The 243,793-nt window shown below is 40.3% G+C and overlaps 4 protein-coding genes and 1 long non-coding RNA gene across 16 annotated transcripts in view; 3 read left to right on the top strand and 2 right to left on the bottom strand.

Annotated features, from left to right (window-relative positions):
- KLHL23 (kelch like family member 23) overlaps nt 1–2,825 on the top strand; it is a 12,256-nt gene extending 9,431 nt beyond the window's left edge. The window contains exon 4 of the mRNA XM_007056590.3: nt 1–2,825. This exon is cut by the window's left edge and continues 806 nt beyond it. The gene's annotated coding sequence lies outside the window, so the exon portion shown is untranslated.
- A 5,248-nt stretch (nt 2,826–8,073) lies between these two features.
- Nucleotides 8,074–21,049, top strand: SSB (small RNA binding exonuclease protection factor La). 4 transcript variants are annotated; one of them, XM_037912168.2, is made up of 13 exons: nt 8,102–8,230; nt 12,418–12,491; nt 13,990–14,064; nt 15,895–15,998; nt 16,171–16,345; nt 16,585–16,692; nt 16,801–16,901; nt 17,118–17,189; nt 17,277–17,319; nt 18,134–18,274; nt 19,057–19,243; nt 19,417–19,551; nt 20,588–21,049. In XM_037912168.2, the coding sequence occupies exons 3-13, from the start codon at nt 13,999–14,001 to the stop codon at nt 20,683–20,685; spliced, it is 1,230 nt and encodes a 409-aa protein (XP_037768096.1). In that variant the 5' UTR covers nt 8,102–8,230; nt 12,418–12,491; nt 13,990–13,998; the 3' UTR covers nt 20,686–21,049. The 4 variants fall into 4 exon arrangements, with proteins under 4 accessions (XP_037768095.1, XP_037768096.1, XP_043381595.1 ...); XM_043525660.1 differs by lacking the exon at nt 12,418–12,491 and adding an exon at nt 9,708–9,848 and having other exon boundaries at nt 8,109–8,230; XM_037912167.2 differs by lacking the exon at nt 12,418–12,491 and having other exon boundaries at nt 8,074–8,230.
- METTL5 (methyltransferase 5, N6-adenosine) lies at nt 20,686–30,732 on the bottom strand. 6 transcript variants are annotated; one of them, XM_043525662.1, is made up of 8 exons: nt 30,614–30,730; nt 26,465–26,584; nt 25,613–25,727; nt 24,915–25,096; nt 24,267–24,349; nt 23,677–23,728; nt 22,737–22,786; nt 20,686–20,800 (listed from the first exon to the last, which is right to left on the bottom strand). In XM_043525662.1, the coding sequence occupies exons 2-8, from the start codon at nt 26,568–26,570 to the stop codon at nt 20,747–20,749; spliced, it is 642 nt and encodes a 213-aa protein (XP_043381597.1). In that variant the 5' UTR covers nt 26,571–26,584; nt 30,614–30,730; the 3' UTR covers nt 20,686–20,746. The 6 variants fall into 6 exon arrangements, with proteins under 6 accessions (XP_043381597.1, XP_027674863.2, XP_027674865.2 ...); XM_027819062.3 differs by having other exon boundaries at nt 30,501–30,715; XM_027819064.3 differs by lacking the exon at nt 30,614–30,730 and adding an exon at nt 27,565–27,609.
- Nucleotides 30,733–30,933: 201 nt separating this feature from the next.
- UBR3 (ubiquitin protein ligase E3 component n-recognin 3) lies at nt 30,934–243,497 on the top strand. Of its 4 annotated transcripts, none has more exons than XM_037912164.2 (40): nt 30,934–31,373; nt 59,067–59,206; nt 65,005–65,163; nt 67,134–67,277; nt 67,924–67,973; nt 73,119–73,185; nt 76,823–76,953; nt 81,783–82,011; nt 92,266–92,445; nt 93,759–93,892; nt 96,909–96,995; nt 97,624–97,689; nt 97,805–97,894; nt 99,012–99,140; nt 99,233–99,285; nt 100,225–100,358; nt 102,183–102,268; nt 103,999–104,140; nt 116,893–116,989; nt 124,634–124,775; nt 131,341–131,445; nt 135,190–135,363; nt 135,636–135,668; nt 136,908–137,368; nt 142,505–142,593; nt 164,238–164,387; nt 164,929–165,062; nt 169,477–169,587; nt 171,053–171,265; nt 172,175–172,311; nt 180,687–180,772; nt 193,102–193,207; nt 204,526–204,626; nt 222,484–222,608; nt 226,401–226,508; nt 227,588–227,713; nt 232,603–232,782; nt 234,049–234,258; nt 237,476–237,615; nt 241,061–243,497. In XM_037912164.2, the coding sequence occupies exons 1-40, from the start codon at nt 30,934–30,936 to the stop codon at nt 241,176–241,178; spliced, it is 5,607 nt and encodes a 1,868-aa protein (XP_037768092.1). In that variant the 3' UTR covers nt 241,179–243,497. The 4 variants fall into 4 exon arrangements, with proteins under 4 accessions (XP_037768092.1, XP_037768093.1, XP_037768094.1 ...); XM_037912165.2 differs by having other exon boundaries at nt 171,053–171,253; XM_037912166.2 differs by lacking the exon at nt 135,636–135,668.
- LOC122462465 lies at nt 196,970–200,871 on the bottom strand. Its single transcript, XR_006285008.1, has 3 exons — nt 200,822–200,871; nt 198,825–198,991; nt 196,970–197,390 (listed from the first exon to the last, which is right to left on the bottom strand). It is a non-coding gene; the product is annotated as an uncharacterized LOC122462465 (long non-coding RNA).
- Nucleotides 243,498–243,793: the final 296 nt, after the last annotated feature.

The raw sequence follows: 243,793 nt of genomic DNA on the forward strand, positions 1-243,793 counted from the left end.
AGTCCGCTTTCAAATCCCCATACAAAACATAGATAGAAGGCCTTTGCCCTAGTGCTCTAGAGGTAAAATAATGCTCTATGATACTAAAGATTCAAGTTTAAGACATGTGGTCATTCCTTTATTCCTGTACTGAAAAGGAATTTAGGGAGCAATGGGAGAGCGCCTCACATTGCTCCACGATGGCGTCCTCTCAAGCTGATTCAGGAATATTGTTGATTGATTCCAGATAATGCTATATTCTTGATTGCAGAATTGGTTAAGATACATGTCTTTTAGAATGGAAAAGACTGGCAGGGAATCTAATGGACTCTTTGAGGTACAAACACCTCTGGTACAGACTAGAAAAACAGAATTATATTTTATATAATTGTTTTCACACCAGGATCTCCAAAAGCACTAAACCATGATTTAGATACTGGTAGTGCAGTGAGTGAGGCTCAGCAGCCACAGGAACTCAGCAAAAAGTTTAGAGATAGAATACTGACCAGGATACTGGATTTATCCTTTACTCCTTTTAGAAGTGTGATCTGGGATCTTTAACTTCTGTCTGGAGAGCTGTCTGAGATGAGCAGAAAAAAAGATCAGTTTAGATATCTGATATTGCATTGTGATCCCTACAATGCAGCAGGGTAGTTTCAACACAGCATAAGGTACTGGTACAGTCCACCTGAAAGATTTGAATCCATGACCTTCTGACTCAGACATCATCAGTCGTCTTACAAATGTTTTGATGTATAAAATGGGCCCTGTCACATCTCAGGGAGTATATACAAGATGTAACTTTTGTTAAATTGCATTTGATTGACTGTTGATCATTTCTTCAGAGGTTTTTATGGTGTGTTGTTTTTATGGTGTGCTGTTACTTTTACCATGGGGAGTTTAATTTTGCTTCTTTTCCATGTCATGCACCCCAATGTCATGATAATAATGTATACAATAATTTAAATAATATATACAATAATTTAAATAAATACACACCTACCTTACAGGGTAATTATTATCCCCTTTTTTGTTTTCTTTTTAAGTATCACCACTGTAGTATCTGGACATTTTACAAAAAAGATAATATATCCTTTAGAAAAAATAAATCTTCTGCCCATTCCTTCAAAGCCACTGTCTTATAGTGAGAACTGTCAGGGATCTACCAGGGGTTGTTGGAGGAAACACCTGCCTAAACAGGCATTGATGATATGAGGTAGATGGAGGGTAAAAGGAAGAAAAAATGTTCTCCTTATTTACAAAGAATTGTAAGTATATCCTAGGAGATTGCAGAGCATGTATGCCCCAAATTTGTAATTATTTCCCCTCTAATCTGTAAAAATTTTGAATTATTATTTTTTTGCTACCCTTTTTGTATCATCCTACTCTGTTTATTGCATTAAGCACTAGTAAGCATGTTGCACTAAACTCTGAGTTTCAATTTAAAACAGTGTATTTATTTACTTTCGTCTTGGTGTTTGCAAACTTCACATTCTGAGGCTCATGTGCATGTAGGGAATTGTGAGCTGTGCTTATTTAAAGCCCAGTGGAAAGCTATTGAATGATCTTAATATAGTTTGCTTAAAGAACATAAAATATAAAGAGGCCTTGACAACTGAACTGCATACTGCTTTTGAATAGGCCAGACAGGTTAGTACAAAGTGGAGTGAAAGGCAAAGACACTAGAAAAAGGAGATGAGGAGAGATAAATCTGCTGTGAGTTTGTTTCTGCCCCCTATTTTCTTCTCTCCTTCTATTTGGAATTATTCTCTAAGGTAGAGTATTTTTTAAAAAGTTAAATGAAAGATTAAAGAGCAATATTACTACAGTAGAAAGCAGTATCACAGGATGGCTGGTTGCAGTAAATGAAGCAGGACAGCCCCCTGTGCCAGATCAAGTGCTCCCAATTTGGACCATTAAGAGGGTGGCCTGGCATAGCACCTGAAGGTTATAAAAGATCAGGGTGGCTCAGCAGCAGAATGAGACCCAAGGAGGGACATAGAGCTCAGGAAGTTAGAAAGGAGTGGGTCACTTAAGGGCAGGTGAGAGCAGGGGAACTGTAAGTCATCAGTGTCTTTGCAGAAGGTGGTAAAATGTGCTTCTTGGAGGAAGGCAGGAGGCCAGTAAGAGGGTTTTGCTGGCTGGTATCCCCGAGTCAGAGGACTAGATGAAGGTTGAATGCCAGAAAGCAGCAGGGGGAGTTGCCTGCTGGCTCTATGCTGGAGACTGAAGGCAGTGAAGGAGTTCATCAGCTGACCTCTCCGGAGCTGGACCCAGAGGAACTGTGAGAAGGCCAGGGGGAGTGAGGGATGTTCCTTTGGCAAAGATGCTCCCAGCAGAGAGGATGTGGGGGTTTCTGCTTGGATAAGTTGGGTGGTACTTCAGTTGGAAGGGCTGGGATAACTGTCCTTGTACAAGGATAGGAGAGGATTGTGCTGGGGTGTGGTGTGAGAGGCCAAGGCTGTATGTTTCATGTGCTGTTTAGACTATGGTGGGGGAGTTCTGGAGTATCAAAAGGCTGATTACAGCAGTTTTTTCAGTCATCCAATGCAACAGACTTAATATTAATAGATTAATGTGATGATTAAGTTATGAAGCAATTCTACTGTATTCATACCAAGGTAGGGGTTGACTATATAACTTCCTGGTTTTAATATCCATAAAATGGAAAGAAAGGGAATTGGAATGAAATACCTAAGTTGAATCACTTTTCAAGTTAGTACTCGTATGTATAATATATTTTAATTATAGGCAAAATCACTTTGATAAATGTGATACCCATGGATTTGGCAATATGGATATGTCAAACTGATTTTTTTCTACTAAATGTAAAACTTAGTGCAATGTTTTGTTTTCATGTTTAAATTTATTAACTAGTTAAACAAATTTAAAAATGAAAACTGTTAGTATGGAGAATGTGTTTTAATTTGTCAACAATGTTTGAATTTTTGTTAAACAAAAAATGGTACAAACAAACGTCTAAACTAATCTTGTAAATAATAGGTATATTTTACCACAGAAATTTCTTTTGATTGAACAGACATATCAGAAGAATAGTCTGAAGTCTTTCTGTTTTAGTGGTTTATTGGCTCTCGGATTCCCAGACACACAGAATCATAGTTTTAGTTATTATATGATGATGCATTTCCGACTCCTTTTATAGTAGGATATTTTTAAAACTTCTTAGGGCTTACAATAGGCTTCTAGCACTGACTGTAGAGACTCTGTTTCCAAGAGCAGGGTAAGCTGCAGAAGTCTAAGGATGAGAGGTTTCTTTTCTCTCCCTCTCTGACCTAAGGAAAAAGCTTTTTAGGCAAAATGTGGAGTTACAATAAAATATTTCCATTGACTATCATTCTGGAGATGGAAAAATGCCCTGATTCTGCAAAGAGGTATGTACTTAATTTTACATACGTTAGTGATCCCATTAAAGTCAACGGGACTATTCATGTACTAAAGTTAAGTAGTGTGTGAAGATGTTAGCAGGTTGGAGCCTAAATGATTGAGCTGATTATCAGCCTAAAGGAATTTTGGAATTTTTTTCAATACCAGTGTGTTAAGTATTATGATCAAAGGCTTTCAGATGGCTTTGGACATACACCATTAATGAAGAAGGTAGGTGGTAAAACTCTTAACAGATCCTGCTAATGTTACTGGTAAACACCCTGTTACAGAGCTTGGAGAATAGGCAGATAAGTGTCTCGAAGAGAAGAGCTGTGCATGATCATGATATAAAGGGCCATCAACAATACAGTGAAGTTAATTTTACACAAAGGGTGGGATCCACAAAGGGACTGACAGTCATGGCACTAAAATGTTGCACTGCCTAGAAAATCACAGGAACACTACTGCATGCCACAAACCTTGAGTTAAGTGCTTAAACCCCTACAATAAATGGGGAGAGAGAGGTGCCTTTTAGATTGTAAAGTGTGCAGCGTAGACATAGCCAGAGTGTGAGGCAATAGTGCATAAAATCAGGTAGGCGACAGGTGCCTAAAGTGAGGATGTAGTGTGCATGCCCTGAAGAAAAACTTACCTACTGAATGGGTTTAGATAGTAGCCGAGCGGTACCTAAAAGCAGAACTTGTGTACCTAGGCACTCTTGTAGATGGTACCCAAAGTGCCTAAAGTAACAATTTATATATTGATTTCCTTAACCTTTCAATTATAGGTAGCCCCTAAAATAGCTAACACTAGCAAGTACACGGTCAGCTAAAGAGATGTGACTTTTTTTTTAACTTGAGAGTATCTATTAAAACTCATTAAATCATGTCTGTGTAAGCAGTGGGACCAGAGATCAACCATCTGTCTTTATTCTACTAGAATAGAGTCAACTGTGATTTGCTATAGAAGCCTAGAAATGTAAGGCTGGAAGGGACATTGAGAAGACCTCCAGTCCATTCCCCTATGCTGCAACAGGACCAAATGAAACTAGACCATCCCTGACAGGCATTTGTTTAACCTGTTCTTAAAAACCTTGAATGATGGGGATTCCTTTGGAAGCCTATTCCAGAGAGAAAGTTTTTCCTAAATCTAATCTAAATTTCCCTGGCTGCAGATTAAGTCTATTACTACTTATCATACATTCAGCTGAGGTGCAGAACTGATTGCTGCCCTCTATAACAGCCCCTAACCTATTTGAAGACTAGTCTTGAGACAAGATTGAAGTAGGACCTGATAAACATGCCATGTGTAGTTTTTTGTTTGTTTTAACACCCCCCCCCGACCCCCTTCCCCCCCGGGGCAGGTTTTCTTAAACCTTTTATCATGTTTGTTGCTCTCATCAGGAAAGATGAGGACAAATGGAAGACTCCAAATGCGTGGCCCCCAGAACTGGTCACAGTACTCCACCCAAGGCCTCACCGCAACAAAGAATGGGCCAATTATCTCCCATGTTTTACATACTGGGCTTTTAACTGTGACCTCCGTGAGACCAGGACCTCATTAAGTGGCAGGATATGGCTGGGAGAGCTGTCAAACACCTTTTGTCATACCCAGTTCAGTTTGCTACTACACTGCAATAAAAGACCCAGGCTTGCTCTATGCTAGCTACTTACATCAGTATATCTATGTTGCTCAGGGGTGTGGAAAATCCACACCTGAGTAAGTTATACTGACCTAACCCCCAGTGTAGACCATGCTATGTTGATGGGAGAGCTTCTGCTGCTAACATAGGTACTCCACTTCCCAGAGAGGTGGTAGCTATGTCAGTAGGGAAAAGCTTTCCTGTTAGTGTAGGTGGTGTCTTCAGTAAGTACTACAGCTCTGCCACTGCACTGCTGTGAGAGCTGTCAGCCCAGAGGCTGGTCTACTGTCTCAGGCTCCCAGAACTTGGGCTGTAGAGGTATAAAGTTACAATGTAGATGTTCAAGCTTAGCTCTGAGAGTGCGTGATGGAGGAGCGTTTTGGAGCCTGGGATCCAGCTTGAGCCCAAATGTACACAAGTGGGGGTCTGCCAAAACAAATGAGAGCAGGGCTGCTGTTAGGCTCACTGAACCCCAGAGCAGAATGCTGAAGCCTGAGCCCTGCTATGTGGTTCTGAAACCTGAGCAACTTAGCTTCATGGGGCCCCAGGCAATTGCCCTGCATGCTAATCAAATGCTGGCCCTGGCTTTTAATCTACTGGATATGCATAAAAACAGTTGTGGCCTGGATGGTATGTGCCTTTTTTTTTATAGCATGTTGGAGGTGGCTGAGAGAGGCAGAGAACCCCTGGTCTACACCACAATTTTTAGACCCCCAAGCCCCAGGAGCCTGAGTCAGCTTACCTGGCCTCTGAGACCTGGTGCTATATGGTGGTGTGTGGTTTTTTTTGTTTTTTAAATTGGACTAGATCTAACCCTACCCTAGAGTCCAGCTACCCAATTTTGTTCCCACTGAAGTCTTAGTACCTGGGAACTTCCATGGACTACAGGTTTAGCTAACAGAATGTTTTAAACTCCTTTGCCTTTTCTGCACTAGAGCTCCCATCAATTTTTAAAAAAAAGTGCTATCCACTGTGTCAAGGAAATGACCTTCAAACTAATTTATCTGAACTGTTTTACAATTCGCTTGGCTAATGCAGTTTAATTGCAAATATAGACCAAACTTAACTTTTTGCTCAGAGAACAAAAGTGACTATTAAAACAAACAAACAAAGGACATGTTTGAATCCACTGAAATATTAATACCACTTTTGAACACATTTTTTTACAAAAATTAACAATGTAATAGATCTAAACTCTCAGTTATTGTTAATACATGAATTTCAAAAATTGAGATCTAAGAAACAACTCACATTAATTAATTTAATTAATTATATATATGAATAAGGAAATAAGACTAATGGTCAGGAACTATACAAGACCTGAAGTAATTTATTTAACGCGCACGCACACACACACACAGGTGTCTCTTCCTTTTCCTCCTCTCCCCCACCCCCCCAATGTGTTTAAAGCAGCCCTGCTGGGCTTCTTTTTTAAACTCTTTATTTAGGAAATTTTAACAAGTTTACTTAGTTGGCAAGGATTAGTATCAGAAACAAAATGATCATTACAACAGCTTGCTTTTGTTTACTTTATTCCTGTGTAATGTCTCTAATCAGATCTTTTTAACAGGCTGGTACCATATTACAGAGTGATCCACATTATGGATGTTATGTGACATTTTTAGTGACTGAGTGAAATTGGAACATACACATTTAACAGAGCAGGAATGTATATCAAATGTTTTTTAAATACTTGGACAGGTACCTTTTTTTGGTAGGTGAATGTACTTGAGTATTGAATAAAAGAAACCACATATCTAACGTTCTCTTTTGCTGGGTAGATAATTGGTGTTAATTTTTCCATAACCACAAACAAAAGCAAGTCTGTTTTAATAAGTATTTTCTTAACTTTTTGCTGTTAATTGAAGTATAAGATTTTTAGACTATTAATTTAAAAAAAAACCCAACCCATTATTAGGATGCTGCTTAGAGCTAGCAATCTTGTGTTTAAAGGTCTTGGCTCTTTTCCCAGCAAAAGAGTGTAGTAAGATTTTACTAACTGCAAAAATTTAAATGCAGTTGACTAAAGCTATATACATCTAAGGATTCTAGGAAAACTGAAAGAAAACTTCTGAATGTAAGAGAGTGGTTGTGTTGTTCTTATTGAACTATAGAGTCTCATTATACCTGGCACTGTTTATTGTAAAAATAAATTCAAAGTGTGAGACAGGAGCAGTAGAGGCTGGCCACTTGCAGCTTTTTATGTTGCTCACATGAATCAGCAATATGGCAGAAATTCCCCACTTTGTGGCACTTACAAATGAGGCATGAGCCTGACTGCAGGAAAATACTGAAAATAGAATATTGCAGGCAACTCCTGAATTAAGTCTAAATGAAACATCAGCTAGACTGGGGTAGGGACCTGGAGAGCAAAGAGCCCACGAACAAAAAAATTGGTTCTGAGAATGGCATAAGGGGTTACTAAGTGGCTGGCGATTTGTATCCTACCCGTACTTGGGGGTTTCTCAAACCAAACCCTTGTCCCCCAAACACCTCTCTCAGGCCTTGCGGTCACGGAGGGATCGGGGTTGGATGCCTCAGGTGCATCATCCTCACACAACGTATTTTGGCCTTGGCCAGAGCAGGGAAGTTCTGCAGAGATTCCCCACGATTGCTAACAGCGAGTCAGCTCAACCCTCGTGTAAAGGGGCCGCTGGCGTTTTCACAGCGAGCGGGCCAACTCGCCCCGGCCAGGGTAGCCCGAGCGGGCCCGTTGTTGGCACTAGCTCGGGGCACGTCCACCCCAAGGAACCCGGCCCTGCCAGGCACGGTGAGGCTGAGGCAGGGTTCGCGCCCCGCCCTGAGGCTGGGTCAGGCAGGGCTGGGCAGCCTGTGCTGAGGGAGGGCGCCCCCCCGGGACCGTGCGGAGTGGACGGCGGGGCTGATCCCGGCATCAGCTTCCCTCGCGGGGGCGCAGCGGGCTCGGAGCCCGGGCGATGAAAGGCCGCCCCAGGCGCCTGGAACCAGCCTCGCCGACTCCACAGCCGCAGAGCGGAACCCGGCTCGCAGGCGGCCCGCTGCGAAGCACCGCCCCCTTCCCGCCCCGCGCCCCCGGAGCCCCACGTGAGGCGGGGCGGAGCCTGGGAGCCGCACGCTCGCGGGGGATGCTGGGGTTGCCCGGACTGGCGTCGAGCGCTCCGCGCAGCTTTTAAAGGCGGAGGGCGGGGCCGGCGGAACCAGAGGTCCGGGCGCGTGCGGTGCTACCCTAGCTAGGGTCCACGGCAGGTTTGTGGCTGAGTCGCGCGACGGGAGCCTGGAGCTGCCGCCCCCGGTGCTATGCGTAGCCTAGAGTCTCCCCCGGCCCGGGCCGCTACCAGCCCCACGTGCGGAGACCCCGGGGTCGGGGGCTGGGGTCGGTCCTCCGCCGGTGGCGGCTGCGTGCGGTCTGGCGGGTCCCCGCGACTCTGAGCTTTCGGTCTCTGCCTCATGCGGCTTCCTGCGCCGGCGTCTGCCCCGGGCCAGTGCCAGGGCCGCCTCGCGGGGCCTGGGCCGCTGTTCGTACAGCGCTGCCGCGTTTTCCAATAGGTGCGGCGGGCCTGGGCTGCGCTAGAGACGTAACCGTGTCTGAACCGGCGTGCGGCCAAACGGCACTACCGGGGCCGATAGTCCCGGCTGTGCAAACAACGAGCGGGAGCGTCGCTTCAGCTCCGCGCAGCGCCGGACTGGTGCGCGGTTAACGACGGCGCGCCCCCAGGGGAAGCGCTGGGGCCGTCTCGGCGCTACTGGGCTCCGGGGAGAAGCATCTTCGAGAACCGTGTGTTCGCCTAGCCCCTGGGGCTGTGGTGGGGAAGCCGTGGGGGAGCCCTGCCTGGCGTTAGTAGACTGGTCACTTGCCCCTCGAGAGAGCTTTAACTGTGTTGTTTAACGTTGGTCAGGATGGGTTTAGGTCTAAACCACATGGTGGCTGACACCCCAAGGGCTGCTGCTAACTTCTGCACTTGTGTTCCTGCCATATTACCTCTAGTGGAGCTGTACTGATCATAGCAGGGGTAGGAAGCTTCAAGTTCACGTGCTTTAACATGATTGCCCTTGTAGTGTAGATAAACTAAACTAAGCACTAAGGTTAATATGCTTGTATCAGTGCTTATAATGCAAACAGGGTCACAGATGTTGCCCACTTTGACTCTTCATTTATTTCCCTGATTTTAGTATTTCATATGGCACCCTGGCTGTTATGTTTCTGTGATTAATAATGCTACTGGATCTCAATCTCATGTCCTGTATGCTCTGGGAGTAAATGTATTAGCCTGAGCCATTTTGGAAAGCTATTAATGCTAACACTCTAACAAGGGTGTATGCTGACTCAGTTTTACAGAGTAAAATTAGGCCTCTGTCTAACCACTGGCTGGTTAGTAATAGTGTTTCAATATGGTCGGGCTAGTCTACTCTTGGGAGGCAAACTGTTAGTTGAATCCCTTTTATGCCAACAGCTTCATTAGTAGTGTGGATGGGACCCAAGTGCATTGGCTGTAACCAGTCGCATTCGCTATAGTATACAATATAGCCTGAGACGTGAGCCTGCTAGGCAGGGATGAGTGGACAACAAAGAATCTCTAACGTCTTGGATAATAAAAACGATCTGAATGCATCCGATGAAGTGAGCTGTAGCTCACGAAAGCTTCTGCTCAGATAAATTTGTTAGTCTCTAAGGTGCCACAAGTACTCCTTTTCTTTTCTTTTTTTTTTTTTTTTGCAAATACAGACTAACATGGCTGCTACTCTGAAACCTGTCATCTTGGATAATGTAAATCTGTGTTTGTCTAAACCAGAAAGCTTTACAACTTGAACTATATCAGTATACCTTAAAGCAGCAGCCCCTGGGCCCCTTTTAGCGTGGACACAGGTATTCTGGTATAAAAGTGAATATACTGGTTTGGGAACTGAAATAAACTGTATGGTACAAGGCACTCTTATCCTGGTAAAATGTAAATGTAGACCAGCCTTTACTAACTCCAATCACCTACCATATATCTTTATGCTGTAATGGTTGACCATAGGATTTTCTCCTCTGATCTGCCCGAACCATTTATTGACATGACAAGATTGTGTTTGCTATCAGAATTGTTTTAGTATAAAACCATTGGCAGCTTGCCCAGATAAAAGGCCCCATCCTGGTTTCTAATCAGAATCTGTCCAAAAGTGCACATCAAGTCTGCATATTAAATTCTGTATGAGGCCTTAATGTGAACTTGTTGCTCATGCACCATTGTCAAGTGTAAACTGAAAAAGTAGTCAAGGAACATCAACTAATTTTTGATAGTGGTAAAAGCACCTATCTTAACACAACAAGGTTGTCTACAGACTCAAGATTTTAAAAGTGCAGTTGAATGAAAGAATATGGAGTAGACTAAATGGAAGGATTAATAAAGACTTGTTAACTTAAGTCAGCATAGCTACATTGGTCATGGTATAGTTATGCTGACCTAACCCTCAGTGTAGACACTGCCATATTGATGGAAGAATGCTTCAGTCGATGTATCAACCATCGTTCAGGGAGGTGATGTTTCTACAGGGATGGAAAAAATCCCTTCCTTTGGTGTAGATGCATCTGTGCTGAAGGTATATGCTGGCATAACTATGCCTGTTTAGTTTCCAGAGATCCCTAATGGAATTGCAAATTTTGAGATCAGCATGTTTTAACTAACATAGTGGAGTATTATGTTAGTTACTCCTGTGAAAGGAGTAGCATGCAGCCAGTGCATTCTGTGGCCAGGGAAATCGTAGCCAAGGAGCTAGAGATAGCGGAGGAAGAGAACTGGGCTGTGGTACACAGAGGAATTTGTTTTTTTTAAAAACCACAGAAATTAAATAACTCTCTTAAGGAGTAAGATTGCCCAGTGCTACCTCAGCCACTCTTCACATTCTGAAAAGGCATAACTTAACTCTTTCTTCTTCTTGTGCTATCTCCACAATGTAACCTTAACTCTGTCCTCTTTGCATGTTGTCTTAATACACCAATAACACACCCATTAGTATGCTACCTTTACAGATTCTCAGAGACTTTAAGGCCAGAAAGGACCATCATGATCATCTAGGCTTACCTCATGTGCGTTGCAGGCCACAGAACATCACCCACCCATTCCTATAGAAAGGCCATAACTTCTGAGTTACTGAAGTCCTTAAATCTTGGTTACAGAGAAACCATCATTTACTTTAGTTCAAATCAGCAAGTGACCTGTTCCCAAATTGCAGAAGAAGGCACTTCTCCCCACCCCCAGGCCTCTGGCAGACTGACCTGTGGAAAAATTCCTTCTGGATGCCAAATATAGTGACTAGTTAGACCTTAAGCATGTGGCTGAGGCCAACCAGTCAGACACCTGGGAAAGAATTCTTTGTAGTAACTTGTAACCCGCCCTATCTAGTATCCCATCTCCAGCTGGTGGAGATATTTGCTAATAACCGTTAGAGAGCTCATACGCTATTGTAGGTAATCTCATCATATCCCCTCCAATAAAGCTCAGTCTTAAAATGAGTTAGGTTTTTTGCCCCGCTACTCCCCTTGGAATTTCACTCTTCTGATGGTTAGAAACCTTCATCTAATTTCAAGCCTAAACTTGTCGATGGCCAGTTTCTATCCATTTGTTCTTGTGCCAACATTGGCCCTTAACTTAAATAACTCCTCTCCCTCCCTGGTATTTATCTCTCTGATTTATTTATAGAGAGCAATCAGATCTTCCCTCCTCCTTTGTTTTGTTAAGCTAAACAAGCTGAGCTCCTTAAGTCTCCTCTCATAAGGTAGGTTCTCCATTCATCTGATCAGCCTAGTAGTCCTCTTCAACTGTTCCAGTTTGAATTCACATTTCTTAAACATGGGAGAATAGAATTGCACACACAGTGCCTTGTATAACGGTAATAACACTTCTATCTCTATTGGCTATATCTTGCCTGGGGCATCCTAGGATTGCATTAGCCTTTCTCACAGCATATTTGGTGGCTCATAGTACTGTAATGACCAATATACCAAGGTTTTCTTCTCTTCTGTTGCTTTCAACCATTACATTCCTAGCTTACAGCAAAAATGTTTTTTTTAGTCACAAAGTGCATGACTTTGCACGATTAAATTTCATCCCATTTCTATAAGTCCAGTTTCAAGGTCATCCAAAACTAGGCTATTCTGGTTCTCTGTATTGGCAGCAAATCTCAACTTTCTATCATCGGTAAATTTTATTAGCACACTCCCACTTTTTGTGCCAAGGTTATTAATGAAAATGTTCAATAAGATTGGTCCCAAGACTGATCCTTAAGGAACTCCACTAGTAATCTCCCTCCAGCCTGACAGTTCACCTATCAGCATGACCCATTGTAGTCTCCCCTTTAATCAGTTCTTTATCCACCTTTCAATTCTCATATTAATCCCCGTCTTCTCCAATTTAACTAATTTTCCATGTGGAACTGTATCAAATGCTTTACAGATGTCCAGGAAGACTGGCTCTACTGCATTTTCTTTGTATAGAAAATCTGTTATCCTCTCAAGAAAAGAGATCAGGTTGGTCTGGCATATCTACCTTTTGTAAAACTGTACTATATTTTATCCCAATTACTGTTTACTTCAGTCCTTAATTACTCTCTTTTAAAAATTGTTCTAAGACCTCGCTTACAATTGAGGTCAAACTAAAGGGCTTGTAGTTTCCCAGATCACTTGCCCCCTTCTCCCCTTCTTAAATATAGGTACTGTATTTTGCAAGTCTCCAGTCATAAGGTTTGATTTCCAAGTTTATGGATTCATTAAAAGTTCTTGCTATGGGCTTGCAGTTTCATGTGCCAGTTCATTTGGATGGAGATTATCTGGGCCCCCTGATTTGGTCCAATTAAAACTGAGTTTGGCTTCCACCTTGGATGTGGTAATTTTTACTTCTGTATCCTTGTTCCCGTTCAGCATCCTGCCACTGCCCCAGATCTCATTACCCTTATTGAAAATGGACGGAAAGTATTTGTTTAGGTGTAGTGTTTAGTTGCATTCTCACTGCATTATAGCTTCAGTGCCAGCAGCACTTGAGCTTTCAACCCATAACCCTGACAAGAAGCTAGCCCAGCTGGAGCTTAAAGCACCACTTAACTTGAGCTAGAAGTTTGTATGGATGCAATTTGGGTTATACAGGCAACACCTGGGTTATACCTTGAGCAAACAGTGCAATAAAGACAAGCCCTCATAGGGGACAACAAACCCCTTTCTATAGGGAGCACCAGAAGAGGCTGGGTTTCTACTGTACGGTGCTCTGATGCTTCTGCTTCCCTCTTCAGAGTAGTCAATGACCAGCTTCTTTCAAACTGGAAGATGAGGCAGGGTTAGGAATTGTAAATAACTTCATCGTACTCCTTAAAAGGTAGTCTAACCCAGGGTTTCTCAAATGCAGTCACGTGACCACCAAGGGTTTTTCTTGAGGCCACAACCTCCTGGGTGAGACTGGATTTTATTAAAATTCGTGTCAACATGATGGCATCAGACTTCCCCTGTGATGAAGTTTTCTAAGCACTAGATGGCTAAATGCCTAAATCACTGTTGTATGCAGTATAGTTGTAGCTGTATCTGTCCCAGGATATTAAGAGAGACAAGGTGGGTGTGAGGTATTATATTTTATTGGACTAACTTCTTTGAGTGAGAGACACAAGCTTTTGAGCCCCACACAGCTATTCTTCAAACCTGAAGGTATTACCTTATCCACCTTGTTTCTCTAAATCACTGTTGGAAAGAAGTGAAATTGCTTTGTTTTTTTACAGTGGATAATGCTGCATGTTGATTTGATACTTTAAGTCTCATACACATTTTATTTATTTTGCATTCTGACTAACTCCTAACTAAGGTTCTGAGTTCATGTTCTAAGTTGATTAGATGTCTTAAATGTATAAAGAATGTCAATTTTATTTTATATGATCTGGCTGTTGCCCAAAATTAGGGATTTCATTTGATGAGTTTCTAGTTTCTTGCAAAGTTTATGGTGAAGCAACAATACTAAGTAATATCAAACTCCGGTTTGTGAATACAGGTGGCCAAAATGGCTGAAAATGGAGAGGGTGAAAATATGTCTAACCTGGAAAACAAAATCTGTCAGCAAATTGAGGTATGTTTATTTTAACACTGGATGCTAAATCAGTTTCTCTCATTAGCTAAACTGTTAATCTTCTTAGGTATTCTAAACAAAAATGCTAAACCTAGTATTTAAACTTCAGTCTTCAAAACTGGTTCTAGAAATGCTTGTCCGTGGTTCCATGACAGTGTTCATTCTGTGAATTTACTAACAACTTAAATACTAGTCACCTTACAAACTGGCAAGTTTATGGACCGTTCAACCAAAATATTAACTTCTCTTATTGCAACTTCGGGAGTCATTCCCTATGCATGCAAATAGAGAAAGGTATGTAATATGTTACAATCTGAGCAAGGTTGTAAAGATGTCAGCTTTCTACTTGTTACATTTAAGTTCTTCAGTGTCTTGATTTTTATCTGCTGTGATGATATCATATATCAGTGGCTCTCAACCTTTCCAGACTACTGAACTCCTTTCAGGAGTCTGATTTGTCTTGCGTATCCCCACTTCACCTCACTTGAAAACTACTTGCTTACAAAACCAGACACAAAAATACAAAAGTGTCACAGCAAACTACTCCTGAAAAATTGCTTACTTATTTTTACTATATAATTATAAAATAAATTAGTTGGAATATAAATATTGTACTTACATTTCAGTGTATAGTAGATAGAGCAGTATAAACAAGTCATTGTATGAAATTTTAGTTTGTACTGACTACTTTAGTGCTTTTTCTGTAGCCTGATGTAAAACTAGGCAAATATCTAGATGAATTAATGTACCTCTTGGAAGACCTCTGTGTGCCCCCAGGGTACATGTACTCTTGGTTGAGAACTACTATCCTATACTACCCTGTAATTCTGTTTTTTTTAATTAGTAATTCAAATGTATTTTTTCCGACTAAAAACTAAGTTTGAAAGTAGTAGACATAATAGATTAGTAGAAGTGTCCTTGTAGCGCTTTCTTAATCCACTCATGTATTAGTAATGCTGGAAGTGTTGTGAAATTCAGAGTAAATGCTGGGGTGGGGGGAGAACTGCCATAACTAAAATGAGAAATCAACAGTGGTAATGTAACAATAAAGGTTAAATTCACATAGAAGTATAACTCGATTGATTAATATATGCACAATATAACTGATGCTGGTATAGAATGATCAATGAAATATTTCCATGTAGACTCTTGCAGCATAAAATGTTTGACATTTTGGATTATCACTTGTAGCAAGAGACTGCCCTTACAAACAACTCTGCTGGCTAATTCAGAGTAGGCCATGCAAATCCTTGAAGGAGCAGAACATTCTGTGGATTGTTGAACTGGGTCCAATTGAAATGAGAATGGTAGTAAAACTGGCAAAATAAAACCTCCAAAATAAAACCTAATTAGAAGCTTCCTGAAGGGAATATGAGTGGCCCATATAGATGGTATCCTACTAGGACAAATGCTACCTTTCATATATATTTTTTTTTTAAACTAAAATGTAAAGCCATCAGGATACCAACTTTGACTAGTAATCAGACTAATTTGATCAGGTTGATGTCTAAATGCTATCAGAACAAAAGTCTCCATGTATTTGCTCAGCCAAGGCCATAGACTTTGTGTCTGAAACTACTGTCCCACTAGACAAGATCACTCTTTAGATGGTCAGCTACCTGCACTTAGATTTGGAGGAATTCCAGTTAAATGGAGAATTTAGAAATTCTGAAGTTAGATATCTGCATAATTGAGTTAAAGATAACTCCTATGATACTGGTGTAAAGGGGGATGCCAAACTTCCATTGGCTAGTTCATTACTGCATCAAGTCTCCATCAAATTATCTTATGCTTCAACAGTCTAGGACAAATCTGTCTTTATTTTCGCAGTACTATTTTGGTGATCACAATCTACCAAGAGACAAGTTCCTAAAGGAGCAGGTCAAACTGGATGATGGCTGGGTGCCTTTAGAAATAATGATCAAATTCAACAGGTAAAATGAAGTGCACGTAACCTTTGGTGGCTGGGTGCCTTCCAAATAACCATACTGTCTGAATTAGGGGCCATATGTCCTCAGTCTGTATGTACAGCTCAAATCCTGATTGAGTAATGCTGGGGTTGGAGTATGTGGACATGTTTTGATATACTGTGTTCTTTCTCCATAGGTTAAGCAGTCTCTCAAAAGACTTCAATGTTATAGTAGAAGCACTGAGAAAATCTAAAGCTGGACTTATGGAAATAAGTGAAGACAAAACTAAAATCAGAAGATCTCCAAGCAAACCCCTCCCTGAAGTGAATGACCAGTATAAAAATGCAATTAAAAACAGATCTGTATATATTGTAAGCTTTCATACTCTACTGCATTACTTTCAGTTTATTACTTAAAAGACTTTAACCCAAATGAAATTCTGATTCTATTGCTTAGGTTTATTTTAATATAAAATGAGGTGTAGCATAAGTTTTAAGCAACTGATTTGTATTTTTCAGTCACCATACTGGTTTGTAATGATACTTTCTTTAATTGGAATGTCATAGCTTCTGTTTCATGTAATTATTGGAAGTTCAATTTTACTTTGCAGAAAGGCTTTCCAACAGATGCAACACTTGATGATATCAAAGAATGGCTAGAAGGTAAAGGCTCAGTAGAAAACATTCAAATGAGGAGAACATTGAGTAAAACATTCAAGGTAATTGTGTATCACAATAACTGATGCTTTGCTAGCTATGAAAAACAGGCTACTAGAGAACATTCCATTAATCTATTTAATTCTTAATATTCCCCAATTATTCAATAGGGATCAATTTTTGCAGTATTTGATAGTGTTGAATCTGCTAAGAAGTTCACAGAAATACCAAACCAAAAGTACAAAGACACAGAGCTGATTGTGCTTTTCAAGTAAGTCAACTTCATTTATGTTTGAACAGATACCTGCATTGCCATATAGGTCCAATACTACTTGATTTGTGCAGGCTTTGCTGTTCCTCTGGAACAGTCTCAAATTATAAAGATGTTCTAGAGCGAGAAGTTTATTTGGCTACTACCATCTTCTCTCAGTAAAATAAAGGCTTTTTTTTATAGGCTGCATTAACTTAATTTATATCTTTATTGAAGGGAGGAGTACTTTGCAAAGAAGAATGAAGAGAGGAAACAAAACAAAATAGAGGCTAAAGCAAAGGCAAAACAGTAAGCTAGGCTCTTGTTTAATAAATGAAGCACCTTACCTTATTTAGTTAATTATATTCTAACCAACTCTGATCTGAACTCTTACAGGGAGAAAGAAGAAAAACAGAAGCAAGCAGAAGATGCTGAAATGGTATGTACCTCTTGAATGGTCTGGAAGGGTAGAATAAACAAGGTTACAATGAATCTACTTTGGTAATTGTCAAGTCTGTTTTGATACTGTATGCTTTCATATATCTGATAAGTAGTAAACCTACTTCTACCCTGTGTGTTTAGAGTAACCCTGTGATCTAACATATAGGTATAGGAGGGTGCAAAACATTACCCAAAATGTAAACACTCAGCTTGGAGTACCACTTTGCCTCCATAATCAAATCTGACCTTCCACTCAGAAGTACATTGTATTTTTTTCTCAAGGCCTAATTTTGTCAATTAAAAGATGTAATTTGCTTTTTACTGTATATAACAAATGTCACTGCACATGATTCCACAACTAGCACTGAATGGCTGGGAAATATGCCCAGGTAATATACCATATATGAAGAAACAAGGTGGGAGGGAAGAATGGCACGGATGAGCACTTCTAGTGGTACTGACAATATTTGTGCATAGGTTCACAAACTGGGGTTTCAGCCCCCAGGGCTAGTGGCACATGGGTATCAAGGGTTGTAAATATCCTGTGGAGAGTCTGGAAAAGGCTGAAAAAAGCAATGCTATGCAAGACTTCTAGAAACTTTTTTGTGCTTGGAGGTGCTTTGGTGTAAAAGTACGAGATATTTGGCCTGCTGGCAATACAGCTGGATCTGTATCACTTGATCTCTTCTCTGATCTCTTGCGGCAATCTTTTGAATACTGTCTCCTTAATACAGCGCCCTGAAACTCTGCACTTCAGTGCAAATCTCAAATTCTAGCTGCCTTATTTTTTAACAAAGTTCTCTTGTATTTAGAAATCACTGGATGAAAAGACAGGATGCTTGCTGAAATTCTCTGGCGACCTAGAAGATCAGACTTGCAGAGAAGATCTCCATGCAGTTTTCTCTGACCATGGAGAAATTAAATGGATAGACTTTGTCAGAGGGGCAAAGGAGGTCAGGAGGCTCTCAGATGAGATGTTACTTTTGTCTATGTGAAATTTGTCTGGTATCTGAATGCTGCTTAAGTGCCTGATGGTTAACTTAGCAATGGTATACTGCACCTTCCATTGGGGACTTGCAGAATGCAGAATTAGTTTATTTCTTCAGCTTTCTAGAGTAACTACTAATAGAAAGTGGTCTGAATAAAAGGTAAAAGCATTAATGTGACTCTCCTCCTGCAGAGTTATGCTTAGTCTATGGCTAAAGTAAGGACATGCTAACCTAGAGCCACAGAGGAGTGCACACTGATATGGGAGTTTGCATAAAACAAAGGCTAGACTAAAGATCTCAATTAAACAAACCAGTTATTAAATGCAATGTCACTGATTGCTGGGAGAGTAGAGAGAGATTATGCAGAGCAAACCTTGGCCTTTTTCTTATTCAACCATCTACGTGCTTAGCTAAGAATATCACTGTCCATACGAAGTGCACGTGCAGTTACCTAAGGGTTTTTAAAATCTGGGGGCTGGTATTTTTAGGCTCAAATGTTAAATTGACATGAATTGTAGGTCAGTTAATACTCATGAGTCTGAAAATGATGAAGCACTAAACCTGTTAATATGTAGGTTATCTTCAAAACCATATGGGCTAGAAATTTATTCTAAATGAGTTTGCAAACTGCAGCATCTGAGTCTGGCAGGAGACCTGGGGCTACCTGACGCTCCAGCTACAGTCCTGTTAATGCTTTTGCACTGGCAAGAGTCCATAATGCAAAGGGTGCTTGTTTCTGTGTTTAGGGGATTATCCTATTTAAGGATAATGCAAAAGAAGCACTGGATAAAGCCAAAGAAGCAAATAATGGGAACTTACAGTTGCGCAACAAAGATGTCATATGGGAGGTGCTGGAAGGAGATGCAGAGAAAGAAGCACTGAAAAAAATCATGGAGGGTCAGCAAGAATCATTAAACAAATGGAAAGCAAAAGGTGACTTTTTCCCTGACTGATTTGAATACCACTTGGATAACTTTCATGGAAGTTCTATTATATTAACGTGAACTTGTCAGATGGCGCATGCACAGAGTTGTATGATTTTAGATTAGTAAATGACTAATGCATGGTTCTTAAAAGGTCCTGAACTATCTTGTACAACTTGACAGGTCGTAAATTTAAAGGTAAAGGAAGAGGTGGCAAAGTACCCCAGGGCTCACAGAACAAAGGGAAAGTACAGTTCCAGGGCAAGAAAACAAAATTTGAGAGTGAGGATGAAGAAGGTGAAGAGAACACTAAAACAGGTAAGCTGTTTTGTGCATGAGAGGGAGTAGTTCACATGCTGCTGGGAAGCAACCCTTTGCAATGTCTGTGTGTATAGAGAGAAGACTGAACAAATAGTAGTTTCTTGTATTTTCTAGAAACTGCTCAAGAAATTTGAGATTTGCAAAATATGGTTTATCATATACTATTAAAGTTTTTGTTCCCTCCCAGCGCAGTTTTCCTGATCATTCAAATTTAGTCATGTTCACAGGGACACCTAACTGGTGCCTCTGTGGAGGTCTGTCAAATGAAGGACTGAATTGGTACAGAAACGGACATATTCCTCTGCAGCGTTGAACATTTACAGGGCAATTCAAAGCAGCTTTCAATGAAGAGATACTGTCCTTAGTCCTCCATTTGCTTAGCTCTACACAGCTGTTATAGTAAATTAATCATTCATATTTTTCCAAGTAAATGAATACCCTTACCTCAGTATGGTAGAAGAAACCTTTGTCTGTTAGCCATAGCCTAGAGCAGTGGTTCTTAACTCTTCCATATTGTGGGCTGTCTTCCCTTCCTGTTGAGATTTGGTGCCTGACTCCAAAAGGAAAAATACGGTATCTTCCATCGTTGTTTGAAGTGTTGTGGTAGCTGTGCTGGTCCCAGGATACTAGAGAGATGAGGTGGATGAGGTAATATCTTTTATTGGACCAACTTCTGTTAATCCAATAAAAGATATTACCTCACCTACCTTGTCTTTCTAAATGACCAGTAAGTACTGTTGTTGTTTTTCAGACTGGAAAAGTTCTGGGTGCTCCTGTTTAGTTAGTTCCCCCTGCTATGTGGTCCAAAGCCACTGGAAACAAGTCATGAATGGGTGATGCATCATTGTTACATAGTAGCTGTGGATCACCTGGAATTGTTCCACAGGCAATATGTGAAGTACTAATTTCAAGGCAACCTGTTCATATGTAGCAGCCTGAAAGATTGAATGTCTTGAGCTGGATAGGAACAGTCTTGAAAGTAATATCAAACTTCACTAGTCCCATAAGTGTCTGTCTATATTAACTCTTACAGGGCCAGCAAGTCCCAAGAAAAGACCACTAGAAGAGACTGAAAAAGAAGAACCTGCATCAAAACAGCTGAAAACAGAAAATGGAGCTGGAGATCAGTAATACAGTTTTAAAAAGCACTGAGTTTTTATTAATCCATTTTAAATAGGTTTTAAGACAGTCCTCAGTTTGGAAGTTTTTCAAAGGAAAACCTTATTAAATCCACTTCAATATCCACCTGTAATGAGAGGAAAGCTTTTTTTATTTTGTGAATTTTTTTTCCCACAGATGCATGCTTACTTTAACATGCCAACTTGGGTATTTTTTTATATTTATAGTTTTGCTTATACTGTCTGATCCTCTCAGTATTTCTCGCATTTGAGTCAAATGTATAAAGGGAGGGTCTATCCCTGAATCTGACTGTAATTTTGAAGTTGTATGAAAAACACCAATAAAATTCCATATTTAAAAATCATGGACCATTGAATGCTAGCTTCAGACTTATTAATGTTAGTGGACAGAACTCTTGTCAAAGCACAGATATGTGCACACTACTTCGTCTGTAGATAGTCAAACTATTTCCTGATTAGCATAAGGATCGCTTCAGTGGGATAAAACTCTTTTAGTCCCTCACTGTGGGGAAGATATCTAGCCAAATGCAACTCCAAGTGGTACATACACAATCAAAACTTCCACTGATACTACAATTTTTGGTCTCTGACTCTGCCTTCATGTTACATCTAGTCTCATCCAAGCCTTGCATCTTATTTCCAGGTTACTGCTGAACTATACCGTCTTTCTGATCAGACTCTTATCCAGGTCCTCCACTCTGTGTGACTTCTGTGACCTTCCCTTTAACCTTCTTGGCATCCACCTTGTTCCCCTTGGATCCATTCTAAATGCAGCCTGTTCTAACCAGGTGATCATCTCCTCTCCTTCCAAAAAAACAACTAACCCAAAACATATACTGCTTCCACTTTGTGAACTACAAAGTTTTGGTCCTTATTTATAACTCATATCTTACATCACTTACTGCTGCTTCTGTTTCCTACTCTGCCATCCCTTAACTGCCTGTTCCCACCAGCTCTTGATTGCTTTTGTCCACGCAGCCCTTATGCACGGTACACCCTCACACTCGTCCAAAGCCATGACCCTTCCTTTAACAGTAAAATCCTGGCCCCTTCTGAAGTCAAATGGAATTCTGCTATTGCATTCAATGGGGGCAGGATTTCACCCCAGTCAATTGTAGGTGGGAGCAAGTAGAGTTTAGAGCGGGGTGGGGAAACTTTTTGGCCAGAGGGCCACATCGGGGTTGCGCAACTGTATGGAGGGCCAGGTATGGAAGGCTGTGCCTCCCCAAACAGCCTGGCTCCTGCCCCTGCTCAGAATCCCTGACCCATCCAACCCCCCCCAACTTGACCCCTGACAGCCATGACCCCATCCACACCCTCGCCCCTAACGGCCCACCCCCATCCAACTCCCCCTGCTCCCTGACTGCCCCTCGGGACCCCCTGCCTCTTATCCAATGCCCCCGCCCCCTTACCATGCTGGAGCCAGCTGTGCTGCCCGACATGAGCAGTGGGCCAGAGCGCTGCGGGCTAGCCTCCCTGGCCGGGAGCTCAGGGACTGGGTAGAATGGTCCTGCGGGCCGTAGTTTGCCCACCTCTAGTTTAGACAGTAAACTTATTTGATACATGGAAACATGTAGCCTCTTGCACCCACTTGCTAAGTCTTAATTAGATTAATTCAGGGCCTTAGTATGGTAAACCATAGGCAAGATCTGAGCCTAAATGCTATGTAATACACACACAATCCTTCAATAGAATTCTTTATGCTAGAGGTACTAACTACAGTGGTCTCCACCCATCTAGAAGAGGGTTAGAGACAACTTAACTTTTCTGGAATGTTTCTACTCCACCAACTTCAATTATACCCTAACTTGCTCTGTAACAAAGCACATGACATCAATCCTGAAACCAAATGAATTTGGTAACAATACTAAACTGAGTCACAAGTGCAGCTCTAACCCCTTTGTAGAGCGTCCAGCACACGATTAGGCACTACTCCAATGCAAGTTAAACTAAATTCAGACTTCAGTCTTAAACTAATAGCCAATTACCTCTAAATTTCAGATACAATTTCATAATTTAATATGGGATTAGGAAAATACTTACAGAAGACTTCTTATGAAACTTGTATGATGCTGGTAAATCATATCTAAGTTCTGTGAAGAGCATAGAGAACACCTGTCATACTAAAATCACTTAGTTGCTCAGTGGTGTTCGACAAACTGTACTGTACTACCTTGACCACTTTTTTTGTTGCCAGCAACTTGACTAAAACTATTTGGCTTTTCATTTATTCAGTCTCCGTCTCCCTGTTCTTGAGCTCTGGCCTGATTAGTGAATGCACATTAATACCAGAACAGGCATTTTCATATTAGCAAGTTTGTTTCTAGAAGGAAATTGCTACTAGATAACCATCACAAAACAAGTATGACAGTGAAGGAACTCTGCATTCTACTGTTGTATAAATATTGCATTATGTCTTTTTTCCCCCCTACATTCTTCACTCCTATGCCATTAAAGTAGGTCACAAGTCTTGAAACATCCACCAAAATTTGGAGATCAGAAAAATTGACAGCTCAAATTGAGGACTAAGGGAATGCAGGAGCAGTGAAAGGTAAAACTTGTTGACAATGCTTTGAGGTGGGGTCTGCTGCCTTCTCTGATGACAGAACTGCTCCTATTTCAGTACTAAATCTTGTCCAGTTAAGACCAAATTGGTGCAATTTTTGAGAAGTTTTTCCTGACTATATCCAGAATATTTGCTTTACTTTCTGATCAACCAGGACATCTTTCATCATTAGAGGTGTTTGTCCTGGGGGCAGAAGAATCTACAAAACTTCCTATTTCATTAGTTTAGACCTCTTTATCACTTGCTCCTTGTAGTTTGTTTTACCCCCCACTCCCCAATCTACCAGTTTTTCATCCCAATAGATCATATTTTTAAACGAGCTCCTCATGTGCTACATCTGAATAGTAGCTGGTCCTGGAGGCTATTACCAACTAACAGAGCATTTTATAAAAATATGTATGTACAAGATGATCTTACCTGCTATAACTTCCATCTTCACTTTCCATTCATCTGCTTTCTTTTGGATATGCTGAACATAAGAAAATAGTCCACGAACTTAGTTCCAATTAGTTTATGGCATTTTGAGGAAACCCCATTAAAATAGTAACTACTATTTAAAGAAAAGGAGTACTTGTGGCACCTTAGAGACTAACCAATTTATTTGAGCATGAGCTTTCGTGAGCTACAGCTCACTTCATCGGATTTTAATAGTAACTAAGATGTTTTATATTTTAAGTGTACTTGAGTTTTGAGTTGAAGTATTAATCTGTCTGACATCTACATTCTCCTGCTTCAAGGCGAGTATTCTGCCTTAAGTCATTCTCACACCAAGTAATTACTAAGGCTCCAAAGACAGAACTCCAACCAGAGGGTCCTTTTTTTTTAAGATGTATGTATACCCACTCAAATATTAAGCACTATAAATTAAGTATCTTAGTTTTCAAACACCCAAGGCACAGGCATTCATCTTGGCTACTGAATCCATATTTGATTTTACAGAAACAGTGGAAGATTAGAGTGCCACTTACAGCTGCTTAGTGCTTAATTGGCTGAAGTCAAGGACTTACTTTTCGTGTTGAAGTTTTGTGTAGGGAATATACAGCTGTTTGTGCCATTTGCAAAGCTACCTTCAGAAAAGTCATATCCATTCCTGTAAAAAGAGGATCCAAGCTGCAGTTAAAGCCTTATTTGTCTGCATTTATTTAAAGTCTTAAATTCTTTAATTTCATGCTTAGGTGTCCTTACTTTTCTATAAAGGGAAAAGACAGCATAATTTTAAACCTAATAATTGCAGTTATGCTTGCTAGCCTGTACATTTTGAAAAGCAGCGTTGAGTAAATAAAGGCACAGAAGAGAAGGTGTGTATTTCCATATTTTTCCTAATTGTGGTGTCTAGCATAGGTGTAGATAAGTTTAATTGTATATAGCAATATACAAAAGAACTACTAGTTCAACTAGTTATTAAAGGCCAATTATCAAAACTTTAACACCATTTCCTGAAATGATTCAACTTAACCAAGGACTTTACATATGGCTCACATGTGGATGTGGCTACGTCACAAAATGGGCAAAGGAGTAACTGTCTCTAAGATCCCATATAGAATAGCAAAGGTTTTGCCACTTTTAAAATTTGTTAGCAGATGAAGATTTCCTTTATAATATTTCATTCTTAAAAGTAAGTAGGAGTATTATAATTGCTTTTTAGAATCACCAACCTTTATTATGCTTAGTACCAAAAGGAGGATTCATGATTACTGTATCAAAAGTTTTTGACGTTCTGGCAGCCAAAGAACATACATCGCACTGAATCATGTCAATATTTGTGAGCTCAAACTCTTCTGCATTTCTACTAAATATTTCCAGGGCATCTGCATCTACGTCAAACCCCACACACAACCTGGAAAATGAAAAACAATCAACAAACTGCAGTATTTTTACTTTAAAAAGATGTGGTACATTTTCTTTTCAGAAGGCTCATTTCTAAACACAGTCATATTTGTTCCCACTCAAGTTCTGAGAGATGTGCCTAAAGCAGAACATTCTGTTATCTTCCTCATGAGTTAGAACAGTGATATATTTTAGAAGTAAATTACTAAAAGGAATGTAAGTAGTGAAGCTTTTTACTTATCCTGTTCAAAAAGTTATGAATAATAGTTTGGAGAAAAATATTTTCTAAATTATGAAGATGTTTCTAATAAATAATTCTCTATTTTAAATATAGAGGAATTGCCCCTCTTACTTGTCATTATTTGCATGCACATACAGTGGCTAGATCTACTAAAATGTGTGGTCATGCACCCATTTTTAGTTACCTAAATTAAGTACAGTTTAGCACTGGTCACATTCTTAATCTTATCTCATTTAATTCTATACTGGGAAAGAAACTAAGAGAACTTGGGTGTTAAACACCTACCCTGCTCCTAACATTACACTCCCGATGCTGAGTACACCACAACCACATCCTAGATCTGCAACCACCTTGTTTTCAATATCATCAAAAGTGTTGTGAATTGTATAAAGCATACATGCTGAAAAATAAGAGATTATAGGATAAGAACAAATAGGCAGTTGACAAGTCAATGTATTATTTTCTTTTGTCTTTCAGAAAGCTTTGAAGCAGATTCAAAATTAAGCAAGGACACATAGGCTACGGTAGATTATACAGGAACCAAGCTATACACAAATCTAGTGATCCCAGTAAAATACACATCCTTGTTTACGTATGGAAACAAAAAATGAAGAGTAAGAAAGAATCTAGATCATTGGTCTTACATGTTGGTCTCATATATACAGCAGTGTATTCTTTGTAATTATGGAAGGTGCACAAGGAAATTTTGTTTGTGATGGTCCTATAGTGGAAATGGTATTTTATAATTACTCAGATTGAAAGATCGATATTAAAACTAAGAGCCGTGTTTCTGTGTTCTTAATACCTGACGCAAACTAACAGTTCTTATCCATACAAATCAGAAAGTTTTCTGCAACCCACATCCTTAACTTTAAAATCCATTTATTAGATTTAATTGTTTGAGATATTAGAGACATTTACTGAAACAAATGCATTAGTGTTTCTCTTTAAGCTATCTCTGGCAATAATGCAAAAGCCTCTAATGAATTTATTACTCTCTCAGGACACACAAAATAAACATCTAGAAACAAAAAAAATTTAGATTTTTAAAAATTTTTTTTTTTACAGTTTAAGTATTGATACAGTTTTGGCAACAGAAAACTGAGAATCTACAACAATTTTATGTTTAATCTCTACCTGCAATGTGTGGTCTTGTTGGATACTGTTCAAGAAGTAATTTTGGATTTTCAAAATCATCAACTTGCTGAAGACGGCTTTCTAGTTCCTTAAGTTTTAACTTCATGTTTGTTTATTCAACTAAAAAAAAAATTAGTTTATAACCAGGCATAGTTTGCACTATTAAAATTGTTCTTATACATAAAATACAAAAACTTTTAAAAACTAATTAAAAATAAACATACATTAGAAAAAAAAACACATCCTGTTTCTCAGACTTACTTTTTTATGTATATAGCATACAAGCGTGACTTAAGAGATCATATAGTTGGCAAAAACCAAAACCAGCCCCCCTACAGTCCTGTTTGGCTAATGAGCACACTCCAATATTAACTTCAATGGCAGCTGCAGATGTTCAGTGCCTTGATGCATAGGCCCCATAGCTAATGCGATGTCTGCAAATCTAGCTGGAAAAAGTCATGTAAATATGATGTATCTGCAAGTTGACTCCTTTTTCCATCACTTAGCAATTTATCCCAGAACAAAAATTGAGTGCTGTGAACATTAATTAGTTAATGCTAGTAGGGGATTTGGATTAAATAAAGTTATATATAAATATTAACTGTAATAACATTGAGGTTAATTAAAAAAAAATTGTTCTGAAGCAGGTTTTCTGCATCCTCACCTGTCTGAAGAGCCAGAAAAATGAATCCTCTCCCTGTGGGGCTCTAGTGGCTCAACTACTCTCTAGGGCTACCAAAACTGAACTCTCTCCACAGACACCCCCCTGCCCATCAGCAGCGCTCCCTACCCACTGAAGTGGATTACCATCGCCTACCCACTTGGGTCACTGCCACAACCCCATCACCACGCACAAACGAAGGCCCCTCGCCTTCCCGTAGCGAGGGGAGCCTCACAGCGGGACAAAGTGCTGCTGTGAGCTGTGCGGCTGATTTCCTCCGCCGCAAAGCATGCAAGGCAGGGCGCTCCTGTCCTGGGGCTGCCTCCTGCGTCTTTGCACGGCACCCAGCGCAATGCCCATTCCCGGCCGCTCCCCGCCGGAGCCCAGGCTCGGAGACCGCCAAGCAACTGCTGCAGACCCCACCACCCCAAGCACCTACTTGCGCGCACCTCCTCTTCGCTCTACACAGTGCAGCAGTTTAACCCGTCCCCCACACATGCACATAAGAAACTGAGACCAGCGCTGTCAGTTCCACTCAGGTACTAGCAGCGTTGTACCCTGCCCAGAGCACCTTTCCTTTCCTGCTTTCTTGTGTGCATTGGTGGGGGTGTCCTCTTTGTGTCCCAGGCTATTAGAGAGACAATCTGGGTGAGGTAATATCTTTTATTGGACCAACGTCTGTTGGCCCCCGAGGCAAACTTTAAAGCCCTTGAATGGTTCCTTGAAATATGTGTTAAGTCAGGGGTTCTCAAACTGGGGGTCAAGACCCCCTGAGAGGGTTGCAAGGTTATTACATGGGGGGGTCAAGCTGTTAGCCTGCACCCCAAACCCTGCTTTGTCGCCAACATTTATAATAGTGTTAAATATATAAAAAAATGTTTTTAATTTATAAGGCGGGGGGGGGGGCGCACTCAGTGGCTTGCTATCTGAAAGGGGTCACCAGTACAAAAGTTTGAGAACCACTCTGTTAAGTACTTACTCGAACCCAGTAGTTCTCAAACTTTTCTATTGGAGACCCCCTGCACACAGCAAGCCTGAGTGCAACCCCCCCTTATAAATTAAAAACACACTTTTTATATTTAAGACTAAATAAATGCTGGAGGCAAAGTTGGGTTTGGGTTGGAGGCTGACAGCTCACAACCCCCACATAATAACCTCCTGACATCTGAGGGATCAACCGCCAGTCTGAGAACCCCTGTGCTAACCACTCTGTTCTGCCTGTATTTAGCTGACACTCTGAGTACATTTCCCAGACCTGAAGAGGAGCTCTGTGTGAGCACCATAGCTTGTCTCTCTCACCAACACAAGTTGGCCCAATAAAAGATATTTCCTCACCCACCTTATCTTCCCTGCTTTGCTCCTTCTAGACACAGCAGAAAGAAATGGAAGAGATCACCCTGTGAGCCTTTTAGCTGGCAGATGGAGAGGAACACTCTCCTCCTTTGCTGGTTTGTTTTCTCTCAGCTGAATTGAAATTGGGCTTTGTGAAGGATACATGATAACCACTCTTTGAGGATACACATAGGAAAAGGCAGCAAATGCACCTGTAACTGAGTACATATTCTTGCAAATGCACATTTGTGGGAGTTAAATACATCAAGATACTACTTTTTTCATTATTTTTCCAGCAAAGTGCAAATGTTAAATGTTTTGCAAAACACTTGCCAGGTACAGCTTTCTCTTTGCCCAACAGTTTACTGACCAATAAATGTCTGCAACATAATTCTAGTTCCAGTATTTCAAAGCAGTGACTCAAGAGCTATGAGGTAGATTTGAATTCCTCCCAGGTCACCATTTCCCTAGCAACCATCTCTTTATTCCATATCATAGCCGTTGCTTAGCACCAGATTTTAGTGACCAAAACACTGGCAGCTCCTTTGTCTATTAGAAAGACTGTCATCTTTTAATAGATTGGATTTAAATGTTTTTACACTCATTTGCAGTTCCTTCCTAGAATTCTGTGGAAAAAATATCATGCTGATTGCACATTATTCTTTGGGTTTTATGTTCCTAATGTACCAAAATACAAGATGCATTAGTTTACTTTACTGATGGAGTATGCCAGCAGGAGAGTTAGAGAAACAAGTAATATCTTTTAGTATCTTTTTCAGCTCTGTGACATTCTCAGTTCCTTGCCCAGACCTGAAGAAGAACCCTGTGTAGCTTGAAAGCTTGTCTCTTTCACTGACAGAAGTTGGTCCAATAAAAGATATTACCTCACCCACCTCTCTAATATCCTGGGACCAACGCAGCTACAACACTCCAAGCAGAGAAGCGGACAGCCCTAGAAATAATGTTGCAAAACCAGCAGAGGGAGTATCCACCTTGTTAGGTTTTGTTTATTTGTTTTGTTTATTTGGCAGGCCAAATAAAATGTAGGACTATTTTCGTTAAGGCAACATTTTTTTTTAAAAAACTTGTCGTCACTCAATAGTAAATTTAATTATAGAGCGAATATTGCTTCAAAAGTATTGCAGCCAACAGCTGTAAATTTAAAAATATTATAATCCTGAGGACTTTCCCCCTTAATCTGTAAAAATGTAGAGTCTTGTTCCTGCAGTTTACAGTGCAGAGCTCCGCACAGATACAGCAGTAGTCTGCTCTGTATTGTAAATTGAAGGATTGGCACCTATGGCTGCTCAAATTTGATTTGTGGTTTCATTTACTTAATAGTAAGAGTGTTTCTTCATTATTTATTTATTTTATTTTTAAGAGCCTAAAAATGCTAGCAATTTCACAAAACAAGTAGAGGCCTAAATCCAGCCTTTATCATTTTAATGGGATTACTCATGTGAGTAAACACATGCACAAGTGTTTGCAGGTTTGTGGCTTTACTGTTCACTTTTTATTCTCGGTTAACATTTCATTCAATGTGGACAATGAAAATAGGCTAGCCAGTTTCACTTTGGCTTCTAGTCATTTTTGTCTTTCAGCTTCGAAGGCAGGGCCCAGTTCCTGCAAGTTTATATACAGATTCATCTCTAGGGATGAACTTGCATATTAAGGGCCCCATTCAGCAATCACAACAGTGCAATGTTTAAATCCAAACAAAATGGCTTTTACTTGAAAATTAAAAATAATTAAAACATTTCTATTAGTATAGGTTTGTATAATCTTTCTAGAACTATTGTTTTTCTCCATAAATACCATGGCAGAATGCAAATGATACAACTATCCCAAGCGACCAGTATATATTTAAGTTTGGATGGGCTAGGATCACATAGAGGAGGTAATATTATCATCATTTTGGTCAAAACTTGTATCCATTATTTTTTCTTAAACAAACGATTACAGTGAAACCTGCACAAGGCACCTCCCTAAGCAATCTTCTGTCTTAAGCGCCTATCTCACAATATCACTGAAACCAGGGTTCACCTTATTTTGCGCTGAGAGTCTCAGATGAGAGACGCTGTAAATACCAGGCCAAACATGAGGATGGGGCTAAAGGACACGACAATGTCCCTCTTTAAGAGTTCCTGGGAAGTTTCCTCCGAGGGTGGCATCTGCCTAGGACGTGCTCATCAGCGCAGGGGCTGTGTGAGAGGCAGCAGGGTGCCTGAGAAAGGCGGGCGGCGGCGGCCCAAGACAGGGCCCGGGAGGAAGCGGAGGGGAAGGAGGGACAATGTCAGGAGGAGGCAGACGCAGGGCGGGGGGAACGGGCGTCTTGCGGCGGGCACGGTGCCGGCTCCCAGGCTATCGCGAGAGAGGCGCCGCTAGGAGGGGAGAGAGGGCGGGGGTCGGAAGCCCCAGAGCCGGGAGCCCGGCGCAGCCGTAGCGGCTTCGGCGTCCCGGGTTCCCAGTCCTCATCATGGCGGGGGCCGGTGCGAGCGGCCGGGAGAAGCGGGCCACGGCGGCGCGGCTGAAGGCGGCCCTGAGCGACGGCGGGGAGAGCGGGGCGGCGGCGGAGCTGCAGGCGTTGCTGGAGCGGGCGCTGGCCCCGGCCCCGGGCGGCGGGGAGGCGGCGGCCGAGGCGCTGGAGTGGTGCCGCTGCCTGCTGTCGGGCGGGGAGCCCTGGGAGGGCTTCGTGCAGGCGGTGCGGGCCTACGACCCGGCCACGCTCTGCGGCCTGGTCTGGACGGCCAACTTCGTGGCCTATCGCTGCCGGACGTGCGGCATCTCGCCCTGCATGAGCCTGTGCGCCGAGTGCTTCCACCAGGGCGAGCACGCCGGGCACGACTACAACATGTTCCGGAGCCAGGCAGGGGGCGCCTGCGACTGCGGCGACGGCAACGTCATGCGGGAGGCCGGGTGAGCCCCGGGGGGCGACCTGGCTGGGAGGGGAGTGGGCCGGGGGCGACGGGGCCTGTGGCTGGAGGCTGAGGGCTGGCACCTGCAGTTGCTGCCCTAGTGGGTGGGCCTAGGACTGCAGGTGCGTCGTTAGCCGGCTCCCAAGGGAAGAGGTGGCACAGCGGGTGGGAGTCGCTTTTTTGGGGGGAGGGTCAGGCGGGTGCAGTGATGTGCTGCTAGTATTTAAACGGAGGGCTCAGGCAGAAGTGTCGTCCGTTAGCTTGTGATGGGCTCCGTGACCAAGGTGCCTGTGCCGCAAAGGGGAGGCCAGAGAACTGTGGGAATGTATTCATCTGTTTCCCCCTTTAAACCAAAATCCTTTCTCACGCCCCGGGAGGTAGGGAGTGTGTGGAAAGTAACCACGAAAATGGCTTTGTGGGTTCCACACTGACTGTGTATCTATGAATCCGTGTCAAATGTACTCTGTGCACAAGTAAAAAGGTGCATTTTTTAACAACATTGTCAGCCCTGCAAAATTGATCAGAGAGTCAAGCGGGGTTGTTTTCTTCTCATGCCCCGTGCCATCATCAGCAATATGGGTTTTGCAGGCTAAATTCTTCCTCCAGTGGCAACGAGTGCACAATTATACAGGGACAGTTGTACAAACCCATTGCTTTCTGGTCTTGCTCAGGTGTAACTGTTACTGTACATGGAAGTTAGTAATGAGTCTGATAATGCACAAAAAGAAAGAAAATTCAGCTCCATGTTAGCTGTGTTCATTGAACAGAACCAAACAAGACAAAAAATGTCAAAATATTTTGTCAGTATGTATGATGAAATACACAGAGATCAGCTAAGAGTGCCATTTTGACATACTTTATTCTGAGATTATTTTACCCTTCAATTTGAATGCTGTTCATAACTTTTAAATCCTGGAGTCACTACCCTTATGTGAGTGGTGCGTGATTCACGGAACCCGGCTCGGCTCCAAGAAAAGTGAGTAGACTGTCAAGGATCCTTTTTACTTTAACTAATGTGATTCAAGTTATAGTGTTGACCAGGCCTGGGTATACAATCAGGGGCGGCTCTACCAATTTTGCGGCCCGAAGCAGTCGCCGCCTAATTGCCGCTGCCGCCATAGCTTGGATAGCTGGTGCCTGTATACAATTATAAAAAGGGGAACGAGGTATGCCTTGTCAGAAAAGAAAGCAATCAGCCAAGTAGTAGTCAGACAATGGCTAATTTATAGGTATGTCTTGATTATTGAGGAGATGAAAAAGATGGTAGTGGGGAAAGCATAATTAGAGGAAAAAAGTAAACAGCAATAACACTGCTTTTGGTTACTTAAATACAGAATGTGGACTGGCTGACTTCCAAAAGAATACCAATTGTTTAACCACCTTACTCAGAGTAAATACTAGGTAGATAGTATTCAACAATGTTATCAAAACAGTCATCCAGTCCCTTTCTATACAATTTTCAGACATGGCATCTGACAATAACTTATAGGAATGCAAGGAATGTTGTAGCCACTTTCGAATGAACTCTCACCGAAAAATGATAGAAGACAAAAACACCATATCACCCTAGGATGAACACGTTGCACAAAGGACTCTGCAGTCACTCCTGTCTGACCTCACAGTCCTCGTCCTCACATGAAACCTGCACAACGCCTTTAAAAGGAAAGCCTGGGAACTCTGTTAGACGCCAAAAATCATGGACTTAGTAAAGACAATGGATTTATGGTTCATTACAACAGTCTGTAGCCCTCTAACCTTCCTTTTTCCTGTGACTGTAGAGGTGTTACAACTGCCCACTTCACCTTGAATGGTCTCTTGCAACATTATGTTAACTCCTTACTTGTTCTACCTTGAGTTTTAGCTGTGACACTCTGAGTACCTTTCCCAGACCTGAAGAAAAGCTCTGAATAAGCCCAAAAACATGTCTCTTTCATCAACAGAAGTTGATCCAATAAAAGATATTACCTCACCCACATTGTCTCAGGAATGTAAGGAAACGTTAAAAGTTTCCCTTTCTCTGTTTTACGTCTTTATTCCTTTTTATTTAAATAAATTCATCAAAATCTGTGGTGGGCAGCATGCGGGCAGCATGTGGCCCATCGGGGTAATCCACTGGTGGGCCGTGAGACAGTTTGTTTACACTGACCGTGTGCAGGCACGGCCTCTTGCAGCTCCCAGTGGCCGCGGTTCGGCGCTTCCGGGCAATGGGAGCTGCAGGAAGCGGTGCAGGCTGCAGGGATGTGCTAGCTGCCACTTCCCGCACCTCCCATTGGCTAGGAACGGCGAACTGCAGCCACTGGGAGCTGCGAGGGGCCATGCCTGCGGACGGTCAATGTCAGCAAAATGTCTCGTGGTCTGCAATCAGATTATCCTGATGGGCTGCAGGTTGCCCACCACTGATCTAACTAATTTTGTTCCTCTATTTCCTTTCTTTCTGCATTCCAGTTTAGGGTTTTTTCTTATCCTGCCGTTTTTGATTTTTTGTTTTTGTTTTTAAGTTGTTTCCTGACTCATTATTTTCCTATAATGATCTCCATTCACCTGCTCTATAACCTACAACTTTACTCAATAGTCTCTGCCTCTCTTATCATTTCTCTTTTGCTGCTCTTCTAGCCTGTCTCTTTCATCCCTCATTTTTTCCTTCTCCTGTTTTCTGTGAGCCCCTCCTGCTCTTCAGTTCCCATCAATCAGATGGGATGTCTCTCTTGCCTTGCCGTGATCTTAATTGAAGTATTAAAACCATGAGGTCAGTGGTCCAGCTGTTTTCTTGAGGCAGTCAGCTATCTCTGCTGTTGGTGTCTCCAGTCTTCCTCTTCTGAGGCACTAAGGTGAGAGCACAAGTAACAGCTCCCCTTGGTAATGGGAGGCCAGAGAAAGAGAAGACTTGAATGGCATACCAATCAACAGTCCGTTTGTGACAGACACAGGGCAGGATTTTAGTGGGACATGGCCAAATTGAAAAACACATTTTCAGAATAGTTCTAAAGCAGTTTTTGGGTCAGTAACTTCTCCTAAATTTCAGTTTTTATAATCAGTTTCCTATTTTAAAACTAATTCTCACCTGTGGGGAAATTGGTTTTATAAAGAAGAAAGAAGATTGTTGTTAAATCCACAAAGTAACCACATTAAAAATATATATAACATTTCTCACCTAATTTTTCAGTTATAGCAATCTAAGGTGTTATCTATAATATTAGTTGATAGAAATAATAAAATGTAGACAAATGGGAAGGGGAAAGATGGATTGAGCTGTCATTGGTGGGATAGGAGTAGGAACGATTGAAATTGTTGTGTGGGGCAGATCCCATTCTATGGGTATGGTCATTCCAGATAAAGCAATACAGTAGAACCTCAAAGTTACGAACACCAGAGTTATGAACCGACCAGTCAACCACACACCTCATTTGGAACTGGAAGTACACAATCAGACAACAGCAGAGATACATTCACACAAAAGCAAATGCAGTACAGAACTGTGTTAAATGTAAACTACTAAAAAAAAAAGGATTTTTTTCTTCTCCATAATAAAGTTTCAAAGCTATATTAAGTCAATATTCAGTTGTAAACTTTTGAAAGAACAACCATAACATTTTGTTCAGAGTTACAAACAACCTGCATTCCTGAGGTGTTTGTAATTCTGAGGTTCTACTGTCTTTGTTTTGATTTTTCTTGAAAAGTACAAGAACAATACTGTGAAAGTGAGCTACAAAGTGCATTTTGGTACTTAGAGGTAGCCTGGTCTAAATATAAAATTTTATAAAATTATAAATATAAAATTTTCTCAGCTTAAGTAAAGATAGGATGATAAGCTAGTGCAATTTACTGTACAGGGAAAAGCTAAACCAAAGTAAAACAGGTTTAAACTACTGTCAGAGTATCCACATACTAAGTTCCACTGGTTGAGCTGAATTGGTTTAACGTAGCACTTTTAGTAAAACTGGTACAATTTTGTGTGTATATTAGGTCATTGATACATAAGAAGTGCTGAGGTGTGCAAAGCTAAGATAGGAGCTTTCAACACTTGGATTCATGCAATAGAAGTTGGGTTTCTAGCTTGACGTAAGGTCACTGCAGCCTAGGCTTCTATTAATAGCTGAGAGATTCAAATGTGGAACCTGCTTACAAACTTTGTTTGCCATCTGCTTTGTTCAGATAAAATTTTGTAGTTACTATCCATGAAAGACACAAGTATTGGTATTATGTTCCTCAGTTTTTGTGATTTGATCACCCGTGTTCCGAACTTTTACTCAAGACATATTGACTTAGAAGAATGCTTTCTAATGCAGTCTTAGCTAGGTACATGATGATTTATTTATTGTAGTATAAATCTGTTTAGTTCACCATGTAGTGCACTGTCTCTTTAAGAGGGTTAATGAAAACCCAAAGATAATAGGCTGTGGTGTGGGAAGGGTGTATATAAATGCTTCAGTAAGGCTTGTATTTAAGATTGTAGTCTATTTCTTGCAGCTACAACAATATACAATTTTATAATAGATGTCTGTAAACAAGGAAGCTTGCATCTAGCATATGATGGGGGGGCTAATTTAGCTACAACTAATCAGGAAAGAGATCTTGGAGTCATCGTGGATAGTTCTCTGAAGTCGTCCACACAGTGTGCAGCGGCAGTCAAAAAAGCAAACGGGATGTTAGGAATCATTAAAAAAGGGAAGGAGAATAAGACGGAGGCTATCTTATTGCCCTTATATAAATCCATGGTATGCCCACATCTTGAATACTGCGTACAGATGTGGTCTCCTCATTTAAAAAAAGATATACTGGCATCAGAAAAGGGCAACTAAAATGATTAGGGGTTTGGAATGGGTCCCATATGAGGAGAGATTAAAAAGACTAGGACTTTTCAGCTTGGAAAAGAGGAAACTAAGGGGGGATATGATAGAGGTTTATAAAATCAGGAGTGGTGTGGAGAAAGTGAATAAGGAAAAGTTATTTACTTGTTCCCATAATATAAGAACTAGGGGCCACCAAATGAAATTAATGGGCAGCAGGTTTAAAACAAATAAAAGGAAGTTCTTCACACAGCGCTCAGTCAACCTGTGGAACTCCTTGCCTGATGAGGTTGTGAAGGCTAGGACTATAACAGGGTTTAAAAGAGAACTGGATACATTCATGGAGGTTAAGTCCATTAATGGCCATTAGCCAGGATGGGTAAAGAATGGTGTCCCTAGCCTGTGTTTTTCAGAGGGTGGAGATGGATGGCAGGAGAGAGATCACTTGATCATTCCCTGTTAGAGTCACTCCCTCTGGGGCACCTGACATTGGCCACTGCTGGCAGACAGGATACTGGGCTGGATGGACCTTTGGTCTGACCCAGTATGGCCATTCTTATGTTCTAGCACAGGGGTCGGCAGCCTATGGTACGCGTGCCAAAGACAGCACGAGAGCCAATTTTTAATGTCTGCTTAATGTCTGCTGTCAGTGGGCCGGCAGCCGGGACCCTGGCTGGCAGGAGCCGGCAGACAGAACCCCAGACCGGCAGCGGGCTGAGCCGCTCAGCCCACTGCTGGTCTGGGGTCCCGGCTGCTGGCCCCACTCAGCCCTCTTCCGTCTGGGGTTCTGGCTGTTGGCCCCTTGCCAGCTGGGATCCCGGCCGGAGGCCCGGCTCAGCCCGCTGCCGGCCTAGGTGAACGGAACCCCAGGCCGGCAGCGGGCTGAGCGGGCCAGCGGTGTAAAATCAGCATTTTAATTTAATTTTTAAATGAAGCTTCTTAAACATTTTGAAAACCTTGTTTACATACAACAATAGTTTAGTTATATAATATATATACTTAGAGAGAGAGAGAGATCTTCTAAAAAAGTTAAAATGTATTATTGGCTCGTGAAACCTTAAAGTGAATAAATGAAGACTCGGCACGCCACTTCTAAAAGGTTGCCGACCCCTGTTCTAGCATGACATTTAGGTGCTGGTGTGTGAGTCAAGTAGCTTACTGAGTTTTGAGATGTTACAGAAAATGTTAGGTTAAAATTTATAAATTGCTGTACAAATCTTCCATATCCATGCCATTTTCAGCATTTCTGATCTCCTTTATTACATAATGTTGTCATAGCCACTGCATTTGTAGTTCTGATAATACATCTTGGACTTTAGAAATGATCTATACCAGGATTTGAAAATTTACTTGGACACCTATTTGTGAGAGGATTAACCCTGCTATCTAGAGCAAGATTTCCCAAACTTTTAAGAGCCAGCGTTTTCAGACTAAAATGTTTTATGACCCTCTCTCCTAAGATGTCTAACCATGAGCAAGTGAAATTTCATAATGTATCAGAAATAACTAATGAAGTTTTGAAAAGAAAACTTTAATTATAAAAGATTTACAAGAGTTTAAATACACTCCCAACTAAGTGTTATGGATGAGCCTGTCTTGTTGATGAAAACTGTCCCATCCAAAGTTGAAGTGGCTGGAGTGGGGGAGACTTAGGTCCCTTTCAGTTGACAGGTGACTGGAGGGACTTTGTTTTTATTACTACCACTCAAGAGAATGCTGACTGTTAGATACAAGGATGGAAAATGGAATGAGAGCTTTCAAGGTTTTTGTTACTAAAACTGAGTCCCTCTTCTTCACAGAGCATCACTAAGAACTTACAAGATGTGAGCTATAGAAAGTCAGTTGTGTTTGTTTGCTTGTTTTGTTTTGCAGTTTCCCAGTCAGTTTTGCCAAGTAAACAGCCTCTGACTTACGTGAAGGAAAGCAGTCTCTTTCTGCTTCTCTGGGTCATCGGAAAAATAGTTCTTCAAATGCTGACCTATGAGTTCCTGATAGCTCTTATCTAGGTCTTTTTAAGGCTTGGTCTACGCTGCAGAGTTTGGTCGACGTAAGCTGCCTTACATCGACCTAACTCTGTAAGTGTCTACACTAATATGTAGCTCCCACTGATGTAACTTGTCCACTACCCCGACTTAATAATTCCACCTCCATGAGTGGCGTAGTGCTTGGTAGATGTAGTTAGGTCGATGCAGTGTCAAGGTAGACACTGCCTTACTTACATTGACTGTTGCTGCCTTTCAGTTTGAAGATATTCTACATTTTCCCATTACTTTTGAGAAGAAGAACTTCTAAGTTTTTTTGATGACTGTTTCTATTCTGACATGTATGGATAGAAAACTCACATTGTGCTCCTGAAGAGAAGAATTCAACTCATTTTGATCCCAAAGATGAGCAAGGTGAATTATTGAGCGTGTAAGTGAGATCATTCAGGAAAACTTGCTTTTCTGCCCTTAATTCTAAGAATAGCTAGCACTTTACCTTATGAAAGTCACCTCACTTAGGCATGAAAGAGGAGTTGCTGGTGAATAACACACAAAGAAAATTTTGCTATCTGCATTCTGGTCACTTTTCTCATTTGGTTATCTGACAAGAAAATATATCTGAGACCACCACCTAAGAATGTGGGTGTTTTCTCAAGTTAATTGAAATATTATTGCTGCTGTGATTGTCTACAGGCAATTTTCATATTTTGCTTATGTTTTTTTTGGACTTGTGCCAGGATTTCTCACTTCTGTTATCTTGTTTCACTGTGTTTGACCTGTACTTGGTCAGACATTTCATTTTGCTCTTGTTTAATTATAGGCAGGGGCTGGTAGCATTAAATATTATTGACGTTGCCTGACACTTTCCATGATAAGACCCTGTTTTCAGTTCCTTATAACATTGGCAAATTTTAACTGTTAAGGCTGAAATTTTCTATCCTCGATTTCTGTCTCAGGCTGAATATTTTTTGGAAAATTTCAGCCAAAGTGTTTGAACTGTTTCTGAGATTGAAGCTAAGGAAAACAAAGTTGTTCATGGAATCGTAGAGGATTAGGGTTGGAAGAGACCTCAGAAGGTCATCTAGTTCAACCTGCTGCTCAAAGCAGGAACAACCCCAACTAAATCATCCCAGCCATGGCTTTGTGAAGCCGGGCCTTAAAAAACTCTAAGGATGGTGATTCCACCACCTCCCTAGGTAACTGGCCAATGGGAGCTGTGGGGGTGGCATTTGCAGGTGCGGGCAGCGCACGGAGGCATGCTGTCTCCCTTCCCCCAGGGGCACATACAGATGTGCCAGCAGCTGGCTGCTTCTGGGAGCGGTGTGGGGCCACGGCAGGCAGGCAAGCAGCCTGCCTGAGCCCTGCTGCGCTGCCAGCCAGGAGCCACCTGTGGTAAATGCCTCCTGGCCAGAGCCTACACCTTACAACCCTTCCTGCACCCCTGGCCCAGGTCAGAATCCCCTCCTGCACCCAAACTCCGTCCAAGACCCGTCACCCCCTCCTGCACTTCAACCTCCTGCCCCAGGTCAGAATCCCCTCCTGCACCAAACTCCCTCCCAGAGCTTGCACCCCCTCACCCTCTCCTGCACTCCAACACTCTGCCCCAGCCTGGAGCCCCCTCCTGCACCCAAACTCCCTCACAGAAAGAAACTAATATAACAGCTGTTCTAAGATAAGAAGTAGGCTATTTTGAATTAACTTAACTATATTCTACATGTTTTAAGATTGAAATGTAACCACAGAACAGTTTTATGTTAATAGGCAAGATTAGTATAGCATTAATAGCCACATAAGAATGGCCATACTGGGTCAGACCAAAGGTCCATCCAGCCCAGTATCCTGTCTATTGACAGTGACCAATGCCAGGTGCCCCAGAGGGAGTGAACCTAACAGGTAATGATCAAGTGATCTCTCTCGTGCCATCCATCTTCACCGTCTGACAAACAGAGGCTAGTTTTTCCTGATGTCCAAGTTAACCCCCCCTTGCTGCAATTTCAGCCCATTTCTTCTTGTTCTATCCTCAGAGGTTGAGAACTTTTTTTCCCCTTCCTCCTTGTAATAAACCTTTTATGTACTTGAAACTGTTATCAAGTCCCCCTTCAGTCTTCTCCAGACTAAACAAACCCAGTTTTTTCAATCTTCTCTCATAGGTCATGTTTTCTAGACCTTTAATCATTTTTGTTGTTCTTCAGTGGACTTTCTCCAATTTGTCCACATCTTTCCTGAAATATGGTGCCCAGAATTGGACACTGTACTCCAGTTGAGGCCTAATCAGCGTGGAGTAGAGTGGAAGAACTACTCCTTGTCTTGCTTACTACGCTTCTGCTACTACATCCCAAAATGATGATTGCCTTTTTTTTTTTTTTTTTTTTTGCAACAGTGTTACACTGTTGACTCATATTTAGCTTGTGATACACTATCCCTTTCTGCAGTACTCCTTCCGAGGCAATCGTTTCCCATTTTATATGTGTTCAACTGATTATTCCTTCTTAAGTGGAATACTTGTATTTATCTTTATTGAATTTCATCCTGTTTACTTCAGACCATTTCTCCAGTTTGTCCAGATCATTTTGAATTTTAATACTATTCTCCAAAGCACGTGCAACTCCTCCCAGCTTGGTGTAGTCTGCAAACTTATAAGTGTACTTTCTATGACATTATCTAAATCATTGATAAAGATATTGAACAGAGCGGACCCAGAACTGATTCCTGTGGGACCCCACTAGTATGTGCTTCCAGTTTGATTGTGAACCACGGATAACTACTCTCTGAAACCTGTCTCTGAGAATGGTTTTCCAACCAATTATGCACCCACCTTATAGTAGCTCCATCTGAGTTGTATTTCCCCAGTTTGTTTATGAGAAGGTCATGCTAGATAGTATCTAAAGCCTTACTGAAGTCAAGATAATACCATATCTACTGCTTCCCCCCACCCCCCATCCACAAGGCTTGTTATCCTGTCAAAGAAAGCTATTAGGTTGCTTTGACATGATTTGTTTTTGACAAATCCATGCTGACTGTTACTTATCAGCTTATTATCTTTTAGGTATTTGAAAATTGATTGCTTAATTATTTAGTCCATTATCTTTCCAGGTATTGAAGTTAAGCTCACTGGTTTATAATTTTATAGGTTGTCCTCATTCCCCTTATTATAGATTGGCACTATGTTTGCCCTTTTCCAAGCGTCTGGAATCTTTCTCATCTTCCATGACTTTTTGAATAATCGCGAATGGCTCAGATATCTCCTCAGTCAGCTCCTTGAGTATTTTAGGATGTATTTCATCAGGCCTTGGTGACTTGAAGACATCTAACTTGTCTAAGGCTATGTCTACACTAGAGCCCTTACAGTGCATTAACTGTGCTGCTGCAGCTGCACCGTTTTGAGGCCTCCCATGTAGCTGCTCTATGCTGATGGGAGAGAGCTCTCCCGTCAGCATAATTAAACCAGTCCCAACGAGTGTTGAATTCTCTTCAGGGGCACAGTATGAGTTTTCTATCCATGCATGACAGGGTAGAAACAGCCATTTAAAAAAAAAACAACCTTGAATTTAGTCTTCTCAAAAGTAATGGGGAAAATTTAGAATAGCTTCAAATTGTTTCTAACTTTGGGGCAAATGAAGAACATAAAAATGGCCACACTGGGTCAGACCAGTGGGCCATCTAGCCCAGTATGTTGCCTTCCGATGCTGGCCAATGCCAGATGCTTCAGAGGGATTGAACAGAAAAGGCCAATTATCAAGTGATCGATCCCTTGTCATCCACTCCCAGCTTGTGCAGTTAGATGCTTAGGACATCCAGAGCATGGGGTTGCATCCCTGATCGTCTTGGCTAATAATCACTGATGGACCTTGTGGCACTAGGACCCCATATTCTTCATAGAGATATTATGATATGATTATGGCATAACTATGATGTATTTTATATAAGAACGGGCATGTGACATATCATTGGAAAGGTTAAAATTTACTGAATATGATTATCCTATTTGTATGCATGTATCATTTTTGTATCTGAAGTTAGGAATATTGTCTATGCATCAATTACAAATGTGTTTTACACCTGAGGAACGCCCACTAGACAGAATGCAATCAGTCTAGATGGCTGTTTGGGAGGGGTCATTAGGTCTTTGAAGATGCTAATCTCCCACCAGGTAGCCTTCCTGGGAAGCCTTCCTGGGGATGTTGCAAACAGCCTCTGAGCGCAGGTCTTCACTAGCAATGTGGCTCGTGTAGGTGTGGCATAGTGCTGGGAGAGAGCTCTCTCGGCGCTCTAAAAAACCCACCTCCACGAGGGGAATAGCTACACTGGCACTTTACAGGGCTGAAACTTGCAGCGCTCGGGAGGGGGTGTGTGTGTTTTTTCACTCCTCTGAGTGAGAAAGTTTTAGCACTGTAAAGTGCCAGTATAGACAAGCCCTGAGATATGGCTGCAGGGATATGTGACCAAGTCACCTGGTACTGGTACTGGTCTCTATGATAATACTAGTGTTTTTCCAGTGACTGGGGGTGGGAATCAAACTGGGAGACAAAGGATTCCCACCATATGAAAAAACGAAGGCAGGAGAGTGACATCATTGTGATTCGTTCTTCACTGACTCTCCGCCCAACAAGGAAGACTGCTGGAAACACCTGAAAAACAAAAGGACTGAACTAGGGGGAAGGACTGAATCCGGGCTAGAGGGTTGTCTAGCCTGTGAATGGAATATCTGGAGTTTTAAGTTGCAAGCAAGTGCAGTTTGCCTTCAAGACTCTCCGCAAACTGCCTAGAACAACATTTAGGGTGAGAATTTGCTGCTCATATCCAATTTTGTTTTTATTTTATTTGATAGGTAATCTGCTTTGGTCTGTTTGCTATCCCTTATACTCACTTAGATTTTATCTTTTGTAGTTAATACATTTTTATTTTTTTTTTGTCTAAAGCCAGTGTGTGTAGAAATCATAATGTGGGGCAAAAAGCTGTGTATATCCCTCTCCACATTGAGGGAGAGGGCAAATTTCATGAGCTTACACTGTACAGTTCTCTGAGCAGTGCAAGACGGTACAATTTTGGGTTTACCCTCTAGAGCAGGGGCGGGCAAACTTTTTGGCCTAAGGGCCACATTGGGTTTCCAAAATTGTATGAAAGGCCGGTTAGGGGAGGCTGTGTCTCCCCAAACAGCCAGGCGTGGGCCGGACCCCGCCTCATATCTGACCTCCCCACTTCTCACCCCCTGATGGCTCCCCTGGGACTCTTGCCCCATCCAGCCCCCGCTGTTCCCTGTCCTCTGAGGGCCCTCGCGGGACTCCTGCCCCATCCACCACTCCCTGTCCCCGACTGCTCCCTGCTGCCCTATCCAACCCCTCCTCTCATTCCTGACTGTCCCCCCTCCCCCGGGACCCCTGCCCTATCCAGTCCCCGCCCTCTGACCGCCCCGACCCCTATTCACACCCCTGACCACTGCCCCCGAACTCTCCTGCCCTCTATTCAACCCCCCCACCCCCTTACCGCACTGCCTGGAGCACCAGTGGCTGGCGGCACTACAGCCGCGTTGCCCAGAGCACCAGGTCAGGCCGCAGCTCTGCAACTGTGCTGCCTGGCCGCCTAGAGCATTGCGCTGGCGGCACGGTGCGCTGCAGGGGAGAGGGGGACAGCAGGGGAGGAGCTGGGAGCTCAGGGGCCGGGTAGGAGCGTCCCGTGGGCTGGATGTGGCCCGCGGACCGTAGTTTGCCCACCTCTGCTCTACAGGGGAGTGTGCACTTGAGTACTGGGCAATTCCCATGCAGAGCTGGTTTCAGTGTCTGTGTTTCTGCCGCTGGGTGCGTCCCTACCTGTGTGCTGGTGAAAGCGTGAGACTGGGAGCATGTCTGCTGCTTGTGTCAGCATTACAGGGTGAAAGAGAGCCCAGGCTGGTGAGTCAGGCAGGTTCAGTGGTACCCTAGTTCCAAGTGGCAGCCTGAAGGGGAGGAACCCATCACAGACCAATCCTCCATTAACTTATCTAATTTAAATTTAAATTTAACTTATCTAATTTAAATTTTTTGAACCCAGCTATACTTTTGGCCTTCAAAACATCCCCTGGCAATGAGTTCCACAGGTTGATTGTGCGTTATGTGAAGTAGTACTCCCTTTCGTTTTAAACCTGCTTCTTATTAAGTTCATTGGGTGACTCCTGGTTCTTGTGTTATGCAAAGGAGTAAATAACAAATCCTTATTCACTTTCTCCACACCATTCATGATTGTGTAGACCTCTATCATGTCCCATCTTTATAGTCTTTTCCAAGCTGAACAATCTCAGTTTTTTAAATCATTCCTCATCATTTTTGTTGCCCTTCTCTGTACCTTTTCCAAATTTAATAATTTTTTAAATGGGGTGACCAGAACTGGATGCAGTATTCAAGGTGTGGGTGTACCATGGAGTGTTATATGGTCATTATGATATTTACTGTCTTATTATCTATCCGTTTCCTAATGGTTCCTACATGGTTAGCTTTTTTGACTGCTGCTGCACATTGAGTACATGTTTTCAGAGAACTATCCATGAGATAATGCTATATAATACTTAGTCCTGCCAGGAGTGCTGGGGACTGGATGATGTGACTTCCTGTGGTCCCTTCCAGTCCTATGATTCTATGAGACTGCCAATATCTTTTTCTTAAGTGTAACAGATAATTTAGACCCCATCATTTTGTGTATATATACTTGGGATTGTGTTTTCCCGTGTGCATTACTTTGCATTTGTCAACACTGAATTTCATCTGCCATTTTGGTTTCCAGTTGATCTCACAAAACTGAGCCCTTTTAACTCTTTGCAATCTGCTGTGGACTTAACTATCTTGAGTAATTTTATATCATCGACAAACTTTTCCACCTGACTTTTTGCCCCCTTTTCCAGACCATTTATGAATATTTTGAGCAGCGTTTGTCCCAGTACAGCTCTCTGGGGGACACCACTATTCACCTCTCTCCATTGTGAAAACTGTCCATTTATTCTTACTGTTTGTTTCCTGTCTTTTAATGTGTTACTGATCCATGAGGTGACCTTCCCTCTTATCCCATGACTGCTTACTTTGCTTAAGAGCCTTTGGTGAGGGACCTTGTCAAAGGCATTCTGAAAGTCCAAGTACACTATATCCATTGGCTCACCTTTGTCCACATGCTTGTTGACACACTAAAAGAATTCTAATAGATCAGTGAGGCATGACTTCTCTTTACAAAAGTTGTGTTGACTCTCCCCCAACAAATCGTGTTCATCTTTATGTCTGATAATTCTATTCTTTACTATAGTTTCAATCAATTTGAATTTAGGCTTACCTGCCCATAATTGCCAAGATCGCTTCTGGAGCCTTTTAAAAAAATTGGCGTTATAGCTATCCTCCCGTCATCTGGTACAGAGGCTGATTTATGTGATAGGTTACCTACCACAGTTAGTAGTTCTGCAATTTCATATTTAAGTTCCTTCAGAACTTTTGACTGACAGCTGAGTGTTGCTCTGCTTGATCTCACTCACTCTGGCCCCAGCCTGTCTTGTTGTTGTTGTCCAACAGACAGAAAACCTGACATGTTTATTTGCCCAGTTAGCTCTTTTATTTGTCCCAGGCTTTTGGGCAGTAGGATTTTCCAAATCTGAACCAATGTCATATATAAATGCAAAAATTTGAGAATTCACTGGATGTCCTTTAATGAATTGTCATTACTTTAACATCTCATAAAATACTTGTCTGAGAATTGTTAGCATTTTTTAGCAAGTATTTTGCTATGTATGAAACAATGGAAACTAGGGCCAGTGTTCTTATCTGTCATTGCCTTGGCAATATCTAAGCAGATTGCATTACACCACTCCCATTGAAAATGAAAATCTTGATCCTCTTGAAATATAAGAATTCTCTTACTGTGATTCCTGATATAGCTTTATCAAAGAACAAGCCTTCTTCAATAGAACCATCATAAACATGCTTCACAAATTATAGAAGCTGTGCTGGACGACATATCAAGCTGAATTGCTAAATGTTCACTTTTCCTGCATTTTGAAAGTAGCTGCTCTGACTTCCTCAGTCATGTCACTGATACGTTGCAAAACGATGTTATTTGTCAGAATCACTGTTTTCAACTTGGTAGTTGATTTAGGCTTTGTATTCCTTGAAACTGTAATGAATTGGGAAGGACAAGATTTTCTGTAGAGGTGTGCACTTTTCATGATTGTGCAATTTGCAGAAATACCGTCTACCTTATAACATCTTTGAAGGCCGTTTATCTGTATGTTGTCAGTTTGAATAATCCAAATCATGTTGATTTCATTTTTTTTTAAGGTTTTGAGTCCCTCCCCTCTGCAATTTTGTTTCCCCTGGGGAAATGACAGTTGTAAACAGTGACCAAACAGCTTTCTTCAAGCAAAGTATTATTGATTAGAACAAACGCATTTTAGAGAAAATGTATCTTAAAAACCATAAAATATGCTACATGCAAGTCTCTCTTACAAAGTGCTTAACCATCTTTCATGTGGGGATCCTAGTAGGATTAGCTCTAGATCAGAGGTGGGCAAACTACGGCCCGCGGGACTGTCTTGCCCGGCCCCTGAACTCCTGGCCCAGGAGGCTAGCCCCCGGCCCTTCCACACTGTCCCCCCTCTCCTGCAGCCATGCCGCAGCACGGGCAGCACTCTGGGTGGCGGGGCTGCCTGCTCACGCAGGGCAGTGCGGCATTGTGTCTGGCTCCAGCCAGGCAGCGCGGTGGCCAGACATGCTGCTCTGAGCGGCATGGTAAGGGGGCCGGGGGGTTGGATAAGGGGCAGGGGGTCCCAGGGGGCAGTCAGGGGACAGGGGGCGGTTGGATGGGGAGGAGGTTTGGGGGGGTTCAGTCAGGGGAGGGGAGCGGGTGCGGGGGTTAGATAGGGGATGGGGTCCCGAGAGGGGGTGGTGCGGGGACAAGGACCGGGGCGGGGGTTGGATGGGTCGAGGGTTCTGAGGGGGGCAGTCGGGGTGGGAAGTGGTAGGGGGCGGGGGCCAGGCTGTTTGGGGAGGCACAGCCTTCCCTACCTGGCCCTCCATATAGTTTTGCACCTCAGTGTGGCCCTCAGGCCAAAAAGTTTGCCCACCCCTGCTCTAGATTCTTACTCAGAGCTTCTGTGTCCACTTGTCACCCTATCAGAGCTCACTGACACGCTCTGGATGGTCCTTAGTGACTCTCCCCCTCCCTCCCATATTTTGTAGAGATCAAGAGACTTTTAAATTCTTTATAGCCCTCTAGCTTCTCACTCTGCCAAAACAACTGTGTCACTTCAGCCTCGGGCCTGGAAGGATGCCACTGTCTTTAAAATGTGTGCTTGGGTGTTCTAATCTGGAAAACCATTGTGTTGCCTTCCTGTAAAGATCCCATTGAATTTGTGCATTATAGGTGTATAATAAACATTGTTACCCCCAATATTTAATAACTTCCTGTTGGAATTAATAATATTTGAAATTATTGATATAGGAAACCACCAAACACAAGTTTAATAATAAATTCCTTTATTAAATCCAAGGACCAAATGGTGTTTATACAATTGCTCTAAACATGTCTAGCATCCTAAAAATAAGCACTCACTACATCCGATACAGTAACAAAACATTTATTAGTATTTGATCAAGATACAAGCCAAACCCAGGGTACTTAGACCTATATTGATCAGCTCCAACGTGGTCAGGAAGGTAATAGCAATGAACCCTTTAAGAGTTTACTTTTTATACCCTTTAACGAACAAATGATAACATTGCCAATTACTTGAGCTAAAAACCAGCTTGAGACAGTATGCTCTTATTTCCAGTTTTAATCCAGATAAGATTTACAACCTCCTCTTTTCCCAGTCTTTCCTCTCCTACTTCTTGCTGACCAACAGTGTTTTCCATTGCACCTGGGTTCAAATAGGCTTTAATGCTAGTGTGTAGGTTAAGAAAGGTCTTGTTGACTCATTTTAAGACGGATTCTCTTAGTAGTGACTGCAGATGGTTTTAAATAAAACAATCAGTCAGAGGCCTTTAAACTTCCCCTTATCTCATTAGTTATTCTTTGAACCAGACATCCTCCTTACTTCATTTCTTCTGGCCTAATAACTCATTATTTTCAAGGCCTTTCCTTTCAACACCTATATACAGTAAAAGCTTTTTTATGTGGCATGTTGGGGGAATGGGGGGCTGGAGGGGGGATCCGGTAAGTGACAAATTCCGGTTAACTAAGAGGGAAGGGAGTTCGGATGCAAGAGGAGGTGCAGGGCTGGGGATTGGGGCACGGGAGGGGGTGTGGGATCTGGGAGGGAGTTTGGGTGTGGGAGGGGGCTTGGGGCAGGGGTTGGGGAGGTGTGGCAGGCAGCTCTGTGTGGTGTTCCCGTCCTGCCCCGAGCCCTGGCTCCACAGCTCCTGCAGGTGGAGGCAGCCGCATCTTCGAATAGGAGCAGCAGGGACAAGTTGCCGCTTGTGGGGAGCTGCCCAAGGTGAGCGCTGCCTGGATCCGGCACCCTGCACCCCCTCCTGTGCCACAACCCCGCACTCCCTCCAGAGCCCGCACCCCCTCCCACACTCTGAACCCCTTGTGGCCGTTCCTCCACCTAGGAGCAGCAGGGACATGTCACCGCTTCTGGGGAGCCACGCAAAGCCAGATAAGGAGCCTGCTGGCCCCGTTCCAACCAGACTATAAACCGGAGTTTCTATGAAGATTAGAAATGCCGGTTTATAGAGCTTTCTGGTTGGTACAAGGATGGATAATACAGCTTTTACTGTATTTCCTTAATCAAACTTAAAATAACTCATATTCTTTAATTTCATATTTGTCTTACACTTCCCCTTGTTGAACAGGTCACATACAGCGTTCATAACATTATTACATACCAGCTCCACATTTATCAGAGTACTTAATACATGTATTTAATGAAGCTGATACTATTTTTATATAAAGAAAATCCAGGCATACACACACCAATACAGGTATTCTACTGTTTTAGTTGGAGAGTCTGTAGCAGGGTGCTGCACGTGCTCTCATCATGTACTAGCCTAGGTTGAAATGCTAGCTGGGATTTTCAGGTTCCAAAAATGTGGTGGCCTTAAAGTGTCACAGAGCTATGGGGCTTACATGGTATGTTAATTTTTTATCACTTCTTGAATTATTTTTTATAGGGTCGTGAGCCAAAGTTCAGGAAATCTTGAAAAAGAGGCTGATACAAAAGGGGGGGGGGCCTGGTGACAAGACTAACACTATACCTCCAGTCCTAATTTTAGAAGAGGGAAGGCCACCAGGATGATCTTCCTCACACCTGCTTATATTAGCTTCTTGTTAGTAGGCATCGATTTTGAAATTCCCTTACTGCTTGTAAAGGAGGAGATGCTTTATGTCTCTCTTCCATAAGCCTCCTCCTGAGCATTGCTCTTCCAGTCTTTACTTCATGGTCACGGTTCTTTTATAATTCTAATACCTGTACTTTTGCTCCATAGCTTTCTCAATTAGTAGCAGAGTGAAAGGGATTCTGGTCAGTTTTGTGGTTTCCTGGAGAGTCCTGAATAGCAGAAAGGAAACTTATCAGATATGTCAGTTTCATCCCCCTGCTTTTTGAGAAAACTATGAACAACAGCACAGGTACAGGAGTAGGCATTCTCCAGACTCGGAAGTCAACATTGCGTTGGTTCACTCTTGGAAGGTTATCTTTGCATCTGAGGACTAGAAACTTAACTATTTTAAAAATGACAGCTTAAATTCTGCAGAAATTGATGGCTTACTGTACTCTCTTCTCTAGCGTGGACTTGCTGCTTGCCACCAGTGATTGGGCAAAGGGACTTATTCAAGCCTATACAAAGCACAGTTAGTATAGCATCCTAATTTACCAATATAACATCTTCCACTTCTGATGTAAAAAGATGTATCTAGTGCTGAAGAATTAAGAGTAGTTGTCATAAAGTTAAACAGTGAACTGTAAAACATGCAAAGACATTTTGAATAGCTATACAGAGAATGCTTTAGACTAAAGAAAATGGGGGGAAATGCAGTTTACAAGAACTCTCAGGAAGTATTGCGGCAGTTAAGAAATGCAGAAAATGTATGAATTTATTACCTATGTAGGGAAGATGTGCATGAAAAAACCAAATTATGCTGTGTAAAAGCTTTTTGAAATTAAGTGCTTAAGAGAATTTCATAGTTGGCACAACATACAAACTGCTTTTTTAAGCTAGTGCTTAGTTCTTATTTGCAACTTGTCAAATTATTCAATACAAAAAGTACTTTGATTAGTTTCCAGTATAGCATCTTGTTAACAGTGCAATAAACAGAATGGAATATAAATGGAAGTTTATAAGGCTTATTTTTGCATTAAAAGGCAGTCCATTTAAAACATCACGCTATTTTACTTTATTATATGCAACACCTAACGTTACTAAAACTAAGATAAAATAAATGTTTACTCTGTTTTTCTGTTTCATTTACTCTGTGCTCGTGGCTAGTGCAAATTCAGTTTGAGTAGTTTGTTTCCCCCACTTGTTTGTGTGGGTCTTTTATGCAGAACATATAAATAATCCTTATTTATTTAATTTCTGGTAGTGCTCAAAAGCTGTAATCAGGAACAGGGCCCATTGTGCTAGGTGTTGTACAACACACTGGAAAACATGGTGCTGTTCCTAGCATGTTTATAATCTAATTTGAAACAAGTATGTGTGACAAACACTAGGAGGGGAGGGGAAGATGAAGGTAAAATAATAACTAGATTACTTAACTGCATGATTGTATGTCTGGCTTTGTGGAATGAAGTTGAAACTGCAGACAGTGCAGGCTCTGGTGTGAGGAGGGCTGCAGTGATAAGAATGTCCAGGACTTGTGAAGGTGTGCCCTGGCTGTGGCTGCAGCTGCTGCTGTGTGTACTGGGGAGTTTAAAGACTTGTCCCTAGCAGACTAATAGACAGGTTGGCTTACAAGGCTTCATGATGGACCTGTGCTCCCATGGTCCACCTGTGGTGGGGAGAGACTGGACAGGCCCTGCACTTGCCCTAGCTCCCTACTCTATATACTTTTGCTGCTCTGGCACTTAGGGAAACTGGAGTCTTTGAAGCTCCTCCACCAACTGTCCAGAAGAGATTGCAGAGGAAATTGCCTGATTGCGGTGGGGGTGGAGAGGGGATTTGTTGGGACTTTAATATGATTTGTAAAACTACCAGAACTGTGGAGACTTGGGCAGGTGTCCTGCCTGAAATGGCTTTTGACACTTATTTTGAAATTGACAAGGAAAACTCAAAGACAAAAAAGGCAGGGTAATATGAAAGGTTGTGAAATCAAATGATCAAGTCAAAAAATCCTAAAGTTAAGGTTTCTGATGAAATGTTAACATGATCATGTTGATGATACATAGTATCTCTTGTTCCTATTTTATTTTTTAAAGGTGAACTTTCATATACCATTTGCTATTGCATACCATAAACTGTATTAGGTGTGCAACATGGCAGAGGGAATTGCAGGGAAAAATCTCGATATATTGTGATTATAAATCTGAGAAAACATTGTAACTGAGGTTGCCTGGCATTTCCATGGTAAACCTCTGTTTTCGTTAATTGTAACTTTCTCAAAAATTCTTTTAGCAGAAGCTTTACATGCTTGGTCTTAGCTCAAGGATGTTTCCAGAAAAGGTATTTGAAGGCGTAGTGCAAAGATGAACCTCAACAAGTTACTGGTGAAGGGAATAGGGACAGGGAAGGACAACAGTGTTTCCCTTTGTCTTTGGATTTGTAACTCAAAAAACCAAACCAAACCCCCTACCGTCAATTAAATGTCTCCAATTAAATGGGATTTCCACAGCTCTGACTAATGAAATGGCTCTTCCTAACATACTCACATTCTCAAATATGATTATCAGAGAATTTATAGAAGTAAAATATTCACAAAGGAAAAATCATGCAGCATAAGAAATATAAAAGGTAATATATTTTCCTATCTAAAAAGACGTTATTTGTAGTACTAGAGTGTTTTGTAATAATAGAAACTAGACCTGGAAATGACCTATTAGTTAGCTAGTCTCTCAATTTTCCAGTACAGAATTTTACTTTTCAGTGTGTTTTCTGTTGCCTCACTATGGCGGAAGATGCCTAAAAATAAAGGTAAAATATATATTTGTATATATTGTCTACCTTAGAGGCTACTTCTTCTCTAATGCCTTATTACAGCACTTGAGACGACTAGCTGCAGTATTCTTGTCAGGTCCAAACACTGGAACTCTTGGACTAGTGGCAGGTCCAGGATGTGGAATATGCTCCCTTTCCTAGTGTATCGGAATACAGTTTTTATTGTCTTCAGGGTGTTTTGAAATGTTTGACTATTTAGTCAGGCATTTGCTTAACTGATGCTCCAGCCACAGGGCTCTTACAGTAATATTGGAGAATGATTATGGAATAGCCTAGTCTTCTGTTTTCCCAGTGAATCTAGTGTGCATGTAACCCATTGGTGAGTTTCAGAGTAGCAGCCGTGTTAGTCTGTATTCGCAAAAAGAAAAGGAGTACTTGTGGCACCTTAGAGACTAACCAATTTGTTTGAGCATAAGCTTTCATGAGCTACAGCTCACTTCATCGGATGCATTCAGTGGAAAAAACTGAATACATCCAATGAAGTGAGCTGTAGTTCACGAAAGCTTATGCTCAAATAAATTGGTTAGTCTCTAAGGTGCCACAAGTACTCCTTTTCCATTGGTGAGTATTATAGGTCCACCTCTGTGTTAATTAAAAGAAGGTATGAATAGTTGCAGAGCCCTGGCTCTAGCCGTAGAAGCTCGTGCTTTTAGTCTTTAGGTTTCTGGTTCAGTTTACATGGTGTCTGCCAAGGCGCACATTTAAAAAAAAAAAAAAAAGTGATCCCATGACAGGTCAGGAGATCTGTGAATAGTGAATAGGATCAGTATTTCAGGATTTGAAATACCAGATCATGGTAGAACAAGCTTTCTGGAACATGGGTAAGAGAAATGTCTTGCAGTCAGCACTATAAACCCAAAGCCTTCTTTAACTTGTTTTATTTTGAAACCAAGCTCATGTGTTTAATTTGCTTTCTATATTATCTTGGATTAGATCCAGTCTTGGTCCTGATTTTTAAAGATAACAATGGACTGGACTAGATGCAGGCGTGAAAGTAAGTCTAGGGACTTACCGGTACAGGGCTGGGCTTGGGCCGGCTTTGGCCTCCGGAAGGGGAGGGGCCTTGGGCAGAAGGGGCAGGGCTGGGGGAGGTTAGAGCCAGCCCTGGCCCACCCTGTACCGGCAAGTGCCTCCTTCCCTCTCCCCAGGGTAACAGCGGCAGCCGGGGGCTCTGGCAGCGGTTTAAAGGGCCCTGGGTGGTAGCGGTGGCCAGAGCCCTGGGCCCTTTAAATCATCCCCGGAGCCCCACCACCGCTTCCCCAGGGCTCCGTCAGCAGGGCTCTGGGGATGTGGCTCCTGCTGCCACTACCGCCCCGGGCCCTTTAAATTGTCCCCAGAGCTTGCCGGAGCCCTGGGGAAGCGGCGGCAGGGCTCTGGGGACGATTTAAAGGGCCCAGGGCTCGGCCGCTGCTACCGCCCCAGGCCCTTTAAATCGCCGCCCCAGTCCCGCTGCTGCTACCCCATGGCTCCGGCAGCGGGGCTCTGGCAGCAGTTTAAAGGGCCGGGGGCTCCAGCCGCTGCTGGGAGCCACAGGCCCTTTAAATTGCACCTGGGGAAGCTGATCCGCTCCAGTACGGCGGACTGGCTCTTGCCGGTATGCCGTACCGGGGCGTACCAGCTTACTTTCACCTCTGACTAGATGTAACTAAGGACCACTCCTCTCTGGAGCAAGGACCTATTGTGATCTTCACTGTCTGATGTTTTCCTGCTGTTATTTAAGACGTTAATCTTAAATTATAAAGCAGAGTATCAAACACCTGGACTGGGGGCCGGGTCCATCCTGCATTTTATGTTTATGTGCCTATCTGGCATATTCAGACTGCAGAATCTAAGCTTTCTTTTGATAAAAGGGCAAGTTTGTGGTCCTCAGGAGTGCAAAGATAACCTTGAAAACATGAACTGAGTGTAAACTGGTGTGGTGTGGTCTTTGGGCTTGTCTACACTTAAAATGCTGCAGTGGTGCAGTTGCCCTGATGCAGCTCCACCACCATAACGCTTCAGCGAAGACCCTGGGTTCTCAAACTGGGGGTCGTGATCCATCAGGGGATCATTGAGGTTATCATGTGGGCGTTGCGAGCTGTCAGCCTCTACCTCAAACCTCACTTCACCTCTAACATTTATAATAGTGTTAAATATAAAAGTGTGTTTTTTTAATTTATAAGATGGTCACACTCAGAGGCTTGCTGGGTGCAAGGGGTCACCAATACAAAATTTTGAGAACCGCTGGTGAAGACGCTACCTATGCTGACAGGAGAGCTTCTCTCCTTGGTATAGGTAATGGACCTTCCTGAGAGGCGGTAGCTATGTCCCTCCTGTTGACATAGTGCTGTCTGTACTGGGAGTTAGATCAATATAACTGCGTTGTTCAGGGTTGTGGCTTGCTCCTGTAGACCAAGTCTCACTGACAGCTTGAAACAATGGCTCTGAGAAGTGTGATCTCCCCTGCCCCCATTATTCTCTTTGGAGTGGTAACTCTAAAGACTAATGTTTACACTCTAAATGTCAGCATTAGCTGTTTAATTGCTCATCACTTCAGCAGATGGGATGAAGGAAGGGGTAGGAGTAAAACTCAGGAGGTGGAAATTGAGAAGGGAAGGAAATGTGTGTGTGGGGGGGAGGATAGATACAAAGAGAGAAGTGGGAGAGGTTTCAGAATGGTAGCTGTGTTAGTCTGTATCAGCAAAAAAAACTGAGGAGTACTTTGTGGCAACTTAGAGACTAACAAATTTATTTGGGCATAAGCTTTCGTGGGCTAAAATCATCAGATGCATGGAGTGGAAAATACAGTAGGAAGATAGATTTTTTTTATATATATATATACACACACACACACACACACAGAGAACATGAAAAAATGGGTGTTGCCATACCAGCTGTAATGAGACCAATCAATTAAGGTGGGCTATTATTAGCAGGAGGAAAAAAAACCCTTTTGTTGTGATAATTAGGATGACCCATTTCAAACAGTTGACAGGAAGGTGTGAGTGGGAGAGAAAGTGAAGAAAGGAAGAGAGACAAAAGGCAGCATATTTTCCATTAATGCTGAGTGTGACAATAACATAGTTTAGTTACTACTTAATGGCTGTATTTTACTCCTGATCATTGTTCAAAGCTCTTATTGACACTGTGGACTGAGGAGTCCATGAACCACAGATATGGAATAAGAAAAGGAGTACTTGTGGCACCTTAGAGACTAACCAGTTTATTTGAGCATGAGCTTTCGTGAGCTACAGCTCACTTCATCGGATGCATAGCATATCGTGGAAACTGCAGAAGACATTATATACACACAGAGACCATGAAACAAAACTTCCTCCCACCTCACTCCCCCGCTGGCAACAGCTTATCTAAAGTGATCCTCAAGTAGAGCCATTTCCAGCACAAATCCAGGTTTTCTCACCCTTCTCCCCCCCCCCCCACCCCCCCACATACACATACAAACTCACTCTCCTGCTGGCAACAGCCCATTCCCCTTTGAAACCCCTCTTTATAATGCGCATGATAATCAAGGTGGGTCACCTCCAGCACTAATCCAGGTTTTCTCACCCCCCCCACACCCCCCCCCCCCCCTTTTTTTTTTTTTTCCAAAAACCACACACACAAACTCATTCTCCTGCTGGCAACAGCTCAATTTACAATGTGCACAGCAATAATCCAAGTTTAACCAGAACGTCTTGGGGGGGGTTTTGCAGGAAAAAAACAAGGGGAGACAGGCTACCTTGCATAATGACTTAGCCACTCCCAGTCTCATATGGAATGTGTATCTTTCTACAGAATGATTTTGGCACACATGCTGAAAGGCTTGGGGCCTGGTTATCTGGAAAGTAATCCATGTCTGGATCTCCCTCAGTTTAAGAAGAAGGGGAGACTGCTGAGATTATTATTATTATTATTATTATTATTATTTTTTTAATGTAGGGTCCTTCACTGTGGATGGAATTTGCTTTCCTTCTTGATCTTGCAGAGCCTATATTAAAAAAAACAACACCCCCCTTTTCAGATCTGCTATAAATCACATTATTTTGGGGGTGTTTAGGGAGGAGACATGCCTCATATCCTTTAGCTCCAGGTAGATGAGATGTGGGGTAAATTCAATAGGCCTGATTCTTGAGTGGATCTCCCCTTTGGAAAGGCTTCCTAGAAGCAGAGCTATTTCTGGAGAAGGGAAAGAGATGGCAGCATCATAGGGTGGGTTGGAGTTTTTGCTCTACATGCACATTTGCAGGCTTTTAGTTACAAGGATCTTCAGAACACCAGCATGAGATGCTTACCTACAAAAATACATTTGAGGAACATAAAAATGTACAGCTGACTGATTAAAGTGATAAGGATATAAAATATACATTATTCTAAAATAATCACCTTATAATTGCCGGTGTGCCTTTAAATCTTATAAATTTTTTGATTGGCCTTGGAAAAGCCTCATAAAAAGGCTGTAGCTGGGAGAAAAGAGAAACTGTATATCTTAGTGTTCTAAATAAGGTACTGATCCTCCAACCAAAAGGTTACTCGGAGTTCATTTTCTGCCAGTGTGGACCTCCATCTGTAGGCAGCAATACACATGAGTACAGAGTGCATCTGTTCCTAAATTCCTTTTCATTGGCTTTCTGTTTAACTAGACCACAGACACTTCACCTGGTTTGTCTTCCTCCTCTGAGGGCACTTTTGTTCCCAGGGATGAAAAAGCAATAGTTGTAGCTCTCTAAATCAACAGACTATAATTACACTTAAGCAATGCATTATTTGTTCAATGAAAGAGAAAATAAATGAGTAATAGAAAAAGAGAGAACATTTACTCTTGTGAAGGTGCAGCTATTGAAAGCTGGGTTGCTGTGAGCTGGGAAATATTTGTATACTGTCTGAATGCACAGTTGATCCTTGGACTGGACAGCCTCTCTATTTGTGGCCTAAAAGTCTGATACCCGCTTCCTTAGACCTGATTTTTCTTTTTCTAAGTCCCTTCCTGTATTACTGTGTTTCACTATAAGACCTGAATTGGTTCTTTTGAGCCTCTCCTTGAAGAATCTTCTATAGAAAACATAGAGTTTCTTCCTAAAGTGGTGGTATAGCCAATTTCTCAATGAGGGTGTGATTATAGAAAATAACTTGCATATTCAGGCACAGCCATTTGTCAGTGATACATCAATAGATGATGATGATAAACATGAGTAGCTGTTTATTGCTAAGTGACACTGTCAAATCAAATTTACTGTTTCTAAACCATGTATTTTTAGACTCCTCCTCCCATGGTTTTGGCCTTTTTTTTTTTTTTTTTTTCTGGTTTGGGTAAATATCCCAGATGTGTGATTCGAAGACCCTTGGTAACACTAACCTGGCAGAGTGCAAGTGGGCCTGATTCAGTGCCCATTGAGATCAGTGGGAGTTTTTCCATTGACTTCAGTGGACTTTGGATTACACCTGTTGCCTAAGGAATCCTGCAGGCTTGCGGTTCTGTCATCTGCAGGGCTTCCCAACAAGGACAAGAGGAGTGGCTTTTATTAAGCAATATGCATAGTTAAGTTGATGCAGGATCAGCCTATTATTCTTTTGTAGATATCTCTGAATTGCTACACAGTCAAAGATAGGGCCTGATGTGAATCCTTACACTCAAACAAGTTGTTCTGCTGATGTCAGCAAGCCTGCTTCTGTGATTAAAGGTCTGAAGGATTAGTCCTTCTCTTTGGCTGTGTAGAGATTCAGGTATTTCACAGAAGGATTTAAGTGGAGATGTGTAGTTAGATTTCCCCCAGTTAAATTAAATATTGGTAGGAGGTGGGGGACAGACATACTTTAGGATTATTTCCCCCCCCCCCCCCCCAATTAAGCCTGAAAATTCGTGAACTAAAATAACATCAAGACTCAGGGTGTGATCCTGTGCTTTGCCTCTCAGACAGTGAGAGGCCAGGTGGAAAGGTGGGATATGAAGGCTTGAGGCCACCTTTGTGTCCCCTTAATTATGGGGTGCTCTGGGACTCCTGGTGCAACTTAGACAGCCCTGGCTGCCTGTCTAAGTTATGTCAGCCCCATAAGCCTCATGGCTGTCTTCTGTAGTTCCTGTGCCAGGGGAATCCTCCCATGGCTGGACCCAGTGTTTGTGGGGTTCCTGTACATTGGTCCTGTGCATGTTGTAGTGGAGTGACAATCTCCCCCTCCTATTTTACACACACTGAACAAAACATACAAACTTGTAATATCCAGATTTAGCAAAGAGAATAAAATATCGAATTGTTCTCCGTTGAAAAGACTCTGAAAGTTGGTAGGTCCCATGTCTGATTTTAAGATTTTTCTTAACTGTCTGTGATCATAAGTGTGTTTCCCTTTCAAAACAAATGTTTTAATGCTTTCAAAGAGGTGTTTGTGTCAGCTCAGTGCTTACCAATATCCATACAGCAAACCAGTACAGATTAACTGGAGGAAAACATTTCAACTTCTATTTTGGATGGCGGGCATAAACACATTTTAATTATGAGAAATACCATGACAGTGTTCTCTCCCCAGTTCTTTGGAAGATGCTTATAATGTGGAAAATCACCCTATGTTCTGATTAACTTCTGAAAGAATATCTCAACTTTATTTTATGATTTACTGGGGATATGGCAGGGAGGATGTGAACACAATTATATCTTCATCGTAACTAACTTTTGTACAGAATACCTATTCCGTGGTACCCTCTTTTTATGCACGTAAGTGTGCAGATCAGTAAGGGGAATTGAAAATAGTGGTGGCTCAGGGTTTGGTTTTTTTGTTTGTTTTGTTTTTCAGATACGTGTTCTGAACTGTATTGGTACTTGGCTAACTTATTTTTTTTTCCCTGTTTGTCTTATAGGTTTTGTCAGCGCCACCGGATGAAATCAAGTTCAAATGTTCCCTGTGTCCCAAAAGACTTGTTGATGATGTCAGAACTAGTTCTTCCACAATTCATCTTTAGTCTTATTCAGTACTTAAGAGAAGGATATAATGAACCTGGTATGTTTGAATTTGCATGTGGATAGCATGGTTTATGTCGCTGTCTCTTGATTATGATTCTTTGTGAAGATGCTAACTTTAGTCTGTGCTTCTTATACCAATAAAATAAAAGGAGTACTTGTGGCACCTTAGAGAATAACCAATTTATTTGAGCATAAGCTTTCGTGAGCTACAGCTCACTTCATCGGTTGCATCCGATGAAGTGAGCTGTAGCTCACGAAAGCTTATGCTCAAATAAATTGGTTATTCTCTAAGGTGCCACAAATACTCCTTTTCTTTTTGCGAATACAGACTAACACGGCTGTTACTCTGAAACCAATAAAATAAAAACCAGCAGGATCTTATTAAAGGGGAAAAGGCAAAATACCACATTTATTGTGAATACAGAAAGAATCATAGTAAGCAGTTAGTTATAGCCAAAACATTCAATCTCATATTTATTCACACATTCATTCATACGCACACAGGTTCTGCAAGGTTGTTATCATAGTTACCAGCCTTAGAGTTGCTCATGCCAAGCCACGGGCCAAGTGGCCTGGGCATGAGGAGGGAGCAGGGCCTTGTCAGATGCTCATCTGACGCTCCTGGAAGTTGGTTTGCAGAATCAGACCCCAAACTTCTCGCTTTCTAGAGTCCATTTTTTTAGGAATTTCTTCCTATGCCAGTCTATGGGAATTGCTTCATCATGCTGTTGCTGAATCAATCAGCAGATGGCACATTGCTGACGGCTCCATGCTGCCAGATGTTATCTTGTTCTTTGGTTCTCCCATTCTTGAGGCTGTTGGGTAGATTCCAGTCTGCCCTCCGGGGGTCCTCTGGTTATTTCCACTTGACACCTTCTTCAGCCGATGGACACTGGATTCTTAGGCTGGCACCTCCCTGATCATTCAGTTATTATCCACACCAAGCATCCATCCACATACATCCTCTCTCTCTGTTTTAATCACAATTGTTAACAAAGCGAGATGAATACAACAAAAGGGCGGGGAGTCTCTGGGTGCTGTTTCTGTTGTTACAGAGTATTGCTTTGAGTCTCTCTCTGTGTGAGTAGTTGTTGTTACAAAGAATTGCTTTGAGAACAGACTCTGTCTTAGAATGTACTAACACAATTAACAGCTTGCAGGTTTCACACATAGAGGGAGAGAAACAGTACTAAAAACCAAGAGACCTCTTAATTAGTAATACCCTGGAATTTAAACTATGAAAAATCACACTCATTTGTGATTTTAACAGAGAACTTCTTTAATATGATCCAACATGCTGAACCTAGTGAATCCTTTCCTAACCACATGTTGAAAGGATCAGAGCTCTGGTGTGTGTGTGTGTGTGCGCGCGCGCGCAATGAGCCAGTACTTGGTGAGCTCAGTTTAATTTTAGTCACTGCCAAAAAACTTCAGTAATGTGGAGTTAAGTTTGCCTTGCACTGGTTTGTGCCCTTCCTGTAAACAGAGGGTATTGTGTATTTCAGAGCACTTTGACAATTGAAAGCAGCTCACTTTTGGGTAGGCTGTATCTCCTTAATCTTTTGACAGAATTGTGCTAAACTTGCACTATAAAGTCTATGCTGATCCTTGTTGTGGCATATCAGATTTCATAACAGGCTCCCTGTGTTCATGGTGAGAGAGATATGGCAATTTCCTGCAATATCCTTGAAGAATCTTATTGAATTAAGTTTGTGTGTTTGGAGTCCATTGTATTAAATGCAGAGTTTATGTATTATTGTGGGAAGAATTGTATGTAACCTCTTTTTGGGGCCGGGGGGGGGGGAGGGGGAGGGGAAGAGGGAGGAGATGGGCTGTATGAGCCTGGGGAAGTGTTCTGAGCTTCAGAGGACTGTAATTGAACATTATAATTGAATGGGCCAGATAAGAATGGACTTTTGGGACAGTGTCGTGCAGTTTTCTTTGTAATCTCTAGGGGAAAGTGAATGCAAATATCCCACTCTGTGCAAAAATCAAACCTTTTGAAGCTACACCCCAAAGAGAGGGCCACTGTCTGCTGATTACTGTTGGGGTTTCACCAAGACCTCTTTACTTAGTTCCCCAAGAATTCAGCTCGACTCCGAACTCGTCACTCATTTCTTTATTGGCATACAATCAAACTACACTTGAGTTGATCAGTTTCAAGCATAGGGGTGGGTACAGGGCATACCACATATACACAGTTGTACAGCAGACCTCTTCCTTTATATACATTTACACATTGCACTGCATTTACGATACATTGCAATACATATTTTGGGATTGGCTTGGTTACTTTGTAGGAACTAATCCCTGTGCAGCATCCTCTGTCCATGAACCATCCATGTATTACTTACTCTTTACCTCATCTTTATGTTCCTGACTTCTCTGACCCAGGAAACCATTTACAATGGACATCTCCCTTGTCTTAGCTAGTACAGACATTCTGATTCCAACCTGCTGATCCATTTACCTCCCTAATTTTCTCTCTCAAGACATGAGACCTCACTCATGTCCAATTACTCATGTCAAGCCAGGCCTACAATTACCTGTTCCTGGAATCTGAAATCAAAGGCCCAAGCTGTATAAAGGAAAGACTGAACTATTTTTGGTGTTTCTTGTTCTGAGTTAAGGCTGTTATGAACTTGTAACCACAGAAAAACCCTTTTTTAGGGTTTGAAGGACTAACTCCTACCAAAGATCTTGTTAAAATGTAGTGGGAGGGGGTAATCTCTGGTAAACTTACTGGCATGCAGGTTATTTTATTATTTTTTAAAAAAAATTCTGTAATGCTTTCATTTTAAATTGGCTTGCTTATAAAGATCTATGTGTTTTTTGAGTGCTTGCAATTAGTTATTCATAGTCTTTGGAGAGAAAGCAAAGTACAGATGCTGGCCTGTTTAAGCAATCTGGCTTGCTGAGGATATCACAGTTTAGGCAGGGAAGTGTGCAGCCTGGAAAACTCCCAGTCAGGAGAGAGAGAGAGAAAGATGCAGGTCACTTCCCACAAGAGGTGATTCCTGATTAGCTAGGAACCTAAAGTGGGTGCCCTTGGACTCTGGAGGGGGAATACAGGTGCAGTTGCCCTGAACTATGACATGTGGATTTTAAAGCATTTTGAAAAATGCTCTCTTTAACAGAAAGCTCTGTTCAGTCTTAACCATTCTCCATAACACTAATTTTTTTAAAAGTGTAATTAAGGTCTCTTGTAATGCTTACGCACAAGGGGGCAAAATTAAGGTTTCACAAACAATCGTAATATTCTTTTAACATAGCTTTTTGTATGTAGTTTCTTATTTTTTTTTTTTAAAAAAAAAGCAAATTGAAAAACAGAAATTTCATCTTGTGGAGAGATATTGACATACACATGATTCATGCGGTTATAGTTCAGTCAAACATGATTTTCTATTGTATAGAGATCTTATTTCTTTGAAAGTAATATACGTACAGACCCGTTTACGCGCGGATGTCGGGAGTCAAGCTGTCACGACCGCTTGTTAACGGACCGTGGGTTAAAAGGGCCATGCTGAAAAAAGTGTCTATGATTCACTTAGGAAAAAACGCCGTTATTTTCTGCTCTTTCTGGCTTGCATTTTTTTTTCTTTCTTATGAAGTCTGCAGATGAATGATTTAGATATTTTCCGCATTTTGCTCCTCCATAAATCTTACAACAGTTTCTACAGCACTAAGGGCTTCTGTGGGCGAAATTTTGACCTTTTCAATAACATCCTCGCCATCACTTTCGTGGCCTGACGTAGCCTCGCAGCCCGTTAATATTTCTTCCTCGGACAGAAATTCTGAAGTCGGGCGCTCTTCACTCGGTATTGATTTCCGGCGGCGTGTCCAAACTAAAATCTTTTTTCATTTGAAAGAGAAGTTTACCTTTATCCTCTTTTGTCTGCGTGCATGTTTGTAGGACGTCTTCTTCCGAAAATCCTTCAAAGTCTGGCTCTGAATCAGTGCCACTGTTGGAGTTTTCCGAGTCGGAGCCGTCTTTGACAGAAAAGGCATCACCGAGCACCTCTATCCAGCAGTTTTCAATGGACTTTTGTTTTACTCTGTCCCAAGCTTTTTTAACTAAATAAATAAATTCCTTCATGTTTAACTGTTTCAGGAATTTGGAAATGCCTGAAGACGTGCACGACACGATCACCTAAATCAGCTCCCGTCGATAATTGTTTTTAAAATTCTGAATAATGCCCTGGTCTAAAGGTTGAATTTTTGATGTTGTGTTGAATGGTAGGTATGTCACTCGAATTTTTCCATCGCTCAGTACCAGTGATCCAGCTGGAGGATGGGCTGGACAATTGTCAAGTAGCAAAAGTGCTTTGGCTTCGAGTTTCTTTGACTGCAGATGCTTACGAACAGCTGGAACAAAGCTGTTATGGAACCAATCGTCGAAAATGTGTCTAGTCATCCAAGCATTTTTGCTGTTAGGCTATATTACTGGCAGTTTGGCTCTATTGAGGTGGTTAAAGCAGCGAGGGTTATGAAAACGGCCAACGAGAACAGGGGCAAGCTTATGGCTGCCCGTCTTAATTACTACAAAAAAGAAGAGTCACACGATCTTTTATCTTGTTAAATCCAGCTGTTTTCTGTGTCTTGTAATTAAAGGCTAACATCTTATCAGGTAGCAGTTTTGCAAATAAAGCTGTTTCATCACAATTATAAAGTTGTTCTTCGTGGTGGTCTTTATTTTGTAAAATAGATTTTAACTCGGCGGGAAGCGCGTTTGCAGCTGATTCATCAGCTGATCGGCTTTCTCCAGAAATCGATACCTGTGCTATGCCGTGACGCTTTTTAAAATGACTTATAAACCCCTTGCTGACTTGGAATGATTCATCCCCCGTTAAGTTTCCAAATTTTGTCGCTTGGGCTTGAAGAATTGCCCGCTTAGCGGCATTACTTTCAGCCTTTCCTGAGCAAACTCCGTGCGCATGACTTTGTCTACTGTGGGTTTTGCTGAATAGCGCACACGTTTTTGCTTAAGCTCCGCAGCAGAATCGATATTTTGTACAACGCCATTCAGTTTAGATTCGTTTTTTAGTCATCCTCGGAGAGTAGATTCGGCAATCCCAATATCTTTTGAAACTTTGGCCTGGGTTTTTCCGCTATTTACTCGATCTGTTGCAGCTAGCTTTTCTTCTACAGTGTAGGAACACTGACGCTTGCCCTCTTCCATTATATTAGGTCTACAGTTAAAATTTTCTAATGTAGTATATATATTACTATATAACTACTATATATTATATATCTCTCTCTAGCGTGACAATGACTAAGCGTGCGTGATACATCTTTACCAGTATCGGTAAAGACGTACAACACGTTTCTGCTCTGCACTTCCTGTCGATTTCTATGTCAGTGAGTTGGTGAGCAAATCTGTAGCACTACATAGCAAGTTCCTGTACCGCATGTTAACAAGTCTCGCATGTTAAATAGGTAGCACTGGGAGGCATGGCGCTACCGCTCGTTAAGTGGATTCGCGCGTAAACAAGTCTGTACTGTACTGACAGCACTGGCTATGGCCATTCATTTTGCTCTATAAGCTCACTATGTATTTGTATTATTGCCTTTGCATCATATTACTAACTTGTAGAGTCCCTGTTGTTTCAGTCGTGGATCTCTCTTGATAATAAATCCAATTATCTCATGTTGTATGTTTGTCAAGTGGGGATAATTCTTAAGTGAGACCAGACTGTCTATAAACACATTTTACTGGTGACCTAACTAGTGTTTTAATCTACTGAAATGTTCAGTACAATGCTTTATTGAAACAATAAAAATAAAATGAAACAATTGTCTTTCTCTTCCTTAAACTTCTTTTTATTGGGTTTCCAGCTCTTGATCTGCCATCAGAAAAAGACCTTCACAGAATCCTTCAGATGTTGGAGCCTCATGTTTCCTTTCTAGAAGACTTGACCAAAATGGGAGGAGCAATGCGATCAGTCCTTACCCAGGTTTTGACAAACCAACAGTTCTACAAAGATCTGAGCTCTGGTGAGTTCATGCATATTCCTGTTAATGAATGTTGAAATTATTAGGAATTTAAATTGAAGCCATTTTTGTTCATTATCAGGCCAGTGTACTGTATTCTTTTGTTCTGATGTCACCAAAAAGATCAGAAAAATAATTATAAGCATAATTATAAACTGTCATCTGAGTTGATTGCTATTTTTAGGGCTTGAGAAGCCGATGGGAATTTTGCTGATGTAAGAACTGTGGAGTAGGGTCTTTTGTGGCACAAATATTTTTATAAGGACATATCATTTCAATAAAGATTTTTATAATTGGTCTAAGATCAAGAACAGAGCTGACTTAACTAACATTTAATTACCATAAAAACATATGATCATAAATGCCTCATATTTTATTTTAGGACCTGCTCTCATAAGGAATACCTGTTGCTGCCTGAGACTGTGGGGTATTCTGTTCACACTAAAAATAGCCTGATACATAAGCCACCTATTTTCTTTCTCTGATGCTCCCCCTCCCACTCAGCCCAAAATGTTACACAGTTACTGGTTAGGGAGACCTGATGCAAATGAACTCCCTGCTTTCTGTGGCTTGCTGCTTTCATTTTTGAGTCTCTCTAACCTACAATCTGTATGACTACAAAACAGATAGGAGTTACTCTGGCTTTAAGTTAGTTAATTATCTTGAGCAGCTGTGGGTTAAAGGAGGGCAAAACTCTTAGACAGCAGTCTTCTGTCTGAAAGAGAAATACTTAGGAATACTGCTGAAAAGTACTTTGCCCTCTCCTCTCTCCCAAATTGACTTTTTCATGCTTTAAGGGAAAAGTCTTTTGGGAGCCAAGCACGATCTCTTTTGAATGAAAGAAGTTTAATAATTTTTACTTTGCAGGGGAAAAGCTCACCCTGCATCACAGAGTAGCAGACTTCCTATGCATTTTGTGTTTAGGTGAAAGAGCCTGTTTTTTGGTTTTTTTTCGGGGGGACAACGGGGGGAGGATTGTGTGGAATAAGGCAATATGCCTGCAGGAATAGGGAACCTACCTCTATGAGTGGAGACCTAGCCTCCATGGAGGTAGAACACAGCACAGCCTGAGGCGTTTTTGTGGCCCACTAGTAGGTGGGCAGCTAAAAAGGATGTTGTCATCTCTGTGGCATTTGCCTTTCCATTGTTTAATAGCTTGCTTAAAAACCTGAAAACAAAATTATTTCCCCATACGTTTTTTTCGCTAGAGAAATATTGATTTTTTTTCCTAGCCATTTGTTTTTGAAGATTTTAATCCAGTGTGTGCAATTTATTTACTTCTTTGTGAACCAGCAACTTGGATGTGGGTGGACGTGTCTATAGCTCTGGGAATAATCTTGGTTAACTGCTGCTACAGTGGTCTCAACTCAACTTTTTTTTTTATTTTGAGATCCAAAAATAAAGTGGCTATGTTTTTTCCTGTTTGATGCTCTAAGAACATTCTCTGCCAAAATGTAGACAATTTAAAATGAGTTTTATATATTAGGCCTAATTCACTTCAATATCCTTTTATTTCCACCAACTTGGAGTTTGTCTCTTTTTTTTTTTTTTTTTTTTCTCCATTTGTATTGCAAAACAAGCTTTTCTGTTGAGCTGAAGATGGCTGAATTATTATAGTAGGTAGCAATCTTGCTTCAACAGAAATGATTGGTGCCTTGATTAGAAGAAAAATGTTTCTTGATTTGGAAAAAGTAAAGAATCAGAAAAGTCTTTTATATTTTAAATTTAAATTCATCTGCTGGCAAACTGACTTTTGTGTGTGTTTAGGGTCAAGTTGTAGACTTGCATCTCTAATTCTTGTTCAAGTTTCTTTTTTTTTTTTTTTAAATATTGTGGATCACTTTTAAAATTTTTTAGTCTTGTAAAATAAATGCTTTTGGAACGAATCTCATTAAGTGAGGCCTTTTGTGTTAATACATGAACTGAATACTTGTTTGTCTTTGCTTTAATGTTGTTTTAAATATATATTCAAGGTGTTGGAGAAAATGCATGTGCAAAGAAAAGTCATGAAAAGTACCTCATAGCTTTGAAAGGCTCTGGACTGGCATTTCCTGAGGATAAACTTGCATGTGGTATGCAGGAACAAGCATCTGGGACTAGCACTTTAGCAATTCAAGGTTTGTGTAGAAAAACATCTTGGCAAAAAAATCTTGCTTTTAAAAAAAAACCTTCTCTTTCTTGTGTCCTAAACAGTATTTGAAGTGCTTCATGGAATTAAACTATTCGTAGGGATCACTTCACATACTGCCAAAATGCACCAAAAAAACTAAACATAGTACTTCAGGGATAGGATGTGAATAATAATCCTTATCCAATCAGAGAATTAGTGGAATTCGAGTAGGCAAGATGTAATTACTTATATTGGAATTTAGGGACTGTAACTGGGTTAAGTCCTTATTATTGCAATAGTGCCCTGGATTTTTGATGGCCAGAACTGATCAGGACTTCAGTTTGTCCCTTCTGAAAGAATGTTTTTCCACCAACATAGTGCACTGAAGCACTATGTTGGGATATACTTCTGAATCACAAGCATCACTTCTTCAAGTACCCTGAATATCCCTTGGAGATCTCCCCTCCGAGTACTGCCAAGCCCAGTACTGCTTATCTCGTGAGAGCTAACGAGATCAGTATGAGGCAGTGTGGCTACAGCTAAGATTATGTTTTGTGTTTCTTTATGGATCATTAAATCTTATAAAACGTGTCTCTTGTCAGTACAAGAATTGTGAAGGAAATCTTTATTTTATTTTATTTTTATTTCAAAAGGTTTAGCAGGTGCTACAGCAACATCAGGACAAGGAGAGTCTTCAGATGAGGTGAGTTTTTTTTTTTTTTTAAAGAAATTAAATAGAACTGTAACAATATATAAACAGAGAGAATACCTTAGTCCAAATCCTGCAAATCTTTACTACTTGGTGTATGTCTGTCTAGTTCAGTGGAGAGAACAACTGTTAGTAGGGATCTACAGGACCAGATCCTTATGCCCTTGCTCCACTAAATAACTTTAAAAAAAAATAAAAATTTCCATTGTTGCTAATACTGCTTCATCTGAACTGGTATAAGCAACACAGATATGTCACAGTTCAAGGTAACTGCCACCCGTATTCTCCCCTCGTGGTCCAACAAGGGAACCCACTCTAGGCTCCTAGGTCTTCAGCCGTAATGGTTAGTGACTAAGGCTATGTTTTAGTCACAGGTATTTTTAGTAAAAGTCATGGACGGGTCACGGGCAGTAAACAAAAATTCACAGCTCGTGACCTGTCCATGACTTTTACTATATACCCAGACTAAAACTTGGGGTTGGGGAGGGCAGCCCAGGTGCTTGCAGGGTGGTGGGCAGCAGAGCATGGCCAGGGACCCCTGCTGGTGTTGGGGGGGGGGGTGTTGGTGGGGCTGCCAGGCTCCCTACCTGGCTCCATGTCTCCCCCCCAGCAGCAGCAGAGTTTTGGTGTGGGCGGGGCAAGGGGTTAGGAGGAGGAACGGGACGGGGTGAGGTGGGCTCTGGGCGGTGCTTACCTGGGGGACTCCCCGGAAGTGGTGACATCCCCCTCACTCAGCTGCTAGGCGGAGGCGTGGTCAGGCCGCTCTGCAGCGTGTGCACACTGCCTCCATCTTCAGGCACTGCCCCTGCCTCTCCCGTTGGCCGCGGTTTCCAGTCAATGGGAGCTGTGAAGCCAGCGCTCTGGGTGGAGGCGGTGTACAGAACTGCCTGGCCACGCCTCCGCCTAGCAGCTGAGCGAGGGGGAGGATGTTGCCACTTCCAGGTAAGCGCCGCCCAGAGCCTGCCTCATCCCGTCCCGTCCCGTGCCCCTGCTCCTTCCCATACCTAAGCTCTGTTGCTGCTGGAGGGGAGCGTGGTGGCCCGAGACTGCCCCAGCAGCGGCCGGTGTGACTGGCGCAGGGGCTTCCTGAGCCAGGCGCACCGGTTGCTGCAGAAGTCACGGAGGTCACAGAAAGTCTTGGAATCCATGACCTCCAAGACAAACTCGCAGCCTTATTAGTGACCCATGTCTCTCTCCCTCCTGACTTGGCTTTTTCTAGGCTGTGCACTTCCCTGCCTACACTGTGATGTCCCCAGCAAGCCAGCCTGCCTAAACAGGCCAGCATCTGCACTTTACTTTCTCTCTAATGGCTATGAATAGTGTAATTGCCCACAGTTACAAGTTACCATACAGCTCTTCATAAGGAAGCAAATTTATTTTTAAAGTGAAAGCATTACAGAAAAAACATTAAAAAGAGTAAAAGAACCTACATGTGTGCTGAAAAACTTAACCAGCAGTCACCTGACTTCATTCTTGGGCTCTGGTAGCTTCAAGTCCATAACTGGGTTTCCCCCCAGGGTTATAAGTTCATATCTTTTTCGTATTCAGAACCAGAACCACCATGACCAGTTCAGTTTTTCCTTTATAGAGCTTGGGCTTTGATCTTGGCCACAGGTAGTAGGCGATCAGCAGACAATGGCTTGTTCAGAGCATAGTTTCAAAAGGTTTGATTTTTGCATAATTGGAGGTGAGGTATTTATATTTACCTTCCCCTAGATATTCACCAGGAAGTTCACTTAACACTTTTTGTTCCAAAAGTCCATTGTTGTTTGGCACTTGGTTCGGTGTAGTCCTTTGAACGCTAAGGTCTGTCATTTGTTACATTTCCCTCTCCTCTCCTCGCCTCCCCCCACCCCACCAGGAAGTTACATACAAATCTAGCCCACAGTAATACATAAACCATTAATTTAATACCATGGGCCCCAAAGATACTTACACTTAATTCAAATAGCTCACCCAAGGGTATGGCAGGAAATTGCTGTATCTAGCACAGGTGGCTCTCTCTTTCCAGCAGTCATTTTCAGCATCATGTCAATTAGACTTGTTCTAAGCAGGTTTAATACAGATGATGCTAAAAGGGGTGTGAGCAGTGTTAGGCACTAGATATCCCAGTGATGCTAACACTGTTGCAGCTGAGCTGGTGATAGCAACAGTGGGAATATTTTCTTACGTAAATTCCCTGGTGTAGACCTGGCCTTATTTACTAATCATGTTTGGTAGGGGAGAAGGAGAAAAACCTATGTGTAGGTTAGCTGGAATCGGCGAAGAGAATTGTTGGGGACTAGTTACGTCACTGTAGAGTTGCTTTATTAATGTATTCTTAACTTGCTTGAAATATTGTTTTTATGGACCTAATTTTTTTTTTTTTTTTACAAAACTTTTAACAGTCTTCCAGATGATAGCTTAGTCCCAGCTGACAGGAACAGACAGCAGTCATTAGTGTATCCTAAAATCTATTTGAACAGGTGTAGCAGTGAAAAATCTATTGTTTGTTTATACCTACAATAAGTTACATCAGATGCTTGACTCTGTTGTCACCAGCTCCCTGCATGTTATGCTCTCAGCAGTGCTATTTATAAGTTGACATTTATCAAAGTACTGCTTGCTATTCTTTAACGATATCTTTACACGAACACAACCCCACAATATGAAATAACAACTAGAAATACTACTGATGAGACATTAAATGAAACAAAAGAAAGTTCATCTTAATATTCTGAATTTGATTCAGAATGATGCTCACTCCTTGTTTGTGATTGCTCTATTGTGAGCTGCTATTGTGATGCTATTATGGTAGTTTGGGGAGGGATCAGATATGGCATTCCTTTTGGAAAGGATGGTGGGGTATGAATGGGGACTAGGGAGGTATATTGGTACTATGGAAAGGGAAAAGGATTTATTTCTCTGGGTGAAGTATAACAGTTTAAAAGGAAGGTTGGGGAATAGAATGGAAGGCCCAAGGGAAAGGAGTTGCTTGGGTTAGTGGGGAAAGAATAGCAGGAATTGAAATATGCCTGTCAGTTAGCGTTTTACACCTTGTGGACACTTAATTCATTCTTTCTTTCCAGTCTCGAGTATAAAGCTGCAAATTGCCATATGTTAGATCAAACTAGCAACTATGTTAAGAATGCAGTTGTTTTTATTATTTATTATTATTAAAACTGAGAAATTTGATCCTATCTGGGATCTGAGTCAACTTCTCAGTTACCCTATTGAAATGTTTCAGAGTAGCAGCCATGTTAGTCTGTATTCGCAAAAAGAAAAGGAGTACTTGTGGCACCTTAGAGACTAACACATTTATTTGAGCATAAGCTTTCGTGAGCTACAGCTCACTTCATTGGATGGGCTTATGCTCAAATAAATTTGTTAGTCTCTAAGGTGCCACAAGTACTCCTTTTCTTTTTTCCTATTGAAATGTAATCTCAAAGAGCATGAGTGAGCACTTTCACACTTGATCTCAACCAGGACTTTTATTTAGAGATATCTATAGCAAGAAGGATTAACAATAAACAAACACAACCAATTTTAATTTATGAGTACATTTTTTTTCTTAATTTGTCTGACATATTTTCAGACAAATCGGAGATTACAAGTAAATATGATGTGGGGTGAGGGTAAAAATAACTTCCAGATTCCCTCAGTTTTTTTAGCAACTCAAAAAGAGACTGAAGGGCCTTTTATAAATGTGGGACCTGAAATACACATTTATAAATATAAATCCAGTTAATTTACTCTAAGATACTTCAATAAACAAGCTTTTAACCTTGTTCAGTTTCTCCAGTGCAAATTACTGCAAGGGAAATATTACTTACTGTTCAGTAACTCTCTGCATCAAGAACACTAAAGCAAAACTTAAATTTTGCCTTAAAGCAAAATTGAAAATAAGTTTGTTAGAAAAGATCGTGCTTTCTCCTCATGTAAGACTTTTTTTTCCCTGAATAAGTAGTAGTGGTGAATTATTCTGTCCTTTAGAATTCTAAGTGTATTTTAGTTCGTGGGAGAGTAATTGGAGAGAGATGGCATTCAGCAAGGTACTTTCCCTTTTGTATTTAAGATGAATCTAGAAAGATTAGTGTTCAGGATGCATTGCTGTTAAACTTCAACTCTTTCCATTAAGATTTAATCCCTCCCCTACTTAGACATGGGAGACCAAATAATCAGCACACATTTCAGTTGAAGAAAATATTCTTCAAGAAAATGATACTTTATTCCCCAAATTTGATCATAGCTTTCATTCTCTTAAATGGATGAAATCACACATTTCAGAAACTCTAATGAAGACAAATATATTTAACTTGCTTCGCTAATATTATAGTGGGCGTAGTGTCATCTGCTTGTTAGAACAGTAGACTTGGAGGCCAGGATCCAGCATCCTAACCCCAACTCATATATCTGTCTGCATGTCACTTTCTCTTTTTATGCCCCATCTTTCCCATTTAAGTGGTGGTGATCATATTTTTAATCTAAATTGGTTTCTGTAAAGCTGGCTTGCTTGTTTATAAAGTGTTCTGTGCACTTCAGATGACAAGTGCTTTTTATATATCTGAAATATTACTTTATTTGCTAGGGCTCTTCTAATTGTAACTGGCTGCCAACAAATTAAATTATTTCAATGTGGGATAGAAACATTTAAATTGATTAGAAAATGTCTACTCAATTATTTGTGTTGCCATCTCAGATTCATAGTCGTTATTTGGCTGGAAAAGCCAGAAGAGGCCATGCGTGCAAAAAACAACAAACCCCAAACAAAAAAACTACCTATAAAGGGATAAAAATTAAACTTCATAGTTACATGTACCGTATCTAGATGTTTTACCTATGTAAACATTTTTGAGCAATTAGTTTCAGAAAGAAAGTAAAGTAGCCAGCAAAATGAATCAAATAAGTTAAAATGTCTGATCTTGCACATAATAATGTTGTCCTTGGGGAAACCATTTTTTAAAATATATTTTTCTAATGCATTTTATTGTGTCTGTGGTTCCCTTAGCAGATAAAACATTGTCCTATTAGCAAGTATGCACAGGGTCTCCTGTTGTTTTTTAGCTGTGTGTTAAATCCAGAAGTGAGTTACAGAGTATTTACTCTCTGTAGTAAACTCTGTACAGCTATTGATTTTTGTAATCTCTTCCCCTACTCCAGGAGGACCAGGATGGAAGCCAAGGTGTGGGCAAGCGCAAGAGGGTGAAACTAAGCAGCAGTACCAAAGGTAATTATGAAGTAATGATCTCCATTTATTATGCTTTCTTTGTGTCTTATCTTATTGTATCTAAAAACACTCAGTCTGTTTTTTAGCACTGGGAAACTGCATGTGACGCAGGCATTTAACTTGTCAGTGAGTATTTTTAATCTGCAGCTCTCATCTCATGAGGAAGCTAGTACTATCATTCAGTATTTGGTGTCAGCTGATCATTCATCGCCTTTGTTTTGCAAGGGAACTTCTAAAAACACATTGTGTTGTCAGTATTTAGGTGGAAGGTTTTTCAAATGCTAATAAATTAAAAAGCCTAGTGGAAGGCTTAATTTGTTCCTGACAATGTCTGTCTTTATTTTGGTGTGCAATATAATTGTAATTTGGGCCAGACAAGAACACTTTCCCTCTGATCCTTTTTGGTCTTAAAGTAAACCGATCCTGTAATGACACTTTAATATGAAAAGAAGTGTCATTAGAAATAGATATTCAAATGGAGACTCCTTTGAAACTACTCACATTTATAACTTGCCTTTAAATCACTCCTCTCTGTGGGCCACATCCTGCCATCTTTAGTTCAATTTAAGCAAAATTCCCACTGAGGTCAATGAGAGTTTTATCTGAAGAATGACTGACAAAGTACATGAGGATTTAGCCCTTTGGGGATTGGAGGTGGGAGAATATCCATGTTTTAAGATTTTTGTTGATAGCTTTATTGTTCTGAAAAGGTGCTAATGGCAATTGTTAATGCCTTCCATACTGATATTTTCAAGAGACAAATGCCTCCCTTTCTTTAAAATTACATTATACCATTACTTGTGGGTGTGATAAGACAGGAAGATAGCACTGGGTAGCCACAAGGCATGAGAAGGGAATGTCTGCAGGGAAAACAGTAATGAAGGCATGAACAAAGCTTTGGAAAGACTTGGAAGTGAGGATGTGGCATTTGAATTTGAAATGTACCTAGAGTCATAGGCCTGGAAGGGACTTCAAGAGGTCATCTAGTCCAGTCCCCTGCACTCATGGCAGGACTCAGTATTATCTAGACCGTCCCTGAAAGGTGTTTGTCTAACCTGCTCTTAAAAATCTCCAAATGATGGAGATTCCACAACCTCCCTAGGAAATTTATTCCAGTGCTTAACCACTCTGACAGTTAGAAAGCTTTTCCTAATGTCCAGCCTAAACCTCCCTTGCTGCAATTTAAGCCCATTACTTCTTGTCCTATCCTCAGTGGTTAAGAAGAACAATTTTCTCCCTCTTCCTTGTAACAATCTTTCATGCACTTGAAAATAGTTATCATGTCCCTTCTGTCTTCTCTTTTCCAGACTAAACAAATCCAATTTTTTCAATCTTCCTTCATAGGTCACATTTTCTAGACCTTTAATCATTTTAGTTGCTCTTCTCTGGATTTAATCATTTTAGTTGCTCTTCTCTGGATTTTCCCCCTTTTGTCCACATCTTTCCTGAAATGTGGTGCCCAGAACTGGACACAATACTCCATTTGAGGCCTAATCAGCCCAGAGTAGAGCGGAAGCATTACTTCTCGTAATCATTGTGTCTGTTCTGCAGATGGATGATTTCAATCTGCATGGCCGTCAAGCCGACATCTTTAATCAGTAGTAAATTCATACGCACTTCTTTTTAAAAGGGAGGAAGATTAGACCCTAAATTATTGTGGCATGCTTGCTGTAGTAAGCGACTGGTGATTTTTGATGGAATATTCAGGATTAAGAGAGGTAAAAATGAATTCTCTGATATCACGCTTCCAGAACATAGATAGATTTTCTTCTTTGTTTGGATTGGAAAAAGAGACTCCTCATGAAAATGCCTCTCAAGTTTAAATTGTTCATATTTCTTGTGATATTTTAACAATTTCTGAAAATTCCAACATAGAGGACAGAGTCCACCACTGGCATGTGACTATGGAACGTTGGCTATGCAGGTGGTAAGCTCACCTGGAGTGGGCAAAGTGGCACAAAATGCTAGCAATTCCCCCTTCACTGTTGGACCCAAAGCCATCCAATACACTCCACAAAATGATTGGGTCTGGCCTGGAGGGGTGGGGAACAGTGCCAGGCCAGGAGATGCACTGATTCAGCATTTCTTGCACTGCCTGCCCTGATCTGGTGGAGCCTTTATGAAATCCTGGTTGGAATTTATCTCTGCCTTCTCTGGGGGAGAGGTGGCATTACTGCTGCTTGCCCCCCTCTGGGGAAAGATTCCCTTTCCCCTAGCCCGGTTGACTCCAATAGGTACAGGAGGGTCATATTTGCATAAATCTCTCCATACTATAGGAGTGGACATGTTATGTTATCTGTGAATAGTAAGTATTAGAGCTTTGAAGGACAGTGGAGGTACTGTGTGATTTAGTAGACTCATAATGAGTCTGGGAGTTGAGATAAACTGGGTTTTGATCCCTGTTCTACTACTAACTTGGTTTATAATTTTTGGCAAAGCTGCTTTATTTATCAGTTTTTTCATTGTATAGATTTGGGATAATACTTGCCTACTTCACAAGATTGTTTTGAGAATTTATTATTTGTATGTAAATTGATTGGAAGAGGCAAAATGTTATGTAAGTGTTAAATTTTATTTAAAGGTTTTAAAAGTTTTCAAAAAGATCATATATGTTTTTAGGAATTAAACCTAATTTATGTCACAGTTTTAACATTCAATTAGTGTGGGTCAGATTCTGCCACACTTGCTCCTGTTGAATAGCACTGTACTCCATCAGTAATTCTGCTGAAATCAATGACGAAATCTTCAATTTGTATAAATTGTTGTAGCTCAATTGAAGTCAGTGGAACTATGACAATTTCCGTCAGCTGAAGGTCTGACCCAGTGTGTCTATTTGCAGAGTAACCCCAGTGTAAGGGTGATAGATTGGGTTCTGTATAAGGGCTTGATTCTGCAGCTGATCTATACTGAGGACTTCCACTGATGACTGCAGGAATGAAACCATTACAAGCATATACTCGATACAGTATTGGTGATAGCTAACTTTTTTCCTCAAGTGTTAGAAAACCCTTTAATCAACATTAGCAGGATAGTAGCATTAAGATGTTCCTGATTCTTAGATATTTGCATCTAGTACAGGGGTGGCCAACCTGAGCCTGAGAAGGAGCCAGAATTTACCAATGTACATTGCCAAAGAGCCACAGTAATACGTCAGCGGCCCCCCATCAGTTCCCCCTCCCCGCTCCCAGTGCCTCCCAGCCGCCAGCAGCCCCGCTGATCAGTGCCTCCCCATCTCTCCCCATACCCCCCCCGATCAGCTGTTTCGTGGCATGCAGGAGGTTTGGGAGGATGAGGGGGGAGAGGAGGAGGAGCTAGGGCCAGGGCAGGCTCAGGGGAGGGGGTGGGAAGGGGTGGAACGGGGGCAGGGCCTGTGGCAGAGCCAGGGGTTGAGCAGTGAGCACCCGCTGGCACATTGGAAAGTTGGTGCCTGTAGCTCCAGCCCCGGAGTGGGTGCCTATACAAGGAGCCGCATGTTAACTTCTGAAGAGCCGCATGTGGCTCCCGAGCCACTGGTTGGCCACCCCTGATCTAGGAAGTTAAATAGAATATTAATACACTAAGGTTGGGATGTCCTTTGTGATACGTAAAGTCATTCTGAAGTCTTTTACTCCCCTCTGTTCTCCTACTGTTTATGCAGATCAGTCCATCATGGATGTTTTAAAGCATAAATGTTTTCTAGAAGAATTATTATTTTGGACAATAAAATATGAATTTCCACAAAAGATGGTAACTTTCTTACTCAACATGCTACCAGATCAAGATTATAAGGTATTTACATGCCCTCCTTCCCCCCAAAACAATTTCCTTTACTCACTCACTTTCAGCTTGTATTGCATCTTGCATGAGTACATATATGGTTGATATAAATAATTAATATAACAAACCCTGTGTTCTTTTATTATTTGAGGGTTTGTTGGTATGCCCAGAGCCACACAATACATGGAAGGAGATGTGGACAAAACAGGTTGGCTGAATAATTCTGTTCTGAAAATTCCTTCAGGAGCCAGAGTATTGTTTGTTTTGTTGTTTTGGCTATTTCCATTTTAGCTCATAAGCTTTGTTAGACTTTATAAGATCTAGCTCTCTGAAGGGCAGATACATACAAGCCTTCACAGTTTTAGTTTCCAGACTTGGAGCAAGTGCAATATCAACAAGCTGTTTCTCTACACCCATTCTTTCCCCCTCCCCACCCCCCTCAAGTTTCCTTAGACATCAGACATTTAGGATGCGGAAGAGACATCTTCTCCTGAGATATTTTGTTACTGTTAATATACTCTTTAGAACTAGTTAGTTAAAGATCCAGTGCATGTAATTCTTGTGGCAGGAGGATGTGTTAATACAATATTTTTTCTATGATAAAAATTGGCTTGACTGCTTTATGTAGTTTTTAATTGGGTTTCCTCAATCCCCTGGTGCTAATTTAAAATCTCTTGGAAAGTGTCAGGCTTAACTATAGACATTTTTACCTATGCCACCTATAATAAACTGAGGAATAAATAATAACTCATATCTCATCTGGTTATAAGAAATGACTTGGTTCACATCTTTATTGTGAAAGAATATCTGCTGTTGTTGAGACCTGCTAATTTTAATGTGTGTTAACTGATGGCTTTTGGAAGCAGAACATTATGCCTTATTACCTCTACAGCTCCCGAAGTGTGTCAGGTAGGACTGGTCAAATTACTTTTTAATCGAACTTATTTTTGGCAGAAAATTGGGTTTTTGACTTAATTATATTTTTGCAGAAAATGTCTATTTTCCTCAAATTTTAGTAAATCAGAAAACCAAGTTTGTTCAGATTTTGTTTTTTGGACAAAAATAGGAAATCATCTGCAGGGAGGAAACCACCATTTTACAACCAGTTCTAGTGCTTTGCAAAACAAGTAACATACAGACCGTGTCCCAGGGAGCTTAGGAGTCCTACTAGATATGATGTAACAAGAGACACAAGTGAAGGGAAAGGAATGGTGAAGATTGCAGAGTTATTCTGTGAAGTTGTATACTACATATTAGTTCGGTTCAGTCATTGAATTGTACCAGTTTTTCCTTTTTTAAAATGTTGAATGAATGTAGAAAGAGACAGTCCTGCCAAAAGACCTTACAAGCTGTTGGAGAAAGGAAGGTTTACCTACCTTTTACAGATGGGGAACTGAGGCACAGAGAGAAGTGTCTGATACAACTGGTAATTGAAACCAGATCTCCTGCATCTAGTCTCATATGTTAACCACAAGATCATTGATTAGTTCAGTTTCTTATTGCTGTACAGTACCACAAGAAATAAAGTTCTTAAATGGAAATAAGCTATGTAGATAGTTCAAGGGTAACCCTCCCTGTGTAAATCCAGCCTAAGTTTGGATAGGAATATCAGAAGTCAGTTATTTGGCTTTCAGCAGAAGAATCAGTTTGATTTAATTGGGGATTGGTCCTGCTTTGAGCAGGAGGTTGGACTAGATGACCTCCTGAGATCCCTTTCAACCCTGATATTCTACGATACCTATGCTTGCTCTCTTCTGACTTAATTTTATATGGTTCTCTACTGATGCTCTTTGGCCCACTGAATGCTGTAGGGGTAGATTTTACGCAGTGTTGTTGTAGCTGCGTCAGTCCCAGGATAGTAGAGAGAGAAGGTGAGTGAGATAATGTCTTTTATTGGACCAAATTCTGTTGTCTCTGAAAATTATTACCTCCCCCACCTTGTCTCTCTAAAAAGGCCAAATCCTCTTTTTTCATTCCTGCAGAAATATAGTGTCATCCACTGTAACTTATGGTCTGGATTGAATGGTATCTGAAGGCTATCCTCCAGCCAAGAATAATCAATGCACAGTATACTCCAGACATATCCGCTACTCTGGGCTTACTTTATTCAGGGGAGAGGGGGCCTGTTTATGGTCCCTTTATGCTTCACAGTATTGTGGAGAATCAGTTCCAATAAAAGTAGCAAACTGCAGTGTTCTTAATAAAAATGGGCCATGTATTTCAGAGTGTGGACAGACATGGGTAAAGTGAAGTAGTGATTTTGTATTCTCAGACCATGGAAGCCACAATTGGCTTAAAGGTAGCCTTAAAATGCCTACTTTATGTTCCAGAAAGATTTAACACTTTCAGAGGACAGGTTATAGGCTAGACGTGGGATTTTAGTTAGTGAGCTGAAAATGTTCTTTAATCACCAAGACAGCTTGCATTATCTCATCTCTTCAGACTAAACAAGTCCATGTGGTGGAAGTTTAGAACAGCAGTGGCACTTAGGTTTGAAATTTGAAATCAATAAAAAATTGGCTAAAAGACAAAAGTACAAATAAAAGGTCAGTTTATAACATGATGAAACGTTAAGAGTGGGGTGCCCCAAGGATCCATACTACGACTGATATAGTTTCAATATACTAATTACTGATCTGGAAAAAAACAGTTTAACAATGATGTGGGAAACTTTTGTAGATGACAGAATTATTTAGGAGAATCAAACCTAGAACATAAGACCATACTGGGTCAGACCAAAGGTCCATCTAGCCCAATATCCTGTCTTCTGACAGTGGCTAAAGCCAGGTGCTTCAAAGGGAATGAACAGAACAGGTAATCAAGTGATCCATCCCCTGTCACCCATTCTCAGCTTCTGGCAAACAGAGGCTAAGGACACCATGCCTGTCCATCTTGGATAGTCATTGATGGATCTATCCTCCATGAATTTATCTAGTTCTTTTTTGAACCCTGTTATAGTCTTGGACTTCACAACATCCTCTGGCACTAGGGAAGGCACTAAAGGAATCCAGAGAGACCTAGCAAAGATAAATATATGGGAAGCCATGATGACTGATGAAATTCAATGTTGGCAAATAATATGAACTGCTCATATACACTGCAGCTCCGTCTTAAGTGAAACCATCTATGAGAAAGACCTGGATGACATTGCAGACAACTCAATGAGAACAGTTGCTGTATGACAGCAGCAGTAAAAAAATCAAGCATGATGTTAGAATGTAAAAATAATAGTACTGAATAATGGTCTTGAAATTTTAATATTGCCATTACTTAAATCAGTGGCACACTTTCAACTTGAATCATAGAATAGAATCATAGAATATCAGGGTTGGAAGGGACCTCAGGAGGTCATCTAGTCCAACCCCCTGCTCAAAGCAGGACCAGTCCCCAACTAAATCATCCCAGCCAGGGCTTTGTCAAGCCTGACCTTAAAAATATCTAAAGAAGGAGATTCCACCACCTCCCTAGGTAACGCATTCCAGTGTTTCACAACCCTCCTAGTGAAAAAGTTTTTCCTAATATCCAACCTAAACTTCCCCCACTGCAACTTGAGACCATTACTCCTTGTTCTGTCATCAGCTACCACTGAGAACAGTCTAGATCCATCCTCCTTGGAACTCCCTTTCAGGTAGTTGAAAGCAGCTATCAAATCCCCCCTCATTCTTCTCTTCTGCAGACTAAACAATCCCAGTTCCCTCAGCCTCTCCTCATAAGTCATGTGTTCCAGTCCCCTAATCATTTTTGTTGCCCTCCACTGGACGTTTTCCAATTTTTCCACATCCTTCTTGTAGTGTGGGGCCCAAAACTGGACACAGTACTCCAGGGGAGGCCTCACGAATATCAAATAGAGGGGAACGATCATATCCCTCGATCTGCTGTCAATGCCCCTAGGTATACATCCCAAAATGCCATTGGCCTTCTTGGCAACAAGGGCACACTGTTGACTCATATCCAGCTTCTCGTCCACTGTAACCCTTAGGTCCTTTTCTGCAGAACTGCTGCCGAGCCATTCAGTCCCTAGTCTGTAGCGATGCATGGGATTCTTCCGGTCCTAAGTGCAGGACTCTGCACTTGTCCTTGTTGAACCTCATCAGATTTCTTTTGGCCCAATCCTCTAATTTGTCTAGGTGAATACTTTGTTCATTTCGGTCATCCTATCTGGAAAAGGTTCTAGAAGAAAAATTTGGGATCTAGAGACAGGGAAAGAAAATTAAAGTCACAGAAAGACTTCCTGATGAGGAAATATTGAAAACATTAGTCCTATTTTTTTTAGTTTAGAGAGATTACCAATAGAAGACATTACAGAAATATATAAAACAATGAATGGTAGAGAAGTTCAGTTGGAAGTTCCTGTTTATCCTTTTCATAATACAAGAACAAGGGGATATCTAATGAAAAAGATGGCAAATTTAAAACTGGTAGGAATGAGTTTTTATACAGTGTTTAATTGGCTTGTGGAACTCATTGTCAGAAGATATTGATAGCAAGATTTTAGTAGGATTAGATTAGTTCCTTCTGTAACTGAACAGTTATGCTACAATTAGGGGTTCAGTCATAAGAACCAAGATATTAAAAAAGGATGAGTCATTTACATGTGTAATGAGAACACATGCAATTATATAAGATGAAGGTTGGGAAGACCAGGATATTCCATTGTGAGATTTCTTGCACCTTCTTCTGAACCAGGATATTGGATAAGATGGACCACAGATTTTTGACCTGTTGTGATAAATCTGATGTTTCTCTGCAATACTGATTGTATGTTTGCGAATACATTTTTTTAAATAAGAGGAAATATAACTATTGTAATATAAAAATTCTTTTTATTTTTAAATTTGCAGATTGCCTTTACTAAAACTTTTGTTCAGCATTATGCTTTTATTATGAAAACACTGAAGAAAAGCCATGAATCAGACACTATGTCTAATAGAATTGTGCATATCAGCGTTCAATTATTCAGCAATGAAGAGCTAGCACGTCAAGTGACAGAAGAATGTCAACTGTTGGATATTATGGTCACTGTCCTATTATATATGATGGAAAGTTGTCTTATTAAAAGTGAGCTGCAAGGTAAGTTGAATTCTTGTTTTCATTAATATCAAACAAGAAGCTTGTACTGAATGTTTCATCTTCTGTTTTTGAGTTAGCCACTAACTTTTCAGAACTGGACAGGTTGTAGCCACACACACTGGGAGCTAGAGACCATAAAACTTTTTGGGAAATGTAAGAATAGTTTTATTCAGTATGTCACTGGCATTTTACGCTGTTTTTTTTAACTACAGTGTAGGATGACATAAAACAGCAGAATGTTTCACCTCAGAGGTAGCCACATTTCAGTGTCAGGTAAAGTGATTCCATTTATACAGTTCTTAAAGTGCTGTGCTTTGCATTGAAGGGCACTATATATAAGTTGAGATTTTATTTATTAAACATAATATTTTTCAAAGTCTTTCATGACATCAGTTGTCTTCTAAATGGTTCTAATTTTCCTTCCCTGAGAGGAGTGCCTTTTGCGATGCATGATATTATTAATTAAGAATATGATTGATCTTCTCACAAACACTACTGTTTAGACACTTTGCATTCTGATACAGTGGAGACCTGAATGTAATATACTGCACAGAGGGTAAACCCATTAGTGAAGACCCAGAGCCTACTTTTTCCTTGCCCAAAATAAATCACTTTAAAAGTTTTGAATAATAATGTTATCCTCTGAATTGCTCATATATGCTGATGTCTTTTAGTCTTACCATTGCCAATTCAAATGTCAAGTGACTTTGCTAGACCAGAGATGCACTAGCAGAACTTCACACTGCATTATTAAAAACTAGGTATTGTTTAAATATCTCTAGGACTCTGGCTTCTTGGTTATCAGTATAGACTAATCATATGTAAGCATGTTGGGACGTGAAACTGCAGAACTAGAATTAATTTGCAAACTGGGCACCATCAAATTAGGTCTGAATAAAGACTGGGAGTGGTTGGGTCATTAAAAACCTAATTTCCCCCATACTAATTTCCCCCTACTAATACTCACACCTTCTTGTCAACAGTTTGAAATGGGCCACTCTCATTATCACTACAAAAGTGATTTTTCCTCCCTTGGTAGCCTACTGTTAATTGAATTGTCTTGTTAGACTGACCTCCCACTTGGTAAGGCAACTCCTATCTTTTCATGTGCTGTGAACCTGCTACTGTATTTTCCACTCCATGCATCTGATGAAGTGGGTTCTAGCCCACGAAAGCTTATGCCCTAATAAATTTGTTAGCCTCTAAGGTGGCACAAGGACTCCTCATTGTTTGTGCTGTGCCAGAAATTGAAGCCTAGTGGCAGGCGAGGCTATGGTAGCTTTAATCCACCTTTTGTGCCTTCCTGCTTCTGGGTTGCTCTGAGAGAGCCTGTCTGAGCCCTAAGAGCCTTTTGTGAGTTATGGCACGTTCCTGGCTTCCCCTATGGGCTTCAGAGCTGTCTGGAATCTCCACTGTGCTGCATGATGTACCCAACCCCGGTATACAGCCTATCCCAAAGCTTGCAAGCAGTCCACGTTCTGTAGTTCCTATACAAGGGGACTCCTCCTTCATCTGCACCGAGGACTTTTAGTGCTCCTTTATGCAGCTCCACCCCTTTTACCAGATGTAATGGGAGCTTGAGCAGGCGGTAAGGATCTCACCTGATGTTTGGTGTCTGCTGTGGCAAGCAGCTGCATGTTCTTAGGGAATCACCTGCTAGAATCCTCACAAAGCTATTTTCCCTGCTTTTAGAGAGGTGCCATTTTTGCACCGAATTCGTATTGTTGGGTGGGGTAGAGATAATGTTAATTGGAACATAAATCTCCTCCTGTGTAGACTGACAGTGATCTACACTCCTACTTGGAAGACAATCTTAATTATCAGAGGTGTTAGTCAGTATCCACAAAAACTACATGGAGTCCGGTGGCACCTTAAAGACTAACAACAGATTTATTTAGGCATAAGTTTTCATGGGTAAAAAACCCCACTTCTTCAGATGCATCTTTTTTAAACCCATGAAAGTTTATGCCTAAATAAATCTATTAATCTTGATTATGTTTGTTAGACTTGCACTAAGAAGACTTACTTAAAAAAAGTGTTTTTAACAGTAGTTATGATGAAGTAATCTGGTGGTTGCCTGAACTGCTTTAATATTTTTTTTTAAAAGACTTGGGGAACAAACAGCTAACACACAAGGAGAGCTTAGGGCACTCAAGAATCAGTGTTTCAATAGGGGGAAGAAGGAAAACAGCAAATTTGCACGTTCATTTGAATGTATTGTAAAGCTTATTAAGAATCTTTTTTGGACATGTATCACAAAGATTCATTGTTTGCCTTTTTAATAATTCAAGGAAACTCTTAGCAGTGACAGCTGTTTTAATTACTATATGTTTTATATTTTGACATGAAGTGGTTTGCATCCCCCATTTTGTATCTGCGCATACTGCATATGAAAGCAGACATAGGAAGGCAGATTTTGATATCAGTAATACACAGTTGTACATATCATTGCTCACTGTTGTGGCTGTGGCCATGATTTGATATTTAGACCATTCATGATTACTGAGATACTAGAGACGGTGAAGACCAGTAAATTAAAATTGGATTCATTATTGGTAGAGATTGTTAGCTCCTTCCTTAGGACAGGGCAGACTGACAGTGTCAAGTAAGGAAACTTACTATGACCAGCACTCAAAATGATCTATTTCTGGCCAATATTTCATTTTTGGTTCTGGAATTTAAAACTATTGTGAAGGCTGTGGCAAGGCAACTTTATATGAGAGAGGTGCCTTGGTCTCCTTGAGGTTTGTGAGTCTGGGTACAGACATGGTTGGAGCACGGAAATGGTTTTGATAGATCTTCTCCTTGGTAGGGTGGAGATTGTGTCCCTTCTGATCTGTTTTTGAATCTATCAGCTGCTACCAGTTCCATTAATCATGAAGTGTGGTTGACTTGCCTGCAGCCCTCAACATAGGAAGTCTTTTGGTGGCTTTGCTCATACTGCTGAAAGATTCCAGAGTAATTCTGGACAGTTACTCGTCTCTCTCAATGGCTGTCTCGTGGAGTTCTGCAGGCTTCCATCTTGTTCTTCCCTTGGGTCAGTGGCCCTATAAGTCCATTAATGGCTATTAGCCAGGATGGGTAAGGAATGGTGTCCCTAGCCTCTGTTTGTCAGAGGGTGGAGAGGGATGGCGGCAGAGAGATCACTTGATCATTACCTGTTAGGTTCACTCTCTCTGGGGCACCTGGCATTGGCCACTGTTGGTAGACATGATACTGGGCTTGATGGACCTGTGGTCTGACCCAGTATGGCCATTCTTATGTTCTTATTTGCATAGACGCGTGTGTTACAGTGTGTTTAGTATATTGACGAAACACAGCTCTTCCTCTAAATCATAAAACTAGTTAACACGGTCAAATGCCTTATCCATCTGAATGAGATTCAGGCATGGATGAACTGGCAAAAAGGCTTATGCTGGTATCCTGGAAAGGAGGAATGAGAAGATGTAGCAAGAAATCTGCTAAGGTATATTTAGGCTTTGTTTACACTGGAACTTTTGTCAGCAAAACTTTTGTTGGTCAGGGGTGTGAAAAAGGCCATCCCTGACCGACATAAGTTTCACCGACAAAAGCTCTGGTGTGGACAGTGCGTCTCCCGCCGACATAGCTACCGCTGCTCGTTGGGAATGGTTTAATTATGCCTCCCACCGGCAAAGAGCGGCTACACAGAAGATGTTATAGTGATGCAGCTGCAGCCGTACAACTGTGCCGCTGTAAGGTCCATAATGTAGACATAGCCTTAGTCTGCATTACTGACAGATACCTTTTGTCCTTTGGCCATCTGGTGGCTATTCAGGTTAACTAATGAGAAAGTTCACTAATGAGATTCATAGAGACCATTTGAACATGGCCAACAAGTGCTTCTTACCAAACTGGGAACAATTTCTGTAAGGGGAAAAAGAAAAATAATAAAGAAATATAATGGTCTTGCATCTATTAATGCAATCTTAAGGTTGCACAATTAAACCCAAGAATTGAAAAATGCATATATTTGAGAAATAGTCTTTAATTATGAGATAACTTACTATCCCACTGCAATGACCCGAAATTTGCAAATGTTAAAATAATCCTAGCTTAACGCACCCAGACATGCGCACACATACATAAACAAAAAGAAAACGTGAAAACAAACAAAACAAAAATACAAACAAAAAACTTGGCACAAACAGCAGCACTGGTAAGCTACTGGGATATAGGTCATTTCTGTTCTTATAGGTCCTTTCTCTACCAGAGCTTTCATCCCATTGAGCCAATAAAAGAGTAGCTTTTTATACCCTAACGAAAGTTTTCCATGATGGCTCACTTGTAAAAGGCCTTCTCTTCCTTGACTGAGTTTACCCAACTACCCCTGCTCAGAACCAGTGAAGAAGAAAAGCAGCTGAAGAAATGCTGATGCAAATTAGAGCAGCTGCTAGGTTGAGGTAATTTATTCTGGGGCAGAAGATTAGGGAACTAAACCTGTAGTTGGTTCTTAGCTTCTTTAGTCTTGCTTTGGCTGCCCTGGGTTACTGTGTGGGGAAGAGAAATAATTCTTTGCTAGGCATTTCCCTAGGTTCAGGCAGAGCCAGTTGAGTTTATATCCTGCTCTTTCTTGTGCGGTCACAAGCCTGTCAGGGATGTAGGCAGTGGAGTAGCCAGAATTACTCTTTCCCTCCCCTGTAAAGCATCAAGTAGACAGTGGGAAGGCTGCTGATCTGAGTGCTCCCTGCTCTATGCTGCTTCTGGTACTGCAGAGGAGAGGGACAGGAGGCAGTTAAGGAAGTGGTGTCCCCTACTAGCTCCCTGTAGCAAAAGGGCTGATTCACATACTACCATTTAAAATTGCCAGGCATGGCTCAAGGAACAGTTTCAATTTATAATGCAATACAAATTTTCCTAACAAAGTTGCTCTTGAGGGCTACAGATTGGACACCCTTATCAAATATAACACTTTGATTTAAAGAGGACATGCTTTTCAAGCTAGGAAGAACTGCTGTTGAAATAGTTGGGCAAGATTATACATAGCTTTTTCTTTATTTTCCCAGCTTTTTTTTTTTTTTTTTAAATGTAGTGGGTACTGTTATGAAAGACACACTGGAAAACATTGGTGGTTCTTTGAGTGTGTGTCAGCATGGATCCCATTCTAAGCGTGCATGTGCCTCATACACGTGAGCCTGGAATCTTTGAATAACTGTGTCCCTTGGGCTGCTCATGCACCCTGTGAGTCCTCATGACTGCCCCAACCCAAAGGGTGTACGGGGCAGAGTGGCTGCAGCTGTCCCTCGGTTCCCTCTTATTGCCTGTGGAGTGAGACAGAACAAGGTGTCTGTTCGCTATCCCTTAGTGCAATATTCTTCTCTTTTGGTTAATTAGCTAGGCATAATTCTCAACAAACTCCCCCTTTTTAATTTTATTTTTTCCCTTGCCAAAAAAACCCCGATTTTTAAAAGATCTGTTTTTTAAAATGGAAACTTAAAATTTCTGCTTGGTGTTTTAGGCAGCTATCTTTGCCTACAATAGCAGATTCAAAGCCCTCAGGCTTTAAACAGTGCCAGTCCCATGACAGACTCATTCTGCTTACAGACTGTCATAGCAGCTGGCATTTTTTGTTTTGGTGAGATCCGTGTACCAGACTACTATCCTTTGTGCTGTTTTCTACCGTCACAAGAAAATCCAGAGATGCTCTGCTGAAGTTGAATCTTCTTGGACAATCAATGAAAGGGACCTCAGACCCTGAAGAACAGGCCTTGATCTCTAAGATGGGACTGGTCAAGTCCAAGTCCCAGTTAGCCAGTGCCCTTGTTAGCACGCAACACTTAATGCTGGTACTGGCAAAAAAATCCATGGCACTGTCTGTCAGGGATCTGAGACCATCTGACCACATTGGTTCCAGCTACTACTTCAGCACCAAAGACGGCTACTGCCTCCTTACCAAAGCAAGGGAGATATGAAAACTCCTTCTTCCTACGAGGAGATGCTTAAACCCTTACTCTCCTCCGAGGAACTGAGCACGTGGTCTGCTCTTGTGACTGGAGCAAGTGATGCTGGTTCAACTTCCAGCTGTACACTGAAGATATATAAGGCATCCTCAGTGCCTACATCTGACCATGCTGGCAACCACAAACTGCTGCCCCCAGTATCAGCACTGACAGTAACAATTGACACATTTATGGTACTGTCCAATCTACTGTTAGAGGAGGTAGCTATATTTCTGGCACCAATGGCACTGCACTCAGCATCGACATGAGTCTCTGACCTCATGGTACTGAGGTCACCTCAAAAATCAGACTTATCTTTGGAGGCAGTCTACTCCTCTTCATCTCCGGGACACACCTCTCCACCTTACAGCAGAGAATCTTCTCACCATTCACACAGATCAGGAGAAAGTCTTTCTCTGCAAATCAGGGGCACTCCAGATCTCTGACTTATCCATCTCAGGAATGACAGTGGACTGACCAAAACCAGCCTTATCCTGTTCTGCCTTGGCCCTGTTGAGCATAGTGGGGGTTTCCGTCTAGAGCATCTTGGAACCTAACTCCCTCCTATCACTCAAGAAGATGCAGAAGGTCATGCTCCAATTCCGCAGCAATTGTCAGAAACCCATCTGAAGACAGGGAAGAACAAGTACAGCTGACAGAGGAGGAACTGGCATGTCTTGAGCTTCGTGAACGTCTTTCATAGTCCCTGATGAGGCATTTTCCTTGGCTCCCATACCTGCTTTGGAGCCTTTCAGAAGATGCTCTCTTGTTTAGCTGAGACCTTTGAAATAGAAACCTCAATAATTGAAGAAAAAGCTTACAAGCTGTTTGACATATTGCATTCCTCCTCTTTTGCCAGACTAGCATTGCCAATTAATGAGGGCATCTTAGAACCAGCTAAAATTCTAAGGCAGATGCCAGCCACATTGCTGCTAAAAGAATGGAAAGGAAGACCAGTCCCCCAAAAGAGGTTTGAGCAATTTTATACCTATCCAACATTGGGTTAATTAGTAGTCTCTGCCCTGCATGAGATAACCAAACTGTCCAAGAACATTCCTAAGGACAAGGGCCCAAATAAATTGCCTCTCTTTAGAAGGAAGGCTTATTTGTCAGCATCACTCCAGCTACAAGTAGCTAACTGTCAAGCTTTGTTTGTGAAACTGTCTGCCCTAGGTCAGAGTTATCTCCCTTTCTGGCCAAACTTCTTCAGTACTCTAAGTCAGAGTTCAAGCCATTGTTGCTGAAGGACAACCAATGGCAAAGGCCTCTTTTACAGACAGCCATGGATGCGTTGGACGTGGTGGCTAAATCCCTGGCTGTTGTGGTAGCTGTGTGCAGAGCCTCATGGTTACAGGCTTCTTCCATCCCTAGGGAGGTGGAGAATACAATTGAGGACTTGCCCATTGAGTGTTCAGACTTACTCACCATATGTACCAATGATGCACTATGCACCCAAAAAAGATACTAGATACGTGGCTCCCTAAGCATTTACACCTCTGCCCCATTCACAGGCCCTTTAAATATCAAGGGCAAGGGAGGCTAGACAGAAAACACCCAGCTACTTGCAATAGTCCTCTGAGTAACCATCCAGGAAGAAGAAGAGGTACTCTTGTATGAGACTGTTATCTTCCTTAGTCACTAACCTGACTACACTTGCTTCCAGACAGCAGGAGATTTGAGAGCCACATTCAGATCGGGGAAGGGCTATGCCCAGACCTCCTTCTTGAGATGCTGGTTGGCTCTCTTCTATGGGGCTTGGACTGGAATAACAGACATGTGTGCTGGAAGTTCTCTCATGGTTATTCCATCCAATTCCAGTCCATGGCCCTCTACCCATTCCCCTTCACTATCTGTCTTCAGAGAGCCTTCTTATAATCAACTAAAAGAAGTGGCTATCCTGCTTTGCCTAGGAGCCACATCAGAGTTACCCCTAAAGTTCAGGGAAAGAGGCCCCTGTTCCTGATATTTTGTTATTCCGAAGGAAAAAAGGGTTTGACTCTTCATCCTATTCTAGACCTGAGAAGACTGAACACATTTACACACAGTCTTAAATTCAGCCTACATCATCCCTTCTTTTCAGTCACAAGACTGGTTTGTGGTTCTTGATCTCTGTCACCCAGGGACTTCTTGATGCCAACTGGCAGTGGGCACAGCGATCCCTTGGGTCTGGTCCCTACATGATAATTTGTTAAAGGGGGTCATGTCAGGTCTCTACCGAAAGTTTGTGTCACACTGATTATCATAATCCTTATGAAATGTATGTACAGATTATCTGTAAGGTTCTCTCTCACTCCATCCATCCTTCCTGAAAATTATGGTCTTAAAGTCTGTGAGTTGGGACTGGTCACCAAAAGGTGATAAAAAGCATCTCCCACCTGAAAGAAACTTGATGTGGCTATATGTAAACTGAATATTGTATACTTCACAATGAATGGCTATTTACAGACTGAGCAAAATACTAATCAACAGATTGCAAAGTCTTCAGGGGAGATTCACTACAGAAAAGACAAGCAGCAGAAGGTACCCTGTTTCCAAGTGAAGATAACAGATTGTTGGCGTTATGTCTGGGGCTACAGAGGTACACGCTGGTATATTTCACCTAAGGGTAAGCTATCAGCTGGCTTGTTTTATAAAGAGAGGCTCAGAGCTGGTCTGGCTGTTTAATGCTGGAGGAGAGACTGGGGGTGAGCTAAGGATAGGTGGTGACAAGGTGCCGCACAACCCTGGCCGTAACCCCGAGAAGCATCACAACCGCCAAGATGTGTACTTCCATATTGTGATCCATTTGGCCTATAGGAAGAACCTGCAATTCCTAGTAGGGCCCGATCACTATCAATACAAAGTGCTACAATTCGTTCTCTCCACCGTACCAATAGTCTTCACTAAATACCTAGTTGTGATGGCAGCGCATCTAAGGAGACACGGCATTCACATTGAGCCATATCTAGAGAGTTGCTAATCAAAGGCATGTCTCATACACTTCTTCTTCCAAACATCAAAGCTCCATTTCCCTAGAGTGAAACTGCCTCCTCTCCATGCTTTAGAAACTGGAGCTGATTGGAACTTTTTTGACTCAATGACATTTCAGGGAAATATGCAGTTTTGTTTAAACCTATTGCTTTTGACAACATTTTCATTGGGGAGGAAGTGTGTGTGTGTGGGGGGAATGGGGAGAGTGTCTTTCTCTCTCACTTGCCTAGTGGCTATGGTACTTGCCCTGGATGTGGGGTTCAAGGTGGGATTCAGAGTGATCAGGGTTGGAAAAAGTCTCCTCTGAATCAGGGATATCTGGAACTTGTACCTGGATCTCTCATGTCTGAGGCAGTATGTACGCTTTCTCTTTTTCTCTGGTTTCGGTCTGAAAAAGGACATTTTATAACAACTTTGTTTTCATGAAAATGTTCCACTGCAGAATGAAAACAAACTTTGAAAGTTGCTGTAAAATGGGCTTGTCCTCCAATCAGGTCTGTTAGAAACATCCCTATGTCTAAAGAGAAAAGGAGTACTAGTGGCACCTTAGAGACTAATAAATTGGTTAGTCTCTAAGGTGCCACTAGTACTGCTTTTCTTTTTGCGAATACAGACTAACACGGCTGCTACTCTGATCCCTATGTCTGAAATCTGCAAGGCAGCTACTTAGAGTAATGCCTGACTTTTGTTAAACACTATGCTCTGGTCCTGGCCATGAGTCAGATGCCAGTTTTGGTAGGGCAGTATTACAATCATTAGTTAGTTAGTGAACGTTGGGACTCCTCAGTCACACTGTCCAGATGGGACACTGCTCATTAGTCACCCTCAGTGAGAGCCATATGGACACATACTTGAAGAATGAACAGTTACTTACCTTCTAGTAACTTTGGTTCTTTGAGGAGCTGGGGGGTGTGTGTGTGTGTGTGTGTGTCACAAGCTGCCCTCCATCTCTGCTTTTTTGGAGTCCTCTTTACCTGAGATTTTAAATTAGCAAGGTAACTGAGCAATAGTGCCTTTTATGCTCTAGAAAGGCAGGGCACAAGGACATGTGCAGTGCAGGCATGGCCCAACAACCACTACTATTCAGATTCCAATCTCGTGCAAGTGGGGGGCATGTATACCTAGAATGGGATCCACACAGATGACAAGATCTTGAAGAACAATCGTTGCTATAAGGTAAGTAAGTAATCGGCTCTTTACAGCCGTGTGCTGTGCATGCTATAAATGTTTTTAAACCCTGATTTTTTTAATTGTTCACTATGGTAGTTACTATATTTTTTCTTTAAAAAACATCATGATGGGATTTTTTAAATCACTTTTTTCCTAGATGAAGAAAACAGTTTACATGTCGTAGTGAACTGCGGGGAAGCACTATTAAAGAATAATACTTACTGGCCACTTGTTAGTGATTTTATTAATATCCTTTCACACCAAAGTGTGGCTAAGAAATTCCTGGAGGATCATAGTCTGTTAGTAACTTGGATGAATTTTGTATCATTCTTTCAAGGTAGGTGGCTTTTAGCTTTCTTATTTAGTGATTAGAAATACCTTTTTTGGAATCTGCCTAATTTAAAATCTTTTCTCTCCTGTACTTAGGCAAGAATTTTTAAAGGTGGCACAATGTTTACAATAACATATACCTTACACACCCTTATGTAAAAATATTTAATCCATTAGTGTGTTCAGTTTTAATCTGATGCAAATTTCTGGAAGTGGATAGTTTATTGTAAATTACTCAAGCCAAAAGAATTCTGTTTCTGAAATGCCAGCTAATGAGAAGCAAAGGCTGAACATGTAAAGGCATTAAGCACTTCTGATGTGCAATTGTGACAACTGACATCTTGACCTGCACCAGGCATTGAACCAGGGACGTCCGAGATCTAAAAGCATTAGTTTCTGTAGTTTGAACTAAAGAGGACAGGGTCTCAAAATGAGAGCTGTAATAGATTTGCATCCACTGTGGATTGGGGCACACCAGGGAATGCGTAATACATGTTGACTGGTGGGTTACATACTACTTCTAGTCATGGAAACTGTGTTTGAGACACACCATGATTTGAATTCTGGACAAGCTCCAACTTGTATCATGGCAGCTGAGGATCTCCAGAGCTTAAAGCATGAATCTCTCTATGCTTGAGTTAAAATGTTGGGTTTTGGAGATAAAGCTCTAACAGACCCATGTAGCCCATGTTGATCAGGCACAGAGGGGGTGAGTAAAATGCATTGGGTTACACACTGCCAAAGTTCTCATGAAATTGTTGTATTAACAGTGTAAGTTATGACTTTGATAGAAATATGTTTCAATGTCAAAGTTCTAAATTCAATACTAGGGAAAATGAACTTGACGTATTTAGGTATTATTTGTATAAACGTGGAAATGTAAGATTTTTTTATTGATTTGTTTTTCTCTGAATGTTTGCATAGTGGAAAACATGCTTCCTCTATGGAGAGATCCAAGATTTTGTAGTCAGTTTTAAAAATTCTCATTGATTTGATTTGGAGTTGAGACTAAAAGGGGCCTAATTCAGATCACGTGCCTCTTCAGCATGGGTGCTTGAGTTGCTAGCCTAATATGGCCAGACTTTCTCTACTCAACTGATCTCTTTCTAGTCAACTTTCAAGGTCTCTGTTCAGTTCAAATCCTTAGTCTTGTGGATGCTTAGGTAAAATTGATCACACCCTCTGAATCTTTTTGCAAGGATGTCATCTCCCTGTATAGGTATGCATATATGTAAGTGTGTGTATAATTAAAAAAAATACTAAGATCCACTTAATGGTAGAGAAAGATATTGTTGTATAACACTGCTTACGTCTTTTAAGGTATGAATTTAAATAAGCGAGAATTAAATGAGCATGTGGAGTTTGAATCACAGACCTACTATGCTGCATTTGCTGCTGAACTGGAAGCCTGTGCCCAACCAATGTGGGGACTGCTATCACATTGTAAAGTTAGGGTAAGGCAAACATTTTTTTCATTTTTGTTTCGTCTTTTAAAAAACAACAACTCCTTTTAACTTCCTTTTTGTAGTCTCAGCAAATTTTACAAATAGTTGGATTTTAGGGTCATGTATCAGTTCTCCATCAAGTGTTACTTTCTGGATGGTGTATGAAATTGAAGTTGATTAAAAATACATCCGGCAGTATTTTGTAGTCAAGCTTTATTTGAACAGAACTCACAAATCCTTTAAAAGATGTTTATATTCAAGTTCTCTGCATAAGATTTGGCCAGTCATTTGACTGGAGAAAAGAGTGATGACTTCAAATGTTCACTTGGAAGATCTTTGAAACAAACGAGATACGCGTTTTTGAATAAAAGCATTCTTGGCTGAAGGGTTGTCTTTCTCCAGATTGCTCAGCCAAAGATTTCTTCATGCACTAAATCATGACTTTCATCAATACCTGCAGGCTAAAATGTTCCCACGGGTTTGTCTTGATGATTCAGGACAAGCTTTTCCAGAATCTTCATTGTGTGAAGCCTCTGAGTGTGGTGAGATTTATTTTTCTATTTAGGTGAATTAAGGCTTTTCATTTGTATGTCAAATAAGGGGGCTTAAAAAAAGCAAACTAGTCCCCTTTGTTGGCTTATCAAGACATTAGATTAGGGCAGTAATGGCTGGAGCTCTGTAATATGTGCACCAACTGCTGCTTTCTTCTAGTAGGCGATACAACTACCAGCAAGTAGGCCACATGAGACTTGGCACTAACATCTGTCCTTGTGGTGTTGGTGTCCATGTTACATGTAGGGTTGTACCCAAGCCTGGAGAACTGTCTTTGCCAGCCAACTGAATGATACTGTAAATAGCTTCTGACTTGCATTGTGCAATGTATAGGAGTTTGAGAGAGTAATCTCTTTAAACTGAGGAAATGTATATGAGAGTATCAACCTCCCAGTTTGATTTTAGTGCCTTCACAGGAGCTTTGGTAAGGATGATGATATTGGAGACTTGTTTTTATGGAAGAGGAGAAAAGCCACTGTTCGTTTCTCTGAAAGAAGCATTATTTTAGTGAAAACAAAGATAGAATGGGCAAGCAACAGACGTCTCAGGCTGTACCTATTAGAGCTGAGGATATAACTCTGTAACAGCAATCTCGTAAATCCTTTGAAGTGCCTATTTAAATATGATTGATGTTACTTAGTTATAGTCTCCAGAACTGGGACTAGAGGTCTTGGGTGTACACTGACTGTAATAGGAATGAGGTTAAAATGTAATGGGATATAGGTTGATACTTGTGTCCGAACAACTCTGGTGATTATACTGTAATGTTGGGAAAGGAGAAAATTAAGTCTGCTGTGATGTGATTATAATATTGGTTGGTGGTTGTTTGTGCCTGCAAATAGTCATTTTGGGATAGTAATAAAACTACATATTTGTGCATAATTATCAAATCAAAGATCTGGATTATTAATTATGTGAGATTAAATCTCTTGCATAATGATGATTTTTCTCACAATTACACCACACAATTGTTAATTTGTGTGTCAAACAATGATAGACTAGCAGAAAATGGAATTCTTCTATTGAGAAGAATACTTGAAACATGAAAACTTTTACATTTCTACCTCATCATCATTTATTATGAATAATAAATATCAATCTTCTAATTTTAACTACTTTCCAAAATAAATAGGAGAAGTTATGTTGGTGTTCATAGGACAGTGAAGTCTGGATTGAAATGTGCATTGAAAAGACTTCTTTGTGTAAACTAAATATTCCGAAAGTTTAAATTAGCAATTGCAAAGGCATTTTCATATTGTAAATCATATTAAGATATTTTTATTAAATCTCACTTCTGAAGCTAAATTGCCCTTAGAATACTGTACTACGATTTACTAGTTTTTGAAGTGCCAACTAGTTGTCTCCCCCCCCACCCACATGCTTTTGGCCCCACTGCTTGAGGTTTATAGCCTATCTTGCCTTAACTTTGAGAGATGCAATTTAAATTAAATTGCATTTCAATGTGAGAATAAATATATATATATATATATATATATATATATATATATATATATATATATATATATATATAAATAAATAAAAAAATAAAGTTTATGGTTAACCTGAAACAAAATTACTCCTATACGTTCATTATAATTACACTCACATTTGTTAATCTAGTGGTGAGCACTGAATTTTACTGCACTGAGTTTGCTAAACTCTAAAGACATTGCAGTAGAAGTGTTTGAATAGGATATTGGATGCTTAGTAATTCCTTTTAGGATCTGTGCATGAAAGGTCCCTTTGTATGCACAGGTTCCTGTTTCTGTGCTAAAACAAATAGATTAAATTAAACAACATTAAGCCACCAAGACCAAATAGTGTTGTTTGTAAGAATTTCAAAGGAACTCAATCAAGTGGCTGAACAAACATTTAAATCCACTATTATTATATCCAAGGATTGGAGGGTAGCAAATGTTTACTAGTCTCTTAAAATATGGTGTTGGGGATGGTCCTAGGAATTATAGACCCGGAAAACTTAATTCAGAACCAAGTAAATTGGTTGAAACAATAAAATGAAAGGGTTTTTTTTTGTTTTTGTTTTTTAAATAAAACTTGGTTGAATGTGATAGAGGGCGACACCTGCATCGCAGCTCAGAACAGGTCTGGATAACACAATAACAAAAACATTCTAGGCTCTGGTATGCTGGCACTCCTGCCATTGATGAATTTGGGAAAAACCTCAGTGTAGAGAAGGACAGTGTCAACCACCAGTAAATCGTTAAACCATGTTAATTTTCAGTGGTGGAAAAGAAAACTTTTTTTAAATAAAAAGAGAAACAATATGCAAATTCCGTATTTGTGCCCTGTTTTAAAACTGAACAGAAAAGAACTGAAAAAATCCTTAAACCGTCATACTAGTTAACAAACTATTTTCCCCATTGTATTAATGAAACTGTTAACGCAAAACTGTTTTTGAATAGTGTGGTACAATGTACGATGATGCAATGTCAAATAATTTTTCTTATTGCAGGAGACACAAGAGTACACACGAAATGTTGTTAGGTACTGCCTTGAAGCACTTCAGGACTGGTTTGATGCAATCAACTTTGTAGATGAGGTTTGCATCCTTCATATGATTAAACAAAGTGTTGTCGGAAATGTCTTGTTAAACTTAAAAATATTAACTTTTAAAGTATTTTTTATTATTTAAAGGAGAAAGAAAATTATCCTTTTAAATACCGTAACAGATGGATTACCATGTTAAAAACAATGCTACTCTTGTTAAAACCTTTGTAATTCATGGGTATGATGTGATACATCTGTGAATTAAGAACACTGGAGTCCCAAATTTAATTAATGTGAACTTGTATTCAGACTGAGGTTCTACCAATTGATGCCATAGGAGCACTCCAAGGCAGTAGAGTGGAGAGCTTTAGCAATGATAAAGACTCTCTGCACTCCATTTCGTATGAAATATTAGGGTGTGGGCAGCTCTGGTGTATTGGGAGACATTTCTCTGATTCCAGGTGGGGTGAGACTAATATCCTAGCAGCTAGGCAGGAGAGATCAACCTGAACCCTTTGGGAAAAGGGAGATGAAGCATTGGCAGGGGGAGAGATGCGGTAACGTTAGCAATATCTAGCGGAAAGAGCCATCAGCAGTAGATGTGCCAGGTGAAATGATAGTCTGTATGATTCTTATACTTTTTGTATTTGATGGTAAAATGCATTGTATTTTCATTGCAGCCAGCACCTAACCAGGTTACTTTTCATTTGCCACTACATCGTTACTATGCTATGTTTTTGAGTAAGGTAAGCATGGATTTGTTACCATATTCTATAAGAAAATAAGGTGGTGTCGGTTTATAGTATGAAAAAATCATTTCCTTATATTCTCAGTAAAATTTATACTCCATTTTGTATGTAGGCTGTCAAATGCCAAGAGCTAGATCTGGATTCTATTTTACCAGATCAGGAGATGTTGATGAAACTAATGATTCACCCACTTCAGATTCAGGTATGGTGCCAGGCTGCTTCTTTGGTTTGAATGTACAGAATACGAAAGAGGACGGCTATCTCTTTTCCCCTCTTCCAGTCCAAATAGTTTAAGTATATTAAAAAATGTCTAAACAGCCGTGGAAAAACACATTAATTGTGGAATACAAAAATTAACATAGGTGACAACTCCTTGCAGTATATGAAATGTTTATCACTTGTAAGCACAGTTTTACAGTGATTTGTCAGAATAAACTTAGAAAAGTATTCTTAGAATCAGATAACTACTTTTTCAAATACTGTTAACATATAATGACCCTAGGTGTTTATATTGCTGAGAACTATGCTTAATGTTTAGGATCACATTTTCAAAAAGCTGTTGCTAAATTTGAGTACATATTTGTGCTTGGAACAATTTGTGCATTCAATTAATATTAATATGTACAAATTGAGGATGCAGAATATGCTGGAGTGAATGCAGAGGCTGGGTTGTGAAGACCCTTTATTCCTTGATGGGCAGGATTCTTGCCTGTGGCTTTACACTTAACATTCTGTTTATATGCAAGTTAGGAGATGAAGAGAAATAGTTGTAATAATTGATAATCTGTTATAAGAAACACACTTCATTTTTCGGGTGCTTTTTCAGGATAAAGAATCACAAATCATGGATCTTTTCACATGCCTACCCTCCATTTCCTGAAATGCCCTTCCTTTTAGAGTGGACCATATTATACATATTACAGATCTGTGGTGGAATATAAATACCTTACTTTGAATTTGGGCAGGACACCTGGTTAACAAACTTGCAAAAAATAGCACAATATCTTTTTAGTGATCAAAGCCTTCGTTTTAAGTCTCATTCACTACTGTAATTTAATATCATGCCTCATGCATGGATTCAGTACTGTCTCAGCAAGAAGAGAACCACATACATACTGGTACCAATTGAATTTTTTGCAGCATCTAGGGGTATTTTCTGGGGTGTCTCTCATCCAACTTTTGAGATGGTCCAGCTCTGCTGATTTTGAGATCTGAGAGGATCGCAGCTGATGGTGTGACTACAGATAACTGAATAGCTGATTTTCCTTGAACGTTTGCAAAATATTTATTTCAGCTAATTCTTTTTCTTCAAAAAATAGGCAAGCCTTTCTGAAATCCATAGTAACATGTGGGTAAGAAATGGTCTACAAATTAAAGGACAAGCAATGACTTATGTGCAGTCTCATTTTTGTAACTCCATGATTGATCCTGACATTTACCTGTTACAGGTAAGGTATAGTTTCTGTGAACCCAAGTACTGTGTTTATAAGAACGCTAATGATTGATGAGTAAAGTGAATGTACTATGTTTGTTTTTACAGGTCTGTGCTTCTAGACTTGACCCAGATTATTTTATTTCATCAGTTTTTGAAAGGTAAGGTCAAAGCATAAGGATAGAATGAATACCACTATATAGCATTCTGCCACTTACTGACTATTTAAAATATACCATGGGGAAAAGGTGTATGACCTGCTGAATCCCTCTTGCACCACAGCACTGATGGGTTCCACTGTGGCAGTTTCATTCATCCTCCCTTTCACTCAGGGCTGGTTTTGGATTTATACGCCAGTGTGTGCAATATTTTTATGAAACTCCAGAGTTGAATCTCCTGAGCTTTACAATTTTAGAAGTGTTGCACACTCTGGAGTGTAAGTATTTGGAACTCCCACACTGAAGGGGAGAATGAATAGCAGTGAGGATCACAAGAAGTCTGCTTGCATCTCCGTCTACACCTAAAACTTAGATCAACTTAGCTTTGTCGCTCAGGGCTGTGAAAGACGTCACACCCTGTGCAAAGTAGTTAGGTCAGCCTAACCCCTCTGTAGACGCAGCTAGGTTGATGGAAGAATTATTTCTTCAACCTGGCTACCGTCTCTCAGAGAGGTGGATTTCCTATGTTGACGGAAAAACTCTGTTCGCTGACATAGGCAGTGTCTATGCTACAGGATCACAGCTGCAGCACGGTAACTGTGCTGCTGTAGCATAGACATGGCTGAAGAAAAGCAGGATATAAATGTGAATACCAACTAACCTACTTCCAAGTATTCAATCGATATAAATGTCATGTATTTGAATATGAAGTATGAATAGGATCAGAATGGTACAATGAAGATAAGGATACACCTTGTGAAAATAAAAAGCCTTTCACTTCAAGGTTTGCTTCTAATTAGATTATGTACATCTTATTTTATACTCCTTTTGGGCCTGGGCCTGAATGGTGCTTCAGTTGGAATCCCAGGTACTTCGCACCTCTCAGCATCAGGCTCTTAATACGGAAGAATGAGGTCGCTAACTTTGCTCTGTGTCCTGTAGATTCAAGGTGGTAGATCTGTTAACAATGGCATCGCAGCATCAGAACACAGTTCTTGATTCAGAACATGAGAGATCTATGTTGGAAGGAGCCTTAACATTTCTCGTCATTCTGTTAAGTCTTCGCTTACATTTAGGTAAGAATCACAACTGTCTAGCCACAAATATTACTGTAACATGGAATTTTATGTGTATTTGGCTTTTGGCATTTAATAGCTATCCTGTAGCAGAATAAGTAAAATTATTAAATAAAATCGAATGATCATTCTTTATATTTATAATTTGGTTTCAGTTTCATCGGTTGCTTCATTTTAACCATCCTAAAAACTAGAAACAGCCAAAATACAGGGTTAGGGTGTCCATTCCTGTCCTTGAGAGAAATAAATGGCTGAATTTTTTTATACATATGATCACGAGATGTATATTGAAGCTTAAATGTCAATACTAGTGTTTGAATCAGCAAATCCTAAAGCTCCTACTTGTAATAATCTCTTATGATTGAGCTTCTTATTCCCCTGTTGAAACTTTGACTTTCCTTATTAACTGAAATTTTATTGTATTATATTATTTTTATATACATGACTTGGTTTCTGCTGTTTGTATCAAGTAAACTGAATAGGACATTATCAAGTCAGTTGAATTAAAGGAGAGACTCATTTCCCACTTGGGCACCTCAAAAATTATGTGCGAAGAAGCAAATGTGCAATATTTTCAGCTTTGTTGAATATTCCTTTTCTGTTAATTTGTAATAGAAATGATGTAGAAAGTATCTTTGCCAGTAACCTGGGGCAAAATCCTGGTCTTGTACCAAACCTTCTCCCCTGGCCACGCAAAACTTGGCAGCTGGTAAAACTTTAGCGTTACTGTTGCCACAGTGGCTGCTGCTCTTCTTGCTTTGGATCCACTAGCATTACCCCATTCCATAAATCACTTCTGCAGCTTTGCGCAAATTACCCTTTCAGAGCACTTGCTGTGGCATTCAGTCTCTCTGCATGCGCTTCCTACATCTTGGCCCAAACTAAGCCGTGCAACTACCGCAGTTATCCTGTCTGTTGGGCCTTACATACCTGCAGAGTGAGGGAGGGGATTTACCCCCGATAAAGTCCTGTAGATATAGCTTAGTGTTATGACACTGATCTTTATTCAGAATTATACTGAACTGAGAGCTAGCTGAACTGAGCTTTGTAATCACCCTTTTCAGCATTTCTAATGTTACTGATGTAGAAACCTGTGCTAGTTGGTACAATAAGTGTGAAGTATGCTAATTTGATAGTGCTTCAGTGGCATACATTCCAAACATTCAGCTAGGGACACAGGATCTGTGAAACCTTTCCTGTGATTTTGTGTTGGTATATTCTCCTCTCCCCCCAAAATACACAGTATTTAACACAGAATAAAATTATTTTGATATTGCCATAGAAAAATGAATTAAACTCCAGTACTGCAAATACTTATGCATATGATTATTACTCACGTGCATGAAGTTAAGAGTGTGCATAAATGTTTGCAGTATTGGGCCTAAGTGATTACTTAAAATCTTGGCTAAAACTTGCATTCTGTTGTGTTTTATTAAGCTTCATTTAGTACCGTGCTTTACAATACAGTCTTCAGAAAACATGTTTTAGTGTTGTCTCCTGTGCAATAGTCTGTTTTCAGAATGTATTGAGAAATATCAGTGAGCTGTTACTTTACACAACTTCCAAATACTTAGAGCACTCTTATAAGAAAATAGGAATAGTTTAGTAAATTCTTGTGGACATCTTTGGGAATCGACCAGAAATCTTTGAATTGTAATTGTAGCAATGTAACTGTGTTAACTTGGATATCAAACTGTTGAGTCTCACATTTGTAATTGGTGTTTAACTTACTGAGATTTGACTGCATGTGTGTGCCTGTGTATCCCCTTTTTCTTTACCCATACAACTTGTACGGGGTATTTAATTTTACTTTTATTGTCCTAGGAATGACAGATGACGAGATCCTCAGAGCAGAGATGGTAGCCCAGCTCTGTATGAACGACAGGACTCATAGCTCGCTACTGGATCTCATATCCTTGGAATCTGTTAACTTATTTATTTTGATTTCTGTGTGTAAATAGTACTATAAAAGAAATTTGTGTTTTGCAGAATTTTAAAGCTTGTGCATGATGCCATCAATATTGCTCGCTCATAACAACCTCAAGCTTTAGGAGTTGTGGGCAGATGTTATTGGATTATGATGCTGTTGATCACAATGAAATTTTCTTCAGTACTTTAGTCTTCCTTAATTGTTCGTATGAAAATGATACATGTGAGGATTTGCAGTATGTTTTAGCTGTCTTCTAGTGTACTAGGTGCTTTGCAGCCAAGTAAAATAGACATGATCTTTTCCTTAAAGAACTTGCAGTCCAATTGTAAACATAGTGCAGTAAGTGACAGCAATAATTTAAAGGCAGAAATGGTGAAAAGTAGCTTGAGGTTTACAATAATAAGGTAATAATATGAGTGCTTAGGAATGATATGTGCACATCATGCTAGTTTCACAATCTATTTTTTCCATTTTATTTTGTTTTTTCTTTCCCTAGTGTGTTTCTACCTATATCTTCCCATCCATCCCCCACTGCTGTACACACAATATTACTTCTAATATTTTTAGTTAAATCCACTCGTTTTCCCCCTTCCTAAATTTTCCTTCTACCATCAAACACTCCACCTCTCATCTTTCCCTGCACATAAATCATATATCCTCCTTTTCAGCAACTTTTATGTCACCCTTTCATGCTGAGGAGGATTTCTATTAATACTTAAAACCAGACTAATTAATGAATACACTTGTGTCTGTATTTGCGGTTCACCAACTTTTCTTTGAGAGAGAGAGAGTCAATGCCAAGTTTCTCTTACCCACCCCCTTTTTCCTCCATTTCTGCAAGAGCCTCTTGGTTTGTGGGTCAGCCTGGCTGCCTATTTACTCAACGCTAGTGGCTTACTTAAATTTTTATAAATCCTATTGCTTGCCAAAAGTTAAAATAGCTAAAGCAGGGCTGACCTTCTGATTTTGGGGACTGCCAGAACGGGAGATCAAGAAATGAGTTGTTCCCCTGCAGGTTACCAGTTCCATAAAATCAGATCTGGTCAACCCAGTTTACAGAGCTTTCAGGGTCTGTGGGTCCCAGTCATCTGCTTACTTTGTTTGTGCTTAACTCTAACTCAAAATAATATATGTTACTAATAGTACTAAGGATAAAGTGATCATTATTTATCACATAGATACAAGCATGCACTTTTTTTAATAACAAAAAGTGTGCATGTGAGTGCGTATGTATGTGTAATCGCCAATCAGTGAGCTTGCTTGACATTTTCACTTTCAAGACTTACTTTCTGAGGATGAGAGTGTTTCTATACAGAAAGATTGCTAATTGAGAGAAGAGATTTTTGGAAAGTTTAAACAATCCTCCCCAGCACACCTTATTGGTAGCTGCACAAGTTTAACAGCAAGTTCAAGAACATGTGCATTTAGTATATAATCCCTGAATAAGACCATAGCAGCTTGAGCAATAATGCAAGTAGTGTACAGAATTAAAATTTATACCCCAAAAGTGCTGATATGGTACAATACAAATTTGATTACACTGGAACTGCTGTAGTACACAGACCTCTTGTGGTGAAATTAAAACATTGCAAAAGTTTAGCATCTTAAATGAAGCTCTTAAAATATAAGACAAAAGAAAATAGTAATGTGCTATGTTTCTGCTGTTAAATAGTCCTTGATAACAATTGTTTTTCTTAACATAAATATCACATTCCAGAAAACCCCAATCCCAAAAGTGGCATTGTTCCAGGAAGTTTAAGCTTTGAATCAATGTTGTCAGCAGTTGCTGATTTTAAAGCTCCCGTTTTTGAACCTGGAGGTTCTATGCAACAAGGAATGTATACACCCAAAGGTATAATAATTCACATTTTTTTTATAAGCAAGTTACATAGATGGAAGATGCTTTTCATGGTAAAAATAAATTATTTATCCCTTCTGTTTGTTTTGACTTTTTAATCATTTTCTTGCATAGTAAGTACTGATGGACATAGAATGAGTTTGGATCTAAAATGAGTTTTTACCTGTTGTCCAAACATAAACCCCAATGAGGCAAGCATTAGCCATGTGTAAGGCTATGATTTTGTCACGGGTATTTTTATCAAAAGTCACGGACAGGATGTGGGCAATAAACAATAAAGCATGGATTGATTGAGGAGACTGAGCCCCGCTGGCCTGGGTGAAGCTGGAACCTGAGCCCCACCGGCCAGGGCTGAATTATTGAAATTTTCAAGAAGTCACAAGGGGCTCGTAAAATCACAGAATCAGTTACCTCAGTGACAGATTCGTGGTCTTAGTCTTGTGTCATCACAAGCCAATGCTAAAATCAAAAACAGAAGAATCTTGCTAAATTGAAATTAGTGATTAGCATACTTCGAGTCAGACACCAAAAAATGTTGGTGTCTCCTCAGAGAAGATTTAATAGCCACATACCCTAGGTAGATTTTGTTACTTTGACAAATTATTATATGGTATATTGGCTGCAGTACTGTAAAGTATATTATAAGATCATTTATTTTGACAACTGTAATGTACATGATATATTATCCTTCCATATTTGTTTATTGGAATTTCCAAATTTTCATGTAAACAATCTGCAGTGACTGCGGTAGTGACTAGGATAACGTACAGAGGTTCTACTGTAATGCTAACTGAAAATGACTAACAGATGCAAGTGAGATCTGCAACTCTGGACTCGGACTTAGGAGACTTGGGTTCTATTCCCAGTTCTGCCACAGGCCTGCTGGGTGACCTTGGGGAAATCTTCCAATTTCTATGCCTGAGTTTCCCTATCTGTAAAATGGAGACATGACAGACACCTCCTTTGTAAAGTGCTTTGAGGGCTACTGATAAACGAGCTATGTAAGAGCACTCTCTTCATTTGAAAATTAAGTAGAACAGCAAATGAAGACTTCAGAGAAGCAAACTGAGTTCTCACCTGTTCGTTGTGGTCTGTACTGATGCACTGATAGCACTGTTCTCAGTGATGTATTCATATTTAAAGCTAGAATAAAAGCTACAGTATTTTTCTGCGTTCATAAATAACTGAACTTGTGTCCAAAAACACAAATATATTTTTGAAGACAGGACTTATTAATGATCAAGGGAATTTGGAACAAGTAGAAGTTTATTCTGCACATCTAAATAGGCAAAGCACTGGATTTTGAACACTAATTTTAGGAATTTTCAAAATATATTTTTTTTTAAAAAAACAAATGAATGTAGTTTTGTTTGTAACTCAGCTTAATTTTATTGCCAGATTGTCTAAGAATTTCTCTTCCTTGGAAATGGTGTGCCTTAGTTCTGTCCACCTTTCCTGATTTGCTTTGTTCGAGAACACACATTGAAGATTCCTTATATAGCCTGTTCTGCACACTGTAACCTACCTGCCCTCTGACACAGTGGTCTGGTCTGAGAATACCAGACTGAGAAGGGGGACATTTCTCAGGGTGTTAGTGCAGCCTGCGTGCGATTTGAAATCTCTGCAAAAAGAAAAAGAGTACTTGTCGCACCTTAGAGACTAACATATTTATTTGAGCATAAGCTTTTGTGAGCTACAGCTCACTTCATCGGAATCTAATGAAGTGAGCTGTAGCTCACAAAAGCTTATGCTCAAATAAATGTGTTAGTCTCTAAGGTGCCACAAGTACTCCTTTTCTTTGTGTGGATACAGACTATCACAGCTGCTGCTCTGAAACTTGAAATCTCTAGACTCCATTTGGGAAGAGAGTTTATTTTAAAACAAAACATGTGTATAGAAACTTATGTAAAGTTGATGTTCAAAATACTGTGCTTTCTACTCTGATTCCATGGCAAAATGAGTTTTTGTTTTCAATTATCTTTCTTCCTGCCTGCTAGCATGTAAATGACTAGTCTGTAAAATAAGCTCAGGCATATCCACAGCCATTGAAAATCTGAAATCTCTTTAATATGACTTAAATACCTAAAGCATCTATTTTTCATCTACCAAATGTTGAATAGGAAATCTGTAACTTTTCGTAGGAAAACACTGGAGAATTAATACCTGGAGGTATCCTTTTAAAAAATATTTTTCATAATAACGGAGACTTTTCTGGGTCAGCCTCTTTGTTCTGGTCTTCTGAGAGTTTAGGCTTATTGGAATCTGTGGGTTAATTATGGTGACTTTCTACATTGTGCCATCACAAAACAGGTCCTATTAGGAACATAAACTGATGCCCCCAGATCCCTCCAGAGAGGGCACCAGTGGAAGAGGAAGAAACACTACCTTCCCACAAATCCTCCTCATCTCTAGATGAGGCTATCATGCCTCCCCCACCATCTTACCCCAGTGACTTCAAGGCCTTTCAAGAACTCCTAGAAAAGGTGGCAGACAACTTAAAAGTCCCATTAGATGAGATTCAGGAATCCCAACATTTCATGTTGGATATCCTTCCTTCATCTCCTCAGGGCAAGTTTGCCTTGCCCATCAGTGAAGCTTTTCTTACTGCAACACGCAGTGTGGCCAACTCCAACCACTGTCCCACCAACATGTAAACAAGCCAACAAAAAGTAGTACATCCCTCCCAGAGACTTAGGGTACCTCCTCTCTGATTCCCAACTCGCAGGTGGTGCCAGTGAACAGAATTGGCAACATTGGTTCTGTTCAACACCCTCTGGTATGGACCTAAAACAATTGGACTTTTTGGGCTGTACAACCTACTTCTAGGCCGCCTTACAGCATAGAATAGCCAGTTATCAAGCCCTGATGTCAAAGTATGACTTCACAGTCTATTCAAAATTTTCTTCTCTATTGAACACCTTTCTCAGGAGCAGAGACAACAATTTCAGGCCCTCATGATAGAGGATCAGACAGTTTCCAAGGCATCTCTCTGGGCCTCACTCAATACCATCGACACAGCTGTGTGTTCCATGGCTACGGCAGTAATCATGCTCTGAGCTTCCTGGCTGCAGTCCTTTGGCCTCCCACACGAGGTACAAAATATGGTTGAAGACCTTCCTTTTGAAGGCGCAAAGTTGTTTAGTGATGCCTTCGAGAGGTCTCTGCATTCTCTCAAAGACCATCAGGTGATGCTACAAGCTCAAGGCATCTATACACCTGCAAAAAAAAAAAAAAAAAAAAATGGAAAAAAAAAATACATCAGGTTGCAGACAGCTCAACAATCTCTCCCAGTCAACTGTTAACCCATGAAACTGGCTGAAGCTCCCCACATAGAAGACCAGATTCCCTAAGAAAGGGCCTTCTTCTTTAGCGACCATTCAACCAGGGACATCTTCAAAACATCCATTTGACCCATTGGTTGAGGGTCACAAACTAACTCCCACTCTAGATCCTGCATTGCACCTATTCCCCTTCCACTCTTATGGAGAGCATCTCTTTCATTTCTTACCTTATTGGGAGCTCATCACATTAGACAGCTGGATTCTGGAGGAGATTTCTACAAGCTATTCCGTCCATCCTTTTGTTGTAAGTCTGTCTTTGGGAACCCCTCTCAAAAAGACCTTTTAAAGCAGGAGATACGATCCTGCCAAGGTCTGGGGGCAATCAAACTTGTCCCACCAGACTTTCTCAGGAAGGGTTCTGTTCTTGGTACTTCCTCGTCTTAAAGAAAAATGGGGGGTGGAGACCAATGCTCGATGTCAGGACTTTAAACGCCTTCATCTGCTCCCAGCGATTCAAAATGGTGATCCTAGCAACAATAATTCCCTCACTAGATCTGGGAGATTCATTCATTTCCCTCGACCTTAAGGATGCTTATTTTCATGTTGCTATTCTTACTGTGTAGAAATTATTTCTATGTTTTATGGTAGACAGAGATCACTCCCAGTATTGTGTCCTACCCTTGGTCTCTCCACTGCCCCAAGGATCTTTATCAAAGTTCTGTCAGCCACAGCAGCTTATCTTTACTAGATGGGCATATCATCTTTCCTTACCTGGATGATTGGCTCCTGAAGGGCTGCTCACTTCTCAAAGTACAGCCAGCAACCAGCAAGGCCCTGTCTCTGTTTCATTCTCTACATTTCTACTTCAGAATGGAGAAGTCTACCCTAATACCCACACAACATATAGATTTAATTGGGGCCACTCTGGACTCCTCTTCCACCAGAGTGTACTTACCCAGGGACCGATTCACCACAATGTCCAACCTTGTTTCAGCAATCCAACAGAGTCCACAAATCACTGCAAGGGCTTGCCTGCAACTTCTGGGCCACATGACAGCCGTATATTCGTGACTCCCTTAGCACTTTCGGAGTCTTCAAGCATGATTGAGAACTGTGTACACCCCCAACAGACAGTCTCTACAAGCTGCTGTCTGTACCTCGGAAGGTCCTTGATTGTCTGAACTGGTGGAAGGACCCACAAAAGATGTGCATCGGAGTTCCGTGTGTACAGCCTCCTCTCATGAGGATTATCACCACAGATGCTTCCCTCATAGGTTGGGGTGTCCACTTCCAAAGCTTCACAGCTCAGGGCAAATGGACCCCTTAGGAGGTGATCCTCCATATCAACATATTAGAGCTCAGATTTAATGTCCGTTAAATTTGCCAACAGTTTGTACAACACATCAGGGTTCACCCAGTCAGGATAATGCTGGACAACAGAGCAGTGATGTATTACATCAGTCAGAAAGGAGCAGCAAGATCCTGGTCCTTGTGCACTGAATCCATAAAACTGTGGAACTGGTGCATATCACACCACATATAGATCTCAGCGGTTATCTACTAGGAACTACAGAACACAGTGGTGGATTCCCTCAGCAGACATTTTAGCATCAACCATGAGTGGGATCTGAACAATGAGGTGTTCCAAGAGATCTCTTAGCTGGAGCTATCCACAGGTAGATCTCTCTTTGCTACTTCACCCCATGCAAAGTGCAGATGATCCTGCACAAGGGGAGGGCACAGCTACAACTTAAAGAGAGATGACTTGGTTGTTACGTGGCCTTGAGTTCTGATGTACACTTATCCACCAATACCTCTACTTCTCAAGTTCCTAAATAAATTGAGACGAGAAATTAATGGCCATCCTCCTAGCACCATGATAGTTGAGACAGGTGTGATTCCTAGAGCTGACCCGCATGTCCATTCAGCCTCCTCGCCACCTTCCTCTGAGCCTGACTCACCCAGGGTTTGGTCACCCCACCCCAGTCACCTCAAGGCCTGGCTTCTTTGTGGCTCTCTGGTATAGAACAAGTCTGCTCTCCAGATATTCAAAGGGTGCTACTTTAATAGCAGAAAGTTCACAACAAGGGAAACTTACCTGCAGAAGTAGAAACACTTCCAGCTTGGTACAACCATGAAGCTTTACGTCCTGTCAGATTCTCTTTGGCTCACATCCTTGCTTACCTGCTGAATTTAAAGACCACATGCTTATCACTGAACTCCGTCAAAGTTCATCTCACTGCCATCACAGCTTTTCACCCTCCTATAGAAGGATTCTTAGTCTTTGCTCATCCCACCACTACAAGATTTATTAAAGGCCTTATTCAATCTCTTTCCTCCTATCCAAGGAACCAACTCCACCATGGGACCTCACCTTAGTTGGTGTCTCTGCATCCACACCTTTGCTTCCTTCTTAAAGTTTCTTCTGAATTCCAGGTTAAGAGATTCATCTCCTGGTATTTTACACCAAGCCTCACTCTTCAAGAGAAGAAGTGAGCCTCCATACACTGAACATTAAAAGAGCTCTTGCCTTTTACCTCGACAGGACTATGCTCTTCTGGGCTTCCCCTGGACTCTTGACCTTCATCTCAGACATCTGCAGGGTGGCCACCTGGTCTTCACCATGTGCATTTTAGTGGCATTATGCTCTTGTGGCTGTTTCCAGGGCTGATATGGTTTTTGGTGACATTGTCCGTACTAAATCCACTTCTTTGGCACCCTCCTCCATGATGAAGGGAGTCTCCTGACTTGTAGCACCCATGGGACGCTTCTCAGAGGAGGAGGAGAGGTTATTTATCTTGTACAGTAAGTTGAGTTTTTTTAGATGTGTGTTCCTCTGGGTGCTCTGCGGCCTGCCCCCCTTCCTCTCTGCCTGGGAGTCTCTCTCTTGGGACTCTTGTGGTTGAGAAAAAACTGGAGTGGTGGTTGATCCTCTCTGTATATCCTCATTTGGGGATGAGTTTGTCTAGGGCACAGATGCAGATCTGTGGACACTGTTGACAAAAATATCCAATCAAGGGCAAGTGTATCCTGACTTGGAGTGCCCATAGGTTCACACATCTCAAAGAACTCAAGTTACTGTGCAAAGTAAGTAACCTCTCCTTTCCTGTTCTGAGGAGCTTGCAGACTAAATTGGACTTGATGCAGCAGAAGTTGATGATCTCAAAGGAGAAGAGGAATGCTAACCTTTTCCAGAAATAAGGTGAAAGCTGTAAATGTTTGTTATAAAAGTAAGTCCAATTTCAAAATGATTGATCACAAACATATGAAAAGAAACTGAATTGCTGGCTAGATTGAATTAAGAACTATACGCACAATTTATAAATTTAAAATCACAGTACTTTGTAACTAAGGGCTTGTCTACACGAGGTGTTTAACCAGAGCTTTTGGCAGTATGCAAGTCACAGTAATTGCATGCACATGGGATGGTGTGTCTTATGTCAAAGTGCATTGTTGTGTACACACGTCAACAGTTTGCTGTGAATGGAGGATGTAACATTCCCAGAGGATATCCCATGTTACTTCGCTTTGCTGCTCAACAGTGTGAAATTCTGGGATTTTTCTCACTGTGCATTGTGGGATGCATAGCAGAAGTCAGGCTAATTCAAATTGTTAAAAGAAAAAAATTCGGTGATTCATCTGTCTCCCCCCGTACTTCCTTTAAGGGTGGGCTAGCACCATTTTTGAATTGCTGTCGGCCAGCATGGATCCAACAATGCTCCGCGCTGCTATGCTGGCAAACTTGAATATGTAGAGGCTGCTTGTGATGTATTTCGGTATTCAAAGCAGCATGAATTCGGCGTGGAACTTTGCCTGCTGCGTCATCACACAGGTGATATGGTGACAGCAGCTCCTCCAGTAGCAGGACAGTTGGAGGGGCTTCAGTGGTGGTGGAACCAGAACACGGATGAAGAAGACGATGACAAAAGGCAACTGATGATAGAGGACTGGTTCCTTGAGCAGCTTCATGGCATGCAGCGCCATTTCTGGGCTTTGAAAACTAGCACGGATTGGTAGGGAAGGATTGTTCTGCAGACCTGAGATGACCAGCAGCAGTGAGAGAATTTCAAGATGGGGAACGCAACCTTTCTGGATATGTGTACTGAGCTAACTCCAGAACTATAGCGGCAGCCTAGCAATGTGCTGTGCCCATATCCATGTGCAAGTGGAAGACAATTGCCATCTGTAAGGTGACCACCACTGAATGCTTCCAGTCTGTAGCAAACCAATTTGGCAAGGAGAGATCAACCACTGTCATGCCGGTGTGTGATGCCATGGAAAAAATACTGTTGCAATGGTTATTGATGGCTTTGCACACATGGAATTCCCAAGCTGATTGGGACAGTTGATGGGAGCCCCATGCTTATTATTTGTCTGCTCCCTCCCAACCAGGACTCAGAATTCATAAACAGAAAGGGGTATTTCTCCATTGTGCTCCAAGGGCTTGTCACCACCATAGCAAACTTATGGACAGAAATGCTGGGTGGTCTGGAAGGGTCCATAAAGCTAGGATCTTTTGGAACTCAGCTCTGTTTACTTCAATGGACTTGTCGGTGGGCATGCTATGGACATTAATGGGGTGGACATTGCTCCGGTTATCTTGAGAGACCCAACTTATTCTCTGCTTCCCTGGTCAATGAAGCCATTCACAGGCTAATTGGATAGAAGGAAGGAACTGTTTAACTGCTGCCTCAGTAGTTGCAGAATGGAATTGGAGTGTGCATTTGGCTGTTTGTAGGGGGGAAGGCACTGTGTGTTTGTGGAACAGGCTGGAAGCAGCAGGAAAAAAGTCCCAAAGATTATAGCAGTGTGTTGTATTTTGCACAATATTTGTGAGAGTAAAGGAGAGAGCCTTAGCGATGGGTGGGAAGCTAAGGAGCCTTAGCGATGGGTGGGAAGCTAAGGAGCCTTAGCGATGGGTGGGAAGCTAAGGTACAGAGACTTCCTCAGTAGTTGAGCCGCCAGCAAGGTGCCTAATACAAAATGTAAAGAGCTGGGGCAATATCATCAGGAATGTGTACTGTGCTTAATTTGAGTCTTCCGGCCTGAAATTGTGCCGCTGTGCGTCCAGCTGTTAACCAGTGGAGGGGGTAAGGGCTGGAAGTTTTTTGTGCAGCTTAGTGGGGTTTTTTTTTATGGGCAGTGGAAGCGCAATGCTGTGGCAGTCTGTCTTGTACCTTGTGTCTTTGCCTCCATGTGTTTGTAAAGCCTTACGAATTAGTACAAAGTTAATTATTTTCTGTGAAAAATGAACTGTCGACAATGACATTTTAAAGGTTTTAATGGTTAAACAATCTGTTAGGAACAAACAGAAATGAACCTTCAACTGAAATGAAAATGAAATGACTTTTTTTGATTATGAAACACTGTATTAAACACAAAAGGTCGTTTCATTAAAAGAGCAATGAAACAAAGCAGAGAAGTGCAGGCGTCAGGAGTCAGCTCGACGCTCAAGAAGCTTAGAATCACAGGCAAGTGTACGTCTTGGTGCTGCCTCTTCTAGTTTGTTGCACCTCTTGTGTTGAGCGCTGAAGCTCAAAATTACTGGAGGCCACAGAGGGCTCAAAGGAGCTGGGGTCCCAGGTGCCACTGTTCTCAGTGCCCCGAGCTGGGGTCTGCGAGGGGAATGGCTTCTGGCAGCAGTGCTGCAGGTGGACAGTGGGGAGGAGGAGCTGTTGTTCCCAGAGGCCTGTGTTGTAGGGCCGTGGTTCTCAGCCAGGTGTCTGTGGCTGCCTGGGGGGCCCATGAGCAGGTTTCAGGAAATCCACCAAGCATGGCCAGCATTAGACTCTCTAGGACCCAGGGCAGAAAGCCAAATGCCCACCACTCTGGTCTGTAGCCTGGGGCCCCAAACCCCACCACCCGGGGCTAAAGCCAAAGTCTGAGCAACTTAGCTTCGCGATGCCTTGCGTGGCATGAGGCCCTAATGAGGCCCTTGCTACCCCCTTATGCTGGCCTGGCTTTTATATGCAGAAAACCAGTTATGACACAGCTGGGCCATGGAGTTTTTATAGCAGACTGCGGGGGGCCTTCAGAAAGAAAAAGCTTGAGAACCCCTGTTGTAGGGTCTGTATAACACGGCTGGGTGTTGGTTTGGAGTACTGCATTGCCTGCTGCTTTAGTAGTAACATGAATTGCAACAGGGCATCTTAGCTTTGAATTGCCTCCAGGTGTTGCCTCTGCCTCTCACTGTCTTTTTTCCATACTGTCTTTGGCCACGACATTGCTTTCCCTGGCAACTGCCATGCAGTCCTTTGCCACTGCAACAATCTCCCTGGAAATCATCTTGTTGGATTCTCTTCCCATCATCAGACACAGCTCTCTGCCTCCAGCTCTCTGGATTTCTCCTGGTGTGGTGTGGTGATGTGTGGGTGGGATTTTTTTGGTGGAGGGTGGGGGGCATGGATTCTGAAATGATGTCCATGAACATTTCATCACAAGTTTTCCATTTTCTCTCGCTCAGGTTTGCCAGCCCTCCGCCATTGATACAATCCCTGTCCTTAATGGTCTGGCCAGTGCAGGGTGCCATAGCTGTGCAGGTATTTGTTCCTAACAAGTGGTTATGGTTCATGTTCTAGGGAGAATGTGATAGCAATTTTTTCACACGTATTTCTGGTTTTACCATCTCTGAGATTCTTTCCAGGCGGGAGGGAATCTTGGAGACAGTAAGTGATGCGTGCGTTGGGATTTTTGTCTGTGCAGTATATACTGTTTGGCTTTGCAGTTGTGCCTTGGAGGCTGAGGGAGAGTGTGTGTGTGTGTGTGTGTTCGGGAATATATTCTGGATATGGAGATGCTGTTGGGAATTATGATCCTGATCTGCCTTTGCAGTATTGCTGTGTCTTGGAGGTGCTTACATGGTATAGGACGAGTTAACAGGGGGAACCTCTATAGTAATCCCCTCTACATCCCCGTTAGTCTGTCCTGACTTTGGATGACATTTCACTGAGATGGGTGACTAGGAGGCAGAGAATGGCCTTACTGAAAAAGGCAAAGGGCAGACCAGCAAGATACACTGTGAAGTTATTCACCAAGATGATTCTCCCCCAGAAGTGCTGTAGGTGAGGAGGGGAGTTGCGAACTACCTTGGGGAGAGGGCCATGCAGCTATTCTTTATAATTGCTGAACAACTATCTCTGAGCCTTAGATTTTGCTTTATCTCCCCTGCAGACATGTTGAAAGTGCTGTGAAAAATAGCTAGCTTTCTGCACTGATTATGTGAAGATTCACTATTATCACTGAGAATGGTGTTACAGGACATTTGTACGTCAGCAGGGGGTTGTACCTTTTGTGGCCGTATGGGCATGCAGTATCGATGTCTATCTTGTGTAAAGTCAGAACACTAACCAAACTTCTTTTCCTGTAATCGCTGTCTCAATAAACTTTCGCATTTCACACAAAATAATGTTTTCCTTATTTGAATCTACTGCAGGAGGGAGGGTGGATAGAGATTGTGGCTTCGCCATGCTGCCAGCTGCCGTTTTGTGGTGGCAAACTGGATTTGGGGTGTGTGGAGTGGGTGTTCTCCAGGCAGGACAGCTGAGGGAAGGGGAAAAGAAAATAGATACATGGATGCATCCCTTCCATAGTGTGGGCCTGAAAACGGTCAGTAGTTGGGGCTTTAGTATGAGAAGGAGGCGAGTTGCCCAGCCAGAGTAGCTACTCTCTTGGAAAGGTATGTGGGGCAACAAACAGACAGCATGGGCTGAGGGAGGGAGGTGGAGATCTTGGACTCAGAAAGGCTTCTAGCTCACATCTGCCTACACTGTCTGTGACCATGGGGCACCAGAACACAGGCTATCAAGGCTGTATAATAACAACAATAATAATAATGAATTAAAACTTTAATACTAAATTATCTAAAAAATTATTAATAGACTTACACTCCGATAGGATCAGCCTCGTCAGTCCTGGTCTGCACTGCTGCCTGGGAATCGAAGTTGGTTGCTGCATGTCAGGAATCTGGCTCTCCTATCTTCTGTATCAGGATCCTGAGTCTTTAACAGATCCTGGCTTTCTGGGGGTGATCTCTTCATGGGTCTCCTCATGTTCATCATCCAATGAATTTTGCTGGTCTTTCTGGTCATCCTTGAGGGAGTGGAGGGGTGAGTGGGCAGCGGGCTCCACAAGTTTCTGGATTGTATAGTTATGTAAAATTCTATCCAGTATCTCAAGAAGTTGACAGGTTACATGTCCCTGGCCAGATTTTTTTCCTGTCATCCCTTGTTTTAATGTAGGTCCTCGTGAGCTGCTTGTTCTTTATCTAGTACTGTTTGGCATTTGGTCTTGGTTCCTCACAGACATCTGTCTAGCAGTGTCTGCAAAAATAGGTCTTTATTCCGGTGGCTGTCACAAGAACTTCCTGCCCCAGCGCTTCTCCCCAGATGGTGAAAAGATCCAGGGTTTTGGTGCAGCTTCAAGCAGCTGCTTGAGGCATGCTGTGGATCTTCTGGAGTATTATCGTAGCTATGGTGAGAAAATGGAATCCATGAGCAAAGGGACAAATTCTGGCTGTGTGCCAGTTGATAAATGGGGGGACATCTGGTTAACTTGACCCCAGAGTAGGGGAGGACACACAGGTAAACAGGTCAGTAACATTAACCTGCAAAGCAGTGTGGGGTAGCTGTTGGAAGAGTGCCAAAGTAGTTTGCAACAGCATTGCATGCACATGAACAATGGACTGTACTAACTTGATTTCCAGCAAAGTTAGTTCACTTTGAAAGAGGACTCCAGAGTTTGCCATAAATACAGAGTCAGTGTACTACAATAAATTGTGTTGTGCATACACAAGTATTTTAAAACTGGATTATTTTGACTTAATCCAGTTTAACACCCCTCCATTTGCCCCTCTCCCTGGTGTAGACAACCCCTAAATGTCATCCAACCATTAACTACCTCATGTTCATTATCTCTTATTTCCATGACTGGCTACATTTACCAAATTCGGTCTTTTCCTAAAAGAGTTCAAAATAAAGCAAAATATCATGAATATGAAAAAGTGGGGATGTGAACTGCAACTAAGGAAACACTGCTGTTATTCAGGGCTTTGAAATAATTTTTGAATGATGCTTTATAAATCCAGTTTTTCTTTTATAGTCAGTTGTCATTTTAGAGGCATCATACAAGTTTTTTTGTATAATGTAAGGTATTATACAAAAATAAATGAAATTCTACAAGGTATTGAAGTCAAGCTGCTTAGTAAAAGCTATCTATTGCCTGAAAAGTTCTTACTTTTTAATTTTTATTGTGTAACTGAGAGAAAATATCTTTAATTGTGAAGATATGCACTGATATATGAAAAAGTAAGAAACTAAGCTACATTGTCTGCTGCTGAAGACAATTTAGAAAATTAAAAATTACATAAAATACATGTGCCTCCTGTAATCTAATTAACAAAATAATCTAGAATAATTTATAGTGTTTAGAAGTTAATGTTAATTTATGCTTGCTTTTTTTTTTAAACAGCTGATATCTGGGATAAAGAATTTGACCCAGTCATGGTAATTCTTCGTACAGTTTACCGTAGAGATGTGCAATCTGCAATGGACAGATATACAGCATTGTAAGTTGATCATACTCAGTAGTATAAGAACAGAATACTGCATATCATACAGGGTCTTTATTTTATGGGTATTCTTTGGCATGCTATGTCATTATGTCGTTAAAAGGACATTATCAATATTTTTAGGCCCCAAATTTGACTTTCAACAAATAATTATACATTGAGAGACAGTGTCTGGATTCTTATGATTTTAATCTACCATCCTCCCTCAAATCAACTTAACCCCAGGTTCCACACCTGATCGCAGTTTGGGGGGCAAAACCTCCTCTGGTTCCCACAAACTATACTCATGAAGAAGACTAAAGTATTCCAAACTGACCACAGTCAGTGGTTGCAACTAGTGGACAGCCAGATGTTTATGTGTTTATGTTGTTATGTGTTTATGTCGTGTAATTAGGAAACCAGTATGATTCAGAGACTCTTAACAGACTGATATGTACTGAACTTCAAAGACAGGGCGATAGTGTCAGGGTAAATGGTAGGCACAGTCTGTAAAATACCTTATTTAAACGAACCCTGGCCATACCTGGCAGAGCATTAAAGGAGCTTATGCTGAACACATCTGGTGTGTATAAGCAAGGTCTGTAGCCAGTCCATATCTGGTACAGAGGAACATGACAAATGGGATGGTTTGGTGTGCAAGGGAAGCACAAAGCAAATTAAAAGGAACCAACAAGATTATATACCTTTTTGATCTTTTCTTACATGTTGTCTTTATCACTGTTTGTTTCTTTTCTGCTTAGATACATGAGATCTTCAGGGTAAAGACTGCATCTTCATATCTGTCTGTACAGTGCTTAGCACAAAAGGGTGCTTATCCTAACTGGGATCGATGGGCCCAATCACAATAAAAATACTAATAATGATAAATGGACATAACACAGGGGATTGCAAGGTGTAATCCATTGTTAATGAAGTATTTCGAGGCTTTTGGGTAGAAGATCTTACATCAATGCAAATAACTTTTAGGAATGAGAGGAAGCAGAACATAGAACTCAGCTACAATGTAATGCTGAGTAAGGGGTAATAGTAATCAAGAGACTGAAGCATCAGAACCCTGAGAGTGTGTGTGTGTGTGTTGCCTTATTCATAGTTCTGATACACAGCCCTCTGGCTACATCATAGATGTGAAAATGTGACCTTTCTTTTTGTTAACTGGTGGTGGGAATGTGTCAGACTTTTGGAACAAACTGCAGAAGACTTTTTGAGACCAATAGATTAAAAGTCCTGGCATTCATTTTGGATTTGCTCTATGCATGCATCTTTGCACCACTAGACATACATATACCTGTGTATGCACTGGATGTAGGTGAAAGAGCATCTGATGAATCCCCTGTCCTGTCCCAACTTCTGACAGAGGTTTAGGGACACTCAGAGCATAGGGTTGCATCCCTGACCATTTTGGCTAATTAACCATTAGTGAATCTATCCTCTGTGAATTTATCTAATTCTTTTTTGAACCCAGTTATACTTTTGGCCTTTACAACATCCCCTGGTAACATGTGCCACAGATTGCCTGTGTGTTGTGTAAAGAAATACTTCCTTTTGTTTGTTTTAAATCTGCTGCCTATTAATATCATTAGTGACCCCTGGTTCTTGTGTTATGGGAAGGAGTAAATAACACTTCTTTATTGACTTTCTCCACGCCATTCATGATTTTATTCACTTCTGTCAGATCCCTCCTTAGTTATCCATTTTCCAAGATGAACAGTGCCAGTCTTTTTAATATCTCCTCTTATGAAAGCTGTTCCAGATCCGTAATCATTTTTGTTGCCCTTCTCTGTACTTTTTATAATTCTTATATATTTTTTTTAAGATGTGGTGTCCAGAACTGCAAGCAGAATTCAAGGTGTTGGTGTACCATGGATTTATATAGTGGCATTGTGATATTTTCTGTCTTATTATTGATCCCTTTCCTAATGGTTCCTAACATTGTTGGCTTTTTTGACTGCTGCTGCACATTGAGTGGATGTTTTCAGAGAACTGTCCACAATGATTCAAAGATCTTCCTTGAGTGGTAACAACTAATTTAGATGCCATCATTTTGTATGTATAGCTGGGATTATATTTTCCAATGTGCATTTCTTCGCATTTATCAACATTGAATTTCATCTGCCATTTTGTTCCCCAATTACGCCGTTTAGTGAGATCCCAGTCTTAGACCATGTCTATACTTACCAGGGATTGACGCTGCTGTGATCGATGCAGTGGGGGTCAATTTAGTGGGTCTAGTGAAGATAAGTCACTAAATTGACTGCAGAGTGCTCTCTGGTCGACTCTGGTAGTCCACTGGAACGAGAGGAGCAAGGTAAGACACAGTGGTAAGTCGACCTAAGCTACGTTGACTCCAGCTATGTTATTCACGTAGCTGGAGGAGCATAACTTAGGTCAACTTACCTCAGTAGTGTAGACAAGGCCTCTGTTCAGTCCAAAGCAGATTGCAATCTTGAGTGATTTTGTATCATCTTCATACTTTGCCACCTGACTGTTTTATCCCTTTTCCCTGGTCATTTATGAATATATTGAACAGCACGAGCCCCAGTGCATATCCCTGTGGGATACCACTCTGTATCTCTCTCCATTCTGAAAACTGTCCATTTATTCCTACCCTTTGTTTCCTATCTTTTAACCAGTTACTGATCCATGAAAAGACTTTCCCTCTTAGCACATGACTACTTATTTTGCTTAGGAGCCTTTGGTGTGGGACCTTGTTTTCTGAAAGTCCAAGTACACTATATTGACTAGATCACCTTTGTCCACATGCTTGTTGACACTCAGAGAATTCTAATAGATTGGTGAGGCATGATTTCCATTTAAAAAAGTTGTGTTGATTCTTCCCCAACATATTGTGTTCATCTATGTGTCTGATAATTCTGTTCTTTACTGTAGTTTCAACTAGTTTTTCTGGTACTTAAATTAAGCTTACGGGCTTGTAATTGCCAGGATTGCCTCCAGAACATTTTTAAAAAATTGGCATTACATTAGCTATCCTTCAGTCATTTGGTACAGAGGCTCATTTAAGCAATAGGTTACATACCACAGTTAGTAGTTCTGCAATTTCATATTTGAAGTTCTTCAGAACTCCTGAGTGAATACCCTCTGGTCCTGGTCACTTATTACTGTAAAATTTATCAGTTTGTTCCAAAACCACCTCTATCGACACCTCAGTCTGGGACAGTTCCTCAGATATGTCACGTAAACAGAATGGCTTAGATGTGGGAATCTTCCTCACATATTCTGCAGTAAAGACCTATACAGAGAATTAATTTAGCTTCTCCACTATGGCTTTGTCTTCCTTGAGCACTCCTTTGGCACCTCGATTGTCCAGTGGCCCCACTGATTGTTTGGCAGGCTTTCCACTTCTGAATTACTTAAAAAATTTTCCTGTTAGTTTTTGTGTCTTTTGCTAATTGTTCTTCACATTCTTTTTTGGCCTGCCTAATTATACTTTTACACTTGGCTTGCTGGGGATTATGCTCCTTTCTGTCTTCCTCAGTTGGATTTGACTTCCAGTTTTTAAAGGGTCACTTTTTGTCTCTGCCTTTTTTACTCTGTTGTTTTTTGGTCCTCTTACTGTTTTTTTTTTTTTAAATTTGGGGTATACATTTAGTTATGGTGTGTTTAAAAAGTTTCCATGCAGCTTGCAAGCATTTCACTCTTGTGACTTTAATTTTCATTTAACTAGTTTCCTACTTTTTGTGTAGTTCCCCTTTCTGAAGTTAACTACTGTGGTGGGTATATTTAGTATTTCTCCCCCTACAAGAATATAAAATTTAATTACATTATGGTCACTATTACCAAGCAGTTCAGCTATATTCACCTTTTGGGTGAGATCCTTTGCGCCACTTAGGACTAAATCAAGCATTCCCTCTCCCCTTGTGGGTTCCAGTACTAGATGCTCCAAGAAGCAGTCATTAATGTCTCAGAATTTTATCTCTTCATCCCATTCTAAGGTGACATGTTTCCAGTCAATATGGGGATAGTTGTAATCGCCCATTATTATTGGGTTTTCTGTTTTTTGTGGTCTCTGTGATCTCCCTGAGCATTTCAAAATCACCATCACCATCCTGGTCAGGTGGTCAGTAGTATATTCCTGCTGCTATACTCTTATTATTCAACCATGGAATTTCTATCCATAGAGATTTTATGGTACAGTTTGATTTATTTAAGATTTTTACTATATTTACTTTCTTTCACATATAGTGTATACTTTGAATCCTGGTATGATCATGTCCCATTCATTATCTTCATTCCACAGAGTTTCTGTGATACCTATTATATCAATACCAACCACTCAAGTTCAGCCATTTTAGGCTTGTTCATCACTATAGACTTACGACTGCATAACTACATCGCTCAGGAGTGTAGAAAATCCACACTCCTCAACAACGTAGGTATACCGACTGAACTCCTGGTGTAGACAGCACTCTGCCGATAGGAGGGTTTCTCCCATCAACATAGCTACTGCCTCTTGAGAAGGGATGGGAAGAGATCTCCCGTTGGCATAGGTAGTGTCTTAACTAAGTGCTACAGCTCCATCGGTACAGCTTCACTTCTGCAGCGCTGTATGTGTAGACAGGCCTTTAGTATTTAGACTTCTAGCATTTGTATACAAGCACTTGATTAAATTTGCCAATATTTAGTTGTCTGTCTTCATGAGATGTAATTGAATGGGACTCTTTGTCATTTGACTGTTTCTCTTGATTCCTACCTGTATGTATCAACTTCTACCCTCTCCTCTTTATTAGGATTTAGCGTAACCCCTTTAATAAGTCCTTCCGTAAAAGATGTCTCTGTCTGAACTATGTGTTGCTCCACACCTGTTGTCTTTCCTCCAGCCCTTAATTTAAAAACTCCTCTATGACCTTTTTAATTATATATGCCAGCAATCTTGTTCTGTTTTGGTGTAGGTGGAGCCCATCTTTTAACACTTTTTAAAAAAAAAATGTAATTTCATGTATTAAATGTTGGCTGGGTAACTTTTGCATTCAACACATAATTTTAGAATTGCTCCATTTGAAAAGAAAAAATGCAGGTCACTTTCATATACCAAGAAACTACTATGCAAATGAGTTTTGATGGAGGTGAGTTTCAGAAAGATAGAATATGAGCCTTCTTTACTTTAACTGGTTTAATTCAGCATCTGGGCTTGCCCATTCCTTCCAGCCTATCCCAGGCCAGGTGCGAGAAATCTACTTGTTCATTTGCTCATTTTGTTCCATTCTCCCTACTTTTGCTCTCTACATTACTGTTTTAATTCACCCATCCTTTTCCTCTTCCTCAACTCTTGCTAACACCACTTTCTTCCTCTTTTATTAGACTCTCTACTCCAACCAAGTTCTGTTCACATGCAGGGCAAGGGGACTGCAGGGACCTATTTGTGGCTTCTGAATTCACAGCCATCCAGCTGCACACACATTAGAACTAGTATGCCAGTTGAGAATTGGGCTGAGCTCTGCCTGCCCCTCCCTTCCCTGTAACACCCACTTCCTTAGTGGACTTTGTGTCTGTACTGTTCCTCTTGTGAAATCCGACAGGATTCTGTTCTAGGCTCCCTGTTTTTTTCAGTCTTCCTTTTCTCCCTGTCCTCTTCACCTTTTAACCATTTGTATGTCTACACTTGGAGTTGGCAGCGTGATTCCCAGCTCAAGGAAACATATTCACGCCAGCTCTTATTGACCTAGCATGCTAAAAATAGAGTATACCTGTAGCAGCTGGAGCCACAGGATGGCTAGCCACTCCGAGTACTTGCCCTTAGTTACTACTCTTGCACTGATATTCAACTGTATGTCCTTTACCCTGAACTGTGCTCCACCACTACTTCTGTGTTTGCAGGCATGCCTGTCACCACCTACACAAGACTACCAGTATGTGGCTATGCCTCAAATTCTCTCAGCAGAAATTTTCATCCATGCCCTTGAAAACTGCAAGGCTTTTCTATGAGGCTTTCCCAGATTTCAGATGTCCAGATGCAGGCACATACAGAATGTTGCTACTGGCTTTTTCATTCAGTCACATGACCCCATCAGCTAATTACATTCTACAATGACAGAGACACACAATAACAAGGGAGAGAAATTATAGGGTATAAGCCAGGGGTGGGCAAACTTTTTAGCCCAAGGGCCACATCGGGGTTGCCAAACTGTGTGGAGGGCCGGGTAGGGAAGGCTGTGCCTCCCCGAACAGTCTGGCCCCCACCCCCCTATCTGCCCCCTCCCACTTCCCGCCCCCCTGACTGCCCACCTCAGAAACCCCGACCCATCCAAACCCCCCGCGCTCCTTGTCCCCTGACCGCCCCCTCCCGGGACCCCCCGCCACAACCTCCCCCCAGGACCTCACTCCGTATCCAACTCCCCCCGTCCCCTGACTGCCCCGACCCTTATCCACAGCCCTGTCCCTGACAGGCTCCCTGGGACTTCCACGCTTATCCAATCCCCGCTGCTCCCTGCCCCCTTACCATGCCACTCAGAGTGGCAGGAGCTGCGGGGGAGGAGGGACAGCAGGGGAGGGGCCAGGGGATATCTTCCCCAGCCAGGAGCTCAAGAGCTGGGCAGGACAGTCCTGCGCCAGATATGGCCCGTGGGCCATAGTTTGCCCACCTCTGGTTTAAGCAAAGGAGAAAACATATGGTTTCAGGAGAGATTTGGGAAAAAATGTAAAGATACAGGGAGGATGTTCCATACCTCAATGAATAATTTAATTTTATAAGGTGTTAAATATACCATGTGTATTAAAAATACTATACAAAATAGTTTAACATTTCCCTTTTTCTAGTTTTTTTAAACACAAAAACATTGTCCTGTTGTATCATCTTGTCTATAGATAAGTATATGTTTGACTCAAGCAACAAGTCTCATAATTTTCTGAGGAATAAGTGGCTGAGAGGAACTGGGCCATACGTTAGCATATTCTGAAAAATTGATGCTCAAACAGTATATACAAATATAATTTGTGCAGTATTGAAATATTGTGTATCTTGGTTTCATGATAATATTGGTTTTTATCAGGTACTAAGGGAAGAGACGAAGGCCAAAATGTGCAAATATAGATACCTAAAGTCAAATCTAATTTTTCAGAAGTGCTGAGCGCACACAGCTCCCCTTGAAGATAATTCGTATTGAAATAATGGGTATTACAGATGCTCAGTATCTCTAAATAAAGTAGTCTAACTTTCGGAAGTCAAAGGCAGGTGCCTTACTTTTGACACACAAGTTAGAAAACTTTGGTCCATGCTAATATATATTATAACTATAGCCACATGGAAAAACAGATTTTGCTGAGGTGAAGACATTTCTGCAAATTGTTGTTCTTTTACGATCTTTGGAAGACTGAAACAAGCATTCTTGAAGCCATTGCAACTGATTTGTACAGGTCCATTCTCATAATGATTCAAGAGGGGATTTACACCGGCACTGACTCGCAGTAATAGTAATGAGTGACCTTTGTCAATCCATTGCTCAAAGAGGAGATATGTTTGAAAAATGTTGTGTAACATAAATAATACTGCTTTGAAACTGTCAGTACCCTAAGACATAAGTAACCTGTATATTTTGATTCCCTATTGTCTATAATAGAGCTATTGTTTTCGTTCTGATTAGTGAAGCATTTAATTTTAGTCTCTCTTTTTTTTTTTTTTTTAAACAGTTTAAAGCAGAGTGGAAAATTCCCCGGAAACCCCTGGCCTCCCTACAAGAAACGAACGCCACTGCATCCAAGCTATAAAGGTCTCGTGAAGCTTTTGCACTGTAAAACCTTGCACATTGTACTGTTCACACTTCTTTATAAGGTACAGTTGTAGTTCTGCATAATGAGAAAAAACTAGTTTTATTTTCTTATCTTAAAATAAGAGTGCTTAAAATTAAGTAGATTTCTTACACTTGATTTACAGTGTTCAGGTTCATATGTGTGTAAATATTGATACTTTTGTACTTTAGAGAAAAAAATCATTTGTTTTTGATTAATGAAGGATTGTTTATGAATTAAACTAAGGTTGAGTTGTAACATCAGAATACAGCATTTTCTACTTTTAAAAATTTTCGGTTTCTGCTTTCTGGTTTTTTTTTTTTAGTAGCTTCTGTTTTTAAATGAAGTGGAATATAAATGCATGAATTCAAAGATGTAAATTTTTAAAATTTTTTCAATAATTTATTTTATGACCATGCTCATGTTCTATGATTTTTCTGTGTTTGTCACTGTCTGTTATATATTATGTATGTTTCTTAACAGTCAGGTGTCCTAATAGCACCACCTGTTGTTAAGGTTGCCTGACACATTAGTGTCCCATTAGTGTTTTCATTTGCTTATGGCTTTGCCTAACTTTTACCATTTAGGCTGAAATTTTACATGTCGTGTGTGTCTCAGGCTGAATTTATTTGGAAAATTTTCAGCTAAAACAGTTAAGACATTTCTAAGAATGAGGCTAGGGAAAAATACATTGGCATGCCCATGATTTTAAAAAATAAATAAATCTGTTCTAACACCCCCCATACTTTTGAGCAGGAACTTGAAATTTAACAAGGAGGTGCCCTGTGTGTCAGGGATGTGCCTTTTGCCATCCCCATGAAAGTACGTCCACATTTGGCCAAGTTATAAGCCTTTGAAAAATCACAGTTCACATCTGCTCAGTAGATACTTGGTAAATATTGGCAGCGAAAGTCTCTAAAGATTTAATTCACACTTGAGCGTGATCCCTAGGGATGAGCAGGACTTGCCCTGCAATTGCAGTTGCAGGTCCAGGCACTGGAATGGAGAGCTTATATCTCCTGTATTCTCATTGCCTTTCCTTGCTGATATCCAGGCAGGGTGGAAGAGGAAGCTGCCTTATAGAAATGGAGAAGGGACAAGAATAGACCACGGTGGTGGCGAGTAGTTTGGGATATAGAGCCTGTCGGGGTGGAAACTGGGACAGGAAATTGGTAGGAGCAGGAAAGGAAAACCGGGACTGCAAGCTGGGATGGGGGGGACTAGAATGACTAGTCAAAGCGACTGGGAGCTGGAGGAGGGAATGAGGGGCAGTGAGGGGGCAGGAGAGACGAAGATTGGATCAGGAGCCAGAGGAGGCTAGGAGTGGAAAAAAGTGGGGTGGAGGTTAGGTTGGGGAGCCAGAACTGAGGGAAAGCCAGGGAGCAGGGGGAGAACTGTGTAAAGAAACTGGGACAAGGAGCCAAGGAGTGCATGAGTGGGGAAGATGGAGGTTGGATGAGGAGTCTCGGGAGGGAGACTGGGACTAATAGCCAGTGCAGATGTGTGGAGGGGAAGTAGTGAAGAGACAGATCAGATGAGGACCTGGGCAGAAGTCTAAAGATTGGGGACAAGGGGGAAAGTGGGAATGGCTGGGCAGGGAAAATGGGACTGAGGGAGGAACTGAAGCAGGATGATTGGGATGGGGAGAGAAGCGGGGCAGACTTGAATTGGCTGGGCCAGGAGCCTGGCACTGGGATAATAAGCTTGAAAAGTGAAGACTGGGACTGGGTAGGCAAGAAGAATAGGACTGAGACAAAGATCAAGAGTTGGAGAAGACGGGTGGACAGGGACAGCTTGAAGGAGGGGATGAGACAGAAGGGTCAAGTTTGGGGAGGATGGGTAGAAGACTACACTCCTTTTAAGATCCTGTAATGGAACCCAAAATTCTTGAATCTTGGACTCTTCTCCTGCCAGCAGATATCTATGAAACCTATAGTCAAGTGTGTGTCTCCTCCTCCTCTGGTGCTGGTCTAAATGGAGGATGACAACTTACTGTTGCTATCAGTTACTCCATTAGTTCAAGTAACAGAGGTCTGTGCAATGGATCTTAAAGTTCCAGCCCTGCTAATGAACCATCTTTTGTTTATGGCCTGATGCTTCAGATTGGAAACTTTTGGACAACACAAGTATCCACACCTGTTTTTCCTTTATGATCTTTTAAAATAATGTTAAGGCTAGTTTCATAGTCCTCTATTTCAGTAGATTTGAACACTTTGAATGCTTGTGCTGTTCAGAGGCTCTGCACTGTCTTTAAGGAACGCGTCACCCCAAACTTCTTTGCTCTCATCTCTTGGGGTATGTGGGTTCCCTGTCTTGTCTCACTGGGAAGCTCTCAAGAATCTAAAAGGAAATACTCAGTGTACTTTCCTAATCAGAATATACAAATTTGCTTCTGCTAGGAATATAGGAACTAAGCTGTGATTATTTCTAAGGATTGACTTAAGGGGTCTCTACATGAGTTTTTCTGTACATTTGTGAGTTCTTTTGATTTAAGACAGCATTTGTCATTTGACCATTTTTGAGATCACAAAAAATCAAGTATACACATGACTGTTTTGGGAAATATTGCATAATTTGCCTTTTGTTTCTGAGTGACATAGTAGCTCATGATTTTGTTTGTCTTCATGCTAATGCTATCTTGAATGCAGTTCTCTCAAGAACCATTCACAGTGAGGTTAAGCTAAGTTTGCTGAATAAATTTAAAACTGTGCAAACATCATTTAGCTAGCTAGACCAGACTAGGTGCAAAACGGTGTTTGTCATAAAAACTTTTAAAATGGCATTCTGGCAGAGCTCAGGGATATAAATGTTTATAAAATAAGCTGGCCCATTCACAACTAAACTGTATTTAAAACTTGTTTTAAACTTTATTGCAACAAAATCAGTTTGAGCTCAGTATAGACAGGCTTCTAGTTTACTTTCTCCTCCACTTTTTCTCATAAATTGAGCATTCTCACAACTGTTCTTCCCTTTGAATGAAAACAATCGCCAGAGGGGAGGTCTTTCTGGATTTCCTCTTCCGAACTCCATTGGCTGTGACTCTAATAATTCTCCCTCTTCAGGAGAAATGGTGGGGTTTTTTAAGAACTCTTTTTTTTCCCTGAATTGATAAGGGTGAAAGCTTAAGGGTGAAAGCTCTTTAATGTATGTATTTATTTTGAGAAGCTTTGTTTGGCTGCTTTTTTATGTATCTTTCTGAAGTCTCTTGAATATGCTCCTCATCAGAGAAGAGTGAAGTGGGCTGGTGCTCTCCTTGGCCTTCTGGAAATTGCATTAGTCTCTATGCTCTTAGAAAGAGTGTCAGCTGGATTTAGTAATCCTGCTTATTTTCTTAGGGTCATAAATAGCTGCTCGAAAACTGATCACAGTGAGCAAGAAGGATATAAATTGGAGCTCTCATTTACAGTCCTGGTAGAAAAAGAGAATATTCCTGATGGTCTGGACTCCTCTGATAAGGTTATGAAACATGGACAAGGATCATAGCAGCAGAGTGTGATGACTAATGTTTACCTGCGAAGAGGATGAGAAGCTGTTTGCTGGAAGCTAAAAGTAATGCTTGAGCAGACTTACCATTTTTCCAGGCTTACCTGACATTTTGATTTAAAATGTAGGACAATTTTATTTGGTCATAATCCTAGTGTACACATAATGTTTGCCTGGAAAGAAAGGGTGAGGAATAGGGAACTATGTTTGTCTTTTCCATTTAAACAATATATTCACCTGAACATAATTAAGAAAGAGGTCATCACCTTTTGCTGAACAACTGTACATAAAGTGCATTTGCTGAAGTTCTTCATATTTCTCTGATAACTACGCCAGTTGGTGCATTCCAGAGACAGACTTGCTCTTCAGTAGTCTCATTCTCTCACCACTCTTCACCACCAACTCAATTTGAATGCTTGTGTACTTTAGCAGAGGTTTTTAAGTAAGAGATCAAAATCAACACACATGTGGGAGCTGATCTGGAAAACAAGTCTGTGTTTCAAAAAATGAGCTCAGGTTGGTCTTGATACTTATCTAGCTTCTTACAATGGTGTCCATCACTGAAACATCTGAGTACCTCTCTGAGATAACCAAGATCATAATAGGCTAGTGGCCTAATTTTCCTCCATACTTCACCCAAGGCAGTTGGGCTCTTTTTGTTTGTTTGTTTGCATTTATTTATTTTTTCCCCTCATTCTATTTCCTGCCTCATCTCCCCCCTTTTTTTCTTTGCTGTGTTTAGCTGGAACTGTGGGAAAGTGAAGTCAAAGAAATGAGATTTTCACTTCAATTTGAAGACAGTGAAATTTGTGGTCATTCATATCTCCTTAGGTAATGAGTTCTGAGGAATTGGTCCTGTTGCCAAGAAAGCCCTGCCTTCGGCTCTCGTGAGCTTCATCTTTGAGTTTGACATCTTTGTTGTTCCTGGTTAATATAACTGTCAAGGGAGGCCTCTTCAAAGAGGGAAGCACTTTCTGAGGTATCTTGTGCTAATTCCAGGGGGGGGCCTCGAAAGATAACCCAGAGATCTTGCCCTTCAGCCCAGTTTCTGTGAGGAGCCAGTATAATGAGTGAAGTACCAGATAATGTTTTTGGTGGAGGAAGCTTTATTTTAATATTGGACTGCTTATGCCTAGGCAGAGTGAATTTTAATAGTCTCAGCCTGGAGCTCACAAAGCTTTGGATCACTTTGTCTGACAATGTGGCTCAGTCTTCTGGCTAGTGGAAGATGGAAGAAAAGTAATTTTTGATGCTGTTACTCTGTGTGTTCAGCTACAATGGGAAATCCAGACGGACCCTTCTGCTGCAGACTGCTTGTAGGAGGTAGTGATGTGTAGGCAAAGGAGCCAGTCTATTGTCTGACCAATTGTGTCTTGTGTGGAAATAACTTGTACAAGACCCATGGTTTACAGTGGGTAGGAGATTTTGCGCAATAGTATCAAAGTGTTATCTGTACGGATGTTGAAGCATTCAAGAAAAATGAGGTACAATAGCAGACTCCTTGTCGTGTCATTTCAGCATTTCCAGCAGTGCTTCTGAGAAGCCTTTTCTGTCTGTAGTTGAGTAGAGTTTCTAGGATTGTCTGTTGATTTGAAGATGAGGTGGATAGTCTTGTTTTTCTAGCGGAGCCTTTTCTGCACATGAGGACTGGCTGGGAGTAGAATCTCTGCTCTGCCCTCATTTTATGCATTCGAAGGGTATGGTGAATGAGTAATAGGGAGGACAACATGAGCCAGTATTGGGCTTGTAATGTCATGCTAACCATGTCTTAAAAAGAAACCTAGATGGGGTTCTCATCCTCTAAGGTTCTGGTAGATCAAGGGTCAACAAGCCAATAGTCAAACTCTCAGCACTGTGAGTGCATGATCTCAATTAACAACTACATGAGTTGTTCTCGTCTCATTGCTATAAGCTGAGCATGCTTGAGTGACAAAGGCATCTGGTGGGTTGTTTGTTTTGTTTTGTTTTTTGTATAACCTTACATTTCTCATGTTTTGCTTTTTCTTATTAGCACTCGGAGTTTGGATGGGTGCATGGTAGTAGGCAGAAAATGCATTTTAATGGGAGCAGAATAACTGCCTGTCTGCAGTACTTTATTGGTACTAAGCTGTGGGAAAGGCTTCTGCTGGCAGAGTTCTGTCTCTGAGTACTGAACAGTAGGGTAGGAGCCACATGCTGTGCCTTTCTGAGTTTGTTTTCATGTTCACTCTTCTTTTTCTCTTCGCCCTCTTTTCTGTGTAAACTTGAAGAGTTTTAATCTTCATAGGCTTCTGCTGGAAGGAGTTTCTGGGCTGTAGGTGGGGAAAAAGAAAAACAGTCATTCTCTATTTACATTTGAATGTCCTTCCAGCAGACTCCTTCAGGGAAGTTAGGAGGACTTGAGATACCTACTTGGAGACCCCAAATCTTTTGTTTTTGTAGCCTCTCAGGTGCCAGGCAAACTGGGAGATGGATACTGGGTTGGAGTCTAGAAACCATGTAGAGTTTTCTCTTGAGGAAAAGAATGGCGTTTAAGTTGTTCGGGTGCTTCACAGTAAACATCCCAGTAAGATGAACAGGGCAGTTGACCCGTGTGAGGACTATTGTTTCAGACTGTCATTCCTTGTAGATGAAGTAGGATAGAACTAAATCAGTTCACATTGGCAGTCTTCCTTCATGATTCTAAGAGCAAGAAACTTGTATTTAAAATCAGAGCTTAAATTCTGAATGAAAGAATTGGGCAACAGAAGTGTTGATGTAGCATACTGTCTCTGTCCATCTGCTCTTTTTTCTACATTTCCACTCAGGATTCCTCTCTTAATAGGTATGGCTCCTGAGAGTATGCAAAGAAAAAGGTTTGGTATTTTCAAGCAAGTGTCTCAAATCCATCTACCTTCTCTGAAGGAGCTTACTTGGAAGGGCATTCAGTTGTAAGTGGAAAAGCCTCATGTTCTGGGGCAGCAAATCTAATGTGAACACCTTATCTTCCCCCATCAAAAGAAAATCTTGGTTATCTTCTTTATCTTTCAGTTTAGGTTACAGACCTCTTCCATCAGTTTCTTTGGCAGCTGTCTTTGCACTTTTCTTATGAGGGTCTCAAAATGCCGTCATCTGAGTTACAAATGTAAATGTGTTTTTTTTTCTAGATATTGATGGATCATCAAAATTTGTCAGAACATGTCCTTTGCATGGTTTTGTATTTGATTGAATTGGGACTCGAAGATTCACCAGAGCAGGAGTCCGATGAAGAGGTAAGTGTTAAATGTCATTAGTTTTTTCCTTTTTAATAAGGAAAGTATTATTTGTATATGATCTTTAAACAATAACATTAAGAAGCTATAGGCATGATTTAAAATCAAATTTAATAACGAGAATTTCAAAATTTGATTAGGGATACAAGATTGTCATTTTATCATATAACCAGGGATCAGTTTGAGGCTAATTAATATTTCTGTCTCAGGTTACAGCAAGGCAGGCAGTTAAGTGGCTTTATTATTTGTTGATGTGACTATGATTGAACATTGCCAAATTGCTGAAATTAGCTGGTGTTGGAATTTGTTCTCTCTTGCTTCCTCCTATTTTAAACAGGTCTTCATGAAACAATATCATTTTAGTAGTCTAACCTAAAGACTTGGCACCTAATCATGCAGTCCCTACTTGTATGCAATTTCAATGGGATTTACATGTGTAAGCTAGGTTTACAAGATGGGGCTCTTGGCCCAATGTTTTTTGGATTTCAGGACTCTTCCTTAAGATTTGGGATATTTGCTGGGAAAATTTTCCTGAGAAAATAAATAATAGCCAGTTAATAGTTACTTCAGGAGTGTTTTGCTTAACTTTTGTTTTAAATTAATGTGTGTGTTTTTGAATATCATAAAGTAGCATACAGTTGTGAAAATTAAATTAAAATCTTGTAGTACATATGCTGGAATGGTCAGTGTAATGCTAATGGACTTATATTTAGTAAATTATTGCTTGAAGATGGTTATTGAAAACGACCTGACTATAAAGCTCACTTAAAGAATAGCTTTCAAGTATCTCTTAACCAATATATCAAGTTGAGAACAGGCAAGCATATTGATCTTCTCACTTTCAGTATTCTTCTACATTACAAAATTTTTTAAAAAGTATAAAAAAATGCAAAAATTATCAAATGAATTCACAACAACAGGTCTGCAAAGGTTTGTCACAACCACAAGGTCAAACTCTTATTAAGGTTTGGCTTTTTAATGATGAATAGAGGTTTTTAAAGCCTATCTGTATGCACCAAAAAAAACCTTAAACGATGAGATGTTCAGAGAATTCTTGGCAATCAATAATATTCTGCTAGCTAAAAACAAACAAAAATTCTTGCATGTTCTATGAAGCTAGAGTAGGTCTGTCTAATTGGATAATATTAATCTTCACACCAACGCATAGTCACCAACTGAAGGCTACACAAATGAAACATGTTGTAAAGATACCCTTTTTTTTAGTAGCTTTAAAATTGAGTATCCCACGTCTGGGAGGATTCTTTACGGGGAGGATATCGTAACGGTAGGCTGAGAGCTATTCGGGGCCACTGTTCACCAAGACCCCAATCTTGTTGTTCCACATGGTCAGGTCTCTGTACCTGCACAGAATCCATTGACTTCAGTGAGACTCCATGTGGTTGGAACAAATAACATGCAGGATCAGGGGCCAAAGTAAAATCTCCATTTTCCACGGACTTTTGAAAAAGTTAGAATCAAATTATTCCCTTTACAAATGTTTCTATAACTCCCAATGGCTGGAAGTTGAAGCTTGACAAGTTCAGACTGGAAGTGAAGTGCTTTTTTTTAGCATTAAGGGTCATTTATCGTTGATACTACTTGCCACGGGATATGGTGGATTCTCCATCACCTGAAATCTTTAAATCAAGATTGGTTGTCTGTCTTAAAGACAGCCTGTAGTTCAACCACAAGTTATTGGGCTTGATGCAGCAGTTTCCTAGGTGTCATTCTATGGCTTATTTTGTGCAGGTAGTCAGACTAGATAACCACAATGATCTCTCTGCCTTTAAAATCTCTGAATATCTGAGAGCAGAATTTGGCCCCAGATATTACATAAATCTTAAGTGTTTTTATTAATGAATTTAACAAAAACATTTTATTCCCAGAACCATACTGTTCCATTATTTAATGTAATGTGCAAACAAGGAAATAAATGAACTGTAGCTGTATTTTGGATAGCTTAATAAGAAACATCATATGAAAAAAGGAGAAAGCACTTAGGACAGAAACTGTACTCTTAAAAACTATTTTTAAAATGGAGATAAAGTGGTGGTGGATGAGAGGAAGTTACCATTCCTCAAATTTATTTGACAGCATTACAGTTCCAGAACAACAGTTATCTTAAACCATCTCACAGTTTTTGTAAAGTTGAACAACCCGTTTAATACAATATTGAAAACAGCATCCAGTTTAGTGTGTTTAAGTGAGAAATTTTCATAGAGGAATCCTAGTAGCCATTGGAGAAATCATTGTCCCTTACCCAGGTAACTATCAGCACTGAAAATACTGCGGTCATTAAACATTAGTACTGTAGATGACAATATCCATAATACCAGTGAAAGAGACAATATTTGATAAAAATATATAATGGCAGCATAACGAAACACTATTTGACCTATGCAGGGGTTCTCAAACTTCATTGCACCGTGACTCCCTTCGGAAAATAAAATTACTACATGATCCCAGAAGGGGATATCAAAGCCTGAGCCCCCGTGTGGGGGCCAAAGCTGAAGCCCAAGGACTTCAGCTCCAGTCAGGGGGCCTGTAACCTGAGTCCTGATGCCCAGGGCTGAAGCCCTCAGGCTTTGGTCCCGGACCCCAGAAAGTCTAAGACAGCCCTGGCAACCCCATTAAAATGGAGTCAAGACCCACTTTGGGGTCCCGACCCACAGTTTGAGAACCGCTGACCTAGAATATTAATTTTTTTTGTCAAAATGAAAAGCATTAGAAGGCAGTGATATACCATTATTTTGAAGAAAGCTATTGAATTTCACATTACCTTTTCCAACCAGTGTAAGAACCTAGATAGATAGGTCTTGAATGTCTGTGGTTCTGTGCAGGTCAGCTAGTCCGTGCCCCCTAACTAGTGCAGGATTTTTCCTTAAAATATATATATTTTTTTCGTTGCTTTATCCAGTTCTGTTTTATATGACTCAGGCAACTGGACTTCTGCTATTCTCCTTAGAAGATTAGTTTACCCTATGCTAGAGCTCACAGTTAGAAATTTTATCCCATTACTCTCAGTTCATACCACTTTGTACTACCCTGAAGAATTCCTTTCCTCCTCATGCGTGCTCTCTTCATATACTTATAGATGCTTATATTTGAACAAAATATAATTTTTCTACATTTTTTTGAGGTTTTCAGTCCAGCAGTCTGTCACTAGCATTTTTGAAGATTTGTATCATTTTACCCAGGTACATACCTTGGTGGGATCTGGGTTACTACAGAAAATTCTTTCCTGGGTATCTGGCTGGTGAATCTTGCCCATATGCTCAGGGTTTAGCTGATCGCCATATTTGGGGTCGGGAAGGAATTTTCCTCCAGGGCAGATTGGAAGAGGCCCTGGAGGTTTTTCGCCTTCCTCTGTAGCATGGGGCATGGGTCACTTTCTGGAGGATTCTCTGCTCCTTGAAGTCTTTAAACCACGATTTGAGGACTTCAATAGCTCAGACATAGGTGAGAGGTTTTTTGCAGGAGTGGGTGGGTGAGATTATCTGGCTTGCATTGTGCAGGAGGTCGGACTAGATGATCATAATGGTCCCTTCTGACCTTAGTATCTGTGAATCTATACTCCAGTGTACGGTTCCCTTTTACTACAGAGATAATAATCAGCTTTGGTACAGTTCTAAAAGCAACATTATTTATCATAGTCTATAAAAGAAATATCTATCTAGCTAACATATATATAAAATATACACAAAGTTTTTTCCATTGATTTGTTTTTCATGGTTATTACTCTAGGATTCTGTTGGTGAACATGAACGTTGCCATGACAGTTGGTTTCCAGGTAGTAACTTGGTGTCTAACATGCGTCACTTTATTAACTATGTTCGAGTGAGAGTACCAGAGACTGCTCCAGAAGTGAAGAGAGAACCACCTGCAAGTACCAGCTCTGATGGCTTAGCTTCTTCCCAGGTAAGTGTAAAGAAATCCTAAGTTTTTTGTCTTCTGCAATAAGAGTGCCAGAAAGATGTAACTAATGTATTGATTTTTTTGAACACCAGTTAACTTACCTTAATACTGATTAGTTTTATAAGTTTTTCAGGAGTATTTTTCCTCACCAATACCACTACATTATTTCTGTGGCAGGATTATTCCTGAAGTGTGGAAGTTATTTCAAAACATGCCTTTTTCCAAATGACCATTTTTAATTCCACCCTCTTCTCCCTCCCTGCCCAACCTACCAGAGTCCAAGGCGGTCTAAGAGCCTTCAAAGAGAGGTAGATTTGTGTGCAGTTTGTATTCTAATGCCCTTAACTGGCAACATGGCTTTAACTACGCTAACCATAACTTCTAGTGCAATCCATTCATTTCTGAGACTTTTTTTATTTTGCAAGTACCTATGCATTTTGTCAGCCCCTCATTCTTAAATAATAGACTGATAGATTTGAATGACTTAGAATTTGACATAATTTGTTTTTTAAAATAATTTCCATCTATTAAAGGTATTAAATGTTTTTTTTTCCTGGCCTACTACTGGAGCAAATATGGGCTCACTATGTATGTGCCTTTTGTTGTTTGTTTTGTTTTTGCCACTGCAGATGGCAAACTAATGTTACTAACATATTATATAATATTATGTTGTCTAGTGTCTCATATCTGAATAATCTTAACCTATTAATATTATGTAGAAAGTGTGTTTGAAATGATTAATGGCAAATTGGTTTGTTTTTGTGGAAGCAAAATTAATTTTTATAAACTGGAATCATATGATTTATAACCGGTAGATAATCCAGTCTCTATTGTCATTGTTGTTTTTATGTAAGAACACCAGATTTAAAGAGAGCTACAGCAGTGACGATTAGTTTATATAGCAGGTATTTTTGTGTGTTAGCACAACATTTTTTCCCAATAAAAACTGGCCATCATTTAAAAGAAACAAAAGAAAAAACGGGAGTGCCTGAAGTCAGACTCCCCACTCCAAATTTAGTCACCTAAATAATTGGAAGCTGTTGAGTGCTCACCTTTTCTGGAAAATGAGGACTACGTTTTAAAAAAAATAGGATCCATAAGTTAAGCTCCTAATGCCATATTTAGGCACTTAAAAAGTAACTTGATTCTTTGTAGTTTTGATCACTCAACAGCTTACACTGAGATCAGTATCTTAATGTTAAATACGAAATTGATTATTTGCTGTTCAACTAAAAACATAAATATTAATATGGATACTTTAAATTTTCATACATGGCTTTTTATATTTATGAGTATAACCAATATGTATAAAAGCATGTTGGACATGCAGGATATTTTGAATATAGAAATATTTTTAAATTGTGGCAAAATAACTAATAATTGCTTGGGAAGAGGAAATTAAAGGCATAGGAATGGCTTCATTGTTTTTTCATTAGCTAGCTGTTGGAAGCTGAAAAGATGTTGCCTATAGTTTTGCAAAATGATTATTGTTGATTCTTGTACTCCCTTTTATTAATCCACTACAAATAGCTCTTTCTTTTTTTAAGAACTCAGGGACAGCTCAAGTGTTCAGCTTGGTTGCAGAACGTAGAAAGAAATTTCAGGAAATTATCAATCGCAATAGTAGTGAAGCAAGTCAGGTAGTTCGTCCCAAGACATCAATGAAATGGTCAGCACCTGGTGCAACACCACAGCTAACGACAGCCATTCTGGAAATCAAAGAAAGCATATTGTCCCTGCTTATCAAACTTCATCACAAACTCTCAGGAAAACAAAACTCTTACTATCCTCCATGGTTTGATGATATGGAGGTTTTAATCCAACCAGAAATTCCTAAATATTCTCATGGTGATGGGATGACAGCAGTAGAAAGAATTTTATTGAAAGCTGCAGTACAAAGCAGATTGAATAAACGTATCATTGAAGAGATATGCAGAAAAGTGACTCCTCCTGTACCACCAAAAAAGATTAGTCCTGCAGAGAAGAAAACTTTGGACAAAGAGGAAAGGTAATGTATTAAAAATAATATGGGGCACAATGGAGCGGGTGGTGGTATGTACCCCTGTCTGTCTGATAAATTGATCTATTTGTTTGGCAGTAATCTCTAAACCAACAAATAATTTACCAAAAAATTTAAAATCTTAAATTATAACTCTAGTCTTCAACAGCCAGTCCTGCAAGCTGCCTGATTTAAATGTCTGTTGAGTGTCATCAGCACCTTGCAGGATAGGGCCTTTACATAAAGAAATTCTTGGGGAAAGTTTCCTGCTGTGTGTATAACTAATGATAGTTAGCATATGTTTTTGTAATGCTTGTCTTCCCTTTCCTTAATCCTTCCCATTGTTCCTGGTCATCTTGTGTCATGTTATATGTGAGGTCTTTTGATTGGCGATCATGACTTCTTTGTTTGCATCAGTGGTTCTCAATCATTTTTGGTCCATGATCAAAAATGTAGATTCTAGACATTCAGGGCTACAAAATAAAGAACTTTAAAGCAGACACCTTTTAATGTCTAGAACAGTTGTTACTATCTGAGGACTTTCTCTCCTTTCCTAGGCTTTGAGTGAGCTATACTTTTGGGAGGATGGAAGGGGTGATAAAGTCTACATTAGCAAAGACAAGAAAGAAACCGTTTCCAAGGAAGATAATTTTTTTTTAAATAAGGCAGTTTGAAGCTGACCATTGGCTTGCAAGGTTGAAATAAGATCAGGGGAGATGAATTAGTGGGCACGTAATGACATTGTATGTCTGTGGTAAAGTGCACAATCACATGTATATTGTCTCTGTGTATACCTATGTATATATTGTAGCAGGAGAGACGTGACTTCTATATAAAGGTTGTCTGATGCTTTTTTCCTACTTTTTTTGGTTTTTTGGGGAACACTAATGTCCCATTGTTTTCGGTATGATTTTGAAAGTTGGCAGGAGGATAGTCCTGGGGTCAGGGAAGTGCCTACTGATGATCCCATCAAAATCTGTTCAAATTTGGCAGAGAGAAGCTTTCAAAAATCGCTGTATGCAGTTTGTGTTATGCCCAGACAAGCATGCTAGTGGCTTGCTACTAAAATTGCTCAACGTTCAGTGCTTTCCAGCATGTCACTCGTTTTGCCACACAGAATTGAGCTTCTGGATGGGGCACCATCACACATAGCATGTTTTTCCTTCTCTCTCTCTCTCTTTTTTTGCATGTTCTATCCAAGTACTTAAAAAAAAAAAAAAGTTATGTTAAAAGAATATTAAGTGGCAAAAAAAACTATGTGATCATGTAATTGAAGAGTATGTTAGTACATATGCAGACAGGGCAGAATTAAGGTTGTATGAGGAACTTTTAATGATCTACTATGCAACCTTAATAACATTAAGTAAATAGGGGATATTTTTGTGTGTGGTTGTATACACACCTAGACACAGAATGTCACATCTGAATTTATTTTTGGTTTATTTTATTTGAAGAAAAATGCATTTCCAGTAACTTTCATACAGTTACATTTCTAGTAACTTTTGGAGAAACAGAGAGACTTCAGTGAAAGATTGGATCACCTAGCAGGTCAGTTTGCCCTTTGTTACTCAAGGAACGCTTTTCTTTTTCGAAAAGATGAGCTTTCTTCTGAGCTGTTCCATCTTCAAGTGGTTTACTTGGCAAGATAATATTGATATGAACATAGCTGCAAGAAATCCAGGAGTAGAAAGATTTCAGTCTTTTATAAAAGCTATAGGTTCCCAAGAACATAAAGTGTGTGTGTGTGTGTGTGTATGTATAGTGTACTTGTAATTTCAGTTTGTTTTAAAATGGTTTGGGAAAGTTTAAAAAAAATCAACAACAAAATTTATTCTGTTCTAGTTGGCTAGAAATACAGTATAGACCTTAAGAACTGTAGGATTCTAAGATGTTCAGCTTTTAGGCACTTCAAGAAAAGCTATACTGGCTGGAGTGGCAAAGAAGAAAGTTGGTCTTTTCAGAAAAGACCAGTGCGACCTTGAGCAATTAAGGGTAAATGACCTGCTGTATGATCAATACTCTCACTGAAGTCTCTATGGCTACTTAAAATTACTGAAGGCTTTAGACTCATGCAAAACCCTAATAGTAGAAGTGTATTTTTCTTTAAATAAAATAAACCCAAAATAAATTCATATGTTTTTATGAACCATATTATCTAAAAACCTTGACTAAATATAAAACCAAAACTCAATATAAACTAAACGCTACAAAATAAAAATTAAAACTTTTTTCAATCATTTTTTCAATCAATCAAATCTGAACTAAAGAAACTTTAGAAGGTGAAACTTGCTTTTTTTTAAATGTGCTGATTGTCTCTTTAAAAACACAGTGCTAAACTTTGAAATACTTATGCCTCAGTTGTGCAACTGAGGGTTCTTCAGTTTAAACAGAGGGGAAGAGAGAATAAGTGAAACAGAACTGTATTTTTTATGTAATAAAGGGTAATTCCATGCATTTTCTCTGTAAAGGATGTGACATTTGAGCAGACATGTTCTGAATACTTTTATGTTGAATAAAGCTCAAAGGATCACTTGATGATGATAAATGATAATTTCCAGTTATTTGTCATCCAAGTGACTATTTTTCTACCTCCTTGAATCAGCGATGTCGTTTGCAAAGACTTGAAACAAATATTCTAACAGGCAGTACCTTGTGACCGTTTAGAATTCAAATGGATCTAATCTGATGACTATGTGAGCAGCATGAATCTAAGCTTCAATTTACATTTGTATTTCAAGTCTAGTTTTGTAATAACGAAGATTGAGCAGGCAGTGTTTGAGCACTCAGTGATGACCCATTTCTAGTTACCTCAACCTACAAAGACAAACTTGGCCTCTCCCACATGATCGATTGTCACCATAGAAACCAAGACAGAGCTAGAGGAGAGACTGAGCTGCTTACAATATTTTTCAGCCTCAGTATCTTAGGCCCTTGGGCTATCATGGAAAATTACTGAGCTGTACTGAATCTGTCAGAGTTTGTTTATCTCTCCTTATTAAGGTTCTCTATTTACAGTCAGACTCTTTTAGTAAAAACGAAGCATAGGTTGAGGAAAAAATTCCGGGGAAAAATTACTACAATAATTCTAATAGGAGGTTGTCTCACATTACGGATGCATCCTCTAAAATAATCAATCTTAAAATTGTTGTAAGAAAAAAAAAATTTAAAAAGTGGTGACTTCAATGTGACAAATAAATATGTGCTCATGTGGGGATACTTGAATTCTAAAAATGCCTAAGAAAATTGACTAAGTTAAATAACACTTGCTCAAGAAAAACAGTTTCTAATTACTCTTGCCCTTTTTTAAAACTATATTTTACTTAATCAGTGTAAATAATTTCATTACCAGGGTCCTATTGAGTCACTGTACAATTTACTGTGATTTAATTTTAAGGGTGACTTTTTGTTTCCTTTAAAACATAAAATTTTATCTTTCCATATAATGCGTGTGTGTGTGTGTCATTTTTCTCAGTAAATGGGAAGGGGAGGAGAGGGATGGGACAGCCTACAGAGAGCCTAGTGACTGACTCCTCCAAATTCTCAAACAATTAATAGGTACCATTATACTTATTGTGATATTTTAAAATGTATCTTAAAATAAATAAAATAAATTAGTGAGTTTTCTTTGTTAATAGGAACATAAACTGTGTAAAGTGCATTTCCAAAACATTTCCAAAGCAAACTTAATTTTAAAAAATAAACTGGAGTGACAAAACAGTGAATATCACAGCGCTAGAAGCTCATTTCAGGGATATTTATTTATTGGCTCTTTATTGCTCTAATTGAATTTGTTTGTGTTTTTGGGTGGGAAGCATGTGATGAGGAGAAACCAGACCTGTGAAAGATAATGAGCAGGCAGCACTGGAATTTAAAGGCCACTTTTTTCCCACCAGTGTAAGCAACTGCTGATGAGGTTTTTCAAAACCTTAGCAAGGATTAAAATCATTGATATCATCTTTGGTTGAAAAAAGTAATTCAGTCTTGATTCTAGCGTTGTCCTGAGGCTCTTTATGAGCAGAGTTTGGATATTTTCCCAGGCTGTTTTATGCTAAATAACGTATGCTAATTTTGTGGTGATGATCTAGTCACATGAAACATATGAACACATGAAACATATTTCTTTCATTTAATTTGAACTTGGAACCAGTTAGTAGGCAGCAACTTAAGAAGAGCATTGATGATCTTGTGGTTAAAGCAGCTGAATAATACCCAGGACAATTTGGTTTTATCTCTGGCTCTTCTATGGACTTCCTTTGTGATCCTGGGCAAGACACTGAAACCAAAATTCCCTAGGTGACCACTAATTGTGTGGTACTCCTTTTTTGGGGGTCCAATTTGAGACACCATGAGCATGATTTTCAGAAGAGCTGAGTGCTCACAACTGCAAATGAAGTTAGTTGGAGTTGTGGATGTTCAGCATCTTTGGAAAAATCAGTCTCTAGGTTGCTTGAGCAGGATTAATTTTAGTGTTTCTTAACTTTTGAATGCTTGATGTTGCAACCTTAGCATCCTTATACATTTTGTACATATTTTTAAATGGATAGCTAAAACAAGAATTTGGTGTTTGTGCCCTTCTCCTACTCCAGGTCCTTTATCCTCTTTTATCCCGATCACAGGCAATGGCATACAAATCAGGCAGTTTTGTTGCTGTTTTTTGGCCTGGACTAGTAAATTTTAATCACTATTTGCAAGGGTAGCAGAAAAGTATGGACACTGGAAGTTATTGTGGGGATGTGTATACTGATGCTGCCATTTTTCTCCGGCTTGCTTCCATTTTGTGTGAGTTGCTCTTCCCTAATGCGGTACAAAAATAACATTCAGGAGTAATGTCCTTATTTCTTGTACACTGGTAAGTCCTGATTAGATCATCATCCTTTGGTTTTGTTGTCTGGCTTTCATCCCTTCCCGTGTAACCAACAAAAACTAGTCATCATTTATCATCAAGGACCACTTCTAGGGTATTAGATTCCTCATTTGTCTGTCTAACAAATGAATGCAAAGAGGGGACTGTGGTAAATCTTGTATCTCAGATGCAATTGTGTGGAGTGCTAACTGCTATGCTATAAACCCAAGAAAATACATTTTTAACTCTTCTCTCACTGTTACGCTAGTTTCTTCAGTAAATTTCTAATATCTTTCATGTAGACGACAAAAGGCCAGAGAGAGGCAACAAAAGTTGCTAGCTGAATTTGCTTCGAGACAGAAAAGCTTCATGGAAACTGCCATGGATGTTGGTAAGTTGTATTACTTATTTTATTGTATGTAGTTAAGTTATTTTTAAAAAGTCCCTTGTAGCAATTTCTGTGCATTTGATGCTCCCACAGATGTTTACAAATGCAGTTTCTATTAAAAAAAAAGAAAATGCTGCTGCTGCTTAATAAGGCGCCCTTTACAAATAGGCTACATTTCCTGGACTTCAAATAATTCTTCATACTATGCACTTACATTGTGTAGCTACTTATATCCTAGGACCTCCAAAGGACTTCACAAACACTGAACATCCCAAATTCTTGTGAGAGAGACACACTCAGTACTTTTCACAGATAAACTGAGGCAAAGTAATGGTAAGTGGCTTGACCCAGGAATGGAATCTGACTCCCAATTCTGCTCTCTTACCACCTGACCGTGCTGTCTACCAAACAAAGCATGGCAATCATGAAAATGTTCAGGAGCTGGTTTGTAGAACTGAGCCCAAGCCATCCATAAAGGGCTAATAGTATTTACACAGGGTGGATAAAAGTTGATGGATTTTTTTTTAAAATTTAAATTTAATACATTTTTCTTTTTTAAAATAAACCTGTTTAAAATTGAAATTATGACAGCCTCTGTTAGGACTACATTTACTGTAAACTATTAAAGTCATTTAAATAAAAAAAGCTGCAAACATGAGCCCTCTCACATGTTAATAGTTAAAGGATGCTGCTTTTTTAATTAGATGGAGAATCAAAAGGAAAACATCTTAACATTTGAGGTCAGTGTGCAAGCTTGATAAATCTATCACGATGTCATGCACTGCATTACTATATATATTATTTTCAGACCATGGAGCGAATACTGGTATTTACTTTTTTCCAAATGTAAGTACTTTTAGTTTCTGTTGTGCAGAAAAGCTTTTTCATTAATTACTTTTGTTTTCAGTTTAGCTAGCAGATACAGAGAATATTTTCTTCATTTGGACTAGTTCACTCAAAGTTAAGATGACATTTTGGGGAGTTAAAAAAGCAGGAAAGCTTGTTTTTCCTTTTCAAATGTATAAATAAAAATGAAGTGGGAGGGGATGAGCTCTGCTAATTTTAAAAATTTGAAGGCTGTGGGGCCAGATTTTAAAAAATATTTAGGCACCTAAAGTTTCAGAGAGGTGCCTAATGGGATTTTCAAAAGTGTCTGAGTATGTTAGGTGCCTAACTCCTATTGATTTTAATGGGAGTTAGCCACCTAACCTGTTAAAGTTTGAAAATCCCACTAAGCAGTTATTTTGCATCTTTAAGCATCTAAATACCTTTAAAAAAATCTGGCTTATGATAACTGGAAACCATGTCAATTGACTAACTGAAGTTAATACTTCCTTTGTTTTAATAAATCAGTTTAAGTGCAAAAAATATTTTTGATGTTTTTTCTTAGGTATCAAGCACATTTAAGGTAGTATTATTTAACTAATGAAAACAATTTGAAAACAACTGCTGTTGTAAATTTTTAATTGATTTCCAATTTCTATCCAAATACAGCTTGACAAAAAACCCTATCATCTAGTTAATAAGAAATAGGCCAGTCACCATTTTTTAACATAATATAAAAATTTAAGACTCTGAATAAATGTATATTAAGTTATGTAATTGCTTAAATAAATTAGTATAGATATAGTATATCCTCCAGGCTATCAAAAAGTAGGTCAAATTTAGTGTAAAGGCTATCTATCTTTGATTGCAAATTCACATGTTTTAATGGTTATACCAATTGATGAAAACTAACGTTTATTAAGGAAAATAACTAAAAAGCACAAATGAAAACCAAGATAAAACCAGTGATTTAAACTAAGGTTCCCTGCTCGCTGATTTAAGTCATGATTAAAATGAGTGATTTAAATAATTGTAATTTAAATCAATCCACCCTATTTAAGCAGAACTTTTATCTTATACAGTGATGGTCATACACACTATAACCCAAACAGTTTTTAGAATTAAATATTGTGGTTACAAGATTTAAAAAAATAGTAGAGGGGTATAGGATGTAATAGAGGAAATAGTTTTGTATTATATTTGAAGGTGCTTTAGATGTTTTATTAATTGAGTAGAGATACAGGAAGGCTGTTCCAGATGGCAAGGGTCACCAAAAAGAGTCTTTTACCGACTAGGCTGAGATTCTGTGAAGGGACAGCGCACTTGGTGGAAGTAGGGCAAAACAAAACCTGTATAATGTGCTGAAATATGTTTATGGATTACTTTAAAAACAAGATTAACTTTGGCAATTGGAAATGAAAGGTTAATGGAATTCTTTGAAGATATAATAAAGGAGATGTTTCATTTCTTTGTACGTGTGAGTATGCATTCTACCTATGATAGATTCTGGAATTGTAGAATCATAGAAGATTAGGGTTGGAAGAGACCTCAGGAGACAATTAGGGTTGGAAGAGACCTCAGGAGATCCAACTCCCTGCTCAAAGCAGGACCAACCCCAACTAAATCATCCCAGCCAGGGCTTTGTCAAGCCGGGCCTTCAAAACCTCTAAGAATGGAGGTTCCACTACCTCCGTAGGTAAACCATTCCAGTGCTTCACCGCTCTCCTGCTGAAATAGTTTTTCCTAATATCCAACCGAGACCTCCCACACTGCAACTTGAGACCATTGCTTCTTGTTCTGTCATCTGCCCCTACAGAGAACAGCCCAGCTCTATCCTCTTTGGAACCCCCCCTTCAGGTAGTTGAAGGCTGCCCCTCGTTCTTCTCTTCTGCAGACTAAATAATCCCAGTTCCCTCAGCCTCTCCTCGTAAGTTATGTGCCCCAGCCCCCTAATCATTTTCGTTGCCCTCTGCTGGAATCTCCAGTTAGTCCACATCCTTTCTGTAGTGGGAAGCCCCAAAACTGGATGCGGTACTCCAGACATGGCCTCACAAGTGCCGAGTAGAGGGGAATAATCACTTTCCTCAGTCTGCTGGCAGTGCTCCTACTTATGCAGCCCAAAATGCCATTAGCCTTCTTGGCAACAAGGGCACCCTGCTGACTCATATCTAGCTTCTCATCCATTGTAATGCCCAGGTCCTTTTCTGCAGAACTGTTGCTTAGCAAGTCAGTCCCCAGCCTCTAGCAGTGCATGGGATTCTTCCTTCCTAAGTGCAGGACTCTGCACTTGTCCTTGTTGAACCTCATCAGATTTCTTTTGGCCCAATGCTCCAATTTGTCTACGTCACCCTGGACCCTATCCCTACCCTCCAGCGTATCTGTCTCCCCCCAGTTTAGTGCAATTCGCGAACTTGTTGAGAGTGCAATCCATCCCATCATACAGATCATTAATGTAGATGTTGAACAAAACCAGCCCCAGGACCAACCCGCTTGATACTGGCTGCCAACTAGATATCGAGCCGTTGATCGCTACCTGTTGAGCCCCACGATCTATCCAGCTTTCTATCCACCTTATAGTCCATTCATCCAACCCATATTCTTTTAACTTGCTGGCAAGAATACTGTGGGAGACCATATCAAAAGCTTTGCTAAAGTCAAGGTATATCATGTCCACTGCTTTCCCCAAACCCACAGAGCCAGGTATCTCATCATAGAAGGCAATCAGGTTGGTCAGGCATGACTTGCCCTTGGTGAATCCATGTTGACTGTTCTGAATCATCTTCCTCTCCTCTAAGTGCTTCAAAATGGATTCCTTGAGAACCTGCTCTATGATTTTTCCAGGGACTGAGGTGAGGCTGTAGTTCCCTGGATTCTCCTTCTTCCCTTTTTAAAAGATGGGCGCTATGTTTGCCTTTTTCCAATCATCCGAGACCTCCCTCGATCACCAGGAGTTTTCAAAGATAATGGCCAATGGCTCTGCAATCACATCAGCTAACTTCCTCAGCACCTTCGGATGCATTAGATCCAGACCCATGAATTGTGCCTGTCCAGCTTTTCTAAGTAGTCCTAAACCTGTTCTTTCCTCACTGAGGGCTGCTCACCTCCTCCCCATACTGTGCTCCCAGTGCAGCAGTGTGGGAGCTGACCTTGTCTGTGAAGACCGAGGCAAAAAAAGCCTTTAGTACTTCAGCTTTTTCCATATCATCTGTCACTAGGTTGCCTCCCTATTCAATACAGGTCCCACATTTTCCCTGATATTCTTCTTGTGGCTAACATAGCTGTAGAAACCCTTCTTGTTACCCTTCACATCCCTTGCTAGCTGCAACTCCAATTGTGCTTTGGCCTTCCTGATTACACCCCTGCATGGAAAGCTGAGACTTGTTGAAGCTATGTACAAGGGAGTTCCAATAGTCAAGCTGGAGGCAGTATCAAATATGGCTCAAGAAACTGACATGGATGAGGACTTCGGCAGAAGTGGTTCTTTACCTGTGAAAGCTTATGCCCAAATAAATCTGTTAGTCTTTAAGGTGCTACCGGACAACAAATTCATATGCTGTCATAAGTTCAGGTGTCATCTAGCCCACAGGAAGTACCTGAGGTTCATATTAGGGGCCAAATGAAATAACAGGGTTCTACCTTTTGCACTCTCCATGGCATTGAGAGTTTTCGCCAAGTGCCTGTCACAGGGAAAAGCACATGATGCTGATGGCACAGGGAATAGCAACCAGGGAATCTGTGTCTACCTGTATCTAGATGTGTGCCTGATCAGAGGCGGGTCTCACAAAGAGACTGAAACAGCCCGGATCATGTTTTCTCCCTACTTCGGTCTCCTGGTGAACTAAGGGTATGGCTTCACTACCCGCCGGATCGGTGGGCAACGATAAATCCAGCGGGGATCGATTTATCACGTCTAGTCTAGACACGATAAATTGACCCCTGAGTGCTCCCCTGTCGACTCCTGTACCAGTGCCGCGAGAGGCACAGGCTGAGTCAACGGGGGAATGGCAGCAGTCGACTCACAGCAGTGAAGACACCACGGTAAGTCGATCTAAGTACATCAACTTCAGCTACGTTACATTCACGTAGCTGAAGTTGCATAACTTAGATCGATTTCTCCCCCTTCCCTCCCACCCCCAGTGTAGACCAGGGCTATGAGATGTTGTCTCTTGTACCATCACAGACAACAGAGTTCATAGGAGCTCAACTTGACTCCAGTTTGGTAAATATTTTCATGACAGAGGACAGGTTCCGGTTGCCTCAATCAGTAGAGAATGGCCAGTGCATAAGACCGGTGATGACTGTGCTTGTGTGTCTGGGGCTCCTTGGCCATATGAGTGCGTGCATATATGTGACATCACTTGCCTGACTTTGCTTCCAGCCTCTGTAATATTGGTTGAGCACAGTCTACTCCCCATCCAGGTATCATATGACCAAATAGTTACAGAATCCAGGAATGGTGGCTAGACCCACTGTACATGAGAGAGGATGTGTGTTAGTAAGAATGCAGCTTTTACCAAGATTATGTAGGTGAATCTAACTCTTTGGAAAAATTCCATAGAATTTTTAACATCTATACAGACAAACCTAGGTCGTTGTGCTTAGGTCTATGCATAAAAGGTTTCTGGGCATGCAAATTAGAACAGTTCAGTAACTTTTTAAAATAAATATGTATTTGCTTCCTACTTTAATTAGTGAATAATTTTAAGTACCCTTCTTAGCATGAAAATGTGTTTTTGTTACTAATGATGTTAGTATGCCACAGTAGTACATAGCATCAATTTAATGGACTCCACTTTAAAATGATTGTTACGAGTGCAGAAATTTCTTGGTGACATCTTAATACAGTTCCAACCTCCAAGCATTTTGTTAATAGATAAAAACAGAAACATTATGCAGCTTACTTTTTTTTCTGTGCAGCTTCCAGGCTACTCTGCCATTTCCCCAAGTCTGTTTATTTACTGAGAATATGGTATATGTAATTTGCAGTTTTGTCCAACATAAAATAGCTTTTATATTCTGGTTTAAATTAAAATATGCACACAGAAGAAATTTGCATTCCATCATCTTGTAATAATTGAATATTGAAATGGAATATTCCTAGTTAAAGTAGAGCATGTTGAACAAACTGAACACATTTCTTTAACCTTCTTTAGTTAACAGCAAATCACTGTAAACTTTGCAGGAACAGCTATTAGAAATATTTAACAAAAAAGATACAATATTTAAGTACTAGTCAGGCATCTGTCTAAAGTGGGCTGCAAGACTAAATTCTGCATGTGTTTACTCAACAGGGTATGTCTATACAGCAAAAGCTGTGCATAGGCTATCCTACCTGATCTCGCTTGAATCCAGCTACTGTGGCTAACAGTAGCAGTAAAGACAGCATGGTACAGGCTTCAGAGTGGGTTAGTGAGCAGAGGACGTACCCAGGGTTTGTGCTAGGTTTCTACTATCCGTGCTGAAATCTGCTGTGCTGTGCTGTGCTGTATTCCTTGCTGTTGTTACGTTCACTAGCTGAATTCAGTTGGCTAGTCTGTGCGTGGCTTTTGCTGTGTAGACATACGCACAGAAGCAATGCTATTAAATAGCAACACTCTGTAGTGTATTGCTATTATAGAATGTGTTGTTCTATTTGGAAAACAATATGTTAATACTAAAACCAAACCTAATCAAAATACTTTATGTTCTCAAATATCTGTACTGTGGTGTTGCTTATCAGCAGTATCACAGTTGGATTATTTGGCAACCAGTCTGTTTTAAATTTTATGAATATGTTTTTGTAGTGTTAGTCATGGTCAGAGTCTATTACAGGGAGCTAAGACCTCCCCAGCTATCACTGATTTCCTTGGTGTGGTTTAGGAAGTAGTTAACATTTAAGCTTCAGTTTCCTCACCTGTAAAATGAGGACGCTTATTCCACTGGGGAGATGTGAGAATTAATTAATTTGATTTTGTGTACGGTTATTTGAAAATGGAAATTGCTACATTCAGTATGTGTTGTATTGTTTGTATTACAGTATGATCATTCTCTTTTAGAGTAAATGTGGGTTGACAGAGAATAGGGAATGGTATCTCTTTAAACACAAATCTTTTACAGTTTCCAGAGTGCTTGAAAGCTTGTCCCTTTCATCAAGAGAAGTTCGTCCAATAAAAGATTAAAAACCTCACCTGTCTTGTCTATCTAATATCCTGGGAACAACATGGCTACAACTACACTGCACACTGAAACACAGACACAATCTGATCCTCAGAGGGCTTCCTGTGTTAATACAAATGGCATGACTTTCCATGCTTGTGTTTCAATATTAAATGTGCTCATTTTACAATTCAAATGAATCTTTTAACTGCAACCTTGCAAGCTCAGTTTTGATTGAGAGAGCTCAGAGCTCTTTCTTGTATGTAATCACCAGTAACAGAAGTTCTGCGTATTATTTAGGCCTTCAGTTGCGTTTATATTCCTCATTGTCTTCTAATTATACTCCCATTGATACCTATGCAACAGTATCCCCATTTGGGTTGCCTAGATGTAATTGAATGAAACTTAGTAAACATTTGTATTCATGCACAAGAAAGAATAGAGTCCAGCTTACTCTGTTTTAACAATAGTATGGATTCTGCAGGATTTACAGCAATATATATAATATATATGTCACTAAAGTAAGCAGATACAATTCTGAATATACTCAAGGAGAAGATCTATTGATTAAGAAAGTCATTTTTATATGAGAGAGACAAGGTGGATGGGGTAATATCTTTTATTGGACCAACATCAGTTTGTGAAAGAGACAAGCTTTTCAGCTCCACAGAACTCTTCTTCAGGTCTGTGGAGCTCAAAAGCTTGTCTCTTTTAGCAACAGATTTTGGTGCAGTAAAAGAGTACCTCACATACCTTGTCTTTTTCAGATCCTGGGAGCAACATTGCTACAACAACACTGCAAACAACCATCTTTGTATAGTCACGTTGCAGAGTAAAACTGGCAGTATGATGTCTGATGTAATCTCCTGAGCCTTCTAACCCCCCCCAAATTGCTACTTTTAAAACTTTCTCTTAAAACAAAGTTGTCATGTGATGACATTAGGCTTTGTCATTGCCACTCCATAGCAGTGCAGTGTCATAAAGTTACAATGTTGCATCCATGTCACACAAGAATTTGGGATATTTAATGTCCTACAAACTAATTAGCAAAGCTCAAGTCCTCTTCTTCAAATTAATAATGTCTTCTAATAAATGGTATAGATACTTGTAAATAATTGAATGAACTCTTAAGTGAATTTGTAAACCCTGTTCCAGGCAAACTTCTAAACTATTGTCTCAAATATACCTTTGTCTTGAACTTGACATATTACATAATTTTATCATTTATTTTATTAGGAATGTTAAATATCTTGTGTTCCTTTAATAGTTTTATCATCTTTGGAGTACTCAATTAAATTTATATGGCAATGCCTCTTGACAAATGGGAATTATCAGTGCTTACTCAGTTCTTTCCTAATATGCTGTGATTCTCAGCAGGACATCTTTCAGTCCTTGAAGCAATGCTCCTTAGCACAGGGAAAAAAGTGCACATTTTTAAAGCAAGGTGACACACATTTCCTAACACTCAATCTTCTGAAGCCAGTTAGAAAAATAAATTAGTTTTTACTGGTCTCCTGAGAGCACACATGCTGGGTCAGGGCAAAAGATATTAGTGTGTTAATAGATGCTTTGATGCTAGGGGACCACCTTGACACATAATATTCAGCTGGAGGAATGCTGCCTACAGTTAGCATTGTAAACTGTATTTAGCATGTTTAGACACCTTTAACTAGCTCTTTGATTTCTGAATCTCATGCACCTAAACTCAGGAGAATACAGAATGAAATATAATGTCAGCAAGGGCACCGTTAAATTCTATAATAAAGCACCAGATGTTTATCAAATTGGTTAAAGTTTGTACTAGGAGGAAGTGTATGTTGGGATTTTGTTAGCTTGGGGCACTCAGTTATGTTGATACAGGGCCAAACCCTGAGTGGTGCTGAGCAACCCCAGCTCCCGTTGAAATGCATGGGAATAGTGGATGCTTTGCACCACCGAGGATATCAGTCACAGATTTAAATGCTTTCTTTGTCCCTCAGTAATATTTAGTGTTAACTTTATTTCCTATAGCTACACAGGGGTATAGTCAATTTATTTAATAATTTTGGATACACAGAAATCTGAGGACATGATGGAACCCTTTAAAAAAATCACAAGAACTTTCTAGTTGGTGATAATCAGAGAATCCCCCATAGTTCTAAAGCAGCCCTCCTATACTGTATTGCTGGATGGTTCTATCACTAGCACCTCTCTGAAGTACTTTGACTATCTTCTAGGCATAGACTGTGTTGAAATGACACTAGATTTCAGGAAAACAGACAAAAGTTTTGTGTGCAAGCTGAACTATGTAGCTGTTATGTTGACTTAATAAGGTTGGCATGTTTTCCAGAGCTAGAAGTGCAGAGAAGTTGGCATCAGAAAGTAATGTACTGAAATTTCACTTTGATATTTCACTCCCAAACCATGGCATGAAGGAAACCTGACACAGTTTCCAGCAATTCCAAACGAATTGTGTGGTATAGAAAAGATAGACATTTTCAGCTCATCTTGAGGATGAACTGCAAAGGAAGAGGAAAATATTCTCTTTAAGTGTTATGACTTTTAAGGGAGGCCTAATATTGATTTTTAAAGAATTTTTTATTTTATTTGAGAAATTTTATATCTTTTCTACTTATTCTTTTCTGAATCTCCGAATGATTGACTGGAGAACTACTAGGTTTATGACCTTAGAGAAATCATGCAAGAAAAACATGATTGACTGAGATGGGGCATTATCATCATGCTGACCATTATCATCTCATTGTTACCTTGTTCTTCCTGTTTTTGTTTTATTCACCTGCTGTTTTGTCTACACTGCCACTTTACAGTGCTGAAACTTTCTCACTCAGGGGTGTGAAAAAACACCCCCCTGAGTGCTGCAAGTTTCAGCGCTGTAAAGTAGTAGTGTAGACAGTGCACCAGCCCTGGGAGCCACCCCCCTCATGGGGGTGGGTTTTTTACGGTGCCGGGAGAGCTCTTGTTGACATTGCTAGTGACGGCATACACTTAGGAACCATTCCTACAAAGACTTAAGCAGGTGCCTAACTTTCTTTGTGAGTAATCTCCTTGATTTCAGTGGAACCCCATCAAAGTTAAGCATGCGTATAAGTCTTTGGAGGATTGATGCCTTAAACTGAGTATAATATAGACAGTGTCCAAGTTTGTGTGTGTTAGTTTTGACCGGAAATACATATACAGTACTAATATTTTTCAACTGTGTGGAGATATACAATATTCAGAAAAGGGATGTGATAATTCCAGGCTTTCTGAATTTCTTGAATATCGAATGTGGTTATCAGTATCTGCTGGATACTGAATCTCAGTCAGTACTGAAAGTCTCATAAGGAGAAAGCACTGAGATGTTTCTCTAGGGCTAGGAAAGATGTGGCCCTGCAATACCTCTTGAGCCAAACTGGATGTAGGCAGAGAGTAAAAGGACTCTGGAGAATGAGTAGGATGAGCCAGGAAGTGTGGGTAGGGGTGTTTGCCTGTCTCTCTCTCTCAAACTGGGGAAGAATAGCAAGAGTGAGCCAGACAGCAGAAATGTGTGAGTGAGGTCTTCGGGGCAAGGGAAAGTACAGAACAGACCATATAATTCTTATGCCAAGAGAAATATTTCCAGATTCAAAATTAAGGTAATTTAAAAAAATACAAAATACCTTTTTCCTAACTGTCAATAGCTGATAATTTTTTTGTTTTCTCTGCTAGAATAACTTAACCTCTTCTTTTTCCCTTGTCTCCCTCCCTTGTCTTATTCATTTTCTCCAACTTGGCTTCCTAACATCCCCATCTTTGTAGTGCCTCTGTGCAGGGGTGCTTAAAAAATTCCAACAAACTAACCCCAAGTACCGCTGGTCTTAAGCATCAGCTGCTTTCTTATTGAAGTGACACCTGTCAGCCAGGAGTGGCTCTTGCCTAACAGCACTGGAGAAGCTGAGAAACCTGTTGGATGTAGGTGGCAAAAATGTCAGGGGAAGAAGGTTTAAATAACTGGAAAAGAAGGGCCTGCAAGCAAGGGCAAGGAGAAGGAAGGTTTTAGGTGAGCAGAGTGAATGAGTTTGAAAGGAGTAGGGAGAACAATAAAACATCTACCAGAGAACTGTTGACAGAAGGGAAGAAAAACAAGAGATGTACTGAGATGGTGTTGAAAACCTGCATTTTGACTGAACAGTAAGTTACATGTTTTGGTGTCAGTGATAGCATGCTTCAATAAACAAAAGGATTCCCAAATAGTCGTGTGCAAGGATAGAATCATGACTATATTAGATCAGTCAAAACACAGAAGTTCCTGATGCCATTTTATTATGAGATTTTAAAAACATTGATTTTTTTTCCATTCTGAATTACATTCTGACAAGAGAGCCGTTTTCATCCTTTCCACAAATTGAAAAACTTTACCGTGACAACAGAAAACATATGGCTGGGGCTATATTAAAATAATATGATTAAAGGCTAACCTTTTTAATTACCAGGACTGGATTTTAGAATTCTGTGCAATTGATCTGTACACAGGTCCATGATGCTGCAGTCCTGGAATTTGTCTTAGAATCTATAACCTAAACTGCCTCTAAAAGAATCTTTTGCCCTTAATTACATTTCTAGACATTTACATTTCCAAATGTGAACCAAATGTAAACTGCTGCTGTGTTGTCTGCCTGAGGCTGCAGAGAGCCTGAATCCAAATGCTCTGAGATGTTTGCACTGTTCAGTTTAATCAACCATTTTTAGCTACTTCATTTTAGCAAAACCATCTAGCTAATATGCTTATCCATGACTGTTGGTTGCAGTGGAGGCAGTAAGTTCTTGTCAAAGGTTGCTGGCCTAGGGAACTGCGCGATCAAGCATAAACAAAAATATCATCTCTGACCTTGCACTAGAAGGAGAGCAGGGGTGAGATGCATTTCTTGTCAATTGCCAAAAGCACAATCACCTTTTGGTTGGTTCCTGCTTCACACAATTTCCCTCCTGGGTGTTAATATCCTTAAATGTCACCTTCACAGCTGCCAAGACCTCCAGCTTTTCATCAGCAACTACTACAGTGCGTATATGTTTAAAAAAAAAAAAAAAAAGCTGATGCAAACTGAAAACATGGAGGTGTACCCTAGCACTTGAATATAAAAATAAACCAAGGAATATGTAACTTAATTTTATTAATAAACTACAAGGGTGTGTTAGATGTTTCATGTTACAGACTCCTTCCCTAAAGAATTTATGACTAGTTATGATCAGAGGTGAAATTTGGTGAGCACCTAAGGTTTTATTTCTTCTTTTCTCCGTGCTCTCCTTATTTGTTCTTCTTTGTCCTATCTTTAGCTTGTATTTATTTGTTGTATTGAATATAAAGTACTTGGGTTTTTTAAATTTACTTGAAGCTACTGCAAAATGTCCAGTTTGCCATAGAATTCAGCACTGGAATGCTACAGAGAACAATGCTGTCTTGCCTATACATACAGAATTCAAGACAAGATTTCTTTGTCCTGTGGGAGGAATATTTTTATTTTTGTCTGGTTAGAACATAAATATATTTTTTCATATTCAGAATAGGATGAAGAAGCCCCTTTAAACAGCTTGGAGTTGAGAAGCAAATTATTTATAATCGCATTTTCCCCCTTAAATCATTGTTTTTCCTTCCTTCCTTGTTGTTAGAAAGTGCTTTTCAAAGGGAGGAAGGGTAAACTGCCTTAGGGCTTGACACCAGTATCTCTTTGCAAACGGCTTGCAAAAATTTCCGTTGCTCAGAAAGAGCAAATTGCCCCTAGCCTACAAACTAACCATATTATCTTCTTGATATGTGCAGTCAGTGCCATTCTAGTTGGTGAATGATTCAAACCCTGTAGCAAATGTTTTCACTATTGGGTTAACAATGCAGTTTGCTATATGAGAAACAAACAATGGCTTCAGAGTTAAATTAAAAGGAGTACTTGTGGCACCTTAGAGACTAACCAATTTATTTGAGCATAAGCTTTCGTGAGCTACAGCTCACTTACTTTCTGTCCTTGGAAATGTATTTCAGTTAATTTGGTACAGCTTACCTTGTTTCAATGAAGTCTTGTTGATGGTAATAGGAGATATTTTATGCTTAATATATTACAGGCACCCAAAGAAAATGATGTTGAATATAAAGAATAATTTTCAGATTTAAAAGTACCTAGACACTTGCTTTTTATGTAGCCAACATTGTTTTAATACCATCCTAGAAGCTAGAAAATGTCAGTTCACATATTTTTAAAATTATTCAAAGCTAAGATTCTCTATATATTTCTTCTTTACAGCACTTTACAGTCATTGACTAGTATAAAGGATTTGGGTAAGGAGGCACAGCACTTCAACAAAAACTCCAAATAAATAACTACTTAAAACTTTTTAAACAAAATATAGTCAGTGAACATACAGTTCATCAACTCACTTCAACAGGAGTAGCTACTACTAAAAGGAAATAACCAAACCATTGCTCACCTTACAATATAAGCCTTGTGAAGTTATACAACTGTGGTTCCATGGAAGAAGGAATGAATTACCTAGATCCCATCTAATTCACTAATGATCTTCAACTCCTCAACTACAGCTAAAAAATGATAGGAAGGAAAAGAGAACATCACTGGTAGAATTAAAATAAAATTACCTAAATACTAGAGAGACAAACCAGTCAACTCAATTGAATATTATATAAAAAAAAATTATAAATGTCTAACAAGGCATGAATAACTTATGACAGACTACACAAGACATTTCTGCATTATTATTTTCACTATTTATACGTTAAAACAAATAGGTATGGTGTCAAAAAGTATACTGAATATTAAACTTGCATATAAATTCCATCTGTCGTAAAACCCTGAATTTTATTGCATCTGAGTGAACGACCAGAATGGATAACTGAAATCCAAGTACTTCTGAACCGTTTGAGTACCACAGTCCTTATTGCACATTCATAAGATATAGTAGTAACATGTTTTGGCGGTAGGGGTGTGGGGAGGAATCTCTATCGATCTCCAGTGTCTTGAGTGAGAAACGTGGTTGTCTGGATGCAGCACAAGTTCAGCTGGGAGCATGTGATTAGAATTAAGGTAGTGAGAGGGTAGATTGCTCAATAGAGAGGAAGTGGGAAAACGGGAAGGCTGGGACAAGAAGGAACATAGGAATATGCACCCCACTTATTGCCAGGCATCCTAAACCTCCTTCACCGCTAGTGATATGGCTCTTTTCAGTTCACCGTCAGCATCCTGTTCCAGTCATGCACCCTGTGCCCATCCTCTTTCCAGTTGCAAAACTCTATTCTGTGATATAAGCCACAGCCTGAATTTGCTCTTCCAAACTACCAAAATCCTTTCAGTTCTCCTAATCCCCCTCAGAATATTCTTCTAACCCTCCTTTCTACCAAACAAGTTACACTTTCCTCCTCCCTATGTTTATTTTAAGATTGTGGTCCCAGGTTTGTTACTATACTGTCATCTTATAACAGTATTGTAAAGCCAGAAGTTGATGGTATACTTTAAAAAATGCCCTTCTGGCATAGACCCAAAATTACTTTTATCTGGTTAGTTAACTGCAAAAGACATGCTTAATTACCTGCAACTACTGTGTCACCAATAAATACACTTCTCTTTTCTTCAAATGTAAATATGTGTAACCTGGGTTAATTCTTTGGAGTTTTAGGCTAATGGAACAGTATTTGTGAATTTTGTTCTTGGACAGTGCAGTCTCAGAAACCATAAGTACAGTGTGTGGAGCTTACATAGATGATGCTTTTTTAGCAGAAAACTTGACTTCAGCTCAGAGGCTAACTGGGACAATTAATTTAGCCTGAACCAGCAATCTTAAGTACGGTCTTGTCTGTTTAAACAAAAATCTTGTCTTGGTTTAATGATTACTATTGAGGTTTTGTATCCTCACCCGTTTTTCCTTCAGTGTCAGTCAGGAAATTGCCTTCTCATTTGAATAGTAAGTAGTCTTCTGGATTCAAAGATGTAGCCCCATTGTATTTAATTCTTTTTTATTTTATTTTATTTTTTTAAATAGTGGCTAAAAGAGCCCTGCATCACATCTAAAAGTTTGTGGAGTAAGCCTACTTTTGGTCATTTGCATTCTTAAATCCAGGCAAATGTGTTTTTGATCCTGTTCCCCACATGCAATGTAGAAGTAAGAAACAATGTTGGCACACATCACCGTGTCTTGAAGCTGTGGCTCTGAAATTTTTTAAAGTAATATCTATATTTTACATTTGAAATTTATGCTAGTTTTATTTTCATTTTTTAAAGACAAATTTTATTGAGAAATAGATTATCATAGTGTGGATACAAGTACCAGATGTTGACACTTGTCCCTGCAAGCAACTGTAAAATGAGCGAATCCTGGAGTAAAATATTTTTGTTATGTTCATGCAATGTGGAAATATATATATATTTTTCAATAATCTGCCTGAACCCTGACATCCAAATTGTGCACTAATTCATCTGGCTGATTTTTGTGGTAATCGGAGGGAAGCAGAGCCTAAATAAATCAAATGCATAACTTTTTTTGTGTTACAGTATATTGCTGAAAATTGTTGAACAAATACTGCTAAATCTAAACTATTTTAATTTCCTGTTTATATTAAAAATTGCATGTTAGGGAATTGAGAACTTTGAAGGAAGTAATAAAAGGCGAAAATGCTCTCATATTAGATAGCCTTATGCGGTTTTAATTCACTGGAAGAGTTAAAAATGAAGAGACAAGGCTGACCATTTCTCAGAAACTGGGGCAATCGAAATTGCATCCGTCATCATGACTGACAAGCAGAATGCAATAAGTGTCTTGAAAAGTGTTAGCTGAAAAGGCAAAAAACCTGCTTACACCAAACTAACACAGAGGTTGGTAGCACACATTATACAAGAGTTGTGAACAATATAGGTTACATCTGGGATGTGCCAGTATGTGCTGTATTGAAAGTGATATTTTTTTTAAAGCTGACAGTATTGAGAAAGCAGGAACACTTCGCTTATTTCCTTTCCACACACCTCTGGCTTTAAGAGATGAGGGATATTGTAAAACAATGACAACAAAAAGAATCTAAAATAACCCCAAAGCCCTGGCCAGTCAGCCATTGTTTAGAGTGGCACTGAAAATATTGAAAATTAAAAATAACTTTAGTGTTGCTGTTTCCCCCTTATGATAACAGATGTCACACACACTTTCTCTGATAGCTAATGTATAATGGAGTACTTTGAATTTCAGAGTGGGGGGAAAAATATTTGAAATTTATATAGTTTGCTTTTCATTTCATCAGGCTGCCACTAGATGGTGATAAATGTTTGCACAATTTTAATAACCATAGGCTAATAAGGATAGCAGGGAAACTGTTTTTCATAAAGTGATTTAGCTTTCTGCTAATATATGGAAAAATCATATTGCAATGATATTCATTAAGTGCACATACAAATTAATAATCAGCATATTGTGGTCTCCTTTCCCATTGTAATTTTAGCTCCCAACAACTTAAAATATCTTCCTTTTGTGACAATTGATGATTTATTTTTATACAGTAGGTGTTTTAAGCTGCATTTAGAGTTGGAAATGTTTATACTATTTTTTGTATAAATTAGAGATAAATGGGAAGTGAGCTACTTTCACACCACACTCTTTATGGACATTTGATAAATATCTGACTTATGAATTGGTGTACTGGGTATTATGACAATAAACACCAGTTCTGAATGTGCTATTCTGTTTCTCAGGGTGGTGCTTGGTGACTGACAGTGTTGTGATTTCACTTACGGATGTGCTATTTTCACCTCTTCCTCTAGCAAAGTTCTAAAATACAACTGCTGTTGGGAGGATTATCATATCCTCAGCTTTCCTGGAGGAAAGTGGTTACCTCTATGTTCGCTGATAACCGTTTGTGTGATATCCCAAATCGTGTCAAGAAGGTCCGTCTGTTGTATGAAGTAAATATTATTGCATACTTCACACAGTCTTCACTCTGAGAGAGTCCCTTTTAAAGAAACAAATAACCAGATACTGAATATTATTATATCTGTTCGTGATCTAAACAAATCTATAATCTTCGCAATAACTTCCAAGTCTGTAGTCTATGGAAATTCATAGATTTTCAGCAAGGAAATTCAGATATTTAAGTTTAAGTAAAAAGTAATACAGAGTCATTTCAGAATACAGGAATCATGAGCCTTCCTTTTGTACTTCAGAAACTTTCATGATACATCCATCAAAAAGATGAAGAAGGGAAGAAAACCATCCTGGAAATCAATAGAACTGGGGGCATAATTTACAAATGAACAGAAAGGTCGTTTGATAATTATAAGAATGATTTCAATGATTACATTATGTGACTAGACTAAATATAATTTTTATCATTATTTTGCTGCTAAAGAAATGGTACAGCCAAATTAATATAAACACCTCAGGTGGAACTGCTGTGTTCAAGAATATAAATATTGAAGGTTATCATTTTCATTTAACATTAAAATGAATGATTGTGGAATGAATACCTATTAAAGTAATATTTTGGAAATGATGGTTTTTTCCATCCTGTAACTTGTATTGATTTTAGTGCTGTTAGAAAGCCGCCTTAATGAAAATGGTTTTATTGCTGTTTACGCTTCTAAGCAATCCTATTCTAAATACTGATATTTCTAAATATGTGTGCCTAAAGCAAGATATGTAAACTTCACTTGCATTCTGTATTTACATGTTGTGAATTTTCTCACCTGAGAGAGGAGACTGGTCCTGGGCTAAAATAGTTTGAGTGCTTCTTGGAGGGATGCACCCAATGAGCAGTGATGGGAAATTACACCTTCACAACTGGGCCTCTGACTTATGGAGTCCCACAGGGACTGATTCTCTCTCCAGTCCTCTCAACATCTGCATGCATCCACTAAAGGGACTGACACGGACTAACATGCCAGCAGTATGCAGATGACACACACCTCTGCCTATTCTTTATCCGTGCGACCATACCATTACCATCAAGTTGACCACAGGAACTTATAACCATCACACCATAACCACCACTGCCTTCTACTCTAAGTGCCAGGCACTCTTCTATGACCTTGATTTCTCTAACAAACATAGAAATATGTAAATGTGTGTGTTGTGTGTGTACATTATAATATATTTTGAAAAAGTAAAAGAAAAGAAAAAACGCTGCACTGCACGTGTTTCCTTCTACTGGCAAGAAAATGAGAGAATGTGACATGTGACAGATGTTAGTTACGCTACTGGAAGGCTCAGATACTATAGCATTGAGCATGGTGTAGGAACCCAAGAAACTTTATAGATTAGAATACTGTATGAAAGCAGGATCAGTATGCTATTTTTAAACGTTTATAAATACTTATATTAAAACCATGTTTTTAAACCTTACTCCAAGCAAAAGCTTCTTCAGTAAGGACTTTTTAGATGCCAACTGTCAACTTCATATTCGGCTGTTTTTGCTGAATGGTTAACTTTTCTTTTACAATGCAAAAGTGTGTTGTGTTTTGTTTTTGTTTTACTTTCCATAACTCAAAAATGACTTCAGACATCCACCATCATCTGTGGGAAGAGACTAAGCATGGAAAATGCAGTCCAAATCTGAATTTCATGAGAAAGTTACGAGCAAGTGAAAACAGAGTTATGGTGAAAACTGTCTTGCAACCTTTACTATAATAGACACTATTCGTGACCACTGTCATACTTCAGACATTTCAGTTGAGTGGCCTGCACTAATACTTAGAATGCAAAAAGACAGTTTTGTTTTTGTTTATTGCTTGATGGTGGATAGTTCACTGTCCTTGGAGCACTTTTAAATAATAAATATTTCTGTTTTTAAGCAGTATCTGTTGAAAAATGTAGCTTGTAATTTTTGCAGATATGCTTGTTTCACCTTCTGTTACACAGATCCACTGTACTCAGTAGGCCACTGAGAATATTGTTAAACTCTGAAAATAGCTCTCTTCAATCTGTGATCAGCGAAAGGACTTGACGTTACTGAGGGAGAGGGGAGGAAGGTTAGAATAATCATCAGGCCTCCATTTGAGTTCCAGAGATATACAAGGAAAACCAAAGAGGCAGCCAGGTTTTGGCTTATTGAAAATCTCATCAACACTCTCTGTAAAAATGCTTTCTTCCTCATGACTTAAAAAATTTTGTTGTACAATGACTAGATCAGCAATTCCATATTTCAGTAAGGAAGATTAAAGTCCAGGTTAGTTTTAGCTTTAAAGATTTTTGAAACAATTCATAGCCATGTTTTTGCAAACTTGTTCCGTTTAAGGAAGAATTTCATGCTGTCCTTCAAATAGTGTCAGTACAAGTTTGCTCTTCTGGGTGCATGTGAGCCCTTTACATTGAAGTTTGAATCCTCTAGAAGATTAATGACTATTGAAGCAGCATTCATGGTTCTGTGCAGTAGTAAATGTTCAGTGCAAGATGTTAAGATGCTGTTTTCTCAAGACCTCTCTCTTTTATTTTTCCCCCCTTTCCAGTCTATGGAGAAATGAGTTCAGAATTCTCTCTGCTTCTCCTGCTATTACGTTTGGCTGTTTTTATTTTCCAATTTCAAAACTCCAGCTCTCGTTTGTATAGAGTTAGCGTTGTTAATTTACTGAAATGTTGGAGTTGGAGGTGCGTTGTTGTCTCAGTCCTGTTGATGTCATCAGGTCCAGTTGGTCTTTGCTTTCATTTAGAGTCCCTGTGTGAGATTCAGTGCTGCACATCTAAGAGGTGCAGTACAAAACTAGCTGCCCAGGGACTGGCTAAAGTGGCTTTACGTCAGCTTTGTGCCCTCCCAATAATGGGCTGCTTTGGGACCTCAAGAAACTTTCAGCTGACCTTAGATAGCCCTGGGAGCTGCCTGATGGGCAGTAGCGCTGCATGGAATCTCCACTGCTCTGCGTGATCCTGCCCTGCCCTGAACATGCGCCTCCTGCTCCCAGCTTGAAATGGTGTCCATATAAGGCAGCCTTATAGCTGTCATAAGCAGTGTCTGTGCCAGCTGCAGCCAGGGCTTTTTGGCCCCCTTTATGCTGCTCTGGCCCTTTTAGCTTGCGTAAAGGGGCTGGAGCAGGTGTGAAGATCTCTCCCCCTCTGTAAATCCATCTCCCATGGCCGAGTCCAGTTAAAAACAAAACAGAAAAAAACTCTGTGTTTCAACTGTGCCCATCTTGTAAGGGCAAGATGTGGATCACAAACACCCTGAAGCAACTGGTATAGGGTCGCCTGCCTGGGAGATACTCAATCTTCACTTTTAAGCCAGTAAGGATTATCAGTTCTATTTTTAGTCCTCCTATTTAGAGGAGACACTGAGAGCCTCTGACAGATTTTGGCTCTCTGGTTTTGGCCTTAAGCCTAGTCAGATTTAATCTATTAGACATATCAATGAATCATATTCCTGTCCAAGGATTTTTTTTGTCCAGACTTCTGACAGTCAAAAGGTTCCTTTTAAAAAAAAAAAATAATGGCCATACTTTTCTACGTGTGTGTGAAACTCCACTTGTATTTAGTTAATAAATTGATAACAAGTCACTAGGAGAGATTTCACTGTCTATATCAATAAAAACTCCAGGCAAGATTTTCAAACCTAGGAGCTTGGAGGTATAGTAGACTCCTAATTTCATATTTAGGCATCTAAATAAGTGGCCTGACTTTCAGAAGTGCTGAGCACCTGCAAATCCCACAGTGGGAATTGCGTGTGCTGAACATCTTTGAAAATCAGGCTTTTATATAGGTGCCTAAAATTAGGCACGTAAGTTTTAAATGTTTTGATTTATATCCCGAAAAGCAATAATATCCACTAAGAGAGTCTGTGAAATCCAGATCCTGATGTCTGTCACTCTTTACATAGTGTTGCATAGCAGCAAATGGTTTTATGACTGCACCTCCATATTTTTACATTTGGTCTTCTCTACATTCCATCTGAACCTATATTTACATGTATTTCCCCTTAAATTACATTTGTTACTGGAGAAAGCCACATTGAACAGCTTAGATGTTAAAAGGCCCCAAATTATCTTGATAAAAGCTTAAATATTTTCTAAACTACCTATTTGTTTGTGATGTATGAAGACAATCTGGGGGAACGTCAAACTTTTATACAAACCAGTTATGCCCTTGCAGGTTTATCAGTGCCCACTGACTCTAAAGCAATTTCTGCAGCTCTTCTTGGGTATGTGTGCATCCCTGAGATATGCCAGGCTGCTACCTGGAGGTGCATTCACGCACGTACAAACACTTCACAGATCAGTCCTGATACCTTTATTTAACTAGTTCTCCTCTGCTCCGCCTCCTTAAAGTGTTTTTATTGCTGATTTCCCACGATCTTCTGAATTTATTCTGACACTAATTAGAGATAGAAGAGGTTACTTACCAGTAACTGATTTCAATGGATATGGATACACACTCATCACCCTTCATCGCTGCTCTTCAGAATTTTTTATGTAGAATCTAAGTAGGTGGAAGAAACCGGCATCTCAGAGCTAAGGCTTCTTTATAAGTCTGAAGTGAAACTTCAGTTCTGTGAGGGAGTATTCTTTGCTTTTCTACAGTGTTTTGGCTCTAGTGCACAGTCTGCATGTGCACCCATTCTACTTGAAGTATCAGGGTTAGTTGTAAGTAGTCGTCTGTGTTTTTTGATGATTCCTGTCTGGGAATAGGATTAATGACATTTTATCTGGATCCATATGCAAGATGTTTGTTGCATCCTAATTATTCCATAACTTGTCTGTTTTTCTTAGAATCGCCAGATGCTGATATTGCTATGGAGATAGCCACATCAGAACAGCATGTTTCTGAGGCTGTGTATGATTGTGTTATTTGTGGACAGAGTGGCCCTTCCACTGAAGATCGACCTACAGGACTAGTTGTGCTTTTACAAGCCTCTTCAGGTATGAAAAGGGGATTATTGGAAGAGCCAGTGTTCCAGGAGTCCTTGACAACATAAACCCTATGTTGTTAAGGTGCCCCATGGAGCCTGGGCAAGGGGATGAGGGAGACATGCTTCCATATGGATGGTCCTTGCATCATGCAGATCTGTAGGTTTAAAGAGCTAAACACATAGCCGCTTCTGTGGGGCTGGAGATGAGAAGGAGGCTCGTCCTGTTCACTCTCCCGATCCTCCAAATCCTCTTGAATAATCCCAAAGGAAAACCTCCTGATGGGAGCATAGGAACCTGGTATTAAAGGAAAAATGTAAAAACTAGCAGTATGTACCTATTCCATCAGAGCATAGAGCAAAAGGCATTATTTTCACAATGTAGTTTTTCTTTAATTTTTCCCTACGATTTCTGTTAGCAACAGAAACAAAACTTTTTATCTGACAAATATGGTTTTATCTACAGTTTCCTGGGGTAATTTTCAATTAATCTTTTTTCATTGGGCATATATCATTGTCCATTTTACTCTTGCTCATCTTTTTTCTATGTATAGTTTTAGGGCAATGTCGCAATAGCACTGAGCCAAAGAAATTACCTACCAGTGAAGAGGAGCAAATATACCCTTCGGATACATGTGCAGCAGTACATGATGTTAGGCTTACAACATTACAGCGGTACTTTAAAGATGTAAGTATTGATACAGGGCAGTACTATCATCTCTAAAAGTGCTGTGTAAAAACATGAATTGAATTACCAGTTGTATAATAATTGTGCTCAGTGTATTTAGAATTGGTTTTCCTGACTTTATTTCTGCATCTGAAAAATTTAATTGAAATAAGAATGGTGTAAAGTATTTAAATTTGATAAGCTCCTTGGTTTTTAAATTTAGGGCCTAATTCTCCTTGTGCAGGTTATTCTGCATAGGTCAGTGGAAGCTCTGCAAGCTAAAATTTTCATACAATATCATTGCAATACTGGAATAGTGGATGTCATTTCAAAAGATAGTGTGGCTAGGGGAATGAGACTTGGTTTGCCATAATAGAGATCTCAATTCTATTTCCAGTTCTGGTAGAAGTGACCTTTTTCATCCTCCCCAGTTATTTTTTCTGCAGAATGAAAGAATGATAGTTGTCTACCGAGGGTAAAGATATAACGCCTGGTTAATAGGAGTACACTGAAATATTAACAGGGATCAAAACAAGAAGAGACTTGAACTCATGGTTCTCTGATGGCCAGCCAACTGCACTTTCCCCAGATGACTGGGTATGCTTTCTCTGTGTCGCAGCTTCAGCCTGGGTTCTGCACACAGTTGCTGTGACATTCTGTGCTTTGCTCCCAGCAGCCCAGTTCACCACCTCATAAAACCAAAACCAATGTCTAATAACTTATTAATTGTTAGGTTTTGGAGCTGGTTCTTGGTACTGAACACTATATCTCCGCAGGGCTAGCCCAGTGATAACTTATGTAGAGACAGCCTATAGTTTTATCCTTGTCGCTGTACAAACAATTATTGTAAAAGAGTGAAAATTTTAAAAAAAGATCATTTGCTGGGGAGAGGGTTGCATCTCCGAATCCTGGGATCAAATGGCCCCAGATCTGCAGCACAAATGCTACCCTGGGCCCTCTGCTGGCATACCAGTTTTCAAACTGATCTAACTAGACACGTGAAGCTCAGAACACTGAAACTCTGGTTTTAAACAGAAAAGTCGCTGCCATCTTAACTCTAATGTGACTTGTGGCAGCCCCATGATGTGCTCCTAACACATTCAGTTTCTAAACAGAAAACTGAAATCAGCCAACTTCTGGCAGCTTGTCTGATTTGTATGCAGTAGAAGGTTAGTAGTCTGCTTTGAATTTTCGATTTGTTTTGATATAGGTGTTTAAATCCGTCAGGAAAACTTTCCTGAACAAACAGATCTTCTACTAAAAGTATCCATAGATTGATTTTAATTTTTTGGCATTATATCATTTAGATGTTACCTTTCATTTCATGATGCTATTTTGTCAACCCTAGCATAATATACTTGTGCTATAGATACCCACCAAAGAATGACAGTAATGCGCTTACTTTGACCTGTTGCAATTAATAATATATTGCTTTTGTCAAGCTCAGAAGGAGACCTGTTAACAAACCAAAACTTGGTTAATATAACTGTCGGTCTTAGTCTGGCAGTTTTTCAAACTGCTAGTGGACAGTTATTCCCCAGTGAAGTGTTTGTAAAAAATGTATATAAACTTAATCTCTATGCTTTTCTCATGATACAAATATCAGGGGATTTCATTAAAAGTGTATTTTATTTAAACTTGACCTTATGGAAGTGTAACTTCATGATCAATCAGATTTCTTCCTTCCTGTGAGGCTACATTGAGTGTTTGTAAAATAATCTAAAAGATACTATAATGACTCAGTGGCTTAATACTTTCTGCTCTAAAAAACTCTGTTTCCAATTCAGACATTAGTTGGATTAGTTGTTTCTGGTTTCAAGTTTCTAGATCACTACTGTGCTAAAAATGTCTCTGCATGAAAGAACAAATCCTTAAATTTCTTATTGGCATAAAAACAGAAACATCTGTTAGTGTCTTGAGTGGCCTGTTCCGCTGAGCTAAGCAATAGGAAATCCTTTTGTTGATCGGCTGTGCCCTCAGCAGTAGGTGTCCTTCCCGTAATGACAAGCACTGCAGAAGGTTTCAGGAGATGGAAGGATGATTTTACTTATTTGTGAAAATTGTTTGTAAGATACAAAATAGGATCCATACTCTTCCACTGGAAGAAAAACATAAACACTGTTTCAAAAGCCATGTACTAAATAGTGCAAAAGAAAGTCATTTTAATTTTTTTCTTAAAGTTTTACCTTTTTTGGCTGAAATTTGGTGTATTTGCTCAGTCAGGGAAAAATGGCTGAGCTATTTTTAAGAATGGAAAGAGTGTGTGTGTGGGGGGGGAGAGAAATAGTGTTTTTTCAACTATGGGAAAATTTAAAAGAAATAACCAACCCACAACTCTAGACCCTTAGAAGCTGTTAGAATCTTGAAATTTGGCAGATCCCTAGTTTATTTATTGGTCCTTTGTTGTTTACACATGTTATGGTAAAAATTCTGTTCTGATTTATTGAAGTTAAAAATGTTTATAAATCTTACTTTGTGTATTCACACCGATTACTGTCATATGACAAAACTAACAATCTGCCAACTTTCCAGTGGCACTTCATGTGCATGTGTATTTATCAATTGTGTGCAGACTTCCACTGAGTAGGCACTCTTTAACTATTATAAGGGATTTTCACATGCACACATAAGAAAGTTTAATGGAATTTCAATTTTAACAGGTAGGGAGATTGTGGAACATGGTCTGGTAAGGTGCATGTGGAAGGAAGCAGGACTTCAAAGAAGCCTTTTGTTTGTGTGACGCCCTGTACCTTATTCACTGCATAAAATCCACATCTCGCTCAGGAGCAGGAATTTTTCTTGATAGATTTTTTCAGTGGTGTTTATTATTTTATGATTGCCTCACAACTATTAATGAATTTGTCCTAATGTAATTTCTGTTCAGTACAGGTAAAAATGTGGTATCACCATTTCATATGGGAGAATTGAGGCATAGAGAGATTGTTATTTGATGAAGATCTGTGGGTGAACTAGCAATAAAATCTACATCTCTTGATTATCCTTCCTCTTTCTGTGGACTCCTGCCTTATTTGCTATATGGACCATCCCATTTATGTAATAAGTGCTGCAGACACCAGTCTCTCTGGCTGCAGACAATGAGCTTTCTCAGTGAATGAGGCTCATTATATAGCGACTCATCCTAGTTCACTATATAATCTCACTTGATTCACCACCCAATCTGTCCCTCAATCAGTTGGGGGCCAGCAGGAAGAAGAAAGACTGTGTTATGGTTAAGGTGGTAGATTCAGGCCTTGGAGAGCTATAAAATGTTAGAGATCAAATTGGAGCAGGTAAAATAGAAGAATGTTCTATATGTTCACATGCAGGAAAAGAGAGGTGTTATACCACCAAAAAAAGCAAACCACCACTATGTTATTTTTACGTTGTCCATTACAAATCATTGCAGGGCAAGTCTGTTTTAGGGCTAAAACAGGTATTTTTGCTGATCATTTTTACTGTTCTCTCTTCACTATTAGGACAGGTTTTTTGTATAAATGCAATATATGCATTTTAATTTTGTGACTGAAATTGCAGGTATTATAAAAGTCTCTCATCATAATTCTGTCTGGTTTTCCAGCTGATCATTTCTTGAGTTAGAGTACCATTCACCAAATTGTGTATTTTTGTGATGTGGCCAAATAGGGTGCTAGGATGATGCCAACAAGCTATGTAAGGCTTTAGACGTGGGCTGAGGTTTGACTTCAGATCTCCACAGCCCAAAAGTTGATACATTGAATTATTATGCCACTTAATGCCTTTTTTCATCTTATACTGTATTCCTGACTGTACTGTTAAGCAGTTAGCAAGAGGATTGAAGTTTTTGAATTGAATTAAAATTGGATAGATATTTAATTATGCAACTGTGGACATTTTATTAATGTACATGATTCATGTTATGTTCAAAGCCTTATGGCATCGTATTGCTCATTCTGAATGAAATACATTGGAGTCAGCTTTTATGAAGCAGGGAAAAGTTTGTAGTTTTACAGCGGAATGGACTTTAAAAGCTCTCCGAATACAGTGAATGCCAGAGATTCTTTAAAAAAGATTGCTTTGGTGCTGAAATAATATGTAACTTAAGGGAGTGGAGTGTATTAGAAGGTCAGAAATAAAATTGCAAGAACTACATTGTGACACTTACCTTCAGTATAACTATGAATGCTCTAACACGGTAAAATCTATGTGAACTCTGTATGCATTTTATTCCTCCCTAATTCTGTCACCATCTTGGGAGGCAAACGTTTGCAGTATTATAACTTTAATAAGAGCTTAAATTGGGTTTTCAATGCAAAGCACAGCAATAGCTGTATAGTGGAAGGATTATTATAACTAAGCCCTATAAAAGTGAAAGAAATATTTATTGAATAGCACATGTATACATTTTAGCTGGAAATGTCTGTTGAATAACATCATGTACATTTATATTTTTTTTAAGAGTTCCTGTCTGCAAGCAGTGTCAATAGGCTGGGAAGGAGGTGTTTACGTACAAACTTGTGGTCATACGTTACACATAGATTGTCATAAATCTTACATGGAATCATTAAGAGTAAGTTGATCTGCAATTCCAAAAGCTGTCTTGTATTGTTTGCACCTGATCTTGCTCCCATTTAAGTCAATGGGAGCTTACAACTAATTTAAATGGAAGCAAGACTGAGTCCTTTTTATTTTCTACATTGATGTGCAAGACTTTTTTTGATCATCTTCCAAATGGTGTACTTTTAACATCTCCTTTTTATTTCATCTTTACATTTTTGTAAAAAATTGATTTTGTATCTAATTATTTTGACCTACCAAAGCAGTTATAAAGAAGAAAAGTTTAACAAGTTAATCTCATTGTTTAAAAATATTGTAATTATGCTATGTATATACTGTATGTCTCGTAAATTTTGGTAGAAAACTGTATTCCCATTTCATGGGTAAAACTTTTTATTTAAACTTGTTCTAACTAGTCAGGGACCCAGAAAGTTACAAAGGTAATTCTGTCAGTTTGCTGGAGACCGTTTCAGTACGGGAACTACCTGTTTGAAGCTCAAATTACACTTAGTCAGGCCTATTCCTGCAGTACTCTCAGGTGTGGGGATCCGATGAGGCACTTTGTGAAGAGGAAAATGGGAAGTAACGTACTGTAACTGAAGCGCTCCCCCTCCCGCCCCATAGCTCCACACTCCTCAATGGACTCTAAAGCAATGTGGAAGAGATTTGTTGTAGTCGAGAGGAAATGAGCCATTCCATCTGGCACGGTGCCCTCCAATGGCTAGGTTCTTGGCCTGTGGACTATAGTGTGAACTAAGCTCAAGAATGTATTTCTCCTGAGACAGTAACTTCAGGTATTTCCCATTACTGATAAGTAAGCTTGCCTTTTGCCAGATGGAGAGTAATAAAGTTAATAAGGGAAACTTTCAAACTCTACGGCAGTTGCTAACAATCAACAATAAAAAATAAACATTAAAAACCACTTTAATCCCCCCACCCCACCCTAGCCACGCTATTTCCCAGTGATGGAAGGCTGTTGCAATGCCACAGGGTTCTCTGTTGCTGGTCATACCACTCCTTGTTCTGCCTGAAATAACATGAATCAAGCAGAGTAGGAGAAGTCGTCTGGTGAGTGCTTCATGTCCCACCCAGAATTTGTTCAAGCAAATCGGAGTGTCAGTTAGAGCTGATGCAGTCACTGTTTCTGTGGTATGGGAACAACATGAATATCTCTCCTTTAACTGTGTGACATTTTAACTATGGGATTGTCTTGGACATTCTGGAATACTTGTAAATTATAGGGATATCATGAGACAGTCTAAGTAATTAGAGTGCTCTTACAAAATTCAGCGCACATTCGTATCATTTTTGGTTTACAGTTATTTGTAGGTGGTCTATATTTTTATCTGTGAGATATTGTCTATGAAATTTCAAGAACACAATTGTGATCTTCACTGAGTTCATATGTATCTACTTTTCTTTCTTTCTTTCTTTCTTTCTTTCTTTTTTTTTTTTTTTTTTTTTTTTTTTTTTTAAATAATTACAAGGTCCTCCAGGGTTTTTCTGTGGACAAAGGAGAATTTACCTGCCCCCTCTGTAGGCAATTTGCAAACAGTGTTCTTCCTTGTTATCCTGGAAACAATGTGGAAAGAAGCCTTTTGCAATGTCATAGTAACAAGAGTATGCAAGATCTTATAAAAGAGGTGGAAGAGCTTCAAGAACAGCTGGGAACTTTCCCAGTAAGCATCAGTGTAAGGCAGAAAGATCCTTGTTAATTTGCCTCTACCTTTCAACTTTGTTTCATATTTCTTTCTGTGATTTATTTAAATTATGAAGCCACATTTTTCCTCCTCTTTCTGTATGGGGAAAATTGTACTATTTTTAATGGATTAAATGTAATCAAAACATTTTAAAGGTTTATACCTTTTATGACATTACCTATTAAAAATAAAAACAGAATTATGATCAAAACATTGTTAATCTAAAAGTTTATTTTTGGAATGTTTTTTTCTTATTCCTTTAATTCAGTTCATTCTTGTAATTTACATAGAACTGAATCATATTTCATGAAGCTCACTATTTTTTTTCAATGTAAAACATGAATCCCTTGTAACTGGAAGCTATTTAAAGTATGTCAGTTCAGACCATGTAAGATTGTGGATTATTTGTTTTGCAAAGATGACAATTTACGTCTACTTGTACATAATGTAGCTGCTTTATAATGTCATTCAAAAAGATGTAATTAGAGCTGTAAAATCATGTTAGTCTTCCAATCTCATAGGAAATACCTCTATTTAAAAGGTATTTCAAAGTAACAATACTTCAGTTTGCTAAGGATTGCAATTTTAAATGTGTTATTTTCAGGTACTTGTTGCACAATCCATATGCCCCATTGACTATACTTTAGGATAGCACAGACTAAAAATTCTATACATTATATAGACAAAACAGTTAAATTGCTTTGTCCATCTCCCTGCGTATTCAGAATATACCTTTCTACTAGACAAAAAAGTACGATAGCAGCTTTTAATACACATTTTTCATATAACCTATAAATGTTCTTGTGTATAGCTATAATGACAATGTTAAGCTTTGTAATTGTGTATTGCTTTTCTCCAGATAAGTAAATTAACCTATTAATGCCTTTTATTTTTTCGTAGTCTGAAACCAATCTTAGTAAGGAAATGGAATCTGTAATGAAAGATATAAAAAGTACTACCCAGAAGAAATATACAGACTACAGCAAGACTCCTGGATCACCAGACAATGATTTTCTCTTCATGTATTCTGTAGCTAGGTAGGTCCATTAAGCTGTTTTGACCATTCCTTTTGCATTTGTTATTAGTAATAGTGCCAAAAAAATCATTAGTAAAACCCACCAAAATCATGAGATTGGCTTAACAATCATGAGATTTAAAAAATAATAAAGTTTGGGTTCTTTTTATTTTCTGTTTTTTCAACATGTAGGGTGCCCTGAAGTAACATTTTTCACTCTAGGACAATCAGGGCTAGAATTTTATGGGGGAGGGGTTGTTTTGTTTTTGTTTTGTTTCTTAATGAATTCTGAGTTTCTCATGTATTCACATAACTCCAACGGCTGGAGCTTTAAGAAAAGCACACATTATTGTGAAACTTGTCATAACATCACTAGTTGTGTGAAGTGAACTATCTGTGTTGGAATGGACCTTATTTAACCCTTTTCTACTAAGAATAGCCAATCTAATGAGGTGGAGAGATAGGACCCGAGTTCTGCATATCCTCTGAAGGACCACATCTCCATTATCAAGGGACATAACCACCATGTTGGGGCATTGGCTTAGCACTGACTCAAAGGAATGAGATGTCGCTTCCTGAATCGTCAACATATCTTCCCATAGGTCATCCATTTATGTGTTGATTGGGCCTGACCCTACTTAATATGGGAGATCTGACTGGCTCTCAACACAAGTTGGTATGGTTACAGAGTGCTGTTCTTAGAGACTTACTTCTGTGGGAAAAGATACAATTAAAGCAAAATAGAATTTGCTAATCAAAAAGCCCATTTAATTTCTTTCTGAGTCTAGCTCATTCAACATAATATCCTCTTTCCTCCCATGTTACAAAGTTTTCTTTTATGGTACTGCAGCTATTTAGTTTCTGCTTGAGAAACCGGAAAATGTTAAATAGCAGTGATGTGACATACTAGTATGAGGACTAGCAAACTTTTCTTGGACAGGCAGGAAGCTCTTCTAGTGTGGCTGAGCAGGTGAAGTTTGACAGAAGAGCAATGGTTTCCACACAATGATGACTAGCTGTACCCTTAGAGCAGTGGTCTCCAACCTTTTTACACACAAGATCACCTTTTGAATTTAAGTGCAACCCAGGATCTACCCTGCCCCTTCCCTGAGTCCCAGCCCCTTCCCCAAAGCCCTCCTCCGCTCACTCCATTCTCCCCTGTTGCTTGCTCTGCCCCATCCTCACTCACTTTCATTGGGTTGGAGTTCGGGAGGGGGTGCAGGCTCTGGGCCGGGGCTGGGGGGTGCGGAGTGTGGGAGCAGGTGAGGGGTGCAAGCTCTGGGAGGAAGTTTGGGTGCAGGAGGGGGCTCCGGGCTGGGGCAGAGTGTAGGGGTGGAGGAGGAGGTATGAGGTGCTGGCTCCGGGAGGGGCTAGGGGTTGGGGTGTGGGCACTTACCTCATGGGCCACTTACCTGGTGGCACTTACCTCAAGGGGCTCCCGGTTGGCGGCGCAGCAGGGCTAAGGCAGGCTCCCTGCCTGTCCCAGTCCCATACCACTCCCAGAAGTGGCCAGCACACCCTTGCGGCCCCTGGTGGGGGGCACTTGGCTCTGCGTGCTGCTCCTGCCTGCAAGCACCACCCCCACAGCTCCCTTTGGCTGCAATTCCCCGTTCCCAGCGTATTTGCCACTTCTGGGAGCGGCGTGGGGCTGGGGCAGGCAGGAAGCCTGCCTTAGCCCTGCTGCGCTGCCAGACTTTTAGCGGTCGGGGATTGCGATCAACTGGCAGAGGCTCCAGGATTGAGTAGTCGATCGTGATCTGTGAGTTGGTGACCACTGCCTTAGAGTGTTATAAAAACAAAAGGAAAATTTAAGCAGTTTAGCTATGAACCCCTAAATTGTTACAACAGGATTTTATTAAAATGCGAATGCTAATATTTAATATTTGATCAGCATCAATTTCTTTCAAAACCCGATTATGGTTGTTTAGCTTACCGAAATTGCTAAATTTACGGAGTTATGTGCAAAACTGAAATACTGGAAGGCAAGGAAATGACCAGTTTAAGGGTACAGGATCATAAAACTTACACTGCCTACATGATAGCCTAACCATTTATTCTTTATCAAGTGTAAAAAAAAAATTGCATCATAATGCACCTTAATTCCCAAAATAAATACTGTTCTTTCATCAGTAATCTCAGACGAGAACTGCAGCATTCAGTTGTTCTTAAAACACATTGATTCAGTCTTAAATGCAAATCCACACACATCATTTTTCTGTAAATCAATAAAGTTATACACATTTCTTTTTAAATAAAAGGCCTCAGTTGGATTCCTACATCTGGGTTCGTACACCCACACAGTGCACCTTTGACTTCAATGGGGCTCAGTGGGGGCACAAATGTCTGCTTCCAAGGATATGACTGCAAGATCTGTCCGTATATATACAAGAAAGAACAATGATGCGTAGTTTTTAAAACAATACTGATAATGTTTCCCATTTAATACTGTCTTTTAAAATGTTTGGAAATTGAAATCAAGATGATAAAAATCATGGGTCAGAGTCAAGGCTGTGTTGTGGTGAAATATGCATTGATAAGAATAAAGTGGACAGTATAAGACTTATGGACCAGGTTCTGTCCTATGCCAGTTGCCCTTTGTGCCTCTTTGGCAGCTTAAAGGGAACTTAAAGCTACCGTAAAAAAGTGCAGTTGGAGATTTTGCTTGCATAGGGATTCACCTGATTGTGTAAACCCAACTCTGTCAGCTCTGTACCGCCCACTTCTGGCCACTCCTCTTCCCCCAGTCTTCCCCTCCTCTTTGCATGGATTGCACGCTGATTATCGCTGCCAGCATAATGGCCCTTAGATTATGCCCAGTATCAGGGGTAAGTGAGTGAGAAGAAAGGTGGCCTAATGCCACCCACTTTTCTCCTCTCTTCCCCGACTGTGCACCAAACAGAGCCCTGGTGCATCTGTAGATTGATGAGCCTCATGATACCCTTAATTAAACACTTCCTGATTTTGTAAGTGATGCAAAGGGTAAATATATTGTTATAATTTACCATAGCAACCTTAACTGGTAAAAGAAAGTTTTTGGTTTTGATATAGTTTCTAATGATGATTTTTTGTTAATACTGAATAACATTTTAATCCTCTTCTGAACAATTTCATTTATTGATTCCAAATATTTAAAGCTTTCATACAAATATTTTGCTGATTCAAATACAGTCATGTCACGGTAAAGATTCGCAGCCCTGTTGTGTCTATTATATATCCATAAAAACTAACTACGGTTGCATTTATTTATAAAACAAACTAGGCGATTAAATGGAAAATTATTTAAATTATTCTTTAAGAGTACTTCAGTTGTATTTTGTTTCATAATAGTTTAATGATTTTCTTGGGTCTTTTTGACATTGTAAGTAGAATATTTAGCTAATGTGAAACAGTAACTTTATTTTTATGTGTGGTAAAGATAATTTCAAATTAAAAAACAGTTATAATACACCCCCTCTAAACATAATCTATACACTATATTGTATACAAGGGTACACAGTTGAGGTTTTCTTGTCACTCTGTTTAGCTCATCTAATGAATATGTTCCTTGTGTGAAAAATGATTTGCTTAAATGCCTTTTTAAAATGCAAAATCCTGTTTATAATACTATAAAAGGTATGCAACATGGAAAATGTCAGCTGAACAAATTTAAAAAGTAAATTGGACATTCCGTGTTTGTGCTAAAATCTAAATTCAGAATTTAGTGTTTCTCCTGTGAGAGTTAAAAATATCCCAGACCAGAACAGTGTTACATTGTTCCTTACACTGCTTTAGAGATAAATGACCTGAACATCCTTTAGGGTGGGGGAGATAAAATTCATTCCCTATCCATGGTTGTTCTTTCATCCTTTGGACTGGATAAGTGGTTGCTGCTTTCTGTTTTGCCTGCATGGAGGTTTTCAGATACTGGATCCAGCCACTCCCTATTGTTCCCATACATGTGATATAGCATGGAGGTCCTTTGCCAGGTCTTCTGCAGCACTGTTAATTTCACTCTTAATGATTTAGGACTTGATTCAGCAATCCAGCATGCACAGAACTGTCCTTGAATTTTATCTGTATAAGGACTATAGGGTTGGAATGTCTATGATCATAAACCTTTATTTTAAAAGCATTTAATTTAACCTTAATACACATAACATTAATAGAAATAAGAATGTCTTATGTAGGTCAGCAGTTCACCTCCTTATCTGAAGCAGGATTGTTCTTAGTTGTACTTTTTCTAGTGTCTTGTTTTGTGTCATTTTAAATGTCCATGCAATAGAGTATCCTCCTCTTCACTGTTAAATGACAGAATTATACTCCTCACTATCAGGAAGTTTATCCTGGTATTCAGCCTAAATTTTCCCTTCTTAATCCCATCTCATTATTTCTGTGGCTGTCATTTCTCCTTGTAGCACACTAAATAACTATTCTGGATGTTTCTGCTATTTGTCGATTCTTACCTTCTTGCCCACTTTTCTCCTTTTGTAGTCTGTCTTAGTCAAACTATATATAGTTAGTTCACTATTATTATTATTTTGTTTCTGCCTGTGCAAAATACACTAGACACTGTGCAAACACGGAAGAGCTTACAGTCAAAAACACGGGCAGACAGAGAGTTGGGGTAAAGGCGCAATGTAAAGTGCTCAAGATGACAATTGGCCACTTCCTAATAAAGCACTTTTCAAAAATATTTTTTAATTGTATCCACTGGACCTTCAGCCTTGCCGTTTTATTAGCCAGTGAATTAATCTATAAATCTCTGAATCGTCTTGCCTTAATCAGCCCCACGTTCCATTTTCTGTCAGAGGATAGGCTGGGGTACTATCTGTGGTAAGAGAAATGTCCTTCCCTGCCTTCTCTAGGGAGACATCTTGCAGGTAAGAAATTTTGAAGCAGAGCTGAGGAGAAGATATGGTATGCAATAGATGAAAGGGGCATCTGGGCAGCCATTTGTAAACTCCACATACTGAAAGTGGGGTATTATTGATTGGTTATGGTGTCCTGAGGTAGCCAGTGGTAGCAGTTCATTCCTTTCTGTAGCAGTGTGAATGCAACATGCTTTCCTCACCCATTACTCTCTTGCTGCCTAGACACATTCAAGGAGAGATAAAGGAATGGAAGTAGAGGGGGTATTCTGCAGCTGTTCACGGGGAGAGAGCTAGTTCTTGCCAGCTGTCCCAGTACAGAGACATTCCGTGGCCATTGCCTCCTGATCTGTGTGTGCAGCTGGAGAAGCAGCTACTTAGCTATCTATAGAGGTCCTTTTTTTCTTTCGCCCAATCTCTTATCTTGCTACCTAAGTCTGTTCCTCCATTTGCGCCATTTCTCTCCCTCCACAGGCGTTTATAGGCCTAGTACAGTGGTGTATGTATGTTACTTTTAATTGTAATAGCTCCATGTTGTACTGATGGTTGTCATTTGTGGCAGCATCTTGTAAACTGCTTCTGTCGCATCACATATGATAGATCTCTCTTTTGTTGATGTTTAGACAAAGCCATTGTTTATGCTGTCAGCTATATATACATTGACACGCAGCTCTCCCCTCTCCCCTTTCCCTTTTCACTGTCTCATACATGCTAACTTTTTAAAGAGTGAGAGAGAGGCAATGGTAGTGGTAGTGGACTTTCCCATTCTAATACTTGTTCCTGTGAAAAGGTAGGAGAGGGGCTGGTTCCTCCAGACATGCTTTCCATCCCTTTATCTGCCCCTCCTGCTCAAGAGCAGTAGCAGAGGGGTAACTTATCTATACCCCTGTATTACTCTGTGTTCTGATGGCTACTAAAAAACACGGCATCACATATATTTTTCAGGTTAATTGGAGTTCACAAACATGAGTTAAAAAAGGTCCCTTTCTTGCATCAGAAGGAAGCAAGAGCTGAGCCAAAGCAGCCCTCCCTTCTCAGTTTCTTCAGTGGGGGAGGAAGAGCAATCCAAATGAGGCTGTGCTTCCTATGTCCCTGCCCCAGTGAAAGATGGAGAGGCTGCACTTCCTTTTGCTTCTCCTCTTCTGAGAGATATGGTTTATCAGACGGGAAGTGGCTGATCTCTCTTACTTTTCACTGAGGGAGGTGGGATAGTGGGGGGTTCGATCAAGAGTCAAGTTTACTTTCCACGTCTCTTATTTAGGGTATGTCAGGTGTCCCTACTTTTCCATCAGTGACAGGAGATTAGATGGTAAGAGTTCAGCTTTACTTTTTTCCATCAGTGGGTGATTGACTATAGGGGCTAACCAATACCTCAGTATGGATGGGAATGTGAATGGAGATGAAGAGAACAGGAAGTGAGGTGTAGGTCTCTGTCCAACAACTGAGCTGTGAACAATGGGTTGGACTAGATGACATCCTGAGGGTCTCTTCCAACCCATATCTTCTATGTTTTCGGGTAATATGGGGAAAACGCCACGTAGAAAGTGCCTATTTATGGGAGAAGTGCTCTAGTCTCTCAGAAGATTGAGCATAATAGGGGAAAGCATTTCCCATAAATAAGAGCATGTTTGGAGGGGATGCCTCACCAGAAGAGGGCTGGTGTTTCTGCTGTGGAGATACGATACACTGTAAGGAGGTGCCTTACTCTCTTGGGAGGGAAAGAGAGTGAGTGTGTTGGAGGGTTGCGGGGAGAGGAGGGCTGGGGAGGGATTGTCTGTCACCAGGACTCTCCTTCTGCGGAGCATAGTACTGCATGCATGTCTTGTTTTGTCAGATTTGTCCTTGACTTTTGCTTTTGTAAAATTGTATATATGTCTTAGTGAAAGGAAAATTGAAAATTCTAGATATGACATATTTGTTCTTAAGAGATTGAGATAGTGTTTCTGATTAAATCATTTAAATAACATCTAGCAAATGTCTTGGTTTTAGTAGTAGAAGACTGCCATTAATTTACAAATTAGTCATCAGAAGATTTGTAGAAATAAAACATTTGTCTCATTTATATTCCAAAGAAGAACTAACACATGCTGATCTACACTTGCTGTTCTGCCCACTAATATGAAATCCCTGTCCCTGCTTCCTTGCTGGTAGGTTTTAGAAGTTCAGTGAGCACTGCAAATCGCCTGAAGAGTGGAAAATTCCCCTGTCACACAGATGCCCTTATCAGCAGCTACCAGATGGAGCTCTGAGCAGGAACATTATCAGTGTTAAATTGCTTTTTTTTTTTTTTTTTTTCCCCTTGGCTAGAGAGGATTAAAGCATTCCTTCAGAAATGGGTGGCATGAGCTGCAAATTTAGGGATATTAATATTTTGAAATGTTACTATTTTAGAAACATATGAAAGTATCTTTACAAACACTGTATATGAAGAACCCTGTAGTCTCTTAAACTGATAGAGCTGAAATTTTTCCAAAATATTTTATTTTGAATGAAGTATTTTTCTTTTCTCTTCATCCTGTAGTTTAGATTAAATGTGCATATGCCTAAAATTCTAAAATAGGTTTTCTTGCAATTAGTGATATTCAGTCAAATTATACTGAGTCTAGAAATGGTTTATTTAATTTCAATTAAAGAAAAACATATAAGGAAAAAGATTGCAGTTTGAATTAATTTAGCATAATATCACTTCAGAATAGTAATTTTGTCTTCCTATACCAGAAATGTAGGGATGCATGTTTATTTGTTAAAACAAACTTTCAGAAGACAAAATGTAAATTGCTTGATCAGTGTCTTGAGGGTAAACGGTAATACAGTACATAAACATCCAATTCCAAAGTCAAACATTGTTATTGAATTTGGCCAAAAAATAGTATCGAATCATCAGAATATTATAATATACTAAGAAGTAAAGTGTTAATGTGACATGCAGGGATTTCGTTGCACAACTCCCATCTCATACTAATGAGTTACACAGCTAAATCCCAATGCCTTTCACTGAAAATTTACCTCCACGGCTTCCAATAACATTACTATCAAACAAAGGACAGGGCTTCCATTGTAATGGAATTAAAATATTCTGAAAATGAAGTATCTGATTTATGTTGTTTGTTTGTAAATTACTTAAAAAAATTCTGTGCCTCACAAAGGAAGTCACATGTTCTAAATATATCTAACTTCTTAAAATTTTGTTGACTTTGAGTTATAAATGGTCTTTCCAGGTTTGCACAAAAATTCCACTAGAAGCAATGAGTTGTGAAAGTGTCTGAAAAAGATGCATGCTGCAAAATAAATATACTTAGTTATTGGTAATGCACTCACCACTGTAGTTTGAGTGCCTCATACAATACTTGCCAACCAAGCTGTTTAAATCAAAAAAGTATTCTATTTTGCTATTTTTAATGGTCAAACATTGCCTTGTTGTAACCACCAAGCGACTAATGTGCGGCGTTCTTCCCTATGGTATACAATGCGAGCTTATGGAAGCTCCTTTTTGTCTATAGACGCTTGAATCCTGAAGTTGCATCCTAATACCTTTATATATTTCATGCAGAACAAACTTGGAACTTGAACTGGTTCATCGAGGAGGCAATTTATGCTTAGGCGGGGCAAGCACAGCTGGAAAAAGATCTTGTTTAAGTAAGTTTAATTTATTGTGTGATTTAAATTATTTTAAAATTAAACGAGAACTGTGAAATTTAGCTTAAAATAAAGATGCTGCCTGTTTTTACATTTTAGCATATTTTCTAGGTGTACTGTTGTCAACTTTTTATTATTTCTATGCTAGAGTTTTTTCAGATTGTTAATTTTTTGTTTTTGTTTACTGTAATTTTGGTTAAGAGAAAACAGAAGTGTAATTTACAAAGATTATCCACAAAGAATATTCCTGCATTGTAAAGATAATCCGTTTAGAAAGCAAATATCATCATAACCATGTAATATCATTTGAATGATTTAAAATTATAAAAACAAAGCAAAAGATAATGCTTATACAAAAGCAATTTACTTTGCCAGAGAATTTTTGTACAACCCTGGCTGCTATTGCTAGTAAGTAAAGATATCCACAACTTTGGTTTTGTAACTCACACTAGATACACACACTGACTCTTTAATGGGGGAGCTGGTAGTGACACCTATATTTAGTTGTTTAACACTTGTCATGATAAAAATTCTTGTGACCTTTACTTTGAGAAGCTTTTACACTTCCATTGTTTTCAGAAAGACCTTGCAGTTTGGCAAGGAGAGCTAAGTACCTTTTTCTTTCTCCCATGAATTCGTGGAGATATAAAGTGTTAAAAATGATCATTTCCCTTCTGTGGTTTACCTTTTTCAGGAAAATTTGGGCAGCCTGCCAAAATAATAACACAGCACGTTTTGAGGCTGGGCTCATGCTGCAGCAGATGCTATACTGGGAAGGCTAGGGAACTATCCAAGCGGCTATAGTTGAGGGAGCCGGACTGTGCTAGGCTCTCCACCAAGACCGGCACATGGTCCCAGTGGCCCATGCCCATCTCTTGGGCATCACATGGACCAGGAACTTACCCCAGCCCCTGGGGTGGGGTGTATGTGTGTGGCGGGGGGGAGGCCTGGGCTGGACTGGACTGGGCTGGGCTGGGCTTGGCTTTGTCATCCACAATCACTGCCAAGACCCAGCATCAGGACCCTGTGATTCATTCCCTTTCTTGGAGGAGTAGGGGTGGTGGAGCCTTTTACCGGCCAATGTAGTTAATTCTGTAGCTTAAGTGGTTTGAAGTCTGTGTTGCATTGCTGAAGGCTTAGGTTCAGATTCTGCTGATAAGTGATGGGAGGGTACAGTTGCACATAATAGGATTTATGTTCACCTTTCTCCTTTTAAAAAAAAAAAAATCCTAGCATTTTAAAGTTAGGAAGCACCAGATTTACAATTATTCATGCAACCTTAATTCTGCCCACTTGTGTATTTGCATTATGTTGTTTTTAATAACATAATCACGTACTATTTTCTACATAAAACCCACTGCCTCATTCAGTGCACAGGGTGGGTGAACAAAGAGGCAGAATTAAGATTGTGTGGACATTTTCTAACTTTCAAGTGCTTTGCTTTGCAATCTAAATAATGGTATTTTAACATCATTTTTTGAATGTAATGTACAATAAGCAGCATATTATCCAGTGTGTATTAGCAAAACATTTCCCACACAGCTGCAGAACAACTGCTTCTTCTGTGTAAGGCTTATTTCCATAGGAATTCTTGAAATGGAGGTATTGTCTCATGGCTGGCGAAGATGATTACGGTTCTATTCCCAGTTTCGTTTCTGTCTGTGTTTGGGTACCTTGAATGAGTCATTGTGCCTTAGTTTATCCAGATGTAAAATTGGTATAATGGAGATTTTCTCACTGCCTTTTACCCACCTGTGAAATGGATATATTACCTCTCTCACAGGGTTGTTGTGACGCATAATATTTGTAAAGAGCTATGAATGGGTTCAAGGCTATGAACCTTGAATGGGAGTCTCTATATAAGTGAAAAGTATTTGTGCGCTCGCTGGGACAAGGATTGCGTCTTGCTATGTATAGAAAGTACTGGATGTGTTTTGAGTGCAATCCATTAATAAATGACAGGTCTTTGATAGTAGCAATCTGGCCTTTTGGCCCACATGACTATCAGTGTCTGTTCATGCTCTGCCATTTTAATGTTTCTCAGTTGGGGTAATTTTTTTTAATTGGAGAAAGTGGCCTATAGTGAGTAAAGGAATGTTTTTTATCTTGAGCCACGAGTCTTCAGAAATATGAGACTTATCAGCCGCATAGTAGTACCACTTATGATTTTTTGATGTATGATAAAAGTGGAATGAACTAAACTCACCAGACCTTAAAGCACTGTAAAAATATTTGATGTTATATTAATATCAAAAGAACATATTGTTTTTGCCTATTTAAAAGTTTTGATAATGCATAGTCTCACTTTCCTTATATCAGTATTTTATGACCAACACCTGAATATCAGCCAGTGTTGAAATCACCCTGATGAAATACACAACTGTTTGTGAACATACTGATAGTCTCTTAGGGCAGCATGTAACTTCTAAATTAATGGAATTTTGGAAAATTAATGGAAAAACAGTTGAAAAATAAACTGATAAGTTTGATGTATTTGAAAGGAAAGGAGAAGCAGTTTATGCCTCAGAAATATACCTTACTGAAGTAAAACTAAAACCCAAACAACCATGAGGATACCTATTTTATCATTTAAATGGAAAGTTTCCAGAGTGTTTTTTGTAGTGGGCTCTTCAAAAGAGCACTCAAACTGTAGCTTTTATTTAAAACAAAGCACAATTTAAAAAAAAAGAAAAGAAAAATGTATATGAAAGACATCCTCCCAAGAGTCCTGTATGTAATTTAACTAAGTTCTCTCTTTCTCTCATACCCAAGGTTAAATACAGATGATATGCTTAAACTAGTACACAACACACGTTTCATTAAAAATGGTTAAGTTACAGTACTTTAAAAGGTTTTTCTGATAAACTCCTGATTAACCACTCGGCCTGTCAGAAGCTGACTTGAGAAGTTTGCATTGAATTTTGTGATAGAGTACTCTGCCCTTTGACATACAGAATTCCTGGTATACTAATGGGAATTAATTGCATGTGTTGAAAGGTAAATAGTCTCACAAACAAAACCTTAAGATTTCAATCCAGATTCATTTTCATACATGACAGAATTTTTTAGTATAGGGTTTTTCGACAAAAACCATTAATAGTTTTATGTTATGTTATGAGAGTTTGGGCCATGTCACACACAAGAGGGGAAAGAAAAGACTTTGAAATTAAGTTCTGGTAATATTGTTACATACCCTAAAATGTTGTTGTGTTTCTACTTTTTTATAAATATAATTGCATATTTCCTAAGCTTGCATTGCTATTTTTATCAATATTATATACTGAAATTTAAGTGGAACACGGTGTTCTTCAGTTGCTGTCCTAAACTGTTGTGTAGTTCTGCTACAATATGTTAGCCATGGCTGTGGTTGCAGCAGTGGCTGCACTTGAAAGCTGGGTCACGTAATCCCTGTATATTCTAGTGATTTATATATTAGAAATACCTAAAATAATATTTGGGACAAATGTTCACACACCTGACTGTTTAAATCTTGGAGTCATATCTAAGCATGTCTTTTACATGGGTAAGTCAGGTGTGGGAGTAGTTTTAAATATCTGCCCATAATTCAGGAAATTTGAAAAAGGGCTTTAGGTGCTTCAGTTGAAATGCACTATTTAAACTAAGATCATGTTGTTTTAAATAAACAAACTACAAAACCATGAATGCCATCTAATTATTGTTAACTCATTCACACGCTATTTATATTGCATTCATTAAATTGGTAAAAAAGCTTGGATTGTCAGCTAACTGGAAAATTATTCAGTCACATTAAATCTTGCAATAAAATAGACTCCTGTTTAAATGTAGGTCCTCCTAGAACAGAATCACACTGGACTTGAGTTTGGTATTAATATGTTTAGCTTTGAACAGTAAGATTTTGACTAATGAGAAGAGAATTGTTTTTCCTAGTTAATAGGTTTTATGAAATGGTGTTTAACTTAATGAGACTGTTCTGTCCTCAACCTCCCATACAGAGAGAGTCCATTCACGCCATTGGGATGTCTGTGGACTGAGTGAAAATATGTCCCTCAAGTGTAGGAGTTAGCTGTAGCCATAAAACAGATGTTGCACTTTTTAAAAAGGGGAATTCTTGTTTTTCTCTCTATATAGTCATTTTACAAAATATAATTTAGAAACATAAGCCTGGCAAAATTCTTCTTGTTTGCCATGTGTAATTATCCTTCCATAGTCCTGTATTTTGTTCCATTTTTTTAAAAAAAATGTACTTGCAAAATACCTGCAGTTTCTTCATTATGTAGATAGAACTGAATCACTTTTTTTTCTTATTTAAAGATGAAATGATTGCAGGCAAGCCATTTGTTTCCCTATGTAGTAATTTAATACTATTTTGAGTTTAATCTTATTCTTAGGAAATATAGGCTTCATTTGTGCAGTACTATACTAACTTTGTGGTCTTTCTAAACCTGCTTCTGTTCAGTATAGAACAATTACAATTCATGACAATGTAAGCCCCCATAGATCTTTCATTTGATTCTCTCACAGCTTTGGTACTGAGGTATCTCTCTTGTGATTAAGCACACCACTCTGTATTAGTCTTGTAACAACTGTAAAGTTTGTCGATAAGATAGTGCAGAAAATGGAATATGGTGTCCCAGGTGAGCTATTACAGCAGCAAGAGTCAGTGAAGATGGTGGGAACAAATAGGTCAAGTGCTGTTTTAGTAGATTGCACCATGAGGGCAACTGCACTTGGGAAGAAAAATTAAGAATGATTAATGTAGCTGCTAGAGTCAGTGACTGAGCCAATGTGACAAGAATGATAAAGGAAATCTGGCCATGTAATTGTCATTTTAAGGTTTAAAAATGTTGTGAATTTAAGAAAATATATGCTTGTATACAGTATAAAACACAAACGTGCAGGTCAAGGCCTCTTTATCTCACATGTAGATTCTTTTTAGAAGTGGTGTGACATTAGGCATTGATAGCAACATGACATCAGAGTTCTTGAAATGTTGTTGTTAAGGAGAAATAATTATGTCCTCTAATATTTGTACAAATTTTATTTTTTACTTTGGAATATTGTAAAGGTTTATAAAAAGCTCAGATATCTCAATTGCTTTTTTTTCTAGGATTTGGTCAGAAGAATGCAGAATGGAATTCTCCTGTCCTATGATAGCAATGTTATGTAATGTGATATGAAATACCTTCTTTCTTCTTATGTAAATAACATATGCTAAGGAGAAAGGGATATGAAAACAGAGATGTCATCTTCTTGAGTTTTTTATAAATCCTATTGATTCCTTCAATGTCTAAGTAGCAGTGTTCATCTTCTAATGTAGTACAGACATTTTTGATCCAGATTCTGTCTTCCACCTGTTTTCTCTACTACGTTCTGATGTTCCTTTGATGTGTGTTTCATTATGGTATTTATCTCTCTAATGTCCCATAAATATCACAAAAGCCTATTTTTCCATATTTCTCGCTTTCCTTAAGTAGTTGTATTTGCTTATCTTTTCCAAGTAACTATTAATTCAAAGTGCCCTGATAGCAGCAGGTGGCGATAGGAAAATTCAACAACATTTCTGATCTCAACCTGGGATGAAAGCTCATTTCTGGTGTAGGCTTCCTGTCAGAGCTGACTGTGAGAAAGCCAAAGGAAACAGTGATCTCCCTATGAGCTTACAGCACCAGTTTTTTAAATTGGAAGGAAATTCACATGTATATGAATATAGGAAGAGTATTTGGGACTCTTGTAAGCTGTCCTTAAAATGAAATGCTCAATACCTTCTTATCCTTGTATAGCGGTCCTAAACAATGAAAAACTGTCTCACTAGGTTGTTTCTACCTCCTCTCTAATGGCTCTTGTTCAGTTTAGAGCTCAGCTTTCTTGATACACAGCTAGCTTTCTTGATACACAGAATTTCTTAAGCACTTGAAACAAATGGCATTGCAGAGATAATAAGTATGCTCTCTATTGAACTCTGTACCAAGTTCCTTAGCCAAATCAAATGATAGCTCTTGGCACCATCCTTGGATCTGACCACACTTTCCACACTGCAATTTGTATCCGCCATCCAGAGATGGTGTATGTTGTTTCTTCCAGGAAAGTAATTTGGTTCTTGTATCATTCCCCCAGTATAGATTGTATCATTTCCATCTTGCAGAGTCTAGTAACGTGAGCACAATTGAGTAGACTCCCAGCTAACTTCATACAGGAGTCATAGAAAAAGGTAAAACTCTCTTTCAGTTACTTCCTGATCCTTTGCTACTATGAGCATCTCCAGGTGTATGCAAACATTCCTGTTGCTGCTGGCTCCTCAGCCATCTGGGTGTGCCCGTCTCCCCTTTTGCCTTCTTCAGTCACAGCTGGTAGTCTGTCTTGACACTGATTTCAAGAAAGCCAAAACCTCTGTCGAACCTAGATAGCTCCCACTCAGCTTAACCACCGAGGTCAACTCTAAAAATATAGCAGCAAAAAGCATTCTTTATCACATAGCAAAGAGCCCCACTTGCTGGTTGCTAAGAAGTCTGACATATCTTCTGTACTCGAAGAAGGAATCTAAAAAGAAAGCCAATGATATTCTTCAAAGAAAAAGGGCAAGTTTCTCCCTCATCCTCTCTAAAATTGATCTCCTACTGTAAGGACACCACTCTGAAGAGTTTTGGTCCAGAGGATATTAGCTATTTAATCAGTGTAGTGCTCAAGGCCTTAGATTTGTCTGACAATGCTGCATCACCTATTGCCTAAAAGAAAAAGGATTTTCCTGACCTTCACAGAAAGGAAAATTTTTCTCACTATTTCCAGTCTACAGGATCAGTGATGAATGGGAAGACAGAAGGCAAGTCTTTCCTACTGAAGATATTAAATAGGCTAACTAAGCTCTATAAAGAGAAAAAGGAAATCTGGGACTCCTTGTTAAAAATCAGTACTCTAGCCAATGTCTCCAGTAATGATCTACATAGAGTCCTGACCAGGAGCTTGAGGGGAGGAGTGCAATAGGGCTACTGGTTTCATGCTGCACCTGAAACCAGAAGCACCTACTATGCTTCACTTGCAGAGGAGTGCTTGCTGCCTCCTGCAAGCTGTCCCTGTTAACACTGGAAATATGAATAATAGTCTCTGGAATAGGGAGAAAAAAGGGCAGATCAAGAAAAGTAAAGTCAAAACAGAGACTTATGAGCATTACAGCAAAACAGGTAATATTTACCTTATTTAAAAATACAAATGTGAGAAGAATTGAGGATAAAAATGTGCTCCTGACTTTTGAAGGGTAAAATAAATATGTGAGCCAAACATGCAGTTTTTCATCACTCGTACAGCACCTTCTTCATTCCGTATGTAGAATGTGATACCTCATGTGAATGAAGTTTCTAAACTCTCTCTTTGGCAAAAGACAATGCAGTAGGTTAAATAGCTATGCAAAGTTTCTGTGTAGGGCAGAAGAAGAGTTCCAAACTAAACAAGAAGAAAATGTGTAGCTTCAGTAAATTTCATGTCAATATTGTAAATTTAGCAGACATTGGATACATCTTGCCATTCACCTATCAAAATCATATGTAATCATCTCTCCAAATTAGTTTAGTTTGTCCTGTGCATAGATAGAAATGAAAGATAAAAACATGTATGGGACCATCTTTTTCTGTCCTCCTGTGGAATCAAAAATGCATGCCAGTATTCCTTAATATTGAAAATAATAAAGGATGTGATTACAGCAGCAAGTGCTGGTGATGTAGATATATATATAGAATGCCTGTTATCCTTGATATTTGAGGGGGAGAACATCAGAAGACTATTCTCTAGCAGCTTCAGTCCTAAAGCAGTGCTAGTGTCTTTTCTCTCCAGCTGCTCTTTTGAAAGTGCTGACTCTGATTAATTCATCTCTGCTGTTTCACAGTAAGAAAACACTGAAAGCAGAGCTGGCATGGGGCAGCTGAAAAGAACAGATCCCTGGTAGCCGGTTAAGTATTTTTTTTGAGCAAGATAATTTTTGAGGGGATTGTTTGGTAATAAATTACCATGAATCAAAGTCAAATCTGACTGTAAATGTAGATGATGTTTTGTTAAGTATGTTACATAGTTTGTGCTCATAAATAGGTACTCTCTGAAAACAAAAACAATCTAACAATCTAACTCTAACAATTTATTTACATTTGGTCAACTTAATTGGCTGTAATCTCACTCATGTATTATATGAGGAAAAATAGGAGAGTCCAGTTTACGTTGTCCTATACCATTCATTACATTGTAAACCTGTAATTGTTTGTACTTCTAAGATTTAAAAAAATTAACAGACTTTTTCAAATAGCTTGAAGTATATTAGTTTGGAGATTCCAGGCCAGACCCCTCACTTGCTTCTGCACACCATCATCGCTGCTTGATGACTTTGTATTATTCCTGGGAGAGGGGCCCATAAGAAACACTGTTGTCTGTGGAGGTGTCTGGGATGCCTGTTGAGTTATGGCTGTCATCTTCTTGCTGCTGGAGAGTAGTTAGGGTGGCTCTTTAATGATTCATTGTCATTTAATATATTGCTTTTGCTTCTTAACAGAAGAGGCTGTACTTTAGATCTTTAAGACAAAGTCTATGGAAAATGAGGTAACTGCTTTTTATAGGCCTATGTCCACACTTTGGTGAGGTGCAGTCATGGCAGAACACAGTATATAAAGGCAGATAAATTTTGCCTTTGTGTAGCCCCACATGGACTTCCACCCCATCACACAAACGCATAAGCAGGAAAACTTTCGGAGTAGAATAGCAGGAATGTTGTCGTTTGAATATTGATGTATCCAAGACAAGCCAATTTTTGTGAAGAAACGGCATATCATGCCTTTCTCTGTTCTCTCTCAGTCCTTATTCTCTTGCTTTTCATAATCACATAGTCACCGCAAAGGAGTAGTAAAAAAACAAATGGCCACTTCAGGATTTCATTTTACTAAACAGTGAAGAATATTTAGACATCAAGAAGAGACTCAGAAACCATGTCTTTTTGCTACTGTGTTCCCATTAGGGGGCAATGTATTCTTTTGTTACTCTAAATCTAGAAAAAAACACTCTATGCTTGTGCTCCATTGACATGGAAGAATTATTTTTATATTTTAAAATAGCATTGTAGAAAATTTTTCATTAAAAAAAAATCCAGCAAAAGCATTGCTTATTTTTGCCTATCTTAGACTGAATATCCTGCATCATATTTATATAGAACAGAAGTAGGTAGTAGGATTGCTGTCTCCTCGATCCATTACAAACTAACAAACCCTAAGATTTTGTGTTTCATAAAGCTTTTGGTAACAAAAATTTTTCTGTTCAGATTAATACTACAATACAACACACCCTAATTTCACAAACATATAGCCAGAACATACAAATAATAAACCCTCTGGTGCTAGAATTTGATGCTTGACCAATTCATTTTATGTTAAATGTAAGGTTGGAAAATAGTCAATATGGGAACAAAGAGTTAATTACTCTGAGCACATTTCTGCCTCGGTGCTCCTTTCTGTTTGAAGCAAGGAGCAGTTTAGTGTAAATTATCATGTTTTCTATTCTTTTTCCCTTAGACGAGAAAGGAAGAAACCGATAGTTTTGTGGTGTTCATTTAAATAAAAAGAAATTAGTATAATTTTCTGAAAGATCAGTATATTCTTAGGACATTGAGAAATCTGTCAGCAAAACAACATTTTGTTATAATTTCTTGCTAGGAGAAATGAGGGTTTATTTTGTCCTCATTGACTGACTTTATTCAGAAAGCAGGTGACAGCAATCAGTTCCAGTGTCATCTACATCTTCAATTATTTTACAAACCCCGGGAACTAATTACAGCCCTCAGGCTCTGGCAGAGTCAGCTGACTTTAGCATAAGACTTTTTTGGCGACCAAATATCTCTGAGTAATTGTCTTTTTGTGGAAAATAAATTAATAGCTACTATTTTTATTTAAATATGGAGACCTGTAGATGTGTGTGCAGGTGGAATGGGGGTTGCAGAAAGAGAAAAAAGGAGTGAGATTAAACATGAAGCAAGAGAAAAGTAAAATAATAGAGAAGAAAATGGGAGAGAGGATTGAGCAAAAAGGAAAAATTGAAGGGAAGTAGAGGAAGAGAGAGTGAAAATAAGAAGGAACCATTATTTAACTTTACAGAAAAATTAGGGGGGAGGAGGGCAGACACTGAAACAGACACAGCAGAAGACACCAATATATAGTGTAGAATGAAAGAAAACATGTAGTGAAGGAAGGGAAAACTGAGCCAAATTATGGGAAACCTAGAGAGTTCATTTTTTAAAAATAGGACTTTCATATCAACACATTACAGTAGAATAGCATATACACTTTCACTAGGGATGTAACTTTACAACAAACATACAAGAAGTAATTGAAAGGGCTTCAGGGCGTCTCAAAACCTGCAAAATGTAAAAATCTGAAGATGCTGCCTGCACTAATTGTGACTGCCAGCCTAAGTTACATAACAAAGAGGAAATCTGAAAAAAGAGCAGATGGATGTAGTCCAAGTGAATAGTTATCTGTAATTCATGAATATATTAGTTTGTTTCTGTGGACCAATTGTACAATTCGCATCTATGTGGCAATAATCACATTTAATATATGATTCTGTAATAACTTACATTAATAGTATAATAGTGTCTTTTGTTCAAAAGGATTCAAAAAGTGTTTTGAAAATAATCATATATATCCGGGGCCCTTGAAATACAGCCGCATCTGGGTTGGAGGGTGACAACAAACTGCACAGCGCATTGCAGAAATGTGGGCAAAATAGTGTCCTTGAGAAAAATACCATGCTATCTGTAATGTCAATGCAAAGTAGGCAGAAACTCTGTTTTTAAAGTCTTATCCAAAAGATGACTGCATAATAAACTTGTGGCACTAAAAGTTTCTACCCCCAAAAGATGAAGGGCTGAGTTGACCCAGCTGGGATCTGAACCTTTGATTCCAGGAACTTGAGGAATTTTAAACCGTAGACATATGGAATACAAGAAGAGTACTTCAGATACGAGAGAAACAAGTGAGAGCATGGTATCACTGTTATGAATTGAGGCTATATCTATACAACTCATGAATTCTGATTGATATTGTGAAGCTGTATTATGAAAATCTGCTGTGTCATGAGTAACCGCCAGCAACAGTGCACAATAAGGGTGACAATACCGCAGGGCTGGCCAACCTGAGCCTGAGAAGGAGCCAGAGTTTACCAATGTACATTGCCAAAGAGCCACTTAATACATCAGCAGCCCCTCATCAGTTCCCTCCCCGCCCCATTCCCAGCACCTCCCGCCCACTAGCAGACCCGCCAATCAGTGCCTCCCCCTCCCTTCCCGCACCTCCCGATCAGCTGTTTCGTGGCGTGCAGGAGGCTCTGGTGGGGGGGAAAAGGGAGGAGTGAGGACATGGCAGGCTCAGGAGAGGGGGTAGGGAGTGGTGGAGTGGAGTGGAGTTGGGGCCTGTGGCAGAGCCAGGGGTTGAGCAGTGAGCACCCCCGGCACACTGGAAAGTTGGCGCCTGTAGGTCCAGCCCCGGAGTCGGTGCTTATACAAGGAGCCGCATATTAACTTCTGAAGAGCTGCATGTGGCTCCGGAGCCACCGGTTGGCCACCCCTGCAATACTGCAGCCCCCCCTACAATATCCTTGAGACCCCCACATGACACCCTTTAGAGCTGGGACCCCCACAGTTACAACACCATGAATTTCAGATTTAAATACCTGAAACAGTGAAATTTACAATTTTTAAAATCCTACAACCACGAAATTGACCAAAATCTCTGTGGCTGCTGGCTGGGAGCCCAGCTTTTAAGGCAGCACCACTACCAGCAGCAGCAGTGCAGTAATGAGGGTGTCATGGTATTGCCACCTTTACTTCTGCACTGCTGCTGGCTGCGGGACTGCCTTCAGAGCTGGGCGGCCGGCCAGCATGTGCCGCTCTCCAGCTGTGAAGGCAGCGCAGAAGTAAAGGTGGCAATACCTCGACTCCCTACAGTAGCCTTGTGACCCCCACACAATCTCGTTTTGGGTTGGGACCCCCAGTTTGAGAAATGCTGGTCTCCCCTATTAAATCTGTATAGTATAGGGTAAAAGTACGCAAAAGACCAGATTTCACAGGGGAGACCGGGTTTCACGATCCGTGACGTGTTTTTCACGGCCATGAATTTGGTAGGACCCTAGGTATAATCACTGGGTTTCTAAGCATAAGGGAAGTTATGAGAGAGAGAATCTTGTAGACCTGTCACTAGAGCATCATTTATAGCATTCTAGAAGACATCAGGTTTTGTAGAAGACTTCGGAAATAAATGGTGCTAAACTGATATAAAATATTTTAGTTATATTTAACAAAATTATCTTTTTTTCCTTCACCAATTCAGATCAGCTGTTCCATGTTTTGGCCATGCACATGCGGCTTTACAGCATTGACTCTGCATATAACCCATGGAGAAAACTAACACAGATAATGCAGGATAGGAATTCACAGTAAGTATTTTAAAATACGCAACATCAGTATAGTTCTTTGGACAAAATGGTCCCTTTCTGAAACTAAAAATCTTTACTTGTCAACAATCTGAATGGCCAAACGTGTGAGATACAAAACTTAATGTCTAACACACAGTGTATTTCTTTGCAGAGAAGAATTTTCAAATCTGTTTTATACAAAATATTAGAGATTCATATTTGTGATTTTAAAGTAATACTGTTAAGACAAGTAGGCCCAACATTAAGGATGGTAGGAAATTGGGCTTATAATTTTCTGTACATTTTGATCTTTTAACTTAGATAGCCAGGGACAATGGAAGCAACTCTTTTTGTTACACTTTAAGATTCCATTTATAAATGGTTTATAAAGAGTTAAATAATTAATAGATGTTATAGGAATGTTACTGACATAAATAGTATATGTCAAAAGTATATGTTATAGGCTAGAATGTGTCATAGTTTATTATAAGCAGTTTATTGACCTGTTGGACTTTATAACAATTGATTAACCATATATTAAAACATCTATAAATCACTTATTAACCCTTTTGAAACTATTTCAAAATGAAATTTTGATATAAAATGTGACCCCATTTTCTTTGAGGTAATTTATCCTAATTTCTCTTTTATACTTCCTTCCTTCACATTGTGGTTATCCTCATGAGAGTGCCTGAATCCAATAGTAAAAGTTGTCTGAATATTTAATTAAAAGAAAAATATAAAATTAAATTAATGGGAAATCCCCAGATACCTAGCAATAAACAGTAGGGAAGAAAGCATGGAGGTTGTGTGCATGCAAAGATGACAAATAGCCAAATGGTGGAGGAGGTGGAGAGGAAATCACTTGGTTAGAGACCAGCAAGAAGGGGAAAGAGTTGTGAATGGTCCTGGTCTGAATTAACCAGAGTTTCTTGCTCTTTTGGGCACACTGCAAGGCCTACTTTTTCTCCCTGGCTTTTGGGAGGGTAGAGGTTTGAAAAGCTGGGCAATAGGGAGATCTGTGAGGCGACCAAGAAAAAAATTTATGCTAAAATATTATTCTTTATTAGAACAATCTGTTCAATTATTTGTATTATTTAAATGATTGTCAAGGGCATCCAGAGCTTTGAATTGATGCTCTTTTTTTGTGGCAGTAAAATCTGTATATCTTCTCTTTGTGGAGACTCATATTTCTGCTTTTCCTCAATCTCCTTGCCTTGTCACCTCTTTTTAATGAGAGGGGGTGGGAAGGGTCTGCTACCACCACTACTGAGAGTGGTGGGAAAGGCTAGGTTCTTCCTTCTTTGAAACCACATTGTTTCTTGATCCCCCAAGGGAGCAGCTAGTAGCACCGGAAGGATGCTGAGTCCCTCCTTCTCTGCACACCGAGCAGTGTCCTCATAGATGAGCTGCTCCCCTGTGGCCATACTGGATATGTCTACACAGCCTGCAGCATGAGCCTCGAAGCCAAGGTCGACAGCCTGGGGTTTACGGAGCTTGTGCTAGTACAGATGTTGCTGCTCGGGCTCTGAAGCCTAGCGAAGGGGTTGAGCTTCAGAGCCCGAGCTGCAACTTCAAAGTGCTGTTTACATGGCTATTTTTAATGTGGTAGCTTGAGCCTGAGTCTTTCAACCTGGGCTTGGCGGCATGCTGCCACTGGCTCTGTCAACATACCCATTGACAGTTCTGCAGTCTGAGTGCTTCTCCCCTCTCCCTAGTGCTAAAGATTGGTCTGAGAGCTTCCAGTAAATGGAGGACTGGTGGATGAATGGCTTGTGGGCCTTCAAAACTGATCTTGGATGACTGTGGCAGGGACTGTTAGAATTTATGATATTTAGGAAAAATCATTGTAATGACCAGGCCTGCTTCTAGTTAAGCATTTGCTGCCTTTTCTCTTGGATATGGACCTGGGTACAGTAAAACACGCCTGGGTGTGATATCAGGATTGGATTAGTGCAATGTGCTCTACATGAAGAACGCTTGAAAGTTACCTTTCTAAAGTTTTCTCCATATATTACGATTTCCATACTGATCTCTACAAACTGTCGTTGGTCAGCCAGGGATAGTCTATCCATTTGTGAAAGGCATTGTGGGTAGTGCTTGTGCATAATTTCATAATATTAAACAACAATGGGAATCACAAATGAAAGATTACCTATGTCTGTGGAGAGGTATTAGGGGAGAAGAGGGAAATTTGGCTATGAGTGGCTATGAGATTTTTTTTTTTTTTCCTATTTGAGCTTTTGAATCAGTTGAAAGATTTCATATCTATGTGACAGCAAACAAGCCCCATGGAACCTGTACAGGTTTATACAGAGCCTGTATATGGAACTTAGAGCCCTGAGTGATTATGGAGCTATGGGCCGTACTAGATACTGTGCTCAAAAACCTCTTAGATAAGTAGTTATAGATGCAGCTGGTGGTATAATAGGTTTCTTACTTCTGAAACTGATGTTTCCTGGTTTTCTAAATATTTACTGTAATTAGTGCTGACAGGTTCAAGTTTTCCAAGTGTTCTTGTACCCATTCTTTATCTATTTTGCAAGGTGAACAGCCATACAAGAGGAACTCTGCCTTGATTACTCCATTATACTACGTGTGTAGAATTCAAGGTGTTGGTTTTAACCTGTAAAGCAATAAGTGGTTCAGGACCTGTTTACCCGAGGGAGAGCCTTTCTCATCATGCCATATTACCACAATTCAGATCAGCAGAGGAACTCAAACTCGAGCTCCCTCAGTAGAAATGAGAGGGAGCTGCTGGCTGGGCATTCTGTGAAGGTTCCCCAATTTTGGACTGTTTCCTGCTTTGGTCCTCCAGAGCTCAGATTGGTAACCTATTGAGCACACTGCAAACCCCATCTTTTTTCCTCTCTACAGCTGTTGAGGAAAGGGTGGCAAAGGAGGATATATTTGCAGCCAGTCTTTTTGCGTTATTTTGTGATTTTAATTTGTAGGGTAGGCACCCGGAGCACAGTATGAGCTCCTGTAATTACACTTTTGGAATTTGAAGAAATAAATAAAATCTTCAAGTGAACTATAACATATTGAGCATGTGTGATCTGAAGCTGCTTCAAAATTCACAGGGTCTTTTGAAAGTGCATCTTTTTCAGATACAGTTGTAAGAACTCAGCTAATGAGAAAGTGATTTACTACAACCTGCAGAAGGTTAGAAGGTTGATGGAGAAATATCAGTGCAGACTTAGGAAATGGATTGTACTCTGTCATTTTGAGTCTAACTAAGCATTTTAGTAATTTAAATCATCATCTTTCCCAGGTCAGGACTCTCCCAGTAGGAGAATATCTGTCAATAAAAGAAAAAGATCCAAATAGCCTCACTTGCTTATTCTGATTGCAAACAGCATAATGGCAAAGTCCCAGCAGCTAAACAACTTTTGACTGAACATCACTAATGTGTTCACTTGTGCTACTTCTAATCTTCAGGCAAAAATCAACGCTAGCAAAACCTGTTCTGTGTCAGAAGAGTACTGTTTATCCAGGTTCTTTGTTTCTAAAACAAAACAAAACTTCCTAGTAACACTCTGGATTTGTTCTATCTCATTTTTACTTTAAATTAACATTTTAATTGAAAAATTTTTTTGCAAGGAGATTAGTTGCATAACTATTTACTTAATAGAAGGTTTCTTCCTTTTTAGCTTTGTAAGTAATCTACAAAACACAAGCAAGATTGCATTATATTCTTGCAGCTCTTATATAACATTAATAACTTTATTTATATAAATACAAATTTAGAGTTAAAATCGTCTGACTCTAGATCTCATACTTTTAGCTTGGTTTTCCTCTACACAACTGGCACTAATTTGTATATCAGGCTGGAGATTTTATGCCAAATGTATTGGAAAATTAAATCCAAATAATACTGCTACTTAAAAAAAAATTTCAGTGTGCACATCTGCATATAGTTGCACTGTTGCCAACAGCCCCAATCTATGCCAAGATCTGCCTCCATAATTGGTGAGGGATCTGGGTACCTGAGAGATTGCCTCCATTCTTGGGTGATGCCTCATTGAGTGCTTGAATGAACAGTCCTCTTGTTTAATCAGAAGCAGGATAGCATCGGGGAATTTTTGGTCAGGAATTCATGACTCTGGAAATTTCTTCCACCATCTACTTGGTCTGCAAGAGCTCAGACTTGTTGAACTTCAGGATACACACAGCAGTACTCATCTGCTTTTATTGGCCGTTCCTATAGAAAAGAAGCATCTGATTGAGGTGTAGGTTTGGATGGAGAGGTGATTTATTGTGCAAGAAGGAATAAGGAGAAATTTATAGTCTTTTTTTTTTTTCCACACCCTCAGTTGCCTTGTTTTTAACTCTTGTATGGCGCACAGATCATTGGATGCAACTTTATCCATGTAAATAAATAACCCTAGACAATTTAGGAAGGGGTTAATATGGTGTCAGTTAGCCACGCACAAGTGAAGTGCTATGTGTGTGAGAAATATTAAGCAAGAAGATTGTGTCCAAAAGAACTTAAAATATGTGAATTATTCTATAAAGCAAAAAAGCTGTCTAATAAATTGTGAAGATTTTTGTGGTAAACTAAGTTGGTGGTGGTGATATACCAGGTTCTTTACAGTTTCTGCTGAACCAGTGATATAGTGGTATGTTGCTGGTCATTGCTTGACCACCTGGTGACATAGCCATCCCAAATCTAGGATAAAAATGAAAATTGCTTTAAACTAAATTCTCCAGGTTGGCTTAGTCTTCTGTGGTTGATATGTTGACAGATAAAATGTTGTGGCAAAAGGTGCTTATGTTGAGGATGATATGAGTCTTTGATATATAGTGGAGATGTTGTGGCTCTTTTACAGTCAAAGTACGGCTCATGGAGCCCCCGCCCCATTCTCCACCTACTAGATGTGGGGCGGGAGCTTGGGACTTCTGCCTTGCAACAGGGTGGTGAGGTAGGGGCTTCTGTCCAGCAGAGAGGAGGAGATCGAGGCTTCAGTCCCATGGGGCACACCTGCCAGGGGTTGAGGCTTCAACAGGAACAGGGCTCAAGTGCCGAGCCCCAGCAGGCGCCTTTTGCGGGGCTGAAGCCCCAAGTTCCGGCAGGAGCACCCTTGTTCTCGAACTTGTGAAGATAGTTGTATGTGGCTCAGAGGGTAAGTAAGTTTGGCTAGCCCTGATATATAGGCACTCAGGATGGAACTGTCCCTAGAAAGTTGTGATGTTCCCCTATATGGTAGGTGCACCCAGACAGTTGTTAAGAGAACTGTGCAAGTTAAAGTACTCTTTGCCTGGATGGGCAGTCAAACCTTTTCTGCCCATTTCCTGTGTGTTGCAGAGAAGCTGCATAAAAGGAAGATTAATGGTCAAGTCACGTTTTGACACCATATGGTGCTAAATGAGCAGCTTTGCATTTACCAGGACTAAAGCTCAGGGGCTGAGGGAGGAAGAGGAAACAATGTTTTAAGCACACAGTCCATGAGAGACAGAGACCAAAAGACAGTGACAGTGCATTAGTTGAGGTTTCTGCAAGCTGCAGTTGCCTATGTACAGTCTGTGACCCCACCTCTGTTCAGGGAAACAAGAGTTATAAGCATTTTTTAAATAAATCATATTAGAAAATACATTGACACTACATCACCAATTTCTCATCAAATGAAAAACTGACCTGCTGCAAAAGCGCACAGACATTAGCAAAAGGGCAACAACATAAAGCTGTGTTGCGTCCTATGTGGTGCCCAGTACAAAGAGTAGAATTTAGAAGTAGTATAGGCTTGTCCTTGTTGATGAAGCTTCTGTACTTGGCCACTCTTCTTCCCTTCCGTCAGATTGCCCCTGACAATGCAAACAGAGCCTTGGTTCAGCCTTCACACCTTATTTAGTGCAAATCCTAACATTTAAAGCTTATGTGTCATTCTCTTGTTTCCCTTGGGGACCAATATTTCTAGGCCTTTGTTCCCTGATGAAATCACCCATAGAGTGGCTTTGTTTCCCCTTCCCTTCATCACAGAGCAGGCCAAATGGAGTAAACAAGAGATTTAAGAGGTGCTTTGCACTCCAGGAGACCCTCTCAGGAGCCACAGAAGGGTAAAGTGGAGCATTTCCACAATTGCTCCCAGCCCCAGCCCATGGACTTTTGTTCTGCCAGAGAAATGCAGCCCAGTTGTCTTGGACTAGAGGGAGAGGTCAGTCCCAGAAAGGAAATAAAGTAACAAATTTTTCGTTTATGGACATATCAGAAGGTACCTCTTTGAACTGTATCATATAGATTCTTTTGAAAATGGATGCATGGATTCATTTTACAGTACCTTGCTTCAGCACCATGAGAAGTTACATTAACTGGCTTTTCATTAGCTGCTACTGTGGTACAATCTGTTGGAAAGTCAGACTTATCAGGCTTTCTCATATGCATAGGGGATTAGCAGGATGGATAAATTCCATACTCTAAACAGAGTTTATAAATGCAGTTTCAGTGTCATAATGAAGAAGTTGCTTAGGCTGTTAATGAATGACAGAGTGCTTTTTAAGTGCTTAATGTGCTGCAGTGCTTGACGTAGACTGAAGCAGCTTATCGAAAACCTTGACATTTCATATAGCTTTACTTCTCCAATTCATATGGAATGAATAAATTAAGCAAGCATTTCACTTGTTCTCGCATTTAAAAAGTGAGTCTTCCATACTTTTTTTGGTGATGTTGCCAGTCATCACCGCACACTATATAAATTGGAATCTTGTCTAATTTATTGTGTCAGAATTGGCATTTGACCTAATTGTCTGTTGCTGTGAAATGGCTTTAACTCTGATGCTTTCTAAAGGAAAGAACTTTTCAAATATGAACATGATCAACTAGAGTTCAGAGTTCTTTTTCTTTCTTTCTCTCTTTTTTAATGAATTTAAAATTCTGGAAAAAAATTAAAATGACTAGTTTATAATTTAGGGCATCAGCCTAATGAAACTTATAAATCTGTCTCACAAAAGGCAAAATAAAACTAACCATGGGTAAACTTTTCAAAAGTGCCTAAGTGATTTAGGAGCCTACATCCCTAAGTTTCAGTGAGACTTAAGCTCATAAATGCCTATGTCACTTTTGAAAATGGGACTAGGTGCTTTTGAAAATTTGACTTCCTCATTGTCTTTTCTAGAATTCTAACTGTTCACAACACTGTTTTTTAGAGCAGTGGTTTTCAACCTTTTTTTATTTGCAGACCCCTAAAAAATTGCTGAGGGAGTTGCAGACCCCTTTAAAAATCTTAGACATAGTCTATGGACCCCCAGGGGTCTGCGGACCACAGGTTGAAAATCACTGTTTTAGAGTGACTTTATTTATGCTTGATGACTTGTGCTCACTGTATCCTTTTATACTTGAAAACTAACAATGTAGATATAAAATAAAACTCCTTCTACTGAATCCTTCCTTAAGGGCTCCTGTCACTATGGACTTAGAGATAGTTAATCAGTGTGATTATGTTAACTATGTATGCCAGCTCAGTGATATATTCACTCAAACTCCTTTCTCAAGAATTTCTAACTCTCCAGGGAGGCAGTCTGATTAAAGGACATTACAGACACAGAAATAATGATAGACAAACACCATAGCATAGTTAAGTGCAGAGGATTCAACTTGATTAAAATTATTAACCAATAGGGAACCATTCCCCAAATTACCTGACAGGGCTGTCCCAGTGCATGTTTCAGCTGGGCACCAGTGGTCCCGGATTCTAAAAAGGTGAGGGTGGATATGAGGTCAATACACCCTCAGGCTTGACCAGGGACTGGGGCTGGAAGTTAGTGTCCCAACCCATTCCCCACCTCCACAGAGGAGGTAGGTGAGATGAGATGAAATGAGGAGAGCAACACACTGCATGAGACATGCAATGCCATGCTTAGGGTCAGTGCCTAAGTACCCCATTGAATTATGGTACACCACATCAGACCATTTTTAACCCATCAACCACACTGGAGCCCACCAAATTGTGACAAATGTAATTTCAATCCCAAAACTAGAACTCCAGGATGCCAGATGGAAGGTGGAAGAATCCACATAGCAGTTTGCCAGTTTTGCTTTAGGGGAAAATCCCTTCCAGGCCACAAACAAAATGTGATGATCAGGCTAGTTCCCAGTTTCAGAGGAGAACTAGCTCATTAGATAAGGATGGAGAAGGGTGGGGCTAGACAGAGCCCAAAATGGCTACTCCTCTGCAGCAAGCAAAAGCAGCTCTCCACTCCTGTCTTGGCAGATGAGAAGCAATCAGCTGGCCCACCATGCCTCCGCTGTTCACTGGCAGCAGGAGTGGACAGGACAGGTTCCGATACTTGGATACCATGCGAGGTGCTGTGCCCCTGCTCCCAGGTCCTGCAGCATGGGGTAGGGGAATGAGAAAGAAGCAGTACTTTCTCCCTCTTCCATACATATATGCTGCAGGCCATCAGGAGGGGATTGTGTGTAGCACTGCCCCCAGCTGCAGCTCCTTGAGATCTCCCCCTACCCCACTCCCACCCAGGGTGGTGGAGGTGGAGTGTTCCCAGGGAACTGGCTATCCCTGTTGCTCTTGGACCGATCAAAAATGCACCCCAGCTAGCAAGGTGCATTTTCCTTGCTACTTAGATTGCAGTATCTGACCCAGTTGGTGGTACTGTATGCTCTGCATCAGAGGTTCTCAAACTGGGAGGTGAGCCCTGCTGGAGGGGGTGGGGGGTGTGGAATATATTCTGGGTGGGGGCGTGAGAAATTTTAGGGGAAAAAAACTTACTGCGCACATTTTACCCAAAGCAATGAATAATTAGGAACGTTGATTCCTCCAGACATATCAGGTCCTCAGATGGCTCTGTGCATTGACTCTAGATGGCGCCATACATTTTGATGGATTTCTGTAAAACTTGCATAGCATTATACAAAGTCATTGCCATCTATATGTTAATCAGTTTTCTACGACGCCGTGTGCACATTTAATTGTAAGCATCGAGCACAATCGCAGTTTTGCTTTTGCTTTTATTACAAATAATAGATTGTTGGCTCAGTTTGAACCCAATGACTTACTGATTTTAGTATTAAGTGAGAGTTGCATGTTCTTTTTTTTTTTTTCTTTTTTTTTTATCGGTGTGTATATATACTTGTGTGGCAGGAGGTGGGGGGAGAACGTAAACTACTACAGACACAAAGAAGGGGAGTGTAGTCAAATAAGTTTTGGAACCACTGCTCTACATACTTAAAGCCATTTACCAAGCTAGAAAAATGCATGTTAACATATTCTGTTTATACTTGTTAACATATTCTGTTTATAATCTACAGATTCCGTGACTTTCCGTGACTTCTGGAGCGGCCAGTGTGCCTGGCTCGGGGACAGCTCAGGCAGCCCCTGCGCCAGTCGTACCAGCCACTGCTGGGGCGGTCTTGGGCCACCACACACCCCGCTCCCCAGCAGAATTTGGGTGTGGGAGGGGGCAGGGGGTTGGGGCACAGGATGGGGTGAGGCAGGCTCTGGGTGGCACTTACCTGGGGACTCCCCGGAAACAGCGACCTCCCCCTCGCTCACCTGCTAGGTGGAGGTGTAGCCAGGCAGCTGTGCACACTGCCTCCACCTGCAGGCACCGCCCTCAGACCTAGTGCTCTGGGCAGAGGCAGCGCACACAGCTGCCTGGCCACGCCTCCACCTAGCAACTGAGTGAAAGGGATGTCGCTGCTTCCAGGGAGCCCCCCAGGTAAGTGCCTTCCAGAGCCCATTTCACCCCGTCCTGTGCCCCTACCTCCCACACCCAACCTCTGCTGCTGGGGGAGCGGGGGAGAGGCACTGAGCCAGGTAGGAAGTCTGCTGGCTCCACCTGCCCCCCAGCACCAGCGGGGGTCCCGGGCCATGCGCCGCCTTCCATCCCCACTCCAGCACCAGCAGAGGTCCTGGGCCACTGCCTGCCCTCCCTTCCAGCACCCGTGGTGCCCCCAGGCAGGCCCCCTGCCCCTCACCAAGTTTTAGTCATGGGTATTTTTAGTAAAAATCATGGACAGGTCACAGGCCATGAATTTTTGTTTACTGCCCGTGACCTGTCCATGACTTCACTAAAAATACCTGTGATGAAAATGTAGCCTTATTTATAAGTAGATAACTGATAAAATTGTATTGTTGAATGAAGCTGATTAATCTGACAAGAAATCTGTAGTGTCTTTTTCTGTGCTTGCTCTCTCTATCAATCTAGCCATATGAATTTTTTCATAAAACTTATGGTTCTTAATAAAATGTTGCAGGATTAAGACCCTAAAAATTGGGCAGAAATCTATCTGACTTTTTTTCCTTTACCCTAACGTTTGTAGGCTTAGCAGAATTCAATTTTTATTTTTATTATAATTCTGATTGATAATGTGTATTGGTTAAGCATTTATGTTGATTTCTTAATGTTTATTTTTAAGTATATTTTATTTTTAAGTATGTTTTATTTTTATCGATTTAAATATAGCTGTGCAAAATTTTGCTTTTAAGCATTTCTTCCTTTTTTTACTCAATTTAAATTTTCACAGTTGCAGGAAATTATGGCAGGAGTCAGACAATATGGGAATCAGACATTCATTGACAGTAGACATTGAGATCCAAAAAGTTAAAGCTGTATAACCATTACAACACAAATTGTCAATATCACGTGTCAAAGTATATAAAGTAAATATTCTTAAATCAAACTCTAATAAGTTCTCAAGCAGCATTTTTCTTACTTTGCCTGTCTGTAAATTTTGATGATTGTTGATGTAAATATTTTTGTTGTTTTTTGTGTGTATAGTGAAATCTAATCCTTCCAAGCCTATACATATGGCAATACAGTTCTTATTCCATCTCATAAAGGAAGGGAAAGTCTTATATAGGGTCTCAATGTTTTTCAGTGGAATTCATCCTGTGGGACAGAAAGTTAATCATGAGTACTGTAGTGATGTGTGTGTGTGTGTGCATGTGAATCTATATGTATATATGCTAAACCTTTTGAGGAGAAACAAGCTAAATTGCCTGCCAGAATCTTAAGGTTTTTTATAAATTGTTTTTGTGAATGACTGAGAGTTTGTGGATCATGAGCATTTAGGGAGACACATTGACTGTCGCAGGTGAGTTGTATCTTTAGATCTCTAGAAACCCTTTTTACAGACAGTTTTTTAAAAGCTTAAAACTACTAGTAACAATAGTCAGATGCTCAAATTGTGATTTGTCATAAGTACAGTAGACTAAAATGTGATCTTAAAACTATAGTTTCATTAGTATTATCAGATATTAGAATTCCAAAAGCTTGCAATCATGTAATATTGCAATAACAACCATTTAAAATTAAAATGCAAAGTAAAATGTAAAAATGAAAGATGTATTATAGTGTCAAAAGTGATGATTTTAATAATTTTTCAGGATGAGCAGTGAAGAATTGCCAGAGGTTCCAGTACTTTACAGAGATGTCTCATCCCTTTTGCTCATCCAGATTTTAACCATGCCACAACCATTGCGCAAAGGTATTCTACAAAAATGCATATATTTAAATGATTGTAAACATAACTGTGTGCGTTCATGGTGATTTTAAAAACACAACAAGTCAGAGCTTGTCTGCTGTGTTTTCTGAAAAAGTGACTCTGCCTTTATCTAAAGAAGGTGGCATTGAACAGAAATTTTTGTTGTGGTTTGACAGGCTTATCTGTGTCCCCTGTCTTCTCGCACCTTATCAGTCAACCAATACAATAAAGACCTGAAGCCTGAGAAAAACTATTAAGTTCTTTTACTGGAAAAAACGTGTCCTTTGCGTGACCTTCATCTCTTTTCTCTAGAGGGGCAGCTCAATATTTCAAGTTGAACTGAGTGCCTAAGGGTGAAAGATAGTAATTTATTTTGAGTTTGAGTTCAAATTGCAGCAATCATGTATAATGGGAGGTCACATACAAAGATGTTAATTGCAGTAATGCAGCAACTATAATGTAGTCAGCATATAGTATAACTTGGTATAAATTCTAAATAGACACTTGTGAACTGAAGTCTTAGTTACCAAAATTCACGATATTTGAAATATATCTATATTTGTAAAAGGACAGTTGACTGTGGCTTATTTTGTGAGTAGTCAGTGTATGGCCCTAAACAAGGTGACTTAGGTTTTGATTTCACAATTCTTTATTTTTACTTAGGATGCAACCAGCGAAGGTACTTAGTTGTGTTCTGTTAGTTTGCAGTTAGCTAAGTAAGGGGCCTATTCTCCTCTTGATGCATGCACCTAACTCCCCGTAAGGATAATAGAATCTGTTTGTGCCCAGTGAGAGGGAGCAGACCCTTAAGTGTTGAGTGTTCCACTAAAACTCAGCTCAGGATTGGGAAATTATGGTGTCTGAGTATATCCTTTTGCAATTTTATGTTTTTTGTTTACCTTGTGCTATAATGTACTTTCTTTGTAATGCACCGAAAAATATGTTCTCTGAATAGTTTGGTATTCTAATAATCTAAAGAATCAAAATTAAGAGTGAGATACAGTTTGTCACAAAAATAAAACATTCGTTATACTAATGTGCTTTATTTTAAATATGAGTCTTATCAGAAGGGTTTAACAAACAGGGATAACTGAACCCTAACGAGACTAAACTGAGGAAAGATGGGATGTTAGATGGGGTGGGATCTGAGTTACCCAGGAAAGAATTTTCTGTTGTATCTGGCTGGTGAATCTTGCCCATATGCTCAGGGTTTAGCTGATTGCCATATTTGGGGTCGGGAAGGAATTTTCCTCTAGGGCAGATTGGAAGAGGCCCTGAAGGTTTTTCGCCTTCCTCTGTAGCATGGGGCACGGGTCACTTGCTGGAGGATTCTCTGATCCTTGAAGTCTTTAAACCACGATTTGAGGACTTCAACACCTCAGACATAGGTGAGGTTTTTCGCAAGAGTGGGTGGGTGAGATTCTCTGGCCTGTGTTGTGCAGGAGGTCGGATTAGATGATCATAATGGCCCCTTCTGACCTTAGTATCTATGAATCTATCTATGAAAGTGGTCTAAAATTATTCTTTATACAAGGAAGGAATGAACCCTGGTACAAATGATTTAACCTTTCTGGGGCTATTTTATTTAAGAATGTAGGACAGCTTTGCATGCAGGTACACTTTTACATCAGGAAAGACAACTTTCAGTTAATAGCAAGGCGTCATGTAGAGAGTTCTGTAAAATGTTATACATCTTCCACAAATTTTCATTTGCTTTTGCTTTTACTCAGAATATGTTCCAGTTGAAAGGGGAAAGGTGAAGGGAAAAGATTAATATACATTTTTCAAATCTAGGAAGTATTAAGTTGGAAATAGAAAAATAGGATTGGTAAAACCAAAGTCCACCACTTTTTTAATTCTTATTCCATAAAGAAAATTGAACAAAAAGGAGGAAAAACCTTCTTCAACTCTCACTCTCCAAACACAGAGATTGGGAGCTCAGTGAAATGTGTTATTATTTGTACATACAGTAATAGTGATATTTAGCTCTTATGTAATGTGTATGTAATTCACAAAATAAGTATCATGATCACCCTTTTACTTATGGTGAAATTGAGACCGAGAGAGGTAAAGTGACTTGCCAAAGGTCACACAGCAGGTCAGTGGTAGAGCTGAGAATAGAACCCACGTCTCACCATGCGGCTTCCCAAGCTTTCTCCAACTTCTCAGTTTGATTCCAGAGCACAGCAATTGTGGCAGGACTGGACATGAGGATTCTGAGGCAAAGAGGATGGATGGGATGTGGTCTTATACTTACCGTATATACTTGTTTGTAAGCCGCATTTTTTTAGTAAAAAAGTGGAAGCATCAGCGAAGGGGATTGGCTTATGAACGGGTATAGAGAGCGGGAGAGGTGGGCCACAGCCCCGCCCCCCAACAGAGGGGGCAAGAAGAGGCAGCAGAGCCAGAAGGGAAGAGGTGGGGCCAGAGTCTCTCTGCTTCTGGTCACGCCGATCTCCCCCCAGCTTCCGAAGCAGCTGCAGCTCTGGGGCTGGCAGGCTGCGGCCGTGCCGCTCAGCCCCTCCCCCCAGAGCACGCTGTGGCCACGCCACCCGGCCCGCCAGAGCACACTGTGGCCACACCGCTCAGCCCGTCGGAACATGCTGTGGCCGCGCCGCCCAGTCTGGCCTGCCAGAGCAGCTCCAGCCAGGCCAGAGACATCCTCCCCTGGCCCGCCCCAGCTCAGATGGGAAGGGATGGGATGGGGAGAGTGTGGGGGTCCTGGGCTAGGGGTAGGGTCATGGGTGGGGGGGTGGTCACAGGGGTTACTTCCCTGACCCTCAGCTTCCCCCTGCATCTCTCCACACCCCCCCGCACGCACAAAAAATGTCCCCTCAGTTGCTGTCCCAGCCTGTCAGGGTAAGCAGCTGGCAGGCTGGGACAGGTTGTTTACTTAGGTTTACTTCCGTGCCTGCGGACGCTCGAGATAAACAAACCGTCTCGGCCTGCCAGCGGCTTATCCTGATGGCCCGGGAGCCAAAGTTTGCCAACATTTGCCAACCCCTGTATTATAGGGTCGTCTTATGAACGGGTCATTAAAAATTTCCATTTTTACTTATCCATCTTTGGGGGGTCGGCTTATAAATGAACCGGCTTATGATCGAGTATATACGGTACCTATCCCTATATACTGTACCTATCCCTAGAATGCTCTTCCAACTTTATACTAAAGTATTTCATAGACAAAATGGTACTGCAGTATGATGCTAAACCTACTACCAAGGGACTCTGAGTCATAAGAAGAAACAGAAAATCTGTGTATAGAATACATGGAGGTTTTTTTCTCTTTATTTTTTGAGAGAAACAATTTTATATGGGCATTGAGTTCTGCATCATATTACAATACCATTTCTTTGGAGTGCAGACAATTTTAAAGTAATAAAATATTTGTACATTTGATTATGGTCCCTATGGTAAACTACAGTTACCTTATTCTTCAAGTATTTAATGTGTCAGTTCATCTTTTTTGCTTCAAATCCATTTTTGAGATCTAATCATATTTACATAGTATTCTTTGAGAACATTAGCACTTACGAAGCAGGACCGAAACTTCATATATTGCCCTTCAAGTATAGCTCTGGGAATTGCATTAGCTACCTTATTAACTGTTGTACCATCTTGGTATCTTTTTCATTCCTACATTGATTAAAGCAAAATAATACCATTATAACTGTTCAGTCTCTTCATTCAGAGAGTGAAAATTGATCTGAACCCATCATAAAGAAAGAACACAAATTAAGTCTTTTATTACAGAGAAGCTTAATGATAGAGGTCAGAACATTTACAGGCTCTAGTCGCATCAATTTATTAAGATAAGACTAAGAGGGTACACATTGTACGTGTAGAGTGCACCTGCTGTGTAGTGTGACCTGCAAAATAGTCACTGTGTTCATTTGCTGAAACAATTTATTACTTTTAAAAACCTAAAAAGTCTAAGATGGGCAGAGCTGCTATGTGCTTGACATGCTTGGCATTGTGATTAAGTAAAATTCTCTTCATATGTGTAGGATACTGTGAATTCATCTTTACAATGTGAGATTAAATATGTTGGTCTCTTGAAGCACACTTACATGTATGTGCTTATGAGTTAACATTTGTGCATCATCGTGCAGTGCACAGAATAGACACTTCTCAGGGAATGAATCAGGATTGTGTAGCAAATGAGGCTATTGTCTGTAGAAGCCCTGGCACATTTGTTGTAGAAGTAGAGAGTTATGTAATGTATGTGGCAGGAGACTGCAGAAACAGAAAGGGTGGTCTTGTGGTTAAGGCAGTTGAATGCCATCCTTGTGAACTGAATTTTGCCCCTTCCTCTGCCACAATATTCTTAATGCTGGGCAAATCACGTAAGCCAAACTTTTCGCAGGTAACCACTCAACATAAGTTCCTCATTTCCTGAGTGCCTGACTTGAGACTGTGGGGTCCGATTTGACTCAAAGCTGTAATGAAGTCAAGGAGAGCTGTGCTTTGAACATATAAAGTATCATATACATGCTAAGTACTCTGAAAAATCAGGATCTGGATGTGTCAAGTTGGGCAACCACAACTGGTAGACACTTTTGACAGTTTTGAACTTGCTTTCTCTGTGATTTTGTGCCCCATCTGTGAAATGGAGACGATGATAATACAGTCTGACAGGGGCGTTGTGAGGATAAATGGATTGTTTGTGAAGAGTACTACAGAAAAGCCCAAGAGGAAATTAATAATTTTGTATTCAGAGCAGGATTTAGATGGTGTGCAGTAAATAAGGCCCAGGGCCACACACTGAACAATGAGGTAAAAATAAATATTAAATAGTTACCCCATTTTCTTCTTTGAGTGATTGCTCATGTGTATTCCACAGTAGGTGTGCGTGCTCGCCACGTGCACCGTTGCCAGAAGTTTTTTCCCTTAGCAGTACCTGTAGTGGGAGCGCTCCCCACGACCACTGGAGTGGCACCTGCCTGGCACGGTGTAAGAGGAGCTGCACGCACCCCGCACCCTCAGTTCCTTCTTGCCGCCAGTGAAGGTGCATTGGAACTGCTCTGCTCCAGCTTTGCTGTAGCTTGTCCCCAGAACTGCTCATTCATTGTGTTACTACCTGTAGTTAGTTAGCTGTTTAGTTAGTCAGTGAGGCCGGGCCGGGGCATGCCCTGTGCCCCAGGCTTTAAGTCATGCAGCTCATGTAGGTATTCTGTGCCAAGAAGTGACCCGCACGCAGACTGTTTGCGCTGTTTGGGAGAAACCCATATCAGCGAAAGGTGCAAGATTCACAAGTTGTTTAAGCCTTGGACCAAAAGAGAAAGGGACATCAGGCTCCGGGCCATCCTGGTGGAGTCGGTGCTGACCCCGACTCCGGCACGCCACTCTGAACTGGTACTCGGCACCGTGGCGTCAGTATGCGGCGACCCTCTGGTGCCACTGACCAGTTGGCACTGCTCCCCGTCCACGGGGCCTGCCAAAAGGGCCAGGAAGACTCCATCTTCGCAGTAGCACTGAGGGAAGTCAGGGACAGAGGCTAGGCCCGTGTCGGGCAGTCCTCGATCCCCACCAGGCCCCAGGCCTCCTACTCAGGTTGAGTAGAGTAGCCTGGCCCCTTTGGAACAGGCCTCTCTGGATGTCCAGATGCCATCCGCGCCTGAAGCCCTCCAGGCGTCCTGGGATGTTATGTCCATGCTGGTGCCCGGAGCACCACCAATGTTGGCCCCACGCTCCAGAGGCAAGCCGCCACTGGGATTTCCGCAATTGCCTCCGGCCTGGTCCCAGTCTTGGTCGAGGGAACGTTCCTGACACCGTTCACCGCCCAGCGACCGCTCAGGGCAGAGTCCATGTGGCTCACCCTCAACGCTAACCAGACTGGCTGGCTGGGTTCCTTCTGGCTAGGACTCTCGGCACCGCTTGTCCTCAAGGAGTGAATATTGATGGGGCCGCAGCGGGCGTCGCCAACGGGGTCCTCATCTCGGAGAGGGTACTGCAGTTGGTCACGGCATGGTCATCGATGCTGTTCCCACTCGGACTCCCACTCCAAGTCTCTGCCAAGGCACTGCAGCCCCGGGCGTTGATCACTGGCATCTGGCCGCTGTGGGTCCGCCCGTCGAGGCTGTTTGCGGAGCAGCTGTTGCCGTCGATACCAGTCCTCCATGTCGAGATCACGGTCCCACGACCGTCATAAATCCTAGCACCACTGTTCCTCCCGGTCCAGAGATAGCAGCAGATCTTGCGCCAACCCCGGTCTCCATTTGTAGCCGTCCTTTGGTGGGCCAGGCCAGTCAACCCGAACAGCTGGCCCTGCCAGTGCCACAGCAGGTGCAGTGGCACTGAGCGTCGTGACCGGCCCAATGGTATCAGTGGGCACCGTGGCCTCCGGCGCAGCCACCGGTGGGAGCTCGCTTGGTGGCTGGAGCGTCGGAAGCACCATTGGCCTCCCTCTCCAGACCCCCGAGAAAGGAGTCGGTGGGACGTACGTCCTCGGCACTGTGCCCGGAGTCCGACCAGATGGTGGGCCCTCCAGTGCCTGCTGACACCCAGAGCACTGCACCGGCCTCCTCGCCCTGCCTGGAGGAGGTGATTGTGGTGTCTGTCCCCGCCCCCTCCCCACCCCCCCGCAGGAGGATTTCAGGGCTCACCAAGAACTCTTAAAGAGGGTGGCAGCAAGCCTTCACCTCCAAGCAGAAGAGATGGAGGAGCCCTCAGACTCCCAGTTTAACATGTTGTCCTCATCAACACCGGGTAGGGTGGCATTGCCTCTCCATGAAGGAGGTGGCTAAAATTTCAAATGCCATGTGGCAAACACCAGCCTCGTTAGCCCCCATTTGTAAAAAGGCAGAACACAAGTACTTTGTACCCACTAAAGGGCATGAGTACCCGTATACCCACCTGGCGCCCAACTCCCTGGTGGTCGAGTCAGTCAACTACAGGGAACGGCAAGGTCAGCCAGCCCTGACCCCAAAGAACAAAGACTCTCGGAGACTAGACTCTTTCAGAAGGAAAATTTATTCGTCTTCGAGCTTACAGTTACAAGTGGCAAACCATCAGGCTCTCCTGGGCTGATACGAATTCAATCTGTGGGGCTCCCTGCCCAAGTTTGAGGACTCCCTCCAGGAGTGTGATAGGAAGAAGTTCAGGGCGCTAGTGGAGGAAGGGGCAGCGGCTGCTAGGGCGTCCCTGCAGGCAGCCTCGGATGCTGCGGACATGGCCGCACGATCAATGGCCTCCGCGGTGTCCATGAGACAGGCGTCATGGCTTCTGGTCTCTGGGCTGTCCAGCGAGGCGCAGTCTTCCATGCAGGATCTTCCATTTGATGGGAAGGCTCTGTTTGCAGAGGAAACAGATACAAGGCTGCATGGCATGGAAGACTCCCGCACGAACCTCCAGACTCCAGGACTCTCTGTCCCGGCTCAAGCAAAACCTAAGTTCAAGCCGCAGCAGACTCCCGTCCAGGCTGCCCTCCCGAAGTATGGGGCCGCCTATAAGAGGCAATGGGACTATAAGAGACACTCTCAGAGGCGGTCTCGGCCTGTCCCCTAGCCTGGGCAAGCAGGCGGGGAAAAGTCGTTTTTGACAGGACGCTCGGGGGTACCCCGCCAGTCCTCACCAGGGATCCACCCCCAATAAAGCTACCCTTCTCCAATCGGTTGTGTGCTTTCCTCCCAGAATAGTCGCGGCTCACCTCGGACCGATGGGTCCTCAACACGATCTCCCAGGGTTTACTTCCTCCCCGCCCAACCATTCCCCACCCCCATCCCTCTTGGGGGACCCCTTTCATGAAGATCTGCTCGAGCAGGAGGTAGGGTGGCTCCTAGGACTAGGAGCGATAGAGGCGGTGCTCAAGGAGTTCATGGGCAAGGTGTATTACTCCCGTTATTTCCTTATCCCGAAGGCCAAAGGGGGGCTCAGGCCCATCTTGGACCTGCAAGATCTGAACCAGTACATGGTGAAACTCAAGTTCCGCATGGTCTCCCTGGCTGTCGTCATCCCCTCCCTGGATCCTGGGGACTGGTACACTGTCCTCGATCTACAGGACGCATACTTCCACATCCACATATTTGAGGGGCACAGGCGCTTCCTCTTTTTTGTGGTGGGACAGAATCATTACCAAGTCATGGTCCTCCCATTTGGTCTGTCGGCTGCCCCCAGGGTCTTTACAAATGCATGTTGGTGGTAGTGGCCTACCTCAGATGGCGGGGGGTCCAGATATTTCCCTATCTGGACAATTGGCTTGTCAAGGGCACCTCCTGGTCGTAGGTGAGGGATTACGTGGCGCTCCTCCTGTCCACGTGCACCACCTTGGGCCTGTTGGTAAAAAATACCAAGTCCACATTAGTCCCAGTCCAACGCATAGAGTTTATCAGGGTGCTCCTGGATGCAGTGTCGGCCAGGGGCCTCTCTCCCGCCAGACAGATTTGAGACCCTGAAAGGTCTCATCAACTCGGTCACAAGATTCCCGGTGACAACAGCCAGGGTTTACCTGCAACTCTTGGGTCACATGTCGGCGTGCACGTACGTGGTCCGTCACGCTAGACTCAGGATGAGGCCCCTCCAGCTCTGATCGGCCTCGAAGTTCTCCCAGGCCATGGACAGGATGGACAAGGTCCTCACCATGCTGGACTCTGTGATCACCTTCCTACAGTGGTGGTCCGCCCCAAACAACATGCTCCATGGGGTCCTGTTCAGGGACAGGGCCCCGTCGTTGGAGCTGGTGTCTGATGCGTCGAACCTGGGTTGTGGGGCCCATGTGGGGATCTTTCAGACTCAAGGCCTGTGGTCGGCTCAAGACCTGACCCTACATATAAATGTCAAGGAGCTCAGGGCAGTGCGGCTGGCGTGTATGGCCTTCCGCTCGCACCTGGAGGGCAAGGTAGTCAGGGTCCTCACGGACAACATGGCCTCGATGTTCTATAACAACAGGCAAGGCGGGGCCCGATCCTCTACTCTCTGCCACGAAGCCCTCAGGCTGTGGGACTTCTGTATAACCCACGACATCCTCCTGAAGGCCTTCCACCTAGTGGGTGCCTGGAATGAGAGGGCGGGTTTCTTGAGCAGGGACTTTTCCTCGCAACACAAGTGGTCCCTCCACCTGGAAGTGGCCCACCGGCTCTTCCGAAGGTGGGGAACTCCCCAGGTGGACCTACTCACGACTTGGCAGAACTGGCGATGCTCCTGGTTCTGCTCCGGGGGGGCCTGGGGAGGGGCGCTATCTCCGATGCCTTTCTCCTGTCCGGTCAGGCTGGCTTCACTACACCTTTTCCCCATTCTCTCTAATCAGCAGGGTCCTGGAAAAGATAAAGACAGGCATGGCCCCAGTCCTCCTGATTGCCTCGGCGTGGCCCAGGCAGCATTGGTACGGGACCCTCATGGGCCTGGTGGTAGCTCCACCGTGGCCGTTGCCACTCCACCCAGACCTGCTCTCTCAGGACCAGGGCCACCTCCTCCATCCCAACCTAGAGGTGCTTCACCTCACGGCGTAGCTGCTCAGTGGTTAGGTGGAGAGGAAAGGACGTGCTCGGAACAGGTTCAGCGCGTCCTCCTCGAAAGTAGATGGCCCTCCACTCGCCGCGCTTATTTGGCAAAGTGATCCCGGTTCTCTTGGTGGGTGGCAGACCTTGGTGTCTCCCCGGTGGCTGCTCTGATCCAGCTTATCCTTGATTACCTCCAACACCTGAGGGCCCAGGGCCTGGCGCCCTCATCAGCCGAGGTGCACCTGGCAGCCATATTGGCCTTCCATCCGCTGGTGCAAGGGCACACAGTATTTTCCCATGCTATGACTGGCCTGTTCCTTAAGGGTTTGGACCGTCTTTTTCCGTATTCTAGACCCCCGGTCCCGCAGTGGGACCTAAACCTGATGTTGGCTTGTCTCACGGGGCCCCTGTTTGAACCACTGGCCACGTGCTCTTGGTCTCACCGCTTGTGGAAGGTGGCTTTCCTGGTTGCAATCACGTCGGCCAGGCGAGTCTCGGAGCTCAGGGCCCTGACCTCCGAGCCGCCGTACACGGTCTTTCATAAGGACAAGGTCCAGCTCTGCCCACACCCCGCGTTCCTCCCAAAGGTGGTCTCCGCCTACCATATGGGTCAAACATTTTTCTACTGGTCCTCTGCCCCAAGCCTCACCCATCCAGTGAGGAGCGCCGTCTCCACACAGTTGATATGTGGCGGGCTCTGGCTTTCTACTTTGAGCGGACTTGTCCCCCCGCCACCCATTGTGAGGGCACACTCGACTCGGGCGCAGGCCTCATCGGCTGCCTTCGTGGCCCACGTCCCAGTCCAGGACATTTGTAGGGCCGCCACGTGGTCTTCGGTTCACACGTTCACCTCGCGCTATGCGATCGTCCCCCAAACCAGGGATGACGCCAGGGTTCGGCAGGCTGTCCTCTGTCCTGGGAACGTGTGAACTCCTACCCACCTCCATCAGATATAGCTTGGAATCACCTATTGTGGAATACACATGAGCAATCACTCGAAGAAGAGAAGACAGTTACCTTTTCCGTAAATGGTGTTCTTCGAGATGTGTTGCTCATGTCTATTCCACATCCCGCTCTCCTTCCCCTCCATCGGAGTTGTCTGGCAAGAAGGAACTGAGGGTTGGGGGAGCATGCAGCTCCCCTTATACCGCGCCAGGCAGGCGTAACTCCAGGAGTCGCGGGGGGCGCTCCCCCCTATGAGTACTGCTAGGGGAAAAACTTCCAGCACTGGTGCACGTGACGAGCGCGCACACCTATTGTGGAATAGACATGAGCAACACATCTCGAAGAACACCAGTTACGGAAAAGGTAACTGTCTTTTCCCAGAACACAGAAAAAGGCAGACATCTTGTGGAAAAAATAGTGTGAGATTGTGTAGTAAAAGACTTGTCTCATAATTCATAAACACCGGGGGCCCAAATGAAGGTTGTACAGGCAAACTAGCAAATAATTTGGGGGGCAGGAGGGGGGAGAAGGTTTAATGACCAAGCCAGGGCAATCCTTTTTAAAATCTTGTCTGAAAGCACAGTGCCCCCAATAATATGCAAGGACATTGGTCTAGTACTGACTGAAAGAAGAGCACAACCTATTGAATAACCAAAATATGGAGCTTAGTTCTTCCTCTGTTCAGCTTGGCACTCAGCTTGCCACGGGAATGAGGTGGGCATGAACCATCAGAGAACTGCTTATAGCTTCCTGCTTCTTCACCAGCTCAGCATGAGCATCTGTGAAAGCAGCCTGGGAGCTGCACTAATTTATGCCACTCTAAGGTTAAGTGACTTGTAGCCTATCATAAGGGAAGTAATGTTTGCCTCCATTGCCCATTTAGAGCCTGAATCTCCCTCGGCACCATAAAGGGGCCAGCAGCACCTCAGGTGAACATTAACATTTATCTTTCATCACTGGATATGTATCTTGACTAAATAGAGAAAAAGTATTAGCTTAAATAGTAAATATTTCAGTTTCTACACTGAAAGTAGATTATGTATACACAGGGCTTTTGGTTAGCCTTTCATGGATTATTTTACATTTTAATGCTGACTTCCTTTTTTTAAAATGTTTTTTCAAATATCTGTTTAAGTTTCAGTGAAAGAAAAAGGTTTATTTAGGTAAGGTGACTATTTCCAGTTTATGCAGAATTGCTAACCTTTTCCTTTGAATGTGTTTACTCAGCAAGCTCTCTTATTGCAGTTGTTGCCTTCCAGCATATGACATTTAATTTTATATAAATGACCGAATAAAAAGGCATATGCCGAGTTATCAATAAAGGACTTATCACAGTACTGCTAGGATTAGGGGGTCCACCAGCCTTTCCTTTATAAACTCTATAATGGACTTCAGTGTAGGTTGTGTAAAGATATATTAAAGATAAATGGGATGATTTTTGCACACAATTGTTTCACCCTAATCAGCTGTACAGTTAACAAATAATAAAAGACACACTGTCTGGATATTTTAGTCATGTAAGTGCAAAATGAGAATACTACACCAATGTGCAGTGGTCTTATTAATATAACTTTGTTTTATCCCTAACATGCAACAAACAATAGTAGGTATTAATATGTTATTTATAGTAGATGCCCCACTGCAAACACCTTCTGCCTTTTGAGTGTGAGTGGGGGTGTGTTGGACTCCCAAAGGGCCTAAAGTTCATATTGTGAAAAAAATAACCTGCAAAGTTTATTTTTATTAATTTTTTTAATTAAAGTACAAAAAGCATAACCACATTTTAAAAAACCCCTGCATTTTGACCTACCTAAATACAATGGCTGAATTTAGTTTTGTTAGGATGAAAATTTACATACCCTAAATCTCTATTGACTAGGACTTGCTATGTCTACACTGTAGATGGGAAGTGTGCCTCCCAGCCCTGGTAGACAGGCATGTGTTAGCTCTGCTTAAGCTTGAGCACCAAAAATAGCAGTGTGGACTTTGCAGCATAGGCTAGCCTTGGAGTACGGCCCCAGAGGATTGGGCGGGCTTGTACTCGGGGTGGCTAGCTCATGCCACTAACCATGCTGCAACATTCACACTGCTTTTTCTAGCACACTAGCTTGAGCAGACTTAGAATGTGTCTGTCTACTGGGGCTGGGGGGCACACACCCAGCTGCAGTGTAGACATACCCTGAAGTCCATGAAAGCTATGCAATGGTGCAGGACTTGAGGGGAGGGGATCAACCGAAAGTAATTCAAATGTAGCATTTGAGCTCTTCTGACTGCCTCAGGGCAGTTTTAAGTTTTGCTGGTAGCAAGAGCCCACTAGGGTCATTTATTCTTGCCTTGGATTAGTGGAATGCAAGATGCCATGTGCTCTCCTGTCATTTTTTGAGGGGTTTAGAAAAGACTTCTCACCCAATGGCACAAGAAAGCAAAGCAAAGGGGCCTCAATAGAAATCAAGGAAATGGCATTTAAAGATATCAGAGTAGCAGCCGTGTTAGTCTGTATTCGCAAAAAGAAAAGGAGTACTTGTGGCACCTTAGAGACTAACCAATTTATTTGAGCATAAGGTTTCGTGAGCTACAGCTCACTTCATCAGATGCAGTGAGCTGTAGCTTACAAAAGCTTATGCTCAAATAAATTGGTTAGTCTCTAAGGTGCCACAAGTACTCCTTTTCTTTTGGCATTTAAAGAGACACTTTCAAGATAAAAGGTATATTGTATAAAAAAAGCTCTTTGTAACAATAGCTTTATTAGAATTAAAATATATTTTAAAAACTTATTTTATTTTTACCGTTTATGATGTTTGTTGACCTTGTGTACTTTGCTCAGGTTGGAGAGAAACTAGACTGGTTTATTTAAGTCATTCTCCATTCCATTAAAATCAGTTTAATCTTTCAGTTCTGACTCTGTTCTACTTAGGTTATTTCACAGCACCCAACACTGTATCTTAGTTCCTTCTAGAATTATGAAATGAAACAAGTAGACAAATATCTATCAAATGCAGTTCCTCTTCATTCCTGTACTGCTCCTTACTCCCAGGCGAAAACGTATTGTTAGTGTGCATGTGTGGTTTTTAAAAGTAAGCTAATGTGGTAATACTGTTCTTAGAAAATGCAAGACTGAAAAAATAAGTCTTGCATTTGTACTGCACTATGGTGCAGTTTGTGATACTCCTTAGATCCTGCAGGAGAGAGTTCTACAGTATGGGCTAGCCCCCAGGAAAGCCCTGATTTCTGTACAGATGGGCTTCACCCTTGAGGCAGATACCAGAGGAGTGGAGCCACATTGAGGGCAGTTCTGGTCCCTGAGGGACCAGCTATTTTAGGTATCCTGTGCCTGGCTGTTTAGTGTTCTGAGAATCAGGATGCAGATCTTAAACTTAACATCATGCTCTACAGGGAGCCAGTGGCAGGAGAACAACACTGGGCTGATGTGCTCTCGGTTACTTTTGTGCTGATGAGACCTGCTGCTGCGTTCTGCACCAGGTGCAGTCCTTTCAGGGTTGATGTTTCCATAACAAAATAGACTGCACTGCTATTATCCAGATAGAAGGTGGAGTTATGTATTATTGTGACTAGGTTATCATTAGCAAGGGTGAAACTATTTCCATGCTGTTGGTGTTTGGGTTTTCAACGCCACTAAGGAATGCTTTTCACAGCTATTTCTATTGGATTTTTAAAATAAATTTTTAAACAAAAACAACATTTTGGGCTCCAAATACTTGAGTGTCCCTTTACGCAGCCTACGATAAAGCCTGCTCGAAAACAGAGTTTATAAAGGAAAGGCTGGTAGACCCCCTAATCCTAGCAGTACTGCAAGGTATCTCTGTATTATGTATGTATTGAGGTATTTTATGTGAAATATTTAGTTATTTTACTGCTGTACATTGTATAAATCACATTTTCTGCAAATTGTAAATTCTTAACCTAATTCTTTTGATGTTACCAAGTAATTTAAATTGGTTCTGCTAAATTCTGGCTTCTGCTAAAATTTCTGCACATCAGAAAAAAAATTCATCTTTTACTATTAATGCAAACAATGCAAGTATTTTGTAAGTAGAACAACAAAAGCATGATAGATCTTTAATTTCAGCAATAATAATGTGTAAAATGGACATGCAAAAAGTTTATAGTTAATCTATGTGGTAGTTATCCCATAATGTCATTACAAGTAGGGCCCTACCAATTCACGGTCCATTATGGTCAACTTCACAGCCATAGGATTTGAAAATTGATAAATTTCATGTTTTCAGATGTTTAAATCTGAAATTTCACAGTGTTGTAACTGTGGGAGTCCTGACCCAAAAGGGTATTGGAAGGGGGGGGGTCACAAATCTGTTGTAAGGGGGGGGTCATGGGATTGTCACCCTAATTTCAGTGCTGCCTTCAGGGCTGAACAGTGGGGAGGAGGGGTGTGGAGCTATCTGCAGCCGGGAGAGATTCCAAAGAGCAAGTCCTGTCTTGCCCCAGCCTGCCTGGACTAGCAGCTAGGGGTGCTCCTAGCAGCACAGGGAAGATCAGATCCAACTCCACAAGCCTCCTCCAGCGACAGGAACCTCCAGGGCTGCTGCCCAGTCCCAGAGCATCCTGCAGCAGGGGGAGGCACCCAGAGGTGGGTCTGGTCTCTCCCGCCCGTCCCTCCACCCACGCAGCTATGCAGGGGATGGACAAGTCCTGTCCCTCCCCAGCCCAGCTGGAACTAGGATCCCCCTTTGCTGGGGTGCTCCTAGGAACAAGGAGACATCGGATTTAACAGGGAAGGGCTTATTTCACGGGTCCGTGTCGTGTTTTTCACCGCTGTGAAATTGATAGGCCCCTAATTATGATCATTGTTACTTTTTTGTACTGCAGTAGAGCCCAGAGCTCCAGACTGGACTGGGGACCCAGTGTGCTGTGCACACTTATAGTATAGCCCCTGCCCCACAGACTTTATCATCTAGGGAGGTTAAGACATGACAGTTGGGTGTAGAATACAAGTGAATGACAAGGAGGAGGAAGACAAGTGTAACATTTATAGCTTACATACGCAATCTTATCCTAGGTGCACTGTTTGGAGTGTGTTTAAAAAAAAAAAAAATTAGAACAGGTGCATGAGAAACTCTAAGGAAGGCCACCTCCCTAGCTATTATCACTAGGCATCATGACAGAGCAACATGACAGAGGTGAGTCTTACTAAGAGATTTGAAGGGGAGACAAAGGTAGTGGCTATGCAGACTGGGTGAGGAGGGTGTCCCAGTTTTACAATAAGAATTATGAAGTTGTATTTCTTTTCATTTACCCTTTCATGATGTAAAATTAATACACAGTCTCTTGTTGGCTCAGATCTCTATGTGCTGCCACAAGGGGGATCAGAATTGAGGACCTGAGCTCAGTCCTAAACTAGAATGGAATCAATTGTCTGTAGATGTAGCCATGTAAAGCTGCGAGTGTGCGTGCGCATGCATGGCCTTTAAACTGTGGATCTCCTTCCTTGCGTGAATCGAAGAAGGCTGGTCTTTGGAGGTGGAAACGCCATGACAATGGAGCCTCTGGAAGAGGAACAAAAGAAGGGCTTGGGTTGTGGGGGGCTGTGATAAGAGACTCAGGAGATTGTCCTCTCTCTGGGGAGGATGTGGGAGTAGAAGATGACATATACTATGAAATCCATTATAAGAAAACTAGTGTAATTATGTTGAGATAAGAAGTAAAGCCCGTGCATTGGTTTGTTTAATATGGGACGCATATGGTGATACAAAAACTAGTACCTTTTCAATTACATAGACTATTTAGATGTAAATTGTGCTTAGTAAATATATGCTGTTCAGATAGTGTTTAAAGAATGTGAAATCCATAGGTTTCTGTCTGTGTATGGATTTCTTGTGAGCATTTACTAAACAAAAAGACAAAAATGGACACTAGTTCACAAATGAATCCTGCAGTCTAATGTTGGGTCCGAGGACCAAGAACCCCTGCTGCACCCCCTCAGTCTTGCTTGTATGCTGGATAAGCACTTAATTAAATCCACGTCAACTCCTGTATGTTTTCATGCACAAAGCTCACTCAGCCCTTGGTTAAGGAGGAATGAATTTAAGCCAGTTTTGGTTTGTTGTTGCATCATATTATGTAACTAAAAGTGAACCAAAATCTGGGGAGCACTTGTTTTAAGCGCCTAACTCCTGTTATTTTTAATAGGAATCAGAGTTACATCGATGCTAGTATGGAAGATTGTCCCCTTAGTATGGGACTGATTTGACTTGAAGTAGGAAAGGGGTAGGTCATACAAACTTAAGTTTTAAAGTTGATCTGCAAAATTGAAAATAAATGAAATTGTTTGGAGCAGGGAGTGCTGTAAGCCTCTAATAAGATGAGAAAAAGGGACATTTAGCACATCTGCACCTTAACCCTCACTTTCACCTTTCTTCTCTTTCAAATGTTGTGAAGTCTGGTTCTGCCTCTGATTGCCAGCTGCTCACAGCTGATTTCAGAGCAGTTCCCTGTACCCGCTGCAGACTGGAGTCTTCCTGTAGGGAGAGATGTCCTGTCTGTCTATGTAATCTATATATCTATAGTGTGGGTGGGTGGGTATTCATACATATCTAAATACAATTCTGAGGGCTTCTGAAAGAAAAGAGAAACCTCTTTCTAAAAAAGTTGAAACATAATTCATATTTTTATATATAAGAATACAACAGGATTTATCTTAGCTCCACATCCCAGCTCTGTTTTCTACTAAGGTTCAGGCACAGGTGTGGTACTGTATTAAGTAGGAACTAGTGACTTGTGGCGGGTCTAGAATTTCAGTATCTGAAAAAATGAAAGTGGAGAGTCAGGAATTAAGCTAAAAAAATGTGCTGAATGCCCCTGTTACTGTGATTATTTGGGTCATTCAGCACCTATTTCAGTATTTGTTAGAACTGTGATTAACCCAGATATTTGAATCAGGTTTGCGGACATGATAAGATAGACAGTTTGCTCTAGATAGACAATTTGCTCTAGTCTACAATTCTCAGTCGATTGTGCTGAACATCTTATCAGTAATTCTTTACAATAACGTGAGCATGACAAATGTTGTGAAGCCCCTAGAAGGAAGTCACTGCTGATCAAGATTGAGGTGAATTTTCAGGGCAATGAAAGTATACTTGCACTATACCTCTTTTGTACATTGAATACTTCACAGCCTCCAGGGCTGTCTGCCATAACTTTCTAACGCACTGAGGGTATGTAAACAAAACAAGGAAGACCCCACGGCTTGCCCGTGCCAGCCAACTTGGGCTCATGGGGCTCGGGCTGCAGCCTGGCCTCTAGGACCGTGTGAGGTGGGAGAGTCCCAAAGCTTGTACTTTAAAAATGATTTTGTGCTCTTTGGATTTTTTCATATTGAATTGATTGTTCATTGGAGAAGCATTTTATTTGCAAATTGAAAAAGACTGTGTAATTGGTCTATAATAAACTGAAGTCATGGGTTAAAAAATGTGAAAGACAATGACTCTTTGTTTACTTTATAGAACACTTTACCTGCATTGTAAAGGTGCTGTTTACATTATTGTATACCCAAGCCCTAGCAGCATTTTCTGTAAAATGCAGCGCTGAAGACAGGGTGGCATGGAAGAACTCAGGAGCTCTGAAAAAGGTTGGTCAGTTTACTAAAAACTAAATATTGATAAGATTGTCTATTAAATTTATCAAAAAGAAAAGGAGTACTTGTGGCACCTTAGAGACTAACCAATTTATTTGAGCATAAGCTTCGTGAGCTACAGCTTACTTCATCCGATAAAGTGAGCTGTAGCTCACGAAAGCTTATGCTCAAATAAATTGGTTAACCTCTCAGGTGCCACAAGTACTCCTTTTCTTTTTGAGAATACAGACTAACACGGCTGTTACTCTGAAACCTGTTATTAATTTATGAAGCATTTATTAGTATATTGTATCAATTCAGTGGTGAACTTAATGTAGAATAGGTTGTGGCCTAGCATCATTAGAATTTCATCTCTGGTTCAACTGCTGTGCAAGTAACAAGTGAATCAGATTTGTTTCATTTAGCTTAATCTCAGTGGACTCTACTATACATTTTGGCATAAGTAAGTATCTTTGTAATATATCAAAGTTCTAGTATTGTTTTACTATAGATTTGCAGAGTTGTGCTTAAAAGCTTACATGCTGCCTCTGTGCCTAGTGGTGTAAGTCTCTCACTGACAAGAGCACTAAAATCTACAAAAGTGCTAATAAAAATATTTCAAGTAGTATTTTAATTTTACACATTAGTCCTGCTTTTCATTTTTTTAAAAAATCCATGTATGGATTGGTTTAGTACATTTTTGGTTACTATATGATGGTGTCAATGTGTTGTTGCCAGGACAGGGAAATTTTTAAGGTGACCTGTCCAAAGTCAACTTTAGATCTCAAAATTGTTATTGGAAATTGTTAATTAACTGTTGGAATAGAAATAAAAATTCTTCATTAGGTCCAACCATGGTACAATTGGTCATTCCCCCAGTGCAGAGATTATTCTTCTGCTTCTCACGAACAGAAAGTCCTGCCTGTTCTTTTCTGTGTGTGTAACTTTGTGTTTGAATGACAGTGGAAATCAGATAAAGACACTTTTATATGAAGAGGTTTTGGAAGTTTCACAATGTGCCATTGATAAAGAACTGATTTATAGACTGGGAATAAGACTTTCTGTTAAACCTGATTCTGTAGCTAGATATAATGGAATAGAATAGAGTATTCCTCTCACTGTAAAATTGAAGTCCTGTTAGATGTATCAGACAGCAATCTAATATACTTACTTGAGTAAATAAAAAGCAAGTTGTCTGCAAAGAAAATATGGATTTTCTAGTTTGTTCATAGTTATTAATCACTAGCCATGTGCAATCTATCAAAATATGCAATATGTTTATGCACACTGAGAAAGGAAACAGAGGAGGAATTTAGCAATATTGTGGGCCAGGCAGGTAATCCTCCTTCCTGCCATTAGTAGTATTTATAAGGAAACTGAGACACCTGGCCTACTTTTCCCATGTAAGCACAATTGGCCATGATTGTCAGCACATACAACACTACAGTTTTTAAGTGCAAGTCAGTAGTTTGTCAAGAGGTGGCTAAGTAACAAAATTTTTGTTATGTGCTATTTGGTATCTGAGGATACTGTGCAATAGGATGGATGCTGCATTATTGTTCAATAAATATTTTTTCATAGGATACTGTCATAATAAGAGTTCAATTTCAAACCCACAATTTTAGCATGAGGTCTTGTGCACTTTTTGTTTATCTAAATGAGACCTAAGTGACAGACAATTTTACAGGTATAAATCTGTGACAGAGAGTGCTTGAAAGCGCTGCCAGTTTATATTTTTTCACAGTCAAGTTGATAAATGTAGGCAGCTTTTTATCCTTCATAAAATGGTTAGTAGAATGGGTCAAGTTTTATCTGAACATATATTTTAAATGTTTCAACAGCTATCTACAATGAAATATTTTATTGTATGAAAATAGAGAAAGATGGCATACTGTAGTCAGGTTTGCTACATGCTAAGATTTTCTCTCTCTAGTAGAATAATAGCTTTTTTAGCACATAAGGTAGTTTGTGCCTTAGGGTTGCAAATTATGTTCATGGATCAGCAAATGGATTTATGAAGTAGCAGAGTTTTTTCATCTTAAAGGCACTGAGAATCACAAGTGGTGAAACCTCTTGACATATGCAGCTAAATATGTATTGGTAACACATTTTTGTATTCTAGAAAGAAAAACTGGCATTTTCATTGGCATTCCTGTCTCTGACAGATGTTAATAAAGTTATGTGGGTAGTAGTTTTACATTATATGACACCCTGCTGCTGAAGGCTGTTCAGGGTTTGTGTAGGTAAATCAAAGTGAATGGTAACTGAAAGTCTATCAATTCAAGAAGGTTGACATATTCTCCCAACCCCCCTCCCCCCCTCCCCCTTTGGGTACAGAGAGCCCACTGACCACTTCATACGCCACTTTAGGTAAAGCATGAGAGAGGCAGAGAACTACCCACTGCACCCTTCAGCAGACATAGTCCAATAGTGGCAATTAAAGCATCTCCGGTAGCTCCTGACAGCAGCCTGCCTTCCCTGCCCGTTTCTGGCAGATGCCTTAGTACAGCTGGCATGTGTACAGGGCTACAGGTTCAGGTAGTAGCTCAATGTCAAGTTTGTTTTCTTTACTCCTTTTCATACTCAGCTCAGCCATGAGATTATCTGAAACCCAGCCCAGGAAAGCCCTAATCACTCTGCAAGCTGCATGTAGCCTTTTGGTGACTGGGGGAATAAGGAAGGAGAAGCAGTAATGAGGAGGGAGCAAAAGAAGAAAAAAGATTTTAAGAAAGAAATTAAAGACCAGGGTTAAGGCTAGGCTAGAAATGGTAGATGAGAGTGTGAATGGGCAGAAGAAAGGACATATAGTGGTGCTGAGAGTCCTGGAGAGATGGAACACGGGGTGAAAAGAGGAACATCTCTTTGCCAAATCATCACAAGAGGAGCCTCCAACAAAATAGATTGGAGACCATTGGCTTAAAGCCTGAGCTAAGGGCCTAAATGGGGAAAAGGGATTTGGCCTGGCCCCTGCGGTGAATTTCACCCTCAGTGAGGAGTTTAAACTCCTAGAAAGAGATGATTAACCTTGTTGTACATTAGGGAAGTGAATGTCAGTTTTTATACAGCATTGTATGGTAGAGCTTTTATATATTACAACCCACTTCATTTGTTTTGGTATTTTTTAAAATATTCGTCCTGGCAACATTTTGTCTTTCTGTTGATCATGTTTATACTTTTCTCACATGAACTGAAGTTTGTATCTGATATTGTTTCTTCTTGTGGCTATTTTTGTGTAATTTCAAGGAAGACATTATGGAAATATGCTGCTTATTTCTCATGGTTTTCTGTAATTATTAGCTTTCTTGACACACAGTTATTATGGCACAAAGCTAAGTGACTGATTAAAAAAATAAATTCCATTGAATTTTTCCTTGTCTGTATAAATGTTACCCATTCTCTACATAGCATTAAATTTTCTGATAGCTTCTTTCTCATTCAATACATCTAAATTTCAAGCATTTCTTGGTTCAGTTTAATTAATGCATTATAGCAAATTACAGTTTCAAAACTGCCACTTAACCTCACTGTATATGCTAAATATATTCCATCTGAATTGTATTTGATTTTAGGAGCTTTTCACTATCCAAATATTGTTTCAGTTTCTACATCCTGTGTATTGTTATGCAGTATTTATTTGTGCTTAAAACATCACCCTTCCAATATTATATGTATCTCTTCTCTTTGAGTCAGAATGTGTATGTTGCTTTAAAGGAAATATATTTCACCTTTGCAGCTTCTATAGAAACAATTTTCTCCTTATTTTGTATGACTGATGCAATTTGAGTCTGCCTTTTTCTTTATTCACAGAATACATCCAATGGAGAAAAGTCTTGGGAAGCATTACTGAGTCATGTGATTTCTGAGCTCTCTAAAGGGAAGATGTTTGAGGAAGGAGAAACTGAAGAATTAGCAATGGTATTTTTTGACAGTTTTGTTTAGGCAATTTTAACAGGTTTACAAATCATTACTATGTAAATAGAAACAAAATGACCTTTTGTTTGTTTTGGAAATATTATGCAGTAATGTAGTCATTAAATCTCTTTGTTTAGCAGGATGCTAACAAATTACAGTGAGCCTCTTTGCACCACCCAGCATGTGTTATTTCTGGTGATTTTATTAAATTGAATGAAACTGCTGACTCTACTTCATTAAACCAGGCATGTCTATAAATGTTAATAATCAAATATTGGACATGTGTGCTGCTTTTTTTTTTTTTTTTGCAGTGAATATATTTTGTCTGAGTAATGAATTGAATGGTAAAAAATACCTAAGCATCTATTGTCTCTGTCTGTTTTGCTGGGTGCATAATTGATGTGTTAATTTTTCCATAACATCCACCACCCATATTTTTTTTTTAATCATTCCTCTAGTGTTGAACTATTTTTCTTTTTCCAGTGGGAGGCTATTGGTAATCTAGTGGCTACTAGCAGATGAGAGATTAATTCTTAATATCTTTGGGTGTGACCACTTCTGCTAGGAAGCCCCAGGAGCATTACCAAAGGATCATTTGGTAATAAATATTCAGCAATTTGTAATATTTGGTTACAAATCACATCCCCATATTCTTTAATGACTGGACATGTCCACCATATGCATAAAATCTCTCACTATAGTTTTTCCAACATTTATCTCCATTCAATCTGTATACATATTTTAACCTAACTGGCATGAGAACCATTGAAACGGTATTTTGAAGAAATTTTTTTTTTTTGTGCTACAGACTGATAAAGGTCCTCTTTTTCAGATCAAAGCCCATTCCTCTGGGATAATTTGTCTAGTTATTTATTTGGTTTCTTAACGGACCAGAAGCCTTTGCTTCTGTTAAAGTTGGCTTTATGTATAAAACAGCTTTTTGAGAAAGATAATGCCTAACTGGAAGGTGCTATATCCTAGATTTGTTTGTAAGAAAATCACTTGAGATTATTAGTGAAGTATTAGCCTTTGGAACATAGAATTTGGAAAGCAGAATTTAATAACCTCTCTTTTCACTCTAGGTTAGCCCTAGTGTTTGGTCTCCTGACTCAATAGAGTGTTATCTGCAGCAGTTCTGCCTGCCTTTCCTCAGGATCACCTGTCTTCTTCAACATCATCTTTTTGGAGGGGATTTACCCAGTTGTCAGGTACAATGCGGGGAGGGAAGGGTTTGACACTGTTTTTTTCTGTTGAAAGTTTTATATACTATAATTGAAACATGTATTATGCCACCCTCAAAAGAGAAAAGGTCTAACATTTTGTATTATTTAGAGCAGATATTTGTTTAGCTGTAACATTGCTTCATATCTGACATGCGTGAAAGACTTCAGATACATTGTAAGATTCTAGAGAATGTTTTACTATATTTTGCATATTTTTGTAGAAGGTGTCATAGCAAGAAGAACTGCTAACTTTGCAATATATTATGTGCTAGATACTTCCTCCTCTTCATTTTCATAACCTCCTGTGGGCTTCTCTGGGAGTTATGTGAGCAGAAAGGTTTCAGAATTGGCTTTTTTGCATGCAAAAGACAAAATATAGAGTGAAATCACTGGCCATGGTGTAACTTTATTTTGCGTGCATTTATGCTAAAAAAACACACACGCACACCCCCAGTGTTTAATCTCAACCTCCACAGAATTTTCTTCTTTGTGCAAGTAATGTGTTAAAAACAATTCCATCAAGAATTAAGAGATACTGTATTTTAATACACTAGCCAGGGCCACCTTAATTCTGGCATTTCCTAACTTTTGAGTGTTTTAACTTTGCAACCTTATTAAAGTTCTTTTATTTTGTGAGAGTGGGTGGATGGGGGCGTGGGGGTATAAAAAAATATAAATGTCCAAAAGTTATTTTTAAGATCAGATAAATTTTTTAATAGAGATTTGAGTGGCGAGACAGTAGGGCTTAATAAATGGGGATAGGGAGTTCATTTTGTGCATAGGGGAATGGAGATAGAGAAGATGTATTTTTCATTTATAGTAATATTCCATCTCAAAGGTATGCCTGACAATCCTGTATGTTTGGGAGGGTTTTCTTCCCTCAGAAGTTTATCTGCTTCCAGCAGGTGGCACTGTGACCTGCCAACCACTTGTTCCTCAAACGTCTGGCTTCTAGTCAAGGGAAATCCGGAGTAATTAGTGACCCTGCCTTTGGCCACGTCTACACTACCCACTGGATCGGCGGGTAGTGATCGATCTATCGGGGATCAATTTATCGCATCTAGTGAAGATGCGATAAATCGATCCCTGATCGCTCTGCCGTCGACTCCGGAACTCCACCACGGCGAGAGGTGGAAGTGGAGTCGATGGGGGAGCGGTGGCCGTCGATCCCGTGCCGCGAGGACGCGAAGTAAGTGATTCTAAGTCGATCTAAGATACGTCGACTTCAGCTACGCTATTCTCGTAGCTGAAGTTGCGTATCTTAGATTGATCCCCCCCCAGTGTAGACCAGGCCTTTGCTTCTGTCCTATTCCTATTGTGAATTCTTCTCATAGGACTGGGTTTTTGATCAAATGTATCTATCTTCTTGCTGACAGGATAACTTCAGGGCTTTTTTTAGTTTAATTTGTTTAATTGGTTTTCTTCCACAGCACAGGGATCTCTTCTTCTTCACTGTGTAGCTTATTAACATGAACTCAGCAGCTGAAGAGACCTGCTGTATGACAAAAGGAGTGCCTTTGCTTTTCCTGCAGTGCTTGTCCTTGCAGTATGTGTGCATAAAGGGAAAGGTTCAGGGCCCCTGAAGGAGGCTTAGGGAGCAGCCACATCCCTCCAAGCTCTTCCAGAGGAATAGTGCAGGAGGAGAGCAGTCCCGTGCATAGTCACAGCACCATTGGATGTGAACTTGAAGGCCAATGGGAGAAAATATCTATCAAGAATTCCCTGCTTTAAATAAATTTCTCCAAAATGAATTCATTTGTTTCACAGTCTGGCTTCCTGAGTCTGTGTGAATTGATAGCACTAGTCTGCCTCTAAAATAATAAGAATGATTTCTGAGGCCCATCTTTAAAAGGGCCAGGTAAAATTGAGACCGTGTTAAAGAGGGTGATCAAGACACTTGGCTTTCAAATTGAGCGAGATGAGGCTAAGTTACCTGCAAGTAATATTTAACCCAGACCTTAAAAAGGGAAACAGAGAAATCTGCTGAAAGTCATTATAGACAAGTAGAGAAGGAGAATGAACCAGCAAAAGGCAAAAAACGAAAGCCAACAACCAAAACCGTTTGCATCATGATCATTTAAAGTGGATGCAGCAATGTCAACACCTGCAAAGGATGCCATAATTGTGCAGGCAGGAGACTTCTTCTCCAGAAGTGGCGCACACATACAAAGTTGTTATTGGCATTAGTATGGAACTGTATAACCTTTCTCTGCACTTCAGATGATGCTACATTTCCTTTGCTCTGGCTCTGGGCAAATCGTCAGACAGGGTTCTTACAATGCCTACTGCTGCTGATCTTCTCCATGCTTCTTTCATGCTTCCTGCCAGAATTTAGATACCCAAATTGGTGGGAGGGGTGAGATCTGGGTCAGGCTTTTTCCCCTGTTTTCGCTCCTTATCTCTGGCCACCTTGGGAGTTACATGAAACCCAAGTAGCCATTTCAGCGGTCATTGGTTCTACTGGAGGAGCAGGAGGTGGTCTTTAAATAGCTGGGTACCACCTTCTTTCTCTTCAGTGGTGGTGTTTAAGACAATTGCCACATATTTCCTGGAAGAGAATAAACACAGATGCTGGCCAGCTCCCTGTGCTAAAAGGGAGATAGAAAAAGAGCAGTTCTGCTCCTCCCCTATCCTTTCCAGTGAGGAGTAGGAAGGGTAGAGCTGTGGGCCAGCCTTGACTGCAACTCATCTCACCCTTTCTCCTGTTCTTTTTCTAGACTACTGTAGTCATTCTATATTCTATTGCCCTTCAATTTTTATTGATTCAGTAGATCTTGACCTTATCCCACCACTTTCTTCTGGCAATGGTCTCCTAAATCAGTCCTTCTACACAGTATTGCCACTGTAGCTGAGAGACCCTTTTCTTCTGCAGCTCTGGATGATTGAAGTCGTCTTTCTGTATTTCTCTTCTTGATGAGTCTCCATATTTCACAAAACTCATTTTTAAAATATATTCGTCATCTGTTCCTTTTTTCTTCTGCAAGTGGACAAACTCAATCTCTAGCTGGATGGGTTTTTGCTTAATATGTACTTGAACTGATGCAAGTGGAAAATTAGATATACTTGAACTGATGCAAGTTAAATTAGAAAAGTGATAGGAACAGGGATGTCTTTCTCTTCAGACCAGCAATTCTCATGGTCCTACTAGTGTTACTTCATAGTCAAAAGATGGTCCTTCCCCTTCATATACATACTCCCATGTTCAAGATGGAGTCATTCTGGACAGTCTTACTAGCCACCACCCGAAAAAACTACTAGCATCCATCGGACTACAGTATGCACGTCTGACTGTATGTATTTAATGCTCTCCAGAACCAGCAATAGCTCCTGTTCTGCCATAGCAACCTGCATCTGCTTAAACAGACTAATGGGTGGCATAAGTTTAGAGTTATTTAAAGGACACTAAGGAGAAAAAGGGAGAAATAACATAGCATAGGAAAAGGGGAATAATTGGGAGTGATGGTAAGAAACTAAATGGAAAATTTAGTATGACTAGAATATACCAAGGAGATGTACTAGACAGTAAAATGATCTCCATAGAAAAACTATTAGAACCCTTCTTTTTGTATTTTAAAACTAGACTGGAAAAAACGTTATCTGTTGTGCATTTACTAATCTTTCGTTGGCAGGGGATCCTAGTAAATAGCTCTTTTTCTATCCATATATTTTGCCAGTTGATCAAGTATGTTTGCCCTGTATCTCTTGCAACTTTCACCCCATAATTCTGCAGTGAATCTTGTCTTGCCTTAGAACTTGATGACTCTCAGGCATTTCATTCATACCCATTTGGAAACAATCCTAATTTCATTCAGTGTATATTTTCCTGATCTTGTTTCTGTCATCCATCTCTTGTCCTATTTTACAAAATAATATGTGTATTTGTAATATCTTTTCTATCAATCAATTATATTCTATATTTGTTAAAAGCTGTATGTCTCCTTTGCTGATTTCTATTGTTCCAATGAAAAATGTGTTAATCTTTGGCTTAATCTTTTGTGCAACCTCTTTTACTTTCTCCTACTTAAATTTTCTTTTCATTTTTACACTCCCTTATCTTCATTCTATAATTTGTCCTCTCATCATCTGTCATTTAATACTTTGCAGCCTCTTCTCTCTCACCCTTGATTACTTTGCATATCTTTATCCAAATTGGTCTTTTTTGTTATTATTATTATTATTATTCCTAATCATATACTTGTTGCTGGCTGGCATGCATCTTGGACATACTCTAATTCATTTATGAATACTTCACATTTTTCTCTTTCTACTTTTTTCCTGTATTGTTTTATCCCATTCATTTCATCCCTGTGTTATCAATGTGCTCTGCATAAATGTATGGTCTTATTTTATGTTTTCTTCCTTTTCTCTAATTATCAATTTAGGCTTCAGTTCTAAACATGTATGTATGTGCTTAACTTTAAGCATGTAAGTAGTTCCATTGAAATCAGTAGGACTACTTGTGTTTAAAATTAAGCACATTTGTGTTTGTAGCATCAGGGCCTTACAGCGGTTTATCTGCCTCTCAGTTATATCACCAAAGTAATCTTAAAACCTGTTCTGGATTTGTAGAGAATACAGTACTTCCATTCAAACTAGACTTCACTCTTAGGTCTGTGAACTGTAAGCTAACATTTTATGGGTTTCATTCTCCACTTCACTCAAGTTCAGGGGCAGCTTTAACTTGCACCTCTGATGTAAGGTCCCTCTGGGATTTTACACCACTGGAGAATCAGGTGTAGCAGAGCCTCACTCCACCATGCTCCCTCCCAGTCACTTACATATTAATTGATATGGAATTGATACATACAGTGCTGTGCTGTGCTTTGAGTTTATAACACAAAATGATCAAGTCTTTCTTGTTCCATGTCTAAAAGGAAGATGAAGAATTTACAGTTCTTGCAAACTGCCTGGGTCTATTACCATCATCTTTTCAGTCACCACATCAATTCACCAGTGCCTCTTGCCTTGATTGGCCAGTGCCAGCATTTAACATGATATCGCAGTGGTGCTTAGAATTGGCTTCATTTGCAGAAAGACATGCAGAACAAGTGAAGGTATGTAAAAAAAAATTTGCACCCCCCCCATATAGTGCTGACGTGTAAGAATGGAATTACTTGATTCTAGTTACGCTGTGTGTGTATGTGTAATGCTGTGTTTTAAATTTATCATGATAAAATAAGGAGGCAAAATGCATAGTTGAACCCACAACATGTGTGTTTTGTGTTTGCGTCTGTTTCACTTGCATATTTTGCAGGTACAACTTTGTTATGAAAACTTGAACCCTAATGGTAATCACAAAACGTTCTTGCCCTCAGTAGATCTGATTCATTCAGTAGACCATTGAGCCATGATCATAAAACTATTGATATCATTTTTATGTTTGAAAAAGAACACTGCTGTTTTACTGTATTTTTCAAATAAGACCTTTCAGTTTTTATAACAAACTCTTGTGAAATAGCAGAACAGTAATTTGTAAGAAATTCCTCACACATATGTGCCCTTAAGTGGGTAACCTGCAAAAAATGGAATAGATTCAATGGTAATGTATTATTGGCTCTTTAAAAATTTTAGGCGAAGTTTTTCAAAAATAAGAGGGTAAAGTTAGACTCTGAAACTAATATTTAGGCACCTGTCTGATTTTTAAATGTACTGAGTATCCAGCAGTTCCCTTTGACCTCAGAGGGAATAGCAGTTCCCATCAATTTAACTGGGAATTGTTGAGTGCTCAATATGTTTGAAAATCAAGCAAGTTCCTAGACATCAGTTTCAGAGCCTAACTTTACCCTACTGTTTTTGGCCCCAAATTTCAGTACAAGTAGCAGCTTTGCCTGTCCATGCTAGGGATTGGCAGTGGTGCAGCTATGTCACTGGCTGTCCACTAATGGCTGTAATCAGGGCAAATCCCCAAAGTAAACAAGACTTAAGCCCCATGTTTTACTTGTGAAGTTTGTTGCCTTTAGAAGGTGTAATGCATTGTGCCCTGAGGAAAGGCAGTCAGTAGTCCGTTTGTAACCTTACTAAAGCAATGTATATGAGTATGCTGAGCTCCTTGGGGCAAGAAGAAGCATGTTGCTCTTGAGTGATGCTCTCTGGCTGAAGTCTTAATGCAGCATTAATAGGCTCCATAGGAAGCCAGAAAGCATTTAAAGGACACTTCAGTGCTTGTGTGGAATGCAGTAGAAAGAATGGGCCATCTCAAAGAGTACATTTCCCTCCTTTAAAAACAGTTCTGACATTTATATTCTGTAGTTCTAAAGTTCTCACAGCACAGATAAATATACATACAATACTGATAAATATTTCTATCATTTTCTTTTTAGGTTTTGCTTATACAAGAGCCTAAGTGGGACTTGCCATGTCTCCTTCAGTTGCCTGAAAATTATAATACCATCTTCCAGTATTATCACAGAAAGACTTGTACTGTCTGTACCAAGGTTCCTAAAGATCCTGCTGTTTGTCTAGTTTGTGGTACTTTTGTATGCTTGAAAGGACTTTGCTGCAAACAACAGAGTTACTGTGAATGTGTACTGGTAAGAGAGAATTCTACAATAAGAGAATTTCAAATTACTGTAGCTTTATTTCCATTTTTAAATTTAAAAAAAAAAATCATGCTAAGAAGTTCTGCATTCCTTTCTCAGCTCTGACAGTTTTCATTTCCAAACATGTTTTAATTAAATTTTTAGTCTGGCCCCTCACAGGAGACTTCTGAAGGCCCTTATGTATTTGGCCTTATCTCAAAGGCAACTCAAGTGAGATAATATGTAGGTACTCCTTCCTCTAAGGGCCAGTCCTTATTTTCCTTGTTTGGACAGCAACTAGCCTTATTCTCCCTTCATAATGAAGGAGAATAAATGGTCTGCTCTGAGGCCAGTGCTGATGTCACTAAATGGGTGGAACAGTTCTGTAAGTCAATGGCTGTCACGCACTCTCGCTCTGAAGTTCACATTTGCCATCTCTGCAAAGCTGGCTTGCGAAAAGAATCTTGTGATTGTTCCTGAATTAGTATATCCATGGTACTAACACAAGACTAGCCATTATAAAATTAGTATAAATATATTTAAAGAGAAACTATCACATGGTTTTTAAGTCCAAAAATCAGTTTTGTATATAATTTTTATAAAATCTGATATTTGTAGATGTTTTATTTAAATGTGAATGAAAACAAGTTTATTTTTAATTTCCTGTAGTGTGTTCATCCTAAACTTTATAGCATTGTACTAGTGCAGGGAAGCTACAAAGTAAAACTGAACTGAAATAAAAGTAAAACTGAGTGGTCTATTTTCCTTTTCTGAATGAAATGCAAAATGTAAACAACACAGATAATGATCTTCAATTTTTGTTTGATTCATCTGCATTGTTGCTAATAACACCTTTAAGAAAATGTTTTTGAAAATTGGATTTTTAACATTGTCTTTTAAATTTACTATGTTCAATCCCATGAAATCTTAATATGAAACTTGAATTATTATAAAGCTCTATTGAGTTTTCCAACAAGGCTACAAATTGTGGTTATGATTTTTGTGTGTGTGTTGTTTGTTTATTTGTGGCTGCTTGGCCACTAGGAAGTTGACTGAGACCACAAACTCATTTCAAATAAGCCACAGAGGAGCCATCAGTGTTTACTATTTGATCAGTACTGTCTTTAGATGGATATTCATATCAATAACTTAAAAATTAAAGGCTCCACATTTGATGAGTGTTCCAGTGAACCACATGCTCTTTATTGCAGGAATATGTTTCCAGTATTAGAGAAAAGCAGAGGGGGGAGGTCAGCACACCGGGATTCTATTCTGAACCACCACTTTTTTGATGTGTAAACTTGAGCAGGTCACTTTGCCTATAACTTTCAAAATGACCCCTAAGTTTGGGTGCTCAGTTTTTTAGTGTTCAGGCTATAGATGTCTTGAGACGATTTCTAAAAAAAGTTGTGTTGTGCACAGCTCCCATCGACTTCAAGGGACATTGTAGATTTTCATCAAGTAGATGAAAGCCCAGGCCCCAACTGTCTTGAACTGAGCTCTGAAAAACTGAAACACCCAAAGTAGGCAGGAACTTCTGAAAAATTGGGCCTTAACTGCTAGTGTTCTAAGTTTCCACGTTTCTGTGCCTCGGGTTCCCCACCTCTAAAATAAAGATAATTAAGGCTGCATTTTTGTCATGGGAGCTAAAGATTGTGATTTTAATATTTTAAAAATATATTCTTTACTCTTGAATTTTAGTGACTTTTTTATTTCTGGGTGAGTGGATATGGGTGATTTCACTGAAGACTCTGAGTGCTGCCATGTTAAATCTTAGGCTACACATGAGACTGAGAGAGAGCAGGAAGGGGCAGACCCAGGAAACTCTGGGTCAGATTGGTAATTCCTTGAAGGGGATTCTGCCCCATCCAGCATAAAATGCACGAAAAAGACATAAATTGTGCAGAGTTAATAGTAGAATGGATTTGCAAATATCAGCCAAGATGGTAACTATGGTACTATACCTAAAGTTGGCTGCTGTTTTCAGATCGCAAGCAGAGTTTTAGTAATTTCCTCTAAAATGTTTTTTTTTTAAGGCATTGGGGATTAAATGACACTTGACCTTTTAAAATTATATTTCCATTAGTTGCTTTTTTCAACATGAGCTCTACATGTGTTTTTTCCTAAAAATTGCCATGACGAAAAAACCCCATAAGGATAATACTCATGCACCTTTCTGAAGTGCTTGAAGTGACAGGTGCTTTATAAGTGGAAAATATATTTATCTCCAACTCTGTCACAAAAAAATAATATGGTATGAGAAAAAATAATCAAACTTTAAAATAGTTGGACATAAGGACTACATTTGAGAGGTCATTTTTATGAAAATATACTGCAGACAATAAAGGTATAGGACAAAGAATAGAATACTTTGCAATATTCAGAATTATATTTTAGTTGTGTGGTCATAAATTTCCTTTGTAGTAAAAATGTGTGGAAAGGGCTAAAATCTGCAAAATACAATTACAGAAATGAACTGCATAAATTAATATCTGTGTCATTCATGAACAATTAAAATATATTGTTGTAACCAGGAGTTTCACCTTTTAAGGTGTTATTTTTTTTAAAAAATTGTGACCGGTGTAGATACTGTGAAGGGCAAGATGAGGAGCAAATACACAAGTATGGCAACATCTGCAAATAGGAGTCCATCCTGTAAAGCAGTGTGTAGCAAACTACTTGAGTACTTCATAATCTGAGAGAATCTCAAATTTTCACTGTTCACTAAAAAAATATTTTGCCACACCAAATTGTGCACTTCTGCTAGTAGGAAGTTAGTGATATTGTTGTGAACACTTTCACTCAGTTTTCTATAGTAACTTAGTTTTTCCCCAGGGAGGCATGTTGTCTAAAAAAAGCAGAAGTACATTATTCCCTTTTTGAGTTTGGAACCATCTTCTACATGGGACTTTGTGTATATGCATTATGGCAACATATCATGTAGGAGGTTTTGGCTTATTCATAAAATGTTTGGTAGGCTCTACTTTGTCATGCAAATCCCTGGAAACATATAACCCTTGTAGTTATATGTTTCCAGGGATTATATGTTATAACCGCAAGTGTACAGTAGGGGCAAGGATCAAATCGTTCCTTAGTAAGTGATGTGACTTGAATTAATATAAGTAGTGTGTTTGAAATAAAATGTTCTTGCCTCTTTATTATAAAACTGTCAGCCATTAATAGGATATTTGTACTCTTCCCTCCCCTAACCCCAAAATATAACTTCTAGCATTCTCAGAACTGTGGAGCTGGGACAGGAATATTTCTTCTGATCAATGCATCTGTAATCATCATCATTCGAGGCCATCGTTTCTGCCTTTGGGGTTCTGTTTATCTAGATGCACATGGTGAAGAAGACAGAGATCTTAGGTAACATTTTAATAGAGCATGTTTTGATTTTGGTGCTTTATGTTTACAGTGTGTAATAAAACAGATACAGTAATTAACAAGTTCTCACTTCCTGAGTAACACATATTTAGAAATGTAAATGTTGTCCTTGTATTTGTTATATTATGCTAATTAGATTTATATTCTTTATATAAATAAAATGATCTGAAACTTGTTAACTAAAAAATGAATTGTGCTACTTGCAAGGTGTACATTGTGGTGCAGGAATTTCCTGCCCAATGTCACTTGGAGAAGGAGAGGCTTTGCCATCCTTGTGGATCCTGCTGATTCACATGGAATGGCATTCATTGCTCATTGAAAGCAGGATCAATCTTTTATGGAGGACTGTACTGGCTCCCTTTTCCCCAGTCTTTCAGGACCCCTGTTACAACTGGCTGAGTGTTCCTCTGGATGCTCAGTAGCAGCTTTGGAGGGGATCCAGGTTTCCCTGCCAGATTTCTTCACTATTGCTCCACCACAGTCCCATTTCCAAAATGCTCCCCTCCCCGCCCCCATCTTAGCAGGATGGGAGGGATGTTTAATTGGACTGATAGGAGAAAGACAACCACTGGGATCCTGAGAAGAAGGTGAGGGATGGGCAGACTTGGCACCTTCTGAGCCCTCCTCCTATTTAGAATGCATGTGGAGATTGTGCCTGGGCAAAGAAGGGGTATGGGAGGAGGAGAGAGATTCTCCATCTCTCCTTGCTGCCATTGGCCAGGCTGTGGTAGGGAAGGGAGAGTTGATTGTTTCTCATGGCTCCCCACCCTGCTTGCTGTTTGTGAAGCCCTCAGAGCATATAGCAGCCACTCTGCTGTGATTGCTGCCCTGCCGAATAATGGAGGTATAGTTTGAGCTGTGCTTCTGTCATGATGTGGGCCTGAGCAATCACCAGGTTTTGGGATCAGGACAAGATTGACAAGGTCTCCAGTATTACCAGCTGCAATTTGCAGTGAAATTACAAACATGCAACTTTTAAATCCCCTCCTTAAACCAGGCCTCCAGTCTCCAGTATTTCCGCCTCTCCAGCAGGATCCTGGAGGCCTGGTTTAAGGAGGGGATTTAAAAGTTGCATGTTTGTAATTTCACTGCAAATTGCAGCTGGTATTTAGTGCAGGTGGGAGGCTCCATGGCGCTGGCTCCCAGAGATCTGGTGGACCCTATTGGCCTGGAGGAAGAAGGGGGAGATGTTAAGTCTTCACAGATTGAGATGGCCTTCATGTGTACCTTCATTTCTTGTCATGGGTATAGGGTGAGAGGAGTCAGAGGTGGAGTGAATTCATGGGGTTAGGCTGAAGGAGCTGATCCTGAATATTGGCTGTTTGGCCACTGAACACCAGACTGGGCCCAAATAACTGCCTGGTATTTTGGAGTGTGGTTTAGCACACAATCCCCCTCCCCCCAGATCAAATAAAAATTAATAAAGCTGCACCCTTCCATGTTAAAATTCATCCCTGTGTCTTTGTTTCCAATTATGCAGTGTTAAATTTTTATTGTGCAGGAGCCCTGTAGAAATGATATCAAGCTGGTAATTCTGTTACACATGAGAGTCTTCAAAATCCATCTTGAGTGTGATGTAACTATAAGATAGATCACCCATATTCAAAACCTAACTTACATTTTACCAACGAATTTTATCAAATTGGAAGTCTGCACAACAACAATTTTGAGACTTCACACAATATGTGTAATAAATACACATATCAAGTAGCAAGGCATAAGAACATAAGAGTGGCCATACTGGGTCAGACCAGTGGTCCATCTAGCCCAGTATCCTGTCTTCTGACAATGATCAGTGCCAAGTACGACAGAACGAATGAACAAAACAGGGCATCCTGTCATCCAGTCCCAGCTTCTAGCACACAGAGGTTTAGGGACAGCAGGAGCATGGAATTGCATCCCTGACCGTCTTGGCTAATAAGCACTGATGGACCTATCCTCCATGGACTTTTCAAATTCTTTTTTGAACCCAGTTATACTTTTGGCCTTCACAATATCCCCTGGCAATGAGTTCCATAGGTTGACTGTGCGTTGTGTGACGTAGTACTTCCTTTTGTTTGTTTTAAACCTGCTGCTTATTAAGTTCATTGGTGACTCTTGGTTCTTGTGTTATGTGAAGAGATAATAACACTTCCCTATTCACTTTCTTCACACCACTCATGATTCTATAGACTTCTATCATATCGCCCCTTGGTTGTCTCTTTTCTAAGGTGAAGAGTCCTAGTCTTTAATCTCCATCCAAAGCACACATGTATTTAAGTCAAAAAGTCCATTGGTGGTGCAAGTAAAATTCTGTTTTCACAAAATTAATATTGTCTGCAAACTTCAAATAAGGGCAAGATATGCTGGTATGCGCCAGCTTCTTTTGGGGCACTCCATAAACCCAGTTTAACTAGTTGATCAGACCAGACCACCCACCTCACATCCCAGCAACCCTGTAATACTCACCACAGCCCCATCAGCTACAGCCACCAAGCCTCTCCCCATTCACCCCATAGCCTACTAACAACTCACCCCAAGCCCCTCACTCACTGCTCCATGACCTTTCTGGCCCCTCACCAGCACCTCTTCTGGCTCAGCACTCTGCTCCCCTCCTGGACTAAGGCAGCTTCTCCTGATCCTGGTGCCAAGCTCTGCTCCTTCCCATCACCTCCCCTGCACCTACCCAGCACAGGCCAAATTTGAGTGATGAGTGGCGTAATGACTTGGCCCATCAAATTGCAGCACCATGCAAGATTGGCACAGGTAGCCTCCCCTCCGTCATGCGTTCATTTTTTTTCTTTTCCGTTTGTGTACATATATGTATTTTTATAGGATGCCTGTCTTTGTCTTTGTTTTAAAGCACACATGCATTGAAGCTCTTGACAAATAAACACCGTAAAATAATGAACTAAGCAGTAAGACATTCATGCCTGATAGCCCCTTCGTCTGGTGCATGGGGTCACAGTGCTGCTCTGCCCTGGTTTTCAGGTGCCAGAGTGACATTCCAGTCCGCTCGAGCAGCCACTCCACCTCTATGTGTTTCATTCTTCTGCATGTTCTGATCAACCATATAGAGCCCTTTCTACACAGAGCACCACTTCTCTGTAGACTTAGGGAGCGTACTCAGTACCTAGACTGCTGCCCCACTGGCCTCTCCCACAGCTTTCCCTACGATATGGGCTATTGAGCATTAATGTCTTACCGCTAAGTTCATTATTTTAAGGTGTTTGTCAGGAGTTTCAATGCATGTGTGCTTTAAAACAAATGAAGACTGGCATCCTATAATATAAATATATGCATATGTACATGGAAACTGAAAAGAAAAAAAATGCAAAAATCATAAAACTTCGCTTTTAGAACATTACTATTAACTTAGAGCCACATTATAAATATTTTCCATTTGTTCTGCGCTATTAACTGTTGATTTTTTTTTCTCTCCCTGTAGGCGTGGTAAACCTCTCTACATATGTAAGGAAAGATACAAGGTGCTTGAACAGCAGTGGGTATCTCATACCTTTGATCACATCAATAAAAGATGGGGACCACATTACAATGGATTGTAAACTATCACTATTATTGTACCATATCATCGCCTTTACCATGAATGAATGCAACTTGACTGACAATAGCTTTAATTGAATGGGGGTTTAGCTCTTTCATGGTGGGGGGGCGGGGGAGTGAAACTATGCCAATATATGAAGTCTTTCAATAATTAGGTGCTTTTGCTACCAAATTAATGGTACGACCGTTTAAAATTTAAAAATCTCTTCTGAATGGTGTGAAAAATCTAAATTAATTCAGTAGTCTCCTTTTGTTTTGTATTTTTAGAATTCCACTAATGATGACAAGCACAAGTTGTACTTATACTTGTTTAGGGATGACAGGTCCCAGGAACCTTATATTTCTCTGGGTGGAATTGAGTCATTTAGCATCTTCTGCTGAAACACTGTATATGTGTATTACATCTGCTAAACATACTGGATAGATTTTTCTTTGCCTTTCTTGTATTAATTTGAGATTTTTGCTTGATATCCAATTGTAATTATATAAAACACATGATTTGTGAGACTGTATAGTAACACTTGGTCTAAAAGTAGAACTTTAAAGAACATTTCACTTATTGTTAAAGATCTATTGAAAGATTTCACGCATTGCTGAAAACCTTATTTATTCTCAGGAATTTCATAGATATTTTCCATGTATAAGTGAAATAGCTGTGAATTAGGTAGCTTGCTATAAAAACAGAACACACATTCTTTCTTATTTTTTCTTTTCCAGAAATGAAATTTGCCATTTCAGTTGAGTAAATTACTGGCGATAACATATACAGATGTTACTGTCTGTACAAAGTTTCTCAGACATACAACATGGCAGGTTCTAATTATAACCCTGCCTGCCTGCCTTTCATTGCCAACCAGATGCATGTTGCAGAATGATTGGATTGGAAACATGCGGGTTATCCTGCAAATAAACACAATTTTGAATCTTCCATGTCAGCTCAAGAGGGTCATCTGTATTGTATTTGTGCAGAGTAATCAGTGCTCTTTCTGCTTGATTTCCTAAAAAGAAAAAAGCGCAATAGAGGTGGTCCTGGTGAATGAGCAATGCATCTGAATCCTCATTGGAAGAATACCAAATAAACAGTTTATATTCAGAGGGCTTACAAATCCATGAGAATAGGCATGATTGGGCTAAACTCCACACTGTACGTAGGTAGGGAAGATTACAGATAAATACTGGTATGTAATATATTGCTACTAAGCTTTTCTCTCAAATGAGTCAGACATTTGTTGGCTATTTCATACAGTGCTATCAAGCAGTTCCTGGTACTAGGGACTTTTCATAGCTTATGTAAAATAAAATTTATATGTGTAAAATAAAAAATCTAATGCTAAAACCATGTGTACAAAATGGAAACTGATTCCTCTTTAAGGGTCTCACTGAAAGTCATTATCTAGTGAAAAGTGTATAGGGGAAATACAATGACTGTACAGCAGTCGAGAAGTGGACAGACAAAAAAATACACTTTAAAAAAATTTTTTAAAAAGTGACGCCCTGAGTTTTCCCCAAGATCGACCATTAAAATACATTATAATGGTGTGCTGTTTTATATATATACATATATATATTTCAAAAGTATTAGAATACTTCTTGTAAGATTAGAATTATTCTGTTTCGCCAACTGAATAGCTATGTCTTTTCCAAAATACTACTTTTTTAATATTGTATCATAAGTTCAGCCTGTAATATTTTTGCATTGCTCATAATGAATATTAGGCCATTTTGTAAATGTGGTTGAAGAGCAAAAAGATTCTTTACATCTCCAGCACAACATTATTACAGGGCTCATGAATTTGAGTAATCTATAGTTTGAAACGCTGATGCTATATTTACAAGAGATAATGTCTCCAGAAATTGATTACTGTGTATTATTTAAAATGGAATGTTTTATGGTTGTGCATATGGATGTGAAGTAAAATTATTAGCCTTAACTTTAAAATCTGGGTATTTCATAGTGTTTATTTTGGTATTGGTGAATTAGTCACCAGTCAATAAAAAGAAGAAAAAGAAAAAAGCACTTGATTCAAGACTTGTACTTGAATATACATGCATGCTGCTAAACTAGAATTTTGATTTCCCCCATAACTTTTTTAAGCCTGCTATATTAAGCTTACTTTGAAAAATAACAGCTCCAAACTAGAGTGGTGGGTGTGGGTGTGTGCATTCTTCAAATGTACTGGTGTGGTATCCTGGATGAATGATTATTTAAGTACAGTACATTACTGTAGAATTTCAATCAATCTTTATAACACATCAAAAAGTACAAAAGTAGGAAGACAGTAATCAACATTGTAAGATATGTTAATAAAAGTCTACTATCATTCTGTGTGTCTGTGGGCTTTTTTTTCTCTCTACCTTAATGATCCGAGGTATATTTGTTATTAAAATGTGTTCGGTGTCTAACTATTTATAGTTAATATTTATAGTTAATAGTTAATGCATGCAAAAACATTTTGTACATAAAGCAACTCTGGAATGTTTTATCTTTTTGGCCACTTAGCTGGTGTGTGTGTGTGTGTGTGTTTGATTACTAACTTCAATTCTTTTAATTTCATTTTGCTCTGAGTTATACCACTTAATGGTCCCTTATCTTAGTCCAAACTTTACCTCAGTCTGC

This window comes from Chelonia mydas, chromosome 11 (genome assembly GCF_015237465.2).
Source record: "Chelonia mydas isolate rCheMyd1 chromosome 11, rCheMyd1.pri.v2, whole genome shotgun sequence".
NCBI lineage: Eukaryota > Metazoa > Chordata > Testudines > Cheloniidae > Chelonia > Chelonia mydas.

Bases quoted from the DNA above. Each gene is read 5' to 3' on its own strand.
- METTL5 (XM_043525662.1), bottom strand. From the start codon at position 26,570: ATGAAGTTAAAACTTAAGGAACTAGAAAGCCGTCTTCAGCAAGTTGAT. The intron at 25,097-25,612 runs GTAGGTGTTTAA...TTCATTTTCCAG, and splicing joins AGTGTAATGTTAGGAGCAGG to GTTGTGTGTGGGGTTTGACG. The intron at 20,801-22,736 runs GTAAGTATTTTC...CTCTCATTACAG, and splicing joins AGTTTCATAAGAAGTCTTCT to GTGGATATTGAAGTGGATTT.
- UBR3 (XM_037912164.2), top strand. From the start codon at position 30,934: ATGGCGGGGGCCGGTGCGAGCGGCCGGGAGAAGCGGGCCACGGCGGCG. The intron at 65,164-67,133 runs GTGAGTTCATGC...TATATATTCAAG, and splicing joins CTACAAAGATCTGAGCTCTG to GTGTTGGAGAAAATGCATGT. The intron at 237,616-241,060 runs GTAACATTTTAA...CTCTCCCTGTAG, and splicing joins GAAGAAGACAGAGATCTTAG to GCGTGGTAAACCTCTCTACA.
- SSB (XM_037912167.2), top strand. From the start codon at position 13,999: ATGGCTGAAAATGGAGAGGGTGAAAATATGTCTAACCTGGAAAACAAA. The intron at 14,065-15,894 runs GTATGTTTATTT...TTATTTTCGCAG, and splicing joins AAATCTGTCAGCAAATTGAG to TACTATTTTGGTGATCACAA. The intron at 17,320-18,133 runs GTATGTACCTCT...TCTTGTATTTAG, and splicing joins AAGCAGAAGATGCTGAAATG to AAATCACTGGATGAAAAGAC.